Consider the following 281,847-nt stretch of genomic DNA (forward strand, 5'->3'; position numbering starts at 1 on the left):
TGAGAAAGGCAGAGAGAGCTGAGGGCAGAAAAAAGTGAGAGGTAGGTGGGCCAGAAAAGGGGGTTTCAACCCAAGCGTGGGCATTAGGACCAAAGCAAGGTGTGATAGTGAGCCCTCATCAAGGGGCTTTACAGAGTGGGGTGGGGTGGCCACAAAGGCGGGCACAGAACACATCTGTGACAGGAGAACTGAAGGAGGGACAAAGCTGGAGGCCAGGAGTCCAGCCAAGTGTATCTCTATAGAAAGCGTAAACCGTGAAGGGAATTCTAACTTAAAACACTGGCTCCTCCAGCCAACTGCTTGCATTTGCTCAGAGACTCAACACCAACATTCAGGGCCCTGACCTTGTGTGGTGCCAAGTGATGTCATCTACCCATGGAATCGTGGAATCCTCCTTGTTCCCAGTCCATCTCCACGTTGTCACAGGGGCTGAGGCTTTCTGGGTCCAGGTTTCAACTCCTAATGGCAGCCACAGGTCCCAGTACTCACGCAGCATCCCAACATATCAAGCGCCCCACATAGGTTTTTTGTGTGTCTTTTGGTGGGATTCTTGAGTAACAATAATGATAAATAACACCACTACATGCTTCATAGGTGCCAGGTGTTGATCTAAGTGCTCTGTGTGTATCATCTCATTTAATTCGCAACACAGTCCCGTGAGGCACATGCTTCTCTTATCTGCCTGACAGAAAGGATAACTGGCAGGTGATGGATGAAAATGTTTCCGTATCTAACACCAACGAGTAATTAATATCCTCAATATAGAAACACCTCCCATAAACCACAAGGAAACAGGAGACCAGATGGTAAATGGATGGTGTTGTAAATTGGCAATTCACAGAGCGGATGCCCAAAGGCTTCACAGGCATGGGAAGGGGCCCTCAGACTCACTAAGAGTAGTAGAAACAAAACGGTAATGAAGGCTTCCCTGGTGGTGCCGTGGTTAAGAATCCGCCTGCCAATGCAGGGGACACGGGTTCGATCCCTGGTTTGGGAAGATCCCACATGCCGCGGAGCAACTAAGCCTATGAGCCACAACTACTGAGCCCACATGCCACAACTACTAAAACTCGTGCTTCTGGAGCTCGTGCTTCTGGAGCCCGTGCTCCACAACAAGAGAAGCCACTGCAATGAGAAGCCCACACACCGCAACAAAGAGCAGCCCCCGCTTGCTTGCCGCAAGTAGAGAAAGCCCTCGTGCAGCAACAAAGACCCAACGCAGCCAATAAATAAATAAATAAAAACAGTAATGAGACACCACCTTACATGGGTCAGAAAAGTAACAACTAGGAGAGGGAGACTAAGGGCAGGGGAGACCCAAGGCCAGGGTGGCTCCTGCACGGCTGGTAGGAGTCAGCCTGGCAGAGGCAGCCTGGGGAGAACGCAGCCGGGCTTAGTAAACTAGACACGCCCCAGGAACTCTCTCCTGAGCGTATGTTCTGGAACATTCTCACGCTGATCCACAAGGGACGCCTTCAAGGCTGTTTGTTGCACGGTTGTTTGTGCAGCAGAGTTGGCAGCCTAATTGCTCATCTTCAGGGGAACGATTCAGTAAAATGTGATGCATACACACTACGGGTGTAACGGGACAGGGAGAGACAGTAAAGTAGTTGTTTGTAGAACAGCTTTGTGAATTTTAAAAATCCACACGACATCATTCGGCAGCAGTTTTCAAGACACTGGACATCAGGCAACGAGGGTCATTGGTCCCTGTGGGACAGGGAACAAGTGAGCTCACAGGCTGCCGTTCAGGGAGGGTGACCGAGGGGCAGGGCAGGGGTCTCCCTGAGCTGAGGGGACTTGGCTGGGAGTCTGAGGAGGTCGGGCAGGCTGGCAGCACCGGGCCGAGTTCCTGTACAGAGAAGGGGCTGCTGTCTGCAGAGGCTCCCCTTGGGGACTTCAGCTGAATACAGACCAGAGCACAGATGGGATGAAACTGCCGAGGCAGGAGAGAGCGCCACCTGAAAGTTACGGAAATGATACCATTAGCCAAATGCGGCAGGAATAGTTCCTGTTCCCACCGATCAGAGTAAAAAGTCACATAACCAACAGGACACAAAAGGCTTTGCCTTGAAATTGCCAGGGATGAAGTGGGTCTTTTAAGATGGTAAAGGGAAACACATTTCAAGGGGATGTAAAAATCCTAAAAGTTTATGCATCTAGCTGTAGAGCTTCAGAATGCCTGGAGCAAAACCAGATAGAACTTCGGGGAGAGAGACAAACGCACAAGGTCACTGGAGGTTTCAACACCCTCCCCTCCGCCGTCAGTGGGACAAATGGAAGCCTCGTAAGAGGATGAGCACTGTAAGCAGCTTGATCTGACAGGCATTTGTAGAAAACTCCATTCAGCAACAGCAGGATACACATTTTGGGGACTTCCCTGGTGGTGCAGTGGTTAAGACTCCAGGCTCCCACTCCTACAACGCAGGGGTCCTGGGTTCAACCCCTGATCGGGGAACTGGATCCCACATGCATGCCACGGCTAAGGAGTCCGCATGCCACAACTGAAAGATCCTGCATGCTGCAACAAAGACCTGGCACAGCCAAAATAAATAAATAAAATAAACATTAAAAAAAAGAAAAAATAAACATTTTTAAGTGTACACTGAACACTTACCAAGATAGAACATGTTCTGGGCCACAAAACAGTCTAAAACCATGCAAACCATGCAAAGTATATTCTCTGACCAAAATGAAATTAAACTAGAAATCAATAATTAAAAGATATCTGGAAAAGGCACAAAATGTTTAGAAATTAAATATCAAACAACTAAATAACCTCTGTATCAAAGAAACCAAATGGGGACTTCCCTGGTGGTGCAGTGGTTAAAAATCTGCCTGCCAATGCAGGGGACATGGGTTTGAACCTTGGTCCAGGAAGATCCTACATGCTGCGAAGCAACTAAGCCCATGCACCACAACTACTGAGCCTTCACTCCAGAGCCCGTGAGCCACAACTATTGAGCCCATGTGCTGCAACTACTGAAGCCCGTGTGCCTACAGCCTGTGTTCCACAACAAGATAAGCCACTGAAATGAGAAGCCCGTGCACGGCAACGAAGAGTAGCCCCCGCCCTACCCAACTAGAGAAAGCCCATGAGCAGCAATGAAGACCCAATGCAGCCAATGATGATAAATTTATTTTTAAAAAAAGAAACCAAAAGGAAAGTTAGACAGCATTTTCAACTGGATGAAGAGAAAAATATATTACATTTTGTGGGATGCAGCTAAAGCAGTACATAGGGGAAATCCGTGCCTACATTAGAAATTCACTGACATCAGCATTCACCTTTAGACACTAGAAAAAGAAGGGTAATGTCTGGGCAGCTGGCAGCGGGTCAGCGCGGGAGAGGCTTCCTGGCCGTAAAACAAAGAGTCCAGTGGGTCCTTCCGCAGGACGGTGACGCGTTCCAGAAAGAATGGCTCTTGTCTCGCTTCCTTCCTCACTGGGTCGTCAGGAAATAAGCCCTGTGAGAGGGAACGGGGGCAGTGACCTGTGACCTGGCGAAGGCTGGCCGGGCCAGGAGAGGGCCACACCCCGGCAGACAGGCCTGACGTCACCCTCTGGAAGCGATTCCAGGGGACACCCCGGCAGTTCACAGAGGCAGGCATAGTCCAGGAGTCCCAGCATCTGCAGGCGGGCAGCCAGCTGCCCCCAGAAAGGCGGCCCCTCCCCAGCAGAGACTTTGGAGTGGGCCAAGTGCGTGGCCTTGACCACAGGTGTTCAAAAACCGGCATCTGCTCTGTGCTGCGGGAGCTTTGGGCAAAGAAGCTCTTTTCAGGTGCCAGTCAGGCCTCTCACACGTCTGGCCAGCCGATGCAGTGCCCCTGCCCGCCGCCCAGCATCTCAGTCCACAGCCATGGCTCACAGGATGTCCATGAGGTGTCCCTGCCAGAGCAGGCACAGGGCCCAGACCCCCGGCCAACACTGTCTTTCACTTTCAGCACTCGGGATTCCACGGGGCAGCATTGCTTTTCTACCAGATGTCTTACGACATGGGCTGATGTTTGGCCCTAACATAACCCTAACCCTAACCCCAACCCTAAACCCAGCCCTAACCCTAACCCTGACCACTGAATTGTGTCCCTGCAAATTTCACATGTTGGGGTCCTAACTCCAGGAACTCAGAAGGTGAGTATATTTGGAGATATGGTCCTTAAGGAGCTGAATAAAGTAAAATGAGGCCACTAGGGTGGGGCCTTGATCCCAGAGGACTGGCGTCCTCATAAGAAGAGGAGGTCAGGACACAGACACACACAGAGGGATGACCCTGTGAGGACACAGGGAGGAAACGGCTGTCCACATGCGGAGGAGAGAGGCCTCGGGAGGACCCAGCCCTGCCCACCCCAGACCTGGGATTCCAGCCTCCAGGATGGCTGCTGCAGCCCCCTGCTCTGTGGACCTCCAGGGAGCTCACATGCCATATCACTCCTGACCCCAGGGTACTTCTGTGCCCTGGCTGTCTGGACACTGACACGGCCCAGTGAAGTGGCCCACCTCTGCTACACCCTTCCACCTGGACTCTGGAGAGAGAGGTCCAGCGTGGCTCTGGTCCCTGCAGCTACTCGGAGGCGGCATATCACAGGAGGGCACGTCCTGGCGTGGAGCACCGGCTTCTCGTCCCCACTGGGGAGCAGCACTGTGGGGCTTCACACTCAGGACGTCTCACTGTTCCATCTGTCTGGCAGGAGACTCTGGAAGCTCAGCCAGAGCTGCTTGGCGCAGGGCTTGTGGAGAGAGCAGCATAGCCTCTCAGGGTCTCACCCTGCTCCCAGCTCAGCATCTGCGGGACCCAGAGGCATGGAGAGGGCCCCCCGCTTACTTTCACGGTCCGTGTGCCGGCACCTGCATCTTCTCTACAGAAAAGAATGACCTACGTCATCCCAGGAACAGGACAAATCCTGGGCCACACTCAGGGGAGTCTGCAGGCCCGGGGCTGGCACATGTCCTGAGTGTATGCCCAGGTGGGTGGGCACTGAGTAAGGACACAAGAGGGCACCCAGCTTACAGGGGGCTGCATGTGAGGTCTCACGTGCCTACCCACAAACCATGCCAGGGCACACTTCTTGCTTCTTGGCATAAGCCACGGGAGAGCAGAATTCAGGCCGGGGTCAGAGTAAAGGCCAGTGGGGTAAGAAATTACAAATGGGACCTTTAAGACATGCACAGTAAAGATTTTCTGCTGTGAGAGACACCAAACCTGGAGGAATGTGTATGTCTCTCCCAGGCCTCGCAGGTCTTTCTCCAGCCCTGCCAACCCCGGGCGTCGTCCCCGCAGTGCAGTGTGGTGGGGGGTTGCCGTCCACCACTGGGTCAGTCCTGCCAGGAAACAGCAGTGGCCGAATGCTTCTCCCTTCAGGGCTGGCCAGAACCCCTTCCTCCAACAGCAGGCGGCCACTCTATACAGAGAACAGAGTCCCTGCAGGAAGGTCTTTCCCAACCAGTTAATTAACGGGAGAGGGATGGAGAGACTGGCGGTCACTTAGCAGTCCTTCTCCAGCATTTGTTGTCAAGGTTCTTGGTCCCACCAGACCCCAGGCTTCCCCTCCTCCCACGCCCCCGCCCCCACCCGCATCACCCTGCCCTGGGGCATCCCAGCCTCCCTGGCTCCTGATGTGCCCCCGCCGCGCCCTCCAGCCTGGGCTCCCCTTCCCTCGCCTCCTGCTTTCCCCAGCTCTACTGAGATATAACTCACCCATTGAGAGCGCAGAATCCGATGGCTTTTACTGTATCCACAGGGTGGTACATCCACGACCACCGTCAGCTTTAGAGCACACCCCCCCACCCCCAAAGAAGCCCAGCACCCTGAGCTGTCACCCCCACCCCGCCCCCCGCCCCCAGCCCCCAGCCCCACCTCCACCCCACCCCCACCTCCACTCCACTGCCAGCCCCACCCCCAGCCCCAGCACCCACGAAGGTCCTTTACGTCTGGCACATTTGCCAGTTGTGGACATGTCACATAAATGGAACTGTATGTGACATTTTGTCTCTGTTTTCCACCAAGCATATTGTCCCCAAGGTTCATCCACGTGGTTCCTGTGTCAGCGTCTCCTTGCTTCCTAAGGATGGATGCTCTTCCAAGGACACATAGACCTCATTAGGCGCACCCGTCCAGCTACCGGTGGACACCTGGGCTGTCGTTTCCAGCAGCCGGCTGCTGTGAATGGTGCTGCCGTGAACACAGGTGTGCACGTACCTGTCAAGTCTCTGCTTTCATCTCTGCTTCGTGCTTCTTTGTGGCCAAATAACATTCCACGGCCTGGATACAGCATTTTGTTTATGGATTCACCAGTCGCTGGGCATTTGGGCTGTTTCCACCTGTTGCGGTTACGAATAATGTTGCTGTGGACGTTACCAGTCTTAAGTGGACCTGTCTTCGGTCTCTCTTGGGTATTCCCACGTGTGACATTTCCACAGCCCCAAGCGATTCTCCAACACCACGTGGGTGTCCCACAATGTAACTCAGTTCTGACACCACCTGTCTGGAGTTAGCATCACACCCCACAGGTAAAGGGCTCAGTCCCGCATCCCCACCTGAAGATGCCAAGCCCAAGTCCAGGTTGTCGCCTGTGCTTCTGACCGACGGGGTATAGGTTGGAGGTTCCTAAGACCCCTTCTTTGGGTTTGATTAACTTACTAGAGTGGCTCACAGAGCTCAGAGGAACATTTTATTTACTAGATCACCGGTTTATTATCAAAGGATATAACTCAGGGGGAAGAGATGCTCGGGGCAGGGTGTGTGGCAAGGGCGAGGAGCTCCCATGCCGTCTCCAGGTGGGCAGTCTCCCAGCGCCTCCCTGTGCTCACGGCCCGGACCTTTTCAGTGTCTTGGAAGCTTCATTACCCTGGTTGATTAAATCATTGGCCACTGGTGACGGAACTGAACCCCCAGCCCCTGTCCTCTCAGAGGTCTTGGGGTGGGATGAGAGTGACAGCCCTCTCATCAGAGGTGACCTGCCTTTTCTCAAGGACAAATACAAATCTTAAAAGTCTTCTCCACAGATAATAAAAGACTTTAGCCATGTGAGCGAGTAACTTCATTTATTCCAACTGTTATTTACAAGCTCGTGAGTTTTGTACCTTGTACAAGATTCATGACGAAAGTTTTAAAACAGAAGCTATGAGATCCCTGTCTGTGTGTGTCTGGGTGACTGCATGTCTATGTATGTACCTATAGATACAGCATATTTCTACCTCTGGAGGGAATTGCCAAAATTAACCTGTAAAAGTGCTCTATGTAACTGGCTTAAATTAAATGCTTATATAAATTTTTAGAAATATAATAGAAAGTAACCCATATGAATTTCAGGTTCATGTGATCTGAGAAATTTTCACTATTAAATTAACATTTGGCATTAAAACTAGTTGAAGTTTGTTGGTTTAATTAATACAGACCGGTCTGATCTTAATGAGAAATTGCAGACAAAGGTTTTCTTCATCTTTAATGTAATCTGTCTAGAAAAACAAAGATCCTATATTGTGTAGCTAAGGCTTTTTACAACATCTATAACTTGTTATATTTGTCTGTGAAGTCTTTAATTGTTATTTTGGTTGAATGGGTGACTAAGCATTGCTTCACAGTGACCCATGATCCTATCTGACCAAGTGTTTTTTTAAAACCTTCTTCAGTCACCAACATTAAGTATAATACTTTTATTGTATCAATACCTAGGTTTACTAAAAGTCAAAAAGTTCATGTTATCTTTGTTATAAAATTTGTCACCCCCCCAAAAAAAGTTGGTATAATGATATTTTCATAAGTGAATTAAATGTAAATGAGATGAGTTGTTACATGAATTCTTTAATAATAATTATGTTTTATGATTCTTAAAAATAGTTTCTCCATCCTTTTTGGTAACTGGAAACTTTAGAGTTTTGTTAAACTAAATGATGGAAATTTATTAAATATCTAGGTCATTCCCAAAGAAAATAAGATGCTGAAACATTAATTACTAAACACAGGCTTCCTTTTACAGAGAAACTAGAGATATTTGGGACTATTCGTAAATGTATTTGGTGCCACGCTGAGTAATTATCTGTGAGAGAGTACATGTGTCTAGAAATTGTAAAAAATATTTATGTTTGCCAATCTACAGAATGCTAATATAAAGGACAGTCCATAATTGCTTACTTCTTAATTTTTACTAGTAATTAAGCTTCTAAGTGTTAAAATTCTAATTAATATATGTAACTAAAACTACCAAAATTAATAAGAAAAACATCTTCATATGCAAGGAAAATTTTTTTTAAGTCTAAGGCATGGAAATGCATTTTCTTAAGGGAAAAAAAGTGATTTTGTCCTAAAGCTGGTTACTTTTTTTTTTAAGCTCTTTATTGGAATATAATTAATTTACACTCTGTACCAGCTTTTGAGGTACACCAAAGTGAATCAGCTGTATTTATACATATATCCCCATATCCCCTCCCTCTCACAACTCCCTCCCACCCTCCTGGTCCTGGCCCTCTAAGGCATCACCCATCATCGAGCTGATCTCCCTTTGTCATACAGCAACTTCCCACTAGCTATCTATTTTACAGTTGGTAGTGTATATATGTCTATGCTACTCTCCCACGTCCCAGCTTCCCCTTTGCCCCCGCCCCTCAACCCTGTGTCCTCCAGTCCATTCCCTGCATCTGTATCCTTATTCTTGCCCTGTCACTGTGTTCATCAGTACCATTTTTTTTTAGGGATGAACCATTTTTTTTTTAGATTCCGTATATATGAGTTAGCATACAGTATTTGTTTTTCTCTTTCTGGCTTACTTCACTCTGCATGACAGACTCTAGGTCTATCCACCTCATTACATATCAAAAGCAAGCTGGTACAAAATTAAACTTTGTTTTCTCTGTTGAAAGGAAAAATTTTCTCAGATTATTGGTCTGATCTCAATGAGAAATTGCAGACAAAGATTTTCTTTATCTTTAAAGCAATCTGTCCGGAAAAACAAAGATCCTATATTGTGTAGCTAAGGCCTTTTACAACATCTATAACTTGTTATAGTTATCTGTGAAGTCTTTAATTGTTATTTTGGTTGAATGGATAACTAAGCATTGCTTCACAGTGACCCATGATCCTATTTGACCAAGTGTTTTTTTTTTTTAACTTTTGGTATTTTTTGTAAAGTTCCCCAAATCAAAATATAAATGAAGTCTTTTTGACTTAGAACTAACTTTGAGGTGAGATGTTTCAAAAGGCACCTGAAATACCTCAAAGATTTGTTCTCTCTCTTTATAAAAAAAAGACGTTAAATTAATTAGGCTTATTTGATATATTAAATTACACAGGAAGCATTGTCAAATAAGAAGTAATACTAAGCCTTCTTTATGTTGTGTCTGTATAGGTGTATGTTAAACGCGTTTCTGAAACTACATGAAATTTCTGGAAATCTGGTATGTCCTGGTATAATGTCATCAGTTATAATTCTTATCTTAAAATGTTGTGTGTCACAAAAATAACCTGATTTCCTTGTCAATTGCACTGTGATCAGGTCTTTAACCAGCCATTTAAAATATTTTGTCATTTATATACATTGTTTTACTCTGATCTTTACAAGCATGTTTCCTCTTCAGCAAGATTCAAGGAAATGGCTCTGACACTTTCTCCAGAGTACAGGTTTCTGATAAACTTTTAGATCATACCATTCAACTGGATAAGAATTTATAGAACTCTATTGAAGAAACTGATGGCTTCATAAAACTACTTAACAAAAGGTCAAGATCAAGAATTAATTCCAGGGTCTTCCCTGGTGGCGCAGTGGTTAAGAATCTGCCTGCCAATGCAGGGGACACAGGTTCAATCCCTGGTCCGGGAGGATCCCACATGCCGAGGAGCTTAATAAGCCCGTGTGCCACAACTATTGAGCCTGCACTCTAGAGCTCACGAGCCACAACTACTGAGCCCATGTGCCACAGCTACTGAAGCCCGCACATGTAGAGCCCATGCTCCGCAACAAGGGAAGCCACGGCAATGAGGAGTCTGCGCAATGAGGAGTCTGCGCACCGCGATGAAGACTAGCCCCCACTCACCACAAATAGAGAAAGCCCACATGTAGCAACAAAGACCCAATGCAACCAAAAATAAATAAATAAATTTATTTTTTAGAAAAAGAATTAATTCCATGGACCTGAATGAACTGATGAGAAGGATTATCATTTTTATGACTTTTTGTTTTAAACGTTGCAGGTTCTTTTATGTTTTGCTTCTCCAGATTTAAGAAAACCTTTCCTCTCAAGCTGTCTAGCACTTGCAGCAATTTGATAAAGTACACTTTTGTAGACAATGATGAAATATCTATCTTTTCTCCCTATGTGAACCCTCAAGAATTTGGAAACTCTGAGTGGGTATTCTTGTTTTCATGGCAATATAGTTATTTGCATAATTTCAATAAGACTCTGTTCTCCTTATACAAGACATAATTGGAAACATTGGTTCTTTTACCAAGGCTTTGACTGGAATGTCACATTTGAGAGGGACACGCATAGTCTCAGACCAGAGAGCTTTAAGGAACTAAGACTAACTTTATGGGGCCAATAAAGCCCCTTGGGAAAACAGCCTGGGGCCTCACTTACAGGGTTCCCAGCACCCTAAGCATGTGAGCAAGGAAAGTCACCTCCCAGCAGGGGCATAAACCTTAAGATATTTGGGGGACCTGGAGAAGAGAGGAATGTAACCAAATCTGTAGGTATTGCAGGCAAAATCTGATGTCGAGTTCTTGCTTGGCTTTCCTGGCCTCAAGAGGACTTTAAAAGTTCAGTCTGGGATTCTTTACGAGAAGTCCCAGCAAAGCCATTTTAAATGATCACAAAAATATGAATAATTTCTATTCTTGTTCCACTTATGTAAATAATTGGGTTGCGTTTATTGAAATCAGACTTACTTTGCAAACAATTTGGTAGAAATGAGGCTAACTTTTGGTAGAAATTTTAGAGAAAAGTTATGTTTCAGTAATATACTTTTGTGGATATCAGGTTCTAGTGCTATTAAGTTGTCTTTGAGGTTTTGGTATTTATCTGTAATCTGCACTAGATCCTGAATTCTCCTAGTTTCCTCTGATACCTGGCTATGACTCTCCAAACTAATGTTTCCAGTTTTCCTCCCATCCTTTTGACTTGGAATCACTGAGACCTAAAAATGACCTTTTCCTAGAATCATGCAAGCTAACATAGAACAACTTGATATAAACTCCAGAGAAATCACCGTGACAGCTCATGTACAGACAATGTTCATGCCTGTTGTATGAGCCACTCAGAAAGTTCACCTAAACCTTGATGACATGGTCAGAGACATTTCACACTACAAAGGTGCTTTGACCTGGACATCGAGAAACCTTCAGCAGAGTCCTCTCTGGACTTAGTGCCTTACTAAAACCTCCAGGACCCTATGGTCTTTGCCCCACATGTCCTCAGCCTGCCTTTTGTTTGCGGAAAAACTTTAGCCAAAAAAATAAGTTTAATCAGAGAAGTGAGAAAACACAGAAACAGTCAAAGGAGACCAAACAATAATAATTTAGTCATTAAGTAAAGTCAAGGGCCTTTAGTCTCTCCTTAAGGGCTATAGATAATATTCTGAGCCATATCCTGTGAACTGTCTTACAGATACTGAAACTCCCACCAGCTGGGAGAAGTTAACTACACGATGACCAGACTGTAGCTGTGACATAAGCTGCCACAGTTCCAAGAACTGGTCTCAAGGAAATGGAAACAAACTGACCCTGGAACTGAAGATTAACTGTACCTGAAACACTCAAGATGACACTGGTCAGACCACCAATGACCAATTTCAAGGTGACGGTCAGAGCTGACTGTGTTGTTTCTGCATGTAGCCCCCTCTCTCTGTCTATAAAAGCTCTTGCCCCCTGATTGTCAGTGGGGGGAGTCGGCCTTTGGACAGGCGTCCACCACCCCCGCTGGTTGCCAGCATCCAAAATAAAGCAAACTTTCCTTTCCACCAACCTTGCCTCTCTATTGGCTTCTGAGCGGTGAGCAGCCAGACCCCACTGTCAGTTACATTACTGTGACCTAGATTGCAACTCATTACGCTAATCGATGTTCTACTCTGTTCTCTCTTGGTTGCTTTTAAAGTGTTTGTGCTTTGTGTGTCATTGTGCTGTGCTATGATGCCGTCCACAGGAGTAATGGTAGTTTGATGTCACAAGGACTGACCACTCCTGTAAGATTCCTCCTGATGGTCCACTTTGAGCTCATTTTTCTGTGTGGTGTGAGGGACCTGTCCCCAGGAGTGATTCCTGATTCCTCTGCCTGCAAGCCCCTCTCCACCACCTGCTACCTGGAAAACTCCTATGTGTACATCAAGAACCTGCCCCATGTCTCCTCCTGTGTTAAGGCTGTCTCCACGCTCCTGGACATGTGGGCTCACAACCGGTCCTGCACTGAGGCTGGTCATCCTGAGTCACGCCCTCAGGTGCACAGAACTTATAAACATGCTGCCAACGTTTACAGCAACACTCACCTGCTAGGGTCTACGCGGGGATTTGCAACCCCTCCCACTCCTCGCAAGAGCCGCACAGCCCCATGACACAAATGGGGAGACCGAGGCTCCAGCAACGTAAGCACCTTTCCCAAGTTCACACAAGTAGTGAGTGTCAGACAGAGGAACAGATGAATTAGTTTGTAAAAGACATGAATTCTATGTGATGAGAGTAAATTGGAGCCCAAAACTCTCTCTTTGAGCCCCCAAGGGTATCTTATAGGTGTGCCTAAGAAACACAAAAATCAGATACCCAGCGTAGGGGATGTCAGCGGATAAAACAGCTACATTGGAGAGCAACCTCATGGGCTTTTAACAGAATTTGCTAAAACCCAGGATTCCTATAACTAGCAGCTCTTGCGAGACACTGGGTGTTAATTTTCCAAGTGTTAACTAATTCAGAGATGTTTGGAGGGCAAGTTTCAAACAACACAATCTCTGGGAACAAAACTCCCCTGGAACAAAGCCGGGTCTTTGTTTTTAATACGGATCCAAATACTATACATCTTCCAGAAGGAGACAGCATTCTGGTCCCTTTTCTCCAGGTGGTCCCCACCTGGTTGTAAGTGGACAGGTCCGCCCAGCCAGAGGCTGCTGTTGCGGTGCCGGCCTCCCTCCCACCTCCCCCACCCCTGTGTCACACAGCTTCAGCCCTGCAGGCCCGGCGGGTGCCAGTGCTGGGTCAAGGCCACTGCACCATCAGCCCCACCCAAACCCCGACGCCACCCCAACCCCCTCCGCACTCCCATCCCCACCTCACCTCTCCCCACCTCTTCCTACCCCACCCCAGCCCCGCCCCCACCCCAGCACCCCACCCCCACTCCCACCCCAGCCCCTCCCGCGCCTTCTTACTGCACCACCACCCGGCCCCCCCCCCCCCCCCCCCCGGGACCCGCGCAGGGAGCGCATCCTCGTCCTTATTTTCACTCTGCACGGAGCTCAGAGGGAGACACACTCGTCCTCCTCTTGACTCCGCGGCCTCCGCAGCAGCCCGTGCGCGGGCCGGGGCCTTGACGGCCGATGCCCAGGGGCTGGGAAGGCGCTGTCTGCACGGCCGTCCTTAAACGTTAATGTGTGCAAGCTTGCGGCCAACAACCCGCGGTAAAGCCGGAGCCGCAGCCGCGTAATTAATTGTCTGCCGGCGCCTCGCTTCTCCGCGTGGGGCGGCTGCGCCCCTGCTGCAGCTCGCGCCGGACCCCACGCGGGAGGGCGCACAGCGCGGAAACCCGCCAGGGCCACGCTGCGGGCCCGGACCACGCTGCGGGCCCGGACTCCGTTCAGAAGGCAGCGAGAGAGTTCATCACGCAGATCAAACCCAGACGTGTGCCCCGCGGCCCCTTGACCCTGCTCCCTGTGACCCCCGAGCCCTGCTGGACAGAGCTATGCCGGGTACAGGCGCCGAGTCAGGTGGTCCACCAGGACCTTCTGTCTCACGCTCACCGAGCAGCTCCTCGCAGGGCGTCTGCGGGCCGGGCCCAGGGAGGGCGGCGGTCTCGTTACTGATGACGACGCAGACCCCGCACTGATGCAGTGAGCAGGACGGCCCGGTGCAAGTGCCTCGCGGCTTCACTCTGAGTATCCGTCTCCCCCGAGCCGGAGCCGGCGCACGTGGAGCACGGAGTCCAGGAGCCCCCAGGGCTCTGCCCTACGCTGCTGTCATTCCCCCCCCCCCACCCCGTTTCCCTTCGCAGGGAGGTGTTCTTTCGCGTCCCCGCTGGTGGGCTCCCCTCCCTCCGAGGCATCGTTTTTATTCCGTTTCATCTTCACTGAGAGATGGTGTTAGCAAGAATCTGGGGGAGGGAGTCCGAAACCCTACGTCCTCTATTCCCGGCCCCGCGCCGCCCCTGCGGGATGGAAGGGGCGGGTACCAAGACGAAAACAGCCTGGGCGTGAGGCGGGGCCGCCGGTTCAGCTTATTGGCCGTCAAGGTCCCCACGCGTCCGCCGGCCCCTCGCCGTGGCCGGCTGCTTCCCGTGGCTCTAGGTCTAGGTCTGGAAGCCTCCCTCCGCGGCCCCCCCAGTCAACCCCCCCCCCCCCCCCGTGTCTCTGTGTCTCTCTCCTCCCAGGTTCTCCTTCCCCCGCGTTTCCTCACTTGCTGCGGGAGCTCTAACTGCAGCTCTTTTGTCTGGTGCCGGGGTCCCGCTTCCCCGGAGCTCACGCACAACCGCGTGCTGCAGTCCTTCCCTGGCTCAGGACATCGTCCTCCGTCTGCCCTGGTTCTCCTGCGACCCCCTCAGTCCCTGGGCCGCATCTTCACAGTGTGTCCCAGGCTGGCGATTGCCCAAGTGGCTGGAACCATCCCCAGCACTGAGACTCCCTCTGTGACCACTGGCCGGCGGCCCTCTGTCTGGGGCATCTGGGCCGGTAGTGGATGGCCATCTGGAAGGCTGCACTGCTGCCAGCTGCTCGGCCACCAACAGGAAATCATTTCCTCTTCTGAGCATCTGTGGAAACTCACACGACATCCCTGAAAGGACAGAACCATCTCACCGTGGGCTCTGTGCAGCTCCCACCAGTGTGGTTTCTGCGCCTGTCACCCGTCACTCACTGGGTGTTATCAGGTGTGTCCTGCTCCTGGCATCGGGGATGCAGAGGAGCAAAAGGGGCGGAGACCTGCAGCCTTGGGGCCGATGTGTGTGAGCGCGTGTGTGCATTCGTGTGAGTGTGTGTACGGGTGCGTACATTTGTGTTGTGGGCATGTAGTTGTGCCTGTGAACGTGTGGTGTATCTCTGTACACACGTGTGGATGTGCGTGTGCACACACATGTGTACTCGTGGGTTTTACGTGGGTGTTGAAAACCCAGCATAAGAGCGGCTTCTCCTCTTGCTTCCAAGGAGGGCAGAGATGCTGGCTGCCTGCACCTAAAGAGGGTGACGGGCGCCCCACCTGGTGCATTAGGGAATCCAAAAGCCATGATAAGCTGACCGACCATCTGTGCGCTATCATCGCATGCTGACCCTCCCAAACAATGTCGGTGAAACGTCCCCCCAGACGGGCAACTCCTCTAACCCCCGACAGGAAACTGATTCCAGGTATTGACAGAAAAATATCTTCCAACATATATATTAAGATTTTATAGAGACTTCCCTAGTGGCGTGGTGGTTAAGAATCTGCCTGCCAATGCAGGGGACACGGGTTCAAGCCCTGGTCCGGGAAGATCCCACATGCTGAGGAGCAACTACGCCCATGCACCACAACTACTGAGCCTGTGTGCTGCAACTACTGAAGCCTGTGCACCTAGAGCCTGTGCTCCACAACAAGAGAAGCTACTGCACCAAGAAGCGTGTGCACCTCAACTAAGAATAGCCCCCGCTCACCACAACTAGAGAAAGCCCACTCACAGCAACGTAGACCCACACAGCCAAAAAAAAAAAAAGATTTTATAGATAATCAACAAGGACCTGCTCTACAGCACAGGGAACTTTACTCAATATCCTGTAATAAATTATGTAGGAAAAGAATCTGAAAAAGAACAGATATATGTATGTGTATAACAGAATCACTTAGCTGTACACCTAAAACTAACACAATGTTGTAAATCAACTATAAATTTTAAAATAAAATTAAAATTTTAAAACAGATTTTAAAGGCAGCCACCAGGAGAATAGAAATAGGATGGAGAACTTCCAAACCATCATCAAGACAGAAAAAAAAAATGGAACAAAGAAAATTCAATTGATACAATGAAAGGCTTGGGGGAGGAGTAACAGTAAAAGCCACGCTAAATAAGAAATACAAGACCAGATGGCCAGGTAAATGCAGAGTTACCAAAGGTCACAGAAAATCATCAAGGGCTTAGGTCCCTACTAAGAATCTTCCACATCTGAGGGGTGGGAGAGGGATTAGTGGACAATTCTGTATGCTGATTATAAGAGACAGAGTTAGAAGTGAAATGAAAAGGAACTTTGGAATGTAGAGAGGAGGACAGAGATTAAAGCAGCTATGCAGACAAAGAGAAAACAGTTGAGCCACCGTAACCATGTCTGAAAAGTAGAAATTAAAACAGAATGAAGATGGAGAGGCTTACTCTAGAAAAAGGAAGATTTTATATGGGCTTCAGGTATCCTCCAAAAAGACACAACAGTAAGGAACCATGCAGCTAAATGCTCCCCTTCGGGATGAAGCAATCAAAACCCTATAGAACTCTTTGGGTGAGATCCACCCTCACAGTGAGAACAAGACACTCTCACAAAAGCTGACAAATTAGAAGGTAAATAGGTAAGTAGGACCCTGGGGATGGAGTTAGCTGGTCAGAGGGCAGGCCGAGCACGTGGTCACTGTAAGCAGAGGAGACTCGGGGGTGGGTGGCCTCACTCAGAACCAGGGGCTGGGAGCGCCCATGAGCTCCCTTGGTGCCCCAATAACGCATGGCCCTGCATCCCCGGACCCTTTAAAGAGACCTTTGTAAAACAACTTTCTGGTTAAAGTTGCCTGGAGATGGTCTCACAGCAGCACTGTGGGCATTTCCTGGAGAACAGTGTGCGTGTGTCAGCGGGGGGTGGGGAGCTGAGGCCAGAGCAGAAGCCCCCAGGGAAGGGCTCTCGAGGGCAAAAGGAAATTGAGAAAACGGGGATTTGACAAGTAGATGTGCCTAGGAAAACCCAAAGCTGAACTTTCGAGAGAAATGAATTTTATTAAGGAGAAAAGACAAAAAGTAAAATAATGACAGAAACCAAAGGGACGTCAAAAGTTAAAAGAGAACTTCATGCACAAGTTTCTACCCAGGAATCTGAAGGTCTGGATGAAACTGAGGAACTATGCGATGAGATGGGCTCGTTCATTTATCCCCAGATATTTGGGGCGTCTCCTGTGAGCTGGGACCACTGCCCTCAGGGCACTAACTCTCTAAGGAAACCAGACGATGACCAGGAGGACGGACACGGTGGGGGAAGCCCATGGAGCAGGTCCAAGCAGCGGCAGTGCTTCCCTCACGTGGGCACGTCCAACAGTGAAAGATGGAGCGCGGTCCAGGTCCCGGGACCAGCACCCGTTCCACCAGCCTCCCCTGCAGCCCGCAGGCGCTCACACACTCACAGTCACACACACGCCCAGCAACACACACACACACCCAATAATACACACAGACACACACAGATACACTGGCACGCACAGTCACGCACAGTCACACACACAGACACACCTGGTGATATGCACAGACACAGAAAATCGCCCACAGCCTTACACACAGACACACACAGAGGAAAAAAGAAAGTGAAAGAAAACCACAGCAGCATCACGTGAGACAGGTTGCAGACACCCTGTACGTTTCCATTTCACATCTGTTCCAGCTGCACAAGCCATGCACGACCTTTACACACAATGCAGACAATGGTTTGAAGCCCCAGGCCCTCCCCTCCCCAGTGTCAAGCACCTGGTCATCATTTGGAATCTCTCAGGCACGTCTAGTGGAGGTGGGCAGTGTTCCGAACTTGACTGCATAAAGCACTGGCAATCGGTCCAGCGACAGATGAAAAGAGTAACTGGTCCTCATCGGAGGGAAGCTTCCTCTCAGCCTGCAAGGGTGTTTCCACGCGCCCACGTCCATCAACGCGCTTCCGAACATTAGGAGCTCAAAGGTGAAAATTCTCAGTGAATCAGGAGCACATAAGCACCTCCTTCATGTCATGAAGCTGGAAACCTACAACAACTGCCCTGTTTATTTCTCAGACATTCGAAGCAGTCCATTAAAATCTGGTGTCAAACACTGATAGCAGCTTTGGGGAGAATGGACATCCTAACAGCACCCAGTCTCGAGATCCAAAAATACGGTGTTTCTCCATTTTTAGTGAGAAGCTTTTTATTATTATTATTATTATTTTTTTAAACCACGGTCCTTCAACACCTGCATTTCCTTTTTTTTATAACATTTATTTATTTATTTATTTATTTATTTATTTATTTATTTATTTACTGGCTGCATTGGGTCTTCGTTGCTGCACACGGGCTCTCTCTAGCTGTGGTGAGCGGGGGCTACTCTTTGTTGCGGTGCTCAGGCTTCTCATTGCAGTGGCTTCTCTTGTTGCGGAGCATGGGCTCTAGGCACACAGGTTTCACTAGTTGTGGCGTATGGGCTCAGTAGTTGTGGCGCACAGGATTAGTTGCTCCTTGGCATGTGGGATCTTCCTGGAGCAGGGATCGAACCTGTGTCCTCTGCATTTTGGCAGGTGGATTCTTAACCACTGCACCACCAGGGAAGTCCAGAGATAATCTTTAAATTCCCTCAGGATGTCATGGCTCTCACCATAGTGCTCTATACATCTTCTCTTAGATTCATACTTATTTTATATTTTTGATGCTTATTGTGAATATCAGCTTCCAAATTCTATTTTCAACAGTTTGTGGCAGGCAGGTAAATGTTTGATTTCTGTGTATGGATTCTTTTCTAACAGTGGTGAAATACATATAACATAGAAGTTACCATTGTAATCATTTCTAAGGGCACAGCTCAGCAGCATGGAGCACATTCACACTGCTGTGCAGCCATCACCACCACCCTCCTCCAGACCTTCCCCCCAACCACCCCACACCCCCCAGAGAGAAACTGTGTACCCTGTGTATTGACTTTGTATCAATCCAGGCTGTATTAGTTTGGGAGGGCTGCCACAACAGCATCCCACACAGGGGCGGCTCAAACAACAGTCACTGCCTTCAGACCTGCAGGCTGCAATCCCAGGTCCCGGGGTGGGCGGGGTTGGGTCCTCCCGAGGCCTCTCTCCTCGGTGTGGAGACAGCCGTCTCCTCCTGGTGTCCTCACACGGTCATCTCTCCGTGTGTGTCTGTGTCCTGACCTCCTCCTCTTATAAGGACACCAGTCCTTGGGACCTCATTTTCACTTAATCACTTCTGTAAAGGTCCCAGCTCCAAACACAGCCACATTCTAAAGTCTGGGAGTTAGGACTCCAACATGTGACTTTTGGGGACAGAGTTCAGCCGGTCACACTGGCTCTCTTGGATTTTCTGTATACCCCACTATATCATGTGTGGTGACACAATTTAACTTTTTCTTTTAATTTCTCTCTCTTATAGCAGTGGCTGGGACCGCAGCAGTGAACACAGGCATCCAGCTTCAGAGAGGCAGCTTTCTGTGACTCGCCTCATTTGCTATTCATTTTTTAAATCAAATGAAGTAACATTGGATTTTCTCAAAAGCATCCTCAGCATATGTTGAGATGACCGCAGGATTTCCTTATTTATTTATTTATTTTAAAAAATATATTTATTCATTTATTTTTTTGCCTGTACCAGGTCTTGGTTGCGGCGCTTGGGATCCTTTAGTTGTGGCATCTAGGTCCCTGACTAGGGATCGAACCCGGGCCCCCTGCATTGGGAATGCAGCGTCTTAGCCACTGGGCCACCAGAGAAGTCCCAGAACTTGCTCCTTTACTTTGTGAGCCACTCCGATGAGTTTCCAGCGGGCATTTTCTTGTGACGTGCTGTATGTTGTAGATCCCTAGGCATGTTCTCACTACTTAACATCTCTGAAGGCAGGTGCAGTGTCGCAGTGGATGCTGTCTTTTCCTATTATTATTATTGAAGTATATCTGATGTATAATATTATATATCAATAAATTACAAGTATACAATATAATGATTCACAATTTGTAAAGGTCATGCTCTGTTTATAACTATTATAAAATATTGGCCACATTCCCTGTATTGTACAATACATCCTTGTAGCTCATTGTATACCTAATAGTTTGTACCTTTTAACCCCCAACCCTACCTTGCCCCTCCCCCTTCCCCCTCCACTGGTAACAGCTCATTTGTTCTCCACATCTGTGAGTGGCCGTGGATATTGTCTCGTAATCACTGTCACCCTGATGGCAGTTGTGACATGTGGACATTTGGTCACCCCCACACACACACAGGAAAACTTAGCGGCCCCGCCTGTGGGTCTGGCTGGACAACGGTGGGCCCCCACAGCTGTCACCCAAAACGCCATGTGAGGACCATCTGGAGAAAGAATATGAGTCCCGACTCTTGTCTGAAACCCTGCTTAACACTTTCTAGTAAGTTTTTTTTTTTAATGTCACTGTCAGAACTTGAGGAACTGGCATCAGCTGCTTAGAAGGGAGAGACAGTGGACCACTGTTTGGAGAAATACTGCACTGAAAACTTCACGGGGAAAACTTTAAAACACTCTGGGAAGGGACACAAGGCGGTTTGAAGACGTGGAAGGACATCCCCACACCCCCTGGACAGAGTGACCCAACATTGTGAGATGTCACTTCTTCCCAAGTTAATTTATAAATTCAATGCAACCCCAATCAAGATTCCAAGACACTTGTATGGAGTGAAACGAGTTGGTGACACTGTTCTCACGGAAAAGCAAACATGTGGGAAGAGCCAGGAACCCCTGGCAAAGAGAAACTGTGAGGACCCAGTAGCCATGACAACATCCCCAAAGTCTCTGTGAACCGTTCAGAGCTGCGCGGCACCAGTGCTGTGGTGAAGAGGAAAGTTCGTCTGTGACCAGGTGGGGTCACAAGTCAGGGGGTAAAGGCAGAATCTTCAGTGATGGTGTCGGGAGAACCGAGCAGCCCTCCGGCCGTGAGTGGTCACTAGGGCTTCTCTGCTCTCTGCTGAGCATAGATGCTGCTTTCCGGGCCACCAGGGGCACGTGGCATCTTTCATGGTCCTCTCTGGCTTTCTCATCCCCCAGATGTCCACGTGAAATGTCTGTGTGTCTGGTTGGTCTGTCGCTTGCCCCAACCACTACAGAGACCTCAGGCTAGCCGGGGTGTTGGCCTTCTGTCAGTTGCCAGAGTTTGTTGTTGTTTTGGGCAATGCCCTGAGCGTGGAACTTTCCACGCTCAGCCCCAGAGAAAGCTGGCCCCCTCTGCCATGGTCCTCCTGCTCTCCGGGCTGGGCTGGACCTCCCTGCCATGGGCCTGGGGGGTGGCGAGGGATGGAAGCAACCCCTAGCTAAGATGCCACAAACTCTCACGGTTCCCACCAGGATTCAGGAGATTTCCTGGGATAAACACGTCTCGATTTGTTGCATGCATTTGGACGATCCCTAGAGTTTTTAAATGGTTGTCCTTGACCATTTCATCCCATTCTATCACTGCATCTCTGGGGAGAGGAGTTGTGAAGCTCCTCACTCAGTCGTCCTAGAAGCACTGCCGAGCCCTTCCCCACTTCACCCTTCGACGCCCCAGTTCCTGCTGGTTGTATTAGTATTTCTAAATCGTCCAGGTTGATATGTCTGGCTTCCCCTTTGCTTTGTTTAGTCATCTGCATTTAAGTTGATTCAGAGTCAACGTCACTCGTTTTACATCAGCGTCTCCTTTTATTTCTTCATGCATTTATACAACGGACGCTGGGGGCCTCTCTGAGGTGCTGGATATAAAGTGATGCACAAGTAGGGTTCTCTCGGCCCTGGGGCTCTCGGCAAGTGGAGGACGCACCATCTAGAGTCTCTGGGAGGCTCCTGGCTTGTTTGTGTTTTTATAGGTTTTTTTTTTTTTCGCGGCTGTGTTGGGTCTTCATTGCTGCACATGGGCTTTCTCTAGTTGTGGCGATTGGGGGCTACTCTTCATTGTGGTACTCAGGCTTCTCAGTGCGGGGGCTTCTCTGGACTCTAGGTGCACTGGCTTCAGTAGTTGCAGCATGCAGGCTCAGCAGTTGTAGCCCGCAGGTGCCTAGAGTGCATGGGCTTCAGTAGTTGTGGCACACAGGCTCAGTAGTTGCGTTGCATGAGCTTAGTTGCTCCTCAGCATATGGGATCTTCCTGGACTAGGGATGGAACCCACGTCCCCTGCACTGGCAGGCGGATTCTTGAACACTGCACAGCCAGAGAAGTCCTGCTCCTGTTCTTAAGATGTTTGAAAATGTTGCCTGCAATGTTACAAAGGATCAAATTTCACAGACAGGATAATGAGTGAAAATGGACACAAAGAGAATATGCCATCTGATGTCATCGTCACGAAGTCCTCAGACAGGCAGAATTCATCTACAGATAGAAATCAGGTCAATGGTCAACTGGGAGGGGGCACCAGAGATTTACAGCCATGGAGCAAGAAGAAACTTTCCAGGAAATGCTCTAGACCTGGACCGGGAAGGTAGTTACAAAGGTGTGTACATTGTTTTCACAACTCACCCAACTGGACAGTTAAATCGGAGCATTTAGGTCTTCCCTGGTGGAGCAGTGGTTAAGAACCTGCCTGCCAATGCAGGGGACATGGGTTCAATCCCTGCCCCAGGTAGATCCCACGTGCTGTGGAGCAACTAAGCCCGTGTGCCTCAACTACTGAGCCTGTGCTCTAGAGCCTGCAAGCCACGACTACTGAGCCCGTGTGCTGCAACTACTGAAGCCCGCATGCCTAGAGCCTGTGCTCCGCAACAAGAGAAGCCACAGCAATGAGAAGCCCGCACACCACAATGAAGAGTAGCCCCTGCTTGTTGTAACTAGAGAAAGCCCGCGTGCAGCAACGAAAACCCAACAGTCAATTAAATAAATAAATAATAAATTTAACAAAATAAAAATACTATTCATTCTTTTTAAATTTATTTATTTACTTATTTATTTTATTGGCTGTGTTGGGTCTTTTTTGCTGTGCACGGGCTTTCTTTTAGTTCCGGTGAGTGGAGGCTACTCTTTGTTGTGATGCGTGGGCTCCTCATTGCCGTGGCTTCTCTTGTTGCGGAGCACAGGCTCTAGGTGCATGAGCTTCAGCAGTTGCAGCACATGGGCTCAGTAGTTGTGGCTCACGGGCTTAGTTGCTCTGAGGCATGTGGGATCTTCCTGGAGCAGGGATCGAACCCATGTCCCCTGCATTGGCAGGTGGATTCTTAACCACTGTGCCACCAGGGAAGCCTGATTCTTTTTAGATTGTGGTAACAAACACATAGCATCAAGCTCACCATCTCAGCCATTTTTCGTGCACAGCCCGGGGCATTAGGTGCATCACCGTGCACTGGCTGCCTGACACGCACGCCTGTGAGCCCTCGGCCAGCTCTGTCCAAGGTCACAGCACCACGAGCAGGTTCGAGGCCCCTGGCGCTTTGCTTTCTGGCAGTGGGTCGGGGGTGGTGGGTGGGGCATGTGGGTAGCAGGGGGCTGGGTGTTAGGATGAGGGGTGAGCCTCACAGGAGCTGGACAGGGTTATTTCTTTGTGCATCTGGGGGGTGGCAGGGCCCAAAGAAGTAGCACAGGGCCACGGCCTCCCTCCTGGCGGGGGCCGGGGGGAGGGGGTCCAACGGGAGGGAGACGCGGTCTGAATTAGGCGTCTCTGCGTTGGATGATCCTTTGGAACAAAATTCCAAGTCCTTGCTATGCCCGCCAGACCCTCTCTGCAAGCCCCTCCCCCGGTTCCCGCCACCCTTCCCACCTGCCCGCCTCAGGGGCCCCTTCCTGCTCACCAGGCATGCATGGGCCTGTGAGGACTCCCTCGCTGGCACCCCTCCCCCGCTGGCACCCCTCCCCTGCCCACGTACTACACTGAATGAAAACTGAGACGGAGCCCTGAGCACGTGAGGCAGGGCGGGGGTCCTGAGTGGATTCCCGGGCAGAGCACAGACGCACGGCCCCCGCCCCCCATCTCTGCCCCGGTGTGGAGCGCTGGAGGGTGAGCCCTGTCCTGCCACCCAGGGGAGAGGCACCTATAATTCATGCGAACAGAACGCCGGCCACACTGGGAGTCCCCCAGAAACCCAGCCAGGCCGTGGACGCACATCTGTCCACGACAGAGTCCTCTGTTGGGGTCGGGGGAGGTGCTGCTCTGCAAGCAGCCGGGCAGTGTGCAGTCTCCCCGCCGGTCCCTGGGAAAGCCACCGAAAGCCTGCGCTCTGAGTTTCCCAGCGGGGTCGCCTCACTTCTGTGCGCCCCTCATGCGGCCTGGTGACCGGGCCCAGTGGCTCTCAGGCAGGAGGGCGGCCCCAGGGAAGGCCCTGCCCCCAGCCCCTCTCCTATTAGAATTTCAATGGGACCGTCAACTTGATGGATGACCTGGGGCCTTCCTGGGCCCTGAGCACAAAGGGCCCCCGAGGACCACCTGCTCCATCTGGCGTGACCGGGATGGGCTCAGAGCCGGCTGCCGCCTTTGCTGTCTTTGTTCCTCCCTCCTCTGAGACCTGGGCCACAGGATCCTACCGTGCAGGCCCGTGGGGTGGCCAGGGCCCAGCAGTGACCATGGGAACTGACCGGGCGCTGGGCTGGACAGGCTTTCAGGTAGAGAATCGTCTGCCTGGAGCCCCCGTGGCCAGATGGCCCAGGCTCTGACCCCAGCAAGGGATGGTGCCCCACTGGCTTCTAGAACCTTCTGGTGGCCCCTCCTCCCACCATCTCCCACCTCACCTGGGCCGTCTTGGCTGACCCCTTCCATCCTGACACCCAGCCCCCTCCCACCCATGTGCCAGCCTGGGGGCCCGTCCGGTCAGATTTGCTTCCTCCCCCAGGGCGAGCGTCCCTCTGTCGCTGCCCCCAGACATCCCCCTCGGCCACGCCTTCCAGGCCGCTGGTCCCTGCCGTCCAGCCCTGGCTCATCTTCCCTGCACCTCCTGGGGCCCCTCCCCTCTCCCCAGGAATGCACATCCCCCTCTCTCTCCAGGTTCCCCCAAGTCTGGCCTTTTCCAGAAAGATCTAGTCCCATGCAGGTGAGCATTCCGCCCAGAACTTAGTCAGTCTTGGGGCAGCTGCTTGCCTGAGGGCCTGCTGAGCGTGTGGGCAGAGCAGTGAGCAGAGGAGGACAGTCCTGCCCTCTGTGGAGGGTGTGGTCAGGGAGGCAGAGCTCCATGAAGCTGGCCCTGCTTCTGGGCCTTTGCCCTTAACATCACGTATCTGCCAGGGGCTACCTGCTGCCACCTCTCTTCCCAGGTGGGCACTGTCTCTGGGTCTGGGGCAGGAGCCCCTGGACACTCCTCTTTGCTTATGCTTGGCCCCTGGCCTGGCACTGTGCTCGTGGGAGGGCCTCTGTCCACTCTGGCAGGACCCGCTCCAACTAGACACACAGGGATGCTTCTAGAACTTTCCCTGGTCGAGCCTCTCCAGGTGCTCTCCACTCAGTGTAGTGCAGCAGCAGAAGACAGCTCTGAGGTAGGGTAGAGCAACTGGAAAGAATTAAAGACAAAAGCACAGGGGCTTCCCTGATGGTGCAGTGGTTAAGAATCCACCTGCCAACACAGGGGACACGGGTCCGAGCTCCGGTCTGGGAAGATCCCACATGCCGTGGAGCGACTAAGCCTGTGTGCCACAGCTACTGAGCCTGAGCTCTAGAGCCTGTGAGCCACAGCTATTGAGCTTACATGCCACAACTACTGAAGACCATGCACCTAAAGCCCGTCCTCCACAACAAGAGAAGCCACTGCAATGAGAAGCCTGTGCACTGCAACGAAGAGTAGCCCCTGCTTACCACAACTAGAGAAAGCCCTTGCGCAGCAACAAAGACCCAATGCAGCCAATTAATTAATTAATTAATTTTTTAAAAAGAATTAAACTTAGAATTGCACATTATCCTGCTGGGGATAGATGGTGTGGGGAAGAACAAAGGAGGGCACGTGCGGGGAGAGGAGGTGTAAATGGGGAGGAAAGGGAGGTGGGCCTGCCAGGATGCGCTGAGACCTGACATTGGACAGCGGTGTGCAGACCCCCAGTGCCCCCTCACCTGGCTGGGCACCCCCCCGGCCCACCCCCCGGACACCTAAGCTGCCCACTCAGTTCTTCCGACCATGCACTCTCCACTTCCCACATTCTCGGGGGCAGCAGACACCCTGGCAGCTGACAGACCCTTGACTGACACAGAGATGGGCCCACAGATTCCCGCCCAGCAGGCCCGGTGCCCACGAGGGGACGAGAGCCTGCCTGGCGCCCGGCCAGGAGCCCACCATGCTGGGAGCCAGGGTGCAGCCCAAGGGACTCAGGACGAGCCGTGCTGACCTCATCCTCTGGGGCTGGTTGCCTATGCCCCTCGGGTGCCAGGCCACTGCACACAGGGACAGGCCCAGGAAGGGGCACCACCAGGACCCTGCAGCAGCCCTGCCCAGGCAGTGGCTACACCCACCCTCTCACCTAGTTGCCCTATGACCCTGCACCAAGGGACCACTGCCGCCACCCTCACTCGTGGACAGGGGCAGGTCAGGAGGGGAAGGGACCCCCGGCTCCTGCAGGGGAGGAGGGATGTGCACCCGGCTGGCTGACCCCTGACCTGGGGCGTCTAAGCACTGGGCCCTCCTGCCTGGATCGCCACACAGAGCCTCCGGCCTTGTGCCCTCTGCAACACCAGGGAGCCCGGGGTCTGCCCGAGGGTGTCGGGGATCCCCAGGACAGTTGGAGCCTCAGCCAAAGAGGAACCCCCGCCCCCAGTGGCAGCAGACCACCTGCCCCCGGATTTAACGCTATTGAGTTGCTGGGACGGCCTGCTCTCTCCCGCTTCCCCTCTGCTCAGATGAACTCGGAAGTTCAGGTCTATTAATCCCGAGTCACTTTATTTCGTTCTTACCGCTTGGCTTATTTTCTCCTCGTTTAAAACCAATTAGGGCACGTGCGGCGGCCTCTCAGGACTGTGGCTCGGCTGCTGGGGGTGTCCCAGCCGGGCTGAGGTCCAGGCCGTGAATCCCGGGTCCTGGGCTCCAAGTTCGGTGCCTGGAGCCCCAGGGGCCAGGAGGCCAGCACCGCAGGAGGTAGTTTCTTTTGGAAACGCCCTTGGGTTTCCTGTAAACCACAGCGGCAGGGGTGCGAGGGGGGAGGCACCTGGGGGCCCTTCTGCCGAGTGCTGTCCCCAGCAGAAGGGGGGCATCTCTGGGCCTCGTCCACCCACTGAACCTGAGGGTGGGGGTGGGCGGTGCTCTGTCCCCTCCTTGGCCCACCTCAGTGTCCCTCTAGGCAGCAGGGCCCCCGGGACACACTCTCAAAGGCCACAAGGTCACTGCCACTGCCCGGCGATCTGAGAGTGGCCTGGCGTCCCAGCTGCTCCCCCATCCTTCCCGCCTGCCCGGCCCACCTGCCCGTACCTCTTATGCTCACGGAGCCACCAGGCAGATGGCAGGACACCCTTACGTTACAATTCAGATAAACGACAAAAAATGTTTCAGCGTAAGTATGCCCTAAATATTGCACGGGACACACTTTAGCTGAAAGATTATTCGTTGTTCACCTGAAATCCAAATTTAGCTGCACATTCTGTTTTCATTCCCTGAATCTGATCCCCCACCCCCACCCCACCGCAGCTTAAGACACTGATGTTGGTGAAGGGAAATACCTCTGCGGGGGGTGGAGTGTGTCCCAGCACCTCCTCCTGAGGACCCCCTTAGGCACCACCCCGCCAGCCTCTGCCCTCCCCTGCCGCAGGGCCTTGGGCCAGACCCTGACCCGGGTCTGCATGATCCCAGGGCTCATCTTGGCCACACGGACCCCTGGATGCGTCTTCGAGAGGTAACAGTCCCTCCCGACCTCAGCCACGGCCGTGGCCCCTTCCCTCCCCTGCCCGCTGGGTGGGTCCATCCCTGTGTCCTCCCCACAGCCAGGGAGAGAGGAGAGCAGATCTCCTGGAAACGAGTTGAAAGTGCATCCTTATGTGAAAGAAGGGACAGATTCTCTAGGTTGGGAGGGAGGGAGGTGGGACTTTTCTGGGCACGTGGCAGGGAAGGACCACGGAGGGGGTGCACGTGGGGTGACTCCTCCCGTGGCCCCGCCCCTGGGCACAGGCGGTATCAGCCGCTCCTCCAGCTGCCTCGAGATGCCAGCTCCCTGCTGACTCTGGCCTGGCTGCTGTCCGGGTGCACCACGGATTGGACTCCATGCTGATGGCTTTCAGGGCCTCTCGAGAAAGTGGCCTTTAAGCTGAGACCCGGAGGACAAGAAGGAGTTAGCATCCAAGGTTTTCCTTGAAGAGCAGCCCATACCTGGGTGAGCTGGGAAGAAAGTGAGTGCTTCACCCATCCTCTGGCGCCAGTGGGAGATTCACGTGCGTGTCCCTGCCACGTGGGGACTCTCAGAGTGGCCCCACCCTGACCTTGGTGAAGATCCAGTCTTCCTGCCCTCTATCAAGGCATCCGGGCCTCTCTGCTCCCCCCAGACCCCTGCTCCATGAGGGACGAGGTGTCCTCATCCTCTTGGCATCAACTGTCCCAACATGAACCACCTGCTTCCAAAGGCGACCATAGCACCACAGCCACAGATAGGCCGGAGGTGGCTTGGTCACAGCACGCTGGCCTGGACGCCCTCACATCATTTATGATCTCCAGTCCTGGAGGCTGGAATCCCAGGTCCAGGTGTGGGCCGGGATGGGTCCTCCTGAGGCCTCTCTCCTCAGTGTGTAGCCAGCCGTTTTGGCCCTGTGCCCTCATGGGGTTGTCCCTCCATGTGTGTCTGTGTCTTGACCTCTTCCTATAAGGACAGCAGTCATATGGGATTAGGGCCACCCCAGGGCAACTCAGTTATCTTACATTAATCACCTCTTTAAGGGGCCCTGTCTCCAAATACAGTCACATTCTGAGGTGCTGGGGTTTGGGCTTCACGGTAGGAACCTGGGGGGACAATCTAGGCCACGGCAGGGAGGGGGTCAGGGACACAGCCGGGTCCCTTCCCGTCCTGGAGGCGGGATCACCTCGTGACCTGGGCAGGGGCCTCAGTAGGGGCTGCAGCCCTGTCTGGATGGGACCCCCACCTCACTCAGGCCAGCCCCGCTTCTGGGGAGAAGACCTGCCTCGGCGGCCCAGGCCAGTCCTGAGACCAGGCTGCCCACCTGGATTGTAATTCCCTCCTGAGTCCTCTAGCCCGGCCATGTGTTCACTCACAGGGGCCTGAGCAGGAGGCAGAAGGGCCAAGGCTACTGTCAGGGGCCAGGGTGCAGTGTGATGAGGGGCCGGACTGTCGGGAAGACACCGCAACTAGGTCAGGCTGGACTCTTCACTGAGGGGAGAGGGTGTTGTGGACCAGGGACCAGTACAGGAGGGGCCAGGAGACCGGGGACCAGCAACCTCCAACACGCATGTGAGCAAGTAGTTGAAGGGGCACTGTGAGGAGGCTGAGACAGGCTCAGCACGGCAGAAGGGAGGGAGCACGGGGATGGGGGCCACAAAGCCATGGGGCCAAGGGAGCCACAGGAGCTCTGAGCACAGGGAGTGACGAGTGGGGTCAAGGATGCCCAGAGGGGACGTCCCTGTGGTCCAGTGGGTAAGACTCCACGTTCCCAACACAGGGGGCCTGGGTTCCATCCCTGGTCAGGGAACTAGATCTGGCAGGCATGCCGCAACTAAGAAGTCTACATGCCGCAACTAAAGATCCCGTGTGCCACAACGAACACCCAGTGCAGCCAAAATAAATAAATAAATACTTTTAAAAAAAGCCTGCCTGGAGGTGCAGCAGGGGCAGGGAGAACAGAGGAGGGCTGATAGCCTTGGCAATGAGCAGCTGCCTGGGGTCTGCCCGGAGGTCAGGCTGGAGTGGCTGAATGCTCCGGGGTCAGGGATCATCAACTGCCCTATGGTGGCCACCACACGTGACTGGCGCTGACCAGAACCAAGAAGCACAAAGGCATGGCAAGATGGTGGCGAACTCAACTCCCAGGCACCAGTGGGGCCGGGCAAGGGTGTCTCCCTGCTGCTGGGCCTGCAGCCCTGTGCCAGTCCCCCTGCTTGCTCTGCTTTAGGCTGAGGCCCCTCCTGGGATGGGCAGCCTTGACCGGCTCCCATCCCAGCCCCTGCGCTCCGAGGCCCGGCCACGGCAGAGGCGCGTACCCAAGAAAGTGGTCTCCGGAACTGCACAGGGGTCCAACAGCTGCACCCAACCCTAAAAGGCTCTACCTTCAGGTAACCGAAAGGAATTCCAAATCCTAATCTGTGGTCCGAGATCCCCCCATGAGGCTCCTATTGCGGTGAGCTGCTTCCCAAGTTCCTGGCCTATGGGTCGTGGCACAGGAGTGGAGTTTTTCTGATGAGCGCATGATGGGATGAAGCCAACCGGTGACCAAGGTGCCAACCGCAAGAGCCTTACCCCCTCACGCGGGACTCAGGAAATGGGTCAGGTCAAGACCAAGTGACTGATCATGGTGTTGAAGTGGTCCTGAAAAAACAAGAGAAAAATCCCGAATTACATGCCAATTTCATGGGAAATACTAACATCGCAAAAATGCAAACCTGCCAGCTATTCGCATACAGAGAAATAATGCACAGGCTTCCTCGTGATGAGACGGGCAAACCCCAAGAAATATGGACTCAATCCACTGAGTTATATTAACTTTAATTATTAACATTCAACGCAATTATTAGATATTTTTCTTCTGCTCACATCTCAGGGAAGCTTTTGCCTGCACTTTGGAGACATGTGACCCGGTTCTGGGGGCGAGAGGATGTTTGATGTACTTCTCCTGATTCCGATAAAAACAAATAATAATAATAATAATAAAAAAACCAAATTGAAAACATAAATAAATGGTCCCATTACAAGCCAGGAGCAGACAGAATGGGGAGCTGGGCTGGGGCACCTCCCCGTCCCCTGCAGCACTTCCAGGGCTGGGACCTCTCCAGGGTCTTTGGAGCCTCATGTCATTAAACAAGTAAATACAAAGACCATCTTACTGAAAATGCATCGAATATTAAGCCACCATTCGCCGGCGTCTAAGCGTCATTACGTCTCGATACGCCGGTTATCAATCAGGTGGGGACTCCGCGCGCGGAGCGTTTTCTGCCCTGGCGCTTGGGCGCGGTTTCTTTCTACATCAACTCTTCGTGGCCAGCTCGGGAAAGCACGAGGGAGGACAAAATGCACCCCCCTCCCCCCGGCAGCCGCAGCACCTGCATTTATTGCCTAATAAGCTTAATAAGTGTCATTTGCAATGTGGCCTGCTTCCTCCTCCCTCGGCGGTGGCGCGGAAGCCCCGTCTGCGCGCACCGCTCACCTCGGGAGCGAGGGAGGAGGGGGCGTGTGGCTGGGCGGTCTCTCGAGGAATGGGATTAACGCTCCAAAAATAGGCGGCCAGTGCCGGGAGAGCCGTCTTGGAAACAGTGCTCTCCGCCCCTCCTCCCTCTCCTCTCCGTCCTCCCGCACCGAGAGCGCCGCCGTATCCGGACCGGGGAGCCAGGCTCCCTGCGCTGTCCCGCCGCACCCGGCGCGTTTAAGCGGACGCGCACTGCCACCTCCCCACCCCGAGTTTCCGGCGGAGGGAGGGGAAGGAACAAAAGCCCCACTTTTAAGAATATGACTCCCATCTTTTTTCCAGCCTGTTTTTTACCTCTTAAATTGTGGTTAAAGTATATATATATATAAAATGTACCCTGTTAAGCATTTTTAAGTGTGCAGTTCAGCGGTGTTAATACCTTCACACTGTCCTGCAAGCAGCTCCAAGAGCCTGGTTGCTTAACTCTCCATTTTTTATTCAAATGCTGATGGAAATACACTCGTGCAGAGAGTGGAACCCGCATATGCTTCCCGCCCCTCCAGGGGGAGCAAGCCCAGGGGTTCCTGGATCTTGACCCGGCAGCTAAAGAGGTCCCTGCACTCTGGAGGCTCCTCCACACCCTCCCACAAGTGTGCAGACCCCCCACCAAGCTGGGGCGGGGCTCAGAGCCTCCTGGGACCCAGGGCAGCCCACCCACCTCTGAATCACTGGAAAGTCTTTCTGTGTCCTCAGGTCAGATCCTTGTCGCTGGAACCTGTAGCCCTTGGCCTTGGGGTCACTCAGGAATGGGGCTCCCTGTCTTTCCTGGGTCAGCCCTTGATGATCAGAGGCATCCACAGACTCTGAGCCCCCCCTTGCTCCAGGTGTCTAAAGAGGGGGAAGGAGCTTGTGCAAGGAGCAGCAGGAGACTGGTCCGGGTCCGGAGGGGACTGGACCAGGTCCGGAGCAGACTGGACCGGGGTCCTCAGGAGCCCCAACCTGAGGCTGCAGGGGCTCGGCCCCTCCCCCAGCAGACAGAGGATGGGGGCAGGGGCTGAACGGAGGAATTGCCACTGAGGCCCCAAGGGCCAAACACTGGGAACCTTGGTGTATCCCAGCGCAGTGCAGCCAGGGAGGCACCTGGGACTGGCCTGGGGGACACCGGGTCACCTGCTCCCAGCCTTTGTCATCTCTTCCTCCCCATCCTGAGCTCAGGGGGTAGAGTGGTGACCCCAGGAAGTAGTGACCAGCAGACAGCGCAGCCAGGAAGAGAGCAAAGCTCTCCCTTGGGGTCGTCCCCGGGGTGAGCTAGGGGGAGGGCACGGGGCAGGGGGGTTGCTGGGCTGCTCACCCAGGTCTTCATTCCCAGGACAGCAGACCGGAAGGCTGCCAGACACACCCTGAGCACTGGCGTCCCACGGAGTTTGCTCAAGGCTCTGCTGGGGCCAGGGACCCACCCAGCTAACAAGGGAGAAATGCCCCAGGGACCCAGGCTGGCTTCCTCGCCCCGGGGCCAGGCCTGGGGAGCCTTCAAGGCCCAGGGTGCGTGCTCCCATCCCTGCCCCTCACTCGCCTCTGCAGCCCTCTCTTCCTCCCCCTCTCTCTGTGATCCAACTTTTCCAGCATCTCAGGGCCCCTGGGGGCCGTCCCACCGTCATGGCACCCAGGCGTCTGTGTCCTCAGGTGGAATGGGCAGCAGTGCCCGCTGGACACCTCTGGATTCCAGTCCCAAATGATCAGGGGGAGGCCCCAGTTGGCCCCGCGCAGGCAGACGGGCATGCTAGTACAAGGCCAGCGTTGCAGGGCACCAACCAATACAACTCCAAGGCTGAGGCCAGCGACAGCAGGAGGACCCTAGTCTGGGTTGACAGCCTGGAGGAGTCTCCACTTCGCCGGAACTATAAATGGGAAGATTACAAGACCTGATGACACAGACATTGAAAATGCACTTGGCCTGCAAGAGCCCGAAACCAAGGCTAAGAGTCAAAGAACAAGCATGGAAGAAATATCTGGTGTGCGCAGGCCAGCGGGAATGCTGATGTCTTCAGTAGTAAAAGGGCTCTTGCAAATCAATGAGACAAACCTGAACGCCTCGAGATGAAAGTTGGCAAAAGACACGAAGAAGTCATTCACAAAAGAAAAATGCAAATTGTGACCACATGCAAGAATGAAGGCGTCCACCCTTACCGGTGACTGGAACCACCCCTGTGAATGAAGAGGGCAGTTGCCCTGCATCAGAACCGCCTGGGGTCAAAACGTGACCCAGTTCCGTGAGGGCAGATGAAGGTGGTTCATTAACATCTGGGTGATGAGGGATGAACGGAGGAGAGAGGGCAGTAAGCCAGCACAACCGTTCTAGAGAGAGGGCCGCGTGCGGGGTGGATAGAAGGCGTATAAAATGCAGTACCTGCTGCCCTAACCGCCCTCCGCTGGGAAAATCACCACAGGAAAGAGGTCAGAGAGGCACACGAAAAGTGCAAGTGCAGATGGACCAGACCAGCATCCTTGTTCCTGAGCGAAGGCGTCACACACCTTACACGTCAACCTGACTGGGCCACTGGGGGCCCAGACATTTGGTCGAACAAGAGTCTGGGTGTTTCTTGATGAGATGAGCCTCTGAATCGGTGGACTCAGTAAAGCAGATGGTCCTCCCTGGTGTGGGTGGGCCCCGTGCAATCTGTCGAAGGCCTGCATAGCCCTGAAGGCTGAGCCTCCCCGAGTAAGAGGGAACTCTTCCTGCCCAATTGCTTGAGCTGGAACATCGGTCTTCTTCCTCCGGACTGGAACCGCACCGCCTGCTCCCCGGGGTCTCCAGCCTGCCAATGGGGGAGAGAGATGGGCTGGAAGCACTGGTCTCCCGTGGGCTCCGGCCCCCGGAGACCCTGGCTAACACTCACAGTCACGGTGCCCACCTGCTGCAGCCCCTGAAGATGATGGTACAAGGAACCTGTGATGGGGAAAGCAGCTCGGTGGCTGAGCGCCCGCCGCGTCCCAGGCTGGTCTCTGGCTCCAGAGATTCATCCAGGACCCTGCCTCGCAGGCTGAGTCTCAGGGGGCAGATGGGCCAAGGTGACGGAGCATGGACCTTAGATGATGGTACCTGCCACGGAGAGAGAAACAGTGAGCAGGTGAGGGAGGTGTGGAGTCTTTGGAAGGAAAAGTTGCCAGTTTCAAGAGGTGTGGACACACTGGGCCTCATGGAGAGCTGATGGGTATGGGCTGAACTGTGTCCCCCAAATTCACATGTTGAACCCCAGCACCTCACAGTATGGCTGCACCTGGAGCTTGGCCTTTAAAGAGGTGATGAAGGTAAAATGAGGTCATGGCGGGGGCAATCCCACAGGACTGGTGTCCTGATGAGAACAGGAGGTCAGGACACAGACACACATAGAGGGACGACCCTGCGAGGACACAGGGGGAAGGCGGCTGTCTACACGCCGAGGAGAGAGGCCTCAGGTGGACCCGGCCCTGCCCACACCTGGATCTCGGATTCCAGCCTCCAGGACCAGGAGACAATAGATCCTGTTGTCTAAGCTGCCCCGTGTGTGGGACTTGCTACGGCCTCCCTGGCAAACAAATACCCTGACACGTGATGAAAAACTTGCAAGTCCTTCCAGGCTGTGAGGGCGAGTGTGCCTGGCCTCCAAGACGGGTGAAGAGCCGGGTGGGTGGAGACGTGTGAGGCAGGCCGGCTGGTGGGAGAGGAGGCCCTGGCGGGGAGGGGAGCCCACCTCGGCTTCTGCGCTGGGTGACGTGGACCTATGGAAGAGTATGAGTGGGGGAGGGACAGGATCTGGCTTCCAGTCTTACCCCCAAGAGGCCAAGGGGAAAACCACAGACAGCAAAGGACTCAACCATGAGTGTCCGTGTGCTCCCGCTAACTAGATAACTCAGGCGAGATGGACCAAGACTCACACGACCAAAACTGACTCCAGAAGTAGAAAACCTGACTTGTAACAAGTAAAGAGATTGAATTAATAATTTCAGTTCCCACAAGGACACACCCTCGCCCACGTGGCTTCTCTGGTGAATCCTCCCAGACATGAGTGAAGAATTAACACCAGTGCTTTGCAAAACCTTCCAAGAAGAGAGGGGAACACTTCCCAACTCATTCTATGAGGCCAGAACCACCCTGACAGCACAACCAGACAAAGACATCACAAGAAAACTACCGATCAATATACCCTATGAATATAGACACAAAAATCCTCAACAAAATGGTAGGGGACTGAATCCACCACCATTATGTACCCTGACCAAGTAGTTATCGACCCCAGGAATGCAAGGTTGGTTGAGTGTTTGAAAATCAATTAATGTAATACACCTGTCAATTGGATTTTAAAAAGCCACATCATCTCAGTAGACTTGGAAAAAGCATTTGACCAAACCCGACACCCTTGCGTGATAAAAAAAGACTTAACAAAGTAAGAATTGAAATGAACTTCCCTTTAGAACACATTGGTCCCACCCCCTCCTCCACCCCTCCCTCTAAAGCTTGGCTGCCAACTCCTCCTGCTGCCGCCCCTCCTCCTGGCTCCTCTTGTCCTGGGCCCCTCGCTCGCCCTCCTCTGTCCCCTCTGTAGGCCCGCCTACCGTGCCATCTCTCCGTGTCCCTCTGGCCTGTCTTCAGAGCTGCACACCCTCCTTGGGGGGGCCTCGCTCCCACCCAGCATCACTTACCTCCATGGGGGTGACTCGGTGACTCAGGGCTGTGAGCATCTCCCCTGCTCACTAATGCCGTCCACCAGCTCTTGTAATCATGTCTTTGTGTGATTCTTTGTCCAGGGCCGAGGGTCGGCAGCTGGGGCAGGGGCTGCCACGCTGTCTTTAATCCCCTGTGGCTGTGAACCTCAGGCAACGTGGAATGAATGAAAGATGCCGTCCACCTTTGGCCTCAGAAAACAAGTGCTGGAGCTGTGTAACCGGGCCCTTGTCCCTGGGGATGCCAGCGGGCAGGACAGGGGGAGGCAGAGAGAGCACCCCTGCAGCAGTCACAGCCTGGTCCGATGCACTGTGTGGCACCCAGAGCCTCTCCCGGTGGAGCTGCTGTGGCCTGTGCCCTGCCCCAACCTCTGGGCATGGCTGGTCGCTGTCCTGTGCCTCTCCCAGGGCCGAGTGAGCCTTCTCGTTCCAGCTCGTCCTTCTGGGGCCCACGCTTGGGCCTGTGGGCACTGGGGACCTTTAGGCCGCGTGGAGGTGGGATGACCCAGTGACACTATTCTTGCCCTCCCTGCTGTGCACTCAGGTCCTTGGGTGGCCCAAGCCCGCCTCCTCCAGGAAGCCCTCTCCCCCTCACCTGCCCACAGCCAGGGGTGCTGAAAACGGGCAGCAGACGTGGGCTTTCTCTCTCCACCTGCACCTTGGCCCCTCAAGGCGGGTCCCATCTGTGCAGGGCAGCTTTACTGAAGCAGAAGTCACGAGCGATAAAATCGACCTGTAATTTGATGAGGCCGACGAGAGCCATGGCTGTGTACCCACCACAATAGGGCTCTAGAGCATTTGCATCACCCTGAAAGCTCCCCTCTGCCCATCGCAAGCAACTTCCTCCCCCTGCCCCCCTCCCCGTGCCTGGCAACCGCAGTCTGCTTTCTGTAACTGCATCTTGCCTCTTCTAAACGTCATACATGAAATCACAGGGCACACAACCTCTTGAGACCAGATTCTCGCCTGATGTTTTGGAGGTTCACCTGAGTCGTGGCGGGCATCCTATTTCCCGTGGAGTGGTTGTCCACAGTGTGGGTGGACCTCAGCCTGTCCATCCACTCACCCACTGGAGGACACCTGGGTTGCTTTCAGTTTCTGGCTATTACAAATAAAGCTGCCCATGAACATTGGCATGCTGGTTCGTGTGGACTAACTTTTCATTTTCTTGGGAAAATACCTATGAGTGGAATCGTTGGATTGTGTGGTAAGTGTATGTTGAATGTTATAAGAAATTGCCAACTGATTTCCAAAGTGGCTGCACGTTTGCATTCCCATCAGCCACGTGGAGAGCTCCAGGTGCTCTGGGTTCTCTCCAGCAGGAGGTGTTGTCAGCGTTGGGGGTTTTAGTCATTCTAATGGGTCTGTAGTTGTGGTTTCACCTTTTCTGAATCACGTGACTAATCACATTGATCCTTTTTTTCTGTGTGCTTATTTGCCATCCATTTGTCTTCTTGATTGGAGTTTTTCTGCCTGATTTTTATTTTATTTTATTTTGGTTGTGCTGGGTCTTAGTTGTGGCGGGCAGGCTCCTTAGTTGTGGCTCTCCAGCTCCTTAGTTGCAGCATGAGAACTCTTAGTTGCGGCATGCATGTGGGATCTAGTTCCCTGGTCAGGGATGGACCCTGGGCCCCCTGCATTGGGAGCGTGGAGTCTTACCCACTGCGCCACAGGCAATCCCCCTTGCCTGATTTTTAAATCAAGTTTTCTTCTTGAGTTGCAGAAATTCTTCATGTACTCGAAATACAAATCTGTTATCGGGGATGTGTTTTGCAAATATTTTCTCCCAATTTGTGGCTTTTCATTTTCTTTAGTGTCTTTCGAAGCACACATTTTACACTTTCATGAGGCCCAAGTTATGATTTTTAGAATTTTATGGTCAGTGCTTTTCACATCTTATCTAGAAAAATCTTTGTGTAATTCAAGGACACAAAGATTTTCTCCTGTGTTTTCTTCTGGTAGTTTCATACTTACAGTTCTTACATTTATGTCTTTATTATTGCTGGTTAATATTAATAAATATTAATCTAGTTGATATTTGTAGATAGTGTAAGGTAAGCTTTGAGGTTCTTTATTAACGTATGATGTCTAATTATTTCAGTACTTTTGCTGAAATGACTGTCTTTTCTCCATTAGATGAGCTCTGCACATTTGTTGAAAACCTATTGTCATAAATGCAAGGATTAATTTCTAAACTCTAGCCTCATTCTTTGATTTACGTGTCTATCTTTCAGCCAACACTGCTCTGTCTTGACTACTGTAGCTTTATAAGACTTCAAATCAGGCAGTGTGTCTCCCAACTCCCTTCTTCTTTATTATTGTTTGGAATTTCCTTTGTATTCCTTTATAAATTTTAGAATCAGCCTGTCAATGTCTTTTTTTAAAAAATGGGTGATTTTGCTTGAAATTGCATTGAACCTATAGTTCAATTCGGGGAGAATCAACATCTTAACAAGTCTTGGAATCCATGAACATGAAACCAAACAGGACCCTGCAGGGGTTTCAGGGACAGACCCCCTCCGAGTCTCACACCTCTTTTTGTTTTGCTTTGTTTTGTTTTTTTATAAATTTATTTATTTATTGGCTGCGTTGGGTCTTTGATGCTGCACATGGGCTTTCTCTAGTTGCGGCAAGTGGGGGTAGTCTTCCTTGCGGTGCGCGGGCTCCTCACTGCAGTGGCTTCTCTTGTTGTGGAGCCTGCACAGGCTCTAGGCACGTGGGCTTCAGTAGTTGCGGCACACAGGCTCAATAGTTGTGGCTCACGGGATCTAGAGCGCAGGCTCAATAGTTGTGGTGCACCAGCTTTAGTTGCTCCATGGCATGGGGTAATCTTCCCAGAGCAGGGCTCAAACCCGTGTTCCCTGCATTTGCAGGCGGATTCCTAGCCACTGCGCCACCTAGGAAGTCCCCCACATCTCTCGTTTGTAGAAAGGCTTTGGCCTCTTAGACCTTCTCCAAGTTCTAGAGAGCAAATTTAAACAGAGAAGTGAGAAAATGCAGAAACAAAGGAAAAGTAGTCAAGCAAGACAAAATAACAATAGCGTAGCCATAAAGCTAAGTCCAGTTTCCTCCTCAAGGGCTATGGATGCTATCCTGAGCCACATCCTTGAGCTGCTTTGCGGATACTGAACCCCCACCAGGTGGAAGACGTTGACTGCTTGCTGACCACCAGCACGGAGACCCCCAGACTGGCTGGAATCAGAAGGTTGATGATTGAGATTCCAGAAACATCGCCACCAACCAATCAGAGAATTCTGCACAAGCTGATCACCCACCCCGTCACCCTCTCCCTCACAGTGTCTTTAAAGACGTTTCCCTGACAGCCATGGGGAGTCTGGGTCTTTTGAACAGGAGCTGCCTGTTCTCCTTGGTTGATCCTGCAGTAACTTGCACTTTTCTCTACCACAACCCAGGTTAGTAGATTGGTTTTCCTGCATGTTGGGTGAGCAGACCCAAGTTTGGTTTGGTGAAAAACAAGGTATGACTCTCCATTTATTTAGTTTTATTTATTTATTTATATATTTATTTACTTATTTAGGCTGTGTTGGGTCTTCGTTGCTGCACGCAGGCTCTCTCTCTAGTTGCAGACAGCAGAGGCTACTCTTCATTGCAGTGCATGGGCTTCTCATTGCGGTGGCTCCTCTTGTTATGGAGCTCAGGCTCTAGGTGCGTGGGCTTCAGTAGTTGTGGCACATGGGCTCAGTATTGTGGCTTGCAGGCTCTAGAGCGCAGGCTCAGTAGTTGTGGCACACAGGCTTAGTTGCTCCACGGCATGTAGGATCTTCCTGGACCAGGGCTCGAACCCATGTCCCTGCATTGGCAGGCGGATTCTTAACCACTGCGCCACCAGGGAAGTCCCTATGTAGTTCTTTTTAAGTCTCTCAGTGGTATTTTATAGTTTTCTGGTACACATCTCACACATATTTAAATTTACCTCTAAATAATTCATGCTTTTTAATTCTGTTGTATGTGCGTTAAGTTTGACAGTTTGTGCAACGGATACCAGGAGAGGTGCAGGAGGGAGCCTGGCCCACGGCCCTGGAGTGGGGGTGGGGGGGGGTGGGGGCTGGCAGCAGCCCTGACTGAGGGTGGACGTGGTCACCTGGAGGACATGGAGCGGAAGCAGAGGGGTTCCCCACGGAGTCCTGAAAAATGATGGGTATGGGCTGCACGGACACAGAGAAGACTGAGAAGTGGCCAGAGAGGGAAGAAGACTCCAGGAGCATAGAGTGGCTTGGGGATGGGAAAGTGGGAATCTTGAAGGCCAGGAGTTTTAGCCCAAGAGTATCCAGATAAGAGAGGATACTTATCTCGGCCAGTGCTGCTGAGGGCACAGGAATGATATGTCTGGACAGTCCTGCAGGCTGAGGAGACCCAGGTAACTGTGGCAGCCACAGCTCCAGCAGAAGACAGGGAGGCCACGCTCCAGCAGAGGAAGACAGGGAGGCCAGGGGCATGTCCCTTCCCTGGCAGGTGCCCCTCCTCCAGGTGCCTGGGCTGGCCACCTCTCCTCTGCCTGCCTGTCGCCCTAGCCCATCTCTTGCCCAATCTTGACCCAACAACTCCCAGTCTGCCTTTAGTTCCTGGAAAATGTGTCTAATCCAAGGTCCCAAACTCTCCTTATATCCAGCTTAAACTGCACCCCCTCCCCCAAGCCTGGAGCAGTCTGCCGCAGTCTATTTTATGGGGGGAGCCCCTGAGCCGCCCTGCACACCTTTGGAGGCCCCCTGCCCTTAGCACAGCACCCGGCACCTAAAGACTCTTAATCTGCAAACTTGTAAGAAACCAGTGGGAAGCAAAGCGGTGGTGGGGGGACCGGCAAGGGCCGAGTGGAGCAGACGGTGTTTTGAGGGCTGTCTTCCCTTCTTGAGCTCGGATAGGGGAGGATGGAACGCAAACAGGCCCTCCCAGGAGGGGTGGTGGGAAGGCCTGCGGATTTCCAGAGTTCACACAGCTCTCCGCCTGGGGTGGGCAGGAGCAGGGCACCATCGGGAGCGAGGGGGCTGGCAGTGGGGCCCTAGGAGCCCGCAGGAACCCTGCAGGCGACGCTCGACGGCCCAGGGCTTGGCGGCAGACCCGAGCCACGGCGGGGCACCCAGCGGCTCCGAGGGCGTGGGGCGCCCGCGTGCAGGAGTCGGGGCTCCCCGCGCCCGGCGCTCCCCGCGCTTCTCCCACCGCCTCTGCAGCACCGGCTCAGGGGGCACGTGCGCTTTCCGCGGGAGACGGGGGCCCTCCAGGTGCGGCGGGCTCTGCAGACGCGGGTCCCGAGCCCCGAGGCTCCGGTGCGCGTGCAGCCCCGGCCCCCGCGCGCGACCCCATAGGAGAAGGGCGGGCTTACCGCCGGGCTGGTCACCGCCGTGCGGCCCAGAGAGCCGAGCGGAGAAGAGCCGCGTCCCGGGCACGGCCTCTGGGCGCGCAAGGTCACGGCCGGGCCAGGCGCCCGGGAGGGGGAGGGGAGTGGAGGGGAGGGGAGGCGCCGGGACCTCCTCCCCGCCCCGGTGGTCGCGGCCCCGAGGGACGGCGCTGGGAGCTGCGGCCGCAGGTGCCCACCCCCGCGGCCCGCCGCCTGCGCGGTCCCGGGATGCGCTTCAGGGGCCGGTCGCTCGGCAACCGCAGCTCGGCATCCGGGCGGGGCCGGCGGCCTGGGGGCGGCGCGCGGCTGGCGGGGGGCTCGAGACGCCCAGGCCCCGACCCCGCCCCGGCCTCGCCCGGACCCCGCCCGGATCCCGCCCCGGCCTCGCCTCCCGGAGCCCGGCTCTCCTGAGCGCTCGCGGCGGCCGGGCGGGGCGGATGGGGGGGCCGTGGCAGAGGGCGCCGCTGACGGGTCGGTGCCACTGATTGGCCGGCGCGGGAGCCACTCGCTGCCGCCGCTGCCTCCGGCTGCGCTCGTACGGGCTCGGTTCTGCAGCTCGGCTGGGCTCGGCAGCTCGGCTCGGCAGCTCGGCTGGGCTCGGCAGCTCGGCTCGGCTCGGCTGCGCGACCGCGAACGGACGGACGGGCGTGCGCGGGGCGCGCGGGGCGCGGGGCGCGGGCCTCGGCGGCGGCGGCGGCGGCGGCGGCGGAAGCCTTGTGCCCCCGCCCGCCCGGTGCTCTCGGAGAGGCGGAGGCAGCGCGGGCCGGCCGCAGCGCAGCGGGCGCAGGCGCGGGGGGCGGCGGCGCGGGGGAGGCGCGGGGGGCGCGGAGCGAGCGCGGCCCACAAGGCGCCGCCGACCCGGCCCAGCGGACGGACGGACGGACGGACTCGCACGGACGCGGCCCCTCCCTGCCGCCGCCGCCCGCCCGCCCGCCCGCCCGGGGCGCCCACTTCGCCGGCGCCGGGCCCGGGAGCGATGACATCGACGGGGAAGGACGGCGGCGGGGCGCAGCACGCGCAGTATGTGGGGCCCTACCGGCTGGAGAAGACGCTGGGCAAGGGGCAGACAGGTGCGTGCGCGCCGGAGGGGCGGGGGGCGCGGCGCGCGGGGGCCGGGCGGCCGGGGGCGCCGGCGGGGCCGGGGGCGCGGGCGAGGCCAGCGAGGCCGGCGCGTCGCGCGGGGCCCGGGCAGGAGGCCGCCCCGAGCCGGGTGCTGCAGGCCCGGCCCGCGCGGCTCCGGCCCGCGGCCGCGAACAATGGGAGGGCCGGGCGCCCGGTCCCGCCGCGGAGCCCTGCAGGCCGTGCGGCTGCGGTCGGCCGGGCGCGGCCCAAGGACACGCGGCGCCCCGGCCCGGCCAGCGCCCCTCGGCCCGGCTGCCGGCTGCACGCTGCGGGCTGCGGGCTGCAGGTGCGCGGCCCCGGCCGCATTGTGCGCCCGAGCGACCGGGCCCATTGTGCCGCGGGAGGAGGGGGCCGAGCGGGCGCCCATCTGCCGTCTGCCGCGGCCGCACTAATAGGCGTGCTGCCCGAGCAGCTGCGCCCCGGGCCGCGCGTCCCCGGCCGCGACCCTCAGCTCTGGCAGAGGACGCGGCCACTATGGCTAGGTCGGGACTTCCCTCCACGGTGGGAGTTGGGGAGAGCCCGGACCGCTCAGAGGGCTGGACAGCGCCTCTGCTCCCAACCTCCGCTCGGGATGTCTGCGACACCGCACTCCCCAGGGGGCGGGAGAGGGAGGCCGGTACCGGGCCGGCCGCGGATCCCACACAGGTAGTGGAGCAGGCCCTGGCCCCTGGGAGGAGGGTGCTCCCCGGCTGGTCCTGGGCAGCCGTCTTTCTGGCGATCCGGTTAGATCCCAGCGCCCAGGCCAGACCCCTCAACTGGCTGGCCAGGCGTTTGCAGAGCGCTTTGTGGGAGGCTGGGCTCAGCCATTTTCTTTCTTCTCCCTGGATGGGCCCAGAGGTCCAATTGGCACTGCCTCCTCCTCCCTGCCTCTCTGGGAATTTCCTTAGACCTAGGGCAGGCAGGGGAGCGGAGAAAGGGAGGAGGAGGGTGCGGCAGTGCTGCGACCACCCCACTGGTGCAGGGTCGGGGCCCAGGAGGGAGCTGCTCTGGCCAGGGAGGCTGCAGGCCCTCCCCAAGCCCCGCAGGGTGACCCAGAGGCAGAGCCTGGAGGTGGGAAGAAAGTGGGCCAAGCCCCGGGCTTGGGGCGGGGGGGTGGGCAGGGGCTGTGATGTAACTAAGGCAGAGCCTGTGAAGGTGCCTGGGCTGGAGGCCGTGGGAGCTTCCCCCTCCCTCTCCTGGGCAGAGAGCCCTGGTGCCAACTGCTAAGGCACTCTGGGGCCCGGGGCAGCAGTGCAGTGCCACTGGGAGTGCGGGTGGCCAGGCCCGGGTTCGAGGAGGAGGTGGCAGACAGCCTGTGTTCAGCTGAGTTCAAAATACACTTGTTTCCTGGGAGGAACAACTGTAGTTGGTGAAATCTTCGATGGGGGAGGGGCTTGGGGCAGCAGAATGCAGGAGGCAGTGAAATAATCTAATTATCTTACCAATAAAATGTTATTATAAGGAAACATTGGCGTGTAAGCGATGACAGCAGTGAATTATATGTAGCGCCGTGTGTGCCGGTCTCCATGGATAGGGGCTGGTCTCCGTACTCTTCATTGAGTTATTCTGTCATACAGTTAATTACAGGAGGTTTCCACTGTAATTAACAGTAATGAACACAAAAGGATGTGCAGCGTGTGAACAAAACAGGCTGTGTGAGGTTTAGAAGCAGCTCTGAGTGGCCCCTGCAGCCTCTCTCCTCTGGCCCCTCTCTTATGAGTGGGGTCGGGTTTCTAGTTGAGGCCCCCTCTCTGGGGTTCTGTCCATCATCTGTTCCTCCTGGCCACATTGAGTGCTTGGAGCGACCACCCAACATACGGGTGGTCAGAGTGCCTGCTTCCCAGGAAGGCTGGGGAGGAGGCTGTCCTGTTGGTGCCTGTTTCTCTGTCCCATCTGTGACAGGGTCCTCTGGAGTTTGGTGGACATGGGGCCTCATGGCGTGTGTGCCGGGCCTGGCCACTTGGCTGCTGGCTGGTCTTTGGCACCAGATGCCAAGAAAGCTGTGATTTCCCAGGCCTGTCCTTACGCTTCTGAGATAAATACCTGGCCTCACCTGGGGGCCAGGCCTCCTGCCAGGAGACCTTGGTGAAGAGTGTGCCGCCTGGTCCCCGGACGTCGGCACTGCTGGGGAGCTGCTCCCCCTGGAGCTGTGCCACCCCAGGCCCAGGCTGTGGTGGGGCCCATGGCTTGTCCAGCCCAGCCTTCCCCGTCTCACAGGCACCTCCATCCTCCCTGCTTTGCCCGAGTCCTGTAAAGGGGGAGCTGAGGACAGTAGACGTCCGTGGCCGTGGGCTGCATGGGGCAGCTGAGCCTCTCAGCCTGGTTCACCCAGGCACCCTGGCCGCGTGTCCCCAGCAGGGGCCTGTTGGGAGGCGGGCCTGCTGCTCTCCCCCCAGACGCTGCCACTGGGGAATCAGATGCGGGGTGGGGATGCCCCAGGTGCGGAGTGTAGGTGTGAGATGAGCTGCCTCGCTGCCTGGCTGGATGCTCCTCTGGCAGCTGGCAGGGTCCAGCTTGTACTTCTGTTGCATCTTTTTATTCACTGGTGGTTCTGTTTTGCTTGTTTGGTGTTGGGCTCAGGGAGCGGGTCCGTCACTCCTGCTGGTGTTGGGTATCCCATCAGGGCTGGCGAGGCAGGGTCGGGAAGTCATCTCCTCTGTGCAGCTGCCCTCGATGGCCTGGCGTCACCTCTACAGGCAGCCCGGGGAGGGGGCCTCTGCCCCGGCCGCACTGTGGTTTCTGGTCGAGGGATGGGGCCTGCTGAGGCAGGTGTCACTGTTGGCTGGGGTGGGGGTGTGGAGTTCAGTGCTGAGGCTCTACCTGGCCTCTCTCTTTTGCTGGGGGGCAGAGAGGACACCCCCAGAGTGTCCAGCGGGGACTTGAATAGGCCCAGGAGGTGAGTTGTGTGGGCTGAGCCATCTTAACCCCTCCAGCCCATCAGGAAATGGAGAGGTCCATGGCCCTGCGCAAGCCACGGTGCCGCACGCCCATGTGGGGCTCAGTGCCCATAGTCCAGGAGGACCCCAGGAAAGGATAAGGAGGACGGTGGGCTCTGGGAGCCTTTCTCAGAGCCAGGGCCCACGGTGAGATGTGGAACCCGTCCTTGGAAACCCTTCGTCCAGTGGGCAGGAGATGGGGGGATGCTGAGACAGGGCTTTCTGGTGAGGGGTCCTTCCAGCTAAAGAGAGAAGAGGGGAAAGAGGGCCCTCCCTGCTGCTCATCTGGCTGGGCTTGCAGGCTGGTGGGCAGGCAGTGGGGGGAGGGGAGCCCCTCCAGGCTCTTGAGGGACCCTTAGGAGAATTAATGTGGGTGCTGATGGCAGGCAGGCTGGAGAGGACTCCTGGGGTGGGGTGAGGCAGGTGACCTGGAGGGAGACACAGGTAAGCTGAGAAGAGAGACAGGTGTGAGAGGGAAAGACAGGTGAGTTGGAGGGAGAGTCTGGCAGGCCTTGGGGTGACCCATGGTCTGGAGCTGGAGGGAGCCCAGCTTGGAGCAGGATGGGGGAGGCAGAGCCAGAGGCAGAGGTGAGCGGGGAGGCACCTGGGGCGTGGATGTCGTACGTTTTAGAAAGTTGAGCAGAGGAGGCAGCTTTCGCGCCAGCGAGTGGCCACAGTGCAGCGGCCCTGGCAATGGGCGGGCAGGGACTGGCCCAGGAACCAGCCTGGGTGCCATGAGGGGGCTGAGGCCCGGAGAAGGAATGGGCCTCCCCATGAGGGTGGAGGCACCGGACTTGGGGTGCATGTGAAGGTGGACAGCGGGGTGGGCCCCCACGGGCCACGTGTGGCCTGCCAGTCGAATGTGATGGCTGGTGCAGTCGGCAGGCCACGCTGCCCTTCGCTGTGATTCCAGAGCTGCCTCCTCTGTGCCTCAGTCTGTCTGACCTGTTGTGTGAGTGGGGAAGTGGGCTCAGATCCTGAACTTGGTCCAGGGCAGCGGCTCCCGGGGAGGGTAGGAAAGGCCACAGATGCTCACTTCATGAGCCTGGTGAAAGGTTCAGACCCTATTTTCAAATGGCTGTGGGCAGAGCTGGGGGCAGTGGGGAGCCCCCACCTGTCTCCCTGCCCCACTGGAGTGGCTAGAAGGGCTCGGCATCCCATCAGTGACTGTGAGTGAGACAGAGGCTGCTCAGCCAACCTCCTGAGGCACAGACCCTCCCCCAGGAAGCCCCCTGCCCGGGCTGAGAGCTGGCCCTGGGTAGGCTGTCCTTGTCGACGCAGGGCAGCTCCGCATGGGGGTTCCCCAGGGTGACACAGGTCTTGCCTCAGTGGATGGGCATTTTCCTGAAGGGAGGGATGGGAGGATCCTGGGGTGGACAGAGCCCTAGGACCCTGGTCCCAGAGTGTCCCCTATCCACTGTGGGCTCTGAGCACATCACTGGCCGTGGCTCTGCAGGATGGGGGGAGGGGACCAGGAACGGCATGCGCGCAGAGGGAATGGCCCAGGTGAGAGTGCAGAGGCGAAAGATGCTCTCTGCAGAGCCGGGTACAGCTCTGGCTGTGGTTCATCCGCATTGTGAGTTTTCTGTGGGGGGCGTTGAGGCTGGCGGCCCCCCTGCCAGGACCCTCGGCACGATGGGGAAAGAGTAAGTTACCTGTGGCCGGCCTCTGCCCAGCATGGGCCAGGTGTAGTCTCTGGAGCCATCTGTCCGGGAGTGGGGTGTGGAGGCAGGGCCAGGCCAGGCTCTTCCTGAAGAAGCCAGGCCAATGCTGGCCACAGCCCCGAGGTCTGAGGGGAAGCCGTTTCCAGCAGATCCTCACACGGGGCTCCAGGAGTGAACCTCACTGGACAGCCGTCTGGGCTGTGCTCAGGGCAGGGGCATCTCGGACTCCAGGGGCTCCAGGTCTGCCTGACTCCGGCCTCCTGAAGGGTGGCCAGGGCTACCCGAGCCTCGCTGGTGATGGGCAGGCTTGGCTGTACATGTTGGGGGTGCATGTGAACTGGGGCCTCTGGGGCTGGGTCTCTGTGCTCCCCCTGCCTCCCGGCCTGTCCCAACCAACCTCGAGGGCTGTATGGGGCTGCGAGGGCTCTGCTGCAGGACGTCAGGCCCCCTGCCACCCACAGGCTGGCCAGCACTGCCCTGGCCTGCGCCTGGACGTGGGCCTGAGCGGGCGTGCGCTTCCCTGCCCACACATGCCTTTCTCTGGCCACTTCTTCCCCAAGCTTGTCTGGGGGGCCGCCACTGGGCCTGAAAACGTCAGAGGAAGGGGGAGGCAGGCGGTCGGGCGGCAGCAGTGGCTGCATGGGACCCGTGGCTGGTGCTCACGGGGAGCATTAGGGCGACCTCCTGGGCACCTAGTGCTCTGGTTGGAGAGCACCTTTGAGGCCAGCGGACACTGAACCAGTTTCTTTGGGGATGGGGAGGGGTCAGGCTGCTCTCAGGTTAGCAGGGTGGCAGTACCAACAGAGGAGGCCATGTCCTCCAGCTGCCCGTGCCCGCGGGTGTGGCCTGGAGCTCCCTGGGCCTGGGGCCCTTCCTGCCCGTGTCCGCCTGCACAGCCTGGGCTCCTTGGAGGGGGCACACTGGCGCTGCCTGGGGCCTGCTGCACACAGAGACGGAGCGTGGTGGTGGCCACGTGTGGTAGGGCATCCGAGGTGGGGGAGTGGGTCCCCACCTGCTGTGGCCCCGTGTGCTGCCCACACGGCCTGGCATCTTCGAACGTGCAGCCAGGGCCCTGAGGCCCTCGTGGCCACTGCGGACCCTAAGGGCATGGTTCTGTGCCCCAATCCTGGGGGCACAGCCAGGGACAGCCCCCCAGCCCCAGGCTCTGGCACTTGATAGCTACAGGGCATGGAGCCTCAGGCCCCTGACGGCAGGGCCGCGTTTCCCACAGCTTCCATGAGGCCCTGATGGCTGGGGACGACGTTGGGGGGCACATCTTCTGTGCTCGGTGCCCAGCAGGAGGCCAGCCTGCCAGCATCTGTCAGGGCCCATCTAGGGTCTCGGGGGAGGGGGAGGACCCCCTTCCTGGGGGTGGTGCCTGTGTTGTCCTGGAATCTGCAGGAAGTCCTTGGACACGGGGCAAGCTGGTGCCTCCGCACTACTGTTCCCATGGCATCCTCCTCTGTGCTAGGCCCAGCCAGCCCCACTGTCCCCTGCAGGCTGGCTGACGTGTCCAGGCCACACAGCTCTGGGTGGTGGGCCCGGGAGGGCCTCTGTGAGCCTGGCTCAGAGCCCCAGGTCCTGCCCGGCGGTGGCCAGGCTGCCCGCCCGCCCGCCCGCCGGAGGCTTCACCCCAGGTAGGGGTGCCGGCCGCCTAGCGGGGCTGCCCTGGGCCAGCTGCCTCGGACTCTGGACAAGATGGAGGCTGGGCCAGGGCAGAGGCCGCAGGGACAAAGCAGGGATTGTGCGGCTTGGGCCCTGCGAGGCGGCCGGGCCTTGTTCTGCAGCCTCTGAGGGGCCAGTGTTCTGAAGCTAGGCAGCTGGGGACACCCTCCCCCGCCCCCCATGGGACGAGAAAACGGCCCTTCTCTTCCGGGGGTTTTCTTCCTGTTTGCTCTGCTTTTGTCCCTTGGGGCCCAGGGAGGCCGCTGCGGGCTCAGGTTCTTCCCTGTGCCTGGGGGTGACAGTGCTCCCAGGTGGATTCCAGGGGTCACTGAGGTTGATGCCTGTGGAGTGCGGGCACAGCATCCCAGGGACACACGCCCTGGCCGGGGGTGCTGGCCTGTGAGGACAGAGGCACTTCCCCAGGTGGCAGCCACATCCTCGTCCACCCAGGGCCCCACCTGCGCCTCCTGCAGGCCCTGCCCACAGGTCTGGCCGAGGGTGAATGCAAGATTCCGGGGCCTTGTGGTTCTGGGCTGGGGGTGGGGGAGGACCCCTGGGCACTTGTGCCATCACTGCCCACTCTGGGCTTAGCCCGGGCCCCAGGGCTGGCCTTTCCCCCAGGGCAGAGGTGGAAGGGCAGCCTGAACGGCCGCCCGCGTGGCCTGAGTGATGTAGCCAGGGCTGGGGACACGTCAGGCTGCTGCTGTGTCTCAGGGCCGTGGGCAGCTTTCGGGGGTGGCAGGAGCCTGCCTGGCCAGGAATGCAGCATCTGGTGGGCGGGGCGGGGTGGGGGGGGCTTGGCCACGGTGCCCCCAGGCGACTCCAGAGTTGCTGGCAGCCTCTGGCTTGGGTGGAGGGGCAGGATGAGTGGGGGCTGAGGAGGCAGCGCCTGGTTGGTCCTACGTGCTGGGGAGGTGGCCACCTGGGAACCCGACAGGTGTCTCCCCGTGGCCGACTTTGGCCTGGACCACAGGCCACAAGGCCAGAGTAGCCCCAGGGCGGGGCAGAGAGGCAGCCCCAAGGCCGAGTGCTTCCTGCACCTCCCTCCATCTGAGTGGGGTCCCAGCATCAGGCGCTCAGGCCCAGCTTCCTCGGGCATTGACGCTACCCCAGACTGGAGGCTGGGGCACAGACAGGCAGGGCCGTGGGGAGCCCCTGCCTGGGTAGGGAGCCACAGGCTCTGCCGCCCCCTCCCAGGCTCCCCCGTCACCTGGCCAGGGCCTGCCGTGGAGCCCAGGCAGCCTTGTGGGGCCGCTTTCCTTCCCGCATGGTAAGGGGCTGGGGCTGGCGGGCAGCTGTGGGGACATGGGGATCCCCACTGCTGGCGGAGAGGGGTGCGCCTGGAGTTCCCAGCACCGTCCTTTGTGGCAGGGGCTTGACACATGTGAGGAGCTCAGAGTCCTCCACGCCTGTTCAGAAGGAGTCCCTCACCGGCTCCAAGGAGCCAGGAAGGAGCTGGACAGGCCACCCCGTCCCGGGCCCACTCTGCCACCCCTAGGAGTCAGCGGGAGGCACAGAGCATTGGGGATCATCCAGGGCTTCTGGGGTCAGCCTGGGTGCCAGGTCCCCAGCCCAGACTGCGTGGGAAAGTAAGTGTCTCTAGGCCTCCGTGTCCCCACCCTGGCTTGGCCGTGGGGGTGGGCGATACCACGAGGGAACATGCTTGCTTGGGGCCGGGCAGGGGGCCTGGCAGCCAGTGTCACCCCTGGGCCGGGGGGCCGAGGGGGAAAGAGGACGAGGATGGACAGATGGGCATCGTGTCGCTCATCCCCGTGGCGGTGGTATTTTAGTGCAGCGCTTGTTTTGAGGGCAGTGAGTGGGGAGAGCGGATGGGGTTTGTGGTGGAGCTGGGCTGGCCAGCTGTGCCGAGCTGAAGGGCCCCGCGGTGGGGGCACGGTCTGGGCTGGGCAGGGGCTTGCCTTGTCCCTTCTGTCTGCCACACGGTGCCCTGGGACGTGGCCTGCCCTGCCTGTGTCCCCGCCCCGCTGACCTCTCGTGCCCAACCTGCTGCCATCTGGCTGCAGGTGCCTTTGTTCTGGGGGCTCACTTGGGGGTGGGGACCCCACGTTCCTGGGCTGCTGTGGGAACCAGCTTCTCGTTTCCCACTGCACATGGGCATTTCCAGACGCAGAGGTACAGAAAAGAGCACCCTGGACCCCGCAAGCCCACCCCAGCCTCAGTGACACAGACACGGGGTCAGTTTGCATCACCCCACCCCACATATCACTGAACTGTAAATATTTTAGGGCTGAGTCTAAAAGATAGTCTTTTAAAAAGCACCGTACTGTTAACCCTGATTTCCAAAACTGGCAAAAATCCACTCAAACGCTGGATTTTTAACGGGTAAGGGCTGTTTCCTGGAGCCTAAGTCCCCCTGGCGCCCCGCATGCAGCACCTGGAGGCTGCAGAGGCCTTGGCCCTGGGGCTGCTGCTAGGCTCCTCGACCTTGGGGTCTGAGTTTCTGACTTCCTGGAGGTGCTGATGCTGGCGGTGGGGGTGGGCCCATGTGGACAGGAGACCGTGTGTGGTTGTGGCCTGTCCCACCCTCATTCCCGCTCCTACCCTGATGTGATGGTAGTTGTTACCAGTGTGTGGCCGTGCCTGGGGGCAGTGGGTCCACCCGGCCCAGAAGCTTCACTGCCTTCGTGCACACGGAGGTGCAGGCCCTGTGGGGGTTAATGCACGCACGGAGCTCTGCATTTTCGTTCTGTCCTGCAGGGGGTGGGCCTAAAGCAAGTGAGGACAGGTGGCCGGTCCCTCACTGGTCGCTGCAGCCCCGGGGGTGTGGGGTGTAGGTGCAGGAATGACACAGAACTGGGGGCCGCACGGCAGGTGGGCCTGAGGGGGCCCTCCTGGGGAGCTTGGCCCAGCTTCCACCGGCGCCGGGTGTCTTTACATCCCACTGGGCCTTGGCTCTGCACTTCTGGCTGCTGTGGCCTTGTCACCAAGGGCCAGTTTGAGTGTTCACTGCCGAAGGGTGGACAGTTGGTGCGTGAGGCAGTCAGCGCTCCCGTGGGGCAGCCACGGCCCTGCCCACCCCCGGCCCACGCCTCCAGCTCTTCCTCCCAAGGCACCTCTGCCACCACGCCTGGCCTGTGGCTCCAACACGTGACCTCACACGGGATCCCCTGAGCTTGGGCTTCTCGTGCTGTCTGGGGTTCGGGGTTCCCACTTGGTGTCCAGGCTGCGTGAGGCCGGGGCACCTTCTCCTCCTGCAGTGGGCTCACGTGTGCCTGCTTCTGTGCGGACCCATGGGCACTGGTGACCTGGGCCCAGCACTTTCAAACACGGCGTGGGCTGCCAGGAGCCCCTGCATCGGGGGGCCAGCTACCTGTGAGCGGTGTGCTGGCCGCCTGGGCCCCCCTGCTCTCCCCTCCCTGAGTCTCCAGGGAGAGTGGCAGCAAGCCCTCGGGTGGTGCCCCATCTCTGCTGCACCTTCTGGGTGGGGAGCTTGTGGGGATGGGGCTGGGGCAGCGCGCTGGCCGCGCCTGTTCCGGAGGCTGGGCTGGGGGGACCCCCCCGCGCTGGCCCTGCGGCCTGGGCCCCGCCCCTCGTTCGGCCCCGCCCCTCGCCCCGCCTGCCCTTGGGTGGGCGCTGTCCAGCGCGGCAGTGCTGAAGCCTGCAGCTTCCGCGCCGGGAGGGAGGCGGCAGTAGCGGTTTATCCTGTGGGAGGGTCTGGGAGTCTTTGGTGCGTTTCTGCACCTGTCTCCCGGGTGTGGGACTTTGGTTCTGTGCTGAGGAGAGGGGCAGGTGGAAGCTGCCTGGTGTGCTCCCCAGGGGGGCCCCGGCCCCTAGTCCTCTCCTGGGGCAGGAGGAGCTGGTGGCCAGTTCTCCTGGGGCTGCCGCTGACCTGCCAGGGCGAGGGGAGGGCCAGGGCCGCTCAGAGCGTGGACGTGTGTGCTGCTCGCCCTCCAGGGCTGCTGTCACCTTCTCTGGCTCTGGGGTTGATTCGAGGTGACTCCCCAGGGCAGTCCGGGCATCCCTGACGTTCGCTTGGTGTCTCCGAGGTGGTGGGAGCCGCTGCAGTGAACCCTTGGAGCCCGCACCACTCAGGTGTGGGTGCCGGCCCAGGTGTGGGTGCCATTGGGGGCAGAGAGTAGCCGGAGAGGCCTCGCCCACCTGCCTCCGGGCTCTGTAGGCTGTGGCTGCCCCGGAGGATCGTCTGGGCACGGGGTGGGAGGGGAGGGAGGGAGCAAGCACACTGTGAGAGGCTCTGGTCCACACCTGCCAGTCGCATCCCCTGGTTCCCTCCTGGGTCCCCTTATTTCAAGGGTCTTGTGCCCACTGTGTGAATGAAATGCAGGAGTTTCCACAGAATGCTGGGAGTCAGTGGTGGCCTTGGGGCGGCCGAGGGGGGAGACCAGCTGTGAGTCAGGGGTCTGCCTGCCTGAGCCCCTACATGAGGGGCAGAGATGTGGTGGGTGTGAAGGCGCAGGTGCTATCCTTCCTCTGGCTCTGCCTTGGGCTTATCTGTGGAGCTCCCTGTGCACAGAGAGGGTCCTGTGGCCTCAAAGTCTGTGCCTGCAGCCCCTTCCCCAGGCCTGGGGCACTGGAGGGAATTGGGCCTGGACTCAAGAAGCCAGGCCCCCAGCTCCAACCCCCACTAACCGCCCCCCTGAAACCTGCATTCTGGGCTAGCAAAGGACTGAGGTCTTGGAGGTGGAGGGAGTGTTTCCAGTGTGTGCGGGGTGGGGGCTGGGCTGGGCAGGGTTAGACTCTGGCTTATCTCTAGAGCTGAGAGCTCGTTTCAGATTGGAGGTTTGCTGACTCTAAACCCCAAATCCCAAGGGATTTATAACTAATCATAAAGTGGCACAGATAGGACACTCTCCAGCAGATGCCACAGGGCCACCGAAGGCATCTGTAGGCGGGCGTGGGCTGCATTGGCCCAGGCGGCAGGGCAGTTGCGTCGGGGGCTTCGTGGGGGCTGCAGGGGCACCTCCGGGTGACGCCCAGAGGCCCAGAGTCTAGGGGCCTGGTTCCCAGATACACTGGCCGCTTCGCTGCTGCCCTGGCAGGGCACATGGTGTCCTCAGCGTCCCCAGAGAGCTGGTCTGCTCTCCTCGGTGCCACCTGCGTCGGTGCCCCCCCCCCCGGGTCCTTCTGCCTGAGCGGTGCTCAGACCCCTGTTCCACAGCCCGTCTTTGGGGTCAGCTGATCTTGGGGGCCCTGCTTCCCACCACCCCCTCTGCAGTGCACACCCTCCTGTGGGCATCTGTGCGCTGCCCTGGTGGGTGCAGGAGGGGATGTGGGGACCACCTCTCTGTTGGGGTGATGCTGGTGATGCCCCCACCAGGATCCAGCTGGGGGGGTGGGCAGGGGAGTTGCGCTGATGGCCATGTCTGGGCAGGGAGTTGGCTTTGGGGGGACGGGCCTGAGCTGGTCAGTGCTGAGGGCCTCCAGAGGTGCTCAGGGCCTGGCGGGGGCTGGAGGGCCAGGGCCTCAGACCTAACAGGCTCACTCTGCCCCTTCTGTCCAGGGGGTGGGGCATCCCGAGTCACCCTGGGTGGATAGCCTCTGGACGACTGCCCCACCGTGCTCACGGGGTAGTGTGCCTGGGGTCCTGAGCTGACCAAGGCCTGGTTGGCAGCCCTCTTGGTGCTGCTGGGGGAGGTGCTGGTGTCCTGGCTGGTGGACACGTGTAGGCACCTCTGGGAAGCTGGCTGGGCTCTGTGCTGGGGAAAGTCATGACCTGGGCAGGGCGACCCAGTAGGCAGCCAGGGTTGGGGGGAGGCTGGCTCCTGGGCCTGTCCAGGCCAGTCCAGGCTGTGTGTAGGGCTCTGGCTGCACCGCCCCCCACGCCTGCTGCAGGAGCCCCCTCAGTGGGCCTTAGGGAGGAAAGAGGGGCCCTCGGGAGCCTGTCTGGCCCTGCGCAGGACTTAGGGCATGGCGGCGGTGGGCACACGCTGCAGGCACCATCTCAGGGGCTCTGCAGTTCCCCGCTGGGCCTCGGGAATTCACCACTTGGGCATGTCCTGCCAAACCTGGGGGGCTGCAGGCCAGCGCCCATCCCCAGGGGGTACCTCTTCTCTTGGACACCAAGTGGACTTTACCCTGGAAGGGCAGCCCCCAGAAACAGCATGGGCATGCGGGAGGCCGTCGGCTCCAGGCAGGCTCAGAACGGGTGTAGATGGAGTGTTTGGTGGGGGGGAGTGGCCAGCGCAGGTGGGGGCAGGGTGAGAGGCTGCCACGCTGGCAGGACGGTGTGGGGCTCTCTGGTGTGTGTGCCTCAGCACAGGCGGCCTCCTGGAGGCCTTGGTCTGGGACTTCATAACCCAGGCCTGCGCCCCGTGGCCAGCGTGGAGGCCGACCTCATGACTGCAAGTGCAAAGATGTGCACGTAATTGAGCACCTCGCCTGCCTGTCCTGGGGGGGTGTGCTGGGGGAGGGTACGGGACAGTCTCCTCTGCCTGGGTCGGGGGCCAGGGATCAGAGCAGAGGCCTGGGGACACTGAGCGGGGGCCTGTGGCTGGCAAATCAGGGCAGGGCCGCTCTGCATCCGCTCAGGGCTGAGCTCCTGTCCTGAGACCTCGTGCCCATTTGTGCCTTCGGGTGGCAGGTCACACTGCCCGGGCCTTCTAGCTGCTCCCCAAGTGCTAGCCCCGAGAGGGGAGGAAGTGGCAGAAGTGGACATCCCGCCTGGGCTCCCTGGCCATGGACAGCTCCGGGCAGGCAGGCCTCCTAGAAACAGTTGAAGGTGCTCGGGGACTGAGCTGATGTGTGGGAGGACGGGGTGGCGGATGTGGGCAGATGGGTCTCTGACTCTCTTCTCCTCTCTGTCCTTCGGAGAAGCTGACCGCTAAGCAGCTTCTATTATTACCCCACGCTGAAGATTACACCCACAGGCGCCCTTCTGGGGCTGGGCAGGCTCTCCTGGCACCTGACCCTGGCTGGGCGGGGATGGGGCTGGGGGCCACAGGCCTGCTTCCCACTTCCTGCTGGTACTGCAGGCAAGGTGTGCGTCTGTCTGTCTGTCTGTCTGTCTGAGGGACCTGGTCAGGGACCTTGTCTGGGCCAGGTGGGAGCAGCCTGTCCACGGCCTGCCTGGCCCAGCACCTTGGTGTCCGTCTCGTGCCCAGCACTGGTGGGCCCCTGGGTGGCCAGCCGCCGCCTTAGCCCTCAGCTCCCCCAGATCTGGTGCCCGCCCCCACCCCGCTGTATGCAGTCTCAGGCAGGTGTCGCGGTGCAGAGGAGCAAACCGAGCCCCCAGGCCCATCTGCAGCCAGCGCCCTGGGAGCCCTGTCCTGCCCGGGAGCCCTGACCGGGGGAATCGGACAGCTGGCCTCCTGGGACGGTCTAGGCTGGGGTCCCCAGCTCCCCCACCCATGAGCAGGGTGGGGGCACAGGCTTCTTGGCCCCGGGGAGGGTGGGACACAAGACCTACCTTGTGGTTGGGGAAACCAAGTCAGCAGATAGTTTAAAAAATGTGGATGGGGGTTTTGGGTTTTTTTTTGTTTTTTGTTTTGTTTTTAATGCTAAATCCAACTTTGACACTGCAGAGTGGTCCTGTGGCCCCCACGCGCTTCTCATGTGGGGACAGGAGATCTTAGCCACAGACCAGAGAGGGCTTGTCAGCCCCACAGCATCCCCTGCTCTGCCTTCTTGTTCCTTCTGACCCCACCCGCTGAGTCGCGGGAGCCCACGAGGCCCTCCCAGGTGTGCAGGGCCAAGGGGCTGCTGGGGGTACCTGGTGGCCAGGTGGGCAGGCTATGCCTTCCTCTGCTTGACCACAGGCTGGCCAGCAGATGAGGGGTACCTCCCCTGCACAAGGCTTCGTTGTGTCCTGTGTCGGGGACTGGGGGTGGGGCCAGGGGGCTGGTGGGAGCTGGGAAGCAGGTGGGGGTGGAGGGCGGCCAGCTTCTGGCATCTGGTCACCCACGGTGCCTGCCCCTCAGGGCGGGGACTGAGGGGAGGCCCAGGGCTTCTGGGAGGTATTTCCACACCTGGCTTAGCTGTGAGCAGCTCTGGGCCTGGCTTTGTGCCAGAGGGCCTCCATGCCTGACAGGTGTGTGTGGGGTTGCGTGGCATTGCGTCTGCTACCAGAGAGGCTGCGGGTGTGCATGTCTGTGTGTGGTGATGGGCAGAGATCCCTTGGGCCTCCTGGAGCAGGCATCCTGGGCTCGTCACCGAGGCAACCCCATCACCATCCCTGGGGCCTGGCGGGGGTGGAGCAGAAAGGAGGGAAGGCCTAGACAGGGGTCTGTGGTTGCTGCTAAAGCCCTCTGAGGCTTGGCCTGTAGACAGCCTGCCTCTCCTGGGGACCCCTCCTCTTCCCTCCACCAGGCACTGGGTCACTGACCCTGAATCACTCCTGCTGTCACCACAGCTCTGTCCCTCCACTGCCCACCCCCCTCCCCACACACATACATCCTTGGGGGGCTGGACAGCTGCTGGTGGGGCATCCTTCCATCACACGATGGCATCCATGCTGCAGGTGTGACCCGGGCCCCATGGAGTCCAGCCTCCTTGTACACGGGGCTCCTTGCGTGTGGGACCCGGCACCCTTGTCTTCACGGCTGCTGTGCCTCTGCCACCTGCTCCCCACAAGCCTCCGACCCCTCCTTTTCCTGGGTACCTTGGGCCAGTCTCCCTCCTTCCTGTAGATGCCTGCCCGGTGACCCCTGCGTCAGCCCCCAGGCCTACGGCTTCTGAAACTAGGGCACTGGCTTAAAAAATACAACAAAAAAGACAACTTACCAGATTGAATTACTGAATAGTTACTGAATTCAATCATGATGTTTCATTAGGCTAATTTTACAGTGTTGAATTGATAAAGCAGTTTATAAAAGCCTCATGTGGTCACCTGCCACTGTGGGAAGTGGAGACGGGTGCCCGCTCACCGGCCTTTGGGAAGCCCCGCTCCTCTGGGAGGATCTCCCAGTGTGAGTGGGTGGAGGTCTGGGCAGGGAGGGCAGGAAGGGGGCCCAGCCAGTTGTTTGCTGTCACTTCACCCAGCACACCCTAGAACTGATGGCTTCCCAGCACTCGAGCCCTCCAGACAAGGCCACCGGGTCCCCCTGGGCATCCCACCTGGTGCCCGCGTGCGGCTGCGGCCAGAGGGCCGAGGGGCCCAGCAGGGCTGGAGGAGCTGGGCTTTCAGGTCGGGCCTCCGAGTACCTGGGGCTCTAGGAAGTGGTGCTGAGTGCACAGTAGGTGGATGCCCCTCAAGGACGCTGGCTGGGCAGGTGGGCTTTCTGTGGCGTGGCCGAGGAAGACCCTGAGGGGCCCTGCTGTGTCTGGGGGAGACCTGGCCTGGCGGGGCGGTGACGTCCAGCTCTGGGTGTCCACCAGGAGACCTTGACTGAGGGAGGAGTGTCCACCCTTCTGCCCCGGCTCCAGGGTGGGCTGGCAGGTGGGCCCGTGTAGGGGTCCTGGGGGGTGGGGAGTTGGAGCTGGGGAGGGAGGGGGAGGCGAGCCCTGTGGTAGTTACCATGGCAACCTAGGTGCTGCTGAGGCTGGGGGGAGTGTCTCTGGGGAGAGGGTGCCCTGCTGGCTGGGCCCTCAGCCCAGGAAGGAAGCCGTAGGTCCCCTGCCCTCTCCTGCCAACCCCGGGGTGGGGGGACCTGGGATGGCCCTCAGTGTGCTACCAGCGTCTCCCCCATTCTGTCCCTGCAGCCACGCTCCGCCTGCCTTGACCAGATCCTTCCACAGCCCCAAGCGAATGCCCCCCTGTGGTAGGAAGGAGCCCAGTCCTGGACACACCCCGGTGGGTGGGTGCCAGGGCAAAGGCCCTTGGAAGGAACCAGGGTGGATGCGGTACCACAGGGGCTGGGGTGGGAGTTGGGGGATCACAGCACAGCCTTGGGCTGTCCCGCTCCCTCCTGCCCCTGCCTCCCAGACCCACGGGGGCTGCTGGGCAGAAAGAGCAGGACAGACCCGGGAGGGCCAGGCCCTCTTGCTCCTGTGGCCCCCATGACTCTGCCTCGACCCCGGCCTGGCTCCCTCGCTCCCGGGCCTGAGCCTGAGCCTGTGGGGCTGTGGCCGCACTGGGAGTGTCTCAGACCCGCCTGAGGCCTGTTCACGGCTCTGTCCTGGCCAGCCTGGTCGAAGCCCCTGTCTGGGGGTGCTGGGCATTTGTGGTTCTCTTGGGAATCGCCCGTCTCATAATTGGTGCCTTTGAAGCAGCCAGCATTGGCAGATTTCTAAAGGAGCTTGTCTAAGGAGCTTGTCAGAGCCCTTCATATACGAGGGCCGGGTTCACCTGGCCCTTCCTTCTATCTCGGGGTGGGATGCTCTCAGTCACTTCTGGCTGCGGTTCTACCAGGGGTTCCGTTGACATGAAAACCCAGGGAAGGCGGGCTGTGGACAGTGGCCAGGCTGCTGCGGAGGGCGGGATGGGGGGCGCAGGATGCCTGGGTGGGGGACCCAGGGAGGAATACTCCGGCGCTTTAAGTGCTCCTGGAGGCAGCTGAGATGGGCAGGCTGCTGGGGAAGCAGGTGTTGGGGTGCAAACCAAGGCTCAACAAACACGAGGAAAAGGAAAACCCTGAACTCGGCCATCTCGGGCTGGATGCCTCTGGGTAAGTCACTGAACCTCTCTGAGCCTGGGGCCCTTGTGGAGGGGCAGTCATGGTATCTGCCTGGCAGAGGTGTGGTGTGACGTGGCTGCAGCCGTGTGCCTGCTTGTCATCGTGATGGCTGTGACCGCCGGGCGTTGTCTCCAGCCCCGGCTGCAGTGTGTGGGGTGCTTCCCTTCTCAGTGGTCTCCCTGGTCCACCTGGCATTTATCTGGAGCAGCACGTGCAGGTGGGGCTGCCTGCTGTGTCTCCTTGGCTTGGTCACCTGCTGCGCACCACCTGCTGGGTAGCCTCAGGGCAGGGTGGGGGGAGGGCTGGCCTCCTGGGGATGCATCTTGGGTGGGGCTGGCAGCAGGCCAGGGCCCCCTTGGTGGGGGCACAGCAGGGGAGGTGGGTCAGGGACCAGACAGGGCACTAGCCATTCTGCAGCGCAAGACAGTCTTGCCCTGGGCAGGGCTGGCACCATGGCCGGGGAGGGATGGGGGGCAGAGGAGGGGCGCTTCGCCTGGCCTTTTGTGCAGGAGGCAGGTGTTAGTGGGGCTGAGGCCATGCCCACTAGCTGGGGGCAGAGGTCTCTGAGGCCAGTGGGGGCTGCAGCCAGTGGCTTGCTCTGAGCCCAGGGCCCAACTGAAGGGAGCAGGAAGGAAGGGGGTGGGGGAGAGCGCTCAGTGCCCTTGCCTTTCTGCTCCCGTTGTCATGGCAACAGATGGTGGTTTGGCAGGAGAGAGGAGGGGAAGGGCTTTGTATGAGGAGGCTCCAGATTTGGAGACCAGCTGGGATCCTTCAGGGTCGGGGGTGGGGGCTCTGGCCGCCAGGCTGAGCAAGCTCCTCCCCTGGGCCCCAGCGCAGCCCCACTTCACAGGGCAGATTTTAGACACAAACCCGCGTCTGAGCCTCCTTTCTCTGGAGTGCCAGTCCCGCCCCGGCTCACAGTGGCCACCTGGCCCCCTGGCTCGCCGCCCTTCTCTCCCCTGGCTCCTGGGCCAGAGCTGCAAATTGGAAAGAGACCCGTTCCCGACCCCCCCACCAACACCCCATGAGCCTGGGTCAGTGGGTGAAGCGGGGGGGGGGGGGGGCTCTGCCCCCAGCTCTGGGGTTGGGGAGAAGGCCCGGCTAGAACCCAGCAGCCTCATGCCCAGGGCTTCGACGACTCTGCTCGGCCAGTCTCCCTCTGCATCTGGGGAGGGGAATGGAGGGGGCCCAGGCTTTCCAGGGTGATCACCTGAGCAGGCCCCTCACCCCACCCTGCACCCGGCTCCCTCCCTCCCACTGCCCCTCGACCTGCTCCCCAGGCCAGGCTGGTGTGAGGCCTGTGTGAGCCTGAGGCGTTTGTGAGCGTGAGGGGTCCTGGCCTCACCCCTGGGAAGGGCCCTGCATGCGTCCACCAGGACCCGCTGAGCCTCTGCTGTGGCTTCCCATGGCGACTGTGCAGCAGAGCCGAACCTGGCCTGGTGCCGCCCACCCCTCGCCAGCCCAGTCTGGCATCCAAGGCCCTGACGCAGCACAGCGCAGGTGGGAAGGGGGGCAAGGACGGGGCCCCTCCTGCTGCCCCGCCCGCAGGGCACCTGCTCTGGCCAGCTTGCTAGCCTGCCCCACTCAGCCTCTTCGGGAAGGTTGGCCGATCGGCCTTGGCCAGAGGGCGCCTTGGTCTTGGCCAGAGGGCGCCTTGGTCTTGGCCAGAGGGCACCTTGGCCGGACGTCCAGCGGCGGGGCTGGTTCCTGTGGCAACTCGTGGCTCCCAGGGCTCAGGCCTGGGCCACCGTCTCCGGCTCTGGCTGAGCAGGTCGGCAGGATGGGGTCTGCCCCGCAAGCCCCTGGGACCCCTGCCCCATCACTAGCTTCTGGCCATGTGCCCCTCCCCGCAGCCTCAGCTCGGTGCCTCCCCAAAGCTCACCCTGGGTCTCGCTGGACCCCACCCCCTACCCACTCTCAGCAGTCCCCACCCCCTCCTACCTCCCGCCTCTGCCCCGCCCCCTCCTACCTCCCCTGCAGCCCCAGGCCCCAGCGCTTACCCCCAGAGGCCCTCTGGGGACCCTGTCTCAGGACTGGAATGCCTGTCAGGGGCCTGGGCTGGCACTGGGGAGAGACTGACCGCCCCTGCCTTGGGAGGCCTGGGGCTCCTGCAGGGCCTGGACAGTAGGAGGCCTGGGGCATGGTACGAGGTCCCCTCACTGCAGAGGGGCCAGGGGGCCCGGCTCCTGACCTTTCTCAGGAAAGAGGTGTGTGGTGATGGGCGGGATGGCAAAGCCACACGTGCAGTGTGTGTGTGTGTGTGTATGTGTGTACGCACACACATACACGTGCGTGTGTGTCTTTCCTTGAAGGCGGCCGCTCCCAACCCCTGCCAGGCACCAACCAGAAGGGGGAGGGGAGGAGGGGGGGAGGGGCAGCCTAGTCCAGGCAGCTTCCCCTGCAGACACAGTGACCTGTCCCCAGGGTGGGGAGTGGGCTCGGAGAGCCAGCTGGTGGGGCCCCTCTTCACTGCCCTGTGGCCCTGGGGAGACTCTGCTGGTGTCTGCCTATTCCCGAGGCTGGGGTCCTGGGGCGGCAAGGCCTGGGTGGGGGTGGTTGTGGTCCCCCTGCAGGGATGGGAAGCTTGGCCCCTGGCACTGCCCCCTGCAGGCCCTGGGGGAGGCGGGGAAGAGGAAAGGACCCCTGGGCCAGCCCAGGCCCTGGTGTGGCCGCAGCTCACCATCCCTTTCCCAGGGCCGCTTCCAGAGTCAGGGCAGTGTCTGCAGTGCCCCCGCCCTCGGGGAAGTGATTGGAGGCCAAGGGCAGCTGCCCTCCGGCGGAGAAGCCAGAGAATTTTGTGGCTGGTTTGGTAAAATACTCCTCTTTTCTGGGTGGACTTAATTGGACTGTTTTCAGTGTAAGAAAGCTATTCCTAGAAGGTGGGGGAGGGGCGGGCCAGAGCCAGCCCAGGTGTGGGGTGAGGCCCCTGAATGACGGGACACTGGGTAGGGGGCCAGGAGGGCGTGGGGGCCAGGCAGATGCCAGGGGACCCCAGTGCAGCCCAGGAGGCGTGAGACACGGGACCCTGTGGCTGTCCTGCCCCGCCAGCTGCACCCTCCCCCAGGCCCCCACCTTCAGGTGTGCAGAGGTCCGCCCCCCAGGTCAGGAGGGGACTGGGCGTAGGGCATCTGGGGCCTGTGGTGTGGAAGCTGAGCCCTGTCTCCGGGGATCCCCACACTGTCCCCACATCCCCCCGGGTCCAGATGGTGTCTTCCTGGGCAGAGCAGGTGGGGGTCAGGAGGAGGGGTCCCGACCTGAGCTCCAGGGTCAGCAGAACCTGCTGCACCCCTCCCTCCACCTCACGCCGTCTTTGGGGACAACGGCTTCTCAAGGGGGCAAAGCAGCTGTGACTCCTGGGCAGGTGCCCTGGCCGCTGGTCTCAGCCTTGGCTGTAGGCAGAGAGGAGGTGACCGCCTGGCGTGGGCTTTGGGAACCAAGGCCAGGGGCAGCCCTGGCCAGTGGCCACTGCTGCAGGGCCAGGGAATAGGGCCACCCTCGGGGGCTAGAGGCTCGTCTGGGGGGCCTGGGCTGTGGTTGGGGCTGCCTGTGACCACTGCACCTGGTGGCCAGTATGGACACGTGGCAGCCTGTCCCACCCCTGCTGGACCCCCTTGGATCCTGACACCCAGAGCAGGCCATAGCTGAACGGTCCTTACAGCAGAAGCGTGTTTGGTAATAGTCAGTGACAGAAGGTGGTAACTGTGTTCTTCATCTGTTCTTTGGGTCTAAAACTGCTGTCATTAGTTAATTTAATTCATTTAAAAAGAAGACTTTATTTTCAGATCCAAAGATACTAAAGTAAAGTATTTCATGTATGAACCAAGGTTTGCACTTTTCCAAAGACAACACAACCCTGTGTCTTTGCTTTGAGCCGTGAGCACGGGAGCCTCCGGGGCAGGTGGGAGCCTCCGCGTGGCAGCCAGAACTTTCCTCCCACAGAAAGTGGTGCGTGTTGGAATTCAAGGACACGTCCTCCGTGTGGACGCAGCATCCGTCGCGATGGCCACACACGGGACGGAGACCCACCTGTGGGCAGCGATTGCGCAGAATGGGGAGGATGACGGACTGCGTTTGGTGGGAGGGTGTTTGTTGTATCACTGACGTTTGGAGTCATTGGTGCTTGATGACAAAAAGTAAACCCATTTTTTTTCTTTTTTAAGAAGCTGAGATGAAATTCAGGTAGCATAGATGGCGTTTTACAGTGTGAGGTCCCAAAGCGTTTAGCGCGTTCAGTGCTGTTTGGCCCCCACCTCTGCCTCCAGAGCAGCCTGGTCCTGCAGAGGAGCCCGGTGCCCTTCAGGAGTGACCCTCATACCCTCCCCTGGCCCTGGCAGCCACCCATCTGCTTTCTGTTTCTGTGGGTTTATTGCTATTGTAGATGTTTCATAGAAATGGAATCGTGCATGTGTGGCCATTCGTGTCTGTCTGCTTTCACATAGCAGAAAGTCCTCAAGGTTCACCCAGGGTGTAGCCCGTGTCAGAATTTCCTTCCTCTTTAAGGCTGAATAATAGTCCTTTGTGTGGCTGGACCATTTTTTTTGTTTGTTTGTTTTTTGGCCGTGCCTCACAGCTTCTGGGATCTTAGTCCCCCGACCAGGGATGGAACCTGGGCCCCGACAGTGGAAACGCCGAGTCCTAACCACTGGACTGCCAGGGAAGTCCCCAGGCCACATGTTTTGCCCATTCATCCGTTGATGGGCACTGAGGTTATTTCCACCTTTGGCTGCTGTGAACATGCATGGGTGCGTTTGAGTCCCTGCTTTTGGTCCTTTTGGGAACACACCTAGGAACGTAACATTTATGTTTAATTTTTCGAAGAACAGCCAGACTGCTTTCTGGTAGACCCAATTTTAGTGAGTTTATTTTTGCTATTAATAGACAGGGCCCCCCTGTTGCCTCCCCCACCCCTGATGGGTGGCTCCCACCACCCGCCCCACCGTCAGCACACCACTGCGCCCCCTTCCTTTGCAGAATTTATTGGCTTAGAGGGAGGGTGTGACCCGCCCACGTCTGTGCAATGCTCACAGGTGGTCCTGGTTCTGCTGGGGGCTCCCTGGGCTGCTGCCTACCTGTTGCACTGGGCTCCACGGTGGCCACGGCTCCCTTCGGCCACTGTCCTAGGAAGGCAGCCGTGGGAGCCCCAAGCGCAGCCTTGGGCTCTTGGTGGTTCTGTTCTGTGTCTCAGTTCTTAGGGATTTGGGCAAGTTGGGAGTTTTGAGGTCTGTTGCTAGCTGGGACCTAGAACAACGTGATGGACAGAGTTCACCACCAGTTCCCGTGGGTAGCCCTGGGCCTCATCCAGTGCACAGGGTACTTCCCAGTGGACAGGGCAGTGTGGCTCCCGAGCGGCTGGGGAGGGGCAGAGGCCACAGCGTCGAGGGCTGCTTTCTCTCTGGGGTGGGGCCCGGAGGTGTGTCCACGTGTCCGTGGGAGTGAGATACAATAAATGAAGTGAGGAAAACACCCAAGGCTTGTGTATTTTAGGATTTAGTAGGTCTACCAGGTGTAAGATTATTTGGTCCAGTTGCTGCTATTTGTCTGGATGTTGTTCTCCACTGCTGTGGTGGTAACAAGGCTGCACCCTGGTCCGCTGGCCCCTCAGAGGGGCCCGGGCACAGATGACTTGCTGAGTGCCGCTCCCAAGGCCACCTTGTTGAACCGTTTCCAGTTGCACCGTTTCTGGGGGTGAGCTCACAGCTCAGGGTCTTGACAGGTCAAGTTAGGCAGTCCCCAGTGGCCCCTGCATCTCCCCCCAGGAGAGCTCCAGGTAGATACCTGCGGCTCTTCCCAGGCATCCTTGGGTTTCTGTGTGCTTGCAGGTACCACAGTAAACGCCTGTCTTGTTCTGTTGGCTGCAGCGGTAGCTCTTCTCTTTCCCTGCAAGATGAGTATACTGCCTTCCTCATCTCTCTCCCTCCCATCCTCCTTTCTAGCAGCTACTTTTACCTTTTTTTTTTTAAGCAATAGTATCTGTCTGTCTGTCAGCCCCACACCTGCCTTGTGGGGTTTGACTGTTGGTTGACTCTCAAAAGTGAAAAATAATAGAGGGTTTCCCTAGATGTCAGTCGGGAATTGTTGGTCAATGCTGGGCTAGGTATTGTGCCAGGATCACCTGTCCTAGTCGTGTGACCCGCTCGAAGGAAGCTGTGCACATGGTCTTTACGGAGTTGGGAAAGTCAGGGGTTTGGGGTCCGTCAGTGGAATCTGTTTTCTGAAATCCTGTGAATGTTTTTGTTCATGATGCATTCCATTTGCATCACCGTGACTTTCTTGAAGAGTCCTTTGGTTTTCCTGGAGTTCCCGGTTGCCTTTCTTTCTCATTGCACTACTTATTGTAAACTCAGTACATGTATTTATGGGCAGGCCATCTGATCTGTTGAGTTCCTTTTTTCTCATGGTAGCCTCCTTTCCAGAGCCTTCTGTCCTGCTCCAGTCTGCCTTGTTTCTCTAAGAGGCCTCCTTTGGGGGGGTTCCCAGGACCCCTTTCTGGATGGGATTGTAGCTTCCTTCTGGTCTACCACCTCCTTTTGTCAGGTGACTTCCCAGGAAAGGTGACGTGGGAGGCACCTTCCCTGTGTACTCTCACTCCTCCGTTAGCTCCTGACCTCGAGTGCTGGTGGGAGATCAGATGCCAGCCTGACTCCCCTGCCTTTTCCTTGGCCCCTGTTTACATCAGAGCTTCTTGAAAGTGTTCTTCCCATTGAACCCACATCTTTTCCCTCTACCTCTTGACCCGGCCGCCCTACTGCACGACCCTCACAGTTGCCAAATCAACAGTCACTTGGCGGTCCCTGCTGTCAGCAGCATCTCACGCAGTCGGACATCCTCCACCCCTTAACTTATGAAACCCTGTGCTTGCCCTGTCTTTCCTCCTCCCCTTCCATCCGCTTCGGACCCACCTCATCTTGCCAGCCCGAGAGCTGGAGTCCCCCCAGGCAGTTGGGCTCTTCTCTGCCAATGGTCACCCCAGGTGACCTTGTCCCTTCCCGCATGCTTAGGGTTGGCACAGCCCATCTGTATCGTCCTCTTACTTTCAACCTGTGTGTGTCGTAGTTAAAGTGTCACTTGTAAACAACACGTACTTGGGTTTGGGCTTCCTTTTTCGCCAGTCTGAGCCTCTTAGTTGGAGTGTTTAGATCATTTACATTTCATGTAGTTACTGACGTGCTTTGGTTTAAGTCTACCATCTTGCTATTTGTTTCCTATTTGTCCCATCTGTTCTTTGTACATTTTCCCTCCTTTCCTGGCTTTTTTTGTATCAGCCAGGTATTTTTTTAGTTAATCCACTTTCTTTCCTCTTTTAGTATTTTCACCACATCTCTTTGATTATTTGTTTAGCAATTACTCCAGAGCAGTTGTTCTCAAAATCTTAGACCAGGGACCCCTTGCGGAGATTCTTATGGGGTGGGAGGGTCCATGAGGCCCAAACTGTTTTCATATATTATAGGGTATCATTATAGGATAGTATTTGCCTCAGTATGGGGTGGGGGAGGTTTCCATGAGGTTCACTGTGTATCTTCTTTGAAGGCAGATATTAAAGAGGTTTGCAGAGATGGAAAACAGTACCATTTTTCTCACTAGCTCTTTTTAGTCTTGGGGAAAAAAAATGGTTATTTTTAATAAAAATTATATTTGTATATACTAGGTTTATTATATTGAATGAATTATTAAATATTTGTAGAATTTCTCAGTTTTAACTTCTAATCCAGTAAGTATCATACATAAAAGTTCTTTGGTGTTACGAGTACAGCGGGATTCTGAGACCACAGAGGCTGGGGCGCTCCGACTTGGGGGTTGCAGTGTGCCACCTGTCACAGTCCTGCTGGAGTCCGCTCGGCCCCACGCTGCCGAGGGGAGGGCCCCCTGACGCAGCCCCTCGTTTCTGGGCCCCTGTGGTGTGTGACTTCTGCCTGGTGCTGACCCCACAGTACTTTGCTGTTGCGTCGTCCGTAGAATCGAGTCTTTAAAGAAATGCTCTTTTGGGGAGGACGTTCTGGTTTCCTTGTGTGTGCCCTTCTTGGTGCACCCTTTCCAGCCTGTGGGTCGAGGTTCCCGGGGAGGTCACTTTCCCTAAACCTGCAGAGCTTCCTTCTGTGCTTTTCTAGTGCTCACTGCACATCCTTTCAGCTTTTGCCTAACTACAAATATCTTTATTTTTCTTTTGTTTTGAAGGATATTTTTGCTGGCTATAGAATCTTAGGTCTTCTTTCAGCACCGGAGGAGTGTTAAGCCCTTGACTCTTGGTCGTCCTGTTTCTGGTGAGAAGTCAGGCGCTAGGATGCTCCCTGGGATGTCATGTGCATTTTCTTCTGTGGCTGCTTTTAAGATTTCCTCTTTCTCTCGGTTTCATCAGTTTGGCAGTGATATGCCTTTGGTGGGGCTTTCTGTGTTTCTATCCTGCTTTGGCTTGGTGGCCTCATGGACCTGTGGGCTGAGGTATCTAATAATTTGGGGAAGCATGTGGCTGTTGCTTCTTAACAGACGCCCTCCGCCCTGTCCCCCGACCCCTCCTCTTTCTCTTTTTTTGTTCTTTTGCTCTCTGTCCTTCAGCGTGGATGGTTTATATCGGCCTGTCTTACAGTTCACTAGTCCTTTCGTCTGTTGTGTCCAGTCTGCTGTTAAGTCCATTCAGTGAATTCTTTTTGTCCATCTTTTCCTCTAATTAAAAATATATATTTATAATATTACTGTAAAATCCTTTTCAGAAAACTCTGCTGTTTGGGTCAGTGGCAGCCTGCTTCCATCAGCTCTTTTTTCTTTTGCAGGTAGGCCACTTTTCCTGCTTCTTTGTGTACGTCACCATCTTTATTGTGTGCTGGGCATTATTGATTTGGAAGATCAGTGCAGTGGGTGAGGCTTCCCAGAAAGGGCTCGCCTTTGCCTCTGCCGGGCATGTAGGGTGGGAGGACTTTCTCTGGGTCAGGGCTGAGTGGCCACTTCAGCAAGTTCTGTTCAGCTCTAGCCAAGTGTCTCGAGGGTGTAAACCCCACGGAGTGGACACCTCTTTTTGTTGTTTTCGTTTTGGATGCTTGTCCCTGGAGTCGTTGAGTGAATGCGTGAATGAAGGAAGCAGGCTCCCAGGGTCTCACCTTGGAGCGGTCGTGCCTGGGCGTGGGTCAGCTTGCAGCCAGGGCGTGGGCCGACCGAGGGCCTCCTGCTCTGCTGTGTCCGTCTGCCCCAGGGCATTGGTGCTGTCCACCCTCAGCTACTTGCTTTAGACAGACGTTGGGCATCCTGGATGCACCATCTCCTATTGTTTCACCTTTTCTGTCCTTTGCTCTGCTGCATTGGGCGTTTTCTCATGTTTTTAGTCTTTCTTTCAGCGGTTTCTTTCTCTAGCCGTTACTGTTATATCTTAGAGCTCTTTCTTGTTTTCTCATTTTATCTGTGGATTTCCTGTTTTATAGGGGTAGCAGTTTATTAAATCCTGGCAAATCAGTGCAGTAAACAGTGAAATAATTTAAAATGTCTGTTTCTACCAAGTCAGCGCGGTTTCTCTCTTAGACTTCCTCTAGTGACATGTGGCTGGCTGCTTACCTTCTGTGCGAGAGGCTGGAACATTCTTGCCTGGGTTTCTCCTGGGGGTAGGGGGGTGTCTCCTGCCCAGAGTTCAGAGTGCGGGGTGCCTGCTGGGGGCACGCGGATGGCAGGGACTGGGCATTTGGCATGTCAGAAGCAGGATAAGCAGAGCAGCCTCCTGGCCCCGTGGTCCTGGAATTTGTCCCTGTTGTGTCTCAGTCTTGGCCTGGAGGGAGGGGGTGCTGAGCCAGGCTGTCCCCACATCGACACCCTTGGTAAATGCGCATCTGTTTTTGCAGCCCCATCCCAGGCCTGCCCTCTGCCCCTAGCTGACACTGGTACCTGGAGCCTCTCTAGGGCACCCTGGAGGCTGGGAGGCCTGGCCCCTGCCCTGTTTCCCATCACCTGCCCTCAGCCTTCCTTCTTCAGGAGGTTTCTGGAATGTCTTGAGATCTCTATTTTCTACCACCGGGCTCCCTCTTTTCTAATCCAGAGGGTGGGGTCAGTAGGAGGCAAACACAAGGGACCTGGGCCTTTCTGTCCTGTGGGGCCCTGGCAGCCTCTCCAGGTACTGGCCTCTAGCCCAGAACTCTTCCCAGGCCCCCCTTAAACATCTGTCCCAGCCCCCCATCCTCCAAAACTCCAGCCAGCTCTGCCATCTCCCCTGTCACCTGGGGCAGCAGAGTCCTCTGGGCTCAGCCCTCCTCCCTTCAGCTTCCTCCCCTGGTTCCTCATCAGTCTCCAGTGGAGATGCTTCTGAACAGGCGCCTCATGTGGCCTGCTTGGGAAGCACCTCCGGGCACCTCCCGGCCCCCGAGGATGCTCCTGTTCCCAGCAGCTTCCAGAGCCCCTGCCAGGCTCTGGTGGGGCCAGGGTCCCCTCCTTCCTGAGCCAGAGGCCTGGGCGTTTGGCATCCCCTTTGCATTCACCAGGTGCCCAGTGTCACCCCTTCCCAGCTCGGACTGCGGGATCCTGGCCTGAGTGTCTCCTGGGGGAGGAGCGTCTATGTCCCCAGGACTGCTGTGGCCCCCCCTCACCCCTCCGACTGGGTCCTGGCGAGTGCATCCTTCAATCAGTGGTTCCTATCAGCATTTTCCCATTAGGTACAGAGCTGAGAGGGAGGGGCAGGCACTGAAGATCATCTGATTTTCTGGGGGCTCTGGGCCTGAAAGCATTTCCAGGCCCTGCAGGCTGCCTGCGGGCCGTGGGGCGAGAGTGCCTGGCTTGGCTGCCCCCCTCCCGGAGTACCCCTGCCTGTGCTGAGGGTTAGAACCGCCACCCAGCCGGGCATTTTCATGGGTGCAATCCCAGCTGCCTCTGGGAGGGGGAGGGAGGAAGTATAGGATGCTTATGACTGAGGGATGTGTGTGTGTGTGTGTGTGAGAGGGGTGGGGGGTTTTCTCATTTAATCTTTACTGGCATCAGGGCAGGGTGTTAGGATACCCCTGAGGCTGGAGGGGCCACCCAAGCCCCCACCCCAGGCGGGATTGGGGAACCAGGCTCCAGAGCCCGGCCGTGACCACAGCATCCCGCCCACAGCTGGCCAGATATGGCGACTCAGCCGGCGAAGGACCTTCAGGTCCCAGAATAGCACCCGGGATACGTCAGGGGCACAGAATGGCTGTGGAGGAGGGTACGGCTCATGGGTGTGCGTGGGGAGGGGGCCCCACATCTCTTTCCTTTCTTGGGTCAGGGGCTGCTCTGGGGCTTCAGGCGTGTCCCATGGAGGGGGCTGCAGTACCCCTTGTTGTGTTTGGGTGCTGTGGGGGGTGGGGCGGGCAGGGAGCCTGGTAGAGGCAGCCGAACGGCTGCACTGCGTGTGAAATATTTTAGGGCTTAATTAATTTAATTTGAGAGGTTCCTTTTCGGAGCGTGAACAGTTGTCTCCCAAGAGACACGCGCCGGCGCCTCCCCCTTCCGCCTGCCTGGCGCTGGTGGGCGAAGGAAACAGGGAATCTATATCGAGAGTGAGCGTGGCGGGTGCTGGCGCGCCCGTGTCCCCCCCCCCCCCAGTCCTCCCATCGCAGCCCCCTTCTCAACCCCTGGAGGAGCATGATGTGGGGTGCAGGAGTGCCACTGGGAGCTCAGGAGCTCAAAGCTGGGGCACACAATCCAGGCATCCCCACCAAGGAGGGGGAGGAGGAGGAGGTTGGGGAGCTCAGATCCCAGGAGGAGAGGCCGAGAGAGAACCAGGTGGGGAAGGAAGGGGGTGGGGGGGATAGTGGGAAGAACCAGGCAGGACCACTAATGAGGGGACCACGTGGGCTTTGATGTTGGCAGCAACTTCAAAGCGGCCGCCCCCTCTGCACGGGTCTGGAGGCGGCGTGTTTGAAGTGGGCCCCCTGGGCCTGGGCACCCCCCTGGGTGGGGAGCCCGGGGCGGGTGGGGGTGCTCCCTGGTCCAGCTCTCCTCCCTCCCTGCACTCCGTCTGCCTGGAGGAGCGGACTCTAAAGGCACACGTGAGGGAGGCGGTCCTGGACCAGGGCCTGGGAGGGGAAAGGGGGCAGCTGCTTAGGGTGCCCCCAGACATCCCCCTAGGCCCGGTCTCCAGTCAGAAGGGCTTACAGGGCCCCGGCCAGGGACGCGGGTAGAGCTAGGCCATGCTGCTGGCCTCGGGAGGGCAGGGGTCTGTAGCCAGTCTTTATTTTCTTCAGGGTCTGTGCTCACTGAAGCCTGGGCCTACGATCCCTGAAATTCCCCAGCCATGGGGCCCTGGTGGTCAGTGGTCAGGCAGAATGGAGAGGGTGCCCATGCTGCCATCAGGTGGGGGCGGGGGTGGCTGCAAGTAGGGGTGGGGGGGTAGGGGGGCTTGGCCTTAGCTCCACCACCCCCCCTCACCTCCCAGCTGCTCCAGCCCAGAGCAACGTGGACCCTCTTGCAGTGGGTGCTTTTCCAGCAGGCCTGCCCCTCTGGCCTTGGAGCGGTGGTGAAGACGGTGCTCCTGGCCCTGCTGTGGAAGCCACTTCTGACCTCCCTGAGTACTGCCCTCAGAGATGTGGAGCTGGCAAGGGTCCCTGTCCAGGTGGAGCTGGGCTGGCCCTGCCCCCCGCTCTCCCAGGGCTCCACCTGGGCCCTGTTTCGCAGAGCTCCATCCCCTGCCCAGCCCAACTCCCATCGTCCCTGCCTCCCCACACTCCTCCATCCCTGCCTCCCCACACTTAGTCGGAGGGTCGGAGGGAAGTGTTCTCTGAGGCTCTGAGGGCCCTTCAGTGGGCGAGAGCTGTGGGGGGCCCTGGGTGGCAGGGAGGTGCTCCGTGTCCAGGTGTTGGAACCCGGGCAGGCGGGCAGGCGGGCAGGTGGGTGGCCTCCCCTGAGGTCTGGGCTGGTGTGTGGGAGCGTGCAGCGGGGTGTGTGTGCCACTGGCATCCTGGGTTTCTGGGCCATGCCCCAGGGTGTGGTGCAGGCAGGCCTCCTGCTGGGCCCAGCCCAGAGCAGCGGTGTGCCCTGCGGCGGAGGTGCCCAGGATCACTGACTACTGGCTTCCAAGGGCATCCTGGCTGTGCCTGGGTGGGGGCAAGGCAGGACCCTCCGGTGCTCAGCTGGCACTGCCCTCTGGTGCAGAGGGAGCTTCGGGTGCCACCTGCCCCTCTGCAGCCCCAGGAAATGGCAGGCATTCCCTCTGGCATCTCTGTATTTTCCTCACTTCTTTGCCTAGCACACCTTTGACTCCCCAAGCCTGTACTGAGGGGGTGATGGGGATGGGGAAGCCCCGCCTCCAGGCTGGCCGTGTGGCAGCTTCACCCTGACTTCCTGGGCAGTGGCAGTGAGCTTGGGGTCATGCAGGCCTCTCCCAACCTTGTCTCCCCTTCTGAGAAAGGGAGGGGGCTGTTGCAAGGATCAGGGTTCAAGTGGAACCTACTTGGGAGCCTTTGTTCTGACCAGACAGTGGCATGGTTGGAGCCGGTGGCCACATGCTGCCCACTGCGCAGAGCCCACCTGACCCAGGGTCTCAGCCAGGTGCCAGGCTGGCCGGTTTGCAGCCCACAGGGCCCGGTCCCCCACATCCTGCGGGTGCAGGCGGGGCAAGGGTAGGAGCATGCCAGCCTCTCATAGAGGCAGCAGAACCCGACACCCCACCCCCAGTCCTGTCCTTAACCTCTCCAGGCCCCACATGCTGTTGGGAGCTGCCCGCTCCGGTGGGCACAGAGGCCTTTGCTGTGTGTGGGGGGGGCGTGGAGAGGGGCTCACGTGCTTACACAGAGCCTCTGGAGTGAACAGAAGCCTGTCTGAGCTGTACCGGGAGGCTTGTGGTGAGAGGACACTCAGGGTAAATACCGTGTGAGCCGAAGGCAACCTGCACAGTTCCCTGGGGCCCCTCGCAGCTGCCACAGCCCTGGTCGCTAGAACAACAGAGTCTTCTTCTCAACTCCAGGGGCCAGAAGTCTGCCAGTGGTTCTCCTGAGGCTCTGAGGGAGGATGCTTCCAGGCCCCTCCCCCCGCTTCTGGTGTTTTGCCGGCTCTTATAGAGGCATCACTGTGGCCTCTGCCTCTGTCTTCGCCCGGCCTGCTCCCTGCATCTGTGTCTAGCCTTCCTCTGTCTCTCTCCTCTGAGGACTTTGTCATTGGATTTAGGGCCCATCCGTGCTCCACGCAGGGTGAGCTCCACGAAGACCTGTCACTCACTCACATATCTCTTCAAAACCAAACATGGGTTCCCAGTATTAGGATGGGGACACGTCTTCTCGGGGCCACCATGCAGCCCCTGCACACGTGGGGCTGGGGCCCCAAGCGGACCCCAGTTTTGCACTGTCGCTCCCTGCCCGTGGGCTCAGGAGCTGCTCAGCTGCTGCCAGGAACCCTTGGCCATCGCCTGGAGTGTGAGCTGGTCCTGCAGGACAAGGGGGGTGATGCTCTTCCTGGAAGCCTGGACAGGGGCGCCACCAGGGCTCCTCCCCCACAGCTGGGTACCCCCAGGTGGGCACAGGGGTTAACCCTCTCCCTAGTGGGGTGGCCTCCTGCCACCCTCAGGATCCCCCACCCAACCAGGCACAGGAGGGGCCTGTGTCAGGGGAAGAGACAGGGTCAGCGTGGGAGACAGGGCGGGCTGAGAGGTGCCCTTTTCTGAGTAGTCATCTGGTGGCAGGAGTTTCCCAATGTTTAGAAGACAAGGATACAGGAACTTTGGGGGCAAATAAGTGGGCTAGGCTCAGCTGTGTGCCTCTCGCGAGGCACTGGTGCGGCTCCGACGCTCTACCAGCTAATGGTTTCTATGGATGCCAGCAACAGGGAGGACAGGATGGAGGAGATTTGGGACTGATGGTGCTGGTCCCCTGACCTCCGAGCATGGGTGCTCCGGTAACCGGAGTTGCTTCCGGGCCCTGGCGGAGTGGAATGTGAAATAGAAGCGTTTTGGAGTTTGCTTAGCTGTCAGGCATCCTCTGAATTTGGGGTGTTTTTCCAGAGGAGACGAGGTGGGAAACGCGCATTGCAAGAATTTAAACTGATTCTTTTTGTTTTAAGGCCTGCTGGGAACAGGACTTCTAAAACGACAAATATGTCTGGAAGGTTGTGGTCCAAGGCCATTTTTGCTGGCTATAAGTGGGGTCTACGGAACTAGAGGGAGCACACAGCTCTCCTGATAATTGCAGGTGTATATGCTCGAGATGAAACTGAATTCTATTTAGGCAAGAGATGTGCTTATGTGTACAAAGCAAAGAACAACACAGTGACTCCTGGTGGAAAACCTAACAAAACTAGAGTGATCTGGGGAAAAATAACTCGCGCTCATGGAAACAGTGGCATGGTTTGTGCCAAATTCCGAAGCAACCTTCCTGCTAAGGCCATTGGACACAGAATCCGTGTAATGCTGTACCCTTCAAGGATTTAAACTTATTGAAAAGTAAATAAATAAAAGTGTGGATTTGTTCTCTTGTAAAAAAAAAAAAAAAAAAAGACAAAGATACAGCCCTCACCGCCCCTCCCCATGCCCAGGAGTGGGGACAGCCATGCATCACCCTCACCCACCACCAGCATCTGTGCCACTTGCTGCCCCTCGGGCTCCCAACCCGGCCAGTCCTCGGAGGACTCAGTCCTGGGAGCTGGGCAGGCCCTTGCTCTCCCCCAGAGATGGCGGGAGCTGGCCAGCAGGCTGGGGGTCGAGACAGACGAGGGGTGAGGCTCTGGCCCTGGGACTCCTGCCAGGTAGGCTGCCTGGGGGAGAGGCCACCCCCCTTCCCATCTCAGAGTTTCACAGGCAGCTCCTACTGTCCGATGAGGCTGGGCTGGGCTAGGGGGTGGTATTTTCCTGCTTCCTCAGATAAGGAAAGTCAGTTGGGGGTGGGGGGGTAGCAGTTTCTTTTTTTTTTTTTTTTTTAAATTCCCATATCCTCTCCCTCTTGAGCCTCCCTCCCACTGGCGGGGGTGGGGGGGGTGGGGGCAGGTTCTTATCCGAGAGCCGTGGCTGGGACCACCAGGCCCATCTGCCTCTCTGGCTGTGTGTCCTGTCCGTGAGGCTGTCCCCCACGTGTGTTCAGCTCACACCGGATGCCAGGCCTGGCGTTCCTCTGAAGCCTGGTGGTTGGAGGGCTGAGTATACTTGATCTTTGTTGCTGTGTAACAGGCTGCCCCCAAAACGTAGTGTCCTGAGGGGCAGGCAGCCAGGGCAGGCAGCCAGGGCAGCCGAGTGGGGGTCGTGGGGCTCAGGGGTCTCACGAGGTTCCAGGTGTGGGCTGGACTGGGCCCAGGTGCTGCTCCTGGAGGGGGCCGCCCCCGTTGTCGCCTGGAGGCCAGGCCGCCGTCTCCAAGGGGCACTGCCTCGTGACAAGGTGGCTGGGCTCCTCCCAGCAGGGACCCCAGGGACCCCAAAGGAAGCTGCGCTCTTGTTAGCGTCTGACCTTGGAGACAAGAAGCCGTCCATTCTGCCACGTCCCACTGGCCGCACAGACCAGCCGTGTGCAGCGTGGGGGAGACCACACTGCCTGGGGGCCAGCTTCCAGGAGGCACAGGTCACTGGGGGTCCTTGTGGGGCTGCAGTCCACCGAGGTGTGCGGAGCAGCAGGTGCCGAGGTGGCAGGAAGGGCCCGCATCGGGAGGCCAGGTGTAAACACTTGTAGTCCCTCAAGCGGGGCCTGTGCCTCCTTCCTCACCGCTCCTGCCTGGTGGTGCCCAGCGGGGGAGGGGCCTCTCCTTGGGCTCAGCTTCCTGGAAAGCCCCTCAGGCCAGCTGGTCCTGTGGCTCCACCCCCTGTGGCTGCCACCTGGGCAAACCTGGTGACACAGGCTCCCATCCAGGCCTCAAGCTCGTGGAGAACCCGGGCTCCTGCCTGAGCTCTGCCTCCAGAACCGCCCACTCTCTCTTGGCACCGTGAGGGCACAGGTGAGCTCTCCTGAGGGCAGGCTGGGGTCCCCAGGCCAGCACTTGGGTCCAGCCTGGGCGTGCAGTTGTGGCGCATGTGGGGACAGTGGCCAGGCCAGGGCCATGAGGCTGCAGGAGCAGCTGAGACCACCCACGGCGGCAGGACTTCCCTCAGGGAGGCCACTGAGCCGGCCCTTGTGTGCAGAGCCTGGGAAGCTCTGCTCCCAGTGACCGTCCAGGGCAGCCCGCAGGCTCTTAGCAGGACACCGCACTTATGCCGGAAGACACGTCCCCTCCCAGGCTGGGGACGCAGCCCCGTTGCTGCCCCGGCCCCATCTCAGTTATGGCAGCTGAGCCTGTCTCGCCCCGACTGCTCTCCACAGCACCTCCCGTGCCGGCTATGGGCAGCTGGGCTAGAGGCAGGGCCAGTGCAGGGTGGCCAGCTTTGCTGACTCATTTTCCCAAAAGCCAGTGTAGAGCTGCCTTCCCCACCCTCGTCTGAGGAGAGCCCGGGCGGGAGGGGTGACGGGCTGCTCCATTCTGTCCACCCCAGGGAAACGGCGTCCCCCCCATGTCCCTCCCGCGTCCCCACAGTGAGGCGGCTTGAGGTGGCGGAAAGTGGGTCACGTCAGCTGTGCTTGTGACCCTGGGGAGCTGCCGTATGGTCCAGAGGCGCAGTGGATACTGACGCGGGAGGAGGGCTGGGCGCCGTCCTGGGCGCTACTGACCCTTGGGTGGTCCTGGACGCCGATGTCTCCTGAGGCGCTGAGAGGGGCTCTGGGGGGTCCAGGCCGGCTGCCCTGCCCTCCTCCTGGTTCAGCGGAAGCCTGCGGGGGGAGCGGAGCTGCCAGGTGACCAGAGCTGGCCTCTGGCACCTCCTGCCCCCCGCCCCCAGTCTGGCCGCCCAGGCCTGCATCCCCAGTGCGAGGAGGCCCATGTGGGCACAGTGACGGGGCTTCGCGGGAGCGGGTGTGTCCTGTCGCTTCCCCTCAGGGTCTGTTTCCTGTCCCCAAGGGCCTGGGATTGGGAGGCTGGGGCTGCGGCCGGGGCTCGGTCAGCACCACGGACAGCGGTGGGGCTGCCTGCGGAGAAGTTTCCACGGGACTCGCAGTCCCTCCGCGGAGTAACGGGAATAAGGGCGCTTGAGGCTCCGGACTGGTCCCCCCTCCTCCAGAGCCTCGGGACCCGCTTTCTGGGAAAGAAGCGGACTCCCATCCTTTATCTGAACTTTCACCCTCCTCTGGAGGGGATCTCACAGAAGAGGGTCTCCGGGGACTCCCCCGTAGGGGTGGGGCAGGCAGGAGGGACAGGGCAGGGTGCCACGCGGGAGGGAGCCCTAGACCTGTGAAGCTGCCACTCGGTGGGTCTGGCAGGATGGAGACGGCGGGGTGGGATGGGGTGGCGAGAGAAGGGCCTTTTGGGCAGAAGCTCCAGGGCCCTGGAGAGCTGACCCCACCGAGGGAAGAGCCCAGGGCTTGTGGCTGGGGAGGAAGGGAGGGGGGACTGGGGAGCACAGAGGACCGTGCAGGGGACAGCCCGGCCCAGGGGGTGGAGGGGCTGAGTCGGATGTGCGGAGGGGCCCGGGTCTCCACCACCTTCCCTGAAGCCCCTGACCCAGGGGGCCGTCTCTCTTCCCTCAGCTGTTCCACTCCCCAGGCGCGGATGCTGTCGGTGGTAGTGTGATCTGGATTTGGTGACTTAAGCAAGAAATGGCAAAACCAGTCTTGCCTTTCTTTGCTTTCACGTCTGTCGGAGCCGTGTTCACCCCGCACGAGTCACTTGCCAGCAGGGCCCAGGGAGGAACTGGCTGCCGTGTGCAGCCCGTGAGCCAGTCGGCAATGTGGGGGTGTGGGCAGGGGCGACCACATATGGGACCTGTGTACGTGTATGTGCACTGGCGTGCGTGCACCCTCTCGTGCCCCTGTTCACGTGTGCTGAGGACTCCCAGCCGGCACGTGGTGGGCGTGCGGAGGACGCTGCCGGTGAGCGCTGGCTGGGGTGTGGAGCGCAAGCAGGGGAGGCTCGAGGCCACACTCCTGTGTTGTCACACGGTGGCTGGGACACGTCAGCCTTGGGAGAGAAGGTCCGTGGAGGGGACTCAGGCCTCGAAGCCCTCCTGCCACAGACGCCGGCTGTGTGTGGCCCCCAGGCCCCGAGAATCTCCTCCCAGTCTGTTAAAGGGAAGCTGGGGGCCCTGGGTGACGGGAGCCCACGGGGCATCTTCAGGGGCCATAAGTGTAGGAAACACATCCCAATCCTGGGGTGGGGAGGCTGCCACCCATGAGACGCCCAGGGAGGGTGGTCACAGTGCCGCATGGTGGGGGAATGACCCGTTGAGCCACGGTCCGCCCCGTCCCCCCACCCCGCCACCATCCAGGGGCTCAGATGAGGTGGACAGCGTGTGGGCTGGGTGGGAGTGTCTGCGAGGGGGTATCAGATATGGAAACCGACAGAGGAATGTCACTGATGGGAATGGGACCTCCCTCTAGTCCCAACCCCCAGGTAGCAGCCACTTGCAGGGTGGCTGGAAAAGGCCTGGGTGCAGGACGCTCATTGGGCCCCCGAGGGGTGCCGTGGGCTGGGCTCAGGGTGCCATGGGACAAGCTGGGGTCTCAGGACCTGATGGCAGCAGGCAAAGGGGCGAGGGGCCCCCGGGGGGCAGGACCCTCTGGGAGGTGCTCCAAGCGTGCTTTGAGGGAGGCAGTGCAGTGGCCTGGCACCTGGACAGAAGGCAGATAGCTGAGGGCCTCACGGCAGCTCTGAGCACAAGATGAAGGATGGAGGGACGGGCCCCCTGGGGGCTGCATGGCTGGGGGCAACAGGCCTTGGCAGGCCACCCTGAGAGGTTGAGAAGGGAGCCTGGTGCTGCCCATGCCAGACCAGGGCTTTGCCCTCCCCGGCGGGCCTGAGTGCTTGCAGAGGCTCATAACTCGGGGGGTGGAAACAGCACTGGAGGCTGGGACGCAGTTTGAGGGAGTGATCCCCCCCACTGTGTCTGAGGGAGTGGAGTCTCCAGGCAGCCTCGATTGCCCTGCTGGGCTATAGGGCTGAGCCTGAGTCCCCTTCCCCCCACCCCCCTCTCCAGATGCAGCAGTGTCACCTGCCCCGGACCCCTGTCCAGCCCCAATGGCAGTCTCTGGGCAGTGGAGTCTGGGCCCCGCTCCGGGCGCTCCCCGCAGGGCAGTGGTCCTTCATGCTCTGTTCACTCCTCCGAGCTGGCCGCCCCCAGGGTGCAGAGCCCTCTAGGCCTCTCCCGAAGGTCCCCAACCAAGAAGAAAAGGGAGGCCAAGGATGACCTGAGAGCCAGAGGGTGAGGCATCTGCTCAGGACCACCCCGCCTGACCTCTGACCCCACAGGCCCCTCTGGCCATTTCCCATGCTGAGACCCCCTGCAGGTCTGAGGACTCCGCTAGCCTCCACCCTCCTGCTCCCCACTGCTCCCAGGCTGCCCAGGGCCGTGGCCTCTTTCCTCCGACCAGACTGGGTTGACAGCTGACTGGAGGCCGGTGGGGCTGGGGGCCGGCGGGGGCTGCAGAGGAGGCTGAATCAGGCCCGGAGACGCCCTGCCCCCCAGCTCTGTGGCCACTTCTGGGCCCACAAGCCCCAGTAGCTGAATGGAGGGACCGGGGTGATCAGGAGGGCTGTCCTGTCGCCCCCGGCCCTTGGTCCAGGTCGGGGGAGGGCCCCACACTCCTTGAGTGCCTGGGGCCGGGTGCAGGGTCTGCTCTCAGCAGTTCCTGGGTCCCCTTGACCCTCCCGCCCGTGCCCAGGAGCCCTGGAAGGTGGGCGCCTGTGTTCGTGCACGTGTGTCCTTGTGCCTGAGCCTGCGGTATGGTGGGGAGCCCGTGGTGGGCCCAGGGTCCTCAGGATGCCCTGGAGGAGCCCCTTCCTGCAGCGTGGGCGCAGGCGGCCCAGCACCCCCAGGCACCCACTGCACGGGCGGGACGCCTCTGTTCCCGCTGCAATTATCTGTGACACTCTATACTTTCCTTCTCTTGATGTGTGTAGTGTTTGCTGTAAAGACAATAATTAGAGATAAAATCACAATTGGAAAATGAGCCTGAGCAGCTGGAGGGGGTGGTAATTAGGGCGGCCTTGGGCTTCCTAGCAGACCCTCCCTCCTGAGAGTGCACTCTGCTCCCTGCCTCCAGGGAAGTGGCAGGACTGCATGGAACCCAAACCTCCCACCCCAGAGGACTCCGGGGCTGCAGGAGACCAGCACAGCCAGGGCGGCCCTGAAGCTTCACCCAGGAGGGGCCCCTCCATGCTGGGCTTTGAGGGGTGTGTAGGAGTCTGTGGGCAGAGGACTTTTGGGAAGAGAGGCAGCAGAGGAAAATGAAGGCAGGGAGGGACCACCAGAGTTCTAGGACGTGGTCCAATGGGGCGGGGTTGGGGGGTAGCCCGCAGGCCCGTAAGCAGCTCTGTGGGTGTGGCAGGCTCACGCCTTGACGGCCTGGGGCTCGTCCAGGGCACCTTGTCCACTGGGTTCTTTGTCCTCCCGGCCTTTCTGTGCACCAGCTGGTGATGGGGTTTTTTGTCTGTGGGGTGAGGGTGGTAATGGTCCCGATGTCACGACCCCGAGGCACAGTCAGCAGGCTGGCTGCTGTGATGGGGGAGTGGCAGTGGCCACTTAGTTCTCTGCTCCCAGAGGGTCACCTGTGTCACTGTCCAGCTCCCTGCTGAGTTGAAGCTCACTTCCCTTCCTTCCTCACGTGTCTGTGACTCCTGCCTCCTGGAGACACGCTTGTAGGGGGTGTGTGTGCATGGGGTGCAAGGCACCTGCGCTGGGTGTGAGGCGTCTCTGGGCCGCTGGCAATGCCCCGGGAGCCTCGCCTGTTCTGTCTGCGGCTCACCCGGCATCTGTTCTGGGCGTTGGGGACTCGGAGGGGCTTGTGCCCCCATTTCTGTGGCTCCTTGAGGCCCGTCCTCCTTGTCTGGGGGACTTGCCGGAGAGAAGCTTCCTCCTGCTCATCTGTACGTCTGGGCGCAGACCTGCCCGGGGGCGGGGGCAGCGGGGGGTGCTGGTGCCAGGCCTGGTTCCTGTCCTGGAGGCCGTGGAGACCCTGGGCCGCGGCTCTGGGCTGTGGATGTGGGTGCCCCTCCCCGCTCCCTGGACCTGGGAGCACAGGGCTCAGGGGCTGGATCCAAGGCAGCTGGCTAGAGGCCCCAGGAGCCGGGCTCATTGGCACCCCTGCGGGGCCTCTGTCCTCCCTGAGCCGAGGCGCCTCCAGGCTCGGGAGCTCCTCCAGGCGGGTCCCCCCGCCCTCGTCCGGCTGCACCTGCTGCTGCTCCTGCCTCTGGGGGGCACAGGTTGCCTCCCGGCTGCCGGCCTCACTGCCAACAGGGCAGTCGTGGGGCAGTGGGCAACGAGGAGAAGGAGGAGGAGGACATGAAACTGCAGGGAAGGTGTGACTGCTCGCGAAACGACCCTGAAGCCCTGATAGACGTGCGCCCCTTAGGGGAAGTGTTTTCAGGGCAGATCGTACACACCCGAGTGGTCAGGACCGTGAGCTGGTGTCAAGGTCACAATTAAAGCAGCCGCCACAGAGTCGGCAAAGTGTGAAGGAACCTGAGGGCATCCGGCTCCGTGCCCCTCAAAGCCCCGCAGAGGTGGGGGACAGGCCCTGGGGAGTGGGTCGGCCTACTGGCGGTCGTCCTGCATCCGGCCCCAACCATTGGGGAGCAGAAGTCCAGGTCGGGCCCAGGCTCGGGAGGGGAGAGCGCAGGGCGTCTTGGTCTGAGGCCACAGAGGGTCCGGCGGAGGGCAGGGGCCGGGGGGCTGGGGGCAGTGATCGGGACCGTTGGTCCCTGCAGTGTAGTGATGACCGCAGTGGCGAATCTACAGAACGTCCTGTCCCAAGGGGGGGGGTCCTGGGAGGAGGGCCGCGGGGCTGCAGCTGCCAGGGTGGGGCCTTGGGCCCGTGCTGGTGTCCCGGGGCGAGCAGTGAGCTGGACACAGGGCTTACCTCAGTCCAGGGGTCCGCAGGCCAAAAGGAGGGTGACGGGTGCGGGTGGTGGGGCAGCCGGGGCTGAGTGTGTGGGGGGAGGGGCTGTGGGACCTGAGGGGCCCCTGGCTCCCTGCTGAGGGGGGTGGGGCTCCGGCGAAGATCTGGGGGAGGGAGTCTAGGTGTCCCTGGCCTGGCAGCACGGGCCTGACCGAGGCCCAGGCTGGAGCAGGCAGATGGCTGGAAGGTGGGGCTGAGTGACCACGCTGGGGACAGCCTCTGGCCAGTGACTGGGGGGGTGGTGTCAGACGGCGGCCTGGGGTCTGGCTCAAGATACGCCGGGCAGGGTGGGGCCTCAGGATCCCGGCGTTGAGTGAGGGGCTTGAGTTGGTTGCAGGACGGGTTGGCTGGGCAGGCCTGGGCGGTTGCCAGACAGGGTCTGAGGGCTCCTCTCGCCCCCAGGCCTCGTGAAGCTGGGGATTCACTGTGTCACGTGTCAGAAGGTTGCCGTCAAGATTGTCAACCGGGAGAAGCTCAGCGAGTCCGTATTAATGAAGGTAAGTGTGCAGGGCAGGTGGAGGCATGTGGGGGCCCTGCCGCCAGTGCCCTGTGGGTGGGGCTGAGCTGGGCTGCAGGGCAGCCAGCTGGGCAGGGGGCTTCTGCTGTCCCGCAGGCTAAGGTGGCTGGCTGGCTTCAGTCTCTCTGGTTAGAATCAGGACGAGACCCCGTCTCTGAGGAGGAAAAGGAAGTGCCGGGTCCCAAGAAGCCTCACAGCCCCTCTCTCCCCAGCCCTGCTGGGGTCTGGTCCCCTCAGGGACTGGAGCAGACCCCACATGACTGCAGGACTCCTGGGTGGGCCCGGACACTCAGTGGGGAGGGGGCTGCCCAGGCCTCAGTTCCCATCTGTCTGTCTGTGGCCTGGCCCTGCCTCACCCTCCAGGCACATGGGGGCCAGAAACCAGAAGGGCAGAGGTGGGGGCCAGCCAGTGATGTGGGAGAGGACCCTTCTGGCTGATGGGGGAACCCTGGGGACCCACGATGGGCTGATTTTAAGGGGAGATGGTGGTCCACTTGGATGGGGCAGGGGCAGTGCTGGTGGGGGGCCGGCAGATTCCGATCCTGCCTGGCCAGCGCCCGGCTGGGGGGCTGGGTATCACGTGTCAGTTTGGGGCACTAAGTTCAAGATGCCACGTGAGATCTGAGGATGGGGACCTGGGCAAGTGGCTGGGGCCTACCCCTCCCCCGGAGGCCTGACAGGGACTGGGCGCAGCCAGTTGGGGGGCAGGGAGGGGTGGAGACCCCTATGCGAGGCTGGGCCTGCCCCAAGGCCCAGTGCTGCCCCCACGAGCCCGCATCCCGAGGGGCTCTGGACCCCACAGCCTGGTCCCACCCCACACGCAGCCTGGATGGGTGGATGGATGTGCACGGGGCGGGGGGTGAGCCCGCCAGCCACGATGGCGCCCCTTCCTGCAGGTGGAGCGGGAGATCGCCATCCTGAAGCTGATCGAGCACCCCCACGTCCTCAAGCTGCACGATGTCTACGAAAACAAAAAATATTTGTAGGTATTGCTGGGTCTGGAGAGCTGGGGGGCAGAGGGGGGCCGTCCCTAGAGGGGGTCTGAAGGACAGGCCGTGGCCGTCGCTGCTCCTTGACCAGGCCCGTGGTGGGTGAGCGGGATTCACAGAGCCACCGGCTTGAGGATTGGGCCTCCTGGGGGAGGGGCTGGGGTGGGGGTCGAGGGGCAGGAGCAACTCGGGCCCTTTCTCCTGGCCCTGGTGAGCCTCAGAACCCCCTGCTCTGCCTGGGGCTCCCATGGACCCCTTGCCAAGCCCCTCAGAGCCCCCGTGTGCTCCCTCCCAGATGTGGGGACCCCAGGCCAGTCGACTGCACTGTGGCCACGCTGCGCCCCTCACCTGGCCTGCTGTCCTGCTGCCGAGCGGGGCTGACCTGTCACCAGCAAGGCCAGCGGACGTGTCCCCACATGGGCAGCCCCCCACGCCCCCCTGTGTGGCCTCACAAGCTCACCTTGGGGGTGGGCAGCTACCACTTACAGGGTCACTGCCGGGAGTCAGCTCTGCTGCGGCTGCGTGTATGGCCATAGGAAGGGCCTGGCCACTGGGCCGCGTCCCTCAGGGCGGGGCTCTGCCAGAGCTTTCCTCGGGGTGGGCAGCTGAGCGAGGAGGTGGGGCGGGGGCTGGCCTGGCACTGCCGCCACAGGCCCGCTGCCCCCGGGCCCCTCCAGGCCTCGAGCCCAGCCCTGACGGGGCCCTGACGTAGGCTGGCCACTCCACGTGGCCGGCCTCAGCCCCCATGGTGCTGTGCTGGGTGCCTAGGGCGTGCCCAGAGGGCGCTCAGCGTGGCCCTGGGGGAACAGGGGCCCCGGTTCAGCCCCAGCCCCTCCCACAAGGGGCTCATACTCTTGGGCCTCCCTGTCCTCCTGCGCCAGCCGCGGACCCAGCCCTGCATGAGTACCCAGCTCTGAGTGTTTACCTGCAGAGGGGGTGGCAAGAGCCGCCCCCCACGGGGCCCTGAGAAGTGCAGGGCACCCGCACCACAGGCCTGAGTGAGGTGGGAGGCAGGCGATGCTCCTAGGCCCCGACACTGGTGAGCTGGAGCCGCCATCAGGACCAGACTGGGGGCACAGGCCCCGGGGCTGCCCTCCCGTCCACCCCCCGTTGGTCTAACTGGGGACCCACCTGGGGGTGTCTTGACGTCCCATGACTTTGGGGTGCAGCATGCTTTGCCCACCTCCACACACAGGACACAGGTCACACCTCCTCCTTCCGTTGAGATACTTTTGGGCACGCCGGGCAGAGGGTGAGGCCCTAGGAGGCAGCCCCCTAGGAGGGGGCAAGAAGCAGGGAGGGGCGGGGGACGGCAGGCCAGGCGGGGACACAGCTGAGCAGAGGCCGGGGGACGGGAACAGGATGCTGGGAGGAAGGTGGACAGGCGGCCAGCCCACGTGCTTCTGAGTCCTGTGCGCTCCCGGGGTTTCCAAGGCAACCCAGGGAGCCTGGGGTGGGAGAGCAGGCGGGGGCCTCTGCCATGGAGTTCAGGCACCGCTTGGCCTGTGCTGTGGCCAGGCCTCCCACTCTGGAGCAGGGCAGGCCCCTGGGACCCACCCCCTCTGCTTGAATCCCACCCAGCGTCCCCACTCCTGTCTCCAGCCCCTTCCTCCCCCAGCCACTCGTCTCTGCAGACACGCTGCCCCACCCCCACTGGCCTCTCCACTCCTGCAAGATCAGCTCCTGACACAGCCTCCCGAGGCCCAATCCCTTGTCCTTGACAGCCATGGTCCTGCACGTCCCTGACACCCACCTCCCGTCCCCAAGCTACCACAGCCCACCAGAACCCCCCTCCCCAGCTCCCACCAGGGGCTCCTTGGGGCCAGTGCTCAGCCCTCCAGTCCCAGCTCCCCTGAGAGCCACAGGTATCAGTGTCTACCTGTCTTGGACAACCCCCCCCCCCCCCGCTGCCCCACCCCAGAAACCAGCCCCTCAGGCTCCACCCCAGGGAGACACAGCCCACTTCTCACCTCAGAGGGGTGTGGGGTCCCCATGGAACCTGGGGTGCCACAAGAATCCCACCCTCCAGCAGCCCACCCTACCCCCCGCGTCACCCCAGCCATACAGAGACAAGTTGGGGGCAGTCACCCCCTGCTACCTGGCCACATCTGCCCCACTATCTTCCGAGGCCAGCTGTGCCTTGCCCCCGACCCGTGCCTTTTTGAGGTCTGCCCTGCTGGCCAGGGCTCCCTGAGGGCCTGAGTGTCTGATATGTCCTGCCTCCTCCAGGAGGCCAGCCCAGGCTGGCCAGGGAGAGCCTGGAAGGGCCAAGCCTCAGGCTCGCCAGAAGGTCAGCAACCACAGTGCCCCCTCACCTCGGGGCCCGATGTGGCCCTGCTCCTCTGTGCCCACTGCCCTGGGGGCCGGCCTGCCACGAGGTGGATGGGCGGGGCCCCACCCGCTGAGGATGCCCGGTGCTGGGATGTGGTGGAGGACGGCACTGGGACGGGGTGGTGGTCCACTGCCTCTGGCCAGCAGTGCCCTGGCTGGGTGTGCCCACCCAACGCCTGCCCGTCTCCTGCAGATACCTGGTGCTAGAACACGTGTCTGGTGGAGAGCTCTTTGACTACCTTGTCAAGAAGGGGAGGCTGACCCCCAAAGAGGCCCGGAAGTTCTTCCGGCAGATCATCTCCGCACTGGACTTCTGCCACAGCCACTCCATATGGTGCGTGTCCTGCCCACCCTCTAGGTGCCCCCACCCACTCCTCCAGGTGCCCTGTCCCTTTAGGTACCCCACCCACCAGGTCCCCCACCAGGTGCCCCCACCCCTCCAGGTGCCCTGTCCTTTCCAGGTGCCCCCACTCCTCCAGGTACCCTGTCCCCCACTAGGTACCCCCGTCCCTGCAGGTGTGCCTCCCCTGCTCGTTTACTCCCCGTCCCCTCTTGATCAGGCAATATATTCTCTACTGACCCCCCACCCCTGGGGCATCAGAAAGTTTTCTGCCAGGTGCCCACCGAAGTCTCCTTGTTTTTTTCAGGGGCCCTTGGTCTGGGGGGCCCAGCTTGGCCTCAGCCCAGAGCAGGTGTGGTGGGGGAAGCAGCCAAGGGGGACGGGACCCCAGGGAGTAAAGCAGAGCCTGCCCACCACGGGCAGAGTCCCTGTCCTTCCATCCTGCCACCCAGCAGCCGTCTGCCCCATAGGAGACTTCCGACTGGCTGCTGGTGGCGTCACCAGGCAGTGCTGCCATTGGCCTTATGCTGTGAGGGCAGGGTTTTGGGAGGGGAGGCAGCTCCCACCCCTGCCGGCCTCACTCCTGCCTTCCTTCCCAGCCACAGGGACCTGAAACCAGAAAACCTGTTGCTGGACGAGAAGAACAACATCCGGATCGCAGACTTCGGCATGGCATCGCTGCAGGTTGGCGACAGCCTGCTGGAGACCAGCTGCGGGTGAGCTGCGCCCTGCACCGGCCCCAGTTCCACCCAGGCTGCTGCCCTGCCCGCAGCCTGGCCCTGTGGCGCCCAGCCAGGTGGCCCTGCAGCCCCCGGGCCCCCCAGCACCCCATAGCCTGGGCTGCAGGCAGGGCCCTGGCTCTGCTCCTGGCACTGTCTCCCCGGTGCAGTTCGGTGAGGGCCGCCGGCGACCCGCCTGGCCCGTGGCATCCCGCGGCTCTGTGGCCAGGCCCACGAAGGCCTGGGAGCTGCCTGCCCGACTTGGGAGTGAGGCTCCGGCTTCCTGCTCTGTGGACTCTTGTGGGGGTCCTGGGCTGGGACCCTAAACAGGCCCCATGGTCCTGCCTCTGACGACCATCTCTTTGGGCCCCGGCAGGTGGGCAGACAGCCCAGAGTGGAGCGGGCCCCTGGCTCCCGCCTGGGTCTCCCCCAGGAGCATGCAGGGGGATTAGGTTGTGGGGGAATTGGCACCAAAGCGCTGGGGCCTGCCCACAGTGGGGCTTCCATCCCAGGCAAGGTTGAGGGGGGCGGGGAGGCACCCCTCCCTCCATCTCCACCTGCTGCCGTCCACGGAGCAGGATGGCCGGGTGCACGGTGGGTCCTGAGCCTCCTGCCCTGACTGACGCTTTTGCCTTCAGGTCCCCCCACTACGCCTGCCCAGAGGTGATCCGGGTAAGTAGCCGTCCCGCCGCGCCCCAACCCCGGGCTCCGTGCGGCCAAGGGGCCCCCTGCCCAGGAGATGGTGGACCTCCAGGCCGGGGTCTGGCCGCCTGTCCGTGGCGCCGCCCACGGGGCCGCTCCTCCCAAACCCTCCACCTGGGCCCCTCGGTCCCCGCGAAGACCCCGGCCCTGCGCCCCCGCCAATCCCAGTGCTGCCCGCAGGGGGAGAAGTACGACGGCCGCAAGGCAGACGTGTGGAGCTGCGGAGTCATTCTGTTCGCCCTGCTGGTGGTGAGCCCCGCCCCCGGACCTGCCCCGCCCCCGTCGGCCCGCCCCGCCCCCGTCGGCCCGCCCCGCCCCCGTCGGCCCGCCCCGCCCCGCCCCCGCCGTCGGTGCGCCCCCGCGGTGACCCGGTCCCGCCGGCAGGGGGCGCTGCCCTTCGACGACGACAACCTGCGGCAGCTGCTGGAGAAGGTGAAGCGGGGCGTGTTCCACATGCCGCATTTCATCCCGCCCGACTGCCAGAGCCTGCTACGCGGCATGATCGAGGTGGACGCCGCGCGCCGCCTCACGGTGCGTCCCCGTGCCCCGGCCGCGCCGCCGTCCAGGAGCGTTCCTTGGGGCCTACACGAGCGGCCGCGGGGCCAGGTCCGGGGGAGCCCGCCTCCGACACCAGCCCAGCCCAGCCCAGCCCAGCCCAGCCGGCGCTCTGCGGCCGCCCCCGGGCGCGGGCCGCGCCAGGACAGCAGGGCCCCGGCGCCGCGCTGCCCGGGAGGCCGCCCCCACCCCGAGCCAGCCCCCGAGTCAGGGCGCAGAGCGGGTTCCCGGGCCTCCTGCCCACACCTGCGCCCAGCCTCTCGCGCCCGGGCCGCTCCCTGCTCTGCTCCCCGGCCGCCTGCCCTGGGCCCGGGCTCCCGCTTCCCGCCCCCGCCCGCACGCCTGCCTGCGGCCCCGCCCCGCTCCCCGCTGTCTCTAGGCTGGCGCTCCCTCTGCCGCGCGAGACAGTCAGGGGCAGGGGGGCCAGCCCTGAGCCCCTGGGGACGCAGACCCTCCCCGTGCCCCCCACCCTCCGTCCTGCCCCGAGCCCTCCCCTCCCCTGGCCCCCTCCCCCTGTCCTCCCCCTGTCCTCCCCTCCCCCTCTCGGTCCTCCCTCCCTGTCCCTCCTGGCCGCTCCTCCGCCCGCCTCCTGCTCTCCGTGCTCGGGCGCTCCCGCTCCTCCCCTTTGGCCTCCTAACGCGGCCTCGCTTCTCCTTCGTACTAACGCCCTGTTTCTCTTTCCTTGTAGCTAGAGCACATTCAGAAACACATATGGTATATGTAAGTAGCTTCTGCTCCCCTCATCGCCTGCTTTGCCTGCCGCCGCAGCCTGCGGGGCCTGCTAGGGAAGGCGGGGGGAGGGCCGGCCCAGCGCGGGCCGCCTCCGGCCGCGGCCCCCCGCCGGCTCTCGGGGACCCCGGGCCGGCCTACGCTGGGCGCAGGCAGGACGCAGGAGGCGTGCAGGGGCTGGGCGCAGGGAAAGCAGCAGGACTCCGGGCCCCCGGAGGGGAGGGGGCGGAAGAGCTCGGGCCGGGCCAGAGGGGAGTGACCGGCGGTGGGGCCCTGTCGCCCACAGAGGAGGCAAGAACGAGCCGGAGCCGGAGCAGCCCATCCCCCGCAAGGTGCAGATCCGCTCGCTGCCCAGCCTGGAGGACATCGACCCCGACGTGCTGGACAGCATGCACTCGCTGGGCTGCTTCCGGGACCGCAACAAGCTGCTGCAGGATCTGCTGTCAGAGGAGTGCGTCGGGGGCGGGGCTGCGGGGGTGTGTGGCGGAGGCCGGGGGTGGGAACACCGCCCCCCAGGAACCCCCAGCCACCCTTCTCTCACCCACTGCAGGGAAAACCAGGAGAAGATGATTTATTTCCTCCTACTGGACCGGAAAGAAAGGTATCCGAGCCATGAGGACGAGGACCTGCCGCCCAGGAATGAGATAGGTACAAGGTCCCAGGGTGGCCCGGCCTGTGCTGCCCCCTCCGGGCTGCCCCCCTGACCCCCATCTGCACGCAGACCCTCCCCGGAAGCGTGTGGACTCCCCGATGCTGAACCGGCACGGCAAGCGGCGGCCTGAGCGCAAGTCCATGGAGGTGCTGAGCGTGACGGACGGCGGCTCCCCGGTGCCTGCGCGGCGGGCCATCGAGATGGCCCAGCACGGCCAGAGGTACGTGCCTTCTGGGAGGGCCCTGTGCTCCGCCTCCTGGCACCTGGCCGCTCAGCGATGGCGCGCCTCGGGGGCTGTGCTGGGTCTGGCCTGGTTCTTCTCCTTCCCCCTGGCCCTGGGGCTGGGTCAAGGCCACTGGGCAGGGCTGGACTGCGCTGTGCAGGGGGCTGGGCTGCATGGGCTGCAGTGGCTGCACTGAGCTGCGCTGAGCTGGGCTGGACTAGTCTCGGCTGAGCTGGGCTGCACTGGGCAGGGTTGATCTGGACTGGGCTGGACTGTGCTGAAGTAGGTTGATCTGGGCTGAACTCTGGGCTGGGCTGGACTGAGCTGGGCTGAATTGGCTGGGCTGAGCTGAGCGGGACTGGAGTAGACTGGAGTAGACTGGGCTGGGCTGGGCTGGACTGAGATGGGCAGGGCTTGGCTTTGTTGGCCTGGGTTAAACTGGGCCGGATTAGGCCATCCTGGCCAGGACTGGGCTGGGCTGAGCTGGAGTGGATTAGATGGAGCAGATCTGAGCTGGGCTGAACTGAGCTGGACTTAAGTGGGCTGAGCTGGGCTGAGCTGGGCTGGGCAGAGGTCAAGCTGTGTGCAGAGCCGCAGCCCTTAGATGCTGAGCCCATGTCTGGGTCACCTGTGGCAGTGCAGGGCTCAGGGACATGGAACTTGGGGGCAGGGGGTGGGTGATGAGTGGGTCTGGGCTATCCAAACAGACCCCCCTGGAAGAAGGAAGGGTATCCGGGTCTTGCAGAACCTCTGCTGATTTGGGGCCAGCTGGCTGAGACCAAGCTTTCCTGCCCAGGCAGGGGCTTCAGCCATCTGGGGACAGACTCTCTGGCCAGGCCTCTGGGGAACTGCAGGGCTACTGGGCCACCATCAGAATTCAACTGGCCGGCTAACTCCCAGGCCACAGCCTCCTGGTGGCCCCAGGCCCTCCCCCGGGAAGCAGGCTGACTCAGCCTGTGACCTGGCGTCCCAGCCTCTGGGGACTCCTTCCAGGTCTCCGAGCTGCTGTGGCCCAGCGCCCACGGGCTTCTGTGCTGGCGTGGGGGGAGGGGAGGAGCAGGAGGACGGTCCCTGCTGGTCGTGGTCCTGCCCTGATTGTGCCTTGTGTCCTGCTTGTTGGGGGTGCCCCTCTCCCGGTGGGGTCCCAGGGAAATGGCCCTCTCCAGCGACCCAGGCGAGAGGCCACCTATCCCCAGCCCACCTTTCCCGAGCCTTGTCCTGGCTTCCGGTTCCACACCTGTAGGGCAGGCCACAGGCTCGCCAGCTCTCGCTGCGCCAGCCCCCCACACCCTGCCTGCCTGGGGCAGGGGCTGGGCTGGCTTCTGCTCTGCCTTCCTGGCCCAGATGCCTTGGGGGGCCGGGGGTGCTGGGGCAGGGTCAGGTCACTGGAAAGCCGCCCCCCAACCTGGCACGTCCCCACCCGTTGCTGCTCCTCAGGCTCTGCTTCCTCTCTGGCTTGACCCCTCGTCACCACAACCGGCTACACCTGCTGGGACTGGAGGGGTCCTGGGCTGGTGACGGTGCTAGGCGTCCTCCAAGGCCCAGCCAGGCCACCCTGGCCAGTAGGCCACCGGGGCAGGGTGCACTGCGGCCTGGTGCTCTCCTGCCTGACCTCCCCCACATCTGTGTGCCCTGGCCTGGGGCCAGGTGGGCTGTGCCTGCTCGGAGCCGTGTGGAGGCCTGGCCTCCTGGGCCGCCTGGCGGGGCTGTGTCAGTAACTCTGTTTTCTCGCTTTGTTCCTGCTGTAGTAAAGCAATGTTCAGTAAAAGCCTGGATATCGCTGAAGCCCACCCCCAATTCAGCACAGAAGACAGGTATACACCCTGCCCACCCATCCCCCGCCCCCCAGCCCCAAAGACAGCGGGGGGCCTGGTGGCAGGGCTGGGCCTGAGGTGCATCCGGGCCGCTCCCCTTTGGTGAGGGAACCTTCCAGCGAGCCGGGGAAGGGTCTGGGTCAGGCTAGGCCAACCCCCAGGAGGAGGAGTGGGGCTGCCGGGACGAGGCCCATGGCCAGCCCGGGAGGGCCCAGGAGACCCACAGACGCTCCCCGCCCTGGGGCCCCTGGGCTGCAGGCCGCGACGCCCCTTCCGACCCGCCCTTGCCCTGTGGTCAGAGCGCCTCTGTGGCCCTGGTTAAGCTCCCCCTCCCATCCCACGCTGGCCCATGTCCTGGGGCTGCCCTGCTACCCACAAGGGCCGGAGTGGAAGTGGCAGTCGCAGGCGGCTGCAGGCTCCCGAGGAAGGGGCAGGAGGCGCTGGTGCCAGCGCTCTCTGCACAGGGCCCGCCTCCACCCCTGGGCCCCCTCTGATGCCCTGCACCTGCCTGCGCCTCGCCCGCTCTGCGCTGCACTCCGCTGTTCTCGTGCTGGCACCGTCCCTCCCACAGCTCAGTTTCCAGGGGCCGCCTGGTTAGACAGGAGGGTGTCGACGCGGCTTCCCTCTCTCTCCCGCTTCTGCTTCTCCGCTTTCCTTGTGCTGGGCACTGGGCTCGTGGCTGGCGCGTGGCTGCTGGGGTGGGCACCAGCTGGGACCGACCAGACCCCCGGCCCCGTTCTCAGCATCTGAAAGCTTCAGGCCTGGGCCTGGCTCTGGGTGTGGTCCTGGACGCAGGCGGGCTGGGCCAGGGGTGCCGAGAGCAGGGTCAGCGCCGCCCCCAGCTCCATGACTGTGTCAGGTGCAGGGGGAGTTGGAGGGTCATTGCCACGGGGCCCCAACGCACAGGTGCCGGGCGACCAGCCAGCAGGGGGCTCAGCTCCGCCCCGAGGCCCAGGGGCTGGCTGCGGTGTGGGCAGTGTGGCCGGGCTGGCGGGCAGGCGGGCAGGCGGTTGGAAGCCCTTCACTCTTTTCTGTCCTCTTCTCTCCTGTGGCTGCCTCGACCCCTCTGGTTTCCTTCCTCTAAGGATGGCAGGTGCCGGCGCCCAGGGGTGAGCGGGCGTTTCCTTTCCCTCGAGGCCACACGGGGTGGTGGAGCAAGGCCCCCAGGCCTGGCCCTGCCCCGAGAGGTGTCCGGTTTCTGCGCCAAAGGGGTGGCAGCTGCATGCGTGTCTCCGCCGGGCACGCTGGGCCAGTGGCCTCTCTCCGGCCAGGCCCAGGCCAGGCCTGCAGGCCGAATGGGGCCGGGGTGGACGGAGACTGCGTCCCTGCCGACGCCCATCCCAGGCGCTCATGGTGTGAGCGAGGGGACGGCTGTGGGTGGCCCTGGGCCCGGCGGGTGGGCCTTGGGTATGGACGGGCTGGGCCAGTGCCCGCTGGTGGCCCACGCGCCAGGGTGTGAGACGCTGGGTGGTGCGCAGGACTCAGGGCCTGTGACAGCTCAGTCTCGGGGTTGGGCTGGGCTCAGGGCAGCTGGAGCATGGAGAGGGGACCCCGGCAGGGGGGCTGGGGTTGGCTCACGGGAAGCGCCGTCTCCTCTCGTTCCTCTGCCCACCCCGGGCCCTGAGAGATCCTTGCTGAGGGCGCTGCTGGGCCGTGCTGGGCCTGGGGCCCCTTCTGCGTGGGGGGAAGAGGAGTCCCAAGACTTTCAGCTGCACCACTGGGGCTCTGATGGGGCCCTCAAGGGGCCGGGGTCTCTCCTGGGCCTGGTGAGAGGTGGGATGGGGACAGCAAGAGAGCCGTGGGCGCAGCCGGGTGTGCACCAGACCAGGGAGCCTCGGGGCTCTTGGCCAGGGCTCCAGGGCTCCTGCAGGGTCCGCCAGAGGAGAGAGGGGCCGAGAGCCCAAGGCCCCTTCCCCGTCTGAGCCGCCCTCTGCACCTGTGTCCCCAGGTCTAGGTCCATCAGCGGCGCCTCCTCAGGCCTTTCCACCAGCCCACTCAGCAGCCCCCGGGTGAGTGACTGACCCCACCCCCGCACCCCATCACCAGCGTGCACCAGGGTGGGGGGCGGCCCGGCGGACCCCCACCCCACCTGCTGTGGGGCCGCCACATGGTGGCAGTCGCTGCTCTGTGGGCTCGGGCTGCTCTCGCTAACTGCACGTTTTTTGTTTTGTTTTGTTTGTTTTCTCATGTGTTGTTTTCTTTTGTGGCAAACACTCTCCCCGCCTCCCACCCGCCTGCCCCCGCTGGTCCTGCCTGGGGGTCCTCCTGGCGCTGTGTGTGCATGTGGGGCGGGGTGGCATGCACTGCGGCTGCTGGGCTCTCGGGGACCCCTTGCTCTGCCCCTCTCGCCCTCCGTGCTGCCCTGTAGCCTGTTAGAAAGTTTGTCCTGCCCCCCCCACCCCCCGAGCTCCCCTTTGTGGCCTGCCCCCTGGCCGCCCCCGTGGAGCCCGAAGCTTGCCGGAGCGCCTCTCGGCCTGGACACGTCCTACCTCCACCAGCCGCCCCGTGGCCCAACCCCAAGACCCAGACCTTGCCGAGCAAGGCCAAGCTGACTGACAAGCCACTGCAGGGCACCAAGTCCAACCCACTCCCGGCCGGCACCCAGGCCCGGCCCCTTGCCCCGGGGGGCCTCAGCCCCCAGCTGACCCTGCCCACAAGCCCACCCACCCTGCCGGCCCCTGGCCGGCTCCCACCCGCCGGGACTGAACCGAACACCAAATCTGTCCCCACCATACAGGTGACCCCTCACCCCTCTCCAAGGGGCAGTCCCCTCCCCACCCCCAAGGGGACACCTGTGCACACGCCCAAGGAGAGCCCGGCCGGCACGCCCACCCCCACACCACCGTCCAGCCCCAGCGTGGGCGGAGTGCCCTGGAGAACACGGCTCAACTCCATCAAGAACAGCTTCCTGGGGTCGCCCCGCTTCCACCGCCGGAAACTGCAGGGTGAGTGTGACCAGACGTGGGGGGGGGGGGCCTGGAGAGCACGGCCATCCTGGCCAGCAGGGCAGGCAGGGGCCGCCCTTGGAGGGTCTGCCCCTCCGCCTTGGTGGCCTCCCAAAAGCGCTGGCAGGCAGTGCCTCCAGTGCCCATGTGTTCCCAAGCCTGCCTACTGTGTGCCAGGGGCCCCTGCAGCAGAGATGCCTGCCCGGTGGGCGTGGCCGTGGGACCCTTCCTGGCTGTTCCCCTCTGTCCCAGCAGCCTGCTGAGGCTGGGCTGCCTGAGCCCCTGGAGGAGCGCGGGCCAGTGGGTGGGCTTGGGGAGGCGTGGGAGTGGGTGGTGAGGAGGCCCACGGGGCTGGGGCAGAGGTGGGCAGCCTGCTGTTGTGTGCTGGGTGCCGAGGGGCGATTGTTACCTTCTGGCCACCAGGGCCCACCAGTCGCATAGGGCAGCGCATGGGGGGCGGTGCCATCCGTCTGGGATGGAGGCCAGAGACGGTGAGGCCTGGTTTCAGCACCAGAAGGCAGGACAGCTCCCTGTGGCCCAAGGCTGTCGCAGAGGCGGCAGCGGCAGGCCAGGGCCGGGAGCTGACCTGGCCTATGGGCACTGGGGACAGTGTCGTGGCTCCCGAGACCCCACCCTTGGCACGGGGGCCCTGGTGGGGGAAGGGTGGAGTGGTCACCATGCTCTCTCCTGGTCCTTCCTGTGTGCAGTTCCAACGCCCGAGGAGATGTCCAACCTGACCCCGGAGTCATCCCCAGAGTAAGTGCCCCTGCCCGAGGCCAGGCGTGACCTGTTGCATGTGCGCAGGGGTCTGTGATGGATCCTCCTACGTGTCAGGCAGGGGGATCTACTGCGGGCTTTGGGCCCCTCCCACCACCTTCCGCCTCGGCCCCAGCACTGGGGTTTCTGTGTCTCCACCTTGAGTGCCAGGTCAGGGGGCAGGGCCTGGGCATGAGGGAGCTGCTCTTCCCAGATGTGCTCAGAAGCCACCGCCTGGGGGGCCTGGGGCTGGGAGGAGAAGGTGACAGCACAGCCACACCTCAGAGTGACTGTCCACAGCTGCTGAGAGCCGTGGCCTCCACAGAGGGAAGCGTTCGGGCCCCGAGCCCGTGGTGGCCGGGTGTGCAGGGCCTGCAGAATGGACCTCCGCCCAGGAGGAGCCCTGGGTGGTGCTGACTGGGGCATCCTGGGGTGGGCCTAGCCCCGAGTGTGGCCGGAGCCGGCGGCTCATGGGGGTGGAGAGCCTCACGGAAGTGGCCGAGGAGGAGTGGCCAGCAGGGACACGTGTCCAGGGGAGGGTGGCCCTGGCCAAGGTCAGGACACACTGAGCCCCCGGCTCACCGTCCTGCAAGCGGAGGAAGCAGGGCCTAGAGGCGACGGGGAGGCCGTGCTGCAGCCCTGCCAGACGTCTGGCTGCGAGTCCTGTGTATCTGGGCCGAAGACCCCAAGAGGCTTCAACCTTCGCTCCCCCGGCCTCGTGTGAAGGTGATGTGTGGCGTGGACGCAGGGCAGGGCCGCTGTGACCTCACCGGCAGCTGTGGGCCTGGCAGAAGAAGCTGCTGTTTCCATGTCGTCATGACCCCTGTGGGGTTCGTGGCCACAGCAGGCGGGGGCAGAGCTGGAGGGCAGCCAGCCTGAAGTGTGCGGTTTCGGGGTCTCTGTGATCCCGCCGTTCCTGTCCCTTCAGTCGCAGTTTCCTGCTGTCATCAGCAGCTCTCACAGCCACGTCGGTAACATAATTGTTAGGTTTCTCAAGAAAGTTAAAAAAAACCATCGTGGCAGGTGGCCTGCAGCCTCTCCGGCCCATTCTTGAGTTCTGGAGGCCCCATCCCCCTCCTGAGGGCCCTGGCCAATGCCTGCCACCCAGCAGGTGTGGCTGATGAGGCAGGGGGCACAGATGGGTGGCCCTGGGGGGCCACCGCACCCCCAGCACCTGCTCCTCCCGAGGACATGCTCGCCCGCCCTGAGACATTCCCTCCACCGGTGGCTAGCAGCCTCGTATCAGGAGCGCAGGTGTGTCTGTGTGTACACGTGCACACGTGGGGGCTGCTGGGTTCCTGTACCTGCTGTGATTGCGTGGCTGGCATGTCTGGGACTATAGGCTCCGCAGACGGGAATCAGGTTGGCTCCTCCGTCTCAGTCCTGGGAGTCCCTTCTCCAGGAGCCTCAGCCTTTGCTCTCAGGACCTTCCACCCAGTGGACAAGCCCTGCCACGTCGTGGAGGGCGATTGCTCCGCTTGGAGTCTGCTTGTCACCATGTCTCAAAGTCAGTCTCAAGAAGCAGCATCCAATCTTTACCAAACAGGCCCAGCTGATGCCCAAACTCAACTGTCAGAGGCCCTCCCGGCTCATCCAGGCTGCTCTCAGACCAGACAAAACAAAGTACAAAGCCGAGCTTTCCTGTCATTCTGTCTCATCATCGAGGCAGCAGGGGCAGAAGCCCCCCCCCGTGGGCTCCAGAACCACCTTCCGGTCCGTGTCCTGGGCTCTGGCCCCAGTGGGTCCTGGAGTGGGTGGTGTGAGCAGCACGGGCGGCCTGCACCCCCGAGCTCTGAACATAGCGACGCCGCAGAGCTGGCAGGGTGTGGGGAGGAAGGCGAGGCGGCCAAGCAGCGGTGCGGGGTCTGAAAGGATGTGCGTCCTCTGTCGGGGCTCCTGCCGCAGGAGTGGAGACACCTTTGTGGGCGGCCGCCTGCTGCTGCCGCAACACCAGGGCTGCAGCACCAGCTCTGGAAACGGGCAGGAAAAGGGGAGTCACAGCAGGAAACGCCAGCCAAGCCCCAGACCGGCTGGGGAGTGGTGTCGGCCCTCAGACCCCATGGCTCACCTGCTGGGGCCGCCAGAGCAAGAGGCCGGGCCCCAGCGAGCCGGCCCTGGCCCCGGTCCAGCCTGCGGGGCTGTATGTGCCTGTGGAGCCCTGGCCGTGCCCGCATGAGCGCTGCCTGGGTGCTGAGCCAGCGGCCACTCCCAGCGGCACACGGCCACACCCAGTCTCGGGGTGTCAGCCAGCGGAGGTCATCAAGAGGCCCAGCTGGGGCAGGATCCGCCACCAAGCTTGTGTAGTGGCGGGCAGGATTCAGGTGCCTGGCCACGCGGGCCTCCCATCACATCCGACCGTCCCCGCCACATCTGTCCATGTCAGTTGGCTTCGTCAAAACGAGGTGGAGACCCACGTGCCAGACGGAAGTCCAGACTTTTAGAGATTGATCTCAGACGTGACCCCTGTCCCTCTCCCCACGTTCTGCTGGTCAGAAGCAAGTCCTGGGCCTCGTCTACGCGAGGGAGGGCCCCAAAGGCTGAATCCGGGAGGCAGGATGAGGGGGCCGACTGGGTCTCCCCCACACTGGTGTGCGCCGTGGGGGAAGGTCGTGCCTCAGAGAAGGGGACCCCAGATGCAGGGCAGTGACGAGACCAGAGGACAATGGTGGAGGGGGCAGAGAAGCCCCAGGCGCCTGTGGAGGGGGTCACATGTGGGAGGCCCCTGCCCTGCCCTGCCCCACACAGCAACTGGGCCCCCGGGGTTGAAGCGATCTCCGAGTTCCACACAGTGACCTGGGCTGGGGCAGTGGGGATGCAGGCGGCCAGGTGGCCACTGGTCCCCAAGGACAGAGTGGCCTGCCAGGGGAGGGGCAGGTAGCATCCGGGGCCCCCGTCTCTCCGGTGCATACCTGTGCAGGGGTCCCCGGCCTGCCTCACCCCCCCTCCTACGCTCTGCTCCCTGTGCAGCCCCAGGCAGGGGCACTTTTTTCCAGGAAGCTGCAGGAGTGCAGCTGTTAGCACGTTACCCAGAAACATGGTGGCTTAAACAGAGAGCAGCGAGGCTAGTGGTCGGGGGCTCAAGGGTAGGGCACCGTACCCCTATCTCCTTTTCTTCCTGGGGCGATTCTGGTGGGTGCTGCCCAGGCCCAAGCAGGCAGCGGAGGGGAGGGGTTGGGGGGGTGATGTGTGAGGCCCAGGGCTGTGGGATTAGCATTAAGACTGTCGGGTCAGGGCAGGGGTGGGGGTCAGAGGTCAGGATGGTGGGGTCAGGATGGAGGGTGGGGATCGGGATCAGGGGGTCAGGATGGGGGCTGGAGGGTCAGGGTCAGGACCGGGGTCAGGAGGTCAGGATGGGAGCTGGGGGGTCGGGGTCAGGATGGTGGCGTCAGGGCTATGGGGTCCGTCACCATGGTGGGGTCAGGGCAGGGGTCTAGTTAGGACAGGGAGCTGGCCCGCAGCCCCAAGGGGAGGACAGGCCTGTGCTCGGGGCTGGGCCAATGGACCCTGGCCTGACCAGCCCTGCGCACTGCCCCAGGCTCGCCAAGAAGTCCTGGTTTGGGAACTTTATCAACCTGGAGAAGGAGGAGCAGATCTTTGTGGTCATCAAGGACAAGCCACTGAGCTCGATCAAAGCCGACATCGTGCATGCCTTCCTGTCGGTGAGCCTCGCCCACTAGGTCACTGCCCCAGGCCGCGGGCCCGGCAGGACCAGGGTGGGGGGTGCTTCCCTGAGATGGGGGGTGAGGCACTTCCTTCTCTGAGGAGGGAGCCTGGGGCCTCTCCTGGGTCTGGTGGGTGTACCCGTGGCCTCGAGAACCGTCCCGGGGGCCTGGCTCTGGGTCCTGTGCGCCCTCCGCCCACTACCCACGCTGCCAGCCTCCTGCAGCCCTGGCCTCCTGTGGGCGGCTTGTGAGGTGGGCTGTGCCTGGGCCCTGGGCAGGTCCCATTTTCTTTGCTGGGATCTTGGGGTGCTTGGGCGGAAAGCCCTGAGGAGCACAGCGTAGGGGTACCTCAGCATCCCCACAGCCTCGGGATGGGCGGGCCGGCCGGGGGTGGGGGTTCCTCTAACTAGGGCAGCCCAAGCCCCGCCCCGCAAGTGGCCTCCCTGCCTCCTGGATGCAGCCACGTTTCCCTTCGAGCCCAGGCACGGCGTGACCATCCTCCCAGAGGTCCCCGGGGTTCGGCTTGTGCTGGGTGTGGGCATCCCGGCCCCGTTGAGTCCCCCCAGCCCCGCCACTGCAGCCTTTCTCCTCCGGCCCTGGGTCTGGGCCTTCCTTGGAGCCCCCCAGGCCCCTCCGGGGACCCCAGGATTTCCCGTTTGTGACGTGGACTCAGCCCCTTGTAACCGGGGAGCTGGCGCTGTGCTCCCCAAGCAGCAGAGCCCTGTCCTGGGGGTGACCCTCCTGAGGCAAGACAGCTTCCTGGGCTTGTCTTGACTGGCATTTTCCTGGCGCTGTGCCACTAAACACGCCGGGGCCCCCTGCCCGCACCGGAGCCACAGCCCCTGGAATCTACACAGCAGTGGGTGCTGTGGTCAGCGGTCCGGGGCCTTGACCCCAGGGGCGTCATCTCAACTGGGGGCACAGGCTCCAGCCCTGGGCCTCCCTGCCACGCTCAGGGCCTGTAGCTGCCCCCTGGCCTCACCGCCCTCCCCGCCCCACCACTTAGAGCCCTGCTTTCTGCTCTCACGTCGCAACCCGTCTGCAATGTGTCTGGAACTCCGTCTGGCTGAGGCTCACGGGGAGCCCTGCTGCTGGGGTGGGGCGACTGGCTGCCCTCTTTCTGGGGTTTCCTCCGGCGCCTCCCGACGAGGCCACGCTTATGCCGCCGCTGCCCGCAGATCCCCAGCCTCAGCCACAGCGTGGTCTCGCAGACGAGCTTCCGGGCTGAATACAAGGCGGCGGGTGGCCCGGCGGTGTTCCAGAAGCCGGTCAAGTTCCAGGTGGACATCACCTACACTGAGGGCGGGGCAGCGCAGAAAGAGAACGGCATCTACTCTGTCACGTTCACGCTGCTGTCAGGTGCGCTGCTGGCAGAGGCCGAGGGGTGGGCTCCCGGGGTGGGGCTCTGGACCTGCCCTGCCCGCCTCACCCGCCCCATCTCCTCCAGGCCCGAGCCGCCGCTTCAAGAGGGTTGTGGAGACCATTCAGACCCAGCTGCTGAGCACACACGGCCAGCCCTCTGCCCAGCACTTGTCAGGTGAGGGGGGCGTGCAGCTCGGGCCGCCCCAAGGGCTGGTGACGGGGCGCGGCCCCTCGCGCGCCCACCTCCCTGCCCAGCCGCGTGCGTGCCCCCCAGGGAGCAGGGCCCTCCCGGCGCAGCGGCTGGCAGTCTCTGCACACCAGGGAGGTAGGGCCCAGCACGCCACACTGAAAGGCGCCTCTTGTCCACTGTAGAACCCCCCCCGCCAGCTCCAGGACTAAGCTGGGGTGCTGGGCTTAAGGGCCAGAAGGTGGCCACCAGCTACGAGAGTAGCCTCTGACGCTGGCAGGTAAGGTGTCCGGCCCCGCCGCTGGGGCAGGGAGGGGGCTGCGGGCAGGACCTTTGCGAGAGCCAGGCCAGCCCTGAGGAGGGCACCCTGTGCCCACCCGCGTGTCCAGCGGCCACCTCCCGGCCCTGGACAGGTCACGCAGGCCCAGCACCCAGCCGAGTGGCTGGACACAGGGGCAGCCCAGCTCCAGGCCAGTGAGAGCAGCCCCGAAGGGCAGTGATCAAGGTGCTGCCCTCGGGCCCCACGCAGCACCCTCCAGGGCTGTGGGCCTGGTGCCCACGCCGGCTGACACGTGAGGGATTGTCCGCCACCCACCCTCCCCATGATGGCAGGACAGAGGGAGCCCGAGGTCCAGTTAGAGCAGGGGCTCCCCAGCTGGCCCGGGGTTGGGGGGCACGCAGGACGGGCTGCCCAGGCCTGCAGGCGCTGGGGGCCCGGGGGCCCAGGGGCCCGTGCTGCTCGGGGTCTGGTGGGAACGGCCGCAGCCGTGGGGGTGCGGGGGAGCCCAGGGGGCACGTGCATGAGCTGTGTCAGGGAAGGTGTGGCGCACGCGTGCGCTTGGTGGGAGATGCTGGCCCTCCACGGGGCCTGTGTCAGGATGTGGGGTCCGGGGAGCATAGGGTCCAGCCCAAGTCCCACCTCTCACAGGCCCCTGCGGCTGTGTTTCTGTGTGGGGTCCTAGAGGCCAGACCAGCCCCATCGTTCACCCCCACGCCGCCATCCTCATCCCATCGTCTGTGTTTCACCTGTCCCCCCTTTTCTCCCCCAACGTGTGCCTCGTCACCCTATTGGCGGGTTGTGGCTGGAGGGCCCCCGACACCCTGGCCCTGGGAGCGAGGCTGGCCTGGCAGCCAGTGCCTTTAGTGCCACCTCAGAGCAGGGCGGTGCTCCCAGGGAGAAACTGAGGCTAGGGAAGGACAGAGCTTGCCCAGGGAGGCAAGCGGGGGGCCTGGTGTGCCGCCCAGAGGACAGCCGTGCCTGCACCCCCCACCCAGGGCCACGGCCCCTCTGCTCCTGGCCAGGCAGAGTCGCACCTTAAGGCGTACCATTCTGTCAGCCAGTGTCCCCTGCACTAGGCCCTGGGCCCAATAGCAAGCAGGGTGGACACGGCCCTTCCACAGGGCCCCATCCCCGTTTTAGCCCTGGGCCCAAACCCACATCCCTGGGACTGTTGGGTGCCTGCTGTGGGCTAAGCCCGTCTCCCCTGCCCTCCTTCAGGGAGCCCTGGACCCGGGGAACCCAGTCTGGGACCCTAGCCCGGGACCCCAGCCCATCCCTTGCCCTATCCCCAGGCCTCCCAGAGGAGTCAGCCTTTCTCAACACCCTCCCACTCATACTGGACACTCTTGTCCAGCAAGCTGTCCTAGAACCACTGGAGGAGGGAGCAGAAACTGGGGCCTCTCGGGCACCAGGCCAAGAGAGTTGGTGGCCACTCCAATAGGACCCTCACCCAGCCCAGGGAGGGGAGGCCCCAGTGAGAACTAGAGGCAGCCGCCCTCCACCCCTGCCCTGCTGCCTTCCCCACCCCCAGCCCCAACACTGCCACGCCCAGCAGAAGGTGGGAGAGGAAGGGGAGTGGGGTAGGGGTGCCACCATGAACGAGGGGCAAATGGGAGCCTTGTGGCTACCTGAGTCACAGAGTAGCAGGGTGAGGACACGGAGGTGGCCAGCATAGACCACAGCCAGAGGCCTGGATCTCTCAGCGCCAAAGCATGTGTCCTGTGCCCAGAGGTCAGAGGGGAGGGAGGGCCAGGCAGGACCCTTCACTACCCAGGAGAGGTGCCCCACTCCAGCTAGGGGCCCCCCGGCTCCGCCCACATCTGAGCCCCACCCCCTGGCCACAGCCTCCCTCCCCCCACCCCCACTTGGCCCGAGGCTGCTGGCCGCATCCCGCTTGAGGTGTAAGCTGGAAGCCTTTTTCACACGTTTCCCCCCTCCTCTCTCCATTCTGTGCTCCAGACACCACTAACTGTATGGAGGTGATGACGGGGAGGCTTTCCAAATGTGGTAAGAACCCCTCACGCTCTCCTGGGCCCCCAGGCTGTTCCCCCACCGCGCACCCCTGCACCACCTGTGGCCTGCTTCTGGCCAGGCGCTGCCCTGCCACCCCGGGCTGTCCTGGGATCCCTGTGTACACGAGGGGCCCGGACGTGCACACGTGGCCTCGTTGTCCCCCAGGGCACCCAGCCGTGCCCAGCAGCCAGCCTCTGCCACGAGCAGTCTCTGTCATCCCCCAGGGTGGCCACGGGCACAGCCCTAGGATCACGGCAGGGCACGGAGGGACCCCAAGGCTCAGAGCAGGAAGGGGTGCCCAAGGCCAGCAAGGGACTCGCGTGTGGGCTCTGGCTGGGGGTCCTTGGGCTGGAGGCTGGCGTCAGGCCTGCTGCCCACTGGAGGCGGGTGGGGAGCGGCTCCTGCCCAGGCCCAGAGCTGCCTGGCTGCGCATGTGCTGCCCACCCGCCGCAGCCGTGGGAAGCGGGGGGCCCTGCCCCTTCGTGCTCAGGTGGGGCCAGGTTTAGGAGGTAGAGCTGAGGCGCCCCCGGTCGTGAGCACAGGACCCGCTGGGGGGGGTGGGTCCCCCACTTCTGCCCCCTTGCTCTTGCCCTCAGGACATTCCCTCTGGGACCAGGGCCCCCACTGTGGCTGCCTGCCCCAGCCCTGCCACACCCAAGCTCCATGCCTGTCCACCCATCCATCCGTCTGTCTGCTGCTGACCTCTGTGTCCACGCTGTGCCACCCGGGCTGGCCAGGCGCCGGGCTCTAGGCCTGCTGGGAGGAGTGTGGAGGGCACGCTGGCTCCAGCCTCTCCGGCCGCCAGCCCCAGGGGCCTGCTCGGCCCAGGCCTTTACGCCTCTGTCTCTAGAGCTGGGCCGCGGGGCTGACAGGGAGGTGGAGGGGGAGGGAGGGCCAGGCCTTCAGGGAGGCCTAGAGAGGGAGGAGGGTCCCCACCGACCCTGGGTGCTGCCCCACAGCCCAGAGGCCTCGAGCCCCGCCGGTCGCCTGCCCCGCTTGCTGCCGCGGCCCCCGCCCGCTTGGACCCCTTGCAGGCCTTTCGTTCATTCGTCTGTTGTTCTCTCTTTTCCCTCCCTCCCTTCTTTTCTCCCCTTTTCTCTCTTTTTTTTTTCTTTTGTCTTCTGTTCTGTGCACCCAGGCAGCCCATTGAGTAACTTCTTTGACGTAATTAAACAACTTTTTTCAGACGAGAAGAACGGGCAGGCGGCCCAGGCCCCCAGCACGCCCGCCAAGCGGAGTGCCCACGGCCCACTCGGGGACTCCGCGGCCGCTGGCCCCGGCCCTGGAGGGGACGCCGAGCACCCAGCGGGCAAGGACACGGCCAGGATGGGGCCGCCCGCCGCCCGCCGAGAGCAGCCTTAGACACATAGCCCCCTCCCCCGCATGGCCCTGACCGTGGCCCCCGGGCCGCCTCGCCGCCCGCCTGTCCACTGACCGCCCGGTGTGGACCCGGGGCCGCGCCTGTCTGTCTGTCTAGACTGTCATGAAGCCGGGGAGGAGAGGAAAGGAAAGGAAAGGGGGCCCTGAGGGCCCCAGCCGTGCCTGGGCCGCCCGTGCCCGCTCTCTCTTTCTCTCGCTGTCTCTGTCTCTGCCTGTCTCTGACAACGCCACTGTTTCCGCTCTGATACCAGGAATTATCCCGAAAAGTTAACATGTCACCTCCACGAGGCTGTCCTCCGTGCTCTGCACTGGACCCCGGCTGACCGAAGGCAGCTGCCGCGGACCTGCCCTCTCCTCTCCTGCCGCTGCCGCCCGCCCGCGCGGCCGCTCTGCCCGGTTTCAGCTCCGCATGGCCACGGGGAGGAGGATCCGACCCCGAGGGGACGCCGCCTTGGGCCCGCCCGACTGGACGCGCGGGGATCAGCACCCTCGGTGGGTCCAGCCAGCCTCCGGGGCGGGCCCGAGGGGGCGAAGCTGCCATCAGGCTCAGCCTCTCCTTGGCACGTCCCCTGCCTGCTGCTCCCTCCTCGTCCACGTCCGCGCGTCTTGGCGCCACCCACCTGCCTCGCCGCATCCCACCCCCAGCTCCCCGGGGCTGCAGGTGGAGAGGGACCCCGGGGGCCCCGCAGCACCTGCCCCAGGGCTGGCCGAGATCAGTATTATTTATTTGCTGTTTTAACTGATTGAGTTTCTCTACGTCTCTGTTCAGGGAAGGGGCAGCAGCAGCGCCGTCCTGCCGTCTGTGTGTGTGTCTTGCGCAGGGTGGGGGTCTGGGCTGAGGTGCCCGTGGACAGAGTCATCGGGGTGCTGGGGCGGCGGGGGCAGCCGGCCGAAGCAGCGCTGGCAAGCTACTGTAAACTTTAAAGAATTCCTGCAAGATATTTTTATAAACTTTTTTCCTTGGTTGTTTTTGGAGAAGGGTGTTGGGGGCCACGGGGCAGGGCTAGGCTGAGTTCAGTTCTTTCTATACACACATATAAATATATTTAGAGAACGGCGCGGTTCACTCTGTCCCAGGTTCTGTCCCGTTACCGTGGAGACGCAACTCCAGTCCTGTGGGGGCCGGGCACCACCAGGGCCCCCCCGCCAGGCCCAGGCTCGGGACCATCTTAGTTTTGTGTCCGAGTGTGGGGCAGGAGGAAGGCCCAAGCTGGCCCCCTACACACAACACACAAGATGGCAGGGCCACTGCAGGAGTTTTTTACTAAAATGACAAAAAATTAAAAAAAAAAACACAAAAACATGAAAGGACAAAGAGAAAGGCAGCGGCATCCTCTGCGGTGTGCTCTCCGTCCCGGCGGGGCCGCGGGCGGGGCGGGAGGCAGGTGTGATTGCATGCCCTCGCTGTGACAAGTCCACTTAGCATCCGGCCTGCCGCCTCTCCCGTTGTGGATAGATTTTAACGCTTCTGTTCCATTGACCCCCCCCCACCCCCCGCCACAGGCTGGGATTTCAATACATAACAGAAAAATGGAACACCTATAACAGCAAAAGCCACGCAGTACAAGCTGGGGCGGGGGGGTTGGGGGGGGGGGGGTGGTGGCTTCTCCAGAGACAGAGGACCGGAAAGCAATACCTCTCGTTAGCCTTCCTCTTTTGTACTCGGGACACACACTGATGTCACGGAAACGGACGAGCCCCACCCCGTGTATCCCCTGTCAAATAACTGTGAGCAACTTTAGTTCCAAACAATAAATTCCTTCAGTAAAGACACCCACGCCAGTCTCCGTGCGGGTGGGTGGGGATGTGGGACCACCTGGACCGACCCTGCCAGGTGTGGATGGTGCTACTTCTGCCCCAGCCGAAGAGGATAGGCCCTGTGCTTGGGGGCCTGAGGGGGCATCACACGGGCTGGGCCAGGTGGGGGGTGGAGAGTGCAGGCAAGCACCTCCAGAGGTGAGGCGGTGCTCTGCTGGGGACGGGGCGCCTGGCGAGCATAGGCCCCTGCCCAGCCCTCATAGCTCTGTTGCTACCCCAAGACCAGCACTGGGCTTCTTCCTGGAGGATGAACCTTCTTCTTGCTGCTTCCGTGGGAAGAGGCAGATAGGGCGCGTGGCCCAGCCCTGGAAGCGACGGACCGAGGCTGGCGGGCAGCCCCTGGAGACAGGGGGCTGCCAGGGTTGCGGTCCCAGCCGTGCCCACCACACCCGCCAGCCAGGGATGCAGGTACCACAACCGCGCGCCAGGCAGCCCCCCACCCGCTGCTGCAGCGCATGGACAGGTCCGGCCCCCCAAGAGCCACGGGCCAGCCCACTCCATGTCTCAAGGGCAGCACCCGGCAGTTACCACACGGCCTTGAGGAGGGACGAGGAGCAGCCTGATGGGGGTCCCAGCAGAGACCACGACGCCCTCGGAGGCCTCCCCTGGCCTCTCACGCATGCACCTCCTCCCCTACATGCGGAGGAGATCAGGTGTGGCCGGGCCACTCTGCACCCAGCCGTCTACACCACCGCAGCACCACTGACCTTGGGGCTGGGTGGTTCTCTGTGGCGGCGACCATCCCACCCGTGGAAGGATGTCAGCAGCCTCTACCCACTAGATGCAGGTAGTGGCCTCCCAGCCCTGCATGACAAACTGTTGCCAATCTTGCCATGTGTCCCTTGCCGGGGGGGGGGGGGGGGGGGGACGCAGAATCAGCCCTAGGGTTCATGCCCTTAACCCCTTCACCCTCTCGCTGGAGAGCGCCACGCTTCCTGGGCTCAGCTGTGAGCTCGGGCCTCTGCTGGAACAGTGTGAGGCCCAGGACACAAATGAGGGTCTGCTGATGTGGAGCTGGGCTCTTCCTTCTCTGCCACCCCTGGAAAGAGCACCTTGCCTGTGAGGGAGGTCCCAGAAGGTACTCTGGGACCAAGTTCTGCCGCAGTCTCTGGACTGCATGGTGTCCCATTACATTCAGCTTATAAAATAGGTTGGAGGGGGAACTGGTTGCTACACCTCCGCAGGGCACAGGGTGTCGGGCTCTTGGCCAGCCACCAGAGATGCTTTGTTGACCTGTGGCTTTGCATGTGCTTTACTGGAAGAGCAGCTGACACACACAGACTCTTCCTCATCTTCTCCCACTTGGCCCTCTTGATGTTTGCATCTGACGTGTCAGCCTGAATGGGCACACGACTGGAGTCCCCAGGAGCAAATACCGCAGTCTCTCCAGCAGACCGCCAGATCTCCACCTGCCCACCACCACACTCCTTTAGTGGGAAGCGGCCAGTCTCCTGCACTCCCACTTCTGACACCAAGCTCTCTCTTGGTTATAAGCAACAGAAACCAAAGCAAGCTAAGCCAAAAACTGTTAGTGTTCATATTTACTGATACAAAATAAAAACCAATACATAAGGACTTAACGACTTGGCAGATTGCTTCTGAGCACTTCACACTGAGCATTAAGCCAGATGGTCCCCACACCATTTCCGTGAAGTAGAGATTTAAATGGGTTCTTGTGAAAAAGAAAAAGGAAATGGTGGTGGGTCCAGCCCCTGGTGAGAGGATGACTGCTCAGGCCCCCTCCTCAGGAGCCACCCGGCTGGCCTGGGAGCTGGGTCACTGGTGAACAAGCCCCCGTGGTAATCGTGGATGGGGAATGGAGGGACGTAGTCTGACCCGTGTCCCCACGGGGCTCTGACTGCTGTTGGGGGGTGGGGCCAGACTGGGTGGGGACACACACACGGCGGGGGCGGTGGGGGGGGGGGGATGTGTAAGCAGCAGCCCGGCCCTCACACTGCTCTGCCAGGAGCCTGCCCTAGACTCCGTCCATGCTTTCAGCTGACAGGGGAGGCCCCTAAGCTGTGGAGGGAGCAATTCCTGGTGTTAGGAGGCCTCGGGGTCCCACAGGCCAGCTTCAGGGAGGTGCCGTGGCAACTGGGAGCTCAGCGCTGGAGGCAGCCTGCTTCTCATCCTGCCCCCCTCTCCCTGGGCTGCAGTGCCCACCCCACTGCCCCCCACCAGCCCAAGTCTCTTCATGTAATTCAGCAAGGGGAGGAGGCTGGCAGGAAGCCGAGGAAAGAGAGAACCTGTGTGACTTCAAGGTGGGGACGTCTGCCTAGGACGAAGGCAGCGGAGACGGATGCATACGAGGCAGGGAGGCCGAGCGCGGGGGCCTGGGGCTCAGGGCCTGGGGCTCAGGTGGGAGGGCGGGGTCTGTGCTGTGGGCCGGGAGCCCGAGCGCTGCTGCTGTCTCACTCACCTCGGCGTCAGGCCCACGCGAAGGCCTTCACGTATAGCCTGGGGCCCTTGAAGGACCCTGGGAGAGTCCCATGGCCCATCGTACAGATGCATGGGTTTCCTATTGCTCGCGGAGCAACTTACCAAACCCACCCCAATGTGCCATGCTAAATTCTGGAGGTCGGGAACTGGATCTCCCTGGCTATAACCTAGGTGCTGGCAGGGCTGCGCTCCTTCTGGAGGCCCTGGGGGAAACCCATTTCCTTCCCTTTCCAGCTTCTTGAGGCCGCTGCACCCTTGGCTCATGGCCCCTTCCTCTAAAGTCTTCAAGCCGGGACGTCAGACTGAGCCCCCGCATGCCACCATGTCTCTGGCTCTGCCTCTTCCGCCGTCCTCCTCCGGCTGTGAGCAAGCCTGTGATTATACTGGGCCCAGGTAACGTCTCTGTCTCCGGTTCAGCTTCTGGGCAACTTCATTCCACCTGCAGCGTCCCTTCCCTTTGTGATGTATGTGAACACGTTGATAGGTGCCAGGCATTGGGGTGTGGACTCTTTTTTTGGGGGGGGAGGAGGATGAGAACATCATTCCGCCTACCGCAGACTGCCCTCTAGCAAGTTTCACGCCCACCTCACATGTAAAACACACCCCATTCCTGAGGTCTCCAAAAGTCTCCATCCATTACAGGGTCAAGTCAAATACCAAATCTCACCTAAACCATCTGAGTCAGGTAAAAGTGAGACTCCACGTGTGACCCATCCTAGCACAAAATGGACCTGTGACCCTAGAGAAGTTACCTACTCCCAAAATACGACAGTAGAACAGGCGTGAGACACCAGGACAGGTATCTCGATCCGAAATGGGAGAAAATGGAAGGAGGGGGGCAATTTCAGAATCAAGCTGGGCAAACCGCACCAGGTGCCTGCCCATCGAAGCCTGGGAATGGTTCTCTGCGCCTCAAAGCCTCTGCCCTCAGCACTCACTGCTCCACCTTCATCCTTTCTTTTCTAAGGTTGCAAGTGTCCTCAGCTGAGGGCCCATCAGTCTGTTTCCTGCCCAGAGAATTCTGAGTCCAACAGCCTTTCCCCGGGTCCTCTGTCCCTTTTGGTACAAGCTTGCAGGGTTTTTGACGGAATAAAATTCTCAAGAAGCACGTGGGTCTCTTGCGTATGTCCTGGGGATTCACTCCACAAGGCAAGAGGCTCCTCCAGATCCTTCCATGAAAAGCCTTCCTCTGTTTCTGCTTTTTCTGAGATGACTGTCTCCTCAAAGAACCCTCTGTCTGACTGAACACTCTGACCCTGTTCATCTTTCTGAGGTATTAACAACAGGCTGACCAGCTACCCTTGACCTTTTCTCCAGGGCCCATTCTCCCGACAACGAATCTCCTAAGTTTACTGTCTTCTGCAGTTTAGCCTGGCTGAGAATTTCTCAAGTCGTCGAGTGTTCTGTCCCCTCTGTCCACAGTTCTTCCCTCAGCCTCCCTCTTGCCTCTCGTATTCACTATATGCAGCAAGAAGAAAGCAGGCTGCACCTGTATCGCATTGGTTGGAGGTCTCCTCAGCTACACATCTGAGTGGACCGCTTACAAATCCTGCTGTATGGGAGCGGCCCATGTGGCCTGTGGGCCAAGGGTTCACAGCGAGGCCCGAAGGAAGAGGGAAGGAGGGCACGACGCACGGGGTGGGTGGCTGGAGGGGCTGTGGCCTCCCCAGAGGTGCAGGGCTTTTGGCAACAGGGTGTGGGGACACAGTGCGGTGGTCACCCGGAAGCCCACCCTTCTGGGAGGTGGAGACACCTGCCTGTCCCTGGGGGCTGGCTGATGGGCAGGGACAGCAGAAAGAGGGTCTGTTGGGTGCAGCTGAGCTTGTGGGCCAGGGGTGCATGCCAGGAGGGCAGGAAGTCCAGGAGCCAGCAGGGCGCAGCTGGCCGCGAGGACACAGGAGCCCCAGGGAGCCGAGAGACAGAGACCAGGAGGCAGGATCCTGTCACCACCATTTAAGGGCTGGTGGCATGGGGGTGGAGGGTGGGTTACCATGACAGGAATCTACCAGCAGAGAAGGCTGTCCCTGCATCACCAGGAACAATGTCAGACAGGGTGGGGGACAGGGCCCTGCAGGAGGCCCTCACCTCTGCCCACAGGGGGTGGACAAGCTGCAGGGCTGTCCACACCATGCCCACCCTGCCCAGCCCCTGCTGCAGGTGCACGGCCCTCCCCCGAGCTCTCCCTGTGCCCACACCTCATGCCGTGCTGCCCTGTCCAGAGGTGGCCCCTGCAGCAGAGCCCCTGTGACGGGCTGGCCAGGAAGCTCCCCTAGCTGACTCCAGCCCACACTCTAGGGTGTCTGTGGCCTTGCGTGGAGGGTGCAACACAGAGAGAGTGAGTGGCTGAGCAGCCCTGGAGACTTCAGACACACAGCATGGCCTCGCCGCAGCTTCCTACCATGCGCGGACACGCTGAGCAGAGGAGCCTGTGATCAGCCTTGACAGGAAGGACAGCAACTGCCTTTGGCCAGCGCAGCCTTGGTCAGTGAGAGGACTCCAGAGAGGGCCAGGCTGCAGAGCAGGGGCCACCCCAGGGAGGCAGAGGCACAGCGCCAGGCTGCCTCCACGCAGGGCTCTGCGATGCTGAGGACACACACAGGCGCGGACCTGAGAGAAGTCTTTTTATTACACCCGCACAGGGAAGCCAGGCCCTCCTCCCTCAGCACAGGTCGCCCGCCCGGCCCCGCGGCCCCGCATCCGGCCAGCCCGGGGGCCCCTCCTGGGCAGCGGAGGGAGCCCTCCCCCTCTCCGCCCGCCTGAGCCACCAACAGCCGAGGTCCACACCAGGCAGGGCAGAGGAGCATACAGCCGGGGCGGCATCTCTCAAAGGCTCCCCAGCCGGAGCCAAGACGAACCGCGGTGGAAGTGAAGCCTGCGGCCCCGCCTTCCCGACGGGGAAGGGGCCTGCCCGCCGCGCGTCTCCCGGAGGCCGGGCCCGGACGGGGCGGCCGCAGGGGCTCGAGAGGCGGAGCCGCGCGGGAGGGGCCGAAGAGTCCGCTGGGCGGCCGGCGGAGCGGTGCCGGTGCCGGTGCCGCGCAGAGTCCGCGCCCTCGCTCCGCGCCCCGCCCGGGCGCCGCCTCCCCGCTCGCGGCCGCCGGGCTCACCTCTCCTTCACGTGGTTCTGTGCGCCCGCCGCCCCGCCCGCCCCGTCCCCACCCGCGCGGCCCCCGCCGCCGCACAGCACCTCCGTCAGGTCGTCCATGACCGCCGTCTCTTTGGGGTCGAGCAGGTTGAACTCGCGGGCGAAGAGGATGAAGTGCACGTAGAGCGTGTTCAAGTGTCCGTGCAGCTCGAGCGCCAGCGTCTCCTTGAAGTGCGCCGAGTAGATGTGCGCCAGCACGTGGAACAGGTACCTGCAGATCTTCTTCACCAGCGACTCGAAGGAGCTGGGGAACTCGCGGCCTGCGGGAGGGGCCGTGTCACCCCCGCCCAGGGCTCGCGGGGCTGTCCTGGCGCCCCGCCACCCCGCCGCCGGCACGGGCGCTGCCTTGGGCAGCTCAGGATGAGCCGGGGACCCCGCAGGGCCCGCTCAGGGCTGCACACACAGCGTGGCGGCTGCTCCGCAGCGGGAAGCCTTCCCCCACCCTCCACGGTGGGGTGGGGGGGCCGCCAGGGTCTGGCCGTTGTGGACGGGGGAAGGGAGCAGTCGAGGCCGCAGGTCCCAGAGCCAGCCCCACCCGCAGCCACACCTGGCGGGGGAGGGGGATGGGACACGCACCGTATTTTGTAGGGAACACGTCCTCATCAGTCACCAGCTTCTGCACGGAGCTCATGACGAAGTCGACGTACTGGGGGGCCGTGCACTTCACCTTCTTGCCCCGCTCGTCGTACCAGTAGTACTGTCTGTGGGGACAGAGGGGGCGGGTGACACCGCGGCCAGGAGAGCCGGCTCTGCATGGCTTGACCAACGCACATTCCCCTCTACCTGTGGCCTCGAGCTTCATTCTCTTAAAGGAGCAAGTGTTGTTTTACGTTATTTTAAGAGGCATCCACACTGTGTTCTTAATGGTTAGGAAGCAGTTTTCCCATCTCTTCCCAGAGGCCCTGCTGTGACGTCTCAGCCGCCTGGACCCTCAGTAGCGGCCAAACCTCTGCCCTGGGCCAGGTGGGGTGAGGGGGCCTCTGCACACAGGAACCTGGCCCCTGGGTGCCCCCCAACCTGTGCTGGTACAGCGGGGTAGGGGTGCGTGGACAGCCCTCAGGTGGGAGTGGGCCCAGGCGCTGAGGGATGTGGACGCCTGGGCTTTCTTTTCACTATGTAAGCACAGCTGTGAAACCGAGCGCGCCTCCTAGTTCACGTAAACGCGACCTATCCTCCGGCAGGACACACACAAACACCTGGTGGGCTCCCCCTGCAGCCACCAGCATTCCACTCTCCGCTCCCACCCCTGGGCCCCCTGCACCTGCAGGCTGGCTCACCAAGGGCTGCATTGGAGCCCATTGGGGGGGGGGGGTGTGCAGGCTGCATCTGTGGGTGAGTGAGTGAGTGACCAGAGCACCTCCTTCCATGGCCTAGACACCAACACTGCCACACCCCTACCCCAGCCAGACCTCCGCCCAGCGTCCCTGCCCCTATTTAGCTGACTTTACTGGCTCAGAACTGGCTCAGACCAGTTCCCCCAACTCACCATCCTACCTTAGCCCAGGCCAGCACCCCAGGCTGGCTCTGAGCACCCTGCCCTGATTTCCTGAGCTAAGTACCCCTGGGTGACAGCCACGAGGGCTCACCCACCGCCACCACCTTGCCAGGCCTGCTGCCAGGACAGCAGGGTCCCCATCTCTTGCGGCCAGTCTGACTCCAGCCAAAAGAAGAGACACGGCCCGCCCACTCCCTGTAGCAGGAACCAGGGTTCTTCTCTGCTCCCAGCACCTGTCAGCTCATTTGTGGCCCTGGCAGGGCTAGAGTCAGGCTGCAAGACAGGGAAAGCAGCCCACACACAAGTGGACAGGCTACCAGGAAAAAGGCCAACCCTCAGTGGACAAGGGGACACAGCCCTGTCTGCCACTGGGTACCAGGCCACGCCCTCTGCCCCCACTCCTCCCACCCAGAAGGCAGACTACACCTGCAATGCCACCTCGGCAGAGCCCTCCCTACCACGCCCGCTGCCAGGCTGCCCTGGGCACTGCTGGCCCCTCAGGGAGACCAGGCTGCATGCAAAGCCCAGCACCCGTGTGCCCCGCAAGGCCCCGGAGCTGCTTGAGACAAAGCCCCCAGGAGTCTGCCGAGCTCCCTGCAGGCCGCCAGCAAGGATCCAGAGGCACCCCGCCAAGGACAGCCCTGCTGACCGCCCTTCCCCTGCGTGGACATCGGTACCACCTGTGGAGGAACTCTGTGAGGAGAAAAATGCATCGCCCCTCCCCTCACAACAGCCCCAGGGTCCCGCGGCCTACGCGGGGGAGGGGGACCCGGCGCCCCAGGCAGGGGTCACAGATGCGTGCCCCAGTGATTTCCCACCCCCACTCGGTGCTGGACGCACCTGGCCACCGGTGCCAGAGTCAAAAGAAACCGCCGCTAGAACTGGGAGAAGTTTCCATGATGTCAGGCCCAGAGACCAGCTCCTGAGGGCACTGTGGCCGCCCCGCCTGCATGACTGCTGGAACACTCTGCTTTCAACGTTTCTTTTTCATTTTCAGTTTTGAATTGTCACACAGTAAAGCTGACTGTGGCATGCAGTCTCACACGTTTTAACCCAAACGGAGGACCCACGACTGGGCACAGTGCCCACCCCGGCAGCTCCTGGCACACTAGCGCCGTGGCCTCAGGAATGCCACGTGACATCTGGAGCCGGGCTCTGCGATCCATCCCGCCTTTCTCGCTGCCGAGAAGGACCCCTATGTGGACACACTAGTCTGTCCAGACATTCACCTGCCAAAGGACACCTGGGTGGCCTCCAGTTTGGGGCAATCATGGGTCAGGCTGTTAAAACCCTCCTGGGCAGGTGTCTGTGTGACCACTAGTTCTTGTTCCTCCAGAGGGGAGGCCAGGGAGCTGGGTCCACAGTAGGTGAACATCTGGTCTCCCGAGAAACCACCGACACGCTCTCAGCAGTCGTCCCACCAGCGCCCCCATCCTGGCCGGCGCCTGGCGTGTCGCCAGCTCTCCTGCAGCGTGGCTGAATCGTACTCCTCCACCACCCCTGTGCAGGGCCTTGCCTGCTCTCCCAGGGGCCTCTTCTGTGATCTGCCCAAGTCCTTTGCCCATTTGTAACCAGATTTTCTTATGGATGAGTTGTAAAGGCTCTTTATCCGTTCCGGGCACTAGTCCTTTCTTGGATACATCATTAGTCTGTAGTTTGTCTTTCCTTTCTCTTAACAGTGTCTTTCTCAGAGCAAAAGGTCTAAATTTTGATGAAGTGCAACTTACAGATTCTTGTTCAATGGACTGTGCCTTGTGTCACGACCAAGAACTCTTCGCCTAACGCTAAGTCATGAAGGTTTCTTCCTGTGTTTTCCTCTAAAAGTTTTATGTTTTACATTTAGATTTAGAATTCACTTCAATTCTGGCAGAAGGAGACATGCAGATGACTGGTTTTTCCAACAGCATTAGTTGAAAAGACTATCCTTTCTCCATTGAATTTCTTTTGCATCTTTGTTAAACATCAGGGGCTGTGTTTGTGGGGTCCGTTTCTGGACGCTCCTTGGCTGCCCAGCTCTGGCTCTTCCTTCCCCAGCACCATGCTGTCTTGATTACCACAGTTTTATAGTAAATCTTAAAGTGGGCTGTGAGACTCTGCCAACTTGACTGTTCTTTTTTCAAAATCATCGTAGCTATTCCAGTGACTTGGCTATTCCATGTGAATTTTACAATCAGCTTGTTTATATCAATAAAAACCCTGCTGGGATCTTGACTGAAATTGTGTTAAATGCACTTGCACTTTCAGGGGCTGAGTCTTCCCGTCCGTGAACACTGCGTCTCTCCACTGATGTGGGTTTTCTTTGATTTCATTCATCAGCGTTTTGTAGCTTCCAGCATAAAGATCCTGTGCGCGTTTCTTTACGTCTATACCAAAGTATCTCACTGTTTTTGGATCTACTGTAAATGATATTTTATCAATTTTGTATTCCAGTTGTACACTGTTGGTATACAATCTATGATGGATGTTTTATTTTCTTCTTCTCTAAACTGAATGACTTTTATTCCTTTTATCTTGCCTTACTGCATTACCTATCTTGGGTAAATTATTTTTTGTGTTTTCCAAGGAATTGGTCCATTTAATCTAAACTGTCAAATTTATGTATGTACACGTTTCTGTGATGCTTCCTTATTAACCTTTTAATATCTGCTGGATGTGCAGTTATCTCCCCTTTCACTCCTTATACTGATAATCTGTATTTCTCTTTTTACCTTTGCTAGTTTTGCTAAAGGTTTCTCAATTTTACTGATCCTTTCAAGTAATCAGCTTCAGTGAAATCAATGTCAGTGATTTCTGTTCTTATTTTATCATTTCTTCTGTTCACTTCAGTTTTTGTTTTTTGTTTCTGTTGGGTTTTTTGGTGCTTTTTTCTAGTTTCTTAGTACGGAAGCTTCAATTGAATTGAAATCTTTCTTCCTCTAAAATAAGCCTTTAACACTGTGAACTCTCCTTCAAGCCTTGTGTTAGCTGCACCCCCCAGTTCAGATATGTGTACTCTCATTTGTGTTTGGTTTAAAACATTTTCTAATTTCCCTTGACTTCCTCTCTGACCTTTGAGTTATTTAAAAGTATGTTAATTTCTAAATGGAGATTTCCCTGTTATTGATTTCTGATGTAATTACGGTCGGGTAAACTTACTCTGTATGACTCTGCTTCTTTAAAGTTTGCTAAGGTCTGTTTTGTGAGCGGATATGATCTAGTTTGGTGAACAATGCCAGTGCACTTGGAAGGAATGTGCTTACTGCTGAGGGTGGAGTGTTGTGTAAATGTCACTTCAGTTCAGGTGGCTGATGGTGTTAGTTTCAAATTCTTGTGCACTTTCTGTCTACTAGTTCTATCTACCAAGAGAGGAATGTTGAAACCTCCAACCATATCCTGATTTTGTCTGTTTCTCCTTCCAGTTCTGTCCGTTTGCTTTGTGCAAAAGCTCTGTTGTTTGGTACATACACATTCAAAGTCCAAACTTCTTGAACTGACTCTTTTGTATATAAGCAATCTTCTACTTTATCCCGTTATTTTTCGCTCTGAAGTGTACTTTGGCATTAACAGAGCCACTTTTTCTTCTTCTGATTTGTGTTTTGTTGGCATAGGTCTTCCCATTCTTTCACTTTTAACCTACCAATGTCATATTGCATTTAAAGTGAGCTGCCTGTATACACTGCAGAGCTGGTTCATTTTAAAGAACCCATTCTTATCATCTCTGCCTTGTCACTGGCACGTTCACACCACTGACACCCACTGTAATTACTCATCTGTCTGAACTGATGTTTACCACCATTTACTATTTGTTCCCTTTGCTTTTCACTCCTTATATATCCTGCCTTCTTTTGCGTTATTTTTTAGTATTTCCTTTTATCTATTATGCTTTTGATTACATCACTTATACGACTTTTTTTAGGATTATGAAACGCACACTGACCTTCCTGTGCTGTACCTGGAGCCGAGTCTCACCTGCATAACTGGAATCAGAGAGCCCGCCAGCACACAGGCCCTCGGCCGGCCCCGCGCTGCCACCACCCGTTGCACCCACACACGCTGAAGACCCATCGGGTGGTGTGATGGTTTCTGCTCGCCCACCAGAACGAGAGCAGAGTGCCCTGTCACCTCTCCTGCTGCCCTCTGTCCCGGCACCCTGCTGTCCCACGTCCCTCCCAGCCCCTGCACAGCTCCAGAGGCTGCGAGCTACCTCTCTTAGCCTCCCTTCCTCTGAGAAATTCTCTGTCTCATCTTCATTGCTGAAGGACTTTATGTGGCACTCCTGGGGGCTGCACTTTCCATTCAGCGCCTAAGGATGTGGCGGGGCCTCCTCCTGGCCCCAGGTGTGTAAGGAGAGCCACAGCCTCGCCCCGTCCCCACAGGTGTGGTGCTGCAGCTCTGCTGCTAAGGTGCCTGCTCCTTGGCATTTACGTGTCTGTGGTGGGTGCATCAGGTTTACCGAGTCTGGGGTCCGTTAAGCCTCCTTCATCCCTAGATGTGTGTCTTGGCCAAATTTGGTAAGTTTTGAGCCATTACTTCTTCAAATATGTGTTCAGCATGGCCCTCTTCCCTCTTCTTTTGGGGACCCCAACATTACCCTTTGGGTGTGTCCCTCAGGCCTGGGCTGCAGTCCCACTCCAGGCCTGGGTGGACTGGATGGTGAGGGGACAGCAAGTGGCTCTGGGGGCCTCTGACACACCTCGCTTTTTCCATTAAACTAATTCACATGAGTCTCCACTCCTTCATCTCAAACAATTCCTAGGCAGGCATTTATACACGTGTCAATTCACATAAACCCACACACCCTACACAGGAGGCTCCTGGTGAGAAGGACAGACAGTAGCCTCCTCAAGTCCCCCGACCACCAGGTTCCACCCGGCAGAGCCAATGCCTAGACACGTGTCTGCCTGACAAATCCTATGCTCTTTCCAGCAGCCTCTTCTGCAACACGCTGGTACTGGAAGGGCACGTGGCAGTGGCGCCACGGAGGGGCCCCAGCTTCCCCGCCCGCCATCCCGCAGGCCACCTCTGCCGCCGCCTGGCCAGGCACACAGCTGGCAAGCGTCCTCCAAGAATACCATGGACATGGCTCTGCAGCCCGCCTAGCCCACATCCAGCTGCTGTGGCCACATCTGCTCTACAGAGGCCACTCTGTTCCATGCAGATGTTCTGCGGCCCCAAGCTCACCTCGAGCCTGCGCCCAGCACTGCCCCATCCTCCCCGGGCCATGCCTGGCTGTGGCTCTCTGAGGACACGTGTGACACCTAAGCACGTCACCAGTGGCTCTCGCTGGGTGACCAAGGAGTGGAGAGTGGCTGTCTTCTGCACTTGCGCCCTCTGAAGGACAGGGGGACTCTGCCCTCTGCCTGTGCTGAGGCTATGGGTGGCCTCTCAGCAAGAGCAGGGCTCGCACGTCTGGGTCTGAGCTGGGCCTGCCCACTGCCCATGGGCAGGGTGAACCAGGACAGCAGCAAAGACGTGTCCACTAGCAGAGGCTGGCTGCTCACACGTGCCTGGATCAGCCCCTAACCTGCAGGCCATGAACCTGCAGAGGAGACATCAGAAAGGAGCTTCCATGCCCCACCCTCAGCCACACCCAGCCCAGGCTGAGCCTGGCAGACGCAGCCTCCTGCTTGCGGCCTCTTCCATCCACGGCTTCTGCTACTCGGGCCAGCGGCAAGCCCAGGGCCAGGTGGTGGCTCTCCCACCCACGCGGCTTTTCAGAGCTGCTGCAGAGGCCGTGCGGGGGCCCGGAGCTCCTCTGGGAAGTGAACGGCACGTGCCTGCGGAAGAGAGCAGCCCGCACCAGGCCCGTGGGAGGCGCCAGGCCCATGACCAGCAGGGAGGTGCGGCAGTGCCTCCTCCATGCAGCAGGGAGCGCTGAGTCACAGCTGCCACCCGGCGGGACCCGGGGCCACCACACAGCAGCACCTCTGGCTACACACACCCTGCTGTCTCAGGAAGCCCAGCAACCACGTCCCATGGAAATGTCCCTGCCCCCAGGAATGCAGCCTGGCAGCCCCTGGCTGGCTGCTGGCACCCGTGCCCCAGAGGGAGCCACGCTGCCAGGGTCCCCACCTCGGGTGGGCTCTGCTTCCCACCTCCCCGCCAGGCCGCAGGCCCATAGGGACGGGAGGTGCAGCCTGGCGAGGACCCTGCTGAGGAAGGCCCTGTGCTGCTGGGAGACCTCGGGTGGGGTGCTGCGAGCGTGGGTTCTGAGGAGACGGGAGGGCAGCAGCCGGGGCGGAGCTGCGCCAGGCAGCGACTCACGTGTTGCACACGGCCATTGTCTGGCAGGCCTCGCCCGTGCAGAACTCTGAGATGGTGCTGTACTGGAGATTGACGTGGTGGAAGAATGTCGTGGCTGGGAGGGAAGAGCAAGGCCGGGTGTGAGGACCACACCATGGAGTCCGTCTACGTCCCCAGCGCCCTGCGGGCCCACGAGGCCCTGGGGGAGCTGGCGCTTATCATAGACCAGAGACCACCCTGACCCTAGTCCTCAGGCACGGGTAGCACGGGTCGGGTGGCGCTGAGTTGGGTAGGACCCCAGAGGCCATCTAGACAGAGGCCCTCCACGAGGGGCGGGGCGGCACACCGCCCACCCCAGCCCGGTGATCACACAGCTGCTCTCACAATCCCACGGCATCGGGGGACCACCAACCGGGGGGCAGCACAGCTCATGGCCACAAGGCCTACTGCTCTTGGCAGGAGAGCTGGCGCCCTGCCCTGCGAGGGGTGTGCGTGAGCCCTGAGCCTGTCCGGCAGGTGGGGTGAGTGCAAGGCCACCCCTCTCACAGTCCGTGGCCTTCCCACCACCATGGCACTGCTGGCCTCACAGCCATACTCCCATCCCATGGTCTCTCCCTGGCCCTGGTGCCCCATCCCCCGGTGCGACCAGGACCTGCACTGCGCCCTGTAGGGCTGGCCACCCCGTGCCTCAGCTTTCAGCCAACTTGTTGGGTGGGAGGGGGGGCTGAGCACCAGCTCCGGGAGTCCCGGGAGAAACTGAGGGGGCTGCCCTCCCCACCCCCTGCCCCCACGCACTGTTGCTGGCCAGCCACTCGTTGAGGTCGATCTCCCGGGGCAGCACCACCAGCTCCTTGAACCCGAAGTCGGTGATCCTGGACTTGGCATACTCTGGCTCCAGGTACACCTTCTTCTCCTCAGCGGTGGGCTTCTTCCCGTTGGGCTTGGCTTTAGACTTCCTGAGGAGAGAAGGGAGCACGCGGTCACGGCAGACACGGGCGTGGAGGTCCAGAGCCGGGGCCAGGAGACGAGCAGTGCCAGGGGTGCCCGTGGGCCCAGGCATGGGATGAAGCTACCCTGCGCCCACACCCTCCCTTTTCGCCACCAGGGGCCCAAACCTGGAACCCAGGGCAGGCAGGGAGCTCCAGGCCCACTGAAGGGTGGGGTGGTGGCCACACCAGCCAGTTCACCCCCCACGTGTGACACCACGGCCCTGAAGCTCTCTTGGCCCCCACCTGGGCCGGGGCTCTGCCTGCAGGATCCCTGGGCGGGACACAGGGACGGGCACCACTGGGCGAGAGTCCCGCCGCGCGTCCTTCCGCACAGATGACCAGCAGCCCCTGCTGAGCGCCCGCAGTACACCGACGACCCAGGCCAGCCACTAGGCCTCCTGTCACCACGAGTGTGCCGCTCACCCGCCTGCACCTGCCCGCTGGCTGCGCTCCCTCCCACGTGCACGATGCAGGTTCCAGGCAGGGACAGGAGTAGGCGCGAGCAGGTGTTACAAAGATTTGATGAAATGGCCTCTTTTCACTGAAATTTTTCTTGGTTAGGAAAATAGTTCTTTTCCATTAAAAATATGGTGTTGTATGACACAGAATGGGCTTGTTAGGACTATCTTTACACAAATGAAAATGTACTTCTGAAATGCCTTTGCTGCCCTATGGTGCGTCAGCACCTAACCCTGTGACCCGGAGCCGAGGGGGCCTCATGCCCACCTGGGCGGGGATGGCGGCAGCAGCCCCAGAACCGGCCTCCCTCCAGCTGCCCCCAAGGCCGGAGTCGGGGCCCTGGTGCAAGCACGTGGCTCAGGCAGGCCAAGGAGATGGCATGCCCCTGGAGAGCAGCCCAGAGCCCGTGGCTGGGACGCCAGCCCAGGCTGGGTTTAACCTGCGTCACCATGTCTGTCACAGGCCGGAGCCCAAGCTGGGTGAAGCGTCTGACGTGCCCAGAGCAAGGCTGCTCCCTCCCACACCTGTAGGGCCCCCACAACGTTCCAAGGTTAGGATTGGGTTCTGGGGGGTGGAGGTGGGGCGGGAGGGGGGCAGGGTTGAAAAACTGAAGGAAAAAATCCCTAAGAACACGGATTGGTCTCTTGTTTCTTTCACCTGAATGGCTGAAATCTTTAGTGGCAGGCATCACGGCTTCCAGACAACAAACTGAACTCGAACTGTCCTGAAGCTCACTGACCAGACAGGGCCACCTTCGGTCGTAGACTTGAGGAAGGGCCATCTGGCACGGAGGGCGACCGAGGGCAGGCACACACAGCCAGGGAGGGCCCCCACCAGGGGCAGCCACAGGCCAGAGGGACCAGCCTTGCAGGGAGGGCAGGTGGGCAGAGGACCTGGGCACAGGGCTGGGGCCCGCGGCCGGGTCCCACCAGCTCGCACCCCCGTGGTCTCCTGCGCCTGCGGAAGGAGAGGCGCTCCTGTCGCTGCCCCCCGCGCCGGGGTGAAGACCCACCGCGGGCCCTCCATCCCGGGGACTCTGCGCACCGCCCCCGCCAGCCCTGCTGAGGCTTGTTCGGTGGCGTGGGGGTGTCACATGGGAAGAAAGGTCTGCAGCTCCTGACCTTGCCCTTTTTTTCCTTCTGTTTTGAAAAGTTGCTGGTGGTTTATTTAAGAGAAACAGGAAGGAAAAATGCTCCCTGAATGCCAGGGAGATGTTTTCCCTTCAGCTTCTCACAGCAGATCTTTGCCTTAAAAGGCAATGTGTGCTTGGCCTCTGGGTGCAGCACCGGCAGCGGCCAGGGCCGGGCAGGGGCCACAATGTCCTGGGGACAGGCCCGGGTGGTCCTGGGCTGCAGCACAGGTGTGGACACCGCACATGCACGCAACCACACACAGGGGACCCTTCGGGGGTCCCCATGAGGGGCGGGTGGGGCTGTTCACTGGGGATAAGTAAGGGCACGGGCCTTGGGGGGCCCCGCAGCCACGCCCAGGGTGCATAGAGGGGAATCGGGCCCCAGAGGGGCTGAGGGTGCCCAGGGCTCCCCGGAGATCGGGAGATGGGTGGGAGGGGCACCTCCTGACCCTGAGGCTGTGCTGCTGAGCCCCGTGCCACCTTTCTGCACTTGCCTCCAAAGTGCCTGTGTCCACAGCCCTGGGCACAAGGGACCAGCTCACAGGATGCACCTCCAACCCCAAGCCAACCTCTGCTCTGAGCACCCCTGAGTGTCCATCCGCTGGGCAGGTTCCCAGCTGTGAGCCCGGCCAGGCTTACCGACCCCCTTGCCCATGCTCCAAGTGCGCACCTGCTGGTCCCCCACCGCAGGGCACACCTGAGCCGGGCCAGTCACCTCCTCTGAGCCTCAGTTCCAGGTGTGAAAGGTGCCACTAGCACCCATGTGGGGCGGGGTGAGCGGGGGCCTGGGCTGTGAAGCTGCTGCCAGGCCCACCTCCTCGCCCTGCACTCCAGGCACATGCGGCAGCTGCCGGGTGCCGTTCACACAAGCAACCACAGGCAGAGGGGCAGCAGGAAGCCACCGTCATGAGGGGCGTCGCTGTGCTGAGGGTGTGGTGTCCTCACGCCCACACATCACTTCCAAGGAGACCGAGAACCCCTCTGGCTGAGGGCGTCCTCCACCTCTGGTTCTCAGAGGGTCGGGGGAGACAGCCCCAGGAGGATCCGGGTTTCTGCTCCGTGACATGGCTCTCAGGGGGTCTGGGCCGTGGTCTATGTGGTCAGAGGCCTCTGCCTCCTCGTCCCTCTCACTCCTCCCTCCGTGCCTGCCCTCCCACAGCCAGCAGACAGGAGCACCCTGGGCAACCCAGGCCATGCCTCATCACCCAGCACTGGCCTGGGGCCCCCAGACCCAGCACAGTTGGGGACAGCTCTCCCGCCAGGCCTGCCAGCCTGGACCTCTCTGCATCGTCCCCGAGTCTCCCTTCACACCCTCCACCGCAAGACAACAGCTACTGACCAGAAGGTGGCAGGACTGAGGGGTGAGCCTGCCTGGGGACATGGGGACATGAAAGGGCCTGCCACACCCAGGTGCCTCCGCCCCAAGTCCTGTCCTTTCTAGGGAGAGAAGGCTCCTAGCCAAGATGCCCGGCCCCTTCAAGCACAGGGTTTCAGACGACACACGGTGACCTTGGAAGTGGGACAGGCTGCTGCATGACAGCGGTGGCGCCCATTCTCTGTCCCCATGGCCACACCAGCGGAGAGGACAGGACTCTGCACCACAGGCACCGAACTCCTAAATGGGCCCTGTCCAGCCCAGGCCCAGGTGCCCCCTCTCCAGCTGGGGCCCCAAAAAGCCGCGAAAGGGAAGGCCGGGCGTGGCCCTGTGCAGAGGGACGACCGTGCGAAGCCTGGGCCGCAGGCAGGAGGGTGGACGCCAGGCCTCAGCCCACCCAGGGCCTGCCGTGCCCTCCTAGGAGGAAGAATGTGGTCCAGGGCATACTCAGAGAACCCCCTCTCACTGTGGGCTCTGAGGCCGAGTCCCACCCAGCTGACGCCAAACGTTCGGGAGGGGCCCAGGGTCCGCAGGAAACACCTTCCAACGGTCTCCTCAGTGGACACCCACCCAGCTTCACTTCTCAGCCCCGCTGCTCCTGAGGCCTTTACTGCGGGGGAGCGGAGGTCCCCACACCCCAGGTGTTGACCCAGCTGGGTCCCTCTGCCAACATGCCTGGCCTGACGCATTCCTGTCTACATGACCCCATCCAAGGTCACTCCACCCAGCCCCCGGGAAGGTCCCGCAGTTGTTTGGTGTGACTTGGGCACAGACACACGGCCAGGTGAGATGGCTGAAGCGTGCAGGAGTGATGCCCACCTGACGGGCCCGGGAGGCGGCGGGGGCTCCCAGCCTGCACACAGCCCCAGGAGCCGGGGGTTGGTGGAGGCCAAGGGAACCCCCCAGGGCCAGACACTGATGCTCGCACTCTGTTCACCGTCTCCATCCGAAGGCAACTGGCTGGCCCGGCCCCCAGCCCCAGGCACGGCCACCCCGGGGCCACCACAAGGACGCCTCGGCGGGCGCAGCGCGGCCCTCCCAGCAGTAGCAAGCGGCTTCTGGGTTTTACAGAGAAAGAATCCTCCCGGCATCATGAGTGGTGGGCGAGGGGCAAGGAGTCTTTGGGCACAGAGCGGGCTGAGGTAGCCTGGATCAGGGCACGAGACAGGCAGGCGGGGCCGGCTCCCCCTCTACTCAGAGCCCGCCAGGCCTGCAGTCCTCCCCCGGCCCCCCAGCCAGCGCCCAGCCCACAATGCTCCCCAGATGCTGGCACAGATGCCAGAGCAGCCGAGGTTCTCACCAGGAGGGGGGCAGGGCAGACTGGGCAGGGGGCACCTGCGGAGCGTGGAGGCCCTGAAGGGGGGGCAGCCTGGAGTCAGCCTCTGGGGAAGGAGGGGGTCAAAGGTCTGGGGCAGGGGAGGGATCTGGGTTACGAGGCTCCTGGAGATGGCGTGAACATGGAGTCAAAGTAAAGCACAGACACCGGGAAGGCCCCACAGGAAGGCCCCTCAGAACGCTGGGCTGTGCGGCAGGTGGTCTGAGAAAGGAGGAGCCCCCGGAGAGGGACGCCCACCCAACCAAGACCCCAAGTTCTGATGCAGTAGGCCTGGGAAAACTGCGCTCTGACACTTAGAGACACCCCCCGCCCCCCGACTTCCCACTTAGACCACGTTCTCCTAAGTCCTGACTGGCCCTGGCGACCAGCCCCTTCCCAGAGGAGAGACTTGGAGGCCGAGGGCTGGGAAGACCCCCACAGGACCCGCATCAAACCCCTCCCCCCGGGGCTGCACTAGCCAGATGCTGTGGAGAGAAACACGCAGGTCGTTTCTCTTCTTGGTTTAAGGGCCTGGCAGTCACCACCCCAAACAAAGCAGGCTTTCACAAGCCCTGCATCCCCTACAAAATAAGAGACCCACTGAGAGGGAAGCCACCGGGGCAGACAGAGTGAGCGCTGCAGACACCCCAGACCCGCCGTCCCCACACATCCGGTGCTTGGGGCACTGCTCCACCCAGAACCGCCGCCACGAGGTGGCCACTCTGCTCAGAGTGCACATCCTACTCAGACCTCTCTACCTGTGAGATAAGCTGCTCTTTTTCTAACATCTGGCTGAACCGCCACCTTCGCCGGGAAGTCTTCCTGGATCCCACAGGGGGTGGCCTTGGCCTCCTTCTCCCAGACAGCTCAGAGGGCTGGCCCTGCCTTTCTGTCCTCCGTGGAGCCCATTTCGGCATCTGGGCCCCTCCCACCACGCCGTGTGCACACAGGCACGCACCAGTCCCCACACGCTGTGGGGACGTCAGCTTCCTGATCCAACAGCCTGGAGGGGCACGGCCAGCCTGCCCCACACCTTTACATAGCAGGGTGCACTCCCTGTGAGTTCTCCCTGGGTGGGAGCGGGCAGCCTCTGTGCAAGGGGAGAGTGGAAACCATAGGAACCTGGAGACACAGGTCGTAGAGGCCAATGCTGGTCCCTCCGCCAGGGCCACCACCAGTCACACTTGACCCTCACCCCTCATTCCTGAGAGAGAAGAGGCACTGGAGTTCCTCCACCCCCCCTTGCGTGGGGCACTGGAGGCTCTGCTACAGCAGGTAGGCGCAAAGGGGAGAAAAGAAGCCAGAACCTGCTCTCCTGTAATGCCCTACAGCAGACATGGCCCAGGGCAGCTCCCTAGACAAGGCCACTCGTGGACAGTCTCTGTTCATCCTGCCTGGGGACCAGAGGCCAGAGACTGGGGGTGGCAAAGGCTCTGTCCAGCAGGCTCAGGAGGACACGAGGCAGGTCTGCTGTGGGCTGAGACATGGTTCACCACAAAGATGGACACTGGTCACGGGGACCCCCTGTTCTTACCCAGACCCTCTAGGCCGAACACCCCACTTTTGGGCCTCCGTCCTTCCCACAAACAGCAAGAAGCACAGGAGTCTAGGAGAACCTCACTCCAAAAAAAGTTCTAACCCCGTCCAGCGGGTTCCTGGGCAGTCCGTGGGGCGGCCGTGTCTGCCCCGGGCCCATCAGCCCCAGGGGCCACTGGCAGGGACTGCACGCCACTGCGACTTGACCCTGGAGGACAAGTACACCCCCCCTCCCCAGCCTGAGCGCTGGGACAGGGACAGTGGGTCACCCCACGCCCCCGCTGCGCTCACCTGAGCACTTTGCTGACTGCCTGAAGCACCATCTTGCAGCTGAGTCCACTCTTAGGGGGCTGGCTGAGCAGAGCGCGGTCTGCGGGGAGATTGCTGTGCTCTCCCAGCATGATTCGCTGTGCGGAGTCTCTGGGAGAGCGGGAGCCCCGCCACCACCACCGGGCGCCGCTCCTGCCTCCCCGCCCCCCCACCCCACCCCACCCCACCCCCCAGCGGCTCTGACTTGCAGCCAGCCACACCAGCCAATGAGGACCGCGGGGGAGGAAGAGGGCTCTGGCCTGGCCGGGACAAACAGCTGCTCCTTTTACAGGCGGAGGCCGGCCAAGTCTGGTTACACGAGGGAGTGTCTCAATCGCCTTTTCAAAGTGGCGCCGCGCGGGCGCTGCATGGGGCGAGGCCACTGTCACGAGACGGGCACAGCCCGCAGAGAGGCCCCAGGGTGGCACAGGAGGCCCTTCCGATGTGGCCGGGGAAGCTCTGAGCAGGCAGGGCCGCGGGGAGAGGCCGGCCGTGCACCTGCAGAGCGTGGACTTGGACAGGCAGCGTCTCTATCCAGCAGTCCTGGGAAGACAAGGCCGGGGTGCCCGGAGAGGAGCTGAGCTGGCACGAGGCAGCTGGTGGCAGACCCTACGGTCATGGCTAGAGGCCTCTGAGGTGGGGAGAAGAAGCTGCATGGCCGAGGCCTTCTCTACAGCTGGGCCACATGCAGGAGAGCACCGGAAACTGAAGAAGCAGACGTCTGCAAGAGGACGACATTCTGCTCAGCCCTGGTCTCCACCCGCCTACGGGGACGGCTTGCTGCTGACGTGGCACAGCACGTCCAGTGCTCGTCGAGAGCCCCTTCCAATGGGAGCACAGCCCTGGGCCGGTCAGGCCCCCGCACCCCCGGCCTCAGTCTGGCCCTCCAGCCCCCAGGCTGCGTCCCACAAAGGGCCCTGCCAACCATCCGTACAGGCTCAAGCAGGCTCTGTGCAGTGGCAACTCCACAGTCACCGAGAGGCCCACCCAACACAGTGGGGCAGGCCGACTGCCCGGACACAGCTGGGGGTGCCCAAAGAGCTCCGGCCGCACAGGAGGACCCGGGCAGGAGCCCATGCAACGCGCTCGCCAGTGAGCGAGTGAGACTGGAGGCCGTGGGTCAGGAGGATGCAGCTGCCGGGCGGTGGGAAGAGCTGAGCAGAAGGTGCCTCTAGGCTCACTTGTTACAGTCCCTGCCCTGCTCCCAGAACCAGCCACTGCTTCAAGGAGCCCTGGGTCCCTCTATCAGAGAAAATTAGAGACCGAGACCTGACCTGGTCATCCCACTGCTGCTGGGATGTCGCTTTCCTAGACCCTCTCAGCTGACGGAGCAAGAAGGTGGGTGTGTATGCCCATCTATATGTTTACACCCCACCCCCCAGGTGTACATGTCAAGCTTGACATGAGCTCATGCTGATGCCTCCATCTCTGATGCATCCCCTGGGGATCACTCTGACCTCCTCCCCAGCTTGTCTGTAACCCTCCCACTAATGGTGATACACCTGGAGCTTCCAAGCAGCTTTGGGAAACCACAGAAGAGGAGGCTCCCGTGTTGTGAAGGCAGCAAAGCCATTGGGCCCAGAACCCTGGTTGAAGGTGCAGGAAAATTTGGTTCACTTAAAAGCAAGTGGGAAAAGCTTCAAGGGTGAGTCTAATGAAAACAGAAAAGAATGAGGAAAAGCAGTAATCAAAACACAACACTCCAAAAAGACACACACAAAAAGAGATGAAAACTGTACCTCAATAAATCAGAACTTGAAAACCTCAGAAATAAAGTTACTTAAAGAAAGACTTCAAAAGAGAGGCAAAACTCAAAATAAGAACCAGAAATGAGAGTTCCTGAAATGAAGTCGAGACTAGAAGAAACACCAGGCAGGGCCGTGGGAAACAGAAAATGGGAAGGGCGATTTTTTTAATGAAAAAGAAATGAAGAGCTTCCCACTTCCCTGGTGGAGCAGCTGATGCTAGACTTGACCTCCACCATCGACAACCTCAAACTGGGTAGAACGTACAAAGCAAGTGGTTTCAGACGTTGGATGATGCGCAGGAGGGTGCCCCCAATGGCACAGAATACACGGGGTGGGCAGCGAGTGCCCCCTGGGGGCTGTGGTACAGGAGGGCAAAGCCTGAGCAAACCCCAAGGTCTCTGCTGCTGCGGACACGAGAACAGAAGCTGGGGCTGCTGCCGTGTGCGGGGCAGGGAAGCAGAGGGATGGGGCTTCCCAGAGAAGGGACCCTAGAAATGCGGACAGAGGGCCACGAAGCCCCTGGCCAACCACTGGGCTGGGCTGAGGGCGCACAGGGGCTGGAGGAGAACAGCTACTGGGGCTGTGAGCCCAAGGGGCTTGTAGCCTGTGCCCTGTGATGCTGCTAAATTCACCGTTTTAGCTCTAGCAGGCTTTTGGCAGTTTCCTATAATTTTATAAATATATACAACCCTGTTATTCCCCAAACAAGACTACCTTCTCCTTCCTAATATTTATACCTTTTATTTCTTTTCTTTTTTTCTTCTTCTCTCTCTCCTTCTCCCCCATCCTCGGGGAACAGCTAAGACACAGCTTCAGAACAGTGCTGCACAGAAGCAGTGAGAGAGGGCTTCCCTGCCTGGCTCCGCATCGCAGGGAAAGATGGTTAGTCCAGTCCTCCAACTGAACACTTGACACGAGCTCTAGGTTCTTTCCGGGTGCCCTTTCTCAATTAAGCACATTGCCTTCTATTCCTGCTTTGCTGACTGCTTACATGAATATTTTGCCATGCACTGTTTCTACATCTAATTGAGCTTATTTTTTTCTACTTTATTCTCTTCATGTGGTGAATGACATGGACTGATTTTCAAATGTTAGCTGAGCTTAGACTCCTGGGGTAAAAAACCTCTCTGGGTTATGACCTGCTACTCTTTTTATACATTACTGGACTCGTTTTGCTAACACTTTCTTAGGGAGTTTTACTTCTGAGTTTGTGGAGGACAGTGCTCTGTAACTGTCCTCTTGTTAGGTTCTTGTACTGCTCTGGCCTCCCCGAATTAGGGAGGTAGTGTTTCCTCCTCTATGTTCTGAAAGAACAGGTGTAAGAATGGTTTGAGGTTTTCCCCGTGAGGGGTGCTCCTGGCATCTCAGGGGCCCCACACAAAGGCATGTCCTGCGCAGGTGTCGACCGTGATGGGCAGGTGGCAGACACGTGGCGAGGGGCAAGCAGCTCCCATGCTCCCGCACCCACAAGGCCGCCACACGGCTACACCACTGCTTTCCAATCTGCTCCTGGTCCAGCATCACCTGGGAGCCTGTCGGAAATGCTGGTCCCCAGGCTCAGCACCCAGCTAACCAGAAACTCTGCAGTGGGAAGAGCTCCCCAGGCGGATGTGACACAAGGGACGCTCTAAGGACACCCGCTGAGGGCAGTGTGAGCACCAGGTACGTCCTGGAGAACCCATGTTGAGTGACGGGCATGTCAGACATCACGCCAGCTCAGACGGGGCAGCAGGAGGGGGAGCGGGGAGGGGTTTCCAGCTCATCTCAACATTGCTCACGCGTGGGAAACGAGACGACGGGACTGAGGGCTTCATAAAGGCAGCTTCTTGAAAAACAAACATTACTAAATGCCTTTTCTTTTTTATTGTAGCAAAATACACTGCATAAAATTTACCACCTCAACCACTTTTAGATGCACAGTTCAGCAGCATGAAGTATACTCACTGTTGTGAGTGGCATGAAGTATACTCACACCATCCACCTCCAGAACTTATTCATCTTCCCAAACAGACACTCCGTCCCCAGTAAACTCTCGCTCGCCGTCAGCCCCGGCCCCGCCACCTCTGATCCTTCCCTTCCCTATAGCTGTCACGCCTCCAGGGACCCCTGTGGGTGGAATCAGACAGGATTTGTCCTCTGTGTCTGGCTTATTTCTCTGAGCATCATGTCCCCAAGGCTTGTCCACGTTGTCGCCTGTGTGGTGACTGCTGGCAAGTTCACCTTTTAAACCAGAAAGTCCTCAAAACTCCCAGTTGGGAGGGAGTAACGAGGACCGGTTTTTACCTCTTGCTTCAAATAAGAAGACGCTGGACAAATGTGTGACAACCTTCAAGACACTGGACGTCAGGAAACAGTGTGGGGCGATCCCTGTGAGACAGGAACCAGCGCAGGGCCGCTCAGGGGCTGCTCCCGCCTGGACAGACCTGCACAGCGGGGAGTCTGGGAGTCCAACCAGCCAGAGGCCGGGGCCAGCGCACCAGGGGGCCAGGACACCAAGCGGAGAGCGCTGCGGTGCAAGCTCGGCTGATGTGCTGAGGGGCCCGGGGGTCCCTGGCTGAGCACGGGACAGGGCACACGTACAAGGAACTGCTGCGGGAGGGACAAGCCACCCAGGAGAGTCTGCGGGACTGCCCAAAAAGAGTTCCTTCCCCTCCAGCCAGAGAGGCCCCAGGTGCAACCTCCAGAGGTTGTGCGTCGGTGGTGAGAAAACTCCGCAGCCCGACATGAAACATCACCATAATCCCATCAACAAAGAGCAAACCCAAGGGCGGAAAGGAAGCAATCGTTTCCAAACCAAGTTCAAGGAACTCACAGGCACACAGAAATATCCAGCACCGAACAAGGCAAAGCTCAGAAGGCCTTGCATCCAAGCAGAAGTCACCAACCTCAGGAAAGGAGGAAAGCAATCCGCTATCAGGAATCAAATCAATCGATCAAAAAAGACCCCAGAATGGCTCAATGACAGAGTCAGAGACAAGAGTGTTAAGAAGTCACCAGGACTGTATCCCATCTGTTCCAGAGGTCAGAGCAACACTGGACGTGCTATATGGAGACTTCTTAAAAATATTTATTTTCTGAAGGTCCAAACTAAACTTGTAGACATAGAAACTAAAATATCTGAGACAAAAAGTACCCTGGATGGAGTCGAGAGCAGACTGAAGGGTGCAGGCATCCGGCCTGGTGACTGCAGGTGCGGTGGCAGGAGCCACCCGAGCTGGGGCACGGGGCCGCCGGGCTGTGGGAAGAGGAGACGCAGCCGTGAGGCCAGGGCGCCCGGGATCACGCACCGGCCGACGCGCGTCTGGAAGGCTGAACACCTCCTACGACTCAACAGACGAGACCGAACATGACACAGGCATGAGGTCCGCAGGCACCCTGCAGAGCAGAGCCGTGCGGGCAGCAGGCCGGGAGCACACGCGCCCAGAGCCTGCAGAGCGCAACCCGGCGCTTTCTGACACCACCAGGCAGTCCGCCCCAGAGAGGAGGGAGCGCGTCTCTGTACAGAGACCTGCCACCCGGCCACAAACTGGAAACAACCCACGTGGCCATCAGCAGAAAGTGGATGGGCCCCCACCCCGGGCAATGGCTGAGTGGCGCCCCCACCCCTCCATGACGGGACCTTAGCCACGGTGCCCAGACAGCCCGGTGACACTCACCGGCCGGCACCACAGGTGGGCCTCTGCCCATGTGTGGGCGCCCACGCCCCGGAGCAGGAGCCACCCCAAGCGGGGCGCCCCACGCCGCACACGCTCGGGGGTCTGCAGCCCTGCACCTGGAGCGGCTGCCTACGGGTCACACTTCTGGGGCCAGGCCCACCCCGCCGGGAGCACACAGCGATGGAGCCGGTCCTCGATGGCCTGTTGTCACTGAGAAGCCGGGCATCTCAGAAGACGAACCACTGCCCTGGACCTTCGCTGACAACGGCTAGGGCTGGGCGCAGGCACCGCTGCCCAGAAGGGTGCCCGTGCGCACAAAGAATGTGGGGGCTTGGCCAGCGTCCTCCGGGGGCGCACTGACCCTGGCCTGAAGGACGGGAGGAGCAGAGCTGGTCCATCAGACGGGCTGGGCCTCGGAGCCCGCTGGCCAGTCACCCTCCTGCTGCATTGGTAAGACAGCAGGCAGGACGCCACACTCCGTTCAAGGCCTCGGCTCCCGCGGGTGGACTTCCAGAAGAAGAGAGAAGCTCTCTGACGTGGGAAGGTGAGGCTGGGGGGCTCAAGCCTCCGCAGAGGCCCAGGCGGCAGGGCGCCGGCAGTGCTGGACCCAAAGAAGCTGCACCCCACACCCACCAGGACGGTCAAAATCAGACCACAGAGGCCAACAAGGGCCGAACAGAACGTGGAGAAACCGGAGCCACTGGTGGGGCTGGAGAAGACCAGGTGAAAGTCTTCCAGAGCCACACCTGCACTTCCCCAGCGACCCAGCAACGCTACCCCTTTCTGCAGGAAGGACAAAGGCACCGGCACGTGAAGACACCGGGAGTGCTTGCGGCAGCGCCACTCGTGATCTGCCCCTGCGGGTGCCAGCTGAGCCAACCGTCTTGTCTGTGAAGGAGACCCCTTCTCAGCCGCGGAAGGAACAAAGTGCAGCTACACACAACCCCCTGGGTCAGCCTCACAGCAGCAGGCTCAGAGGGGGCAGACTGCCCCCACCAGGCCCTCGAGGACCCCTCTAGATGGCTTTCAGCCGGAACACAAGGCAGGCGGCAGATCAGAGGCTGCCGAGGCCCGAGGGTGTAGCAAGGGGACGGCAAATGTTCTCCGTCTTCCCTGCGGGTGGTCATAGCCTAAGCACACCTATCAAAATTCAACAAAGCTTATGCTTTAGATTCAATGGAATGTAAATTACACCTCCATAAGCTGACCAGAGGCACACACACCACGGACAACAAGAAGGCAGGGATTCCTACCTGCACACCCGCAGCAAGTCCTGCAGGCCTGCGGAGAGTGGGAGAAGCCACCGCCCACAGGGTCACCACCACGGGGCTCCATTCACACAACGCCCAAGGGCAAACAGGTGCCAGGAGGGGATGGGCAGGAGGGAAGGGTTGCAGGGCCTCTGTGTGCTGCCTCCTTTACAGTTCTGTGACGTGGGCGGGGCGTGGTGTGCTAACCTGAAACCCACACACACACACGTGCACTCGGAGTTGTGCTTTCTCTACACATGCTGCAATGAACTATTCCCTTTAAAAACACAGGAAAGAAAAAGAGGACAACTGTCCTGGGATGTCTTATTTCTACACTTCCTCCTTTTTGTATAACATCTTTTTCACAGTAACAAATAGCTCTGTTCACGTTTTCAAAGATGAAAGGAAGCAGGCGAAGGTCTTATGGGACTGGGACAGCCACACAGAGGCCATCTTCTCATGGGCCTGCCCATCTCTGTCCTCAGCGCCAGGAGGGTACCTGCCCCCTCCCTCCGCCGGCTCCTGAGCCCATCCCCCACTCAACCTGCCCACGCCAGGGCCACAACCAGATGCCCCAACAGCCTGGCCGGCCTGTGCCCTGGAGTGTGGGAAACTGTCCGGGTACAGTCACTATTCTCATGAATGGAAAGGTCCCAGGAGTGACTGAAGAAGGTGCTTCTGTGACTTTGGTCAGAAGTGCTGGGATGCTCATGTCGCCAATGCCACTCCATGGTCGCCACCCTGGATCTCAGACGGGAAAACTAGAGTTCCACTCAAAGAAACCAGCTTAGAACCAAGGGGGCAGCACTCAGGACACGCCTGGCAGCAGTGGGAGAGGCAGAGCAGAAGGTGGGTCTGGGGCGGAGGGGTTTCTGCAGTGACAGCCTCCGGTGCAGGGATAGAAACGGTCTCCTGAGACCAGAGGTCCCCATCCCACACCACCCAGAGACAGAGGAGGAAAGAGCAGCCCACCCCACAGCGGGCCATGGCCATCTCCTCCCTGCCCCCTCTCGCGAGTGGACCTGCTACATCCAGAGCCAGGTGGCAAGAGCCTCCCTCTGCTTCCCGAGACCTTGCTAGCCCAGGAGCACCGTGCACGTGCACCGGGGAAGACAGACAGGAACTAACCTCCCGGAACACGAACTCCTGGGCCTCAGTGCCCCAACCCCATCCCTGTGGACTCCACGGCCAGGGGTGATGCCCGTGTGCCAGCCCACAGCCTGGCCGCCCCCCGCCCCACCCCCAAGTGCGCCAATTACTTTCCAGTGTTCACTCACTTGAACCCTGACGCCCCCTTCTTGCAGTGGAAGAAACAGAGGCACGGCCAAGACAAAGCCCAGATCTGACACAGGCGGCCTGCTCCAGACCCTCTAGTCTTAACACCCTTCCCCCACCCAGATGCGTGAGCTCTGACTTGCAAGGGCTGGCACCCCCGCCTCCCTCCCATCCCGCTCCGTAGAGGGCAGCGGGCACAGGGAGTGGCCAGAGGAAATCACCGCCACCCCCAGGAAGCTGCCAACACACCTGATGCCAAAGAGGAGAAAGGCCCTCACACAGCACCCCTCCTCACGCAGCCCTGTGGGAAGCGGAGCCCTGCCAGCCTCACCCCTTCCAAGGCTGAGTGTGGCCAGGTGTGCCAGGGCTGAGGGAAAACCAGAGCCAGACTCCGGCCCATCGCCCTCCAGGGCTCACCCTGCATCCCTCACACGCTTGTCCAACGCCCCTGCACAACCAGGCCGGGGAAGTCAGAGAAGGCATGTGGGGTGAGGGTGGAGGTCAAGCGCCTGCCTGAAGCCTGGTTGCCAGGGTGAGCGTGGAAATGCCCAGATGCTGATGCTGAAGCAAGGCAGAGGCCAGGCAGGAAGAGCACCTGGAAAGGGAGGGGGGAGGCAGGCTGTATCCCTCCGCGCCCCGGGCGCAGGGCCAGGATAGCAGCACAGAGTTACAAGGCAGAGAAACTCCCCGCACACCACCAGCGTTGTGTTTCAGGTTCAAGTCAAGCCAAATGCCACCCAGTGGGAGTGGCTGGTGGAGCCTAGTTGGTCTGCTGGGGCTGTGGTCACCACCAACCACAGGGGCGCCCAGGCCGCACAGCAGCCACCTCTGACCCCCGCAGATGCAGAGCCAGATGGTGACCAGCAAGGGCCCGGGGCCACCAGGGGCACCACTCCCCAGTGCACTCCACACCCACAGAGAGGCCAGCTCATGGCCGGGCACAGGACACTATCGCACACACACCCACCCCGCCCCGCCCCTGCCTTCACAAGCCAAGCAGGCACGGAGCCCAACCGCCTAAGAAAAGGGTGACGTGGGTCCTGCCAAGTTGCCCCACCCACCCTGATAGTATAAAAACCTCGGAGGCAAGATTTAGCCCAGGCTCAGTCCACAGGAAGGAAGCTCGGAGCGCACACAGAGGGGAGCCGCCTGTGCCTGTCCTGCACAGGCCTGTCCCCGCAGCCGCTCCAGCACAGACACCAGGAATCTCTCCCCCACCCACCAAACACCCACATCCAATCAAGAAACAGTCGTTCCTGAGAAAAATGTCACAGAGAGATGGAAGAGGTCCACTGCAAGTGGAAGGGTGGTAGAGAAGTTTCCAGAGAGGGAAGGACCCCAAGAGAGGACAGGCTAGGAGCCCAGGGTCCCACAGTCCACAGCCTGCCCATAGCCCCCCACCTGCAGGCCCCCAGCTGTCCCCTCCGCACCGCCAGGAACACCACCCGTCACGGGTCCAGGGGGACCTCGCGGTGACTCTGTGGGAGTTGCAGACCTGAAGGTGTCCACGTGCCCCACGTGTACATAAGATGCGCTGAGCCAGCTGAGCAGCCTCCCGTCGTGGACGCACATGTGCAGACCCTGCCGCACCTGGCTCACGGCGCTCAGAAGGCCGGGAAGGTCAACAATCACTAAAGAGCTCCGGCCACCCTACCGGGCTGGTGACCTGCATGGTCCACTTCCCGCTGTGGCCATCAGGCCTGGGGCGGGCCTGTCCCTGGGGTTTTACACGGGAGGAACAAGGGGATGCAGCCCGTCATGCAGGAGAAGGCGGAGGCTCCCCCTCTGGACACCCAGCTCGCCAAGGTCAAAGGGCAGCCAGCAAACAGCCCCTGTGGCACGTTCGCCTCCGACTGGAGATCTGTTTTCTTTAAATTAGAGGGAAAGTATCTGATGTGGGAGTGCCGGAAAGCAACAGGAAAGCCAGAGAGATGCTGCAGCCCAGACTATAGATTCCTCCCAGGGAGGCCCGGCTGGCGGGAGGGCAGAGCTCAGGCCACAGGAGCCACAGGGAGGAGGCACTCCTGGGGCAGGGGCCCAGGTGGCAACGCCCGCCACCACAAACCGGCTCTGCCACACAGCAGACTCTGCTCTGCACTCAAGAGAAGGAACTGCTGCATGGACCCCGGAGACCATGAAACCAGAGACGGAAGTAGTCCAGAAAGCAGGGGAGTGGCAGGAGGGCACAGGAAGGCAGCGCCTCGTGGGCAAAGATCACTGCTCACAAGAATCTGTCCTCATAGAATGGTGCCCTTCAACTCCGAGAATGCTGTCGGATGTAAATTACACCTTAATACCACTGATCTCACACACACACACGCGCACGCGTGCACACGCGTTTTTCCAACGCAATCCCAGAACTTCGGAGACAAGAGCGGGGCTGATGGCTACAAAGACAGGCCTAGAGGATGCCCGGCCCATGACCTGCGCCCGCCAGGTGAACACAAAGGTGGTGCACGCGCCCAGGGTCAAGGTGACTGGCATTATTAGAACTCACTTCACAGTGAGATACAGGACTATGGGTGACCTTCTCTCCACTGCTCATACCTTTTCCCAAAAAATGTCTTTAAAAAGTAAGCAATGCACGCAGGGTGAGGAAGGGTGGAAAGATGCCGGGGTAGCAACGTGGACAGGCGTGTCTGCAAGCTGACACCCACCCCAGGCATGACATGCCGACCACACAGCGTTAGGCTGAATGTAGCATTCCTAAAAACTGAAGCCAGGAATTCTTAATCAGGAAAATCAAGAATACAGGCATCCCCGACTTACGGTTTGGGTTATGACTTTTTGACTTTATGATGGTGCAAAGGCAACACGCCTTCAGTAGAAACCGTACTTGGAACCTGACATCTCGGCCTTTTCCCGGCAGTGACGCTGAGCAGCAGGGCAGCCCCGCTGGCCCATGATCACAAGGGCGCACAACCGACACACAACCATTCTGGACCCACACAACCACTGGTCACTTTCAGTACAGCATTCAATCAACTCCACAAGATGTCAGACACTTTACTATATGACAGGCTTTGTGTGAGATGATCTGGCCCAACTTCAGGCTAATGCGTGTGTTCTGAGCATGTTTAAGGCAGCCGAGGAGGTTAGGTGTCTTGAAAGCATCTTCATCTTTCGATATTTTCAGATGACGATGGGTTTGTTGGGATGTAATCCCACGGTAAGTCAAGGGAGATCTGTAGAAGGATAGGCCCCAAACAAGACATACGACTGGATCAAACGCCTCTGAAATCTCCTGAACCTCCGTCAGTATCTTCTGAGCGGCTTCCTGACAGGGATCCCACAATGCAAGTCTCAGCCACGGCTCTTCAGCTGCAGCCCCTCCCTGCACCCCCAGGGGTGACCAGCTCTGATCAGACCTGCTCCCCAGCCATTTGCAGGGCTGCTCTTCCTCCCACAGCCAAAGACCCCCCCCTCCACCGCCGCCCCATTCCTCTCCCTTCAGCACTGGGTCTCCTCAGAAGTGTCATGAAAGAGGGCTGATGAGAATTAATATTTTTTTCAGAATTTGCTTGTGGAAAGAAAGTTTTATTCTACCCTGACATAGGATTAATGGTTCGGCTGATGTGAAATTAAGTCCATTTCTGGAAGTTGCAAGTCCTTTTCTGAAAGTCTCTCTTTTCTTTTAATTAATTAATTTATTGGCTGCATTGGCTCTTCATTGCTGTACTTGGGCCTTCTCTAGTTGCAGCAAGCGGGGGCTACTCTTTGTTGTGGTGCGCAGGCTTCTCACTGCGGTGGAGCATGGGCTCTAGGTGCGTGGGCTTCAGTAGTTGTGGCACATGGGCTCAGTAATTGTGGCTCAAGGGCTCTAGAGCACAGGCTCAGTACCTGCGGCACAAAGACCTAGTTGATCCACAGCATGTGGGATCTGTCCAGACCAGGGCTTGAACCTGTGTCCCTTGCATTGGCAGGCAGATTCTTAACCACTGTGCCACCAGAGAAGTCCTCTGACAGTCTCTTGAAGATTATTTTTTAGTTTCTGGGTTGAAATGTTGTTCGGATTCCTGGTTTGTTCTGTTTTGTTCCTCTCTCTCTGAAGTGTCTGAAATCCTTTCTTTATCTCTAGTGCTCTGAAACAGCACACCCGTGTTCCCTGCTGTGGGAACAGGGAGCATTCACTGTGTGGGGCACGGGGTGAGCTTGTTCAATCTGAACTCACTTCCTGTGATTCTGGAAAATGTTCAAGTTGCTTAAAATTCCTTCTCTCTGTTTCCTGCTCTTTCTGGAATTCCCTTGTGGCTGCCGAGCCCCCCGCGCTAATGCTCTGGTGTCTTTACTCTCGCACTCCTGGTGTCCATACCTGACTTTCTGTCCTACTTGCTGGGAAATACACCAATTTCATCTCCTGTCCCTCTTTCAGGTTTTCAACTTGCTATCGCACCTCTAACTTCCAGGCGTTCTTTTTAATTCTCTGGGTGTTCCCTTTCTGTACCAGCCGGCTCTTACCTGCCAGGGTTCTCCACAGTCCATAAGTCTCTGGGGACACTAACGACAGCTCCATTTTATTTGGTTGTCCAGAGTCCACACCCTCTCTTTCTCTTGGTTTTGGTCTCTGCCTTTCTTGTTCACACATTCACAAAACACCTGGTGACCCTGGCCACGCACTCACACTTAGAGGTGGCACTAACGAGCTCACCGACAGTCTCGTGTGCACTGCCGGGGCGTTCAGGGCAAGCCACTGGGGGACCGTCTGGCCCCCCAGCAGGTAGCACAGGGAACGTCCATCGGCCCCTCCACTATCCAGTGTCTGGAGGTCTTTTCTCTTGGGCGGGTCAGACTCCCATTCTTCTGCCTGGAGACTGGACTCAGCTGCCAGGGCCTAGTGGGCCAAGACTGGGCTGGGGAGCCTCACCACCGTGGCTGTGGGGGGTCTTCAAGGCTCCATCTGCATGACGGTAGCCCTGGTGCAGTCCCGGGCCTCAGGGTCTCCACACAGTAATCCTCAGATTCCAGGCAGGCGGCAGGGAATGGGGTGTCCAGCTGCTTCTGCGCACCTCCAGACCTCCAGCTGGCTCCTTCGGAGGCTCCAGAGCCGTTCTGAGGTTCCTCAGGAGAAATTTCCCAGCTCGCTCAGGTTTCAGTGTCCTCAAGCCTGTGTTCCACTCAGTCACCAGCTTTCCAACGTTCGCCTCTGTCTGCTATTTGTCTCCCACCTTTGTTCCCATGGCTCTCTGCCTTTCCAGAACCCCAGCTCTCAATCCAGGGGGGGCTGGGGAGGGAGTAGGTTCAACACACAGTCCAGTCCACTCTATGCAGGCATCAGGGACAAGTGCGACACAGGATACGGGCAGGTGGCCCCCGGCTCCCCTTCCACGGAGGGCCCCTTCCTGACAGCCCCTGCACCCGGCTACCAACTGATGCCCACACCCCTCCTCTGCCTGTCTGTAGGCGGAGCTCCCCAGCAGCTCAGAAAGATGCACAGGGCGGGCCCTGCCCTGCCAACAGGGCTGGCCGGCCTCAGAGGAAAGTCATCCTGGTAATTGCCCTGCGCAGCTCAGCCCCTGTCCGAGCCCCCTGGCAGCCTCCCAGGATAACCCCTCCCTTTCCTCCCCCATCCTCAAATGCCAGAGACTCAGAAAACCCCTTGACCCAACACTGAGGGTCAGTGAGTCGCACCCTGTCCAACGCCATGGGCTATAACCAACGGACACCACTGTCTCCACGGAGATGTGCCCAGAGGCCAGGGACAAAACAGAAATCTGTCGCCCACTGGCCTCTCCACCCGGAGCCAGGCCGAGGCTGCCAACCCAGGTTCCTGCCTACACAGGAAGGGCACAGCACGTGGGAGGCAAGCGCAGCCACCCCAGCTCAAAAAGGGGGGCCCCTGACGCACCCTGGTGCACATGACACCTCGTGTTTGTGGGACTGCACTGCCACCAGCCACACCCCACCCTCTCTTGAGCCTCTGAAACCCCTTGGAGAGGCCTGTGTGGCTCAGAGAGGTCCCCACCTCCTTTGTTGGGGCCACAGGCAGAGTCCCTGATTCCGGCAGTAACCCTGTCCCAGGCCACAGGGAATGGGTACAAGTGGACTCAAGGTCAATGAGCGGCAAAAGGCAAACCCTCCTCTTGGTGGCCCCTTAGAAAGGGGCTCAAACACTGCTACATAGTACAGCCAGACACTGGTGGTGGGCACGGAGCCGGGCTCCCCGGGCTCAGCAGGGAACCGAACACGGGCACAAAAAGGACCCGTTCCCCTGAGGTCTGTCACCCTGACAGGTATTACCAGGTCACAGGCTACCCAAAATCCCTCAAACAAAATCCCAGCACGGCTGGGGCGGGAAGCAAAGTAAGATGAACGAGGCCCGCGGTGGACCGCCCGAGACAACAAAATGTTTCCCCTTCCAGACACTCAGAGGCTGAAATGCTGTGGCCACCCAGCACCCGCGGGGATGAGGCCCCAGCGCACATGGGAGTGGGAAGCACGCGCAGGCCCGGCGCCCCGCCCGTGGCTCCCACGTTCCCGGTGCCCACCCGCGCGCGGACGGGAGGGGCGGCCGGCAACGGGAAGGACCGCTCGGCTTGCTCGCCTAGGCGGGCGCTCCCCCTCCCCCTCCCCCTCCCCGGGTCCGCCAGCCCCGCCCCCTGCCCCGCCCCCGCTCCTCTGAGGCCCCAGCGCGCCCTCTGCCGGACGCAGGCGGTACTCGCAGGAGAAAATGCGGCATCCACCTGCGGAACCTCGCTCTGCCCCCGCGAGCCCCGTCGAGCGCTCCCAGCCCAGAACCCGTGCCCGAGGCCCCTCTGAGCGCTGGGGTGGGTCGGGCCCCTCTGGGGGCCCCTAGACGCAGCCCCGAGGCCTCGAGAGCAGGCTCGTGGGGCTCCCAGGCTCGGGGCGGGGCGGCTGCCCGACTCTGCGCCCTGCGCCGTCTGTGACGTGGAGCGCTGCCCACCGTCCAGCGCGGCCCCGGCTCGCGGAGCGGCGCTCGGCCGGGAGGCTGACCGGCTCCTGGACACCCCGGGCCCCCAGGAGAGCACGCGAGCCTCGCACACTCGGTGTGAGGGAGCATTTTCCAAAAGAACAGAACTCCAGTGGCGAGAAAAAGGAGAGTCCTCCGGCAAGGGCGGCTGTGGGTAGCAACGTGCAATCTCCCTGCTGTGCAAACAGAAGGTGCCAAGCACCCGCTGTTCCCAAGGCCTCACGACATCGAGTGCCCGAGGGAAGTCCCTCTGCGTGGTGGGCGCGCAGCCGAAGGAATGGACAAGAAAAATTCCCTCTCCCCGCAGCGAGCACGTGAACCTGAACGGCAGCTGGAGACCGTTTGAGCAGCTCACAGACCAGAGCTCACGAAAGCTGATAAAAGGATCAAAACACACCCGGCCCACTAATGAGGAACACGGTGGCAGAGGGGAGATGATTCACCCAGCAAACAGAGGACCACAAAGGAGGGTCAGCGCCAGCCAGGGCGGGACAAGCGCCACCCGCAGGTCGTGGTACCAGAAAGCACGTGACAAGACTGTCATCAAGGGGAGGCCGCAGCAGTTTTCCTGAAAAACAAGCAGCCAAGGGCGCCGGCCCGCAACACTGCTCATCACCAGCACACAGGAAACAACCTGCTCAGATACACTATGTGACACTCACGTGTGACTGGGGGGCACGGGGATCCACAGCAGGTTTAAGAGCCAGAGTACAGAACCGCCTCCTCCACCCTCTGCACGCTGCTGCCTCCTCAGCAAGGAGGCGGGAAGAAGCGCTGCGGCTGCTGCACAAGAAGACAGCCCTGGTACCGTGGCCACCCGCATATCTAGCCACTGGGACCGCTAGGACCTGCAGGCCGGACATCCACACAGCCGGCGGCACCAGGGCAGGGAGGCCCTGCACAGCAGTCCCCCCGAGACCCTTCAGCTCCCCAACAGCGCCACAGACGCTCAGGGGAAGGCTCCGACCTGAGGAGGGATGCGATATGGGACTTTTCCTGTTTGGAAGAAGCCTTTCCTCACTCATTTAGATTTCATGCTCTTGACAAAGACTCACACCTAAGCAAATGATCTGGGGACCTCACTTTCTCAAAGGGGTCTTGATTCTGATTCGTCACCAAAACCTCATCACTCTGGGTCCCCCAGAGCAGAGGAAACGAAAGGCAAGAGCGCTGGGCCTGCTGGAGCTCTGCGGTGAGCTCTGAAGGAGATCTGGGGAGCTGGAGCCAGGCCCAGGAGGGCACAGAGGTGGGGGGATGCATGGGGTCCACACTGAGCTGAGGCCAGCAGGAGGGGCCACCCCAGAGCAGCAGGTGCCCCGGTCCTGCCCCTGGCACTCCCAGCCGCAGCAATCAGGGACTGCGGAGGCAAGCCCAGGTCCCAGCGCCTTGAGGGGCCCAGGTCCCAGGGACCCCAACCCCGGGTAGGGCTGTGCTTGGCTCACGCCCCTCCCCACAGCACTGGCTCCAAGGCTGGGCTCGTCTCAGCCCCGCCCCGAGCAGCTGCATGGCACAGAGCACTCACTTGGCACCCCTGCCAAGAGGAGGCGCCCACCACACACGGGAGGTGCACAGGCACATGCCCCCCACACACGCCATGCACACACGCACACAGTGCATCCTAGGTCGTGTTACAAATGGGCTTCTTACTGTAGGTCATGGTCACACCCAGACAAGAGGCTGTCCTGGAGTAGATGGCTGCCGTCTCCAGGCCCGCGTCTGAGACGGCGCAAGTGCGGCACGGAGGCTTGCAAGCCCGCCTGCTGAGGTGTGTCTGCCAGAGGGTCCTTCCTACACATCCACAGAGCCACACGCTACAGTCTGGAAACAACTGAGACATCTCTGCCTGAGAGGCTGGTGCACGTGGAAGTGCTGCAGGCACTGGGGTCTGCAACAGTGCTGAGGAGACTGTGGTAAGAAAAACAGGACTGTGCCTAAAAACAGAGCCAATGAAAAATGCTCTCACAGTGCGATGCACTTGAGTGTGTTGGATGAATCAGTGTTTTCACAGGCTGGCCATGAACTTTAAATGAAGGCTGCTATTTTTAGAGCTGCTTTTCAAGTTCTGCTCCAGACAGTTATTCAGAGCTTCCCTTGATGAACAAAAGCCCTTCCCAAACACCTCTCACAGAACGGACACTCCAACACCCGCAACTCCTAGCCAGCCTGCCGTCAGGGTACCCATGGGTTCCCTTCCCAATCCCGTGACGCTGCGACTGCATTTCCCATGCTTGCAGTTCTCTGCATCCAGTGGGTTTTGGTGGTGAAGAGTCAAGGCAGCGTGAGGAGAGAAACTGTGGCGCCAGCACCGCAAGCTCAGGGTGGGGGTGGGCGGGGGGACAGGGGGCACCCGAGGCCCAGGACCTTCCTGCCATGTCCCGGTTCCTTCCTGTCCTTTCCTCCAGGAGCCTCAGCTCAGCTTCCAGCCTGGGGTTGAATACTCTGTGCTTTGCCCCTGGCCGTGGGTGCTAGGGCAACTGCCCTCTGCTCCAAGCCGGGGTCCCCGCTCCTGGTTTCCTTGCATCCGAATCCCTTCTGATAACCAAACCTGGCCTCGAACCCAGGGTGGTCCTGCTGGCCTTTCCCACACAGATGATCAAAATCCTGATGCCCCAAAGCCAGGGCCCCATCAGGTCAGGAAGCGCTGTCACCACGGCTGCCCCGGCAGAGCAAACAGGTGGGAGACAAGGCTGCTGCTCACGCGGAGAAAGGAGGAAGCTGAGAAATGAGGGGACAGGGGCTTCCCTGGTGGCGCAGTGGTTAAGAATCCACTGCCAATGCAGGGGACACAGGTTCGAGCCCTGGTCCAGGAAGATCCCACATGCCGCGGAGCAACTAAGCCTGTGCACCACTGCTATTGAGCCCACGCACCACAACTACAGAAGCCCGCATGCCTAGAGCCTGTGCTCCGCAACAAGAGACGCCACCACAATGAGAAGCCCGCACATCGCAAAGAGTAGACCCCGCTCACCACAGCTAGAGAAAGTCTGTGCGCAGCAACAAAGACAACGCAGCCAAAAATAAATAAAAATAAATCTTAAAAAAAAGGAAACGAGAGGACAGCAGGGGGACACCCATGCCGGCTCTGAGAGGCCAGTCCCCCCGCAGCACCTTCCTTCATGGCAGAGAAGGTGCCAGCTTCTGCTGACGTCCTGGAAGAGCTGATGCTGAAGCACAAGTGCAGAGGAAATCACGGGGCAAACACACCATGTTTGCTTCCTCCCATCTCAGCATGTGGAGCAGCAGACGACTGGCTGAGGATATTGTGACCCGTGGTGACCCCGCAAAGGAGAGAGTCTGTCAGAGTCCACTCCTTGCTCCCCAGAGGCAAGCCCAGCCCAGGGGTGGCATGAGACCACGGCCTTCAGACTAGAGCAGAAGATGGAGTGGCCCACTTGACCTCGTGGAAGAGGAGGGGTGGGCACTGCTGACCTGCACGGCCTGGGCCGTCACGTGGAGGCCTGTGAGTGGGCTGCCACCGGCACGGCCACCAGGTCAGCCGTCTGGGCTACAATCACACAATGGGGCAGCACCATGCGTGGTGGGAGCGAGGGAAGGCAAGGGCTTTGTCAACAGCAGGAGCCCGCCACTGCAGACGGGTGCCTGGGAAGCAAGGCGGCCCAGCGCGGGGAAGGAGCACAGGCTGGGAGGCCACGGGGCCCAGGTGGACCCCGACGCAGCAAGGTCTGATTGTGTGAAGAGGCCGGCCATCGCTACCCTACCGCAGCTCCTCTCCAAGGTGGAGCCTGCACGGAGGAGGCCACCCCGGCCCAGCTGTGTCACTTCTGAAGACAACAGGAGTGGGACCTCCAGAGCACAAACTAAAAAAGCTACTGTACGTGCCGCGCCCCACCCCCAACACACACACACACACACACACACACACACACACACACACACACACACACGAAAACTCATTCTACTTACAAAGAGATCAACAGAAAAGGGTGATGGGTGAATCTGATTCAAAGTTATTAAAAAACAACACAGAGAAAGAATAAGTGAGAATTAGAACAGCCTCTGTACCAGGAAAACATGCCAGAAAGATCTACTCCTGAAGATAAAATCTGTCATTTACAATTCCAAAACTGTTTTAAAAATTAGGAAAATTTAAAAAGCCAAGAGAGAATCATCACGGTCCTAAATGAGGATTACAAAGACCCAAGACGCCGGCAGGGGAAGCCAACTGTATAATTGTATGACTGGTTAGCAGTACAACCTCCTGGAGAGGAACCCACCCCAGCGACCATGGACCACCCAGACACGACCGAGGGCCACGGACCCCGGCCGACCCCACATCTGCTTTCAGCACCGCACTGCTGGGGCTGTGCTGGTGTGGGCAGGAGTCCCCCATGAGGCCATGGACGAATCAAGTGAGAAGTTACGACAGTGACAGAGCACCCGGATCCTCAGCTTGGTGAGAGGCAGCTACAGAATGGGCCGGATTCAGTGGAAGCCCCGGCCCCGCAGTGGAATGCTGAGGGCTGGCGTGACTCCAAGGCACCTTCGGTTTTTCCACGTGTGGTCTGTTCACCAAAAAGTCCTAGAAACAATGGCTATCCCAAAAGCACCCCTGGCACCTGGAATGTGGTCTCTAAAAAACATTTCCCACTACGAGAAACAGGGCTCCTGGGAGGAAAGGTGGATTAAAGGTCTGGGCCTCGCTGTCACAGCACAGAGCAACAACACTCACTGTCCGAGGCCACTAGGGCCACTGTCACAAGACTTGGAACCAGATTGAATAAGAGCCACAGAGAGGGCAAAGTAACCATCAATGAGGATCATAGCTGCAGTGGACTCAAAGACCAAGACTGCTTTAATCCCTGAATTCTTATCCAAAGATACACTTTAAACCCTCTTGGTCACTTTGAGAAGATGCTACAGAATCAACTCTTTAATTTTGAGAGCTGGTAAGCAGAGGGAAAGAACCAAGCATTTGTCCTGATTTTCATATATTAACGTGGGGTACGCACAGTTAACAGGAGAAAGTGTCTCTCCGTAGAAGTTTGTGGCTACCCGACGCTGGCATGCGGCCTTCATCAATGGGTTTATACCTCAGAAAGGTGAAGGCTCACACCTGTTCTCTCCCTCTCACCCAATGAGGAGAAAATGTGACACAAAGTAAACAAAAGTATGGACCCAACTCTGACTTCCCAGGCGAGTGGGGCCCACAGGAAGACTGTGAGCTCTGAGAAGGGAGGTTTCCTGGCCAGCACACAGAGAGGTCTGTGTCAGACATCCTCTAGATTAGGCTCCTGGCTTGCCTGTGGCCACTGGGAAAGCCTGGCATCACCTCTCTCCCATCACCTCTGTGGAAAGAAAACAGGCCACGTGCGAGGATGCCTGGAGCACGGGAGGAGGTGGTCGGCTGCCTGACAGGGCCCACTCATCTGTCAACTCTGATGGGGCTAAGGGCTGGTTTCCCTCTCCCCAGGATCCCCAGTTACCCAGGGTGCGTGAGCGAACAACAGGTGGCAAGGTCACAGTGTCCCAAGCTGCCATGGTGCCCACTAAATGCCACGATTCCCTTTACAAAGTGGCTGCTTTCATGCCCTCAGACCCCAGTGGCTCATGAGAAGCTCTACAGCACTGGGTCCTTACTCACAGCCACACAGGATACATGAAGAAGGCAACCTCAGAGTCCCCTCTAACGCCTGACCTGGGAGCCCTGTGCTAGGTGTCCAGCGACTTGCCTCACAAGGTACCTCCCAGGGGCCCCTCCATGGCAGACAGCTGGCAGACCAGTCTTGCTGGACACTCTGGCCACGGGCAGGCTGGCATGCGGGAAGGGCCCCGTTACCTCTCTGGGATGCCGGCGAGAGGCTGGGAGACGGCAGCAGAGGGGCCGAGATGCACACAGCATCAGGCATCTCCCCAGGCCAGTGCTGGAGACCCTGGCTCACAGACCTGAGACCTCACTGCCCTGCCTTCAAAGGGACAGCCAGGAGGGGAGCCAACAGCAAGGAAGAGAGGCTGGAGGGAGGCCAGAGCACTGCGTGAGTGCAGAAGACCGGGGATGGGGACCGGGCCTTTCTGGGCAGCCTCTAGCCACCCAGGTGGAGGAGAGGAGAAGACAGACTGGGGCCCTGGCAGGGCACTGGACACAGGACAGAGGGAGAAGCTGTGAGTGGGCCCGGCGTGTTCTGGAAACCTGCAAGGGGGACACCGCAGGGACTAGCGTGGGCCCCACCATGACACAGAACAGATTTCTATTGGGACAGTTGCCAGAGCCCAGGTGTTTGCGTGAGGTCTGACAGAAAAAGATGCTCACTGGAGCAAAGCCTGTCCAGAAATTGCAGTGGACAATGGCACCTCCAACCTCATAACCAGGCGAAGGGGCTCTAACACCACCATCCAGTGACACGGAGCAAGGGCAGAGCCTGCAGACAGGAGCGTGGAGAGCAGGCCTTCTTTTTTTTAAACAACTTCAACCTGAATATTCCAGAATCAGCAGAGATGAAAAGGAAAGATCTTACTGATTTTCATTAACAAAGGCTGCTTTCAAAATCCTCAGTAAGAAACGAGGGCTGTGCCGCTCACTCAGCCGATGTTTGCCTAAGGACCCCCCTATCTTGCAGCTTGTCTGCCTCTGGTCCCAGAGCCAGTGGCCTGGCTTCTCCTGGCACTGGTTTCTCCCTGTTCCATCACATCGCCCTGCACCTCGATGTGGGCGGGGCTTCAGCCTACAGCTCGGGAAGGGTGGAACCTAAACACGTGCACACCAAGTGTAAAAGGGCTAAAACGAAAGACTATTTACACGTTCCATTGTCCAGTTACGTGAGGTCAGCAGAGATGGGCAACCCTGAGTCCTAGGCAGCCCCTTGCCCATGGCGATGAGCAGCGTGGCCAGGCTCCCCGCTCTGGTCAGGGCCAAGAACGTGTCCTCTCCTGTGAGGTGTCTGTTCGCGGAGTCTTGCCCGTTTCTCTGTGATCTGACGGGGTCTGGGTGCACCTCCTGTCAGAGACACGTGCACTATGCGTCCCCGGTGCCAGCCTTTTAACTCTTGAGGGATCTATATACACACACACACACGTACCACGTTTTCTTTACCCATTCATCCATCTATGGACACTTAGGTATTTCCATACCTTGGCAATTGTGAATAGGGCTGCAATGCACGTGGAAGTACTACAGAAATCTCTTCAAGATAATAATATCCTTCAGATATATTCCCAGAAGTGGGACTGCTGCATCATATAGTAATTCCATTGTTAGTTTCTTGAGGAACCTCCATGCTGTTTTCCATAGTGGCTGCACCAGTCTACATTCCCACCAGCAGTGAGCAAGGCTTCCCTTTTCTTCACATCCGTGCCAACTCTAGATACCTCTCGTCTTTTTGACAGTAGCTATTCTGCCAGGAGTCAGATGACACCGCATTGTGGTTTTGATTTGCATTTTCCTGACAATTAGCGATGTTGAGCATCTTTTCACATACCTGTTGGCCGACTGTGTTATCTTCTTTAGAAAAATGTGTATTTAGGTCTTTTGTACATTTTAGTTCCTTGTATATTTTGGATACTAACTTCTCATCAGATGTGTGGTTTGCCAATATTTTCTCCCATTCCCTAGGCTGTCTTTTCATTTGTTGATGGTCTCCTTTGCTGTGCAGAAGATTTTAGTTTAATGTAGTCCCACTTGTTTATTTTTGCTTTTGTTGCCTTTACTTTTGGTGTCAGATGCAAAAGAATCATCACCAAGATCAAGTCAACATACTGCCTATGTTTTCTTCTATAAGTTTTATGGTTTCTGGTCTTATGTTCAAATCTTTAATCCATTTTGAGTTCATCTGTGTGTGTGGCCTAACACAGTGGTCCAGTTTAATTCTTCTGAATGTAGATGTCCAGTTTTCCCAGTACCATTTATTAAAGAGACCATCCTCTCCCCATTGTATATTCTGTCTCTTTGTTGTAAATTAACTGACCACATACACATGGGTTTACTTCTGAGCTCTGTATTCTGTTCCACTGACCTATATGTCTGTTTTGAAGCCAATGCCACACTGTTTTGGTTACCATGGCTTCATCACGTAGTCTGAGATAATGGAGTGTGATGCCTCCAAGGTTGCTCTTCTTTCTTAAGATTGTTTTGGGGTCTTTCGTGGTTCCATACAAATTTTAAAGTTTCCTGCTCTAGTTCTATGAAGAATGCCATTGGCAGTTTGATAGGGACTGCACTGAATCTGTAGGTTGCTTTGGGTAGTACTGACATTTTATCAATATTAATTCTTCCAATCCATGAACACTGAATATCTTTTATGTCTTCTTCAGTTTCTTCCATCAATGTTTTATAGTTTTTAGCATATAGCTTTTACCTCCTTAGTTAAGTTTATTCATATATATTTTATTGTTTTCCATGTTATTACAAATGGGATCATTTTCTTCATTTCTCTTTCTAACAGGGCAGCATCTTTAAGAAGATGGCTGGGAAGCTCCCTCCTTGCCCCCACTTGTGTCTGGGTCCTGAGGCTGGAGGTCAAATGTTCTAAGAGCCCATGGCCAGAAAGCCACACAGGAGGCAGGCAGGCAGATGCGAGGCTCTCCCATGACACTGCAAGCACGAGCCAGGGGTCTTGGATAAAGAGGGTACATCAGAGGCCTGACCAGGCTGCAGTGCAGTGGGCAGGAGGGCTCTGTGACCTCCACTGCCCTCCCATCTGCTGATTACCAGGAGGACCTTGTGACCCAATTACAGTGAATCAGCACAAAGCTGGGGGCGTAGGCAAGTGCAGTGTCCTGATTCTACATCTCAACCATCAGGCTAAACACAGACCATCAGAGCTGACTCCAAGACCAGTGCCCTGTAGTTCCACGGTTCCCTGGCTCTGGGCAGAGTCACCAGGGTGGGGCAGCTCCCGCACCCCACCCCCACCCCCACCCCATCACCTGGTCCCGCAGCCTCCCGTCTCTGGGGACAGCCAGCCCAAGCCCAGCACCGTCATGGCCCACCCACAGCGCCGCAGGCGCTGATTCCTGAAGGCCCATGGGTGCTGTGAGAGCACAGCTGTACACCCAGCCCTGACGTCCCCCCACCTGCTGGTAGGCACAGGGCGCGGGCACTAAAGAGATGCAGCCCCACACCCCTTATGGTGGTGCCTGCTCCGACAACACACTCACCACTGCAGGCACAGCGGGAACAGATGGCAGGACATCGCTGCCTGCCAGCGAGGTGCCACGGCCCCCACACATATGGGGAGCAACTGAGGGTTGAGACCTGACACGGCAGCTGAGGTTGCCCAGCTGGTGGCAGATGGGGGACCGGAGCCTCTGACCACCATGTGCACTGCCACCAATACCAGCCCTTGGTCAGTGCTGTCCCCACGGGTCCTAGCTGTGTTGATGGGAGCAGGGAGGACCCGCACACAGAAGAAGGTGGACCCGAGGCAGGGCGGATGCTGACAGCAGACCCTTGGGCCCCTGCCGCACCAACCCCATGCCTCCAGCACACAGGGAGCTGCTCCATCCAGAAAAAGCCCACGCAGGTCCCACGGAGCACATGTGCACCCAGGGAGGGCTCCAGCTGGGAGGTAAACTGGAACCACCCTGGGCCCAGAGCAGGAGCGGAGCAGGGAGGGCCCTGGGCTGGCCCAAACCTGCCTCCAAGACAGTGCTGTGCACAGCCCTCCCCCGTCCCATGTTGTGTGGGCGGCCACGCAGGGCCCCGGTGGGACGAGATGGGACACGGCGGGACTCCAGCTCGGTGTCTGGGCAGGACCCTGGATCTTCCGTGAGTGGGACACGCACTCCACAGAGGCCCCCGGGGCACAGGCTCCTGGCTGTGCCCTTGCGCGGGGCCATCTCAGGGGAGAGTGGACATCAGCTGTGAACCAGGGGCCCCACTGCCTTCCTGGTAACAGTTCAGACTCAGGAGCCAGCAGACCACCAACGCTCCCACCTATAACCACAAGCTCGGCGAGGAGGCAGAGCACAGGCATCCCAAGGGGATGCATAGCTTCCCCCAACACCGCCGCACCTCACAAGAGCAAGGACGTACGGGTCATTTCTGCCTCACGGGGCTGACAGTCGCGCATCATGGAAACCTAGCTGCACTAGGCTGGCCTGGGAGGAAGTGCACGAAAGCCAGGAAGGTCACAACAAGAGGACACATTTATTTTTATGTGAATTATAAATGCCAGGAACTCTCGACCTAACTCAGCTGAGCCCAGCACTTCTTCAGCCAAAAAGGTAGGAGGCCTTCCAGCAAGAACAAGAGAATGTACTTGAAAACAAGGGTTTTTATCATGAGGCGTTTCTCAAGCCGTGCTGCAGCACCCACGTCCAGAGCAGCACCCGCGTCCAGAGCAGCGCCTGGGTCTCCACTGGGACAGCGCAGAGCAGATGCGGGGCAGCGCCGCACTCTACAAACGGCACCCCAACACCCAGGGCCCTCTGCACGTGGCAACCTGGACCCAATCCAATGCCCTGCTTCCAGGAGGCAGGCACAGGCCGGGCAGGGGAGCCGCACGGACAGCCTGCATGACAGACATGACCCACGAGACCACCGCCACATGCCCTCAGGGCTTTTAGCGCTCCGTGGGGTGTGAGCACATCCGTGTCCCTGAAGCTAGTAAACTGGACCGCAGTCACAAGAACACCTATCACATAGCAGACACCTCCCAGAAAACATGTCCCAGCCAAAACCAGTCTGCAGGGCAGGGGCTGGGAGCCCCCTCCCCCGACCCAGGTGCCGGGGCTTAGAAAACCATCCTGACCCTGAGATCATCCGACCTGCAGACGGCATGCTTGCCCGCCCCCTCCTGGGACCAGAGCCTGCAGGGCTGATGCCCTGCGACCAGCTGCCTGTGGGCTGGCTTGGGGTGCCCCGGTGCCCGCCTGCTCTGGGCCGGGAGAGAAGACCAACACCCCGAAAAGGAAGCCCCTGCCACATGTTTCATTGGGCGAGCAGGGTGCAGGACCGTTGGCCAGCAGAAAGTGCCCCTCTCGTGGGAGGGAGCGAGCCCTGTCCTGGGCAAAAGCCACAGCCCCAGTAGTGCCCAGTGTACACCCCGTGTCAGTGACTCTCAGGAAGATGGGCAGCCTCGGCCCTGCATGCCCACTGAAGCCCCTCCAGACACTGGATGCCACACTGCTTGTCCGGGACAAGGAAGGAAGGTCACCAAGCATCACCTGCCCAACACTTCCAGCAAGAAGCTCCCCCAAGAGGACCCTAAGCACCCCCCGCCCCCACCGCCGAGCCCCCCGGGGAGGGCTCATCCCGCACTGCAGAACAACTGGGGAGGAGTGAACGGCAGAGCAGCCCAGGCGGCGAGCCATGGCATGGATTTTCTTCTTTTGTGTCCTTTTTTGTTCATTCATCACCACCGACAGCTAAGAGACAACAAGAGCAGCTGGACTGGGAAGAGAGCGGTGAGGGTGAGTGTTCTGAGGGGTCGGCGGGGCAGCCGGGGCCACGCACTTGGGACGGCTCAGCCCTGGACTCCCACCATGCAGGGCATCCAAGAGGGGCCTGGGGCTTCCCAAGCTCACCTGGGCTCCTTGGAGGATGACACTGCTCCAGGCTCTCCTTGTCACCCCTACGCCCACCTGCAATCCTCTCACGGCCTCAGGGACCAGGTGCAGCCCTGACCGAACACCAGGCAGCAAGGGCCTCCTGAACGCTCTGTGCTGGCAGCGTGCACAGAATGTCCTTCCCAACAGAACCAACTAAATGGCCTGCACATTCCCAACACGTGTGTGCATGTGTGTGCATGCATGTGTGTGCGCGCGTGTGTGTGGCTCACAGCAGCCAGGAAGGAAAAGGGCAGGGCGCACAAACTCTGGTCTGTCCCTACAGCTCTGCCCAGGCTGTAGCCCAGAGACGCACACACAGGTTCCGGGGTGCGCTCGGCCCAGACACACGCACACGCGACTCACCGCCCCCCTCTCTGACCCCTCTGGGCTCCCTAGTCGGGTTCCCGGCAGAGCCGCACCCGCTGCCCCCTTGCTGGGCAGCAGGACACATGCCCGAGGGAAGCATGGCGAGCAGGGGCGGGCCGGGGAAGCAGCCTCCCTTGACTGGGTTCTAGCACCTCCCAGTCCCTGTCTTTGCTCTTACCTGCCTCTTCAGGAACAAGTTCTACCATCTTAATACTCAGGATTTAATACCCTTAAAACAGAAAGAACTTAGGCCAGTCATAAGAAACTAGACCATTGAGCAAAGACCAGACAGATGATTCACAACAGAAGCACGACGGGGCCCCCCTACCCCCGCAAGCTGTGCACAGGAACATCCCCCGCTCCAGCCCTCCCGCGAGGAGCAGACTAACCAGCACCCTTCTTCACCTGCGCTGCAGGGTGCTGAGCAGCACCCCTGGCCCCACCCTCTAGGAGCTGGCAGCACCCCCCACCCCTGCTATACCTCCAGGCCCTGTCCAGCGTCCCTGGAAGGTGAGATCACCCCTGGCTGAGACCCACGGGCAGGCACCAGCTCGTGGGGAGGACAACAGGGGCGTCCCTCACCTGACGCAGGGACCAGGTCCTGAGCTGCCAACGCTCCAGGCCCTGGGGAGCCAAACATGGGCGCAAGTCAGCACCTGCCCTTCACGGGCCAGCCTGGCGGGCGAGGAAATCGTCTCGGTGCCACCAGGCTCAGTGTCTCCGGGTCTCTTTGCGGCACTAACGTGGGGACACAGGAAACAGTCTCAGAAGAGAACTCAACACCTCAGGTCTCCCTTTCTGAGCAGCCACAGAGACTCAGTTTCCAGTAGGCTGACAACACCCCAAGAGCACTGTCCTCTCCCTGACTGCCTGCGGAGGCCAGCAGCACGTGGGGGCTGATTGGCCGTCTCATGCCCCCTCTCCTGCTGGTCCCAACCAGCACTAATGACATCAGAAGAATGCCAACCTGGCCTGTCTTCCCTGGCAGCTCCAGGCCAGGGGCCTCTGCATTGTGTGGAACCACACCCTCCACCCAGGCAAGGAAACTAGCTTCCTCCCACTCCTACGGGGATGGGGTGGGGGGATGAGAGACCTTATGCAGGTCAGGAGCTGGGCCCTCCCTCCCACCCTGCTCCCCACACCTCTACTCCCAGCCCCCAGCAGCTATTTGGAAGACCCCGCCAACATAAAGCTGCAGTGGTGGGGGTGTCCAGCTGTCTCCCATCTGCCTGCTGGGCCGGGGGGACCCCACTCAGTAAATATCACCTCCCGGCACCGCCGACCCCCTCCCTGCCCAGGGCCACTGGGCCAGCGTCCCCACTGGCTGAATCAGAGGAGAGTCCCGTAAACCCATCACGGCACTGTTCTGATGAGCAGCTGAGACAGCCAGCCCAGGCCAGGCAGCCACAGGGGTGTAGAGGAAGGGCCCGACATGGGGAGCTGCCCCAGGAGAGGCCTGACCCAAACTGCTGAAAAGCACGAAGGCCTCTGAGCGGTAGGTGAGGGCTCTGGAGGTGCAGTGAGCGCCATCCAGCGGGAGCAGGCCAGCCACTCTGAAGTCCCTTTCCTAAGGTTTCCACATTTTCCCTCCACTTGGAAGCATTCGCCGCGGAGCTGGGGTGCACACCTGCCGACCAAGGTGGTGAGGGCCGGAAGGGCTGCGTGCCCCAGGCCTCCAGACACCCTCCTACCCGAGGGTATCTGCCGACCACGCTGAGGACCTGTGCGGGCACTGACACCACCGAGTCAGCCCGGAAGTGGGGAAGGCCGAGCCCACACTCAGCGGGTGGACCCCGCCTGCAGGCCTCCTCTGTAGCCCAGGCGCACACCGAGGACGCCAGCACCCCGCCACCCCCCCGCCACACACACACACAAGCCAGGGCCCAGCACCACATTCTAGACGAATCAGCCCGCAGGAGCCCTGCAGGAAGAGGCTCTGCCCTGGGCTCGGCGGCTCCCGTCTGCCTGCAGGCTGGCAGGAAGGGGGAAGCAGCCCCGCCCGGTGGAAGAAACACTGCCCCCACCCAGAGGCCTATTTGTTTTGGAAGCACCTCACTAACAGCAGCTGGGACAGGTGATAACCACTTCCTCTATGCCCTCTCCACGACCCCCCCTCCTGAGGAACCCGGGGGACTGGCCAAAGGGGCCTGTCACGACCAGGAGCTGGACCCACTGCCGTGGGGATCCAAGTGCGGGATCTGAAGGGACTGACGTGAGGACAGGGCCGCTGGGAAGCCAGCCTGGCAGGCTGGGCCCGCGTCCTCTGCACTTGGCCCTCGGGCAGCCTCTCAGCGCGGACCAACAGCAGGCCGCCACGGCTACTTCCTCCTTCCATACCTGGCGCCGCCATCCTGGTGGGAGAGGAGACGCGAGGGGTGGCCAGGCAGCTCCTACAGCATCCAGACAGCACCTGGGGTGGGGGGAGGGGGGGAAGAGTGGACCTGGTGCACCAGCCCAGGCCGCACCCTTCCTGCCAGGCAGGGTCAGCATCACAGCGGCACTGGGCACTGGCGTCTGGCAGGGAAGGCGGGTGTGGCACGACAAGGGGATGGGGAGTGGGTAGGTCACAGATGGAAGGTGCCATCGGGGAATGGGATCAGGCATCCTCCAGAGCGCTGAGTCCCTGGCCCCCACCCTCCGCTGGAGTCACCACACCAGCACTCCAGCACTCCAAGGGCAGGGCAGAGGTGACAGTGACAAGGTGGACTGGGGGCTGTGGCGTGTGGAGCCCCAGCACTCACTCTGCGTGCAGGTGCCACCTTGCCAGGTAAGCCCCACTGCACTCTGAGGGGACAGAGGGCCTTCTCCACAGTGGACACCTCACAAAATCCCACCACCACCTGCAGGGAAGGTTACTACTCCGCCCATTTCACAGACAATGAAACTGAGGCTCCGGGAGGTAAAACAGGTTGCCTGGTGAAGCTGTAGTCGAGATTCAAACCCCAAACCATTCGGCCCCTGAGCCCCGTTCACATGTCTCACCTCCCCAGGTCTTAGCTCAAATGGCACCTTTTCAAAGACCCTCCGGAACCCCTACTAAAACGGCTTTCACACACCCATCCACCAGATCCTGCCCCGCTTCCCTCTGTGGCCGGCATCCCTCCATGGGAGCTCCGCACCTCTGTGCGGCATCATCGCCTGGACATACGTGAGAACCACTGCAGGGAAGACGCACGCACATCCCACCGCAGGCAACCATGCACAGCAGCTCTTTCCCACCAACAAAGGAAACTTCTTCAAAGAGAAGAAAACCAAGTGATGAGGAGAATGTGGCCAAGGCCCAAAGCCACACGGCTCCACTCAAACAGGACCACAGGTCACACGTGGCCCAGCCACCCACCAGCCACCTCGTGTTCTCCTTAAGTGCCCACGTTCTATTCTCCGGTTCCAGCTGTTCCTAGTCCCACGTCCCCAGGCTACGTCCCACGGATCAGCCCTGTACACAGCGGGGGGCACCCAGGCTGGAAGAAACCCTGTGCACAAAGAAAAACAAACACGAGGAAGACAAAGAACGGCAGGTCCTCCAGCAAGGCAGCTGGGAACAGCACGTGCCACCGTCTCTTCCGGACATGGCCACTGCTGGTGGGGGACACACACAGAAGCCACCACCGGGCAGAGACCAGCTCCCAGACCAGCTCTTCAGGCCAAGGTGCCCAATACAGGCAGAGAGGGCGCCCTGCCGAGCACACCCACGCCCAGGCTCAGCCTCCCTCCCAGGCCACGCAAGCCCGTCCCTGACAAAATCAAGGACATGGGTGCACCTTTCCAGGACCATGACAAGGACGATGTGGGAAAGGCTGGGACGTCAAGAACATGGGCATCCCCACAGAGGCGGCCTCAGCACCCACCTGAGCGAACCCCTCCCAGGCCACCACGAGCTCTGGACAACAAGCCCAGCAACCAGCGCCCAAGTGCTGCCCAGCTTTCCCAGCATCCTGAGAAGAGGCCTTGGTGACCCAACAGGCAGTGACGCCTGGGGGTGAGAAGCCAGGACAGACGCCGGAACAGGGCACTGTGCTGCCCCAGGAGCACCTGCCGGGAGGAAGGCGGCCCCACCCACCCCTGGCAGAGCCTCCCTGCGGTGTTCTGATGGGCTCTTGCCCCGCCTGTCCCCTGCCAGCAGCACAGCCCTGGGGACACTTTGTGCAAGGGTTCTCTGCAGGCACCCCAAGCTGGAGGACAAATGAGAAATGACATGTTGCCAAGAGCGTCCAGGCACACGGGGCTCATTCTAAAAGGGCTCCGTGTGACCAAGGCCCTCTTTAAAGGGATCTGAGTGCACCCCAGCCCCAGACAAACACTGCCACACACCCAGGCCACAGTGACTGCCTGTCTGGAAAGCAGCTGCTCCTGCAACCACAGCTTCCATGGCCCACTGGCCAGAGTTTTGCTGCTCACGCCTCTGTGCCTTTGCACATGCCATTCCTCCTTCCTGAGCCACGACCTTTTCTCCTTTCTACTGGGAAAACTCTACGCACCCTCCCAAGCCGCCCTCCTGGCCTGGCCTCCTCCACCCGCCAGCATGCACTCCTCCTGCACCAGCCTGACAAGGCACAGACTGTCTTCTCCACCTGGGACATTCTGATCCCGAGCTTGGGGCCTGGCCTGTGACAGACAGTGAACGCAGTCGGGACTGGAGGTCTCCCAGCAGGAAGTGGTCCAGCTCACGGATGGAAGCAGCTGGGTCACAGCAGCATCTTTCAGGATCAGCAAAAAGCAGGAACAATCCAGGTATCCATGGAGAGGTGACAGATGCACACCTCCACACTACAGAATGTCATTTGGGGACAAAAAGGACAGCTGATATCAGCAACAACACTGATGAACTTCTACAACATTAAGCTAAGTGAACTGGTCACAAAAGGCCACGTGCTGTGATTCCAGTGCATTTCCACATGAAATGCCCAGAACAGGCAGATCTGTAGAGACGGAAAGTAAATTAGTGATGGATCGCCTAGGGCCAGAGTGGGAACGGGGCACGCCTGAGCATGAGGTTTCTTTCAGGGGTGAGGGCCACATTCTCAAACTAAACTGTGGTGATGGCCACACAACTCTGTAATTTTACTAAAAACTACTTAATTGTACACTTAAAGCAAGTAATTTTTATGGTATTTAAATTATACCTCAACGAGGCTGTTAAAAGAAAAAAACTCTAGAGACACAAGCAAGTCCGGCCTGGGTATCATCAATCAGGACACCCTTGTCGTGCCAGCCACCACAACATCCTCCCCAGAGGCAAAGTGCCAAGAGAAAGTCCTCAACACCTGGTTCAAATGCCTGCAGAGGTGGCGTCTGCAGGATTGGATCCCTTCACCTGAGTGCACGTCTCCTGGTGGCAGAGCCATCAGGCCCGAAAGCCCCTGGCCACGCAGCAAGCCCTCGGCACTGCCCAACAGCACCAAGGCCATCACCCTGGGGAGTAAGTCAGCAGTCCAGGAGGCCTATCTCCTCTGGTCAAAGCCAGGAAGCCCTACCCTGTGCCTCACCCCGCCTCCTCTGCCCCCAGGGAGGAACAGGAGGCGCTGACGTCAAGGCCGGGAGCCGCCCCAGCAAGGGGGCTCACAGGGTGCAGGCCGGGCTAGAGGGCGTGGCGGGTGGGCAGGTCGCGGCAAAGTTCAGCCCATTGGCCCCCACCAGTCAGAAGCAGAGGAAGTGCGTTTCCTCTTCTGCTTTCCCAGATGCTCGCTGGGAAACTTCTGGACGAGGCTTTGTTGGGTAAAATGCTCACAGATGCCTGCCGCTGCCCGTTAAAGACCAGACAAAACTTCTCCCCAAACTCCCACACTCTGCAGGGCGGGTCCCTCGCTGCCCCAGCTCACACAGCTTCTGCTCTGGGCGAGGATGCCACCCTTTCAGCTGCTATCCAGTGGACAGAGCCAAGGACCACAGAGGTGACCTACATAAGAAGTGGCAGCCCTTCTCAAGTTAGGAATCACTTTCGTAAAAAGAGAGAAAAAAAATTACCCCACACCTACTTCAACAGCCAGCTCAGTGCTAAGCAGAGGAAATGGACAGTAAGACGACGGATGTGAGCTGCCCGTCGCAAAACTCTCCTGCAAGTGAGCCCCAGCAAAGTCCCGCAGCAAGTCGCAACGTGCTGGCTTTCTTTCCAGCTTCCGCGAGCAGGTTTCCTGCAGGCCTCCCTCTCCCCACACACGGCAGGGAGAGCTGAAGATAAGGCCGCCGGCATTACTCAGCAAGGCCCTTTTGGTGACAGGGAAGATGTGGTTTCACTTGCACATCTGTAAACTGCCCTTCTGGTTGTGACAGTGATCAGAAGACGAGGTGGAGGGCGCATCGTTTGCCACTACAGTCCAGTTCACACTTTCACTCGCGATGAACGAATGCAAAGAAATGCCTTCTTTTAAAGAGAACAAAGAAACATTAAAAACATGAGAACTCTATTCCAAAACAACCAGTTGACAATGAATGGTGTGAATTAATAAAAACATCAAGAAACAGTAAAAATTCACACATTTCCTCAACTCTTTCAGGCTGAAACCTGGCTAAGGATCAACTGAAGCCCTAGCAACGGGCATGTAAAAGGCGTCCGGCAGGAGCCAGGTCCTTCACACGAGAGGGGCCAGGCGGAGTGGCAGGTGGACCAGAGTGGGTGAGACGGGGTCTCTGTGGCTCACCCCCCGGCTGCTGTGCAGTCCAGGCCTCAGCATCCTTACATGTCAATAGATGCAAAGCAAACGTGCAGGAGGGACAGAGGGACACCCGGGCCCTTCCAGCTCTAGCGTCCTAAGCACCACCCTAGAGATACACTCTCAGGAAGATCAGAACTCGACTACTGAGATTGTTCCACTTCTTTTTTTAAAGGAGGGGGTTCACAGTTAAGGAAATGTTAAAGAATTCACCACGTTTGATATGCAATCCACCAAGTTTAAAAACATATGCACAAAGATAAGCAAACTCCATCGCAACCCCTCTTTTGAGACCTCTAGTTCCCTTTTAGAAGTGCCTATTTTATAGCAGGCAGCAGCAAATGCTGCTTCCCTCCACAGAGACCACAGGAGCAGCAGCTCCTCACCTGCCCCTTTCAAAGCTGTCTTCCTCCCACAGCGGGACCGGCCTCCCCACCACGGGGAGATATGCGCTCTGTTCACCCTACCCAGACGACCGCCTGGTTGCCACAGTCTTGACAAGGGCCTTGAGCATCAGCCCCTTCTGAGCCGTGCTGTGGTAAGTTTCCGGTTGCTCACAATGATGACAGGGAGGTCCACAGCGCACAGACCTCAGGCAGTTAAAGAAACTGACTGTCGGTGAGGTTCGGCGCAGAGTGCCTGCTTCTTATGGACGTGAGCACAATGACCACAAACAAAGGGCAACCAGCTGCCTCCTCGGCGACCCAGCTGAGCTGATCCGGCTGCTCCCTGCGCCACTCAGGCCTGTGGGTCCAACTCAGCCAACCTGATAGTCTCCTTCCCTGAAGTCACTTCACGGGGGGGCCAGGTGGTCTCCAGAGCAATCCCTCCTGATACGTGCCCAAGGCAAGTGTCTGCGGTTCAAAATGAAGCACACCCAGCGTCTGCCCTCCACTCTCGGTGCCCGTGGCTTACGAAGGCCTCCTGCAAACACCTCTCCTTACTAACAATAACCAGCACCCACCGATGCCAGGCGCTGTGCGAACGCGACCATCTGTCGCCTCCGTGTACCCTTCCACGACACCACTCTGTGAGGGCCACGATGTCCACTTTACAGGTGGCTTTTTAAAAGTAGGTCTGGAGAAGAAGTGGCCACCGAGAGTCACACAGCAAACGAGCAGCAAAGCTGGGACGGCAGTGCTGCCTGTACGTAAAGCCAGGGGAGCGGCCCTGCCCGGCGGCTGCCCCTGCATCACCCACTCGCCGCCCTGACCCTCCGCCCCCCGCGCTGGGGCCCCAGGGGGACCCCGCCACGCTCAGCACCTCTCGTGGGCCTCCCGCCGCGTCGCTCGCACTGTCCGGTCTCCCCCTGGTCTCCCCTTCACCCGACCTGCAGGCAGGGGTGGGTCTCACGCAACACTCTGCCTGTCCTGACGGCACCCTGCGCTCCGCCGACACCCCGGAAGGGTTCTACACACACTTGGGCGAAACGCACACTGGACCTTTCGCCTCCCTTCCCGGACGTGAGCGTCCAGACTAAACCCTCCCACCCGCGGAGGCCCCCGCAACGGCCACCGCCGCCTTGCCCCCTCCCCGCGCCCCTGGAGCCCTGGGCAGCCCTCCAGAGGGTGCTTCGCAAACCAGAACTGGGCACACAGGCAGGGGCACGCTGCCCGGCCAGAAGCGCCGGCCCTGCTCGGTCCTCAAAAAGTTAAGGAAAAAAAAAAAAAAAGGTGGAAAGCAAGTAAGCAAGCAAAGAAAAGAAGGATCGCACTCGGTAGGAGAACCTGTGGAGGACGACGTGACGCCGCACACGTCTCCCTGACCCGCAGCGAGTCCTGCGCGCCTGCAGACGGGAGGGCGAGCCCCCCGCGGCTCCGGTGCGGGTGCTTCCTTCCCACCCCGCCCCGCCCGCCCGCCCGCGCCCCGGCCCCGCCGGCTTCGCCCCGCGGGGCGCTGGCACAGCCGGGCGGGGCGGCCCCTCCTCCCTCGTGTTTAGCGACTCTTCTCCGCCGCCGTCAAAGTTCTCTCCTCCAGACGCAAGTTCGCCGCGGCGCCCGGCGAGAGCGACCCCCGTCCCACCTCCGCCGCCGCCCGACGCCCAGCGGCGAGGTGTGGCCGCCGGCCCGGGGCCGGCTCCCGGGACCGCACGACAAGGAACGCTCCGCGCGGGCGCCCGACGGCAGGACCGATGCGGCCGCGGCTCCGACCCCGGTCCTGCTCCCGGGGAGCCCCGGCCCCGCGCCCGACCCGCGGACGCCCCTCGCCGGCCCGGCCCGCGCCGCCCGGCCCGATGCCCTTGACCGGCGCCGCCCGCGGCGCGCTCTGCGGGCCCTTCCGCGGCCCGGCCCGCCCGCCCCGCCGCCCGACTCACCCCATGAGCCAGTCCATGGCTGCGCGGGGGCCGCCGCGCCCGCCGCCCGACTCGCTCGGCCCTCAGCCAGCGGCGGCGGCGGCCGGAAGTAAACACTCACTCGCTCACTCCCACACGCGCGCCGCGGGCGCCGCCGGAAGTGACGCACGCGCGACGCCTGCTGGGAAACGTAGTCCCGGCGTCCTATGCAGCCCCTACAGCCCTGCCCTCCTGCCTGGACCCCGCGTGGGGAAGTCCCCTCACACCCCTGGATGTCCCCTCATACCCCTGGATGTCCCTTCACACCCCGGGATGTCCCCTCACAACCCGCTGTCCCCTCACACCCCTGGATGTCCCCTCACACTCCTGGATGTCCCTTCACACCCTAGGATGTTCCCTCACACCCCGCTGTCCCCTCACACCTCGCTGCCCCCTCACACCCCTGGATGTCCCTTAACACCCCGGGATGCTCCCTCACACCCCGGGATGCCCCCTCACACCCCGGGATGCTCCCTCTTAACCTGTGATGTCCCCTCACACCCCTGGATGTCCCCTCACACCCCTGGATATCCCTTCACACCCTAGGATGTTCCCTCACACCCCGCTGTCCCCTCACACCTCGCTGCCTCCTCACACCCCGGGATGCCCCCTCACACCCCAGGATGCCCCCTCACACCCCGGGATGCTCCCTCACACCCCAGATGTCCCCTCCCACCCTGCTGTCCCCTCACACCCTAGGATGTCCCCTCACACCCTGGGATGTCCCCTCACATCCCACTGCCCCCTCACACCTCGGGATGCCCCCTCACACCCTGGGGTGTCCCCCCACATCTGAGCTGTCCTGTCCCATCTCGCTGTCCCCCTGCACCCCATACTGCTCCGTAAGCCCTGGCCACCCCATGTCACCAGAGTGCTGCAGCCCCTCCCCCCCGTCCCCACCCCAAGGGTCCCCTCAGCCACAGGCTTCTCTCCAGGCTCAGGAAGCCTCGGAGATGAGGCTAAGAAGCAGGGGGAGGTTTCGGGGACAGGACTGGGCATGGTGTTCGGTGCTCCCTGCTTGGCCAGAGGAGCAAGACCCTCTGAGCTCCGTGCCCTCACCTCCCAGCAGCCTCTCCCGTGAGCTGAGCCCCACTCTCTGCCCGTCCCCAAAGAAGAACCAAGCCTGGAACAGGTGCTGGGCTCTGGCTGCCCCGCAGGGCAGATGCCTGGAGGCATGGGCGTTGGGGCCCACATGGGCAGTGGAAGCCGCTGGCCGAGAGCAAGGATGGAGGAGACGGTGCTGGGGACACTTGGGACGCTCGGGATGGGTGACACGGCCCCCCAGTGTCACCCTTGGCCCTTGGCCCACCCTGCCCTACGGCCCCAGCTGAGTCTCATCAGCCGCTGTCAGCTGCGGGGGTTGCCTCTCCCACTGGTGCCTCTATGATCGTGAGGCTTGTGGGGGAAAACTGTGCACTTGACCACCAGCCACTGCAGATGAAATCATGAGGAAAGACAGGGACAAGGGGAAATCCTGCCACATGTCCTGTCTCAGGGAGGAAAAGCTTGCAGATACGGACCAGGGCCTTCGTCTCCACAGCTGGACAAGTGGCCAGGGTGGTTGGGCCTTTGGCTGTGGCCGGCCACTCTGCAGGTTGCATCTCTACCTAGGACAGTGACCCAGATCATCCTTCCTGAGGAAAGGCCCCCAGGGACCCTGCCTGCATCCGTCTGCTGTAACCGTCCCTAAACTGTTACCCGAGCTTCGGGCCACCCCCCAGGTTGCATCCATCTTCCTGCCCCGCGACCAGCCATCCCATGGCCCCCACAGTAGTCTGGGCTTCAGGTCCCTGCTCTTCCACTTACTTGGCTGGGTGACTTGGAGAAGTTGTTTAATGTCCCTGTGACTCAGGTTCTTTATTAGTGGCATGGGAATAATAATGTCCTGAGAAACTTCACAAGGTCACAGGTGTGGGCTAAAGATGGGGAAGCAGGGAGCTATGACTCCGCATATCGGGAGTGTGACTCCCCTGCCCCCAGGCAACTGTGCTCAACATCCATCCCCCTTGCCCTTCATGGTGGTTTACTGCTGGGCACACCCCACTTCATGGCTTTGTGTCACCCAGTCTGTAATGGGCTATTCAGATCACGTAGTTGTGAGATGTCCCGTGGTTTTCACTACGATCTGAAGTGGAGCCCAGTGGCAAGTAAAAACTCGCATCACAAAGAATGATGATTTATTTCGTAAGAGGATGTGGCTTTGCTCCAAGACCCTGGGGCCCCCCCATCTCGTTCACCCACTAGAGCTCCACCATCCCCACCGAGCACCACTGGATCCACTGAGTCATTTGTGCCAAGTGGTAGGACTGCCTGTACTGCAGCCTCAGCTAAATCTTCTCCTCAGTCTGGAGCACGTTCAAAGCTGGCAAACCTTTAGGTCTCTTGCTAATTCAATAAGAACAGCACACTCAATGCGCACTGGTCAGAGATGATGTTACCTGCCTCATGTTCACGTCCTTTTCTTCTCCTTTCCTTCTCCTCCTCCTCCTTCTTTTTCCCAGCTTCCCATGTAGAGAGGGTGGCCAATGAGATGTAAGTGGAAGTTGCTGGGTGGCTTCCAGGAAATCCTTTTTGTCTTTCCTTCCCACCCCAACCCTGGCCCAGCCTCCTAGTTCCTGCCTGTAATAGGAAAATGATGGCTGGAACTGCTGCAGCCATCTGGGACCATGAGACATGCTGATGATGGCAGAGCAGAAAGATGGAAAGAACATGAGTTCTTGCTGAAACTCTGGAACTTCCACAGCATTCCTCAACTTCTTACCTCTGGACTACTCTTAACTGAAAAAATCTTAAGTCCCTGTTCTTCCCAGTTATTGTTACTTGACTTTAAAGGCAATTACCTGACTGATATATCTATCAAAATGTGTGTGTTCTTGGGACTTCCCTGGTGGCCCAATGGTTAAGGTCCCATGCTCCCAATGCCGGGGGCCAGGGTTCGAGCCCTGGTCAGGGAACTAGGATCCCACATGCACACTGCAACTAAGAGCCCACCTGCCACAACTGAGGAGCCTGCATGCTGCAACTAAGACCCAGTGCAACCAAATACATAAATTTTTTTTAAAACTGATTCTTAAGAAAAAAATGTGTGTTCTTCCTAGTGTTGGAGCGCTCAAGGCATCCTTCACTTTGGAGGGGATGTCTTGACATTCCCAGATGACTGAATCCCCAAAATTTCACCTACGTGTGGCAAGTTCCTAAATTTTCGTGGGATCTATCCCTTTGGCAAGCATGCATGTTATTTTAATGTATAGACAATCACTAAGTGCTGGGCTCTGCGGCCTATCAACGGGACACCATCCCGTGTATATAATGAACGGTGTGGCCTCCCGAGATAATCAGACTCTGCCTGGACTGGATCGTGGTGGATGGCGTAAGAGCTAATATGACCCTGCAGTGAGACAATGGCGGTGCGCCCCAACCCTGGCAAAGGACAGCTCCCTGCTCCTGGCGCTCTCGGTGTATGGGGGTGGGGTGGGGAGTGTTGTATTGACCGACTCCAGGAAGGACACCGCATCTGGAAGGACAGCTGCAGTTGGAATCACCATGGCCTTAAACTTGCAATAACCCACTGCCAATCGCCGACAGGCCTCCGTCTCCTGCACAGACAACACGTGGGAGTGAAACAGGAGTGCAACAGGACCTCTGCACCTTGCAGGTCCACGGTGGTGGCCCCAACCTTTGTGATGTCTCTGGAGACTCACCTCTGCTTGTGGTCTACTACTTTAGCAGGGAGGTGGAACTGTAGGGTTTTACACTTAGCCCTCCTTCCCATTCATCCATCCATTTGGCAAATAAGTATGGAGTGCCAACCACGTGCCAGGCCCTTGTAGGTGCTTGGAATGCAGCGGTAGACAAGACAGACAAAGAGCAAGCCCCGTGGAGCTTACAGACCAGTAGGAGTAGACAGTCAATGAAAAAATCAAGACATATAATACGTTAGGCAGCAGCAAGCACTCTGGAGAAGGAGGACACCAACCATGGAGACAAACACTTGTGCGTGTCACAGGTTGAATTGTGGCCACCCCCACCCCCCCCACCAAGATGTATGTTGAAGTCATAACCCCCCAGTACCTCAGACTGGGACCTTATGTGGAAATAGGGAAATTGCATATTGAATTAGTTAAGGTCATAATGGAATAGCGTGGGCACCTAGTCCCATATTGGTAGTATCCTTATAGAAAGGGGTGATTTGAGCACAGAGGGAAGATGGTGTGAAGAGACATGGAGAAGACGGCCGCCTATAAGCCAAGGAGAGGCCTGGGCCAGAGCCTTCCCTCAAAGCCCTTGGGAGGAAGCAGCCCTGCTGACACAAAGCTTTGGGGTGTCTGGCCTCCGGAACCGTGAGACAGTCAATTTCTGTCACCACAGCCTGTCAGTGTGTGGTCCTTTGTTACAGCAGCTGCAGGATGCTGATGCAGATGCCAACCCTCAGTCTTGTCTTCTCCACCAGACACCTGCCTTCTGCCCACCTGCCGAGGGGCGCCTGGAGCTGTGTGCCAGAGGGGAGCTCCCGGGCAGGGAAATGAGGGGCTTGGTTTTCCCAATTATACTTTGCTCTAGACTGGGGACCTCCTGAAGGCAGCACCTGCAGGAATCCTCCAGAGGATGTTGCCCTCTGTTGTGGGGCAGATGGTGAGGCTCTCCGGATAACAGTGACTACATGACAAGTCTTCGTGGAGAAAGCTGATACTCAACGGTGACCCTGGGCACAAGCCAAGCCCTGCTGGGTCCTTCCTTCTCTTTCACTGCCTCTGCCTGGTCTGGTCTGTCCATCCTATGAGCCCCGTCACCGCCCACACTGGGCCTTGGCCTGCCTTCCCTTGTGCCTGACAGCCAGTGGGGGACGTGGCCAGCTGGCCAGTTCAGAGCATCCCTCCCAGGGCCGGGCCGTCTGGCCAGAAGGACACACTTTCTCCTACACCTTGGAGGCTGGAGTACAGTGGCTCCCTCTCGCCTCCTGAGCTGGTTCTTGTGTGAGGGACTGTCCCCAGGGAGGCTGAGGGTGAGTGACAGCAGCACCAGGGCAGCAGAGGGTCATGCAGCCCCTTCTGTCCCCGCCACCACAGGCGGTCAGCGTTGTTTGTCTCAGAGAAGCCTGAGGGTCTGCTTTGGGGAAGGCGCTGTGGGAAGCCAATAGCCTGGGAGTCGCAAAGTTGGCAGCCCACAGCCCTCTCCCTCCCCCACCTATGCATTGGCCCCTCCAAGCCTTCAGCCAACATCCCGCCAAGGATGCCCTCCTGCAGACGCGCACTGCAGGGCTGGCTGCCCTACACAGGCTTCTTCACTTCAGCCTCACACCCTTCAGGGCAGTAATTTCAGGAAGGAGACGGGGCTCCTAGAGAGATAGGAACTTGTCCAAGTTCCCCCAGTGAGATTCCAGAACCATCTGTTCCTAAGCCCACCGTCTTCCCACTACATTCTGCCTTGCAGAGGGGTTCGCCTCTCTGGGACCTGAGATTGGTGGAGGAGGTCACCCGTGCGAGCAGCCCAGTCAGGGGCCCTTCTGTCTGGCAGTGGCAGGAGGGCTGAGCTGCCTCAAGAGAGCTTCAGGCTCCAGCGCTCACCCCACCCCCGCCCCCGCCCCGTCTGTGGGGCATTTGGCTTAGGCCCTGAGGGGATGGGGGCTGGCGCTTGAGGCAGGTCTCCATACAGACACTAGGAATCACTGTCACCTGGAATTACATCCGGGGCACTTACCACTGGCCAGGGGCCATGCTAACACTTAATGCCAGTGACCCCTGGCCTCTCTGCTCACGCCCCTCAGCCTCTGCCCTCAACCTCATCCAGCCCTCCCCAGCTCAAGTCCCTGGGTTGGCTGGGGCAGGACAGGCTAAGAGTCCCTAAGCCAAGGCCCCTGGCAGGTTGCAGTGAAAGAAGGAGGCCTGGAAAGGAGCCAGGAGACTGGGCCCTCCTCCCAGCCCTGCCGTGAGCCAGCTCTGGTTCACCCCTCATCCCCTCCATCCAATGAGTGGGGGCCTAGATCAGGGGTCCCCAAATGCTAGATCTCCTAGTCTGCAGGCACAGTAGGCTCCCTGGAGAAACTTCAGGAATACAGATGCCTGGGCCCTGTCCCGTCCTTAGGGTCTGACTCTGTAGGTCTGGCTGGGGCCCAGGGATCTGCGATTGAAGATGCTCCCAGGGGATCCTGATGGGCAAGCCGGGTGAGGAGCCCTGGACTTGAGGAGCCCAGATGGACCGAAAGCCCCTAGTGGCTTCTCCTGGTCAACCTGGTGCCTGCTCTGATCTGTCTGACCCCAGTCAGTCCGCGGGAGAGGCTGGCTCTGCTCCCAGAGCAGGCTGCTAAGCAGCAGCAGGAGCGAGGGCTTGGGGCTTCCTGGTCATCCTGAAGTGCGTGCCTACCTGCTGACCCCCGCCATGGGCTGCACTGTGTCCCGCCCAAAATGATACGTCAGAGTCCTGACCCCCATTGCCCCGGAATGTGACCTTACTTGGAAATAGGGTCTTTGCAAATGAAATCAGTTAAGATAAGGTCATAAGGGTGCACCCTAATCCAATATGAGTGGTGTCCTTATACACAGGGGATATTTGGACGCAGGCACAACACACACAGGAGACTGTCAGGGGAACATGAAGGCAGAGGTCAGGGACTCTCAGGGCCAGGCCCTGCTGGGCAGCGGGGGGCAGAGGCAGACCCCCAGTGGAGGGGACAGGTGTGTATGTCCGCTCAGCGATGGGGGGATTTGAGTGAGACCCTGCACCTAAGACTGGGGGAGCCACGGATGCGCATGGAGCACACTGGCAGACCTGGGCAGGGGCAGCTTCCAGGAAGGTAAAGACTGACCGGAGGAGGGTCTTTGCAGGCAGCTCAGTGGAGGTGGCTGGGGGTGGCGGCCGATGGAGAAGTCCAGAGACTGGAGGCCTGGCCATAGGCGGTACCGTGCAGATGAAGGTGCAGGGGGTGGGGCTGCAGTATGAGTGAGAGCCACAGCCAGAGCTGCTGACCCGAGGGCAGGGGGATGGGGGGGAAGAGGGGTGAGGGGGTGTGGGTGAGGGGCAGGAAGGGAGCCGAGATACCAGCTAGACTGTAGGTGACACCCAGCAGCTTGGCCTTTCCTGGTCTGAAGGCCAAGGATGAAATCTGGCTGGAGACACAGCAGATGTGGTCCCTGAGCCTGCGGCGGTGGGGCTGGGAGGCCTGGAGCAGGTGGAGATCGTGGGCAGTTGAGGCTGCAGATGGGACAAGGGGAGGGCCCCAGAAGGAGTGTGGAGGAGGGTGCCGTGGGGCTGGAGACCGCCGAAGACCCGAGCTCCCAGGCCACGCTTCCTCCCAGCCTGCAGGGTCCCCGGGATGTGCGGGAGGCTGGGGGTCCCAGCCCGGCAACAGGCAGCCTCTCCCCGGGCGCGGGCAGCAGGTGGCGCTGCCGGGCTGCTCTCCCGGCTCCCGGAGCGCGGGGTGGGGGCCCGAGGCCGGAGAGGAGCGCACAGCGCGCCCTGGGCGAGCAGGCCTACTCTGGCGAGGCTGGGCCCGGGACACCGGGAGGGGCGCTCGCCTCGTCCCCGCCCGGCATGTGTTTGCCCACCTGGGGCCGGACCGGGGACTGGGGCGGGGGCGCGATGCCCTCGCGCTTGGTGCGGAGCAGGTGCTCACCGCGCCCCCCTCCACTCCCGGCCGGGGGCCCGCGAGGGCGCGCGGAGGGGCGGGAGCCCAGGGGCAGCGGCGCTTTGAGGATGAAGGGCGCCGCGGCGGGCCTGGCAGGCGGTGTCCGGGAGTGGGCGCGGCCTTCCCGGCGTGAGCTCGGCGCGACCGTGCGGCGCACCCACCACGCCCAGCCTCCCGGCCAGGGGAGCCCGGGGCTGGCCCGGCTGTGCGCGCCGGTAGGGTTTGGTCGGGGCTCCCAGGAGGGGGACCCCAGGGGCTGGAGTGTGATGGGGGCGCTTCCGGCGGGCCCAGAGGCCGGCTGCTCCCGCCCCAGCCGAGAGGCTCTGGGCGCCCCTACACCTGGGCTGATGTCACCGCCCAGCGGGACAGCCCCGCCCTTGCCGGTGTGGCCGCGCCCACTCCCCCCTCTGGCGGTGCGGCTGCATCCTTCCCCTGCTGGGTCCTTGGCCTCGGGGAGGGGCAGGGCAGCCAGCCGCCGGCTGGGAGAGGTGAGGCCCCCGACTGCATTCTCCCCCACCCCGTCCTTCGGCCCCAAATCCTGCCCTTCCTGGAGTTTCCTGTTAGGGTTGACTCACGGGGAAGCGCCTTATCAGCTGCTCCTGCGCCATCCCCTTGTACTTGATCCGCCCTAACACCTCCCGCCCAGCGCCCCTCGGCTGACCACCCGCAGAGGCCCGGAGCAGAGGGGCTGGCGCCTCAGTGGGGGAACCTCAGAGAGAATGAAGTCCCTGTGGGAACTCGGTCTGAAATCACTGGTAAGGGGGGGCGGGACAGGGAGACTCAGGGAGGGAGCCCTGGGGTTCTCTCTTCCACCTCTGGGCCCGCTTGGGGTCTCAGTTCTGCAAGCCTGTGGTTGTCCAGTCTTGGCCTAGGTGTCTGGAGCCCCAGATACGTGGGACGCCGTAAGCTGCAGCGTGTCCTGGGGCAGGTGGGCAATTCCGCGGGCCCAGGGAGTTTCTGGAAGAAGGTGCAAATAAAGGTAAAGGTGCAGGGGGTGGAGCCTCCTTCCTGCCCGGCCTAGTTTCCTCCATCCCAGATCCCTGTGGAGTGGCAGCGGGGTGTGGGAGGGGTCTCCAGGGCCAGGGGCTTGACTGGGGAAACGGCAGAGAGGAAGGAGACCTCGTTTCTGCCTGTCCTGGGAGGCATCTCGAGGAAGGCCCGCTCTGTCCTCGGGTCACCTGGGAGCCGGAGGCGGAGAGCCAGGCTGGGTGGCCGGCGCTGGTCGCCATCCTGTCCCGCCCCCCCCCCCCCCCCGCCCCATTCCGTCACCGGGCTGGCTGGACTTCACCCTGCTTCCCCAAATGTTTCCGGGTGCAAACACCCGCTGGACAGGCAGGGTGGGGGTGGCGGTGGGGGTGCGACGCTCGAGAATGGGGCTTTGTTTCCTCCCCTGGCGGCGAGCCCTCCGGCCCGTTCTCCTCCGGTCGCGCTCCAGGACTCTAGCCCCTTCCCACCCCCCTCTTCCCTCTACTACTATTCCAAGCTCTCCTTGGCTATTTATAGCTACGTCCACCAATTGCGTCAGGCTAAGTCTGGCTTTGGCCGGCGCGATGCCTGTGGTGCCAACACCGCTGTCTTGGGCCGTCACCTGCCCTGCTGGGTTCCCGCGGAGGCCCCAGGTGTGCAAGGGAGCGCGGGGCGGGGGGGGGGGGGGGGGCGCGGAGCCCTAGGCGTGCACCTGCTGCGGGTGGGAGATTGCCCTTAATTCAAGGCAGGGAGGGGGTCAGGGGCAGCTTTCCCTCGGTTCCCAGAATTGCCGGCTGGGCTGCCCTGAGGAAAGGCCTCGCTGCTCTGGTCTCACCTGTGCTTCTTGCACAGAGAGGGAGAAACCGACCTCTGCCCACTGCCCGCAGCTGCCTGCCGGAGGCCTCCCCTTCCGCAGCCCCTCACCCGCTGTTCCCCAGGCCCGGGAGGCTTGAAGGCTGGCTCGGTTTTGAAAGGCTGGAGGGAGGTCCCCCAGGGACCTGCCTAGAGCTGGCCAGGCCTGGCCCTGGCGTCACCCTACCACACAGCCTTTGTGTGTTTGGGGTGGGGGAGGGGTGGGGATTCATTTGTCCTCCCCGCCCCCCTCCCCAGCTCTTGCCCTGGGCACTGGCGCCCATGGCAGCCTCGTTCCCTCCCTTCTGCCCCAGACGAGCTTTGGTCCCATCCTCAGGGGAGCCACTCCCTTCTCATCACATCATCAGGGCCTGGCCACACCTTCATAAAGACCACGTGTCTGGAGCCCCGCCCCCCCCACCCCTGGGCAGGGAGCACGTCCTGGGGCTGCCTTACTAGTCTGGACACCCGCTCCCTGCCAAAAAGGGTGAGGTTTCTTTGGAGTCTCGGCCTGATGAGCCCTTGCTGACTGGCACCCATGAGAAGCCCCACTGGGAGTCAGCCCCGCCCCCACCAGTCTGCTCAGCGTCCAGCCCCCTCCCTTTCTGGGATGATGAGACACTGACTCCCCATTTCTGTTCTTCAGACCCTGGGAAGCTCCGTGGCTTCTACTGGATTCAGAGGGCCTCTCACGTGTTCAGGATGGACCACTTTTCTGCAGAAGTGATGAAACCACCCCCATCCCCTGCCTGCCATCCACAGCCACACAGCCTCCTTTCCCATCCCTTGGCCAGAGGTGGTCAGCTTCTCCATGGCCCCAGGGGGGCACTGTCCCACCTCTGTGCTCTCCCTATTCATGCCCCAGCCTCCACATACAGCCTGGCCTCTGGAGGCCAAACCACCACCCACAGGCTTCTCTTCGCTCTTGCCCTGCTCTGAGTCCCTGCAGGTCTGAGCCTCTGCAGGTTTGAGCCTCAGAAGCGCCTCGACAGATCCACCCACAGAAGCAGGGTCCGGGCTGGAAGGGGCCTTAGGGGCCACTGAGGCTGACATCCCCCCACTCTGGGGGATGTTGGAGAAGTTGGTTCCCTTCCTTGGGCCTTGGAGAGGGTTGACTGGGTCTCTACAGTGGTGTCCAGCTCTGAGACTGGTAGTTTGTGGTTTATTCATTGAACAATCACTGGGCACTTTCTATAAGCAAGGACAGGATGCCTGTGGTCCAGTGAGAGGATGGAGGTACGCACGCAGCTTTAATATACGGCCGACTAGTAGAGGTGCACGAGGTGTGTGACAGGTTACTACTCACCACCTTCCTTCCCTCTCTCCCTGCCTTCCTCCCGTTTACCTTCCATCCACCCCCTCCACCCATCTGCTCACCCACCTTCCCATTTACCCATCTATCCATCCATCTACATACCCAACTACCTACCCACCCATCCATCCATCTGCTCTCATCCACCTATCCATAGGTACGTATTCACCCATCCGCTCCTTAATCACCCACCCACCCAGGCACCCATCCATCCAGGCACCCATCCATCCATCTATCCATCCACCCTCCCTCTCTCCCATTTCCTCACCTACCCACTCATTTACCTACCCAGTCCCCCTCCATCCATCCATCCCTGTAGTGTAAATGCCTGATAATTCGCTTTTTTGATTGTCGAGTCAGTGCCTGACACTAAGCTTTTGATTGTCAAGGCACCCATTTCAAAGACATCCATCTGGAATAATCACACTGCAGCTACACAGCTGAAGACCCATGAAGGTCCCCATGCAGAAAACCCTGGGTGACCTAGATAACTGACCTCCTGTGTGACCCCGCGTGTCCCTTCCCTTAACTTAATCCCCACTCTCACGTCTTAATTCACCAATAAAGAGTGAACCCGCAACACCCTAGGCACCCCACTCTCGACCCCAATACAAGCAGAACCCCAGGTCCACACTCTTTCTCTCTCTCTATCCATGAACTTTCTGTGTGATCTCAGGCATACTGTGTACCTTCGGGTCCTGTAATTAACCTTGTTTTTTCAAGGTTCCTTGATGGTTGTTGCTGAGGTGTGTGTCACCAGATGTCTGTGGGGGCGTCCACAAGCAGGACAGGCCCGGGTGAGGGCCGCGGGCATCCCTAGCCCATGGCATCATTGTCAATAGGCTGAGACCAACCACAGACATCCCATGCCACCCATCAATTCCTCTATCCCAAGGCCATCAGGTGCCTACAGCTCTTAGCCCTGGGGGGGAGGGTGGGGTGGGGACACAGAGGCAGAAGCAGGGGTGCCCAGCATCTAGGAGACCTGGCATGGCAGGGACCAGACTGCGGTGGTTGACAGCAGGGGGAGGCCAGCCTCCAGGGTCCAGATCTAACCTTATTACCTGCCTTGTTCAGCACTTGGGCAAATTGACCCCTGGGAGCCTGGGGAATTTGGAGTCTTCCGCTGGCCCCAGGGCCCCTGCTGGGCACCCTGCCTCCTACAGGGTTGGGGTGGGAGAAGCACCACGCGCTGCTGCAAACAGCCATCAGCTTTTTCCAGTCCTCCCTTTTATTGACTCCAAGGGGCTGCCAGAGTTATAAATAGATGTTCTTGAGCTAAAAATAGCCTTGCCAGAGCCACAGCCAATGCTGCTAGCTTTTGGCTTCTTCGAGCACTCGTAAGGATGCAGGATTCAAGGACCTTTCCTCCTCCTGCAGACCCTGAAGAGGGGCCAGCCTGGCCCTTTCACTTTCTCTTGCTTCCTGAAACACACATCCACCACACGCACGTATGCATGCTGACACACACGCACGGGTGCTCATGTAACGCGTGTGTGTGGTGACACACACAGGCACAGACACAGGTCTGGCTAGTGTCACTGGTTTGGGCTACCTGCCTGCTTGAAAAGGGGGAGGGTCCCTAGGATAAGCAGGTCAAACCTCCAAGAAGGGTCAGACCCCCTACGGGGAGCTTGCACTGCATTAGCCAGAGGACCGTGGGGCAAGGGCACAGACCTGCTGGGGACGCTGCCCAGAGACTTGGGAGATGGAGGTCCCAGGGAATTCTGGGAGTGGTACCTGGCACATAGCGAGTGCTCCGAATGTCCAGGCCATTGTTACAGCAACGGCCAGGCAAACTTTGGAGTGACCCAGAGGAGGCAGGTCTAAAATGTGTCCCATGAGAGCTGCACAGATGCTCAGAGCTGTAGCTGTAAACACATGTGAGAGGAGGAAGCTCAGCCCTGCTGCACTGACACTGCCGGCTCTGCAGCCCCCGCAGTGAGGGAGGGAGGCCTGCAGGGGGTGCTGGCTCCAGGGAGAGGACCCGGTGGCTGGGGACACACATCAGTCCCTCCCACCAGCTCCACCCTCGTGTGCCTTTGGCCTTGTGCCTTCTATAAGTGATTTAACCAATACTGTGAAAGCTAGTTGCCGACGCTCTGTATATTTCTGTTGAAAAGGAAAAGCTGTCGTGTGGTATGTACATGCGTGTACTCCCGCTGCTCACTCAAGTGCACACACACAAGAGGTCTGCGGGGTGGCGTGCAACTATTCCCAGTGCTTATTTCTGGAGAGTGGGGTGGGGGGAGTCAAGGGGCAAAACTGTTTCCATTTTATACAGTTCTAAGTTATTGAAGTTGTCCATAGCAAGAAACAGCAAAAAAGGCTGTTCCACGTCCTACACCTGCGCCTACTGGGTTCTGGGTCTGGGTTTCCAGCAGTGAGTCAGGGGCAGTCTGGCTTTCCAGGGCCCAAACCCCCAGCCTCCTGGCCCCAGGAAGCCCCTCCACACCACCGCCCACCAGCCCAAAGAAAGAGGCAGCCAAGGCGTGAAGAAAACATCCATCTCAGGATTTATTACAACACGTTGTTTCCAAATACAAAAGAAGGGGACAGGACAGGGAGGAGAGAGTGGCCGCGCTGAGGAGGGATTCTGAGGTGGGCGGGCAGGTGGGTGGGTGGCCCAGTCCAAAGGGACGGGGAGCCATGTGGGGGGACCTGCCACCTCTCCTCCGCTGGACTTTCCAGCAAATAATAGGAGGGGGCCGGGTCCATTCTGGGGGACCCCCGATGCCAGGCACTGGGCCGACAGGAGGGGTGGGAGGGTCAAGAAAGACTTGGAGAGAGCTGGGGTCCCACCCCCTCCCCACCTGGGACAGTGGGTGGAAGTGACCAGGGAGGGGCTTGTGCCCGGTGCCCCCAGCGCAGGAAGGGGGCCGGCTGAGACAGGACCTTCTCCCATCACAGCTGCTCACTTTGATCAGTGTCTCAAGGTCAAGAGCCCCCATGCACCCCAGGACAGAAGCCACAGGGACTCTGCCGCCCTGGAGAAGGATGGGGCGGGGGCGGGGAGGACAGTCCATGGGACCCGCCCCCAGGGTTGTGCAGCCCACCCAGTGGCCCGACCACTGTCTCCTGGACAGCACAGGGGTGCAGCGTGGAGGGGAACCAGTGCATCCTCCACACCGGGGTCACCTCAGAAACCCAACGCGACAGACAGGAGGCAAATGTACATAATCAATAATAATAATAATAATTAACCAATAATAATAAATACTTAAACCTCTAATCCATAGATTGCAAATACAACAATGATAGCTTATTTTCTTGGGGGACGGGATGGGGACAGAGGGAACAGGAAAAGGACTTTTGCTCAAAGGAGGGAAGACGGGACATAGAGCGGAGAGGGGGTCAAAAGAAGAACAAATAGAAGAAACAGCCTGAGGGCAGCTGGGGGCAGGCAACCCCCCACCTGCCTGCCTGAGGACTCAGTCCTGCCCAGGCCCCCCTTCTGCCAAGTCCCTGGCCTCTTCCCGAGGTGACCAGCCCCCACTCCTAGATGCTCTAGGATATCTAAAGGTCGGGGGACACCCACTCCTTCCTCGAAAAGCCTTGGATCCCACTGACCCAAGAGGGTGGCGGGGCGGGTAGCTGGGGCTTTTCTCCTGCCCTCGCCCCCAGGCTGGCCCACCTGGGCCAAAAAGCCACCTGGAGGTGGGGACTGGCATGTCACCTTGAAGGTAATGGGAGACTTCGGAGGGGAGAGCTCCCCAGCAGAGGGGTGTACAGGGGTCTCTCTCCTCCGACGTCCCTGCGGGGGTTGGGGAGACATGGGGGACACCTCCTGCACCTGCGCACATCAGGGATCTTCACCTGGAGGTGGCTCTCCCAAGCTCAGGCCCCCTCCCCCTGGAGACATAAGGGTCTGGCAGGCATGACTGCCCCCTCCCTCAGCAAGGCAGCCACTCCTCCCGGAGACACCTCCACCTGCAGAACAAGCCCCTAAATCTACCTGCCCTCTGACCAGTGCAGCCAACACTGGCTGGCTCAGCACCTCCCGCCTGCCACCCCCAGGGGCCCAGCTCCCTCTCCTGCTGGTTCCCCACCTGGCAGCTGATGCTATGGGGCACCTACAAAGCAGAGGAGAGGGCAGCAGCCTCCCCTGAACCCATGAGACTGGACCGAGGCCCAGGCAGGAGTGGAGGCATTCCACCTGCATCCCTGCCCTGGGGACCCACGTCACCTGACACTCAAGAGCCCCCTTCACTGCATGCCTGCCCTCTTCCAGACCCCAGCCCTCTGAACACCCTGGCCCCTATAACACCTACCAGGCAACGGGCCCAGGGGGGACGGGCAGTGGGGGTGCCCTCTGTGGCACCGAGACTTGGCGCCTCGAGCTGGCAGGGGGCTGGCAGTGCCTCCTCAGCCCCACCAGCTCCCGGGACACCTCCTCCCACCTATGGCTTTGGTGAAGAGCCTGGGAAGGAGCAGAGGAGAAGGAAGAGGCAGGAAAGGAGGTGGCAGGGAGGGCAGGGAGATTCTGCGGCTCAGTTTGTGGCAAAGTTTTTTTATCCTTTTTTTCCCCTTTTCTTATGTAAAAAGTGCACGAAAGCTCAGCAGCCTCTTTGCAACGGTCAGCAGTGTTTCCTGGGGGAGGGGGTGGGGGGGAACCCCAGGCCTGGCACCCCAGCTTGCAACTGAAGGTGGCCTCATATTGCTTAGAAACGTGGGTTTCAGTTTAAATACCAGACAGTAAAAATAGAGCTCCGAGGACCGCCTGCACTGTTGCCAAATCATTGCCAGAATGAACAGCTTAAATAAATAAAAAATTGAAATATTTACTTCTCGATAAAAATCGCAGTAAAACCATTTACCTTCCTTTGCATTATATATAATATATATTTATAGCGGGCCCAGCCGAGGGCAGCGGAAGGGCTCGGGGCAGCTGCCGGCTGCAGTCAGGACACCTCGATGACCTCCACGCTGCCCGAGAAGCTGGCCTGCTTGCCCAGAGCGGCCAGCTCCTCGCCGCGCGCGCGCCCCTCCACCATGCCCTCCTCGAACTCCATCTGGCAGCTGCGGCGCTTGAATTGCGTCTCGGGGGCCGGCTCGTCGGGCCAGCCGGTCCTCGCATCCCTGGCCTCAGGCCTCGCCGCCTCCCGCCGCCGCAGGTCGCCGCCGCCCGTGCCCGGCCCGCCGGCCCGGCTGAAGGGTGCGAACCGCGCGCCGCCCGCGCCCTGCGCGCCCTCGGGGCTGCAGCACCAGGGCCCGTCGGGGGACGGCGTGCCCGGGGAGTCGAGCGGCGGCGCCCAGCCCCCAGGGCCGGCCGGCTGGCCGGGGCCGGGCAGCCCGGGCGCCGACAGGGCCGAGAGGCCGTGCCGCGGAGTCTGCCGGCTGGTGTCTCCGAAGTTCAGGCCGAGGCCGTGCGCGGGGGAGCGCGCCGGGGAGCCAGCTGGGGGCCGGGGCCGCCGGCGGAGCCTGGGACGCGGCTCCGGCGCTCCCTCCGGGCTGTCGGGGCTGGGCGAGGGCAGGCCCAGAGCGCCCCCTGACGGGCTGTCCAGTTTGCAGAGCTTGGGGGCCTCCCCGGGGTCGGGGGGCCCAGGGTCATCAGGCCGCCGACTCGGCGCATAGGCCGACTTGATGTCCAGCGAGAAGGAGCGCTTGAGGCGGTTGGTGTCCTGGAGGCGGTCGCAGGAGAGGTGCAGGCCACGCAGGCCCTGCTGCAGTGCGCTGGTGGCCGGGGCGGGGGCGGGAGTCTCCCCACCCCCTATCTGGGCGCCCTCCCTGGTGGTGGTGGCCACTGCACTCCCGGTGGCAGCACTCTCTGAGGTAGGTGGTGGCAGCGGCGGCAGTGGGGTGGCAGGGCCCGGGAGGGGCTCCGGGGTCCCAGGGTGGGACGCCCCGTCGCCCTGCAGGGCAGCCAGCAGCTTCAGGCTGCGCTCGTACTCCAGCAGCTGGCCCAAGAAATTGAAGTTGGGTGAAATGGACGGGCGCCGGTCCTTCACGAACCTGGGGTGAGAGCCACTCGATGGGGGCGGGGCTCCCACCAGGCCCGGCCTCTCCCACCCTGCCCCCACGGCCCCCTCCGGGCACATGGCTGGTGTGCAGACCCGAGCCTGACTGGGCTGGGCTCCGGCGCCCTCCCGGCGGGGCAGCCACAGGTCAGTGCCCTGCACTGCGGGACTGACCCAGTAACTCGTGGCAGAGCCGGGAGGGCCAGGTCCAGGAGGGAGGGGCTACCTGTAGGCGTCGTCCGAGGACATGCCCATGGTCTTCATGATGTATGCGATGGCGATGGTGGCGGAGCGCGAGATGCCGGCCAGACAGTGGACGATGACTTGGCAGCTGGACAGCTTGGCTTTGTCTGGGGGCAGGGGCACCAGGTGAGGGCTGAGGCTGCACAGCCCTTCCCTGACCCCAGGTCTGGTCGGGACCCCCGGGGCGCAGCGCATTTCCTGCCCTCCCCCGGGCCTGGGCGGGGTGCCATCCACCTCACCAATGAACTCCGCGGACTTGTCCAGCCAGGGCAGCAGCTCTTCACAGTAGTTGTCGTTGATGGGGACGCGCAGGAAGCGGCTCTCACAGATGAAGTCGGGCTTGGGGCAGGAGTTGCTGGCGTTGAGAACGTAGCTTATTCCGTTTTGGGTCATCAGGTCCTGGGAGGGCAGGAGAACAGGTTGGAAGCGGGTGCAGCTGGGCGGGAGGCCCAAAAGCTGGGATGCTCTGGAGGTGGGAGCCCGGCTCCTAGAGACTTCCCTGTTCCCGCTTTGGAGCCTGCAGGCCCCATGTGAGGAGGGGGGAGTTGGAGAGGGGGTGACAGGAGGCTGGTGGCCCTGTGAGCCCCGCCCACAGCCTGCCCTAGGCTCCCAGGAATTTTATGGCTGAGCTGCCTGGGCGGTGGCTTTACCCTCTTCCCTCGTCACCATTTTTAAAACACGGGGTTCTTTCAGGGCTGGCCAGGGGCCCAGTGACATCAGCAGTTTGGCATGTGGGTTTCACTGCCAAAGGGGCAGGGAGCTGCCTCTCCACCCAGCCAGGCCGGGCCCTGCCAGAGCCCTGCTCCTGTCCTGCCGGGACCCCTTGGGTCCTCCTGCACCCCCGACCTGTGCGCATCTATCCCCGACGTGGGATCTCTTCCTCCCCTCCACCAGCCCAGGAGCTGCTTCGGGCTCCGGCCGTGCACACACCTTGTTCAGGACATCCTTCTGGGAGCCCAGGTAGAGATGAGGCAGGATGCGGGTCAGGCCCACGCTGGGCACAGGCAGGCAGGGCTGGGAGAGGCTCATGGGCAGCAGGGCAGCGGGCTTGCCCTCACAGAGGCCAGGGAAGCAGGAGGAGAAGGTGGCAAAGCCCCCTGCGGGAGGAGCGGAGGAGACACGCGTCGGGGGTGGGCCAGCTGGGCAGGAGAGCCAGGCCAGCCATTTACCACCGTGTCTTAGCCACACCCGGCCCGGGCCCCCAGCCCAATCTGGTGCTGGCCGGTGAGCCTCTGGCCTGAGCACCTGGCCTGGGTGCTGGTACCGGAGGGCTGCTGTCACCACGGCGGGGGCACAGGCTGGCACCTGTACATCACCTGCCCCTATGCCCACATTCCTCCTCAAGCTAATCAGGGGCTGGCCTCGCTGAGGATGCCGCTGTGATGCCCATAAAAGTGGGGGGCTATAAAAATGACTGGCCTGGCACGTGCAGGGCCCACGTAGGGGTGGGCTCAGAGGCCCGGGGGTCTTCCTATGGAGGGGGTCTGCATCAGCGGCCCCTTCACACCATGGCCTGGGGCCAGGCTGGGCCTTCCCGCCTCTCCCCCTGGGCTGATGCAATCCCTCCCTGCCTCCAGTTGGCCGGGAGCCCCAGGCCAGGCTTGGATGCCAGGACCAGGAGGCAAGGACTTCTGAGGGCCCCCCTCCTGGGCATGACATCACCCACTGGAGCTGGCACAGCCTGCAGGGGCATTTGCGCTTGGGTTATGACTCCATTCCACCCAGCAGGGGACGACGGAGGAGCAGAGGCCGGGCTGAGAGCTGGGAACCCTGGGGACCGGGAGCACACAGGCCATGCGCTCTACACGTGGCTGGCATGTGTCCCACTGCCTTCCCCGCATGTGTGCGCTGGGCCACAGGTTGGTGGAAGAAGCCCCTCCGCCCTCTGGAAAGGCTGAAAGGCTTGACGGGGACCCACGAACACACGTCTGACTCAGGGAGTGACTGGGGGCCTCAGTGTCCTCGTCCTGCCCGCCCCGGGCACTGTTGTGAGGCTCACAGAAGATGACCCCGAAACAACTGGGCCAAGGCCTACCCTACCTCGCGGAGGCAGCAGGGGAATGAGGCGGGTGCCCTGGCCCCCAGAAGCAGCTGGTGCCAGAGACCTGGCTGATTCCTGAGCACAGACATGCCTGGTGGCCTCAGCCTTCACCCCAGTCCTGCCGGATGCCCAGTCTGTACGGGCCTACCCAGAATGCTTGCTGTGTGAACTCCCTGTGGCCCCAACAAAGGCTTGACCTTGGGGGGCCACGGAGGTGGGGGACTTCCAGGCTAGGGGCATGGAGGTGTCAGCCTTGGAGGGGAAGGGTACCTTCCTCGGGAGCCTGCAGGCTGGACAGGGAGAAGCAGGTGACTGTCACGTGCATAGTGCCATGCTCTCAGGTCCCCAGGAGGGGAGGCTGGGCTGAGCTGGGAGCTGGGGGTGGGCCCCACTCACAGTCCAGAGCCGGGTCCCCCTGGATGCTCCTGCTGGAGGACAGCGCCCACCGGGGAAGGGCAGGGTCTGCACCATCTCTCCGAACATCCTTCTCTCCCAAGGTTCCCCTACTCTTCTGCTCTCTCAGCAGCACAGACAGACCAGCGTGGGGGCTGTGGGGTGGGGGTGGGGTTCCACCAGGAACCTCCCACCTAAGAAGAGTCTCTGGGCAGGTGCAGAGACCTGCCAGCCTTTGCTGCAATTCCCGGAACCCCCAGGAACCCCCTCCAGCCACAGCCAGGCAGCTTGGAGGGACCCCTACAACCCCCCTACAGACACCAGGTCTGGTAGGGCCTGAGACTCCAGTCCTTCCACCATCTCAGGGTTACCCCAGGCTCTGGGGATGCGTGACAAGGGAGGGTTCCCCCCAGCCCACACTCTCAGGCCCTAGGGCTCTCCAGGGCACCTTCCTTCCAGAGGGACACCCCCCCCCCCCCAAAAAAAAAGAACCCTGCTCTCTCTGCCTCACAGGTCAGGGGAAACCACACGCAGTCTCCAGGCTTCACCATGAAGCCGGGACCCGCACAAAAACTCGTGTCCTGGGCGGCACTCCTGGCCCCACCCGCCTCTCCCACCACGCGCTGGGACGGGGGCGGCGCGCCCGCAACCCCCGCCGCGCGCCCCTCCGGGGCCGAGGCCGCACCCACCCTCCGTGCAGGGGCTGCTCCCGCCGCCGTCTCCGGCCGAGAAGGCCGGGGTCCTGGGGAGGCGCGCAGGGGCTGGGCGGCCGCGGCGACATGACCAGCCCGCATTCCGCAGGGACGCGCACCCGGGCGCCGCCGGCTCGGCAGGACCGCCCACCGCTTAAAAGGCCAGGCTCCCTTTCCATTCCCGACCCCCGACGTCACCCGCCCAGCAGCCGTGGGGGGAGGGGCGTGACCGTGGTCACGCAGCCGGTTCCGACCCCGGCCCGGCCTGACCCCCGCCCTCTCCCGCACATCTCCCTGTCCTGGAGCTCCCTTCTCGCTGGCTGTGCCGCACCCACGGAGGGGTCTGGTCCTCCCTCTGGCCTCTGCTGGGCCCCACCCCGTGCTGGTGCTCCCAAGACCCGGGACCCGCTCCCCCTTTTTGGGCCGCAGCACCCCTCCAACCCCTCGGCCTTGCACTGCCCTTCTCGCTGCTTCAGGTGGGTGCTGCGGGCCAGGCCAGGAGGCTGGCCCCGAGTCTGGGTCCTGATCAGCTGTCACTATGAGCCTATCTCATGGCGGGGGGTGCAGTCATGGCTTCTCCCTGGCTTGGCCCTCAGGGAAATGGGGGCGAATGCTCTAAGCCTGCAGGGCTTGGCAACGCTGAGGCTGCGAGAGCCACGTGGGGGCCAGCCAGGTCCCGGGTGACCCCCGCCCCCCACCGTGCATCCCACCCAGCCGGGGCCTGCCTCACCAAGTGCTGGGTGAGGGCCCCAGCTTCCAGGGAGCCGGACCCTGAGAGGCTCTGGGCTTCCCCTGGACAGCCCGGGGTAAGAGACCCTCTTCTCAGACTCCCAGAAGGGCCTCTGTTTGTCACTTCCGGCCAGGACACACACGTATGTGAACACACACCTTCACATACACACACAGGGGCTCCCAGCTGGGCCCCGAGAGGGCTCCAGTTCTGCCCCAGACACCTGTAAAGCCCTCCTCCCTCGTTTAGCCCCCAAACAGAACCCAGGTGCAGTGACTAAATCAGAGGATCTGCAGTTCTGTGGCTTCTGATTCCCAGAGCGCCCTCTCTCTCTCTCTCTCTCTCTCTCTCTCTCTCTCACACACACACACACACGTGCAGATGCAGACACGCTCTGCCCTCGCAGACCTGGACGTGCAAAGTGCTCCAGCCTAGAAGCCCGTGCAGAGGGCAGCACGCACCCGGGTGGCACCTCCCCTGACAGGTCTGCCCAGAGCCGCTGGGCTCCCGCAGCTGACAGCGCCTGCCTGCAGCCCCACTCCCCGCACAGGAGGGCTGGCCTGGGGCCCATTGACCTCCCCCCGCCCCCACCTGGTCTGTGCTCAGTAGATGCTCAGGGCAGGTGCACGGAATGAACAGAAGTGTCCCACCAGCCATGTGATGGTGGGGGTGATGCCGGGGCCAGCCCTCCACACCCACCCCCCGCCTGCGACGGCCCTGGGCAACCAGAGGCCAGGGGCACCCAGGCAGGGAGGCCGCACATCCCTGGGACAGGCCCTGGGCCACCTGGGCGGGGGGCGGATTCTGCAGAAGCATGTCAGCAACTGCCTATAGGAGGAAGGAGTCGGTGTGAGAACCACAGTGCAGCCTGCACGTGTGTCTGTGTGTCTTGGAGGAGCGGGGGGCTGACCAGGATGCTTTTGGGGAATGGGAAGCCCTGTGGGGACCTCCGCTGGCCCACCAGACAGCAGTCATGACCAAGCAGGCTACTGCTAGGCCACCTGTGCCAGGTGGGGCGCTGAGGGGATGCCCCTGTGCGGGACAAGTTCTGGCTCAGACTGGGGTTTCCCCAGGGTGAGGCTATGCCTCCTCCCTCAGACAGGGAGCTCAGGCATTGTGAGAGAGAGTGTGTGTGTGTGTGAGAGAGTGTGTGAGAGTGTGTGAGAGTGTGAGAGAGAGAGTGTGTGTGTGAGAGTGTGTGTGAGTGTGTGTGAGAGTGTGTGAGAGTGCGTTTGAGAGTGTATGTGTGTGAGTGTGAGAGAGTGTGTGAGTGTATGTGTGTGTGAGTGTGTGAGCGTGAGAGACAGAGTGTGTGTGAGTGTGTGTGTGTCTGGGTGGGGGAAGTAGGCGACCAGCCCTTTGCCTAGATTCCTCCCACATCTCCCCTCCTGAGGCCTGTGGGGGGGTTTACCTCCTGCCCGCCTCTTCACCTGCTGGTGGTGGGGGTGGGCCTATGTTGGAGGGGGTCCTGAAGTGTGGGGGCCGAGGGGAGGGGTCAGTGGAGCCCTGAGAACTCTAGAGCTACCGAGATTCGCCCCCACTGCCCCAGCAGACGCTGGTCCGCGGGCTTAGAGAGGAGAGCAGAGGCGGAGAGGAGAGAGGGAGAGAGGCCCCTGGAGCGCACCTGTGAGGATGGCCACGCTGTCGAAGCAGCCATCCAGCTTGCTGAGCAGGATGGACAGGAAGCTGTCTGCGGCCAGCACGCTGGCGTCCCTCGTGCTCTGGTCGTAGACCACCACATCCTGCGGCTCCGCAGCCTCCACCTGGGGGCCGAGAGGGCAGAGGTCAGGGTGGCCAGGCACCTGCTGGCTGCCCCATCCTCTCTTGTCACTGCGGCTGCTGGTCAGGCGATGGGAGGGAGGGGCTGCTGCCACTGTGATGCCTCGAGGGGAGGGGAGGTAGATACCCAGCCACAGCTCACACCTGGACAGGTGTCGACGCCCACAGCCACACGGGCAGACCCTCGGAGCAGGGAGGGCCGGAGAACACGCGTCCCCAACGCAGCTGCACCCCAGTGCGCACATTCCCGCGAGTACAGGTAACAGATTCTATGGGCCAGTCCAGGCCCATGTGGAGGAGGCACAGGGAAGGGAGCGGGGCCCCGACCGCAGGAGCACAGGGAGGCACACTTCGGGGGTTCTGAAGGCGGGGGCGGGGGGGTGCTTTGGGTCTGAGATCTCCTTCCCCTCCCAGCCAGTGAGGGCTGCAGCAAGACCCCGCCTCCCTGCCAATGATCTAGGCAGCAACAGCGGGAAGCGGGGGTTCCACCTGCCCTCCTACCCCCTCCTCCCGCACCGCCAGGGCCCAGATGTGGAGCAGCTCTTGCTCAGATGGCAGCTGATGCCCCCGCCCCCACAAGCACACTCAGCCCTTAAGCCAGCTGAGCTGCCAACCCTGGGCTGGATGATGTCACCGGCAGCCAATGGGAGAGTGTTTTGGCCGGGAGTCCTCGCTGGGGGTTATTAATCACTGGATTCCCCTCACTGGAGCCACAGGGAGCTGGTCCTGCCCTTGGGGTGGGGGACTCCCATCTGGGTCCTCTCACATCCGAGCTCCCCCCGGGGCAGGGCCTGTGACCAAGACCCCTCCCTCAAGCTCTGGATTGCCTGGTGGGCCACCCCTCCCCCCCAGAGGTGCCCCTGCCTTCCCAGGTCAGCGCCCAGCGGTCCCTCCCCAGTGTGGACTCAACACTCCTGGGGAACAGAGACAGGACTGTCCTCTGCAAGTGACCTGAGACACTCTTGGGGGACACAGAGAATTGCTGGTCCTCGAGACCCTAGAGGGGAAAGAATGGGGGCTGCGGACACAGACTGCCTGGTGAGAGCCTTGGCCACCCATCCCGTCCTCTTCTGAGTCCTCACAGCCATCAAAGTGGGGAGACCTCCACGTGGGGGCCAAGTGGGGACCCAGACGGGGTCAGTGGCTCTGGGAAGGAGGGAAGGGGGGGTTGTTGAATCTGTCCCCTTCCCTGGGGAGGGGCCTTCTGGTAGCCCTGAGAGGGAGGGGAACTGCCCTACCACAGCTCAGACCCCGACCCCTAGGAGGCCAGTTTAGATTCGAGGGCAGAGGAAGGGCCCCCAAGGACCCTGGGGAGGGCGCACAGCAGTACCTGGCTGCGCACGGCAGGCTGGATCAGCTCCGCGATGGTCACCTTGCCCTGCTGCAGCCGCCGCTTCACCAGCTTGGAGCAGCAGATGTTGACGGAGCTGAGCACGTGCCAGCTGTTGTACTCCACGAAGGAGCGGCTGTCGATGACCAGCGGGCCCCCGGGCCCGCCCCGCAGCAGGCTGGCCAGCTTCTTGGCATCCATCACCTTCCGAGGAAGCCGGTCCCCGGCCATGGTGTGCAGCGGGTGGTGGGGAGGGGTGAGCCCGGAGTGAGCAGGGGCTGCTCCGACGGCCCAGCTGTGGCCTAGGGCTCGGTGTGCCCGGGCATGGCGCCAAACCTGTGGGGGAGAGGCGGACGGTCAACGGCGTGGCAGGCCCCGGGGTGGGCACCGGCGGGGCCGGCCTCAGAGGGGCTGGCCCGGGGACTGAGCCGAGGGCACGGGAGGGTTTGGGCCTGACGTGTGCCCGGGGCCCTCCCTCCCTCTGGCCCCCCTGGGGGAGTAGAGTTCCCTGACCCCCCCCACCCCGGTCTCAAGGTGGAGTCTGTGACCTGTGGAATGGTGCTCAGGAGGGGCTCGGTCCAGCCTGCACCCTCCAGGTCACAGTGCCCGCCTCTCAGCAGGACGCAGCAAGGCAAGCGAGGCACCGCAGAGGGCAGAGGCTCGGGGCTCTGGCTGGGCTGGAGAGCCAGGACGAGGCCCGAGGGTCCCTCTCCTGGGCCCTGCGGTCCACGGACCCTCACTCATTTCAGAACACCTCATTCTGCCCCGGCATCTCTTGTCAGTCCATCCCTGGGATGCAGACCTCTCCCCAGTCTGGCCCCCACATCTTCCCAATTCCCAGGATCCCCGGGGCAAGGCCAGGCCAAAACATGCCCCCCGCCCCCTCCTCACTGCCAAACCCTCCTGTCCTTGGCTCCATAAGCTGATAATCTGGATGGAGTGGATGGGGTGAGGGTGGATGAGGGGTGGGGCTGCCTCCACAGCTGATGGGCTCCTGGAGGCAGAGGCCAGGGCAGGACACTGGAGGGGGTTCAGGAGTGGAGCTCTGCATCCCAGCTCTGCAGGCCAAGGTTAGCCATGTTGTGGGCCAGCATCCTCCTGCAGGGGTGACAGTACAGCGGGATAACCCAGGAACAGCAGTGGCCAGGGGTCTAGAGGGCCCCTTTTTGGGACCACTAGATCCAAGGATGGGGTCGGTAGGGGGCACCCAAGGACAAAAGTCAGTGTGGGTGATCCATATGTAGGACCCTTGGGCTCAAAGTGGTACCTGGAAGGAGTAGGAGGTGGGTGGGGACAGGGGGGCTCCAGAGCCTGGGCGGAAGCCCCCTCCTATGATTTGGTGCCAAGCATCTGCCACCCCTGCCCTACCTGCCAAACCCATCTTCTCTGTCACCGTCCGGGACTGGCCTATCTCTAGGCCCCACCAAGCCTCGTAGGCCCCCCAGGAGGCACGCAACATCAGAATGATGAGTTTGCTTTAAAGCTGGGGAAACTGAGGCTCAGGGAAGAGTGGGGTCAACCCAAGGTCACATTAAGGAGACTGGACAGAACCCGGGGCCCGTACGGCTGCCATTCTCTCAGGGTCTTCCCCCTGTCACAACCCCAGACAGCCTGGGGGCAGGGGAGGCCGGAGACAGATGCCCCCTCTGGGAGCCACAGAGAGGGAACCCCCTCAGCAAGCCCCCAGCCTGCAGCCGCAGAGGACACTGGGGTGCGGCACCTGGGGACACTCGTCACCTTTCAAGCAGCGCTGATGACACTGGGGACACCATCTCTGGACCACCCCCTCAGGGGAGCTCCCAGGCCAGTGAGGGGGATGGCGGAGGTCATAGAGGAGTAGGTGCAAGGCAGGTGGGGGCCGGGCCCACCTGCCATGGGCAGCCCTAGGCCGGGCCACTGGAGCTGGTGCGCGGGAGGTGGCAGGATAGCCCTGACATCCTGTTCACAGACACCCTGCTCCTCAGGCTCCTCAACGGCCGGGGCAAGGCCTGGGGGTGCAGTGTGGCCACTGCCCTCCTGAGGGCCACGCCAAGCAAGTTCAACAGCAAAAGGGCCTGCCTACTGAGGGGGTCCCTGCCTGCATGCCAAGGGACCCCCAATTTGATTCCTCTATGAGCTGCTCTGAGATGCTCTTCCTGAGTCCTAACCGGAATCTTGTCAAGGCTGTGACAGACCACGACCACCAGGTTCCCTTTCATACGCAGCTCCTGCAGGCCCAGGCAGAGCTTCCCATCCTCGGATGTGGGACCAGCGCCCAGTTCAGAGGCCCCGGACCCTGACAGGGATTCAGTGGGGTGGGGATACCGTGGGCCAGAGGCTCTTATCCTCATGGGTTAGGTTGGGGTGGGCTACTTCTCACCGAAAACAAAAGAAACCAAAATGGAACTTTGGTGCAGGGATGAGGGAGGGTGGGGGAGGGGGCAAGGGCTTTGCTCTCCCTGTGGTCAGCCTGCCTGCCTCCCGCCCTTGGGTCCTTAAAGGACCAGAGTGATGTGGAGGGTTGCCCACTCCACAGATGGGGAAGGAGGCTGGAGGAGGGGCAGGGAGGTGAGGCCAGAGACCCAGGGAGGAGGGTGGGGGGCAGGGGCTGGAGAGCTGGGCAGCTGGCTCCCAGGCCGGGTACCTGGTCCCTGCCCGCGCCTCCAAGGAACCCTCCGGCTCAGCCCTATTAACCACAATAGTATTGTTATTTGCAGCCGAGGGGGACTCATTAGCAAGTTGGCACCTCCATTGTCACCATGGCAACAGCAGAGGTGCCAGGCAACCGCTGCTGCAGCAGCAGCACAGAGCTCTGCAGAGCCAGGTCCCCTCCTCGCTCGCTCCCACCCCCTCCCTGCCCTGCAGGTGCCCAGTAGCTGGGCCGGACCATCCCCAGCCAGGCCAGCCCCTGCCCAGCCTGCTCCACCCAGTCTGAACCTTCCCCCCCTTCCGGCAGGCACAGGCACAGGCACACTCCCTCCCACCCCAGGAGGCCTTCTCTGAAAGGCCAACATCTGGCCAGAGCATCTCTCCTGTGAGAGACCTCCTACACCAAGCTGGGCTCCTGGGCAGGCACCCTCACCCACAGGGCCTCCTTGGACCTGGAGCTCCCGAGGGGCAGACCCCACACCTCCCGAGGTGCAACACACGGATCAGGGCCCAGAGCTGGGCAGCAGAGGCAGGGAGGAGATGGAGATGCTCAGGGTGGCCTTGAGCAGCAGTGGGGCTGGAATAGGCCAGGTGGGCACAGAAGAAACAGACATGGTAGAGGCCTGGGCTTCCCTGCTTTTAGGGACCCACTCCAGGTTCAGCTGAGACCCTTCCCTGGGGGGAGAGCACCCAGAGCCTGGCTTAGGTGGGAGGGGGGCACAGCCACACACACCTCCCACCAGAGGGCCCAGAATCAAGGAGACAACAGTTGTCAGTCCAACAGCAGGAGGCCCCTCCCCTCCCTGGCTGAACGTGGCCTAGGGGGCCACAGGCAGCAACCCCCACCCTACCAGGCCAGGTACAAGGCTCTGCCTGGCCCCTGTGCTGCATACAGGCTGGACGCGCTCCTTTGCACGCTGGCTGAGCTCAGGGCCTGATACTTACCCCATTCCCACAATCCACCCCAGCCCTGCATGTAATTACTCACATGACAATGTGTGTGCACGTTCATGTGGTCGCTGGACGCATGTGCCCTTGCCTTCTGCATGCCGAGTGCCCCAGGATCCGAGGATGCCCGAACCCCAGGTGCAGCTACGGCATCTCCTCACAGGAGCTCCCACGGCCTCCACGAGGCACATCTGTGTCCCTGAACACATGTATGACCAGGAAACTCCCGACTGGGGGCATCCTCACCAGGGTACTTTGTGCTTAGCATCTGGGGTCCACGACTCCCAGAGACTGGAGGACGAGACTGCAGCTCTCACTTAGAGTGTGTCTCCAGCCCTCGCGGAGCCTGGTCACACAGGCGAGCCTCGGGAAGAGTTGACGGTGGACGGACCCAAGATGCTGGGTGTCCAGCTCACTGTGACCCAGGGGCAGGTCTGCAGGCAGAGACCGCTACACTCAGAACCCAGGAGAGAGACTGACAGGGGGTGCTTCTGGAGGCAGGGGGCCCTGTGCTCACACCAGGTAAGCTCGCTTGACCCCTTATATTACCAGATGTTCTTGTCCCCTGCTTCCCTGCTCCCCATCAGCTCTCCGGGATGAGTGGCACAGAACGCAAGCTGGCCTTCACTCTGTCCCGGCTGGGTCTGGCATAGCCAAGCAAAGCCAGTCTGTCCTGGGGAGGCTATGGACTCGGGAGACAGTGGAGTAGGGGCTCTACCCCCTCAGTTCTCGGGGATCCGGGCTGAACTGCAATAGGAGGGCCTGGTATGTGGGTCCTTGGAAAGGCAGGCTCAGGATGCTACAAGTCTAGGTTTCCCCTGTTCCTGCCTGACTTGTCTTAGCCCCACTGATCTGCAGAACTTCTACTGGTTACCATTCTCGACACCCCCTCCGTGTTATATACCTGGGCCAGCATCTACCAGTCACCGTCCCGAGGGTTCAGGCAGAGGTGGCCTCAGCCTGTGCAGCCCTGATGGTCACAGTCTGACCCATATCATTCTTGCTGTGGGTCTGGCCCCTTCCTCTCATTTCCCTACCAGCTGCACATCTAGGAGATGTGCAGACATCCTCTGGCTTCCTCCGCCCCCTGGTCCATGGCCCCTTGAGCTCTCTCTGTCTGGTTGAAACTTGTGGGCCCCAAGGCCAGCCTCAGCCTGAGAGGAGAGGTGATAGGAAGGGTCCTGGAGCAGAAGGTGACTTCAAGCATCTTTCTGCATCTCTGTACAAGGAACCCACTGTTCCTAGAGGCAGCCTCTGGGGCCCAGGAGCCTTCCCAAAGGCTGAGGGCAGCAGGGGACTTGAACCTGCCCAGCAACTCTCTGGGAGCCCTAGGCTGACTACAGCAGGAGGTGCTGCAGTCAGACTTCAGGACGAACTCCCAGCTCCTGATCACATGATCTGGCCATCTTTGGCGGGTGCTTATCAACCATCTGAGGAGCGAGCGCGTGGGACACCTGTCCTCCTGGAGCGGGACAGGGGCGCTGGATGCTACACTCATTCCCTGGGCTGCCCTGGTCTCAGGGAGACGACTGGGAGTGCACGGACCCTCAGACCTCCGCAGACTCCCAGGAGCAGAGGGCACAGGGCAGGAAGAACACCGCTCCCCTGGCCTGCGGCACCCCCTCCCCCAAGCTGCACAAGAAAACTGCAGATGCCACACTAGATGCTACTACCTCTCTCCTCCATCCTATGGAGTACCCCCCTCCAATCACTGAGGCGCCCAGGCCCCAACGCTCCTCCCTGCTGAAGCCAGTACATTTTTGCAAATTCTCCTAGAAGGGATGACCTGGCGGGGGGTGGGGGGGGCAGGGGAGGGCTGGGCCTATTGTTGCCCCCTCCCCTCCAGGCCAGACTATTACATACCCCTCACCCTAAGGTGGGCACACAGGCTGCAGGAGGCTGGTTGCACTCAGCCTGGCAGTGCCAGCCCCTCCCCCAGCACCCGCCGCGTCTGCAGCAGGCTGGCGGATGGCCTTTATTCCGCAAGGGCCAGCTGAGCACCCCGAGGTGGCGGTGCCCATCGCAGGCTGGCCAGACAGGCGAGACGGGTCAGCAGTCCCTCCCCGCCGGACGCGGAACGAGCCGTCTCCTGAGGCTCCCACCGACCAAAGACCCTCCGCTCCTACGGCCCCGGCCTCCGCATCTCGCCGCCCGGCCCGGGGAAAGGACGATCTTCTTCTAGTCTGGCCCCAGCGGGGGGCCGCCCGGGGGCCTCTGGGGCTCGCGCGGAAGCTCGGACAGAGGCACGCCTGATCTCAGTGGTCCTCCTCGTCCTCGAGTCACGCCCCTCCCCCATCAAAAACGGAGGGATTGCGCGGAGCAAGGCGGCGGAGCGGCGGCCGCGCGTGGGCCGGGCCGGGGTCCGCCGGGCGCCGCGGGAGGCGGGGGCAGCACTGACCGGCCGGGCCCGCGGCGTCGGCGCGCGCCGGGTGGGGGGCCGTCTCCCCCCGCCGGGCGCCCCCACCCCGCCCGCGCCCCCGCTCACCTCGCTCACTCTCGCCTCCGCGCTGCGCTCAGAGCGCCCGCTCGGCCGCGCCGCCCATGGGCCCGCCGGGGGCCCGCGCAGCCGGGAAAGGGGCCGGGGGAGCGCGCGGGCCGCGTCGCCGCCGCCGCCGTCGCCGCCGCCGCCGCCGCGGGGAGCGCTCGCACGGTCCCGGGCGCGCGCACTGCGGGCGGGCACGCGCGCTCGCGGCGCGCATCCCACCCCGCGGCTCGGCGGGCGCGGCCGGTGCGGCTCCGGCTCCGGCTCCGGCTCCGGCTCGGGCTCGGGCTCGGGCTCGGGCTCCGGCGTCCGGGGGGGGTGGGGGTGGGGGTGGGCCGCTGAGCCGGCTCGGCCTCAGCGCTCGGCTGCGAGTGACAGGCCCCGGGGCGGAGGGCGGGGCCGCCGGCGGGGATGAGGTCATGCCGGGCGAAAAAAGCCCCTGACGTCACCCGCAGCCAATCAGCGCGCGCGGCTCGGGGGCAGGTGACGTCAGCCGGAGTCCGGGCTTCGGGTGCAGATGAGGGGGGCGGGGGGCCGGGCTCAGCTCTGCCGCCCGGCGCCCTCCGCCCTCACCCCCCACCCCGGCATCGGCTCTTAAAGGGGCCGCGCGGCGTCCGATCCCGCGCCGGATCCCACCTCCAGGAAGTCCTCCGGGCCCCAGCGCTCGGCCCCACCCGGGGACCCCCCTCCCTCTCCCCCCCCAGTTTCGTCGCGCACACACCCGCGGAGGGACCAGCTGCCCGGGTCCCGAGCGCAAGGGTCCTCTCCCCGCCTGCCCGGCCAGAGCCGGCGCCCCCGCCTCCCGCAGCCTTTGTTCGTGCGGGGCCTGCAGCGGGGAGAGCCCTGGCCAGCCCTCCCCGCGCGGCGCTTTACCTGCGGCCGCCGCGCGTCCCTCTGCACGGCCCCTGGAGGTGGGAACTTGGGTGTGCGTTTTACTTGGGAGGAAATGAGAAGCTCCGAGGCGAGCTTGGCCTAAGGTCACATGTCTCAAGAACTCTGGGGTGTGTGTGTGTGTGGGGGGGCCGTCCACAGTGCAGCGCTGTCTACCCCCCAGCCCCACCGATGACCTCCAGCCTTTGTGGCTTCCAGCGAAAAGCGGCCCCTAAGCGGCGCTCCCGGGGACCCGCCCTGACTGGTGCCCCCAACCCTAGCCGGCCGTGGTGGGACCGCAACCCCTCGGCCGCTTGGACGCTGGTTGTCCAAAGCGAGAACAAACATAGGTAATTGCACCTTGGGCAGGTGTGGGGCGGAAACACCCTGCAGCGGGTGGGCGCCCGGGAGGCCACCCCAGGGTGGGACATGCGAGTAGTGACTGGAGGCCAAGGAGGACCACCCCGGGCTGGAAAGGCCTTCTCCCTCCACCACCGAGGGCTGGAGCAGCTGAGGGCAAGGGGGGGTGAGGCGGGAGGGGACATGCTGTCATTCATTTGTGATGGGCCAAATGTATACTGAGCGCCTGTACCGGACGCTGGGGTCTCAGCTCTGAGAAAGGGGACAAAGACCCCTGCCCAGGGTGCCAAGGAGCCCTGGGAGTCTTTGAAGGTAATTACTTTGGGGGAGGGAGGTGTGACAAGACGGTCTAAGCATTCCTAAAAAACCCCTCCCCCAGGGCTGCCCGGTGGAGAGCCAGGGCAGTTCCTGCACCAGCCTGGAGCCCCCATGGCAGGTCTCTGGGGGCCACCCCAGGGCTCTGAGAGAGGCTTTGACCCCCCCCCCCCCGCCCCAGGGAGTGCAGCGCCCTTCCCATGGAGGGAGGGATGTGAGAGGCGGCCCTCAGCCGGGGCTGTTTGAATGAAGGGTCACAAAAGACGTTGCAGGGGACTGCTTCCTGCACTCTCCTGGGACAAGTGGGCACTCAGGACCCCAGAGCTCTGAGGGAGACTGGGGACGGGCAGCAGGTGGGTGGTGGGCAAGGCTCCAGAGAGGCCCTTGGCTTTGCCATGCTCAGTTCTCCTGATCTCTGGCCTCAGAGCTTTGCACACAGTAGGTGCTTAGTACGTGCTTGGGGCCCCTCCCTTGCTAGCCTGAGGAGTGCCCAGGTAGTCGTGAGTATATGGGGTGTGTGGGGGGCGAGAGGAAGTGTTCCTGGCTCAGAGCCAGCACTTAGGATAACAAACATCCTGGGGGGTGGGGTTGGGGCGCTGTCTCGGAAGGAAGCGCTGATAACCCAGCGGCTATTTGGGGGTGGGGCTGAGATCGGGTCCTCCCTCTTTCCCTGCCCCAGGTGGGCCCCAAAGGAGAAAGGTCCAGCTGAGGAGAGAAGCCCTAGCTGGAGGTGGACCCTGAGTTCGGGACGATGCCCAGCCCGGATGCGTGGCCAGGTCAGGTCCGCGCCGGAGTGTGGGGGAGGGGGTGGCGGGGGCCCTGCTGCATTTGGGCTCCCTCCGTGTCTGAAAAATGGGGGAGGCTGGGTACTGGGAGGGGGTAGGAGGATTCAGGCTGAGCCCCCCAGCTAGCCTGGTGGCCTGAGCCGGTACCTGAGGCCCTTGGGGAAGCATGGACAGACCCCAAAGGGCCTGGGACCCGCAGGAGTGGGAGCATGGAGGAGCTGTCGCCTGGGATGGGAGGATGCCTAGCTCGGCTTGCTCCCTGGGCCAGGCCCAGGAGAAGCCCAGCGGGAAGAAGGAAGGAGGACTGTCCAAGTGGGCAGCACTTCTGCCCAGCCCAGATGTAGGCAGCACCTGTACGTGGTCCCGGGGCAGCTCCTGGCTCTACGCCTGAGCAGGAGGCAGTAAATTGAGGGGAGGGGATGGTGTCCTAGTGCCCCTTCTGGGAGGGTGGCGCTGGTGTGCAGCTTCTCCCTGCTGTGCCTGGCCAGGGGAGTGTGTGTGGGCCAGGATTATTTCATTTTTATTTTATTTTATTGGCCGCACCTCCCCGCGCGATCTTAGTTCCTTCCACCAGGGACTGAAGCTGCATTCTTGGCAGTGAAAGCAAGGAGTCCTAACCACTGGACCGTCAGGGAATTCCCAGGCCAGGATTATTTTATAATGCTAGGGGTCATTTCTCATGCAAATGAGCATTTAAAACCTTGGGTTCTGCAACGATGGGGCAGTGAGGTGGGGTAAAGGGCGGTACCCACTCTGGAGAGGACAGTGACTTCCAAGGCCACCAGCTCTGGTCCTGGGTGCTCTGCAGCCCGGGGCTACACTCTACGCCCTCCCCCTTCGCCCCCGGGCAGGGGTGGGGGGAACCGGCGGTCTGGACGCCTTGCCTGGGCGGTGGTCCCTGCCGCTCACGCCCCCAGACCCGGCCAGCTCGGCGCGGGGCGGCCAGCATCTCCGCGGGGCGCGGCTGTGGAGGGGCAAGGGCGGCTTGGGAAGCTGGCCGCGCGCTGCAGGGACGCCTCGCGGGGGTTCCGGCTCCCCAGCGGGGCCTGGCCTCGGGCTGGGGCCGCCCTTGCCAGGCGGGTCAAGGTCCAAGCCCGGCAAAAGATCGCGGCCGCGGCGGCCCGCGCGTGCAGACGCCGCCTAGGGATCCCCAGGGGGAAGCAGGGCTCTGCGCGCGGCCAGGGAGGGGTCGGGTAGGGCAGGGCCCTGCGCGCCCTGCGCGCTTGCAGCAGGCAGCCCGCGAGGGCCCTGCGCCCCCGGCCCCTCCCCCTCCCCGAACCCCTCCTCCCCCCGGCCCCCCTTCCCCCCACCTCCGGGCCCCGCGCCCCCTGCCTGCCGCCTGCGCCCGTGCCCGCGGCCCGCCTCGCCGGGGACCCCTCCCACCGGGGCGCTTCTTGAAGCTTCTTCCCCCTGCCCACCCCCCCACAGGAAAAGCGGGGTTCACTTTTTCAGTGTTTCAACAAATGACGTATAGTCAACCTGTACCCGTGGCGTTAAGTGTCCCATAACCTGACTATTTTAAAGTCAAGGCGTAGGTAATGAGACGCGCATCTCAGGTTTTGACAGCTTTATCCCCGCCCATGACCACCCGTCCTAGAAAGTTCCCTCGCGACCCATCCCTGCAGTTGGCCCCTCACCTCCTGACCATCCCCATCAGTTCATGCTGCCTGTTCTCAAACTTCATAGCCACAGGCGGTGGGCATGCTTTTGTGTTAGCCTTTTCTCACTCAAGGAGGCACTTTTGAGGCTCATCCACGTTCCCGCTTCCCACAGCCTGATTGTAAATGTCCCTGTGGTGTTGTCTTCTGTGGGTGTGCGGTGATCCTGGAACCAATTCTCCATTTTTATGCATTAGATTTTTTCAGTGGATGCGCAGAGTCTTAACCCCTGGACTGCCAGGGTAGTCCTCCTGCTATATGCTTTTACTAACACATTGGAGATTATTTTCTTTCTTTTTTTAAAATTAATTTTATTGGCTGTGTTGGGTCTTCGTTGCTGTGCACAGGCTTTCTCTAGTTGCGGCAAGCGAGGGCTACTCTTCCTTGCAGTGCGTGGGCTACTCTTCCTTGCAGTGCGTGGGCTTCTCATTGCAGGGGCTTCTCTTCTTGCAGGGCTCGGGCTTTAGGCACACAGCCTTCTGCAGTTGTGGCACAGGGGCTTAGTTGCTCTGCAGCATGTGGAATCTTCCTGGACCAGGGATCAAACCCGTGTCCCCTGCACTGGCAGGCAGTTCCTTAACCACTGAGCCACGAGGGCAGTTGCAAGATATCTTTCTCTTATTAAGTACACGTGTGACTCTTCTCTGTCAAAGAACATGCTCTGTAAGATTTCAATATATGTCAATTGGGTCAAGTTGGCTTATCACATTGTTCAGATCTCCTATATCCTTATTGATTTCTTTTATCTCTTTGTTGTATCAGTTACTGATATAAAAATTAAAATTCTCAATTCTATTTGTGGGTTTGTATATTTCTTCTTTTAGTTTTGTTAACATTGGCTTTATATGTTTTGAAGTGCTGTTATTTGGTTCATAGAAATTTAGAATTGTTTTCTTTTTGGTATCATTGACTTTTAGCATCATGAAACATTCTTTGTTATTTCTGGTAATAGTTTTGTGTTAAAGTCTACCTCATCTGATGTTAATATAGCTACACTAGTTTTCTATAAAATTAGTGTTTACATGCTATATCCTTCTCTCATCTTTTTTGGTTTCTACCTTTCTGGGTTCCAATACTTAAAGGGTGTCTATTGTAAGTAGCATGTTGTTGAATTTTCTTTTAATTTTCCAATCTGACATTTGACTTTTATTGGAGTATTTAGATTATTTGCATCTACTGTAATTGCTGATATTGTTGGGCTTAAATCGCTTTTTATTTCCTATTTCATCTCTTCTTTGTTCCTTTCTTCCTTCTTTTTTGCCTTCTTTTGGAGTCATCAAATATTTTAAATTAAATTTATCTCTTCTATTAGCTTTTGAATTGTGTGTTCACATATTATTCTTTAGTGGTTATCCTAGAAATTAAGTTTTACATTCTTGAAGTCTCATGACTTCCTGAACAAGGCAAGAACCTCACAACTCTAATTCCATTTATCCTCCTATATTTTACTTCTGCAAATGTTAAAAAATCTTATAGGACATTTATATATTGTTTAAAAGAGTTAATTTCCTTGGACTTCCCTGGTGATGCAGTGGTTAAGAATCCACCTCTCAATGCAGGGGACACGGGTTTGATTCCTGGTCCAGGAAGATCCCACATGCCTCGGAGCAAGTAAGCCTGGGCACCACAACTACTGAGCCCATGTGCTGCCCACATGCCTAGAGCCTGTGCTCCACAATAAGAGGAGCTACCACACTGAGAAGCCTGCTCATCGCAACGAAGAGTAGCCCTTGTTTGCCACAACAAGAGAAAGCCCACTTGCAGCAATGAAAGCCCAGTGCAAACAAAAATAAATAAATTAATTAAATTAAATTAAAAAATAAATAAAAATTAATTTTCTTGTGTACTTGCTGACACATTTACCCTTTCCGGTGTCCTTTACTCATTCCTGATGCTCCATATTCCCACACGGAGTTATTTTCCTTCAGTTCGAAGTACTTTAGTGTTTCTTGTGGTGTAGGTCATTTGGTGATAACATCTTTCAGCTGAAAACAATGGTATTCCACTTACATTTTGAAGATTATTTTCATCAGGTATAAAGTTCCAAGTTGGTAGTTTTCTTTTTTTTTTTCTTTCAGCACTGTAAAATGTCATTACATTGTCTTCTGGATCCTGTCTGGTTTTGGCGGGGGGTGTGTGCCACATGGCATGCGGAGTCTTAGTTCTCTGATCAGGGATCCAACCTATGCCCTCTACAGTGGAAGTGCAGAGTCCTAACCACTGGACCCCTGGGAAGTCCTCTGGATCCCATCATTTCTGTTTCAAAGTCAATTATTGGGGCTTCCCTGGTGGTGCAGTGGTTAAGAACCCACCTGCCAATGCAGGGGACACAGGTTCAAGCCCTGGTCTGGGAAGATGCCACATGCCACAGGGCAACTAAGCCCATCTGTCACAAGTACTGAGCCTGCGCTCTAGAGCCTGTGAGCCACAACTAATGAGCCCATGCACCACAACTGCTGAAGCCTGCGCACCTACAGCCTGTGCTCCACAAGAGAAGCCACTGCGATGAGAAGGCCACGCACCATGATGAAGAGTAGCCCCCACTCACCACAACTAGAGAAAGCCCACGCATAGCAATGAAGACCCAGTGCAGCCAAATAAGTGAATTAAAAAAACGTCAGTTATCATTTTTATGATTATTCCCTCAAAGATAATGTGTCCTTTTTCTCCTGTTACTTTCACAATTTTCTCTTGATCTTTGGTGTTTGAAAGTTTTCCTTTGGGATTCCTCTACATGATTTTCAATTTATTTACTCTGCTCTGAGTTTGCCAAGCCTCTCAAATCTGTGGGCTCATGGTTTTCACTAATTCCAGAAAAATATTTTACCATTGTCTCTCCAACATAGCCCATGTCCCACTGTTCCTCACTCCTCTTTTTGGGAGTCCAGAAATATGTCTTAAACTATGTTGTGCATTTCTCACGTTCCACTCTATTTTTCTTTTCAACATTTTTTCTTTGTGTTTCAATTAGCATATTTTCTATTTGTATACCTTTGTGTTCTCTAAACTTGTTTTCTATTGTTAAACTTGTCCAAGAGTCATAAATTTTAGGTATTTCAGATCTTGCATTTTTCAGTATTGGAATGTCTGCCATTAAATATTAGAAAGTATATTCTAAATCTCTGTTGCAATAGTCCATCTTTTTGCCCATTTGGCTTAGTTTTTCCTTTATTTCTTCTAACATATTAATAGTTCTTTTAAAGTCCTGTTTAGATATCTGTGGGTCTACTCCTGATGTTAGTTCTCCTCTGGGTTGTTGATTACCTTTTCCTGCCCCTTTCTGTATCTAGTACTTTTTGATGGTACTCCGGATATTTGTATTAGAGCCTACAGAAGTTCTAGCTGGTATCTTCTAACAGGGGGCACTTCTCGTCCTACCTATGCTGGTAGGACGAGAAGCTGGACACTTCACTCCAGTTATGGATTGGGCTGGATTTGGGCTTATTGCACGAAGGTGCAGGAGGTGTGGTGCTCCTGGGGTTTTGGTTAAAAGCCTGGCTAGTCTCTGTCTCCTCAGCACTGCAAAACTGGGAAATTCATTTCTCCTCAAATATTTTAAGCCTAACTCTTAATTCTCTGCTCATGCAGCTTCAAAATTTGGAAAATGTCTTAAGGGGCAGTATTCCCTGTGTCTGAGGTGGACACTTTTTCCCTAGAAGGACATTGTGCCAAGAGGCTACAGAGATTTCACTTTGCCTGTAGGAGCTTCAGATTTAGCTTTGTAGCCTCTCTTGCAGCCCTAGAAATTAGCAAATGTCTCAGTTTGCTGCACCAGCTCTTGCGATTGCCAACAGCTCTGCTGGTTTTCTTTCTCCCAGTAGAGTCCCTCGTGCTGGGTCACACCTGATGACCAGCCCACATGCAGAGCTGGCTAATTCCCCAAAGGAAGAAAACACAGCTGTCGATGCTCAGTTTATCTCAGAAGAGCTTTCTCTTTATAGAATTTTTTCATCTGGACCTCATTGCTTCCACAATTCTCTAATGTCATATATATACGTGACATTAGAGAATATATATATATATATTCTGCTTAAAAATTGTAAAACAAAATTTACTAGTCTATTTTTATTTAAAAATTTTTATATTTAATTTTTGTTTTATATTGGAGTATAGTTGATTTACAATGCTGTGTTAGTTTCAGGTGAAGAGCAAGGTGATTCAGTTACACATATACATATATCCATTCTTTTTCAGATTCTTTTCTGTATTATTACAGAATATTGAGTAGAGTTCCCTATGCTATATAGTAGGCCCTTGCTGATTATCTATTTTATGTATAGTAGTGTGTATATGTTAATCCCAAACTCCTAATTTATCCTTCCCCCCACCTTTCCCTTTTGGTAACCATAAGTTTGTTTTCGTAGTCTGTGAGTCTGTTTCTGTTTTGTAAATAAGTTCATGTGTATCATTTTTTTAGATTCTACATATAAGTGATATCATATGATATTTGTCTTTCTTTGTCTTTTTTCACTCAGTGTGATAATCTCTAGGTCCATCCATGTAGCTGCAAATGGTATTATGTTTTTCTTCTTTATGGCTGAGTAATAGTCCATTGTATATATGTACCACATCTTCTTTATCCATTCATCTGTTGATGGACATTTAGGTTGCTTCCACGCCCTGGCTATTGTAAATAGTGCTACAGTGAACACTGAGGTGCATGTATCTTTTTGAATTGCGGTTTTCTCCGGATATATGCCCAGGAGTGGGATTGCTGGATCATATGGTAGTTCTGTTTATAGTTTTTTAAGGAACCTCCATACTGTTCTCCATTATGGTTGTATAAAATTTACTAATGTCTTTTAACCTATGGGTTCTTACACACCATCACAAACCTTCACGTTTCAGAGGCTAAGAGTGTGGGCTAGCACCAGACTGCGCTCTTCCATCCTGGCTCTGCAGCTCTATAAGTGGGAGCACAGAGAAGGTGTCACTGTTTTGTGGTTGCCCCATAGAGGGCGGGATCAACCCTCTGCCCCAAATTGGCTCAGATATCAGGACTGATGCCCAAGAAGGCAGGGCAGCACTTATTACTCACCTCATGAGACTCTGGGTGAGTGTGGCAGGCGCCCAGCTGGTCTGCAACAGCTTGAGTGGAGGGACGGGGTGTGCTTTGGTTTTCATCACACGCCCATAGCCTTTCTTGGCAGGAGGACAAAGAAAAATGTTCACACTTGGCAAGGGAGGAGGATGGGAAACAGGGAAGTGGGTTGTGGAAGGAGAGTTGGCTCAAGGGGTGTCGGGAAAAGGCACATGATGGCTGGGCTGGAACCCATGACTCTTGACCAGGGGTGGCACTGGCTGTGGTAAGAGTCCCTGCAAAATCCGAAAATCATATCTTGTACTGGCAGCAAACGGGGACACAGCAGCTAGACTGGGAGCAGCAAATGAGGACACAGCCCCACTTGGAGCCCCCACATGAGCCACAGCCCCCTTTGGCACAGCTGATGTGGGAACAGGCTGGTACACAGCAGCGGGGGCCACAGCCTCTGGAACAGCCCCGGCAGCGCATGGTTGTGGTGGGTTGCGGGTGGAGCAGCTCAGAGGAGCAGGTGGAGAGAGAGGGCGGGTGCTCAGGGGTGGAGCCTCCTGGGCCAGCAGCCTCTATGTACCTGCCAGGACCAGGTGAGATCTGGCACGTGGTCACCTCCTGGTTCCATTTTGTGCTGTGTTTAGGACCTTCTTCTTGTTTTCCTCTGGATAGCAGCCCCTGAGGTAAGGTCCATGTGTCATTAACTGTTACTGGTCACTCATCGGGGCCCACCCCCCTTATTGAATCTATGGCCAGACTTGAGGGAGACCCTCAAGGGTCCAGCTCATTCCTCATTGATTAAAAAATGATGTATTTTAGCTTTACGAAGTGTATAGATAATACAGGTGATGCGCACAGCTCTATTTATCCATTGCTAGAGTTACAACCATTGACTTAATCCCTTTTACCCGTTGATGGACATTTTGTTTCTTTTTTGTTGGCTGTTCCAAACCATGCTGCAGTTTTCTTGGCCACAGCTCCCTGCAGGCTGGAGGGGGTCTAGCAGGGGGCTCTCTGGTACATGCTTCACCCTGAGCAGGTGTGGCCAGGTGGTCCTCTAAAGCCTAGTCCCGGCCCGCGGCGTGTGAGAGTCTGGTTCTGCATACCCTCACCCAGACTTGTCGCTGTCAACTTAAACACATGGCCCGCTGATGAAAGGGCATGTGATTGTGGTTTAATCTCGCGTTGTCCTGGTTACCTGGGAGGCTGCACAGAGTCTCCTCCGTTAATTTCCTCCTCATGGGTTTTGCCCACTTAAAATCAGGCTGCTTATTATTTTGATTGATACCTGACGTTCATTAAATTTTCTGAATTCCAGTCAATAACATCGCCATGATCTTTTTCCAGCCTGTGGCTTTTCTTTTTACTCTTTTCCCCCTTCTGGTGATTTCTGGTGTAGCAGGTTTTAAAATTTGAATGTAGTAAAGTAAAATGTATTTGTCTTTTTCTTTAGCGTTTATATTTTTGTTTCTTATTTGGAAAATCCTTCCCTTCCCCAAGATCATTAATAATATGTAATCCCCTTTATATATTTTTTTAAGTTGGAAAGCTTGGAGTTTTAAAAATCTATCTGGTATTTAATTTTGGATATTTTTTGAAGTAGGGATTCCGTTTTTTTATTTTTTTCGAAGTGGGTACCTGGCCTGCCAGGTATCACAGGTCTTCCCCTTGGGCTGTAATGTCACCTTGCTCACATCAGTTCAAGGTGATACTTCTAACATTTCACCATTAAATGAAATGTTTGTTGTGAACTCTTCGTAGAAAATTTTGTCAGGCTGAGGGAGGTTCCTTTTAGTCCAATGATTTTCCCTTTGTCTTCAGTGGATGTTGAATGTTGCTAAATCTTTCTGTAGCCGTTGAAATGATTAGATACGTTTCTCCTATGATTAAGACAGTGAATTTTATGATTGATTTAAAATGTAAATAGTCCTTGCACCTCTAAGCATTATTACAACTTTTATAGTCTGTTGTCATTGGATTGGCTCTCTGCTAACATAGTTTTTGTGTCTAGTTCATAAATAAGCCTGCTCAGCGGTTTTCATCTCTCTGACGCCCTTGCCCTCTTCTGGTATCTGGTGTGTCCCACACCTTCTACCTGCTGGAAAAGTTAGTTACCTTAGGAATTATTCATGCCTTGGTCATTTGATAGAACCTGCTTGTGAAGTAATGTAGGTCTTGTGTGAGCACAGGGAGGGGGAGGTTTTACTCATGCAGTTTATGTGGCTGGGATATCCCTGGCCTGATTCTCTTTCTTCTTTTTTTTTTTTTCCCCTTTATGCTCCCTCTTTTTTTTTTTTTTTTTTTTTAGGAATTTTTATTGAGATACAGTTAACATACAATAAACTGCATATATTTAGTGTGTACAATTTGGTATTTTTTTTTATTAGTAATGTATGGATGGCAATCCCAATCTCCCAATTCATCCCCCCAACGCTGCCCGCTTTCCCCACTTCCGTTTCTTCTTCAGACGGGACTGTCACTTGATCCGAGTGTTTGAGATTTATCCGCATGCACGTTTCTGCGGCGCCTCCCATGTCCCAAGGCTGCTCCGTCTGTAGCTGCCCCACTTGTGCTTCTACTTCAGTCTGTACCCGCCTACTCCTTCCCTGCTGTTTCCCTGGTCAGTTTTGCCAGGTGTTGGCAATTTTCTTAGTCTTTGCAAAGACCAGCGTCTGGTTTTGTTTATCTTCTTTATTGTATGTTTAAAATTTTTTAAAAATTAAAATAGGTAACCAACAAGGACCTGCTGTATAGCACAGGGAACTATGCTCAATATTTTGTAATAACCTACAAGGGAAAAGAATCTGAAAAAGAATAGAATATATATATATATATTAGTTATATATATATATATATATAACTGAATCACTTTGCTGTATATCTGAAACTAACACAGTATTGTAAATCAACTATACTTCAATAATAAAAAGAACCCCTTAAATTCTAAAAGTATATGTATAATACTGATAATCATGAAACACCATGGGAAATGCACAGGTAAGTGACCTACAGCAAGATTCTAAACTATATGTATCTGTGATGCCAATATATAAGATATATTTATATCTACAGATGGACTCCCACACACACCCACATACAGGGAGATATTTAAAAATTGACATAATCGATTTTTTCTTCTTTAAAAAACTGTAATGCTATTTTATATTGCTTTATAATACACATTTGAAAAATTGAAAGAGCTTGTTTTCTCTATTTTTGCTCTCACCTTTATTTATTTCCTTCTACTCTATTATTTTTTTCTGCTGTTTGTCTGCTTTCTCATATGAATACTTTGCTCATTAATCTCCAATCTTTCTTTTTCTGGAACAAGCATTTCGGGCAAAACATTATTTTATTTATTTATTAGATAAATAAATAATTAAATAAATAAATTAATTAACTGGCTGTGTTGGGTCTTTATTGCTGCACATGGGCTTTCTCTAGTTATGGCGAGTGGGGGCGGGGGCTACTCTTTGTTGCAGTGTATGGGCTCTAGGCACGCGGGCTTCAGTAGTTGCGGCACGTGGGCTCAATAGTTGTGGCTCACGGGCTTGTTGCTCCTTGGCATGTGGTATCTTCCTGGGGCAGGGATTGAACCCGTGTGCCCTGCATTGGCAGGCGGATTCTTAACCACTGCGCCACCTAGGAAGTCCCGGAAGGTGAAGTCTTAACCATCGGACCACCAGGGAAGTCCCATTTCATAAGTATTTTAAACAACACATTGTCTAAATGTGATTGACCCTGTGCCTGCCTCCAAGTACAGTGCGAGGAGCTCAGGAAACTCCGCCCCTGCTCCCCCTTCTTGTCCAGCGTGGGTGTGTTTCCAGCGTCTGGGTGCCGCCTGTTTTCCTGTTGCCTCGTGGCATATTGTTTATTTTTACAGTCAGTGTTTGATTAAACTCACCCACGTGTTCGCTAGTGGCTCTGCTCACTACTCTTTCTTACACCTGAGTCCTTCCTCCTTTCACTTCCTCCTTCCCGAAACCTGTCCTCAGCAAGCTCCCTCCCCAAGCATCTCTTCACAGATGCTGTTTTCCGTGGAAGTGGCCAGATTTCCCCCTTACTCCTGGGTACTGTTTTCACGGGGACAAAATTGCAGGTTGGCAGTTATTTTTCTCAGTGCTTTAAAGACGCCAACCTAGAGTTCTTGCTGCTGCTGCTGGAGTCCACACGTTTGCCCCTCCTCTACAGGCACCTGCCTTTCTGTGTCCAATTTAAGTTTGCTGAGGGTTTGATTGTTTAATCTGCTTTACGTGCAGTGTGCTTCACGGATCTCAGGATTCTTGTTTTTCAACATTTTGGGAGATTCTCTTGGGGAATGGCCTCTCCTCGGTCTGTCTAATCTCTAATTGGACAAATGTCAAACTTGCTGTTCTGTCCCCCTGTGACTTAAAGAAAACCAGCTTTACTGATATAAAATTCACGTATCATACAGTTCACCCATTTAAAGCACACAGCTCAGGGAATTCCCTGGCGGTCCAGTGGTTAGGACTTGGCGATTTCACTGCTGAGGGCCTGGCTGCCATCCCTGGGTGGGGAACTAAGATCCCGCAAGCCGTGTGGCTTAAAAAAAGAAAAAGAAGTAATAAAGCATACGATTCAATGGTGATGGCGTGCCACCGTCACCACAGTCAGATTGAGGACATTTCCGTCACCCCCAAAAGAAACCGCATACCCACCACAGGCACTCCCTGTTACCCCCAACCCTCCCCCCTCCCCCAGCCCCCCTCCTGGGCTGCTTTCCTGCCTCTAGATGTGCCTGCTCTGGACATTTCATGTAAATGGAACCACACACTGTGAGGTCTTCTGTGACTGGCTTCTTTCCCTCTGCACGTTGTATTTGAGCTCCTCCATGTTGTCAACACGTCAATACTTCATCGGTACTTCACTCCTCTGGACGTCCCTGGTGGCGCACTGGTTAAGAATCCTCCTGCCAATGCAGGGGACACGGGTTCAATCCCTGGTCCGGGAAGATTCCACATGCCGCGGAGCAACTAAGTCCGTGCACCACAACTACTGAGCCTGCGCTCCAGAGCCCGTGAGCCACAACTACTGAAGCCTGCTTGCCTAGAGCCTGTGCTCCGCAAGAAGAGAAGCCATTGCAATGAGAAGCCTGTGCGCTGCAACAAAGAGCATCCCTCGCTTACCACAACTAGAGAAAGCCTGAGTGCAGCAACGAAGACCCAATGCAGCCAATAGATACATAAGTAAATTAATTAATTAAAAAAATACTTCACTCCTTTTTGCCAAGTGATATTCCATCTGTGGAAAGACCACCTTAGGTTTACCTCTCCATCCGTGGATGGATATGTGGGTTGCTTCCAGTTTGGGGCTGTTTTGGGTACCACCGCACATTTGCATTCAAGGTAGATGTGTGTTCTCAAGTCCCTTGGGTAGATGTGCTGGGAGTAGAAGCGCTGGTTGTATGGCTCTGAGGGTCTGCCGGCCTGTCCCCGTGTAACCCAGGTGACTTTCTCAGTTACTGTCTTTTGTCTCCTGAGCGACTTTCTGGGCCTTTGCACTGGACGCAGCTTCCCCTTTGGCTGCAGCTCAGTGGAGGCTCCATGGAGTGTTAATTGTCAGTTCTACTTTGTCTTTTCCCAAAGATACCTGGCCAGGTTGGAACTGTTTTGATACCTTTCCAATGTTTAATGCTCAGATATCGCAGGTGCGTTCTGTTCTTCCGCCAACAAGTCCTGTCTTTGAGCTTCCAGGGTTCTCAGTCTTCTGCTTGCTGTTTTGGCTGATACAACATCCGGCCCATGTGGTTTGTTTTTTCCAATGGTTCCTAATTTTGGGTTGTGACCGCAGGTTCATCTGTGCTTAACCCCTGGGGATCGTCCTGTGAAGCGGAGCTGGGGGCGGATTCTTCCAGAGACCTTCTCTTACTTCCCGACATGGGGCCACTTCTGGAGGCCCCGTGACCCCACAGGGGTACCGCCATGCGCCCCAGGTGAGGGCAGGCCTCTGTCTCCCCGAGTGCTGGGCTGTTTCCTCATTAGCTGCCTTTGCCAGTGTTGGGTTTTTTCTGGCCTACTTTTTCCCTGTGTTAAAAACAAATCCAACTGCGTTTTAAGGACCTTCTTTGCTTTATTCAGCAGCTCACGAATCAGGCGGCATCCCCTCCAGCAGACAGAGGAGCTCCCAGGAGCTGCACAGAGTGAAAGACTTTTCTATGCTGAAGGCAGTGGGACGAGGCCATTTGTAGCAGCAAGGAGTGGGTCGGGTGTGTCAAGGTCACTTCCCTTCAGGGGCTAGCAGGTGTCTGCGAGGCAGATGACCTCAGCAGCGCTGACCAGGCCGTTCCTGATGGACTGGTTTAAGATTCCATTTCTGGGAGAAGCTGAAACTGTAATTAAGTCTTGTCTTGGTTTGGTGACAAGGGGGTAGCATAAGCAGCTCGATTTGGGGCCTGTTGCCTTGTTTTTAGTACCCGTGAGTGAAGGTCCGGGTTTGTGCAGGGGGACAGTCCCCATCCCTGTCCAGCTTCGTGTGGGGTGGGTCCAAGTTCGACCAAGGATTCCCGCCCCCCCCCCCCCCCCCCGCCCGGCCCCCGCACCCTTCTCTCAGCAGAAGCTGCCACCTTGGTCATCTGTCTGCTTTCACTTCCTCGTTGATCTTGACCTTGGAGAATGTCTTACTCCCTGCAAGAATTTATAACTGCTCACTCTGGTGGCTGCATAGAGAGGAGATGGGAAGAAAAGGATGCTCCTAGGTGGGGGCGGAGGGGGGCAGTGGGCACTTGTCGTTGGGTCGTTTCCTACTCCCTCCCCCACCCCCAGGTTGTAGGGAGAAGGGGACTCCCAGAGGGGCGGGGAGGAGTCTGGAGGGCTGAGCAGGAGCAGGAGGGGCAGGTTGTCCAAATCGGTCCCCTGCAGGGGCCTGGGGCCCCTCCTGCTCCAACAGGAGGCTGGTCGTGCGTTGGCCAGAGGAGATTTTGAAGGCACTGGTACTTGGAGCAGCTGCGCAGATCAAGCTGTCAGGGACCATGGTCGAGCAATGGATTCTTCAGAGGTGAGGAAAGTGAAGGGACGGGAGTGCCTTGGGGACCTGCCGGGCCTGGACCAGGGCTTGGTGACCCAGTGTCCAGATCTTCAAGGCAATTCTGGTCCCTCTGAGGGCTGGAAAGATCAGAGGCAAATATCTGTGAGAACTGCTCTTAGAAAACTAAGAAAAGCCCCCAAAAAATAAAGATAAAAAAATAAAAAAAATAAAAAATAAAAATAAAAAATAAAAAAAAATAAAAATAAAAAAATGTAATAAAAAAAAAGAAAACTAAGAAAATAGAAGACTCCTTTACCAGATAAAGCCTGTCCACCGGCAGCTTGCAGCAAACATGACACTCAGGGCAGACGCTAGAAACCCTCTCTGGAAGCCTGGCGGCAAGACAGGGCCAGCTGCTGTCAGCTCAGGATGTGGAGGAGAGAGAATCATTATACTCTTGAGGAGAATAGGATAATTTATATCAAAACCTCAGTGCACCGACAGATAGCAAAGTCAAATTCACATTTTCAAGGTTTCCAGATTAACAGAAATAGAGCATTCCTTTTGGGCATAAATAATTAGAAAATGTAGTGGAAAGTAAGCCATTGTTTAAAATACCAGCAAAATCTTATGTATCTAAGAATTAATCTATAAAGAATGCCTGAGACCTCTAAGGGGAAAGTATAAACATCTTTTTTTTTTAAAAGAGCTTAGAAGAACTGAATAAATGGAGAAATATACCATGTTCTTGGGTGGCAGGAGTTAACATTACAAAATGTTAATTTCCCCATATTACTCTCTATATTAAGTTCAATTCCAATAGAAATCCCAGAAGGATTTAATTTTAGAATTTCTCCATAGATGTAAAACTTACATGTAAAGTTAATGAATAACTGAGGCAATTATGAGTAATGGGCAGTGGGGGACCCTCTGGTAGGCCACTCAGTTAACTCTTCGCTACTAAAAGTTTGCGAGTTTGCTACTGGCACCAAAACAGATAAATAGATGAAGGGACAGAATAGGAGCACAGAAGAGGCAGTGCATTGGGAACCTTAATTTTTTTTATTATTATTTTTATTTATTTATTTATTTATTTATTTACTTATTGGAATATAATTGCTTTACACTCTTGTACCAGTTTTTGAGGTACACCAAGGTCAATCATCTGTATTTATACACATATCCCCGTATCCCCTCCCTTGACTCCCCCCTACCCTCCCTGTCCTAGTCATCCAATGCATCACCCATCATCGAGCTGAACTCCCTTTGTTATATAGCAACTTCCCACTGGCTATCTATTTTACAGTTGGTAGTATATATATGTCTATGCTACTCTCTCACTTCGTCTCAGCTTCCCCTTCACCCCCCGCCCCCCCAAACCTCGAGATCTCCAATCCATTCTCTGCATCTGTGTCCTTATTCTTGTCTTGTCACTGAGTTCATCAGTACCGTTTTTAGATTCCGTATATATGAGTTAGCATACAATATTTGTCTTTCTCTTTCTGACTTACTTCACTCTGTATGACAGACTATAGTTCTATCCACCTCATGACATATAGCTCCATCTCATTCCTTTTTATAGCTGAGTAATATTGCATTGTATATATATGCCACATCTTCTTTATGCATTCATTTGTTGATGGGCATTTAGGTTGCTTCCATGTTCTGGCTATTGCAAATAGTGCTGCAATAATCATTAAAAATATGGAACTCTTCACAAATTTGCGTGTCATCCTTGTGCAGGGGCCATGCTAATCTTCTCTGTATCGTTCCAATTTTAGTATATGTGCTGCCGAAGCGAGCACAGGAACCTTAATTTTTGATAAATTGAACATGGACAATGGCTCACTCCATACAGGAAATTAAAATCAGATACTTGCCTCGCACCCCCTAAATCCAGGTGGATTGAAGATCTAAAAAGTATGTGTAAAAGTGAAAGGGAAAACATAAAAACAGAGTAGAAGATAACATCGGAGGTCATGTTTATCCTCTTAGGGGTAGGAAAGGAATTCTTAAATATGATCCCAGAGCATAAATAATCGTGGGGAAAAGGCTGGACTTAACCACATCAAAACCACAGATGCGTGTCAGCTCCGTGGAGGTCACTGCAGAACAGCATCCAAGGATGGTCGTGTATCTGGGCGAAGATATTTGCTGTGTTTATAACCACTGAAGGGTTAATGTCTAGGCTATACTTGGGACCATTGCAAGTCAACAGGAAAAGAACAGGAAACCCAGTGGGAAATGGCCAAAGAACGGGAGCAGGCCACCTACATGTGACTCACAAGCACATGAGGAGATCTTTGCCTGCTTTTTAATCAGAGTAAAGCAAATTGGAACAAAACATCCCTTTATTGTTGGAGAGAGGGAACACTCTTGCAGCCCTGATGAAGGCAACCTGGCGGTATTTAGCGAGACTGGGTGTTTGCATACCCTCGACGAGGCGGGCTCCACCACCTGGGCACACACCCTGGGAAGCACTCAGGCAGACGCTAAGGTCAAGGGTGTTAATCACGGTGTTTTCTGTGTTGCAGAGAGTCCCCCTCCCAGAGTGGGATGGATGCCTGCAACGGGGTACCAGTGCAACGGGGAACACTCTTTAGTGGCCAGAAATCACACCCTGTGTTTTCATGTACCAATGCAAAGAATCTCAGAAACACCAGGTTTGCTCTGTTTTCCTTTTTTCTGGCCATGCCACACGGCTTTGGGATCTTAGTTCCCTGACTGGGAGTGAACCTGGGCCCCAGCAGTGAAAGTGCAGAGTCCTAACCACTGGACTGCCAGGGAATTCCCCAGATTTGCTTTTAAAAAGCGAGAAACAGAACAAGCTTTATAAAGGTACACACTGAAAAAATACTACTTACTTGTCATGACCGTACACACGTATATAAACTTATGGAAGATGGACTGAAAAGATGTGCACAGTCTGGGTGCCTGCCATGGGGGGGGGTGGTGATGGAATTGGGGTTGATGATGAAGGAGAAAAATGTTACATAATGAAACGGGGAGTCATTCGGTGGCCGTTGGGATCTGTCTGATTCTGGCATCTTCAATGCATAAGTATGTGTGTGTCTGGAGGTTCTATAGATGTGTATTTTAATTGGGTCATATGAAAAAAGATACGAGTCCTTTACAACTACGGAGGTAAACTGTGAACTCAGTGTAACATGTGAAAACCATACAGAGGAAAGAGTGAACGTCTTGCTTTCTCCCTTCCCCTTGTCGAAGCGGAAGAGGTAATTAACCACAGTTAGTGGTTTAAAGATGTATATATTTCCCCGCCCTGCCCCGAAATGGGACCATACTGCACATCTTGTGTAACTCGCCTCTTTTCCTGTTTTTGAAATAATATTTATTTGCGCTGGGTCTTTGTTGTGACATGTGAACTCTTAGTTGTGGCATACAAACTCTTAGTTGTGGCTTGCATGTGGGATCTAGTTCCCTGAGCAGGGATTGAACCCACGCCCCCTGCATTGGGAGAAATGAGTCTTATCCACTGCGCCACCAGAGAGGTCCCAACTTGCTTATTTTCATGTGATACTTTCACCTCATTCTCATTCTCTGGCCACAATAAGATGCTGAGTCAAAGTGCTTGTAACCATTAGGAAAACTCATAGTTGCCTTTCTGTCACTGGTTTCTGGTTCATTTCCACGGTGGAGATTGGGCCCTACACGGCTTCAGCCCTTTGCGATTTGTGGACTAACTTTACGGCCAGCCTTTCTAGAATTCTATTTGAATTCTCTCTTTTTTTAACATACAAACTGCATATACTTATTTATTTTTAAGAACTTTTATTGAGATACAGTTAATATACAATAAACTGCATATATTTAGAATGTACAATTTGGTATTTTTTTTCTTATTAGTAGTGTGTATATGGCAATCCCAACCCTATTTGAATTCTTTTCCCCGCCAATTTGAATTCTTGGCCAAAATATGTTAAACAACATTTTCTTTCAACATCATCAAATAAACAATGACCGTGTTCCCTAGTGAGGTGAGACTTTTTTTTTTTAATAAATTTATTTATTTATTTATTTAATTGTCTGTGTTGGGTCTTTTTTGCTGTGCGCAGGCTTGCTTTTTAGTTGCGGTGAGTGGGGGCTACTCTTCGTAGTGGTGCGCAGGCTCCTCATTGCTGTGGCTTCTCTTGTTGTGGAGCACGGGCTCCAGGCGTGTGGGCTTCAGTAGTTGCAGCACATGGGCTCAATAGTTGTGGCTCATGGGCTTAGTTGCTCTGCGGCATGTGGAATCTTCCTGGAGCAGGGTTCGAACCTGTGTCCCCTGCATTGGCAGGCGGATCCTCAACCACTGCGCCACCTAGGAAGCCCTGAGGTGAGACCTTTTATTTGCTTTCCTTGCCTCCTAAGTGTAGTTGAAAATTCTAAGACTTTATTTCTAGATTATTTTGCCCTTACGTCATGTCCCCTTTATCTCTGGAATCCTTTCTTCAAAATTACATTCGAATTTTCCACCTGATTATCAACAGTTACTTAGATTCTATTGTACCTTTTATTGGAACTCATTACTCACCAGAGTTTCTGGCTATTGTATTTTCCTCTATCTTTTCATTCAGTGTTCACTGGCTGGAGAACGTTCCCAAGTAACTCATGTCCCCTCCTCCCCAGAAATGGTATAATTCCTAAAACCTTGCACGTGTGGACTGTTCTGAGAATGGCATGTCAGCTTTCCTTTCTTCAGATTATCCCCAAACCTTCCACATAGAACTTGGCTTTCCTGTGGGGAGACACATCTCTTGTGGTGCTGTGAGCGGTGCTGTAACTTTCTGGTGACTCTTCAGTTTAAATTCTGAAATTTTAATTCTGTATTTGAATCAAAGGTCGACTGTGCAGTCACAGGCGCTGCCCCTGAGAGAACAGTGTGGAGGCTCCTCAAAAAAACGACAACTGGAACTACCGTGTGCCCAGCAGTCCCACTCCTGGGCACACATCCAACAGAAACAAGAACTCTAATTCAAAAAGATACACGCACCCCAGTGTTCACAGCAGCACCGTGTACAATAGCCAAGCTCTGGAAGCAACCTGAGTGTCCATCACGGATGAATGGATAAAGAAGATGTGGTACCCCCCCCCCCCAACATGTACATAATGGAATACTACTCAGCCATGAAAAGGTACAAATTTTTGCCATTTGCAGAAGCATGAGTGGACTTGGAGGGCGTTATGCTAAGTGAAATAAATCAGAGAGAGACGAACACTGTATGCTATCACTTATATGTAAAATCTAAAAAAATACAATGAACTAGTGAATATAACAAAAAGGAAGCAGACTCACAGATATAGAGAACAAACGAGTGGTTACCAGTGGGGGCAGAGGGGCACTGTAGGGGTTGGGGAGGGGGAGGTACACATCTGGGGTGCAAGGTAGGCTCCAAGATGTATTGTACAACATGGGGGATATAGTCAATATTTTGCAACAACTGTAAGTGGAAAGTAACCTTTAAACTTGTATAAAAATAAAATGTAAATTAGTTTAACTTTTAACAAAAGAAAAAAGTTTCACACAGATGATTTTGTATCATCCCATAATAACCCTTTTGTGCTTCACCCCATCTTGCGCCTCCATGCTGTTTCCTATAAGGGCTGTGCCAATTTACATTCCCACCAACAGTGCCCAAGGCTTCCCTCTTCTCCATATTCTCACCAACATCTGTTATTTGTGTTCTTTTTATTTTTATTTATTTTTTAAAGTTCAACTTTAAAAAAAAATAAATTTATTTATTGGCTGCGTTGGGTCTTTGTTGCTGCACACGGGCTTTCTCTAGTTGTGGTGAGCAGGGGCTACTCTTCATCGTGGTGTGAGGGCTCCTCATTGCACTGGCTTCTCTTGTTGTGGAGCACGCGCTCTAGGTGCGTGGGCTTCAGTAGTTGTGGCACATGGGCTCAATAGTTGTGGCGCACGGGCTTAGTTGCTCTGCGGCATGTGGGATCTTCCTGGACCAGGGCTCGAACCCATGTCCCCTGAATTGGCAGGCGGATTCTTAACCACTGCACCACCAGGGAAGCCCCTGTGTTCTTTTTAATGTTAGCCATCCTGACAGGTGTGAGGTCACATCTCACTGTGGTGTGGTTTGTGTTTCCCTGGTGATTAGTGATGCTGAGCACCTTTTCATGTGCCTGTTGGCCATCTGCATTTCCTCTTTGGAAAAATGTCTATTCAGTTATTTTACCCATTTTTTAATGTTTTTTTTTTTTGATATTGGGTTGTGTGAGCTGTTTATATATGTTGAATATTAACCCCTTATCAGTCCTATCATTTGCAAATATTTTCTCCCATTCAGGAGGTTGTCTTTTCATTTTGTGAATAGTTTCCTTTGCTGTGAAAAAGATTTGATGTTCATTTAGGTCCCATTTGTTTATTTTTGCTTTTATTTCCTTTACTTTAGGAGATGGATCCAAAAAAATATTGCTGCAATTTATGTCAAAGAGTATTCTGCCTATGTTTTCCTCTAGGAGTTTTATAGTATCTGCTTTTACATTTAGGTCTTTAATCCATTTTGAGTATATTTTTGTATACGATATTAAAGAATGTTCTAATTTCATTCTTTTCCATGTAGCTGTCCATCTTTCCCAGCACCGCTTATTGAAGAGACTGTCTTTTCTCCATTGTATATCATTGCCTCCTTTGTCATAGATTAATTGACTGTAAGCATGTGGGTTTATTTCTGGGCTCTCTATCCTGCTCCATTGATCTGTGTGTGAAACTTTTGAAAATCGTAAGGCTCTGAAGAATTGGAAGACTTTTTCATTCAATTAAAATAAAAGGTGAACTGTGGCTTGATGTGCAGGGGGTCCTGGAGGGTCACTCCTTCCCTTCCCGAACCGTGGTGGCTCTGGGGTCCTTCCAAGGACAGCATTCCTGTCCTGGACCTGGGAGGAGAGGGAGGCGGGAGGCCAGGCATCTCTTACTCAACTGGGTGCACCCACCAAGTCCCTGCTCTGATGGCTGTCAGCGCTCAGGACCATCTGCTCAGCGGGACCTCCTGGGTGGGCAGCCACTGCCACTCGCCCTGGGCTGAGCCTCTTGTCCTGGAAAAGGGAGGGTGAGGCTGTTCGGGGGCCGCTGGGAAGACAGAAGCCGGTGGATGGTCTGTGACCACATGGACGTTCTGGCCTGGGTTTCCCAGCACAGCTGACGGATCCAAAGCACATTTACAAGGAAGATGCTGATCGTTACCAAGCGAGAAAGAGGTTAAAAGGAAGGAAGCACACCAAGCACACAGTTGGCGTAAGAGACAGGAGAAGTTTTATTAAAGAGAAATTCAGTTGTTGTTTTTATAAACAGATGAAATTGGAGGCAGCAGGAAGAAAAGGACGCTCTTGCAGGGAGAGGGGTCACTGGGAGGGTCCCACATGACCCAGGGGGACCCAGGGTCTTTGGCCATCCCTCAGAACATGGACCTGACTGTGCAGGGTCTCAGCCGGCCCAGGAAGCACAGAAACTGACCCACACGTGAGCCGGGAGGGCCGATCGTGGTGGTCAGCGGGCACCTGCTTTTCAGGAGATGCATCTCCAGCGACTAGAAAATACACGTCTCCGGAGTGAGGAGGGTAAAGACAGGTCCCAGGGCGTGAGCTGAGCCATGGAGGGAGATACGTATGAGAGTGAGACATAGGAGAAGGTTGTGGGTAAATCAGGGAGGATGTGTGCAAAGAAGCTGATTCAGGGAAACCACAAGAATATGGGTCTCACCAAACAGTGAGAAACCCAACGTCTGGGTTCAGAGCCTCAGATCTTGCGCTGGCAGCAAATGGGACACAGCAGCTGGACTGGGAGCAGTAGGGTTTGCAGCAGCTGGACTGGGAGCAGCAAATGGGGACACAGCAGCTGGACTGGGAGCAGCCACAGGAGCCACAGCCCCCCTTGGCACAGCCGGAGCAGGAACAGGCTGGCACACAGCAGCACACGGGCCTGCAACAGCTGCAGACAGGCACACAGCAGCGGGGGCCACAGCCTCCAGAACAGCCCCAGCAGCACATGATTCTGGTGGGTTGCGGGTGGAGCAGCTCAGAGGAGCAGGTGGAGAGAGAGGGCGGGTGCTCAGGGGTGGAGCCTCCTGGGCTGGGAGCCTTTATATACCTGCCAGGGCCAGGTGAGATGCCGGGTGCATGGTCACTTCCTTGTGACTGTTTATACTGTTTTTCTAAGCCCTGTTTTCCCCTTTGCTCACGCCTTCCTCGGGGCTCAGGTGAGCACCCGCTTTCTTTGTTTCCTGTTTGTCCTCTTCCCCTTCGCTCTGGCTCCTATAATTAGGACCTCAGCTCTAGGCTGCCCGTGCTTCCCTAGGAGCCCCAGGATGCTGGGCACCTGGGCTCTCTGCTGACTTCAGGTCACCTACGAATGATGGGGTTCACCCAGGGACTCTTATCTTTGCTGCGCTGGCTTCTCCCTGACAGAGTTAATCTTACATGTGTATAGTTTAAAGGTCATCCATGGCCTTTACTGGAAACAATTAAAAAAAAAAAAACTAGAGAAGAAGATGGATTGCCCATAATCCTGTTGCCTGGAAATGACTTTTTGGTTGATTTCTAGGCACAAATAAGTATGTAAGTATTTTTGCCTCACTTTACCCGTGACTTGGCAGCCTTCGGGGATGCCCTTTCCTTTAATATCCAAATAAGAATAATCTAGTCCACATTGTGGGGTTCCTGTTCTTCCCCTTCTCTACTCAGACCATTCCCTCCTGAGGCTTCTTCTTCCAGCTGCTGTCCTGCCTACCCCCCGCAACCTTGCTCAGTGGGAGAAAGAGAGGTTCCTCTCTCAACACCAAGCCATTGCTGATACAAGGCTGCTTTGTTGAAGGGATGGTTCTAAGCCCTGAAGAGAGCATAAGAGGATTACTTTACCAAAAAGGAAGCCTTAAGCCCGAGTCCCAGATGTTACTTCTGAATCCTCTCAGGCACCAGCTCCTGTGGTCCACCTTCCTCCTTGGGCCCCCAACCCAGCTGCCCTTGGCTGGACATCCTCCCTTTTGCAGGAGACTCCCCCCCCCCCCCACCCTGTTTTCTTCCTCTTTTTGTTCAGTCTCTGTCTCTGATTCTGGTCCTGACAAGAGATCCTGCAAATAACGTGATGATCTCAGTCAAGATGCACCTTCCTTCTCATGAAGTCAGCCTTTTACATGATTGCATAGTGACGCTCGCTCACCAGCATGCAGCACCCGTGTGTCTGCCTGTGTCTGCCTGTGCCTTTATCTCAGGGCTTCCTAGTAAATGGTCAGGCGGTGATCTCTACATCCATTGGTTTGACTGGATTTCCTGATATTGAACCATCCTTGCATGCCTGGAGTAAAACCAGGTTGGTCATAGTGTGTGTTTATTTTGGTACACTGTTGGCCCCTGTTGATTAATATTTAGAAAACTTGCATCTCTATTCAGAAGGAAAATTTGGAGGGGATTCTAGGAAAATAGCAGCTTACATATGTAGCACCTGTCCTCGACTGCCAACTTTGATTCCAACCCACGTGTCTTTCAAGGGCAGCGGGCAGGGAGGTCATGGATGGGGTTGTGGATGAAATTTCAGGCTTTCCTTGAAACTCTGGGCTTGATGAGAACTTGGGAAAGAGTCAGAGACCCTGGCCTGAGGAAAGATTGGGATGCAGTGGGTCAGGAGAAGGACTTGGACCCAGAGAACCACAAAACAGAGTGGGAGTCAAGTCAAGTGTCCTCACTGTCCCCAAGGAGCTAAGAAAAAGGTGGGATGAGTCCTCTCTGCTTCTGGAGGAACAATGGAAACACTGAGGAACAGGATAGATTGCTCCTGATGCCCTGATGCGGTCTGACCCTTGCCTTGTGCTGAATGATGGTCCACGGGGCCAGAGCCCAGGGCACCTCCCGCATCTTGTGAGGATGAAGCCAGTACAGATGTCCTAGCAGGTGGAGTGGACACCAGGGGGCAGCAAGAGGTCTTACATCACACCTAAGTGGTGATGGAGTTGGAAGAATGAGGAGATTGGGCACCAGCTCCTAGTAAAATGGAGTTTCTGGTGGAGATGAATGACAGGTAAGCAACAACAAAAAAGCAGAGTAGCTAAGGTGAGTCAAATGAACACACACACAAAGAAACTTAAAAAATTTAATAGGCTTTCTTTTTTTGGAACACTTTTAGGTTTACAGAAAAAATGGACTGAAAAGTACAGAGGATTTCTATACACAGCCTTTACCCCCACCCCCACAATTGTCCATATTTTTATCATTTTGCATTAGTGTGATACATTTGTTATAATTGGTGAGCCAATACAGATAATATTATCATTTACCCAAAGTCCATAGTTTAGAGTTCACTCTTTGTCATACGTTCTGTGGGTTTTAAGAAAAGTCCAGTGACGTGTATCCATGATTATGGTATCTTATGGCATAATAGTTTCAAGGCCCTAAATGTTCCCTTTATTCTTCTGGTTATTCTTCTCACCTCTTTACTTCCTCCCCCCACCCCAACCCTGATCTTTTTACTGTCTCCACAGCTTTGCCTTTTCCAGAATGTCATGTGGAGGGCATCATATAATACATCAACTTTTCAAATTAGCTTCTTTCACTTAGCAACATGCTTTTAAGGTTCCTCTCTGTCTTTTCACGGCTTGATAGTTCACTTCTTTCTCTCTCTCTCTCTTTCCTTCCTTCCTTCCTTCCTTCCTTCCTTCCTTCCTTCCTTCCTTCCATCTTTCTTTTTCTTTCTTTCTTTCTCTTTCTTTCTTTCTTTCTTTCTTTCTTTCTTTCTTTCTTTCTTTCTTTCTTTCTTTCTTTCTTTCTTTCTTTCTTTCTTTCTTTCTTTTTCTTTCTTTTTCTTTCTCTTTCTCTCTCTCTTCCTTTCCTCCCTCCCTCCCTACTTCCCTTCTCTCTCTCTTTTTTAATTTTTATTGGAGTATAGTTGATTTACAATGTCATGTTAGTTTCAAGTGTACAGCATAGTGAATCAGTTTTACATATACATATATCCATTCTGTTTTAGATTCTTTGCCCACATAGGCCATTACAGAGTATTGAGTAGAGTTCCCTGTGCTATACAGTAGGTCCTTATTAGTTATCTGATGTTTTCTTTTTAGCACTGAATAATATTTCATTGCTGGATGGACTGCAGTTTATTTATCCATCACCTACTGAAGGGTATCTTGGTGGCTTCCAATTTTTGGTTGTTATAAATAACGCTGCTATGAACATCCACGTGCAGGTTTTTTTGTGGACATAAGTTTTCCACTCCTTTGGGTAAATACCAAGGAATGTGACTGCTGAGTAGTATGGGAGGAGCATGTTTAGTTGTTGAGAAACTGCCAAGCTGTCTTCCAAAGTGGCTGCACTATTCTGCATTCCCACCAGGGTGTGTGCAGAGGGTTTGTGCAGAGGTATCTCGTGGTCATTTAAATTTGCAAATCCCAAATGATCTATGACTTGGGGCATCTTTTCACGTGCTCACTTATCATCTGAACATCCTCTTTGGTGATGTGTACTTTCAGATCTTTTGCCTACTTTTAAATTGAGTTGTTTGTTTTCTATTGCTGAGTTTTAAGAATTCTTTGTATAGTTTGGATACCAGTCCTCTGTCTGAGGTGTGTGTGGAAAGGTTTTTAATTTTTCCTGCAGGCTGCGGCTTGTCTTTTCATTCTCTTAATAGTGTTTTTGCAGAGCAGATGTTTTTAGTTTTAATGAAGTACGGCTTATTATTTTTTACAGATCATGTTTTTGATGTTGTGTCTAAGGAGTCCTCACTGATCCCAAGGTCACCAGGGTTTCTCCTGTTATCTTTCAGGAGTTTTATAGTTTTGTGTTTTATGTTTAGGTCTCTGATCCATTTTGAGTTAATTTTGGGGGAAGGTATAAGGTCTGTGTCTAGATTCCTTTTCTTCCCTGCTGTGAACATTTGTGTACATGTTTTTATGTGGACATATGTTTCCATTTCTCTTATTTGTAGCCCCAGGAGAAGAATTCCTGGGCCATATGATGACTGGATGTTTAGCTTTTTTTTTTTTTTTTAGCGTGTATTTTTGTTTATTTATTTATTTTTATTTTTGGCTGCATTGGGTCTTAGTTGTGGTGCGCAGGCACCTCACTGTGGCGTGCGGGTTTTCCCACTAATTGTGGCGCACAGGCTCCAGGGCATGTGGGCTCTGTAGTTTGCAGCACGGGGGCTCTCTAGTTGAGGTGCGTGGGCTCAGTATTTGTGTCGCACAAGCTTAGTTGCCACACGGCATATGGGATCTTCCTGGACCAGGGATCGAACCCGTGTCCTCTGCACTGGCAGGCAGATTCTTAACCACTGTGCCACCAGGGAAGCCCAAGAGTTCTTTTTACATTCTGGTTACTAGACCCTTCTCAGATATGTGATTCGTAAATATTTTTCTCATTCTGCATGTTGTCTTTTCACTTTTTGGTTGTGTCCTTTGAGGGACAAAATTTTAAAATTTCAGTGAAGTACAACTTATCTATTCTTTTCTTCTGTTGCTTGTGTTTTGGTGTCATAGCTAAGAAACCACTGCCAAATTTGAGGTCACAAAGATTTACCCCCATGCCTTCTAAGAGTTTTCTAGTTATGATCTCTTAAATGTAGGCCTCTGATCCGTTTTGAGTTAATTATGGTACATGGTGTAAACTAAGACTCTAACTCATTCTTTTGCATGTGAAGGTCCAGTTTTCTCAGCACCATTTAAAAATTTTTTTAAAGCTTTTGGCTGTGCTGCACAGCTTGTGGGATGTTAGTTCCCCAACCAGGGACTGAACCCAGGCCCCTCAGCTGTGAAAGTGGAGTCCTAACCACTTGACCACCAGGGAAGTCCCTCAGCACCACTGTTTTTTGAAAATTTTAATTAATTAATTAATTAATTTATTTATTGGCTGTGTTGGGTTTTCGTTGCTGTGCACGGGCTTTCTCTAGTTGCAGTGAGTGGGGGCTACTCTTCATTGTGGTGCATGGGCTCCTCATTGCGGTGGCTTCCCTTGTTGTAGAGCATGGGCTCTAGGCATGTGGGCCCCAGTAGTTGCGGCACACAGGCTCAATAGTTGTGGCTCACAGGCTTAGTTGCTCCGTGGCATGTGGGATCTTCCTGGCCCAGGGCTTGAACCCATGTCCCCTGCATTGGCAGGCGGATTCTTAACCACTGCACCACCTAGGAGGTCCCAGTACCACTTGTTGAAGGGACTGTCCTTTCCTCATTGGTCTTGGCACCTTTGTCAACAGTCATTGGCCATATGTATGAGGGTTTATTTCTGGGCTTTCGATTCTGTTCTGTTGGTCTATGTGTATGTCCTGATGCCAGTACCACACTGTCTTGATTTCAGTAGCTTTGTAGTAAGTTTTGAAATCACGAGATGTGAGTCCTCCACATTTGTTCTTCTTTTTAAAGATTGTTTTGGGTGTTCTGGGTCCCTTGAGTTCCCATGTGAACTTTAAGATCAGCTTGTCAGTTTCTGCAACGAAGCCAGCTGGGATTCCGATAGAGATTTCATTGACTCTGTAGATCAACTTGGGAAGTATTGCTACCTTAACAATGTTGTCTTCTGATCCATGAACTTTGTATTTGTCAGCTCAAGCCGCTGTAACAAAATACCATAGACTCGGTGGCTTAGACAACAGAAATTTGTTTTCTCACACTTCTGGAGGCCAGAGTCCAAAATCAAGGTGCCTGCAGATTCAGTTTCTGGTGAGAGCTCTCCCTTTGGGTTGCAGACGGCTGTCTTCTCCCTGTGTTCCCCTCACAGCCTTTCCTTAGCCTGTGATGTGGGGAGTGGGGAGGAGGAGCAGAGAGAGAGGGAGGGGGAGAGGGGAGAGGAGGAGAGAGAGGGTTCTCTGCTGTTTCTTCTTATAGGGACACTAATCCTATAGGATTAAGGCCCACCCTTGTGACCTCATTTAACCTCAGTTAGTTCCTTAGAGGCCTCACCTCCAAATACAGTGATACTTGGAGTTAGGGTTTCAATGTGTGAATTTTGGGGGCACATAAACATAACAAACATTTGATGTCTTTCAGTTTATTTAGATTTTCTTTAATTTCTTTTCATAACGTTTTGTAATTTTCAGAGCATTAGTTTCATACTTCCTTTGTTAAATTTATTCCCAAGTATTTTGTTCTTTGTGGAACTACGCAATGTGTTCTTAATTTCATTTTCAGATTGTTCATTGCAAGCGAATAGACTTACAGCCAGGGTTTGTAGGTTGATTTTTGTATCCTGAAAACTTGCCGGGGTCTTTTATTGATTCTAATATCTGTAAAACGTTAACAGCTCTTGCAAATTCACCAGTAGAATGCAAACAACCGGGTATAAAATAGGCAATTCACTGAAGAGCAGATAGAAATGGTCAATAAAAATATGAAAAATAGATCAAATTCCCTGGTAGTCAGATAAAAGCAAATTAAAGTAAGAATGAGATATTTTATATCTACCAGTCCGGAAAAATTAACAAGAACGATAATACCTATTGCTGGTGAACTTGGGGAAAAGGGTAGGCGTATACATTTTCATTGGGAATATACACTGTCACAGCTTACTTTTTTTGAAAGCAACAACTAATACAATTAGGAAATATCAATTCAAGTAGCCTTGAAATGGCTAAAAATAAAAGCAACATAAACACACACGTATATTTTATATTTATATTAGCATAGGCAAGAAAAATACTACCAAATTGGAAACCAATGATAATTCCCTTTAAGAAGATTAGATTAGCCACACCAGCTGCATGGGAGAAATTTCCCCCAGGACTTGGTTAGTGATACATATCGATGCAAAGAGGTGATCATGACAGGATCCTGTGTTTGTTACAAACAACACAAAATGTCTCTTATGTGTGTTTTGGGTATGTCCCTGAGGGTGGGGGAGCATGGCGACTGGTGGGTGGGGGGAGCGGTAGGGGACAGGACAAGATGACAACGTAGGAGTGAATCCTGTGTGTGTTACACGATCCTGCTTGTGTTATGGTGGCGCACGGATAGGAACGAAGAAGCATGAGAGAGGAAGATTTGTGGCCACTTCCTAGGAGCGAAACCCAGGATACACGTTTCAGTGAAAAAAATTGTCACTTACAGAGAAGCGTGAGTGGTGTAATTTTCTTCTGTTCCGTAGGATGGTATGGAAAAACCTGAATGAGCTTTTGGGCAGCCCCATAATTGGTATATGCAGAGGGTGGTTAAAACGCATCCAACAGTAGTGCTTGATTTGAGAGCTTGTGTGCTTTTCTGTGAATGTCCACAGGGTATTTTCCTATTTCAAAGCGGACACACCAGTAAATTGCAAAAGCCACCACATTATTTGAGAGGTTTTTGCATCAGGAGTAAAGTTAATGTCTTATTAGGCCCAAGAGAGTGGCTTTCAGGGTTATGGATTTCATGGCTCTATAACATTTTACAAAACAGTCCCAAGTTCTGCGCAGCAAAGGAAATTATAAGCAAGGCAAAAAGACAACCCTCAGAATGGGAGAAAATATCTGCAAACGAATCAACAGACAGAGGATTAATCTCCAACATATATAAACAGTTCACGTGGCTAAATATCAAAAAAACAATCAACCCAATCAGAAAATGGGCAGAAGACCTACATAGGTATTTCTCCAAAGAAGACATATGGATGGCCAAGAGGCACATGAAAAGCTGCTCTACAGCACTAATTATTAGAGAAATGCAAATCAAAACTACAATGAGGTATCACCTCACACCGGTTAGAATGGGCATCATCAGAAAATCTACAAACAGTAAATGCTGGAGAGGGTGTGGAGAAAAGGGAACGCTCTTACACTGTTGGTGGGAATGTAAACTGATACAGCCACTATGGAGAACAGTATGGAGGTCCCTTGCAAAACTAAAAATAGAACTACAATATGACCAGCAATCCCACTACTGGGCATATACCCAGAGAACACCATAATTCAAAAAGACACATGCACCCCAATGTTCACTGCAGCACTATTTACAATAGCCAGGTCATGGAAGCAACCTAAATGTCCATCCACAGATGAATGGATAAAGAAGATGTGGTACATATATACAATGGAATATTACTCGGCTGTAAAAAGCAATGAAACTGGGACATTTCTAGAGACATGGATGGACCTAGAGGCTGTCATACAGAGTGAAGTGAGCCAGAAAGAGAAAAACAAATATTGTATATTAACACATATATGCGGAATGTAGAAAAATGGTACAAAGCAACCGGTTTGCAAGGTAGAAATAGAGACACAGATGTAGAGAACAAACATATGGGCAGCAAGTGGGGAAAGCAGGGTGGGGGGTGTTTAGGGGGGCATGAATTAGGAGATTGGGATTGCCATATATACATTAATAATAAGAAAAAAATATCAAATTGTACACTTTAAATATATGCAGTTTATTGTATGTCAATTGTATCTCAATAAAAGTTCTTAAAAAGAAACAAAGCAGTCCTAGGGACCGACTTATTGTTGACAGCTTTTAATTTTGCCAACAGGGACGTGGAAAAGCACTCACCACTGAAATCAGTGTCAGGTATGGAGATTTTCGCATTGATCACAAGCAAAGACAGAACCTCAATGTCAAGGTTAGCTCTTTGCATTGAACCTTTTTAACTTCATGAAAAACAAACTTTTCCTCTTTATTTGTGGGTGGGGGGAGTTTTGTTATGAACCAGAATGCGTCTGCCTCCAGCCTTGGGAAGTATCCCTGCTCTAGACTGAGGTGGAGAAGGGCGGCCATCCACACTGGCATCCCCAAGTGCCTAGAGGTCTTCCGCGTGGCATCTGGGTTCATCAGCACGTGCTGTGGCCCCAGGCTGCATGTGCATCCTTCCAGCCTGCTCTCCTATTTCTGCAGCACCATCTCAGCACCCGGCATGGCCCGCAGGCTGGTCACATGTTTCCTTTCTGCCTCTCTCGACTGGACAGTCAGGAGCTCGAGAGCAGGTCTTTTATGCTGTTTGCTGCTGTTTCCAGAGTGAGAGCAGGGTCTGGTACCCAGCAGGTGCTGGATAAGAGCTCGTGGAGTCAGTGAAGGTGTGCAGCCTTTTCTGAGAACCAGAGATGTCTCTCTCCTGAGAGGCCAGGTGTCCTGATGTCTAGAATGCCTTCCTTTAGGAATTATTTAGAAGATCTGGATCATTTTATCATTTATATGTTATTTTAAACCATATTTTTGGATCAACATAATAAACGTGTAGTTTAAAAAGGCAAATGAGAGAAGCTCGGATTCCCCTAAGAGGCTGGTCCTGGCTGTGTCTGAGCAGGACAGAGCCCCAGCTGAGTGGAGAAACAGAAATGTTACTTAAGGTCCTGAGTGCACAGAAGCCGAGGAAAGGTTGTGTCCTGGCAGGTCCCTCCTGACAACAGAATCGTCCTTTCAGGTGGCAAGGACCCACAGGTGTCTGTGCCCTCCGCCTGGCACCCACCCTGTGGATGGAAGACTTTCTCACATCACCAGGTCACACAGGCTGCATTTTTAGTTACCTCCTGAGGTCTTACTTTTATAAATAATGATCTGACTCACGGCCTTATCATGTGTTTCTGGGGAATAACCAGGAATTGCTCCTTAGGACACATTCTGAGAAAATGTGTCTCTCAAAAATGATATGCGAGTTAAACATTTGTAGATATCATGAAACTTCACCAGTTTCCACTCTCACTGGGTGTTTGCTAGGTTTTTCATCTATTTACAAAGGAAGTAAAGAAGAATCACAGTGAGCCCAAGACTTGTGTTGGAGAACGTGTTTATTTAGGGGCTCTTCTGGGTCTGGAGCAGACCTTGGCGGACAGGGGACAGTGAGCAGGTGGGGGGAGGCGAGGCCCAGGGAAGAGGAGAGATGGTTTGGATCCTGGGTGGCCACAGGGCTAAGGGGTGTTAGCTACCTCCTGGGGAACCTGAACCAGCACAGCTCAGGTGTTTACAGGTGGAGGAGAAGAGAGGTGATGGGAACTGGGAAATAGGTAGATCTCTGGCGGCAGCAGCACTAATTGGTCCTTGGAGTTCAGTGAGGAAAGTGGTGGGTGTTTCGGGCTCAGACCCTGATGACCAGCAGTTACAAGGGCAGAGGCAAGGAGGAAGGGCCTTCTGGAGTAAGAGTGGGGAGGGGGCTCCGAGATGGGGAAAATAGCATGAGGAGGCCCTTTGGCTCTGTCAGGGTCCAGAGGCTCAGGTGATGCCTTTCCTGATGAAAATGGACAAGGCTCTGGGCTCTGAGGATGTGGAGTGTCTCATCAGTCATGGCCATGGGAGCTCAGATGGGAGCCACTTCGGGGGGGGGGGGGGGCAGTCCGAGGTCAGAGCCTTAGACCTTGCACTGGCAGCAAATGGGGCCACAGGAGCCGGACTGGGAGCAGCAAATGGGGACACAGCAGCTGGACTGGGTGCAGCCACAGGAGCCACAGCCCCCCTTGGAGCCCCCACATGAGCCACAGCCCCCTTTGGCACAGCCGGAGCAGGAACAGGCTGGCACACAGCAGCATGCGGGCCTGCAGCCGCCGCAGACAGGCACACAGCAGTGGGCGCCACAGCCTCTGGAACAGCCCCAGCAGCGCATGGTTGTGGTGGGTTGAGGGTGGAGCAGCTCAGAGGAGCAGGTGGAGGGAGCGGGCTGGTGCTCAGGGGTGGAGCCTCCTGGGCCGGGCGGCTTTATATACCTGCCAGGGCCAGGCCAGTCACACAGGGACTCCCCACTTCCCGTTTTTTCCACTCCTCCAGGGCACACTGAGTGAGCGTGTGTTTGGTGTGTGTGTGTGTGTGTGTGCATGAGCACGATGCTTGTCCCTGGCCTCTCATTGGCTCTGTCCACCGTCCTCTTCCTCATGTTTCCAAATTTAACCTCTTACCATTTTGTTTTGCAGATACTAGCATTGTTTTTGTTTGTTTTGCAGTTATTCATGGAAAGGAATATCCAGAATCCTCAGGTGTTCTGGAATTTTCTATGATGGGACGCTTGCAAGTGCTGGGCGTGTGCAGGTGTCTCTACTGGGCCCCACATGAAGCCCAGACCCTCAGGTACCTTCAGGTGCCTGTGATGTCCCTGATCTCCCCAGGAGGCTCCATTGGCACACGGCTCAGGGTGGAGGGGAGATAGCCCCTGTTCACTCGCCATTCTAGGGTCCCCTCTTTTAGAGATTCCTTAGCGACCCTTAGTTTCTACATAAACTTTCTCGTTGACTTTATTATTCATGTGTCACCTCAAAGTAAGTTTACAATGGTGATAAAAGAGACATAGCCTAAAATCGACCATCTCAAGCATTTTTAAGTATAGGATTCAGTGGCATTAAGGACAGTCATGAGGGTGTGTAATCATCACCACCATCCGTTTCCAGATATTTTTCATGACTCCACACAGAAAGTCTGTCCCCATTAGGCAGGAACTCTCATTCCCTGTCCCACCAGCCCTGGTGGATTTAGGTCTGATTTCTGTCTCTGTGAATTTGCCCATTCTAGGCATTTCATCACAATGGAATAAGAACCATGTTGGTCCTGTTGTGTCTGGCTTATTTCATTAAGCGTAATGTGTTCAAGATTCACCTGTGGTGTTGCATGTATGAGAACTGCATTCCTTCTTATGGCTGCATAATAGTCCATTGTGTATATAGATCACATTTTTATTTTAACCTGTTTGTCTGGTGAACACTTGGGTTATTTCCACCTTTTGGCACTTGTGAATATGCTGCGAGAATGAGAGTGTACATGTACCTGTTTGACTTCCTGCTCTCAGTTGTTTTGGATATACACCTGGGCATGGAGTTGAGGAGCCCCATGGTAGTTCTCTGTTTGTTATGGAACCAAACTTAAGTCTGCTTGCACTGTGCTCAGCAAAGCCAATCTACTGACAGTAGGTTGTGGTGAAGAAAAGTGCAGCGTTTATTGTAGGAACCAAGCAAGGAGAATGGACAGCGCATGTTCAAAAGACTGGGACTCCCCCATGGCTTTCAGGGAAGGGGCTTTTTTTTTTTTTTAAACTAAATTTCATTCTTTCTTTCTTTATTTTTGGCCGCAGCCTGCAGGATCTGAGTTCCCTGACTAGGGGTTGAACCCATGCCCTCCACAGTGAAAGTGTGGAGTCCTAATGACTGGACTACCAGGGAATTGGCATGGGAAAGGTCTTCAAAGACACTGTGAGGCAGAGGGTGACAGGGTGGGTGATTGGCTTGTGCCGAATTCTCTGATTGGTTGGTGGTGAGGTTTCAAGAGTCTCAATCATCAACCTTCTGGTTCCGGCTTGTCTGGGGTCTCCGTGCTGGTGGTCAACATGCAGTCAACATCTTCCACCGGGTGGGGGTTTCATTATCTGCAGAACAGCTCAAAGATATGGCTCAGGATATTATCTGTAGCCCTTGAGGAGGAACTAACGTGCTTGAGTTTTTTTATGGCTAAGCTATTATTATTATTTTATCCTGCTTGACTGTTTTCCTTAGTTGCTGATTGTCTCACGTCTCTGATTAAATTTGCTGTTTGGAACTTGGGGAAGGCCTAGGAAGCTAAAGCTTTTCTACAAACAAGAGGCAGAGGACACGGGGTGGGTGGGGGTCTGTCTCTGGGAGTTGTTGTTACCAATTATTTTGGATTTTCTGCAATATGATCATGTCATCTGTGAGGAAAGACAGTTTTGTTTCTTGCTTCCCAAGCTGTATACGTTTTAGTTCCTTTTCTTGTCTTATGGCATTAGCTAGCACTTGCAGTATGATGGTGGAAAGCAGTGGGGGGAGAGTAGGACAGCTTTGTCTCATTTCTGATCTTAGTGGGAAAACTTTGAGTTTCTTACCATTAAGAGTGATGTTACCTGTAGGTTTTCTGTGGATGTTCGTTATCAAGTTGAGGAAGTTTCCCTCTATTTCTAATTTCCTGAGAAGAAATCATTGGCAATCACCAACATGCAAAGTGACATTTGTATATTTCAGATGAAAGCCCGTTTCAGACACACAAGTTGGAAACATTTTTTTCCTGGTCTGTGTTGTGTTTTCACTTTCATAGTGGTGTTCTTTGAAGCACACGTTTTTAATTGTGATGAAGTCCAATGTATCCATTTTTCTTTTGTTGCTTGTGCTTTTGGTGTAGTATCTCAGAATCCTTTGCTGAATCCAAGGTCGTGAAGATTTCCACCTCTGTTTTCTTCTAAGAGTTCCATAGTTTTGGCACTTACATTTGGGTCATGGGTCTCTGTTTAGTTAATTTTTGTGTATAGTGTGAAATAAGAGCCCAATTTCATACTCTGGCATGGGGGTATCCAGTTGTCCCAGCGCCACTTGTTGAAAGACTCTTCTTCCCCTGTTGGATAGATCCCTCCCCACTAGCTTACCTGGCTGATGGCCATCAGCAGTCAATGATGCCGGTTTGTGTTCCCGAGTCGAGAGGGGCATCAGCCTTGCCCCTGGAACACACTGATCCCATCTGCAGAGCTCTCCCGACACCCACTGCCCTCTTGGTGAGAGGCTGTGCAGTCTTCGTTTCCTGCCCTGGGTCTTGGCCTGGGCCACTCTGGTCCCTCCAAAGATTTTCCCAACTTTGAGTTGGTGGAAGACACGATTGGGTCTCACAAAAGTTTTCAGGCTCCTCCGGAAAAGTGTGGCAACTGTCCTTTGGTGTTGACCATGCCAGCAGTTCCTGGAGGGACAGCATGTTTGGAAAACTAAATGTAGGGGCAAGCTGTTTGCTGAGGACCACAGGTGCCTGCTCACCTCCTGGTTCTGTATCTGGCGAAACCAGGCAAGTGATCTTTCTTGTGATGTCCAACATTGGACTCGATGTGATCTATTTCTTCACGTGACTTAAGAGGATCTGCATAGTTTACTTTCATTTTTGTGTTTTGCTTTTGATTTGAGGTGGGAAAGTGTACCTACCTGAAAAGTTTACAGCTCATTGAACTTTTGTTCCTGTGTCACCACCGCCCATTTCAGAATAGAGGATGCTCATAGTGTCCCAAATCTGCATATTTTGAAAGCTGATTAATTTTTAAAATTTATTTATTTATTTATTTATTTATTTATTTTATTGGCTGCGTTAGGTCTTCGTTGCTGCATGGGGGCTTTCTCTAGTTGCTGCGAGTGGGGGCTACTCTTCATTGTGGTGCACAGGCTCCTCATTGTTGTGGCTTCTCTTGTGGAACACGGGCCCTAGGCACGTGGGCTTCAATAGTTGCGGCACATGGGCTCAGTAGTTGTGGCTCACGGGCTCTAGAGCACAGGCTCAATAGTTGTGGCACACGGGCTTAGTTGCTCCATGGCATGTGGAATCTTCCCAGAGCAGGGCTCGAACCCGTGTTCCCTGTATTGGCAGGCGGATTCTCTACCACTGTGCCACCTAGGAAGTCCAAAAGCTGATTAATTTTTGAAATTAAAATTATTGAGGAAACTGCACCTCATTTATCTCTTGGGCGCACATGGTCATGATCACATGCTGACAACAGTTTGGACTTGTTTTCATTACACAATAAGAAAATCACATCTCCAGGTTGTAAAGACCCCACAGGCATTGGGATTGATTTTCTGGGAACCTCCCCTGTACACCCGGCAAAGAATATATCCTAAGTCATATAAACAAGTCTCAGTCATTCCACCTTAGGTAGCCGCTAATTTCATCCTCTGACAAATAATTTTGTGTTCACCAAACTTGTCCACAAAATTCGTGGACGTCCAGTGTCCTTTCTTCTGGAGAAATACTGAGAACTCAAGGCAGAGAATAAAAATTTCTGCAGGTACTAAATTTCAGCAAACTTTGCCAGTGCCCCTGGTCCCTGCTACCTCTGATGGTGCCCCAGCATTTAGAGATGTCTGTTCTGAGAAGGGCTGCGAGAAAAGAATCGTAGTGGGACAAGGCTGGTTGTGGAGAATGTGTTTATTTAGGAGCTTCCCAATGTCCAGAGGAGAATTTGCCAGACCCAGGATCAGAATGAGCTGGTGTCAGGGGAGGGGGAGGGGTGTTTAGTGGATATGGGTCCCCAGGCTCTGGGGGGTGAGCACCAGCCCTGAGATGATGTGAGAAGCAGGAAGGAGATGGTTCGAACAGCTCTGTGCCGCATTCAGAAGTGAGGGGTGGGCTTTGTGGGGCATAGCCCCTGAGGAGCCTGCAGAGGAAGCTCAGCTGGCAACGGGGATGATTCTTCCGAGTTATGAGGGTGGCAGTGAATCAGGTGGCTCAGAGAGTATGAGGGGGACCGCTTCTCCATCAGGAGGTGTGGGACAGGATCTCTGGTTCTGAAGATTCCTACTGCATCCCTCCTGGAGACGACGGATCTAGGCGGGTGCACCGGGGGGATGGGATGTGTTGCTGCTCCCTGCCAGGGAGTCCGAATGGGCTGGAACCACCTGGGGTCTGTGGGCAGCATCTCAGACCTTGTGCTGGCAGCAAATGGGGACACAGCAGGTGGACTGGGAGCAGCAGGGTTTGCAGCAGCAGGACTGGGAGCAGCAGGGTTTGCAGCAGCTGGACTGGGAGCAGCAGGGTTTGCAGCAGCAGGACTGGGAGCAGCAGGGTTTGCAGCAGCTGGACTGGGAGCAGCAGGGTTTGCAGCAGCTGGACTGGGAGCAGCAGGGTTTGCAGCAGCAGGACTGGGAGCAGCAGGGTTTGCAGCAGCTGGACTGGGAGCAGCAGGGTTTGCAGCAGCTGGACTGGGAGCAGCAGGGTTTGCAGCAGCTGGACTGGGAGCAGCAGGGTTTGCAGCAGCAGGACTGGGAGCAGCAGGGTTTGCAGCAGCTGGACTGGGAGCAGCAAATGGGGACACAGCAGCTGGACTGGGTGCAGCCACAGGAGCCACAGCCCCCCTTGGAGCCCCCACATGAGCCACAGCCCCCTTTGGCACAGCCGGAGCAGGAACAGGCTGGCACACAGCAGCATGCGGGCCTGCAGCCACCGCAGACAGGCACACAGCAGTGGGCGCCACAGCCTCTGGAACAGCCCCAGCAGCGCATGGTTGTGGTGGGTTGCGGGTGGAGCAGCTCAGAGGAGCAGGTGGAGGGAGCGGGTGGGTGCTCAGGGGTGGAGCTTCTGGGCTGGGAGCCTTTATATATACCTGTCCCAGATTGTTCTGAGCACATGCTCACTTCCTTGTGTTGTTTGGGCTACATTCCAGGAGTATTTTGTTGGCCTTATACTAAAAATAGGTATTAAAAGCTCTATAATTGTGTTACACTTTTGCACTTTTACTGTTGTTCACTGATCCCCTTACAGGAATCCCTGTGTCTGCTGTGGTGACTGGAGCTGCGTGTTCAGAATCTGGGTCTGTCCCCTCTTGGGATCCTCTGGGTTTATTTTATTCCAAAGCCCGGACTTTCCTCATGTTCTAATTGAATGTCTGTACATCCGTGAGACACGCTCACACTCGTTACTCTGGCTTGTAATGTGTCTTCATGTCTAGTGGGTCAATATCGCCTCCCTCCCTGCTTCCCTCCCTTCCCTCCTTCCTGCCTTTCTGCTTGCCTGCCTTCCTTCCTTCCTTCCTTCCTTCCTTTCCTCCTTTCATGTTTATTTTTATCTGAGTTATTCATGAACACAGTCAAAATAAAACAGTGCCACCAGCATCACCCAGAACAGTAGTTGCTGCCCCAGCCTTGTCAGTTATTCCAGCTGGTTTCTCCTGCTATTAACCTCAGTCCTTGAAAAAAAAAGGCAAACAAACATTATTGTTTATTTTTCCATCGACTGGGTCTCCTGTGGGCTCTCAGCTCTGCTTTCTTTAAGCCCCTCTGCTGAACACGTGAACATGCCCACCAACATCCCAGCAGTGTCTGCTCACTAAGTCATCCCTGCCTCTGCACCTGGGTGTAAACCTCCTTATATCCTTCTAGCTCAGCAGGCATCCTCTCATTGCAGCTATTCCTGCCCTGGTGGGGTGGGGTGGGGGGGGACCTCTGCCCAGGTTTCCTGTCTGATTGCTGTCCTGGGACCCTCTCCGTTCTCCTGGGGGTGTCTTTGAGGCCCTCCTGCAGTCACGTTCTGTTAGTGGACCCCACCTTTCTTTCTTGGTTTACCTCTTTGTTTTGGTGAGCACCTCCTCCAGTAATTTCTTGAGAAAGAAGCAATGAGTTTACATCCTTTGACAAATCAGCATTTCTGAAAAAAGGATTCTAATTCTCACTTCAAATCTGATCAGTAGCCTGGCTACATATACAATTCCGGGCTAGCAAATCCCTTCAGAATTTGCTGTTGCTTTTCCTGCTACCACAGAGGATTCAAACACCCTTCTCACCCTGTTTCTGGGGGTGTGTGTGTGTTGATTTTTCTCTCTGAAAGCTTTTAGGATCTTCTTCTGGACACCATTTTTCCAAAGTTTTACACAATGCCCCTTGGCTCCGGGCACTTTTTCTTTTTCCCACCTCTTGTGTGGACGTAATGGTAGACTTTTTAAAAAATATTTATTTATTTATTTATTTATTTATTTATTTATTTTTTAGATGCGTCAGCTCTTAGTTGAGGCATGTGGGATCTTCATTGCGGCAGGCAGGCTCTCTAATTGTGGCACACGGGCTCCAGAGCACGGGCTTGGTTGCTCCTTGGCATGTGGGATCTTCCCTGACCAGGGATCGAACCTGCGTCCCCTGCATTGGAAGGTGGATTCTTAACCACTGGACCACCAGGGATGTCCCACTGGTGGACTTATTGAATATGGAGATCGACCCCTGGAAATGCTGGAAACGCTCCTGAATGGCATCTTTGATAACGTGCTGTGCTGTTCTTGTCTCTCTGCACCTTTCTGGCTTCCTTTCCGTTTGCTTTTCGGATGAGGGGGCCTCCTGACCTCATGCTGCAGCTTTCTCTTTTTCTCTTCCGTGCTTCACCTCTGCCTTTTAGGTCCATTTTCTGGGATGGTTACCCGAGGCTATCTCAACCTTTCTACTGAAACTGCATTCCTGTTGTCATATTTTAAATTTGCAAGCACTCTTTTCTATTCCTTGTGTTTTCCTTTTGCGTGTCCTACTGTTGTTATTTCATGCCTCAAATCTATTTGCAATATCACTTAAAAATGTTATTTATAAAAGTTTGAATTTTTCTTTCACTGGTTGCATAATTTCTGCTTCTTCTGCACTTTTTTTTAACCTTTTGTTTTGGTTTTCAGTTTATTGGGAAATTTCAAGCGTCAGCGTCAAGCATCTGAGCAGTCCCTATGCAGTGGCCTGGTGGCTAAATGGGCAGCCATGAGGTGGGCTCTTCCCCCCTCCATAGATTCAGTAGATGTTGCTGCAAACCCCACCAGAGAGTCAAGGACACAAAGAAACGAAATGCACTGAACTCCAGAAAGGGATGAGCCCTTCATGGGGACGGAGCCCCGCGGCACTGTCAGGCCTGTTGGGTGGAAAGAGGCCAAGACGCTGCCCTGGACAGAGGTGGGGAGGGACCAGCAGACGCAAATCCTGAGCTGCCCAGATTCAGCGTCCTCAGCCACCTGCCGGCTCTTCCCGGGAGCAGCGGGGGGGGGGGGGGGGGGGGGGGGCGGGGAGGGGAGACCCCTCTGAGGAAGATCCCTCAGGAGGTGTGGGGCCTCCCCAGGTATAAGTGGCCACCTCAGGAATGGCTGGGAGCTGGGAGGGAGCCCCCCGGAGCATCTACAGCCCCTTAACTAGGAAAGCCTGCACCACCTCATACCTGCTGGGATGGCCAGTGTCAAAGAAGCAGAAAGCGACAGGAATTGGAACCCTGAGCACTCCTGCTCGGAAAGTATAATGATGCAGCTGCTGTGGGAAACAGGATGGAGTTTCCTCAAAAAGACAAGAATGGAGCTACCACATGACCCAGCAATCCCACCTCTGGATATATCCCCAAAACCAGTGAAAGCAGGCACTCAAACAGATACTGCACACCCCTGTTCATAGAAGCATCCTTCACATCAATGAAAACGTGGAGGCAATCCAGGTGTCCGTGGATGAATGAACGGGTGCGCAAAGGGTGGTCCATCCACGCAATGTGACGTCACTTGGCCTTAAAAAGGAAGGAAATTCTGACACCTTCTGTGATGTGGGTGAACCTCGCAGGCACTGTGCTAGTGGAATCACTCAGTCACAAAAGGACCAATCCTGTCTGATCCCACTAACACGAGGTTCCTAGTCGTCACTCAGGGGCAGACAGTAGGAGGGTGGGGCCGGGGGCTGCAGAGGGGATGGGGAGCTAGTGTTTCATGGGGACAGAGTGTCCGTCTGGGAAGATGAGAAAGTTTGGTACAGCCATGTGAATGTGCTTACTGCCACTGAGCTGTGCACTTACAGTGGTTAAACTGGCAAATCTTGGGTTATATGTTTTTTCCTACAATTAAGAAAATGGCAGAAAAGAAAGAAAGCCTAAAACAAACAAAAAAAGAGAGCCGAGAGAAATCCCCCACAGTGCTCAGGCGTTAGGGCACACGGTTGAGAGACCTGCTATGTGCAGGAGCAGGGGCAGCAGGGGAGAGAAGAAAGGGACCCAGGGACCCCAAAGCCTGTCAGAGGGGAGCACCCTGGGGAGCAATGGCCCCAAGACAAGAGGCAGGAGTGCTCTCTCAGGGTCACAAGGTGGACCCTGCTGGCCAGGGAGCCTGAGGGGCGCTGGGCTTTCCAGAACCCTGGACGTTGTGCCAAGTGTTCTGCTCCGGACACAGTGGAGAACGTGGCCGTGATCGTGCTGAATTTGGGTCAAGAACCAAGAGAACCGAGCTTTATACATATCTCCATGAAACTAAGAAACCATGAAAAAATAACTGTACTGTGAGTTTCTCTAGAGTAATGATAGAAGCCTGGGATAGAAAGGGAAGCTCGTCCTGTTCCCAAGGGTCGCCAGAGCCCAGAGGGGTTGGACCTTGAAGGTTTAGAGAGGAGAATAACGTGCGAGGAGGAAATGTTTCCCAAGTGAAAAGCAAGATTTTTTTATTTTTATTTCATTTATTTTATCTTTAAATGATTGTTTTAAGAAATGTTTATTTTTAAAATTTATTTATTTATTGGCTATGTTGGGTCTTTGTTACTGCACGCTGGCTCTCTCTAGTTGTGGCGAGCGGGGGCTACTCTTTGTTGTGGTGTGCGGGCTCCTCATTGTGGTGGCTTCTCTTGCTGTGGGGCACGGGCTGTAGGTGTGCAGGCTTCAGTAGTTGTGGCACATTGGCTCAGTAGTTATGGCACACGGGCTTAGTTGCTCTGCAGCATGTGGGATCTTGCTGAACCAGGGAACAAACCTGTTTTCCTTTCATTGGCAGGTGGATTCTTAACCACTGAGCCACCAGGGAAGTCCCTGTTATTTTAAATGACGATTTTCCTGAGAAGAAAACAAAAATAGAAACCAGGAAGTGAGCATGTGTCCAGCACCACACCTGGCCCTGGCAGGTATATAAAGCCGCCCGGCCCAGGAGGCTCCACCCCTGAGCACCCGCCCTCTCTCTCCACCTGCTCCTCTGAGCTGCTCCACCCTCAACCCACCACAACCATGCGCTGCTGGGGCTGTTCCAGAGGCTGTGGCCCCCGCTGCTGTGTGCCCGTCTGCAGTGGCTGCAGGCCCGTGTGCTGCTGTGTGCCAGCCTGTTCCTGCTCTGGCTGTGCCAAAAGGGGCTGTGGCTCATGTGGGGGCTCCAAGGGGGGCTGTGGCTCGTGTGGGGGCTCCAAGGGGGGCTGTGGCTCCTTTGGGGGTTCTAAGGAGGCTTGTAGTTCCTGTGGGGGCTGCAGCTCCAGCTGCTGTGTGCCAGCCTGGTCCTGCTCCAGCTGTGTCAAAGGGGGCTGTGGGTCATGTGGGGGCTCCAAGGGGGGCTGTGTCCCCATTTGTTGCTCCCAGTCCAGCTGCTACAAACCCTGCGGCTCCCAGTCCAGCTGCTGTGTCCCCATTTGCTGCCAGCGCAAGACCTGAGGCTCTGAACCCAGACCTTGGGCTTCTCACTGTTTGGTGAAACCTAGATTCTTGTGGTTTCCCTGAACTGGTTCTTTGCCACGCATCCTCCCTGAAGCTCACCTCTGGTTGAGCCCTCATCTCCTGGTTGTGGGAGCTGGGTCACCAGACCAAGGAGGACCCAGTTCTGCTGTTGTGGAAGACAGACATCGTCACCTGGTACAATTAGGTCCGCTTTTCTGTCCTCAGGGAATCACGCTGCTTCTTCCACGACGTCTGTCTCTGCAGCCTCTCCAGGATCCCAGCCTCTGCACCCCAGCCTCTGGGCTCTGGCTTGACCTAGACTCTTGTGGAGATGATGGCCTCCTGCCCACCCCACCCCTTCTGAAGATGCTCCACCCCCAAACCTCATCCTCTTGTCTGTCTGATCTCTGACTTCAGTGGGAGTGAAGTCCCGGGAGAGCAGGATACAGTGGGGTCCCTGAACCCAAGGGACTTCCCCTGGAGCTGAGGACCTCTTTGCTACCATAAGCTGGCCCTGCCCTAGAGCATCTCCACATGGCCAGCTCTCATGACCCACCTTCTCTGACTCTGTACTGAGGCACAAACTGCACTGTGGGTTTCCTAAATAAACATCCTCCCCCACGATGCTGTCTCATAGTGGTGCTTCATTCTGGTGTCTGATTAGCAAATGCATCCAGTTCCCTCCCTGCCCTCCTCCCTGCCCCAAGGATCCCTTTACTAGTTCACATCACGATGTATCCACTCCTGTGACCACACATAGACACATAGCGCCCACCGAGGGGCAGGCTAGAGCAGGGCCAGGAGGACTGGAAACCATGCAGCACCTGCTTCAGGATCTTGTAGCCCTCGGACAAGCTGGAAACTGGCAACAAGCAGAACACAGAAAGTTGTTTTTTTAAGTTATGAAATCAACAGCAATGCAGAGGACACCCATGAGATCCGAGTACTCACCGGGGTGGTGATGCTGCCCTCTTGTGCTTCCTTGCTCCTCACGTGGATGAGGCCACATTTACCCAACTCCGCAGACTGTGAGGACCGAGGATGCTCCTGGGGAGCCCATGTTTTCTGAAGGGCAGTGTGTGTTTGCAGCTGAGTAGCTCTATCAGCTCCTTTCCTGCCTATAGACTTGGAAGTCTGACAGCCGCTTTCACTTCGTTTATGTCTATTCCCTTCAGTCTGGGCTAGAAGTGATTCTGCTGATAATAACATCCAAAAAACCCTTGTGGTCTCCCATGTATGTCACAATGAGCCTCACTATTAGACAGGTGGGCCTTCCCCAAATCATTCCTTGATAACCCATCTCTATTCCTGGATTCTGCTCAGGTGGTCGAGTGAATCCATGAGTCACACACCTGATTTCTTTAACAAAAGGTTTTGTAGCCATATTCTCAGTCTTCTCTCCAGAACGTACTTTCCTAACAGGGAATCTCCTACTACTGGCATCTTTTGGGATTTGCATAGGCTGAGAGCTGTGAACGTGAAGTCAATGAGCGATGGGGGGTGGGGGTGGGGGAGGAGGGGTGTCCGGCTGATCTGAGGCTGGCGGGTTTGATTAGTCCTGCAAGAAATGGAGAGTCAGAGGTAGGGTGGCCAAACAACTCATCAACCAAACCAGGAGACGCTAAAAGAAAAGACTTTATTTTGCAATTGTTCAGGACTCACAGGAAGTTGCAGAGTTCAGAGTTCCCCTGTATCCTTCACCCAGCTAAATAATAATCTATGTTTTAAAAATTATCATGGTAAAACATTTACCACTTTAGCCAGTTTAAGTGCACAGTTCAATGGCATCAAGCACATTCACACTGTCGTGCAACCATCACCACCACCCACTTCCAGAATTTTTCTTCCCAAACTAAAACTCTGCCCCCACTAAACACTAACCCCCACTCTCTGTGCTCAGTTATAACGTCGCCCTTACCTGGTACATTGTCAAAAATGGGAAATTGACAATTCAGTTCACGCAGGCACAGGCCTTATTTGGATTTCACCAATTTCTATACGCATCTTTGAATGTATAGTTCAAACAAGTTTCTTCACATGTGAGGATTCAAAGAACCCTTACCACAACCGTCACCCTAAAGAATGCCCCTCATCTTATCCCTTAATAATTACACGCTTCCTGTAGTCCCGGCCCCTGGCAACCGCAGAGGTCACCGCACTGTGGGTTTGCACATGGAGAGTGTTACACTGGTGAACGAGGGTCGCACGTAAACTCTCTGAGGTTGGCTCCCCCCACTGCCCACTGGGAGTAACCTGCTTGCCATCTACCCAGGTTGTAAACTGTGTCGATTTGTCACTCCCTTTTATTGCTGCGTTATTTCTCATTGTCTGGATATGTGGAAGTTTTCGTTTGCCCCTCACCTCTGTAAAGAAAAGGATGGCCTTCGCTGAAAATTTAGTTTGGATGTCAAGACGGAGGGAACCACGCAGACCAAGGGTGTATGACAAGATGTCTTATATAATGAAGCTTTCTTGGCGAGCAGGTGGCTCCCACGTTGGCCTGAAATGGCTTTGGAAGCAGCAGAAGGAGACTGGCCTGGAGTTTTTATGGTAGTGATGGGTGGGGCAGGCTGAGGGTTCCTGGGGGTGGTCTGAAGTTCTTGCGTGCACCAAAGAGGGGAGCACCCAGGCTTCTTATCAGCTTGTCCAGATTTGGGGCAGAAGAGGAAGAGGATGGAGTGGGGCCCAGAAACTGTCAGCATCAAACATAAGAAATGAAGTTAGATTTCTTACATCCATTCTCTCATTGAAGGACATTTAGTTTGTCAACAAACTAATTTTTTGTTACTATGAATTAAACAAATGTGCACAAATTTTTGTGTGAACATATGTTTTTATCTCCTCTAGGATAAATATTCAGATTCAGTTACAGGGTTGTATGGTTAGTGTTTAACTTGATAGGAAATTGCCACACTGTTTTCCCAAGTGGCTGTGCCATTTTGCATTCCCACCAGTGATGTGTAATAGACCCAATTTTTCTACATCCTTGCCAGTAATTGGTATTTTCAGGATTTTTCATTTTAGCCATTCCTAATAGGTGTGTAGTAGTAGCTCATTGTATCTTTAATTTGCATTTTTCTTTTTCTTTTTTTTTTTAAGCTCTTTATTGGAATATAATTGCTTTACACTCTTGTACCAGCTTTTGAGGTACACCAAAGTGAATCAGCTGTGTTTATACATATGTCCCCATATCCCCTCCCTCTTGTGACTCCCTCCCACCCTCCCTGTCCTGGCCCTCTAAGGCATCACCCATCACTGAGTTGATCTCCCTTTGTTATACAGCAACTTCCCACTAGCTACCTATTTTACATTTGGTTGTGTATATATGTCTATGCTACTCTCTCACTTTGTCCCAGCTTCCCCTTTGCCCCCCACCCCCCCCAACCCCGTGTCCTCAAGTCTGTCCATTCTCTGCATCTGCATCTTTATTCTTGCCCTGTCACTGGGTTCATCAGTACCATTTTTTTTAGATTCCATATATATGAGTTAGCATACGGTATTTGTTTTTCTCTCTCTGGCTTACTTCGCTCTGTGTGACAGTCTCTAGGTCTATCCACCTCATTACATATAGTTCCATTTCATTCCTTTTTATGGCTGAGTAATATACCATTGTATATATGTGCCACATCTTCTTTATCCATTCATCTGTTGATGGACATTTAGGTTGCTTCCATGTCCTGGAATTCACATTTTTCTAATGGCCATTTATGTTGAACACTTTTCAAGTGATTATTTGCCCTTTTCCTAATTGTAGTATTTTTTTTTCTGCTGAGTTTAAGAGTTCTTTGATAATTTTGGATCCAAATTCTTTGTCACATATGTGATTTTCAAATATTTTCTCCCAATCTGTGCTTATTTTTTCACCCCCTTAATGGGTGTTTCAGAGAGGAACACTTTTTAATTTTGATGAAACCCAATTCATCAAGGTTTCTTCCATGAACCATGTCTTTGGCGCCACATCTAAGACCTCCTCATCTAACTCCAGGTTATGAAGACTTTTCTCCTGTGTTTTCTTCTGAACATTTTATATGTTTATATTTTACATTCCATGATCTGATGTGAATTAATATTTAATAAAATATGAATTTTAGACGAAGATTCTTTTCTTCCCCTACAAACATCCAATTGTTCCAACAGTGTTTGTTGAAAAGACTATCATCCTTTTACCATTTAATTGCTTTTATATCTTTGACAAAAACCCATTGCCTGTACTTGTGGGCCTATTTCTGTATTCTCTATTCTGTTCATTGGGCTGTGGGTCTTTTCTTTCCCAATATCACACTGTCTTTATTACTGTAGCTGCATAGGTACAGAAATCAGGTAGTGTTATTCCTCCAATTATATTCTTTTTCAAAATTGCTTTGACTATTCTAGTTCCTTTATCTTTCTATATAACTTTTAGAAGCAGCTCGTCTATAACTACAAAGAATCCTGATGGGATTTTGATAAGGATTTCTTTAGAGTTTGGGAGAATTGACATCTTAACTATGTTGAGTTTCCCAATCCATGAACTTGGTATGTCTCTCTATTTATATAGACTTTCTTTGGTTTTCTTCATTAGTGTTTTGTAGTTTACAGCATGCAGATTCTGTACATTTTTTGTTAGACTTATGTATTTTATTTTTTTGGAGCGATTGTAAATGATACGGTGCTCTAAGTTTGGTTTCCAATTGTTCATTCCTATCATGTAGACATATGATTGATTTTTTTGTTAACCTTGTATCCTATGACTTTACTAAACTCAAAACTCATTTATAAGCTCCAAGAGTTTTTTGTTTTGTTTTGTAAATTCCTTAGGATTTTCTACACAATCATGTCTTCCCATGTGTAGGGTCTAGGAAAGCCCAGCTCCCCTCAGGCTCCTGGGTCACCAGGCTTCCCTGGAGGTTCCCTCACCTCCATGACCCTGTGTCAATTCCTGCTGCTTCTCCTCTTTGGGGTCATTGTTCCCCAGCGTCTGTGCTCCCCATGGCCCTGTGCTTGGCTACTCTTTCCTAGACCTATAATTGACCCCAAGGCTGACACTCTCTGGCCTTGTTTATTCCCAGCTTTGTTGCCCCTGCTGGTTTTGATAGCTTCCGAATCTGTGTGAAGACCCTGACCTCCAGGACTTCACACCTGTATGCCCCTGGGATGCCTCCATTTTTGACGTCCTATGGGTACTGTGAACGTGATCTGTGCTCATGTCCACAAACTTTCCTCTCCTCCTGATGGGCAGAATTATAAAATGACCCTCCTCCTTATACAGTCTCCTCATGAGTGTGGGTGGAGTCTGTGATTAGCCTGAGACATCACTCGTGGGATTTTGTTACCTTATATGGCAAAAGGAATGCTTGCAGGTGTAATTAAGGTCCCTAATCAGTTGAGTTCATCAAAAAGGAAATTGCCTGGGTGGGCCTGCCCTAATCTGGTGAGCTCTTAAGAAGGGATCTAGATATTGGAGACTGTAAGTCAGAGAGACACACTCCTGCTGGCCTGGAAAGAACCACTCAGCCGTGTTGTGGGTCATCTATGGGAGACACAGGTCCAGAAGCTGTGGTGGCCTCCAGTGGCTGAGGACAGTCACTGGCTGACGGCTCTCAGGAAAACGGGAATCTCAGTCCTACAGTCACAAGGAGATTAATTCCTTAAATACCCAAATGGGCTTGGGGGACAGCTCTGAGCTCAGATGAGAGCCAAGTGCACTTGCACTTGACTGCAGCTTCGTGAGACCCCGAGGGGGCTGCCCAGCTTTGCCGGGCCTGGACTTCAGACCTGTGGAAGCTGTGAAATAATAAATGTGTGCTTGTTTTAAACCCCTGAGTTGTGGTAACTGGTTGCTCAGCAACAGAACACAAATACACCTCCTCTTAGCACCCTGTGGTCCATGACCAGCCCCCTCCACTTGACCTCCTGGAGCCCCACCACATCCTCATCCTGCCCACTTCTTGTTTTTTTTAAATTTATTTTATTGAAGTATAATTGATTTATAATGTTGTGTTAATTTCTACTGTACAGCAAAGTGATTCAGTTGTGTGTGTATATATATATATGTATGTATATACACATTCTTTTTCATATTCTTTCCATTATGGTTTTTCACAGGATAGTGAATCTAGTTCCCTGTGCTGTACAGTAGGACCTTGTTGTTTGTTTACCCATTCTATATATAGTAGTTTGCATCTACTAATCCCAAACTCCCACCCATCCCTCCCCAACTCTCCTCCCCCTAGGCTAACATTTAGAAGGTGACACCCTGCCCACTTCTCACCAAGCCACTCCTATGTGGTCAGGTCCCTCATTACCTGTTTGTCCTGCTGCTCCACCTATGAGTAAGGCTCTTGATGACCCCCACGGACCAAACAAACTTTCAGACACCCCTGCTTAATCTCATCCAGTGGCTCTTTAATTTTCAGTGAAAGATCAAACTCCTTTGTGGTAAGAGCCCTGCATGGTCCTCTGTAACTCTGCCCACTCCCAATTGAACACATTCCGTGAGTCACAATGTAATGATGCTGTGTGTCCGCAGTGCCCTAAGTACTTGGTGGGGACCAAACACTCCATCTGAAGCACTACACTGTGAGGTGGACACTCATGGGCCCCCATTTTACAGGTGAGGAGACTGAGGCCAGAGCCCAGGTTACCTGCCAAAGGTCACACAGGATCTGGTATTGACTGTGGAGCCCGTTATCCCCCCAACAGCCCCACATGCCGTGGACTGTGTGTCTGTGTCCCTGGACATGATTCCCTGAGCCCCATGCACCTTCACTGAATCCCCTCCCCATGTACCCGCATCCCTCCTCTCCCCCCATGCCTGGGCTTCCCTCTGTCGAGTCCAGGCCACACTCCCTCCTCCACAGGCAGCAGTGTGTCTCACTCTGTAACAGACGTGAGCATGGACTGTGCACAGTAGGTCTCTGTTGGTGTGTGAGTAAAAGAGAGAGTGGACCAGACAGGGCACGATGCCCAGGGGGTGGAGGGGGGTGGGACAGGGACCGGGGTGGAGGCAGAGACATGGATCTCCTTACTTAGGTAGGAACTGGGGAAAAATTCACCAGGAGATTCTGTTTCGTGCAGAGGAAATGTGTTTATTGAAGGATTTAACAATGGGTGGTATGGACCAAAATATGCCAAGAAAAACAGTGGGAGGTATTGGGGAGTTGGAGGGGCAGGAAGGCCCTGGAGTGGGGGAGCCCAGTGGGGCCCAGGGTCTCAGGCTCTAAAATCTGTGAGGCTGGGAGCAAGGACCATGGGACGCTCCTTCAGGTGGTGCTGGAGGTGGGGGTGCCTGCTTTCTATTGGGGGAGATGGGCGTGAGTTTAATGCCCTCCTCATCTGCCTTCATCTGTAGCTGGGCTGCCGATTGCCCAACTCTGGAGACTGAGGAAAGAAATTCTGGAGGATTCGATGATGTTACAATTTCAAAGCTTTGACATGCTGAAGAGGAAAATTAGAAACTTGCACCCAGTTAAAAATAACTCCGTGCTTGTTCTGCTTTTGTAAAATATGCTTGCTGCATGAGCAAAACAAAAAAACAGGATGACCTAGCAATCCAATGTAACCATAAGATGTTTTGCTAAAAATGGAATGTTCTGTGCCTGCTCTTGTAAGTTTCTGTTTGGAAACTTCTGTGCTCTGTAAACCAAGTAACCAATCTACCCATGCTAACTTTAAATATGTGCACTGACCTCTATAAAAGTAAAGCTCACCCTGAGCTCGGGGCCCAGAACTTTGGAGCGTTAGCTCGTCTGGGGCCGCTGGCTTGATAAACCTGAGTTCTCCAACCCTCCGAGTGTGGTGCTTGATTTCTCGACGGACCGATTCCTGCAACACTATAACAAAATAATACAGACTGGGTGGCTTACAAATAACAGAAATTTATGGAGACTGGGAAGTCCAAGATTGTAGTGCTGGGGGATTTGGTGTGGTCTTGGTGAGGGCCCACTTCCTGGTTCACAGGTGGCACCCCCTCGCTGTGCCTGCACATCATAAAAGGGGTGAGCGAGTTCTGTGTGGTCTCTTTTATAAGAAAACTAATCCCATTCATGAGGGCTCCATTCTCAGAACCTAAGCACATTCCAAAGCCCCACCTCCAAATACCATCACTTTTGATGCTAGGATTTCAATATAGGACCTTGGGGGTTGTGGGAGGGTGCAAACATTCAAACCATAGCAACTCCTCTCTTAGAACTGCTTTTGCTGTATCCCATAAGTTTTGGGATCTTGTATTTCCACTTTTGTTTGTTTCAAGATATTGTTTGATTTTCCTTTTGATTTTTTCTTGGACCCATTGGTTGTTCAGGAGTGTCTTATTTAATTTCCATGTATTTGTGAATTTTTCCATTTTCCTATTATTGATTTCTAGTTTCATATCGTTGTGGTCAGAAAAGGCACTTGATGTAATTTCAATCTTAAATTTGTGGAGGCTTTTATTGTGACCTAACATATGATCTACCCTGGAGAATGTGCCATGTGCACTTGAGAAAAGTGTGTGTTCTGCTTCTGTGGGTGGAGAGTTATGTAGATATCTATTAAGCCCAGTGGATATAATGTAATTGAAATCCAGTATTTCCTTATTGACTTTCTGTCCGGATGATCTATCCATTGAGAAGGTGGGGCAGTAAATTTCCCTGCCGTTATGGGATTTCCCTCTAGTTCTGGCTTCAGAGTTGTTAATATATGCTAGATATACTTAGGTGCTCTGATGTTGGTGCACCTGCATTTACAGTTGCTGTATCCTCTTCATGAATTCACCCCTTTGCCATTATATAATAACCATTTTGTCTCTTGTCACACTTTTTGACATAATATTTATTTTCTCTGATATGAGTATATCTTACCCCACTCATTCACATGGAGTATCTTTTTCCTTCCCCTCATACTCAGTCTGTGTGTGTCCTTGAAGCTGAAATGGGTCCCTTTTGGAAGAATCATATGGTTGCGTTTAAATAAAAGACACTCAGCCACTCTGTGTGTAGGGTTAGTGTGGCAGGGTTGACAGGTAAGATTCAGGATGCCAGTGGAGCCTGGGTCTCAGATAGAAAAATGCTTTTTAAGAGTAAGTGTGTCCCTAGAGAACAGACTGGTGGTTGCCAAGGGGGAGGGGGTTAGGGGAGGGATGGAATGGAAGGCGGGAGTTAGCATGTGTAAGCTATTATATATGGAATGGATGAAAAACAATGTCCTACCATATACCACAGAACTGTATTCAGTTTACTGTGGTAAACCATAATGGAAACAATATTTTAAAAAAGATGCATATGTATGTAAAACTGCATCACTTTGCTGTGCAGAAGATGTTAAGATGACACTGTAAACCAACTATACTTCAACAACAACAACAACAACAAAAAATATAAATACCCTCCTGTGTAACATGGGTGTAAACACTGCAACTGTTGCTCAGGCTGGACGGATGCGGTGCTGTTCCTCCTGCTGCCACACGATGGTGCTGCACTGCCGCCCAGGAGCTGGACCACAGGCCTGGAGGCAGCCCCACCCCAGGGCAGATGCAGCCCTTCCTCCCTGAAGAAGTGACAGGAGAAACCTCTGTATCCAGGTGCATGAAACAGTGTATTAACCTGTCCAGCCAACCCCTAGTCACTGCCCCTGGGTGGGCCCCTCCCCAGGGTAGGAGAGGACATATTATTACTGCTGGGGAGGGGTGTTTAGAGTAGGCCTTCATCCCCTTTGGTCCTTTGATTTGTGTTGGGTTCACTGAGTCGTGCAAAGTGTGTCTCAGGCCTGAGCAGGTGAGGAGGGGCTCCTGCGATGTCCCGCTGAGCCTCTGCACCGCAGGGGCCTCTGCCCCTCCTGCTCGGCAGCCGTCAGGAACCAGCTTCTGAGCTGCACCCAGGGAGACGTGCATCTCCGTGATGTGCAAGTGCTCCTCTGCAGTCACTTATTGCATGTTAGTTAATTTTCCTCTTTTTGAAGGTGAAACACACGTGTTGCTTTAAAATCCTTTCCCTGCTCCTGTAGACACATTCTTGAGTGCTTTGCATGCATACACCCCTCTTTGAAATTCTAATAAGCTTCTCCTCAGACAAATTTACATAGATGCACATCAACACAGAATTTTGCCTAGAAATTTAAAGACGTCACATCAGAGCTGATATCCAACCATGGTCTACAGGCTCCAGATTAAGAATTTACCACAATCAGAGGTGCCAAGGAAGAGGGAGAAAGGTATTCCCCCTTCACTTTTGCTGTGGACATCTCATGGAAATTGGTGGGTAGGTCATGTGGGTTTTCATGGCTCAATCACCTGAAACCAAATAGCAATGAGAGCAAAGATGCAAGGGCATCATTTTTTTAAGGATGGGAAAGTACTAAATGATTTAGCTGAGCAAGGAAATTTGCAGGCTTGTAGAGAGGGTTACAAGGTGGAACATTCATAATGGTGATTTGCTGGCAGTGAACGGCCGTCCCAGGCAAGTGCTCAGAGCCACCATCACACAGGAGGTTGCTGCAGGGGCCTGGCTCCTGTAGAGGCAAGCGGGGCATGGCTGGTGTCCACAGCTACGACAACCAGTGAGGTGGGGTGCGGGCTTCTGCTGGCAAACTGTGTGCCAGAGAGGAGATGGACTGGGTTGATACCAAGCCACATGGCTTCATTTTCACAAGTACAATATTTGGCAAGTAATGGAATGAAATAAGATCTGTAGCACAACATGTATGTCAGCCTAAAATGAAAGCATCAAAAGCTGCACTGCACTTTCAGGACATAGACATGTGCATGGGTATCACTGAAGTGTGTCCGTGTGGGTTCCTTCTTGGGGGAAGAAGGGAAGAGCAGGAGGGGGTCCAGTCCTTCCTTCACAGAGAGACAGGGTGAGAATAACACAAAGCCAGGAAAAAGAGACAAGTTTCAAAAGCAAGTTGTGATACCCGCGTTCACGACTAATCTCCTGGCTCCCTTGGAAGATATGAGAGAAATTAGAGAGGGAGGAAGCAGAGGGTCTGCAGTTTGCAGTTTTGCACTCAAGGCATCTTTGATGGTCTCTTCTCTGAGCATCATGTGCTGATCGCTCTCACCTTGCGAGTGGGGATGTGTGATCCCAGGTGCAAGATCTGGGAAGGTGCGGTCAGTCTGGTGATTGTGGACGTGTGATTCAAGGTGCGGGGTCCTGAGAGGCGGGGTCAAACTGATGAGTGAGGACCTGTGACACTATTGTGAGGATTCTGGGGAGGTGGGGTCAGCTTGGTGAGTGTAGAATGGGACCTCAGGTTGTGGATGGTTAGGGCTGTTGGGTCACCCTGGTGAATGTGGACATTGACCCCAGTGTCATCTAACCTTCCAAGGGCCTACTCCCACTTAGGGCATACACTCCACGCAGACCGTCGAAGCAGCAAAGTTCATTCTGCAAGGTCCTAGTCTGTGACTTGTGTGTCTCTTTCACTGCTCAGAAGGTGTAGGAACATAGGTTGTGTGTCCACTTGGAAATTGGGAACTGAATGGAAAAGCAGTCGTTTTTCTTTTTGAAGCACGATACTTGTGGCCTCCAAGATGCTCACAAATCACCTTGCAGTCTGTCTTCTCACCACTGCTGTCAAGCGTCCCTGAGGACATGTGAGTCTAACTGAAAGAAAGAGGGTGCTTGCCATTCCTTGCAAGGACCTCATCCCACAACACTCTTGAACTTGAGGGTGAATGAAACTTGACCAATAGTCTCCAGATGAGCTGCTGTCTCTCCATGCAGAAATATCTACAGCAGGATCTACAAAACCTTTTTCAATGGAGTGCTTCAATGGGAGTGTGGCATCCATTACAAAAGGGTGATAGGGTTTGCCCATCTTCCAAGGGAGGCACTGTATGAGGAAAGTCTCCCCTGTGCGAGGAATGTCTCTCCCTAGCGTCAGGGGCCCTTGGAATCCCCTTTGGATGCAAAGTGATATGAAACAGGCCTCCCTTCCTTGGAGAGCTAGAATTGCCCAGCTTTCAACCTGCCTCAGGAACAGAGTTCTAGGGAGCCTCTGACTACCAGGCTGGTCAGCCTGAAGGAAGAACATGCAGCTGCACTGAGAACACCGTGCTTAGCATTCACCCTGGGAAGGTGTAGCTGAAGTGTCTCTGCCCCAAGCAGAGCCATGAGTATGACTCCCGGCAGACGGAAACAGACAGGATTTTCCTGAGCACTGCTAAGCCCTGGAAAGTCCCAGTGTCCCCTAGGCCCACCAACGGCCTGCTCCCTCTTAGGCCATTCACACAATGCAGACTCTCTATGGAGCAAAGTTCCTTCTAGAAGGTCCCAGTGTGTGGCATGGTATGTCACTGCGAGGCAGCTGCAGGTCCAGAGGCTGTGTGTCAACGTTCACATTGGGGTCTGATGGCAAAACAGTCATGAGCCCATTTTCAAGTGGGATTCATGCGGCCTCTTAGCTACATGCCAAACACCATGCTGCTTGATTTGACTTCACTGATGGCAAGATGCTTTGGGGAAAAGCGAGTCTATGCTGAGGAAACCAGGTGCTTGCAATCCCTTGCTGGGAGCTCATTCTACAACAGTCTTGATCGAAAGAATACCCGAAACTTGACCCCTAGCCTCCAAGGTACCTGCAGATTTTCCATCCCCAAAGACTTGTAGCACTTTCCGTGAAATCTTCCTCAATGGAAAAAGAATGGCAGGAAGAAATGGTTGCTCAGGTCTGCACCATTTTCTATGGGGGAACACTGTGAGCCGAAAGTGTCTCCTGCTGCTTCAGAGCTCTATCCATCCCATAGGCACTGGGCATTGTCTTGATTGCAAGAGTGAAGGCCTAAAGAGTGAAGCAGGACTCTCTAGCTTGTATTGCAAGAGTTCCCCCTGTTTTGAAACTTCCTCAGGAAACCAGTTCTATTGAGGCTTATCCTTCCATGCTTGTCAGTCCAGGTGAGGGACACGGAGCTACTCAGAATAAACTCTGTGCTTTACCTTCCCCCATGGATCTCCTACCTGACCTCTCTCTACCTCAAGCAGAAACTCGAGTGAGCCTCCAGCCAGAAGATAAAGGACAGTTTTCCCCTGAGCATGGCTAGGCCATGTCAAATCCCACAGTAACCTTGGCCTTCTAGGGCCTTCTCTCACCTAGGCCATACATGGCATTCAGATCCTCTGGGGAGCACAATCCATTCGTGGAAGGGCCCAATGTGTGGCATGTGTGTCTTTTCACTTTTCTGAAACTGCAGGAGCAGAGACTGTGTGTCCACCCTGAAACGGGCCTGATGAGAAATGCCATCCTTTCCTGTTTGGGAAGCAGGAGTGTTGTGTTCTCCATGTTGTTTGCAACTCACCCTTGTAGCCCTCCTTTTCTTCACTGCTGTCAAGTGTTCCTCGACAAGGTAAGTCTAATTGAAAGAAACAGGGTGCTTGCCATTCCTTGCTAGGACCTCAGCCCACAACACTCTTGAACCTCATCGAGGATGAATGAAATTTGACCGATAGCCTCCAGATAAGCTGCAGTGTCTCCTTGCAGAAAGGCCTGCAGCACTTTCTATGAAACCTTGTTGAATGGAGTGCTTCAATGGGAGAGTGGCATCCATTGCAAGTGGTTGCTTGGGTTCCTATAGCTCTCCAAGTGGGAATAGTGTGTGGGGAAAGACTCTCCTGTGTGCGGAAAGTCTCTCGCTAGTGCCAGGGGTCCTTGGAATCCCCTTTGAATGCAAAGCAATGGATGATTCCATAGCCTTCCCAGGGTGAATGCTAAACAAAGTGTTTTTCTCAATGCAGTTCCAAGTTCCTCACTCGGCCTGACCAGCCTGGCAGTCAGAGACTCCCTGGAACTGTGTTTCTGAGGCAGGTTGAAAGTTGGCCAGGTGTAGCTCTCCATGTGGGAACACAGTGTGCAGATCTTCTCTCCTGTGGCTCCAAAGCGCCATCTAGTGGCAGGGCCCATGGAACTACCTTTGTATTGAAAGCTTCAGGGCCTGAGCAGCTAGGGGAAGGGAGCAAAAACTTGAGGATGTGATTTAAATCTCCTTCTTTCTTTAAGATTGTTTCTTACAATGTCCCTGCCCCGTCATAATCTTAATTGTAAGCTACTGCAATGATTACTTAGGACATCCCAGATCACTGAGTTAAGAAATTCCTAAACTCTGATGAATATCATGACCCTTCTGGGGAACAATCAATCCTTAATCCTCGGGCTAAAGTCATTGTTTTTAGTAATCATCCCACTACTGTTGTAAATTCCTATAGTTAGAGGTAAGTAGGTGGGGGTTATGATTAACTCCTCTATTTTTAGGGTATATGAGACACATGTACGACTCCTTGGTGGGTCTCTCCACTCTCCTGGTGTCTGTGCCAGAAGCTATTGTACTTTCTCTCCTTAATAAACTGTTACTCTGCTACATAAACCTGAGCAGTGGCTTGTTATTGATCCCAGGAGAAATTCTTTTCTTCCGGAGATCACAAATCAGCGCCCCTAGACGGAATTCACGGCATCATTTGTGGGGGCTCGTCCGGGATCGACGATAAGGTAAGGCTGCTCGGGTTTTTCTAAATTCTATCTCCTTTTCTGCTTGCTACGGAATGCGTGCTTGAGAGAGTGAGACCTCCGATCATGGACACAGAGAGAACGGGTGCCCCTTCGCAGTTCAGCCGAAGGGGGACAAGGAGTGATTGCGGAGTCCAAATCTATGGTTCCGTGAGTGATTTCATTTGGCTAAAAGGCAGCCTGAAAGTTGTCCTGCCAATGCTAAGAAACACTCTAAGTTCCCACAAGATGAGGACGAAGCGTTTGAACGTTTTAGACTTCTATTTTCTGTTTCCATCTTTCCATTTTCGTAGCCTTTTTGAACTTTTCTTGACAACTTGGGCTACTCTGCAGGGGAGCTTCTGGGGGGACTAGAAATGTAATGGGCTAGTTCCTTTATTGTCTTTAGCAAACAGTGGTCTGCCTTATGCCCTCAGGTGGCTAGTCAGGCAGCTACAGCAATATTCTTACTGTGACATCTGCTGTTCGGGATGGAGTGTTTTTGTGGAGTCAGAGGAGGTATGGTAATTGTCCCTCCCCTCTTTGGTCATCTATACACCATTCCTTTTGCTACCATGTAACCTGGTGTGGAAATCCCTGGGCAAAACTTTATGGATTTACTAATAGGCCAGTTCAGGTATACTCCTCTCATAACAGCTTCCCCTTTTCCCTCACGAGGGCCTATAAGATCCATCAAGTGCTCTCTCTCCAAGAGCTAGCATGGGAGGCGTTTCACAGAACTACTCTTTTACTCCCTGGATGGCATATCAGGTGATGGGACAGTCCCATTAAGGTTTAAGAATAAGGAACTGGCAACATGTTTGGGATAAGTCCGGAACCGCCTCCAACTTATCCTTACATTCACTTGTGAGCGGGACAAGTGAAGATGAATGGGGACCTGAGTCAGTAATGGGCAGAAGTCCGACCAGGGGTGAAGCTCATGGTGGAAGTCTGCCTCCACCCCATCTATAGGAAGGGACTTCTGTTGTTTTTTGAGGGAATTGGCGCTGGATGCCATATCTTTGTTTTACACATGGGAGCTTCACAAAGTTCCATTTCTACTCCTTTAGATTGTCTCCTGAAGAATTGGGACCTGTTTGACCCACAAAGCTTAAAAAAGAAATGCCTGATTTTCTTTTGCAGTACTGCTTGGCCTCACTATCCTTTGGGTGTTGGTGAACGCTGGCCCCAGGGAGGGACGCTTAATTACAACACAATCCTACAACTTGATTTGTTTTGTAGGAGACAAGGGAAATGGGTAGCATTTCCTTATGTTGTACTGTTCTTTTCTTTAAGAGATAAACCTGAAATATGTGCTAGGGATAATCTTATGGTGGTGCCTTCTCTCCTCTCCCTCAAGGACCTCCATATTCTGCTTCTCCTGAGGGAATTAGATGGGTGAGTGAATCACCCTCATCCCCCTCGGAGGTAAATTCAGAAGTGAGGCCCAGCCCAGAAAAGGTTCAAGAGTTGTCTGATAAAGCTGACAAAGCTCCTCTGAAGCCTGAGCCGCATATGATGTTGCCCCTCCAAGAGGTGGCAAGTGGGGAGTTTGGACCTACTGAGATCCAAAAGCCCTTCTCTTATCAGGAGTTTCAGAGGATAAAAGGAGATTTAGGGAATTACTTAGAAGATCCTGAGAGGTATTTAAAAACCTTTCAGACACTTAGTCATCTGTATGATTTGACCTGGAAAGACACGATGTTATTAAGACAGACTCTGACTCGAGATTCTCTAGACAGGGTTTTAGCTGAAGCCCAAAAGTGTGGGGATGAATGGTTGGAGTTAAGCATCGGGGGGAAGTCAGAGGAAGAAATTAAGACGTTTCCTACTGGAATACAGGCAGTTCCCCCGACCGAACCTGATTGGGACTATGATACTGAAAGAGGTGAATGGTTTAGAAACCATTTTATTACCTGTATACTAGTGGGGTTGAGGAAAGCCAGAGCTAAGCCCCTTAATTACTCTAAACTGGCAGAGTTGGAACAAGGAGAGAGGGAGTCTCCGGGCAGATTTCTAAAAAGGCTGAGAGATGCTTTACAAAAGTTTACTGATTTAGACCCTGAAAGCCCTGAAGGCAGTTATCTTGAGGGATAAATTCCTCACTCAATCGGCACTCAGATATTGCAAAGAAATTACAGAAGCATGCCTTTGGACCAGACCAGTCTTTAGACATACTGTTACAATTGGCTCAAAAGGTCTATTATGGTTGGGACACAGAGGAAGAAAAACGTAGGCAAAAGAGAACAAAGGAGAAAGCTCAGGCCTTGGTGATGGCAGTCCAGGCTGCAGTGAGACCACCCCAAGGGGGTTTCTCAAATCGGAGCATCCCTGACAAGGGACTGACCTGCTTTCTGTTGGAAAGAAGGGGCACTTCAGACGAGAGTGTTCCCGGGCTGTAAGGCTGCCCCCGGCTCCTTGTCCCATCTGTAAAGGACTGCATTGGTGGAGGAACTGCCCCCAGGGACACAGGTCCTAGGGGTCAGACCTCCCAGAGGTTCGAGATTGATGGGGCCCAGGGGTCCCCACACAAGCCCCTGTAGTGATTACATTTGAGGAACCCTGGGTGCAAATAACAGTGGGCTGCCAATCCATCAACTTCTTATTGGATACTGGGACAACTTTCTCCGTTCTTGCTGAGACCCCTGGTCTACTTTCCTCTTGTTCTATGACCGTAAGAGGACTGTCTGGTAAGACAAAATGATATCACTTTGGGTAGTCTTTAAGTTGTAATTGGGACTCTGTTCTTTTTTCTCATACCTTTGCGGTAGTGCCTGAGACTCCATCTCCCCTATCAGGATGGGACACATTAATGAAAGTTAAGGCATCCGTACATCTGGATATTGAGGCTTCTGCCCCTCAGCATCTCCCTCTGATAGAAACACAGGTGGATCCTGAAGTGTGGGCTGAGGGAGGAAAGATTGGAAGGGTTAGGTATGCAAAACCTGTGGTGATAAAGCTCAAGGACTCCAGTCTTCTTCCTCATCAAAGACAATATCCTTTAAGGCCAGAAGTTAAGGAGGGATTAAAGCCAATTATAAAGAATCTTAAACAACTGGGTCTATTAATACCTTGTAATAGTCCCTGTAGCACTCCAATTTTGGGAATTAAAAAGCCCAATGGTCAATGGTGTTTGGTACAGGATTTGAGAATTATTAATGAGGCTGTAATTCCTTTACATCCTGTAGTTCCTAACCCCTATGCTTTGCTCTCAGACATTCCAGAAAGCACAGCCTGGTTTACTGTTTTGGATCTAAAAGATGCTTTCTTTTGTATTCTGCTGGGGGGTGAAAGCCAATTTCTGTTTGCTTTTGAGGATCCTACCCAACCAGCTGTTCAACTTACTTAGACAGTGCTGCCTCAAGGCTTTTGAGATAGCCCACATGTATTTGGACAAGCTCTATCACAAGATTTACAAAGATTCTTAGACGCCAGAGCAGTTGTTTTACAATATGAGGATGACATTCTGGTTTGTACAGATACTGAGGAACACTGCTCGAGTATCACTAAAGTTTATTGAATTTCTTGGCAGACTGTGGCTATCGGGTTTCTTGGGCCAAGGCCCAATTATGTAAATCTTCTAAGTATTTGGGTCTTATAATTTGTCAAGGCTCAAGGGCTTTAGGGCCTGAGAGAATAGAGCCAATTCTCAAACATCCTTTGCCTGCCACTTTAAGACAATTGTGAAGATTTTTGGGTCTTACTGGCTATTGTAGAATTTGGATACCTGGCTATGGGGCATTAGCTAAATCTTTAGATCAGCTTTTAACTGACACCCAGGAGGCTAATACAGATCGGGTACTGTGGACACCGGAGGCTAAAAATGCTTTTAAGGTTCTTCAACAAGCTTTGACACAAGCACAGGTCCTTAGCCTCCCGACTGGTCAGGAATTTAACCTGTATGTTACTGAACAAAAGGGAATGGCATTAGGAGTCATGACCCAACCTAAAGGTCCTCAACAGCAACTGGTGGCTTATTTGAGCAAAACTCTGGTTACAGTAGCCCAAGGGTGGCCCCACTGCCTGAGGGTGGTAGCTGCTATTTCCTGACTAATTCCTGAGGCTCTTAATTCACCCATGGCCGAAATTTAACTGTTCTACCACTCATGATGTATCTGGGCTTCTCAGTTCTAAAAGCAAACTTTGGATGTCTGACAATTGCCTTCTTAAACATCAGTCTTCATTGCTAGAAGGACCAGTTACTCAATTCAAAGTATGTAATGTTTTAAATCCTGCCACATTTTTGCCAGAAGAAGTGACTGAGGCTCCGGCTCATGACTGTATTCAGATTTTGTCACTTAATTATGCCACGAGGACAGACTTAAGAGACTCTCCTATACCTAATTCTGATGACTCTCTGTTTACTGATGGCAGTTCTTTTATGTTAGGGGGTATAAGAAAAGCGGGATATGTGGTAACTACTGACAAACAGATGTTAGAGGCAAATCCTCTCCCCCAGGGAACTACTGCCCAGCTGGCAGAACTAATTGCTCTAACTCGAGCTCTGGAACTAAGTAAGGGAAAGAGAGTGAACATATATACAGATTCTAAGTATGCGTATCTGGTGTTGCATGCTCACGCTGCTATCTGGAGGGAGAGACAATTTAAGACAGCTTTGGGAGGTCCTATTAAATATCTGTCTGAAATTCGGAGACTATTAGAGGCTGTTCCCTGGCCAACAGAACTTGTGGTCATACACTGCCGGGGTCATCGGAAAGATGAGACTTCAGTAGCTTTGGGAAACCGATTTGCAGAGTCTCAGGCTCGTAAAGCCACTCTTCTTGATTATGTTCCCTCACAGGCATCTTTAATCTGGACTGGCCCTCCCGCTGAGGTGAAACCTCAGTATTCTGAAAAGAAGTAAATTATTACCAACAAAAGGGAGCCAAACCAGCAGGTAAATTGTGGCTACAAACAGAGGATGGCAGACTAGTACTTCCACGAAGCAGCCAGTGGAAGATACTAAAGAATTTACACCAGACTCATCATCTGGGTGCGGAGGGAACTCACCAATTAGCTACCAAAATTTTTGATGGGAGACAAATATTTAAAGAAATAAAAAATATAGAGAGGCAGTGTGAAATCTGCCAAAGAATAATCCTAAAACTGGATGGCTTGCTTTACTGGGGCCACAACGACAAGGATGCTTTCCTGGTGAGGACTGGGAAATTGACTTTACCCATATGTCCAGGGCAGGAGGGTTTTCTTGTTTACAAGTATGGGTAGACACTTTTACCAGATGGGTTGAAGCTTTTCCTTGTAGGACTGAGCAGGCTAAAGAAGTAGTAAAAACCCTACTCCATGAAATAATTCCCAGGTTTGGGTTGCCTCAAAGCCTCAACAGGGACAATGGGTCTGCCTTTAAGACAGCAGTAATCCAGGGAGTATCTAAGGCTCTGGGAATAGAATATCATCTCCATTGTGCCTGGAGGCCTCAGTCCTCAGGAAAAGTAGAAAGAAATGAATGATATCACCAAGCTACACTTACGCAAGCTGACACAGGAGACTCAAGAGAATTGGGTAAAATGACTCCCAGTCTCCTTACTGAGGGTTAGAACCTCTCCTGGAGAAACCGGTTTGTCTCCATAGGAATGCTTGTATGGTAGCCCATTTCTTAAGACTGACATTACAATTGATCCTGAGACTTTAGAATTGACTCATTATGTAACTCAATTGGCTGCTTTCCAACAAGCCTTATGTGATTTAAGGACGCCTGAGCTTGAAACAGGCTCTCCTCAAACTCCTTTGTTCGAGCCTGGAACGGAGGTATTAGTAAAAACTTTACCTTCGGAAAGTCCTTCTCTGGACTCGCTTTGGGAAGGACCTTTACCAGTCATTCTCTCCTCCCCTACGGCAGTAAAAGTGCCAGGGATTGATTCCTGGATTCACCACACAAAAGTGAAGAAATGCATTCCTTCGGATATTGTGACTCCAACTTAACGCTGGCTTCCAGAACTATATGCTTCATTTGTTTTACAGAATGATCATTATATTCCTACTGTTTTGGATGATTACTTCATCTTTGCCTGTTCCTCATGTTGATCCCCAAGCTGGTTTACAGGGACATCATGGGGAAGGATGTTGTTAACTGCCACTATAGGCATTGTTTTATTTCTGCTGTTTGCTCCTTGTCTTTTTAACTGTATAAGCAGGTTGATTTCTAAGGGACTACAAGCCTTCAGTTTACAGATGGTTGTGGAACACTCCTCCATCTATCCCCTAAACTATGCCGGCTACTACTTGGGCCCTCTGGATCCAAGTCCGCCTGGGAATGGTGACGGAAATAATGCTGCTTTCCCTTAAATGACAACGCCCCTTCACAGCAGGAAGTAGCTAGAGGAATACAGTGCCCCCTTTCCCACAGCATTAATTTCCATCTCAGAGAGGGGGGATTATGAGAGCTTCAGGGCCTGACCAGATGGGGGAAGGGTAGAAAAATTTGAGAATGTGATTTAAAGCTCCTTCTTTCTTTAAGATTGATTCTTACAACACCCATTGTAATCTTAATTGTCAGCTAGGGCAATGATTATTTGGGACATCCCAGATCACTGAGTTAAGAAATTCCTAAACTCTGATGAATATCATGACCCTTCTGGGGAACAATCAATCCTTAATCCTCGGGCTAAAGTCATTGTTTTTAGTAATCATCCCACTACTGTTGTAAATTCCTATAGTTAGAGGTAACCAGGTGAGGGTTATGATTAACTCCTCTATTTTTAGGGTATATGAGACACATGTACGACTCCTTGGTGGGTCTCTCCACTCTCCTGGTGTCTGTGCCAGAAGCTATTGTACTTTCTCTCCTAAATAAACTGTTACTCTGCTACATAAACCTGAGCAGTGGCTTGTTATTGATCCCAGGAGAAATTCTTTTCTTCCAGAGATCACAAATCTGCACCCCTAGATTGATTTCACTGCATCAGTATGCAAAGTGATGTGAAAGCAGGCCTCCTTTCCTTGCGAGCTACACTGCCCCAACTTTTCAACTCCCTCAGCAATGCAGTTCTAGGGAGTCTCTAGCAAAGCCAGGCTGGTCAGCCCAAGTGAGAAATGTTGAGCTGCACTGAGAAAAAACTGTGCTTAGCATTCACCCTTGGAAGGCATACTTGAAGTGCCTCTGCCTCAAACAGAACCTTGAATGTGCCTTCAGCTGAAACTAAACTGACAGGATTTCCCTGAGCACTTCTATGCCCTGACAAGTCCCAGTGTCATATAGGCCTACCAAGGGCCTGCTCTCCTTTAGGCCATACACACCATGCAGACCCTCTAGGGAGCAAAGTTCCTTATAGAAGGTCCAAGTGTGTGGCATGCGTGTTTCTTTCACTGCTTGGAAGTTGCAGGAACAGAGGCTTTGTGATAACTTTCACATTTGGGCCTGGTGGTAAAACATGACCCCATTTTCAAGAGGGATTCACGAGGCCTCTATATTGCATGCAAACTCACCCATCCACACTCAACAGGTTGACCCGACCTCCCCAGACCCCTTATCTGGGGTCACACGTCCACACTCAACGATGATGCCACCTCCCTGGACCATGCAACTTTGGTTACAGGTCCACAGTAAAATGGTGACCCCTCTTCCAAACACCCCACACCTGGGCACACATGTGCACACATAACAGGTTGACACCATGTAACTGGACCCTGAAACTGGGGTCACACATCCACACTCACCAGGGTGACCCCAGATCCCTCAACTCCACATGCTGGGGTCACACATCCACACTCATCAGGGTGAGGCCATATCCCTTGACACCACACCTGGTGTCAGACATCCATTACTCACCAGGGTGACCCAACCTCCACAGACCCTAAACCTGGGGTTAAATGTCTACACTCACCAGGGTGACCCCACCTCCCCAGACCCTGCACACCCTGGGGTCACACGTCCACACTCACTAAGATGACCCCACTTGCCCAGTCCCCACACTTGAAGTAACATGTCCGCATTCACTAGGTGACCCCCCCACCAGAATCCACAATCTGAGGTTACACGTCCATACTAAGCAGGGTGACCCCCATCTCTCCAGAACTCGCACCTAGAGTCACATGTCCACATTTACCAGGGTGACCCCACCTCCCCAGACGACGCATCCGGTGTTTACACGTCCTCACTCACAAGGGAGACCCCCCCTTCCCTGGCCCCACAACTGCATCACATGTTCACAGTCACCAGAGTGACCCCACTCACCTCGACCTTGAAACTGAAGTCACACATCCACACTAACCAGGGTGACACTGCTGCACAGATGCTGCACCCTGAGGTCAAAAGTCCAGACTCACCAGGGTGACCCACCTACACAGAAACCACACCTAGGGTCACACGTCCACTCTGAACGGAGTGACGTCTGCTCCTAAGAAACCACATTCTGTGGCCACACGTTGACACTGACCCAGATAACACCAACTCCCTATGCTCACTCTCTGGTGTTGGATGTGCACCCTCACCAGGGTGACCCGAGGGTGTGGGGTCTGGGGAGGTGGTGTCACCCTGGTGAGTGTGTATGTGGGACCACTGGTGCAGGGCCGGGGGGGTGGGGTCACCCTGGTGAGTGTGGATCTGTGACCACTGGTGCAGGGCTGGGGGGTTATGGCTCTCTGGTGTATGTACACATGTGAACTCAGGTGCAAGGTTTGGAGAGGTGGGGTCACCTGGCTGATGGTGGACATTAGACCTCAGAGGTTGGGGGGTCAAGGGATTTGGGGTCACCCTGTGAGTGTGGATGTTTGAGTCCAGTTCTGGGTCCTGTGAGGTGGGGTCACTCTGGTTAGTGTGAATGTGTGACCCACGGTGTGGATTCAGGGGAGTTATGGTCACTCTAGTGAGTATGGATGTGTGACACCAGGGTGTGGAGGGTTTGAGGAGATGGGGTCACACTGCTGAATGTGGATGTGTGACCACAGGTGCACGGTCTGGGGAGGTGATGTCACACTGTTCAGTGTGTTCATGTGACTGGGGGGGGGTTTCTAGAGAGGTGAAGTCACCCTGGAGTGTTGTACATGTGACTCCGGGGTGTGCGGTCTGGAGAGTTGGGGTTACCCTAGTGAGCGTGGACGTGTGACTCCAGGGTGTGTACTGTAGGGAGTGCTGTCACTTTGGTTAGTGTGTACACATGACATAAATTTGTAGGGTCTGGGGAGGTGGGGTCACCCTGATGAGTGTGAACTTTTGACCACAGGTGTGGGTTCTGAGGAGATGGGGTCACCCTGGTGACTGTGGACATGAGACTCCGTGGTGTGCACTCTGGAGTGGTGGAGTCACCCTGGTGAGTGTGGACATGGAACCACAGGTGCAGGGTCTGGGGAGGTGGCATCACCTGTCTGAGTGTGGACATGTGAAGCCAGGTTCGTTGTCCGGGGAGGTGGGGTCACCATGGTAAGCGTGGACTTTTTGACCCCAGGTGTGGGTTCTGCAGAGGTGGGGTCACCCTCATGACTGTGGACATGAGTAATCATGGTGTGCACTCTGGGGAGGTGAGGTCACCCTGGTGAGTGTGGACATGTGACCCCAGGTGCAGGGTCTGGGGAGGTGGGGTCACCTTGGTGAGTGTGGACGTTTGACCCCAGGTGCAATCTCTGGGAGGTGGGGTTACCCTGGTGAATGTGGACTTGTGACCCAGGTGTGGTTCTCGGGAGATTGGGTCACCCTGGTTAGTGTGCATGTGTGACCCCAGGTGCAGGTCTCAGGAAGTGAGATAACCATGGTGAATGTGGACATGTGAACGCAGGTGCATGGTCTGGGGAGTTGAGGTCAACCTGGTGAGTGTGGATCTGTGATGCCAGGTGCGGGGTCTTGGAAGTTTGGGTCACCTTGTGAATGTGGACGTGTAACTCCAGGTGCAGGGTGGGGTCACCCTGCTGAGTGTGGACGTATTACCCCAGATGTGGGGTCTTCAGAGGTGGGGTTACACTGGTGAGAGTGGACACGTGACCTCAGGGTGTGGGGTCTGATAGGTAGGGTCATGTTGGTTAGTAGGGATTAGTGACACCAGGTGTGAGGTCTGGGGAGGTGGGGTAACTGGTGAATGTGGACATGTGACCTAAGGTGTGGGGTCCTGGGAGTTGGGGTCAACCTCCTGAGTGAGGACCTGTGATCCCATTGTGTGGATGTGGGGAGGTGGGGTCAGCTAGGTGAGTATGGATGTGTGAACCCAGGTGCAGTGTCTGGGAAGGTGGGGTAACGTGGGTGAGTGTGGTTGTGTGACACCAGGTATGGGGTCAGGTAAGGCATGGTAACCCTGCTGAAGGTGGAACTGTGACCCCAGGGTGTGGGGTCTGGGGAGGTGGGGTCACTCTGGTAAATATGGACACATGACCAAATGCATGTGTTGTGGGAAGGTGTGGTCACCCTGGTGAGTGTGGAAGTGTGACCCCAGGTGCTGGTTGTCAGAAGGTGTGTTTACCCTAGTTTCCTTGGACGTATGACCCCAGGTGTGGGGTCTTAGGAGGTGGGGTCATACTGGTTAGTGTGGACATGTGACCCCAGGGTGTGGAGTATAAGGATATGAGGTCACCCTGATGATTGAGAACCTGTGTCCTCGGGTGTGGTGGGTCTGGAATCATGGAGTCACCCTGGTGAGTGTGGACCTCTGAAGCTGGGATGCGAGGTCTGGGAAGGTAGTGTTCCCTGGTGAATGAGGATGTGTGACTCCAGGTGCAGAGTCTGTGCAGGTGGGGTCACCCTGGTGACTGTAGAATGGGACCTCAGTGTGTGGACGGTTTGGGTTGTTGAGTCACCCTGGTGAATGTGGATATTGACCACAGTGTCACCTAGGCCTTCCAAGGGACTGCTTCCACTTAGGGCATACACTCCATGCAGACCCTTGAAGGAACAAAGGTCATTCTAGAAGGTCCTAGTCTGTGGCATGTGTGCCTCTTTCACTGCTAGGAAGGTGTAGGAACAGAGGCTGTGTGTCCACTTGGATATTGGGGACTGAATGGAAAAGCCGTCATTTCCCCTTTTGAAGCAGAATACTTGTGTCCTCCAAAATGCTCACAAATCACCTTGCAGCTTGTCTTTTCACCACTGCTGTCAAGCGTCCCTGAGAACATGTGAGTCTAATTGAAAGAAAGAGGTGTGCTTGCCATTCCTTGCTAAGACCTCATCCCCCAACACTTTTGAACTCGAGGGTGAATGAAACTTGACCATTAGTCTCCAGATGAGCTGCCATCTCTCCATGCAGAAATTCATGCAGCACGTTCTACAAAACCTTTGTCAATGAAGTGATTCAACAGGAGTGTGGCATCCATTGCAAATGGGTGCTAGGGTTTGCACATCTCCCAAGGGGGAACATTGTGTGCAAAAATTCTCCCCTGTGTGAGGAATGTCTCTCCCTAGCATCAGGGGCTCTTGGAATCCTCTGTGGATTCAAAGCGATGTGAAAGGCACGCCTCCCTTCCTTGGAGAGCTAGACATCCCCAGCTTTCTACCTGATTCAGGAACTGAGTTCTAGGGAGCCTATGACTGCCAGGCTGTTCGGCCCAAGTGAGGAACAAGGAGCTGCACCGAGAAAAACACTGTGCTTAGCATTCATCCTGGGAAGGTGTAGCTGAAGTGTCTCTGCCTCATGCAGAACCATGAATATGTCTCCAGGTGGAAGGAAACTGACAGGATTTTCCTGAGCACTGTTAGGCCCTGGAAAGTCCTAGTGTCCCTAGGCCCACCGATGGCCTGTACCCTCTTTGGCCATTCACACAATGCAGACACTCTATGGAGCAAAGTTCCTTCTAAAAGGTCCCACTGTGTGGCATGGTGTCTCACTGTGAGGAAGCTGCAGGTCCAGAGGCTGTGTGTCAACGTTCACATTGGGGTCTGATGGCAGAACAGTCATGAGCCCATTTTCAAGTGGGATTCATGCGGCCTCTTAGCTGCATGCCAAACACCATGCTGCTTGATTTGACTTCACTGATGGCAAGATGCTTTGGGGAAAAGCGAGTCTATGCCAAGGAAACCAGGTGCTTGCAATCCCTTGCTGGGAGCTCATTCTACAACAGTCTTGATCTAAAGGACACACGAAACTTGACCACTAGCCTCCAAGGTACCTGTAGATTTTCCATCCTGAAAGGCTTGCAGCACTTTCCATGAAACCTTCCTCAATGGACTGTTTTCAAATGAAAGAATGGCAGGAAGAAATGGATGCTCAGATCTGCACCATTTTCCATGGGGGAACACTGTGTGCTGTAACTGTCTCCTGTAGCTTCAAAAGTCTCTCCATCCCATAGGCACCGGGCATCGACTTAGTTGCCACAGTGAAGGCGTAAGAAGGACTCTCTAGCTTCTATAGCCAGAGTTACCCCTGTTTTGAAACTGCCTCAGGAATGTAGTTCTAGCGAGGCTTATCCTTCTATGCTTCTTAGTCCGGGTAATGGGTATTAATGACCCCCACTTGCAATGGGACAGGCATGCTGACACTTCCAGACTGCATGTGGCAAGCCTGGGGCAACACTCCCATGCTGAGGGTGACAGCAGTTAGGGGGCTACACCACAGGGGTGGAGTCAGAGGTGAGTTGACCACCCCAAGCATGAGGTGACAAAGGTGAGGTACCCCTGGCACATCCTGAAACCCATGTGGGGACAGCCAAGTGTTTTGTTATGGGGGGTGACACAGGTGATGAGACACTCATATTAGGTCTGTGACCACTGTGTGGTGATGGTCACATGTCTGTGAGGATCCTCTGAGATGCCAGATCCCAGGGGGTGTGAAAGGTGCGACATGACCCCTGCATGGCATGGGGCAGGCATGCTGTGATACTCCTGGACAGTGTGTGGCAAGTGCAGGACCAGCTGCCCACCCTGAGGGTGACAGTGGTAAGGGGGCCCTGCCATGTGTGCAGAACCTGGTGTGAGGTGATCATCCCTTGCATGAGGCAACACTCACAGTGTCCCCCTTGTGGGTCTGGACACACTTGAGGCAACAGGGTGGGGTGGGGGTGGGGTGTGAAGTGCGAGATGATGGGCACATGCCTCTGGTGACAATGTGAGATGACAGGTGTGATTTAACCTGCCCACACGGGTGGTGGGACAGTCATGCTGGGCTGCTGCCAGAATCCATAGGGCAAGCATGAGCGACTGTTCAACTCTGAGGGGTCAAGTGGTCTAGGGGCCCTGCCACTTGGGTGGAGCTGGGTTTGAGGTGACCATCCCGTGTGCGAGGCGACACTTACAGGGTCCCACTTGCTTGTCTGGACACATGCAAGGCGATGGGGTCAGATGGGGCTGGGGTGTCATCTGCAAGGTGACAGTCATGTGCCTCTGGTGACAATGTGAATTGATGGGTGTGACGTGAACTCCCCCACAGGCAGTGGGACAGGAATGCTGGGACACTGCTAGAATGCTTGGGGCAAGCGCAGGGTGACACTCCCACGCTGCGGTGCCCAGCAGTCCTGGGTCTGTGCACCCTGGGCGGATCCTGGTGTGACTTCACCATCCTGAACATGAGGCAACATGTTCTAGGTGCCCCTTGTGCATCCAGAAACCCGCGAGGCAATGGGGTGGGTTGGGGGGGTGTCACCTGCAAGGTGACGGTCATGTGCCTTTGGTGACAATGTGAGGTGATGGACGCAAAGTGAACCTCCCTTCACTGCTGGTGGGACAGGCATGCTGGGATGCTGCCAGAATGCATGGGGCAAGCGTGGGAGACCCTCCCATGCTGCGGTGGCCAGTGGTCTGTGGGCCATGCCACATAGGTGGAGCCAGTGTGAGGTGACCATCCCATGCAATAGGCAACGTGTGTGGTGTCCCAATTTTGCATCCGGACACATGCGAGATGATGGGGTGGGGTTGGAGGGTTGTCACTTGTGAGGTGATGGTCATGTGCCTCTGGTGACAATGTGAGGTGACAGGTGTGACATGAGCCCCCCATGGGGAGTGTTACAGGCATGCTGGGATACTGCTGGAATGCGTGGGGCATGCGTGGGGCCACCCTCCCACGCTGAGGTTGCCAGCATACCGGGGACCCTGCCACATGGGTGTAGCTGGGTTTGAGATGACCATCCCACAGGTGAGGTGACCCATGCAGAGTGCCCCTTGTGCTTCTGGACGCACGCAAGGTGATGGGGTGAGGTGGGGGGTGTGTCACCTGCAAGGTGATGGTCACGTGTCTCTGATACATGTGAGATGATGGGTGCAATGTGACACCCCTTCCCACAAGCAGTGTGACAGTCATGCTGGGATGGTGCTGGAATGTGTGGGGTCAGCGTGGGCCACCCTCTCACACTGACGGGCCACCAATTTGGGGGCCCTGCCACATGGATGGAGTCGGGTGTGAGGTAACCATCCCACACACGAGGCAACATGTGCAGAGTGCCCCTTGCATATCCGGATGCACAAAAGGCGACAGGGTGGTGGGGGTGTCACCTGTAGTGTGATGGTGACATACCTCTGGTGAGAATGTGAAGTGACTCTCCCAGGCAGTGGGAAAAGTATGCTGGGACTCTACCAAGATGCATGGGGCAAGCGTGGGGTGACTCTCCCATGCTGACGGGGCCAGAGGTCCAGGGAGCCCTTCCACCTGGGTGGAGCCAAGTGTGAGGTTACCATCCTGTGCATGAGGTGCCAAGCACGGGGTGCCCCTTCACAACTGGATGCACAAAAGGCGATGGGGTGGGGTGTGGGGGGTGTCAACTTCCAGGTGATGGTCACGTGCCTCTAGTGAAAATGTGGTGTGACAGATGAGATGTGACCCCCCCCATGGATGGTGGGACAGACATGCTGGGATGCAGCCAAAATGTATGGGGCAAGCATACGGCGACCTTCCCATGCTTAGGGGCCAGTGGTCTGGGGCCACTGCCACACGCACAGAGCTGGGAGTGAGGTGACCATCCTGTGCATGAGGAGACATGAGTGGGTTGCCCTGTGTGCATCCAGATGCACGTGAGATGACAGGGTGGGGTGTGGGTGCTGTCACCTGCGAGGTGACAGTCACATGCCACTGGTGACAATGAAGTGATTGGTGGGATGACCCCACACCATAGGCGGTGACACAGGCTTGCTGGGATGCTTCTGGAATGCGTGGGGCAAGCACAGGGTGACCCTCCTACTCTGAGGGGGCCAGTGGTCTGGGGAACCTGCAACATGGGTGGACCTGGGTGTGAGGTGACCAACCCTTGCATGTTCAGATGCTCACAAGGTGACGGTCTGCGGTGTGGTGGTGGGGTGTCACCTGCGAGGTGATGATCACATGCCTCTAGTGACAATGTGAGGTGATAGGTGTGATGTGAACTTCCCCACGGGCGGTGCAACAGGCCAGCTTGGATGCTTCCAGAATGTGTGGGGCAAGTGCTGAGTGACCCTCCCACGCTCAGGGGGTTCATGGTCTGGGGACTCTGCCACATGGGTGGAACCATGTGTGAGGTGACCGCCCCATGCACTTCCAGACACATGAGAGGCGACAGTCTGGGGTGGGGTCAGGTGTGGTGGGGGAGTGTTACCTGCAAGGTGAGAGTCACGTGCCTCTGGTGACAATGTGAGGTGACGGGTGCGATGTGACCCCCCCCTTGGGCGGTGGCACAGGCATGTTGGAACACTGTCGGAATGCATGGGGCAAGCGTGGGGAGACACTCCCATGCCTAGGGGGCCAGCAGTCCATGGGAATTGCCACCTGGACCGAGCCAGGTGTGAGGTGACCATCCCATGTGTGAAGCAACATACGTGGGGTGCCCTTTGTGTGTCCGGATGCACCAAGTTGACAGGGTGGGGTGGGGTGGGTGTCACCTGTGAGGTGATGTTCACGTGCCTCTGGTGACAATGTGAGGTGGTGGGTGTGACTGATCTCCCCCCACCATGGGAGGTGGGACAGGCATGCTGGGACACTGCCAGAAGGCATGGGGCAAGTATGGGGCCACCCTCCCATGCTGAGGGGGCCAGTGGTCAGGGAGCCCTGTTACTTGGGTGGAGCCGGGTGTGAGGTGACCATCCCATGTGCAAGACGACATGTGTGGTGTACCCATTGTGCATCCAGACACACACGAGGTGACAGTATGTGTTGGGGCGGGGTATCTCCTGCGAGATGACAGTCACCTGCCTCCGGTTACAATGTGAGGTGACAGGTGCGATGTGACCCTTTTGCACGCACATTGGGACAGACATGCTGGGCATTCCTGGAAGGTGTGGGGCAAGCGCAGGGAGACCATCCCACTCTGAGTGGGCCAGCGATACAGGGCCCTGCAACGTGGGTGGAGCTGTGTGGGAGGTGACCTTCAGGACTGTGAGACGAAATGTGTGGGGTGCCCCTTCCATGTCTGGATGCACATAAAGTGACATGGTGGGGGTGGTGGGTAGGAGGTGGTGGGTGTCAACTGTGAGGTGATGGTCAGGTGCCTCAAGTGACAACATAAGATAATGGGTGTGACATGACAGCCCCCCAAGGGTGGTGGTACAGGCATGCTAGGACACTGCCAGAATGCATGGTGCAAGCACTAGGCAACACTCCCACGCTGAGGGTGGCAGTGTTCCGGGGGCCCTGCCACTTGGGCAGAGCCTGGTGTGAAGTTACCATCCCTTGCACGAGGTGACACGCACAGTGTTCCCCTTGTGCGGCCAAACACATCTGAGATAACAGGGTGGGGTGGGGGGATGTCACCTGCAAATTGATAGTCACGTGCCTCTGGTGACAATGTGAGGTGATGGTGTGACATGATCCACCCCACCACAGGCAGTGGGACAGGAATGCTAGGACACGGTTGGAATGTGTGGGGCAAGCGCGAGGTGACCCACCCATGCTGAGGAGGCAGCAGTCCAGGGGCCCTGCCACCTGGGCTGAGCCAAGTGTGAGGTGACCATCCCGTGCATGAGGGGACATGCGTGGGGTACACCTTGCACAACTGGAGGCATGTGAGGTGATGGGGTGGGGTGGGGTTGGGGTGTCACCTGCGAGGTGATGGTCACATGCCTCTGGTGAAAATGTGTGGTGATGGGTGCTATGTGACCCCCTAATGGTGGTGGGACAGGCATTCTGGAATGCTGCCAGAAATCATGGGGCAAGAATGGGGCAACCCTCCCATGCTGAGGGAGCCAGTGGTCCAGGGGACTGCCTCCTTGGAGGAGCCAGGTGTGAGGTGACCATCTTGTGCATGAGGCAACCTGCTCATTGTGCCCCTGCGTGGCCTGATTCACATGTGACAACAGTCATGCCTTAGGGGGGTGACATGTGTGATGCGACACTCATACAAGGTGGGTGACCAATGTGAGGTGATGGTCACATGCCTCTGTGGACAATGTGAAGTGCCAAGCATGTGGGTGGTGATGGGTGTGACATGACTCCCTTGTGTGATGCGACAGGTATGTTGTGACACTCCCAGACTGCATGTGTCAAGTGCAGGACAGTCCTCCCATGCTGAGAGTAACAGTGGTCACAAGGCCATAACACAGGTGTGGAGACGAAGGTGAGGTGACCACCCTGGGCACGAGGTAACACATATGGGGTGCCCCAGGTGCATCCTGACACCCACGAGGGGACAGTCAAGTGGGGGTGTGTCAGTGACACAGGTGATGTGACACTCATATGAGGTTGGTGACCACTGTGGAGTGATGGTCACACGCCTATGGGGACACTGTGAGGTACCAGGCATGCAGGGGGTGAGAGGTGAGACGTGACCCCCCACATGCTATGGGACATGCATGCTGTGGCACTCCCAGACTGTGTGGCAAGCACAGGGTGACCATCCCACGCTGAAGGAGACAGCACTCAGGGGGCCCTGCCACATGGGTGGAGATGGCAGTGAGGTGACCATCCCAAGCACAAGGTGAGACATACAGGTTTCCCCTGGCGTGACCTGACACCTGCGAGGCTACAATCAAGCATGGGGTGGGGCCGTGACACAGGTGATGAGACTCATATGAGGTTGGTGACCACTGTAGGTGATGGTCACATGCCTATGGGGGTCTGGTGAGGTGCCAGGCACGTGGTGGTGGGTGAGGGGTGTGTCATAATACCCATGTGTGATGGGGCAGGCATGCTGTGGCACTCCTGCTCGGTATGTGGCAAGCACAGGGAGATCCTCCCAGCCGAGTGTGACAGCGGTCAGGGGGCCTGCCACAGGGGTGGAGACAGAGGTGAGCTGATGACCGTGGGTGCCAGGCGACACATGTGGAGTGCCCCTGGCACGTCTTGACACATGTAATGGGACAGTCAACCATGAGAGGGGTGACCCAGGTCATGTAATGCTCATACGAGGCTGATGACTACTGTGGGGTGATGGTCACTTGCCTATGGGGACCGTTTAAGGTGCAAGACATGTGTGAATGGGGTGAGGGCTAGGACACAACCCCTGGGTGCAATGAGACAGGCATGCTTTGACACTCCTGGACTGCATGTGGCAAGCACAGGGTGATCCTCCCACACTGAGGGTGACAACGTTCAGGGGGCTCTGGCACAGCAGTGAAGATGGAGGTGATGTGACCACTCTGGGCATGAGGTAACATGTGCAGGGTGCCCCTGGGCATCCTGACACATGAGGGGACAGTCAAACATGCGGATGGGTGGCACAGGTGATGTGATGCTCATGCGAGGTTGGTGACCACTGTGGGGTGACAGTCACATGCCTATGGGTACCCTGTGAGGTGTCAATCATGCTGGAGGTGTGATGGGTGCAACATGACCTCCTTGTGCAATGGGGCAGGCATGCTTTCACACCCCCAGGCTGCATGTGGCAAGTGCAGGGTGACCCTCCCGTGCTGAGTGTGACAGCAGTGAGGGGGCCCTGCAACAGGGGTAGAGATGGAGGTGAGGTGACCACCCTGGACATGAGGTGACATGCTCCTGGTGCATCCTGACACCCACAATGAGACAGTCAAGCATGGGGGGGTGGGGGATGACACAGGTGACATGATGCTCATACAAGTTTGGTGACCAGTGTGGGTTGATGGTCACAGGCCTGTGAGGACCCTGTGTGGTGCCAGGCACACGGGGTGAGGAGGATGCATGCAACGTGACCCCTGGACTGAATGTGGCAAGCACGGAGTGACACTTTCACACTGGGAGCCAGCAGTCTGTGGGCCCTGACACATGGGTGGAGCTGGCTGTGAGGTGCCAATCCCATGTGCGAAGTGACACATGCTGGGTACCCCATGTGCATAGCAACGTACGAGAATGGCACTCAAGCATGGGGTGGTGTGGGTGTCACATGTGTGACACTAATATGAGGTTGGTGACTGAAGTGTGGTGACGGTCAAGTGCTTCTGAGGAAAATATGAGGTGATGGGTGCAACATAACCTCCCCTACAGTCACTGGGACAGGCATTCTCTGACAGTCCCAGAATGCATGAGGCAAGCATGGGGCAATCCTCCCAAGCTTAGGAGGCCAGCCATCCAGGGACCCTGCCACATGGGCTGAGCTGGGTGTGAAGTGACCATTACATGTGTGAGGTGGCATGTGCAGGGTGCCCCTTGTGCATCTGCATGCATGCGAGGCAACAGTCAAGCATGTGGTGGGGATGGTGTCACCTGTGAGGTGATGGTCATGTGCCTCTGGTGAAATGTGAGGTGATGGGTGTGATGTGACCCCCTCCACATGCAATGGGACAGGTATGCTGTGACAATCCCAGAATGCAAGGGGCAAAAGCATGGCAACCATTCAACACTCAGGGGTCCAGCAGTCCGGGGGCCATGCCTCATGGGTGGAGTCGGGTGTGAGGTGACCATCCCATGTGCAAGGCAACATGGATGGGGTGCCACTTGCATGTCTGCACACCCAGGATGTGACAGTCAAGCCTGGGGTGGGGGGTGTCACTTGTGAGGTGACAGTCACATGCCTCTTGTGACAATGTGAGGTGATGGGTTTGACGTGACCCCCCATGTGTGGTTGGACAGGCATGCTGTGACGGTTCGGGAATTCATGGAGCAAACACAGGGCGACCCTCCCATGCTTAGTGGGCCAGTGATGCAGGGGCCCTGACACATGGGTGGAGCCAGGTGTGACATGACCATCCCATGCATGAGGCAACATGCGTGGTACCCCTTGTGTATCTGGATGCCCAAAAAGCGACAGTCAAGAGTTGGGTGGGGTGTGTCACGTGCAGATGATGCTCATACAAGGTTGGTGACCACAGTTTGGTGATGGTCACATGCTTCTGGTGACAATGTGAGGTGATGCGTACAATGTAACCCCCCCATGGGTGGTGTGACAGGCATGAAATGACACTCCTTGAGTGCATGGGGCAAGTGTAGGGTCACCCTCCCACACTGAGAGGGCCAGCAGTCCAGGGGCCCTGCCACATGGGTGGAGCCAGGTGTGAAGTGACCATCCCGTGCTCGAGGCAACATGTGCAGGGTGGCCTTTGCACGTCCAGATGCACTGAAAGCAACAGTTGAGTGGAGTGGGGGTGTGTCACCTGTGGGGTGACTGTTACATGCCTCTGGTGACAATGTGAGGTGACAGGTGTGACATTACCCTCCCACGGGCTGTGGGAGAGGCATGCTCTGACACTCCTGGACTGTGTGTGGCAAGCTCAGGGCAACCCTTGCATGCTGAGTTTGACAGTGGTCAGGGGGCCCTGCCATATGGGTGAAGATGGATGTGATGTGACGACCCTGGGTGCAAGGAGACAAGCACGGGGTGTCCCTGGTGCATCCTGATACCTGTGAGGGGACAGTCAAGTGTGGGGGAGGGTGGGGGTAACACAGGTGACCTGACACTCATACAAGGTTTGTGACAGATGTGGGGTGATGGTCACATGCCTATGGGGACACTGGGAGGTGGCAGGCATGTGGGGGTGATGGGAGCCAAGCCATCCCATGTGCAATGGGACAGGCATGCTGTGACACTCTTGGACAGTGTGTGGCAAGTGCAGGGTGACCCACCCATGCTCAGGGTGACAGCAGTCAGTGGGGCCTGCCACATGGCTGGAAACAGAGGTGTGATGACAACCCTGGGTGCAATGCAAAACCTGTGGGTTGCCCTGATGTGTCTGACACCCAAGATAGGACAGTCAAGCATTGGGGTAGGGTCAGTGGCACAGGTGACATGATGCTTATATGAGGTTGGTGACTGATGTGGGGTGATGGTCACAAGCCTATGGGGACACTGGGAGGTGCTAGGCATGCAGGGGGTGACAGGTGCAACACAACCCCCATGTGTGATGGGACAGGCATTCTGTGACACTAGTGAGCCATGCATAGCAAGCACAGGGTTACCCTCCCATGCTCAGGGTGACAGCAGTTAGGGGGCCTGCCACAGAGGTGGATATGGAGGTGAAGTGACCACCCCTGGCATGAGGCAACACTCGTGGGTTGCCCCTGGCATGTCCTGATAACTGCGAGGGGTTGGTCAAGCATGGAGGGGGTGACACAGGTGACGTGATGCTCCTACGTGGTCCTTGACAACTGTGGGATGTAGGTCACATGCCTGTGGGGACACTGTGAGGTGCCAGGCATGCAGGGTGGGGGATAGGTGTGATTGACCCCCTGTGCAATGGGGCAGAAATGTTGTGACACTACTGTACTACATGTCACAAGAATGAGGTGACCCTCCCATACTGAGGGTCACAGTGGTCAGGGAGCCCTGCCACAGGGGTGGAGACGGTGGTAAGGTGAGCACCCTGGGTGTGAGGTGACACACATGAGGTGTCCCTGGCATGTCCTGACACCCACAGGGTTACAGTCAATTATGGGGGGGTGACACAGGTGATGTGATGCTCACATGAGATTGGTGACCTCTGTGGGGTGACAGTCACATGCCTATGGGGACACTGTGAGGTGCCAAACACTGGGAGGTGTGATGGGTGCAATATGATCCCCACATGTGATGGGGCAGGCATGTTGTGACACTCTGGAACTGCATGTGGCAAGCATGGGGTGACCCTTCCCTACTAAGGGTGAGAGCAGTCAGGGGATCTTGCCACAGGGGTGGAGATGGAGGTGAGGTGACCTTGCTGGGCATGAGATGACATGCACAGTGTGCCCCTGGTGCGTCCTGACACCCGTGAAGGCACAGTCAAGCATGGGATATGGGTGGGGGTGACACAGCTCATGTGATGCTCATACGAGGTTGGTGACTGCTGTGGGGTGATGGTCACATGTCTATGGGCACACTGTGAGGTGCCAGGCATGTGGAGGGGGGTGACGGGTGAAACATGACCCAGGTGAGTGATGGGGCAGGCATACTGTGACACACCCAGACTGTGGCAAATGCAGGACAACCTTCCCACATCAAATGTGACAGCAGAGAGGGAGCCCTGCCACAGGGGTGAAGACAGAGGTGAGGTGACCACCTTGGGCATGAGGCAACACATGCAGTGTACCACTGGTGTGTCCTATCACACAGGAGGGGATAGTCAAGTGTGGAGGGGTGTGACACAGGTGACTTGATGCTCATACAAGGTTGGTGACTGATGTGGGGAATGGTCTCATGCCTATGGGGACTCTCAGAGGTGCCAGGCATGTGGTGGGTGATGGGTGTGACATGATCCTCATTTTTGATGGGGCACGCATGCTGTGACACTCTGGGACTGCATGTGGCAAGCGTGGGGCGGCAGTCCCATGCTGAAGGTGACTGCAGACAGGGGATTCTGCAACATGGCTGGAGAGGGAGGTGAGGTGATGCCCTGGGTGTGAGGCAACATGCGTGGGATGCCAATTGTACACCCTTACACATGCAAGGGGACAGGCAAGCTTTGGGGGGGGTGCACGTTATGGGCTGCTCATATGCAGTTGTGGGTCAATGTGTGGTGACGGGCACATGCCTATGGGGAAAATGTGAGGTGCCAAGAACATGGGTGGTGACAGATGCAATGAGCCCCGTGAGCGACTGCAGCTCAACTGAAAGTTGTAGGTTAAGTTTCATTCACATTCGACTTCAAAATTGTGGGATGAGGTCCCTGCAAAGACTGGTGAGGACTCTGATTCTTTCAATGAGACTCTCATATTTTCAGAGTTGTTTGGAAGCAAAGAAGATAAGATGGGCAGTAAGGGTGACCTGTATTCAGATTGGAGGCCAGAACTCTCCTGCTTGCCACATGGGTAATGACTGGTTTTCCCTTCAGGCCCCAATTTCAAAGTGGAACCAAGCCTCTGTATCTGCAGTTTCCAAGCTGCAAAAACACACACATGCCACACACTGGGCCCTTGCATGAGTGAATTTTGCTCCCCAGAGGGTCTGAATGACACATATGGCCTAAACTTGTGAAGGCCCTAATAGGCCATGGTGAACTTGGGACTTGCCATGACCTAGCAGTGCTCAGGGAATAGCTGTCCTATTCCTTCAGGCTGGATGCAAGTTTGTGTTTCTGCTTGAGATAGACAGAGGCCAGGTAGGAAATCCATATTGGAAGGCAGAGCACAGAGTTTTTCCATGTGGCACTGGCTCCCTCTGTGGGCTGAAAAGCAGGGAAGGATAAGCCTCCCTAGAACTGGGTTCCTGAGGATGTTTCAAAGCAAGAGGAACTCTGGCTATACAAGCTAGAGTCCACTAGGCCTTCAGTTTGGCATCAAAGTTGATCCCAAGTCCCTGTCTGTAGGATGGTGTGCTGAAGCCGCAGGAGGCACATCGTGGTGTCAGATGGAAGACAGTGCACACCCGAATGTCCATTACATCCTCCAAGGCTTTTTAGCATGAAAGCAGTATATTGACAAAGCATTCATGGAAGGTGCTTCAGGCCTTTCTCAATGGAAATGCTGCAGCTTACTTAGAGGCTAGTGGTCAAGTTTCATGTGTCCTCTAGATCAAGAGTGTTGTAGGATGAGCTCCTAGCAAGGGATAGCAAGCACCTTGTTTGCTTGGACTAGATTGACTTGTCTACAAAGGGGCTTGCCAGCAGTGATGAAAGCTCAAGCAGCAAGGGGGTTTGGCATGCAGCTAAAAGGCCATTTGAATCTAGCTAAAAAATGGGGTCATGACAGTTTTGTCATTAGGCCCCATTGTGAACTTTGACACCGTCTGTGTACCTGCAGCTTCCGAGTAGTGAAAGAGGCACATATGCAACACACTGGGACCTTCTGTAATGAACTTTGCTCTATAGATGGTCTGCATGCTGTGTATGACCTAAGCAGGAGCAGGCCCTAGGTAAGCTTAGGTGAGTCTGGGACTTCCCAGGCCCCTGCAGTGGTCAAGGAAGTCCTGTCAGTTTAGTTCTAACTGAAAGCACATTCAAGATTCTACTTGTGGCAGGTAGAACTTCCAAGGGTGAATGCTAAGCACATTGTCTTTTCAGAGCACATCCATGTTCCTCACCCAGGTGGAGCAGCCTGTCAGTCATAGACTACCCAGAATTATGTTTCTGAGGCAGTTTAACAGTTGGGTAATTTCAGCTTTCCAAGGAATAGAGCCATGCCTGAAACATCACTTTGCATGCAAAAGTGATTCCCTGGGCCCCTGGCACTAGGCAGAGACTTTGCGCATACAGGAGAGACTTTCCACAAACAGTGTTCCCCCTCGGAAAATGGTGGAAAACTGAGCACCTATTTGCTATGAGTGACACTCTCACATTGAAGCCCTACAAGCACCATGATTTCATGCAATATTCTGCAGGCCTTTCTGGGTAGAGAGACTGCAGCTCACCTGGAAGCTATCAGTCAAGTTTCATTCATCTTAGAGTTCAATAGTGTTGTGGGATGAGGTCCTTGCAAATGTTGGTGAGCACCCTGCTTCTTTCTGTGAGACTCTTATGTTCTGAGATGTTTTGAAGCAGAGAAGATAAGATGAGCAGCAAGGGTGATTTGCATGCAGATTGGAGTCCACAATTCTCCTGCTTTCCAAATGGGTAATGTCTGCTTTTCCATAAGTCCCCAATTTCAAAGTGGACACCTGGCCTCTGTATCTGCAGTTACTATGCCCCAAGAGACACACATGCCACACACTGGGCCCTTCTATGAGTGAATTTTGCTCCCCAGAGGGTCTGAATTCCATATATGTCCTAAGCGAGAGAAGGGCCTAGTACACATAGGTGTCCCTGAGACTTGCCATGGCCTAGCAGTGCTCAGGGAAGCTGTCCTATTTCTTCAGGCTGGATGCAATTTCGACTTTCTGCTTGAGGTAAAGAGAGGTCAGGTAGGAGGTCCATGGGGGAAGGCAAAACACAGAGATTTTCCATGTAGCTCCAGCTCCCTCTGTGGGATGACAAGCATGGAAGCATAAGCCTCGCTAGAATTGAGGAAGTTTCTGAGGAGGAGGAACTTTGGCTCTACAAGCTAGAGATTCTTGCCTAGGCCTTCACTCTGGCAACAAAGTTGATCCCTATTGCCAATGGGTTGGAGGATGCTTTTAAGCCACAGGACAGACTTTTGCCATACAGTATTCTCTGATGGAAAACCATGGAGAACTGAGCATTGATTAATTCCATGAAGGGTTTTTGGTGTGAAAGCAGAACATAGACAAAGCGTTCATGGAAAGTGCAGCAAGACTTTCTGGATGGAAAAGCTGCAGCTTACTTGGAGGCTAGTGGTCAGATTTCCTGTGTCCTGTAGATCAAGAGTGTTGTAGGATGAGCTCCTACAAGGAATAGAAGCACCTTGTTTGATTGGAATAGACTGACTTTTCTACAAAGTGACTTGCCAGTGGAGAAGAAAGGTCAAGCAACAAGGGTGTTTGGCATGCAGCTAGGAGGACTCATCAATTCTGCTTGAAAATGGAGTCATGACTATTTTGTCATCAGGCCCCAATGTGAACACTGACACATAGCCTGTGTACCTGCAGCTTCTGAGCAGTGGAAGAGACACATATGCCACACACTGGGACTTTCTATAATGAACTTTGCACCGTAGACAGTGAGCTTGCTGTGTATGGCCTAAGGGAGAGCAGGCTCTGGTAAGCTTAGGTGACATTGGGACTTGCCAAGGCCTCACGGTGTTCAGAGAAGTCCTGTCAGTTTAGTTCTGGCTGAAGGCTCCTTCAAGGTTCAACTTGAAGCAGAAAGACTTCAGGTAGGAAGTCCCAGGTTGAATGCTAAGCACAGTGTATTTCATTTCACATTCCTCACTTGGGCCGAGCAGCCTGTCAGTCAGAGACACATTAGAATTTTGTTTCTGAAGTAGTTTGACAGTTGAGGAACTTCAGCCTCCAAGACAGGGAGGCCTGCCTATAACATTGTTTTGAACACAAAGGTGATTCCGTGGGCCCCTGGCACTAGGGAGACACTTTTCCATGCAGGGGATAGATTTTACACCTACAGTATTCCCCCATGGAGAGCAGTGGGAAATGGAGCACCCAATTGCTGTGGATGGCATTCCCCCATGGAAGAACTGCTTGGACCAAGGTGTCATGGAACCTACTGCAGGCCTTTCTGGATGAGAGACTGCAGCTCATCTGGAGGCTATGGGTCAATATCCATTCACCCTCGAGTTCAAGAGTGTTGTGGGATGAGGTCCTAGAAAGGAATTGCAAGCCCCCTGCTTCTTTTGATTAGTGAAGCATGGGAGACCACTGTGTGACAAAAGCTTCTTCTGGGGCATCTTAGCAACCTTCAGCCACAATGTCCTTTGGCAACAGCTTGATTGTGTGCAGAGTGCAGGGCTCTGCCCTGTTCTCCTCATTAGAGTGCTGATTTGCTGAGCTTACAAACAGCCTTGGTAGCACAGCTCTAGACCCTTCTTTCTGTGCCACTCAGGCCTGCCATATGTGGGAATTACTGAGCATCATAGCCAAAGCCCTGTGCTTCACATTCACCCTGGGGGCTTCTCCCAGTGGTGTCTCTACTTCCAGCAGAAGCTAGATTTTAGAAACTGCCTGGAAAAGCAGAACACTCTTTCCCTCTGCACAGCTAGGCCTCAGCAAGCCCCAGGGTAACATAGGCCTACTTTGGGCCTTAACTCAGGGTGCCCTGTATGGCCTGCAGTCTCTCTACTGATGATAGATTGTCAGTTTCAAGGCTGAGATTGGGGACTGGGTATCTTGTCACAATTGGGAGACTGCAGGGATATGTTCTGTGGGTTCACTTGGAATTTGGTGTCAGAAAGGAAAGAAAATTTCCCCTTTGGAAAGTGCAACGCTTGCTGCCTCAAAGCGGCCCTCCAAACCCCGTTGCTCCCTACCTTCTCTTCACTGCTGACAAGTTTCTGGGAGGAAAAGAGATTTTTCCCAAAAGAAATATGATGCTTGTGATTCTTGGTAGGAACTCATCCCTCAAGCCCCTTTCCCTAAAGAGGAAATGAAACCTGACCACTAGCCTCCAGGTAAGGTACCATTTCTCCCTCCAGCAAGGCATGCCTCAGGTGTCTGGTGATTTTTCTCCATGGAATGCTGTCATGATTCTCTGCCTTTTCAGAGGCTGTGGCAGCTCCTGTGTGCACCATTTTGCATGCAGGACCACTGTGTGCCAAATGCATCTTCTGGTGCTTCTGAGCAACAGGGCTTCAGCCACAGGGGCCTCTGGATCAGCTTGTTTCAGTGCTGAGGGAAGGGCTCTTCCCTGCTCTCTTTGTTAGAGAGGTTGATGTCCCCAGCTTTCCAACATCCTCAGGAACGCAGACCTAGTCTCTTCTTTTCATTTCAGTGAGGCCTCCTGCTCTAAGTGAGAAAACATGAGCAGCTCAGCATTAGCACTATGCTTTGCCCTCAGCCTGGAAGCTCATACGAGAGGGCTCCCAACCTCTAAGAGAAGCTGGATTTGATCATCTACCTGGAGAACCGCAAGAGATGTTCTCTTTGCACTACTAGGCCTCGGCAAGACCCAGGATCCCTTAGGCTTCCCAAGGGCATTAACTTTGTTACGAACATTCAGCCTTCAGTCTCTCTGCTGAGCAAAGTGTCTTCATGCACAGGCTGTGGGTGAGGCCTGGGTGTCTTTTCACAGCTCAGAAACTGCAAGGACTGATGCTGTGTGTTAATCAGGACATTGGTACCTGAAAGGGAAGGCAGTCAATTTCCCTTTGGAGAACACAAGGCTTGCAGCCTCAAAGGTGCCTGCCAAACACCTTTACTCCCTGCCTTCTCTTCCCAGCTGGAAAGCCCCTGGAGGAGAAGAGAGTTTTCCCAAATGAAACAGGGGCTTGTGGGTCCTTGAAAGGTGATCATCCCGCAAGCCTCTTTCCTTGGAGGGGACATGAAACCTGATTCCTAACCACCAGGTAAGGTGTCATTTTTCCCTCCAGCAGGACAGGCAGCATTTAACCTGATTATTGACTCAAAGGATGACTTTATTCTCAGTTCTATGCCTTCAGGAGGCTATGGGAGCTCCTGTCTGCACCTTTCTTCATAGAGGACAGCTATCTGCCAAAAGCTTCATCTGGAGCTTCTGAGCAGCAAGGCTTCAGCAACATGGGGCTCTGTATTAGCTTGTTTCAATGCTGAGGTAAGGGCTCTACCCTGCTCTCCTTGTTAGAGAGGATGATGTGCCCGGCTTTCCAACAGCCTCAGGAACACAGACCTAGCCCCTTAGTTCCATTTCAGTGAGGCCTCCTGCTCTAAGTGAGAACACCTGAGCAGCTCAGGGTAAGCACTGTGCTGAGCCCTCATGCTGGGAGCTCCTACTAGAGTGTTCCCTACCTCTAAGAGGAGCTAGATTTGATCACCTACCTGGAGAACTGCAACATACTTTCCTCTTTCCCTGTCAGGCCTCACAAAGTACCACTATACCCTAGGCTTCCCAAACTCCTAAACTTTGTTATGACTTCTCGGCATGCAGTCTCTCTGCATAGGGAGCCACAAGAGACACTTTGGGCTGCAACCTTTTCTGGAAGGAGAAGCTGCAGCTCACCTAGAGACTATTGGTCATTTTTCTATCATCTAAATTAAAAAATGTTGTGGGATGCCATCCTGGCCAGAAGGGCACGCATACTGTTTCTTTTGAGTAGATGCACGTGTTGTCAGGTATGACTGTTAGCAGTGCAGAGAGATGGGTAGCAAGTGTGATCACCATGCTGCTTTGAGGTCACAGCTCTCTAGCTTCCCAATGAGGAAATGACTTCTTATCCCATCAGGTCCCAGTTTCAAAGTGGACACCCATCCTCTGTTTCTGCAGCATCTGAGCCACGAATAGACACACATGCTACACACTGGGCCCTTCCATGCATGAAGTTTACTCCTTAGAGTGTCTGAATGCCATGTGTGGTTTAAGCGGGAGAATGCTCTAGCAGGCCTTGGTGACCCTGGAACTTGCCACAGTATAGCAGTGCTCAGGGAAATGATGTCCTTTATCTTCAGGCTGGATGCAAATTTGAATTTCTGCTTAGGTAGATTGAGGTCAGGTAGGAGATCCATGGGGAAGGCAAAGCACAGAGTGGTTTCCATGTAGCTCCATGTCCCTCACTGGGGCTGAGAAGCATGGAAGGAGAAGGCTGGCTAGAACTGGCTTCCTGAGGAAGTTTCAAGGCAGGGAGAACACTGGGTATATAAGCTAGCATGCTAGAGAGTCCTGCTTAGGCCTTCGCTCAGGCAACACAGTTGATTCCAAGTGCCTGGGGATTGGAGGGGCTCCAAAGCTGCAGGGGAGACTTTCTGCACACAGTGTTCTCACATGGAAAGTGCTCTGGACCCAACCTTCCATTTCTTCCTGCAACGCTTTTGAGTGTGAAAGCTGTACATGGACCAAGGTTTCAGGGAGCATGCTACAGGCCTTTCTGGATGGACAAGCTGCAGCTTCCTCAGAGGCCAGTGGTCAAGTTTCATGTGTCCTCTAGATCAACAGTGTTGTAGGATGAGCTCATAGCCAGTGATTTCATGAACCTTGTTTCCTTGGTATAGACTCATTTTTCCCCAAAGAGGCTTGCCAGCAGTGAAGAAAAATCAAGCAGCAAGTGTGTTTAGCATTGCAGCTTAGAGGCCACATGAATCCCTCTTGCAAATGGGGTCATGATTGTTTTGCCATCAGTCCCCAATGTGAATGAGGACACACCTGCAGCTTCCGAGCCATGAAATAGACACACATGCCACACACTGGGACCTTCTCTAATGAACTATACTCCATAGAGGTTCTGCATGCTGTGTATGGCCTAAGTGGAGCTGTCCCTAGGGTGGCCTAGATGACACTGAGACCTCCCAGGGAGTAGTAGTGGTCAGGGAAATCCTGTGCATTTCGTTCAGGGTGGAGGCACATTCAAGTTTCTGCCTGAAGCAGAGAGATGTCAGGTAGGACTTCCCAGAGGAATGCTAAGCATAGTGATTTCCTCAGTGCAGCTCCATGTTCCTCACTCAGGCCTTCCAGCCTGGGAGTCAGAGACTCCCTAGAACTGTTTTCCTGAAGCAGTTTGGAAGTTGGGAATTGTAACTTTGCAAGAATGGCAGGCCTGCCCTTCATATCACTATGCATACAAAGGTGATTCCATGGGTCACAGTCAGTAGGGACAGAGTTTCCACATGAGGTGGCATCCAAATGGGCAGGATGTGCTTGGGCTGAGTTGACAACTGGCAGCCATGAAGGCCTTGCCACGTGGATGACCCGTGTGAGGTGGCACCCCAATAGTGGGTGTGATTCCAGGCCATGGTGACACCCACCGGCCATGATGGCCTTGCCACATGGGTGACCCATATGAGGTGACACCCCACCAGGTGAGGTGTGACCAAGCTGGGGTGACATCAGGTGGCCATGATGGCCTTGACACACTGTTGACCCATGTGAGGTGGCACCCCACCTGGTGAGGTGTGACTGGGCCAAGGTGACACCTG

The 281,847-nt window shown here is 56.6% G+C and overlaps 3 protein-coding genes, 1 non-coding gene and 1 pseudogene across 7 annotated transcripts; 2 read left to right on the top strand and 3 right to left on the bottom strand.

Annotated features, from left to right (window-relative positions):
- The first annotated feature begins 42,333 nt into the window (after nt 1-42,333).
- On the top strand, nt 42,334-106,002 carry BRSK2 (BR serine/threonine kinase 2). 2 transcript variants are annotated; one of them, XM_057728839.1, is made up of 20 exons: nt 42,334-42,427; nt 82,472-82,566; nt 83,483-83,568; nt 86,100-86,240; nt 86,846-86,962; nt 87,604-87,637; nt 87,848-87,916; nt 88,052-88,198; nt 88,911-88,942; nt 89,238-89,402; nt 89,502-89,599; nt 89,673-89,823; nt 93,589-93,649; nt 94,378-94,585; nt 95,293-95,341; nt 98,877-99,000; nt 100,182-100,362; nt 100,451-100,540; nt 102,792-102,839; nt 103,984-106,002. In XM_057728839.1, exons 1-20 carry the CDS (start codon nt 42,334-42,336, stop codon nt 104,205-104,207), a joined length of 2,214 nt encoding a protein of 737 aa, XP_057584822.1. In that variant the 3' UTR covers nt 104,208-106,002. The 2 variants fall into 2 exon arrangements, with proteins under 2 accessions (XP_057584822.1, XP_057584823.1); XM_057728840.1 differs by having other exon boundaries at nt 104,477-106,002.
- LOC130849713 (60S ribosomal protein L35a-like) lies at nt 73,981-74,669 on the top strand (annotated as a pseudogene).
- Nucleotides 106,003-111,072: 5,070 nt separating the features above from the next.
- MOB2 (MOB kinase activator 2) lies at nt 111,073-162,252 on the bottom strand. Of its 3 annotated transcripts, XM_057727536.1 has the most exons (6): nt 162,149-162,228; nt 131,338-131,439; nt 120,137-120,297; nt 119,363-119,456; nt 112,201-112,325; nt 111,073-111,884 (listed from the first exon to the last, which is right to left on the bottom strand). In XM_057727536.1, the coding sequence occupies exons 1-6, from the start codon at nt 162,163-162,165 to the stop codon at nt 111,583-111,585; spliced, it is 801 nt and encodes a 266-aa protein (XP_057583519.1). In that variant the 5' UTR covers nt 162,166-162,228; the 3' UTR covers nt 111,073-111,582. The 3 variants fall into 3 exon arrangements, with proteins under 3 accessions (XP_057583519.1, XP_057583520.1, XP_057583521.1); XM_057727537.1 differs by lacking the exons at nt 131,338-131,439; nt 162,149-162,228 and adding an exon at nt 126,439-126,563; XM_057727538.1 differs by lacking the exon at nt 131,338-131,439 and having other exon boundaries at nt 111,075-111,884; nt 162,149-162,252.
- A 13,162-nt stretch (nt 162,253-175,414) lies between these two features.
- Nucleotides 175,415-192,260, bottom strand: DUSP8 (dual specificity phosphatase 8). Its single transcript, XM_057730068.1, has 7 exons — nt 192,144-192,260; nt 186,083-186,418; nt 184,598-184,736; nt 180,048-180,214; nt 179,357-179,516; nt 179,101-179,224; nt 175,415-178,869 (listed from the first exon to the last, which is right to left on the bottom strand). The coding sequence occupies exons 2-7, from the start codon at nt 186,311-186,313 to the stop codon at nt 177,819-177,821; spliced, it is 1,872 nt and encodes a 623-aa protein (XP_057586051.1). The 5' UTR covers nt 186,314-186,418; nt 192,144-192,260; the 3' UTR covers nt 175,415-177,818.
- Nucleotides 192,261-209,842: 17,582 nt separating this feature from the next.
- LOC130850664 (U6 spliceosomal RNA) lies at nt 209,843-209,949 on the bottom strand. Its single transcript, XR_009053008.1, has one exon. It is a non-coding gene; the product is annotated as a U6 spliceosomal RNA (small nuclear RNA).
- Between the last annotated feature and the right edge of the window lie 71,898 nt (nt 209,950-281,847).

This window comes from Hippopotamus amphibius, chromosome 3, assembly GCF_030028045.1.
Source record: "Hippopotamus amphibius kiboko isolate mHipAmp2 chromosome 3, mHipAmp2.hap2, whole genome shotgun sequence".
Lineage (NCBI taxonomy): Eukaryota > Metazoa > Chordata > Mammalia > Artiodactyla > Hippopotamidae > Hippopotamus > Hippopotamus amphibius.

Bases quoted from the DNA above. Each gene is read 5' to 3' on its own strand.
- DUSP8 (XM_057730068.1), bottom strand. From the start codon at position 186,313: ATGGCCGGGGACCGGCTTCCTCGGAAGGTGATGGATGCCAAGAAGCTG. The intron at 180,215-184,597 runs GTGCGCTCCAGG...CTCCTCCCGCAG, and splicing joins CAGCGTGGCCATCCTCACAG to GGGGCTTTGCCACCTTCTCC. The intron at 179,517-180,047 runs GTGTGTGCACGG...CTGCCCTCCCAG, and splicing joins AGAAGGATGTCCTGAACAAG to GACCTGATGACCCAAAACGG.
- MOB2 (XM_057727536.1), bottom strand. The intron at 119,457-120,136 runs GTGCGTGGGGGC...CTTCCCTCCCAG, and splicing joins CGAGTGGCTGGCCAGCAACA to CCACGACATTCTTCCACCAC. The intron at 111,885-112,200 runs GTGCGTGTCCCA...CCCCTCCCGCAG, and splicing joins CGTGTTCCCTACAAAATACG to GCCGCGAGTTCCCCAGCTCC.
- BRSK2 (XM_057728839.1), top strand. From the start codon at position 42,334: ATGACATCGACGGGGAAGGACGGCGGCGGGGCGCAGCACGCGCAGTAT. The intron at 87,917-88,051 runs GTGAGCCCCGCC...TCCCGCCGGCAG, and splicing joins TTCTGTTCGCCCTGCTGGTG to GGGGCGCTGCCCTTCGACGA. The intron at 89,403-89,501 runs GTGCGTCGGGGG...CACCCACTGCAG, and splicing joins CAGGATCTGCTGTCAGAGGA to GGAAAACCAGGAGAAGATGA.